Below are 288,358 nucleotides of genomic sequence, written 5' to 3' on the forward strand. Positions count from 1 at the left end.
CAAGGCCATATATTTCTCCGAATATTGTGTAATAATTTGCGTCATGTGAGAGTAATTCTTTACAGAAACGGTTTGAGAATGAATTTCTTTATCTTTCAAGTACATATAAAAATGCAAGCATGTCTACTAGCTTCCATTTTTTTAAAGAATATGAGTGTCGAAGAACTGTAGATCCACAGCTGCCAATATTATTAGAAGCTAGTTAGTATCACATACTAATATCTAGCATGGTCGCTGCTTTTAGAGTTAGATGCTGACAGAAAGTACGGCTTTAAAGCAGTTTGTAATACGATGGAGAAAAAATATTTCGAAGAATATATTTTTAATTATCAGCTAATTATAGCTCTTTAATTATCAGTATATAGAGATTATGTCACATCACTGAGATTTAACACGGTCAGTATGATCTATCTAAATTGATGCATTACGTAAAAGGTTAAATGTTACCAAGGACGATTTTTTCTATTTAACATTCAAATTATTTATGTTTATAATATCATAGCTGTAGAACTGCTATAAGAGTGCTTCATTTCATTCTTTCTTTGCTTATTTATTTCATAACTTTTATTTGACTTGCTGAATCCTTTAAAATATCAAAAAATAAAGCAAATATTAAAAACATACTCAAATAATGAAAATTAATATTTAATTTTAGTTTCTCATTATTAGTTCTAGACCTTTCTTGCTGGAATTCAGTTGTATGAACCAAATTCTGTGTTTAAGGTTTACTGAACAGTACACCTTCAGTAGTACATATATTTAATAACTGTAAGTAAATAAGTAAGATTTAGTGACTATCAATCTGGTTTTCGGACCAACCACAGTACAGAAACTGCACTTTTAAAAGTGACGGATGACATTAGGCTTGCTATGGATCACAGACAGGGCACAATTCTCACTCTTTTCGATTTCTCAAAAGCTTTCGACAGCGTAAACCATAAAGTATTGCTAGCTAAACTAAGGCTAATAGGGTTTTCTAGTCATGTATTAACTTGGCTGAGATCTTATCTGTCAGGGAGACGGCAGTGTGTAAAAGTGGATGACATGACTTCGGACTGGGAAATTGTTACTTGTGGGGTGCCACAGGGATCGATTCTTGGTCCTTTATTATTTGTACTGTACGTGAACGACATTCATTCTGTACTTAAACATAGCGCATATGACATGTATGCTGATGACCTGCAAATCTATTCACACTTTAAAATTGACTCCATTAATGAATGTATCACCAAAATCAATAGTGACATTACAAATATCGTTATGTGGTCCAAAAATCATGGCCTGAGACTAAACCATGCAAAAACGAAACCAATCATTATTTGTCACTCTCGTTTACGAAACTCAATAAACTTCAATACTATTGAAACGTTAACTGTAAATGGTAACACCCTGCCATACTACGACAAGGTGAAGGATCTTTGTTTGACTATAAACTCGACTTTGACTTGGACTCACGCTGTTGCGGAGATTTGTAAACGGGTTTTCGCATCTATTCACTCACTGAAACGTTTACAACGATTTTTACCAGAACATATCAAGCTGCTCTTGACTAAATCACTCGTACTTCCACATTTCAATTACTGTAACTCCGTGATCAATGATATGACCATAGTGCTGAGTGAGAAGCTGCAAAGAACTCAAAACTACTGTATACGTTACGTTTACGATGTGAGACGGGAGCAGCACATCACACCGTACTATATTCAGTCAAATATTCTAAAATTAAAAGATCAAAGATCCATCAAAATTTTAAAACTAGTTCATTCAATATTGAAATTTGGTTTTCCAAGATATTTTTCTGAATATTTTAAATCTGTGTCTCATGTAGGTGTAAGAAGCACTCGCTCTGGCTCATACATTTTGAGAATGCCTCAGCACAGGACTGCAGTGTTTGATAAGTCATTCCATGTAATGGCTTGTAGGTTGTGGAATGCCCTTCCCCAAACAATTACTTCCATCGATAGCAGTTCCCGGTTTGTGGCGAAACTGAAAGATATGTATCTTGAACGGTTAGCCGGGGCAGTTCCGGTCTGAGATGCTGTGGGCGTGACACTGGCAGAGGGATGAATGTGAGATTGTGTGTGAAAAAAGTTCATTTAGCAATAAATACTTTAATTTATTTGTATATTAAAAATATAAATTTATATTATGTGTTAAGAATAGTAGAGATGGTTAATTTATTAGTGTGTTAAATTTTAATTATTACACGTTAAAATATTACATTAATTTCACTACTTTGTGTAAATGTAATTATTTCTTTATTTTATTATCTTTATTAGGTTTTGTTTTATTCTTAGGTAATATTTATTTATTGTTTTAAATTTTACATTGCAACAGGTTAAGTGTAAGAAAGGGCCATGCGGCCCTAACTTTGCCTGTAAAAAATAAAAGGAATTTTTCAATTTTTCATTTAAGTTAATAAAAATTATTTTTATTACAACAGCTAAGACTTCTAAAGAGAAGTGTGTATTACTGAAGTGTTTAATAATATATAAATTCAAATTAGATTATATTATTTAAATCCGTTAATTTCTTTCAAAATCCTTTGAATAGATTGTAATTTTATATATTGTATATCATTTTATTAGTAGTAAATATGGAAAGTTCTTAGATGTTCTGTTTGATCATTTTTTGTGCCAGTTCTTAATCTGCATTTTAATCAGAGTCATAAAATGAACATCAAGGATTTTTCCAGTTACATTGAGAACATTCGCGATCATTGGGAAAATCCCTTTATCTACACCATACGTTTCCTGTATCTCATTAATTCATGGTTCTTCCGGTATCACTCGGAATTCTGGTACTAGCAGATACACTTTATTAGTCACAAATTATATTGCTGCATCTTATCCCGTATCTATGTTCTCCATCGATACAACATCTACCTACTCCTTTGTGCCATGTAAGCCTGTTTTCACAGGAACATATTGTGTCAACATAATTTTACATTATAATAGTGAACTGCATTTTTATTTTGTTGTATAATTTCAAAGTCGATGATGGTACATTTGAAGTTCACTGAAGAGTAAAATATAAATATCAAGAGTAGATAGATATGCGCTTTTGGCAAAAAGTAAATTGTCATTTTTAAGAAACCTATGTAGCAAATTTTAAAACAATGTTATACGAAACAGTATCAGCACGAATTTCTGTGTCCCCTAGGCTAACTTTATAATATAAATTAATAAAATTAAAATTTTTGTAGAATAACGTGATTCTTTTCGAAGAACTTAAGTACGGAAGATTTAAAATGTCACTGATACACTGCCTTATAGTCACTTATACTTAGTGCTCTATTCATAAAATTATTAATAGTAAAGAGTTATAATTATTATTAGAAACAGTCGTTCTAAATGAATATTAATAAATACTGTTTTGAAACGAATTCAGGAAAATAATTACTCCACTTTCGCGGAGGGAATTCAAGAGCTCCAATCCTCTGTATTGGACAAAAATAAAAAGGCACCTTAAAAACGAACACAATCGTTTAGAATGGATGTTTCATCGCTTCATTGTTTTTATATGAATGAAGTATACGATAATGTAAGACTATTGTAAATAAAGATTGACTTGGAACACCATTGCTCCATATAACAAATGTGTGCAATGCAAATGCAGAATGTAATTGTAAATGTATAGATAATTTATGTGTTGAGGTGTGCAAAAACTATATGAATACACATAAGTAGGTTAAGCCATTGACGGAAAGTAATACTAAAATTAGTTCTAAAGGTGAATGAGCCGTGTTTTATCAAAGGCCTTTTATCGTTGATATAGCGGTTATAACAGGATAAACAAATCATGCAACATTGAGCTCGAAGCAATGACCGCTGAATCATCCTGTCCTAACCTATCAGTTTACTTGGCCTTTAGTGGATGTATAGAACTTAAGGGAATGTATCACCCCTCCCAAAAACAGATAAAAAACAATTAGCGCGTACATTAATGTTTAATAGCTAAAATATATAATCGAAATTAAAGATAAAGACTATTCTGAGCAACACTGTTTTTCCTTTGTTCGACGATAGAAGGATTTTGAAGGAAACAGGATTTGCCAGACATTTTCCACTGTTCAGTGACACAAAAAATGCTTTTTCAATTTTCGACAGCTTCATTGTGTTTGTCGCAATAATTTACCATAGTTAGAGTATAACGTATTATTGTAAGTATATATAGCTGATTGCATACACAACGAAATCTACAAAAACAAAGGTAAACAGAAATGTTATCTTTCCAAAAATAGTATAAACTGTTGAATATGTTTATTTTAGTTTCATGATATGCTGGAGCGCAAACACTTGCAAGTAAAAAATCGTGTTGATTTCGATGAGCCTAACGGATGAAGGTCAAACTATTTTACAATGAAAGGATTGGTCTACTTTTACCACCTTCACTGCAACACGAGTCATTTACTGACGTTAGAACAGCAGAGATCGTCGCAGTGTGTATCCGCCGCAGTCACTGGGTTAATCATTCATTCACTAATAAATTCATTCAATAATAATAAAAGCTTTCTAGCTTGGTAGCGGATTACTAATAGTTCAGGAATAGAGAGCCGATTTGCATTTTAAAAGCACATAGCCTAGTATTTCGTGAAATCAATAAAGTGATATTCTCAATATTAAGTGGTACATTTTTTATGTTTGACGTAGCATACAATACGGCAAAAATACAACTTCAAAATAAATGCACATCTTTCCGGAAAGCGTTTTATTTAGTAAACCATAAATTGATAATTTTCAATCCAAAAGTATTAAATAAATCAAAAACAAAGTAGTCTCATTGTAGACTAACAATTCAACATATTCAATTACAAACTTTGTGAATCTGAAAAGTAACAAAAAGCATATTATCCCCATTTTCTTTCCTCCCTAATGTAATTTGACTTCTTCCCCTGGAAGCCGAAAAGAGCTGTATCCAATTCTTAAGGTAACATGGCATAAGTTTAAGTTTATTTTGAGTCACTTGGAAAACAAATCTAAGTATCAACATTTCTCCAAAAGTTTATGAATTTTACATTGTCAGCAATGTGACAGTTTTGTGTTTATCATGTTCAGACATGATAAACACAAAACTCCATTAAATTACACTCGTATAAACTGACGTTACTTCTAACGAATGAGAACTCATTTAGAAAGTAAAACTTTGTTCATGAACCCAGTACATAAACATGGTTTAAGCTAAATTGAATAATAATCTTAGCAGGAAGTATGTTGTTGCATCTACTTTTAATTATCTTGATGGGATGAGATTCGCTTTATATGAGAAAATTAAAGCGTACATTCCACCTCTTTTTGCACTTATTAAAGCCACAGTGGATAATGGAATCAGTAGCTTCTTAAAAGTTACTTGTACTAACAACAATTAATCACATGTAGTTTTATTTTGAACTAGACCATAACACTAGCACTATCCATGTACAGTTTACAAAACTCGGAATAAAATAAACGTTTGAAATGTTTAAATGCAAATAAAGTAATATTTTCAAAATACTTTAACACGGCGGTGTTACACGTTCCATAAACATTATATATTTAACTCAAGCAACTCTCCTGCTTGAAAAAATATTTTTAGCTCACAAAGTTTTTGGTTGTGACTTCCTATCAGTTTTGATTTTGGTGAAATGAGACGTAAACATTTTTAAATTGTCTCCATTATGAAAATAACAGATATATTAATAAACTTATTTTTACTTGGATAAGACGGAGCGAAACAATCTTTCAGGTTATATTACACTATTTAATTGAAATATTTAGAGGTTTTTTTTTTATAAATGATACCATATTTTTGGAATTTATAGTTTTTTCCGCAGTTCAGATTGACAGAAGTCAGAATGTTTAATCTCGTCAAAATGCTGTTTTTACTTTATCGATTAAACTTCTAAACAGCAGTTATTTCTTATACAGATTTTTCAAACAACGTTACAGTCTTTGAAAAGGACAGCAATCTACCGACAGAAGTAATTGGGAGCCTGAGTTCCTTAATTAATTGGCTCGGCGATCGTTTGATCGCGCCCGGGATAGGCACGACAGTGGTCTTGCTTTGTAGCACCACCCACTGCACCACAAAGCCCCAGGGGAAAACAGCAGTTTCCCTCTCTGCCTGTAAAATATAATTGTATAACAGCACAAAACAGTTCGGGCTGCACATTCCTCTCTATAGATAAAAATGTGTTTTACGTTTCAAATACAGTGCATTTCACTATTTGAACGAACACACTTCTCGGATAAGAAGCAGTCTGTACTGAGGCCAAGCCTATCAAACATAACGTGAACAATTATTTATACAGTATTAGACTATCCTTTCGTAAATATTCTGTGATTTGTAATCCAATTAATGCTGCCATTCAGAAACTCATATTTGGATTTTCCCAGGATCAGTTTGATCAATAATTTCAAAGTGAAGGTTAAAGTATTGACAAATTTATTTTAATACAACTCACATTTAAATTTGTATTAAATCTATAAATATTTCTATATATCTTTCAAACCTCTTTTAGAATCGCAATTTCAAAAGATGAATCCAACACGAACAATGGTTTTGTTACGAGCCGAATTTATTGTCTCACACACATAACATATTGAGGAACCGACTAGTTCGAAAAAAGGAAGCGCAGAATGAATATAATATTGTGTAACCTTAAAGATGCCAAAAATAGTCTGGCAGTTACTTTTTCTAGGAGCTCCATTGATAAAACGTAATAATGATAAAACAATCAAAATATAAAACATTATAATCATCTACAAACCACAAGAATACATTCAATATTGTTATAAGTATTTATTGAATAACGTTTAAGCAACCTTCACAGGTGTTTTGGTATAACACCTATGACTATAATAGAAATTAGTTTAAAAAAAAGATAGTTAATGGGTCCGTTTTGGAATCGAATGACTACTGCGGTTTTCTAGATGGCTGTCCTATCAAAAACAAAACCCAATCTGATGAATGGTACAAATATAAAGTAATGATACCGGATGAAATTTCGATAATTAACGAGAGAATTACTTAAATACCAAATGTTGACGAGATTTAAAGTTGGTGCCTTGACGGCAGACTGACAGCGTCAACCGGTACAGGAGGAAAGTCAACGCTTGGTTCAGATATGTTCACGTATTAGGTTATCGCGAAGTCAACTGAAGGCATTGCTCTTACTAGGAAGTAAAGGCAGATATAATGTAGAGGGTTACTGTGATTGGTGACAAAATTATTTCTAGTTTTTGAACTGTTTTGAACAAAGAGACTACTCTGGTTTGAAACACACATATAAAAACTTTCATTAGAAAGACATCCTACATAGCAATACATAGCTCATCTGTCGCGAAGTATGAAGTCGTAATGGGTTAGGTAGGACTATATCGTAATAGATGATGGACTCCAGAAGCGTAGTGGAAATGCTGTATGTACCGACGGAGATAACAAGTTTAATACCGCGGATTAAAGTACCGCACATGTATCAGAAGGTAATTGTAAAGTACAGGAGACACTGACTACTATCGTAAAAGATTCGAATCTTTAATTAGTATTTTAAGTTCCAACAGTTTATTGATTACGTGTATTGAATAATTATATATCCCATTCAATCTGTAGTACTTCATTAGTGTCGCGACCTAATTATGGAACATATAAGAAGTTGATTGAACCTGAATGTATACTACTTATTTACAATAACATTATTAATTATACGGATAATTTATATGACACACTTATTAAGAATGTGCCGTCCTAAATAACCAGAATGTGCTACGTTACTTGAGCAGGTGACGTCATTGTCAGTGGTGGAGCAATCTATCTTATTCGGGCTAATCCAATTTGAAGCGCTTAGCTTAATCCCTCATCTCACTTGAAATCCTTACACGGTATTATAAATACAAAAATTATTTAAAATTTACTACAGTTTACTGTGATTGTGAAACCTACTTCAAATGAGGTGGTTGTTTTATAATTATTCGTGTTATGTGTTATGGAAAAATCAAATTACCTCAATACCTCAGTATTATTGATTTACTGAATTCCGAAATAAAACCTAGAGTTTAAAAACGTTATAGTATTTGAAATCAAAACCTGAACAAAACTTTGTGATTAGGATTATTTCAATAATTAAGTCAGAATTTCCCCAGTAAATTTAGCACAACAGTTTTAGTCTTATGATTATTTTTTACAATTATTATTATATTAGCAACTTATGCAAACTCCACAGCAATGATAAATATTACACAGTGGCTTACTCGGTTACATTGCCAAGAGGTACGTGAACCGTCATAATTTAACTGGCACTTAATTATGATGAAAACAATAAAGATGATTAAAGCATCGTCTGTGTTGCACTGGCCCACCAACCGTGCTGTTTTAATGATGTGGTTATAGATATCTCGTTTTGTAACCGCTAACCTCATAGAAGATAGGTGAGTAGTGACGTCAGATTGCGTCATCACGGAAATGCCAGATATCAACGTAGGAAGTGGAGACGATTTCACTCTATTGCAAAATACAGATTTTTTTCTTGTTGATTATTTCACGTTCTCGTGAGTCCAACGAGAAATATTTCTTTTAATTGCTTTACACCACTTTGGATTCTTAAGCTTTTCAACTGGGTGTTTGTAGAGAAAGAAAAAAGGGGAAGCGGTACTCCAAACTAGAGAACTCATTAGTATAGTTGCTTGTAGCGTAAGGCCTATATATGTCATCTCGGTAAAATAAAAATAAGAGTTCCTATGTGTATTGCTCTTCCAATCCTTGATATTTCCTTATAAAACTATTAGGAAAATGATTTGTCTCTGTTCGTAAGTGGAATGGCAATGCACGCTTTATAAAAATTCAATGCCTATGTTTACGTCGAATTAAATGAATACCTGAGTTGTTGAATATCCATCCGGCCTCCTTCGTGTCATAATCTCTGCGGGCTACATGAAGAGTAATGTTATGATTGGTCGAGAGCTTTACTTCTTTAAAATAAGTCATGGCCATAGAAGGCTTCGTTGAATCAATATGTCCTATTGGTTATTTTTATTGTGGTCTTTGATCCTTTACAGCTGTTGATTGACCTGACCTTTTTATTTACCGCAACCTGCAGTTCTCCAAAACAGACGTTTTAGATTTTAAAATAGTACATCTGAAAAATTGTTGGCATGTAAGTTCAGTTTATTTCAAAATGAGGAACAAACGACGAAATCTCTGATTGGTACAAAATGACAGACTCCGTCAAAGGAGAGCAAACTCCTGGTGGGACTCGTCGTCTGGTACTAGCTCCCCCACTTGATCTAAGAAGCTCTGGTTTTGGTAACAGCCTCTCATGTTGTCTTCTGAAATACAATTTAGTTTTTATAAAATACTTGGAAATATCAGATCAACAAAATGGAATTATGGGTAGTACGTAAATATACCACGATGTACGTTTTACAACTGACCTCTATAATTCAGTGGATCATGCTGCTTCCGATATCTCAACCACAAGAACCCTCCGGTCCCTGCCCCAACCAGTAACAAGAAGATTACTGCGAGTGCTATGTTGATCCGAGTCACTGAAACATTAGGGACACATGTTTTATATTTCCTAAATTCCTGACTATTGTTTCACATTATAACACACTCCCTGGAAGAGCCCACATGCAGGGTCACTCATGGGTCACTGGCCTGTGCGAGGATCTTATCAAACAGAATAAGAGGTAGCGCCGATACAGTAGAAAGTTGATGGTACTGATAAAAATTGCAACGGTCGCAGACAGGATTTGAACATACACAATCTCTAAATCAGATTCAAAGTCCGACGTCTTAGACTGGTCGGCCATAAGATATGATATCTCAATGTCATATATATTAGCAAAATTTCGCATCAAATTTAAAGGACTTGTAGTACTTTTAAACTGACTTTAGGTTACTACTAATAAAAGGGTAGCCATACATTTTTTACATTTTATTTTCAATTATAAGTATCTTAGAATTCACAATGTAACTAAGGTAACTTTATGTAATGAATTATAACTATCATCAGTAGAGAAATTATTGTCATAGATGGTAACCTTTCAAGGTCTTGGAATATGGGGGGAGGTGTACCGGGTAATACTGAAAGAATTTACACACAGATGTGGAATTTTTCGTTTCAATTTTACACTTGATGCTCACCGATCACTGTGTAGTATTTTGGAAGTATTCCGACTTACTCAAAAGCTTACCGATGACACAGTTAAACAATGTAAAATTTAATAAACTTTTCATTAAAACACACACTTTTTTTATTTTGCACAGGTGAAAAATATGTCCAGTTTCTTCACGAGCTGACAGTACTTTTATTCATATTTTGTGGATTGTTTTTCATGCTTTCCATTTTTTGTAATGTGTATACAGGGTGTTTGTAACATATTAGGGAATATTTGGTCATATTATTCAAAAGTCTTTTGACAATATGGTCTTCGTTTCGAGTAACGCCTACGTATAACTTTTAAATCAAAGACGCATAACTCAGAAAAGGTTTAAGTTTCGCCTTTGTAATTTGGTATATTTGTATGCCATGTTTTTATATTACATTTTGCTGATAGAAAAGATTTACCGTTCATAGCTTCACAAAGGCAACCTATTAAATATTTGTAAAGCACAGTTTCATTAAAACTGAGAAAATAAATGTTAAGCCACATAAAAATTACTTGAAAAACGTCAAACAATGGTATACATAAATTGTTATCAACGGAGTATAAATAACGGAATAAATGCAGACATACGCAAAACGAAGTGAAATGTACAATATAGTAATGTTAGAGAAATTGTATTTTTTGTTTTAATCTATAAACCACATCTCTAAATACTTTCCGTGATGTTTTGAACACCCCGAATATCTTGAATAAAAGTTTGAAAAGAGTTTTACCAAATGTATATAGTTTAAAACCATGCACGGTACATAGTCTATGCTTTAAGCTTAAGAGCTTGAGGTTCTTTCAAAATAGTTTTTTATATAATGGATACAACTGAAGCATTATTAAATTATCATTATTCGCTTGCACCGAGTACATAAAAAATATTTGTATCTTTTATTTCGTTCAGATCTTTAAAATGAGAGAACAAATAATATAGGATTGTATTAAAAGGTTCTATTGGCCCAAATATCTCCACCTCGCCCCCCCCCCCTTTACACAACTTTATGAAAAAGGCGAGTACTAACCAGGGTCTCATGAATAACAAACCGTATCATTTGTGACACGAAAAGTACTGTACTTATAGAATACCTTCCCATAATTTGTGTAATTAGTGTCATATCACAAAACAAATTACTAAATGTTACTGACTGCAATTCACATTAATGTTAATTTTTTTAAAACAACTCTGCGGTTACAGCTCTTTTTACATACTAAATATTATGATGATTATTTTCAAGACATGACATTATTTTATTCAATGAAATTGTTATTATCCCTCCTGTAATATAAGTTAAATTATACCTTGTCATAGTTTACTCTTAAATATAGAACTGAACTTAAGATTACAAAACTACAAGATTATAAATAAAAGAATTCATAGGCAATCTAAAACCTATGAGCTAGGCAAGCTGCTTTACATCCGAACTGAAAAAGTATTCATTCATAACAAGATTTATGACTAAGATTTAACACTAGTCATTTAATATTTTCGTAATTTAAGGCTTAATATATGTCACATTCAACTAACTTATATACACATGATTATTATTTATAAATTTCACTTAATATTATTATTTTATAACTTTAACCTAAGAGATGAACACTTGCGCTTTACTAAGCGCTGAAAACATTAAATAGTTTCACTTATTAGTTGTGTGCCAGCTACTGCTGTATATTAAATGCTCTAATAAATGAGTTAAACATTAATATATGTACATTTTCATCTTAAATCTTCCCTTTACACGAATTTGTGCAAACTTAGCGTTGCAGAATCGCCACACTGAAAGGAGACCTCAGTCAAGAACAGCTCGCATACAACTGACCATGAGAGAAGCACGGTTCCTTAAATCCACCCCAGCTAATCTAGAACTTTATTCACTGTCTATAAGAACAGAACAGGACTTGGAACTTCAATTTATTAAATTGAAACTGATAACCTAAAAATCATGTAGGCGGTTTCACTTGTTCCACAACCTAGTAGTAAATACGGTAGCCTCTAACATGTTCGATGCAAAGTTTAGGTTCCAGTGTTGTGCCATAGCATGTTTTTCGGTATGAGGATCTGCAGCAACGTTATTAGAGCTTTTAGTGTTCAAACAAAGATTGGTCGGCTCTCGACAGAGAGGTCGCAACATAAGCCTCCAGAAGTAATCAATGGAAGATTTCGATGTTAGATATAGTATTTACTGACATGAAAATGACTCTCATTGCTTCCCACCATTATTGCTACCATTTAACTTCATCCTATTATTACTTTATACTTCATGATAACTTTGACTATCATATAACTATAACTTAAACACTTGATGTAGTAAAATATGACGGCTTTTGTCACGATGAGTTTAGAAAGCTATTTATAGGCTTTCTGTGCATCTTAAACATTCAAAATAAGATGAATACGATATGATTCAAACGGCAAGTAAACTTATGCTACAATCACTGAAATTATGTGAATTTTTTAAGAGGGGAAGTAATGTCACTTTCCTTTCCCGAAATAAAAAATCGTCAGGGCGTATTCATCAGAGTACGTGGTCTATTCGATTTTCTTTTTACCCTTTTACGAAAACTGAGGAGTAGGGTTCAGTAACATTTCGCAATGGTAACGCCCCATATCTATAATTTTACTCATCAAATTAGAGAATAAAATAATACGCGTGTATAATATTGGAGTGATCTCTATATGATCTTTACTATTTGTTGATAGAGACTACGTGAAGAAGGAATAGCTCAAGTTCGTTAATAATATTTGAAAATTTCATGATACATGCCATACGTGCGAATCCCCAGTCTGTATTGTAACAAAAGTCCAGCGACGAGCAACAGGTAAATAAATATTACATTTACCTGCTTGCACATCTTCTAGAAGAACTGATTGTTCATATAACACGAAGTCTTAATGTTATATAATATATTTTAAGATATATTGCTATATTTGTCATTCAGTAGTGTGTTACAAGTTATTAATGGGGTAATTTTTCCTAATTTAGCCGTGATGTACTGTACAAATTTAATAATGATTCCTAAGTTTACCCTTTCTACCGTGAGCCAAAAACAATTTAAGGAACATTGAAAGCAATCAACAACTTGACAATTTAATATATATTTTTGCAACTTCCGACGGAGAAACCCAGAACTTTTTCACCGAACAGTATTCCACAACCCCTGTTAATAACCCCCTCCCCTCTCTAAAATAAGATAATTGTTGTAGGTAACTTTAAAATTAATCAAGCTGTAATAATGCACGTACTAGTAAATAAGTTGAGTTGGGAGCCGTCCCTTTCACAAATCTTCACTCCATAGTGCATTGGCCCGCACACTGGTCTGAAATGAAAGAATGCGGTTATTAGTTTTTTCCATGTTCTAAGAACACCATTTATGAACCTATGTTTTACAATTATTACTTTTATTATTTTCCTTTATCAAAAGTATTTAAAATACACTACATTTAAAATTTAATTTAACTCTAACTATTTAAAACAAAAGTCACAACATTTACATTTAGTGTTATACACTAAGGTCAACGAAACAAAAAGAATATTGAGACAAAATATATTATAACCATTCAAAGTATAGGATATATTTGTGGACACAGATAACGGTTATCTTTCATGTCAAACCCTGTTTATTTTCATGGAATGATTCGTTACCGAATTTATGATAAAGCTTTATTACATTTTCACCTGCATTTAATCTGATTTTCATCTTACAGGATGTATGAATTTAAATTTTAAAGCAAGAAACCATCGAATCCTTTTATTAGATGTTGGAGACGTCGGAAAACACTCTATTCACGTTTGATCTTTTAATAGAGGAATTCATTGATTGGTTATTAGAATAATTATTATCTTTAAAACATACGAGTTACGTAAGTTTTAAAGTCTATTAATAAAATTTGAGGTATAATAGGTTGATCTACCTCTCCCCCCACATATGCACTCTCATACGTAGAGTAATCGTTGAAATTGTTCCGTAATCAGCTGAGTTCGTTTTAAATATATGTAAGAGAGCAAAGTACCACTCTGCAACACTAAGAAAAAAAAAATTTGACCGGACGAGACGGAGTCGAGAGTTCCAATTTTCTAGAGCAGTTGCCTACACTACGGCCGCGGGCAAAATTTGGCCCACAAGAGGATTTTAAACGGCCAGCCACCAATCAGAAAAAGTGAATTTCCGTCTATAGCGAACCGTCGATGGATTTTAATACTGTGAGTGTAGTAGAAATTATAGTTTGCTGCGCTGACGTGACTATTAGTTAGAGGTTATATTTGAAATAACAGTTCGAATACTTCTCATATGATACTTATTAAAATATAAAAGTATACAGGATTAATAAAATGTCTGGAACCCCCTTGTTAAAATTGTAACGGCTCACACTAGAAAAACTAAACTTTGCACAACTCTATGTCATATTTACGAAGTATTTTTTGAGCATAATTGCTATTTTGTTGAACACTGGCCCTCACATCAGTATGGCAAGACAGTGATGGTATTGAAGCTAATAAGCCTCTGATAAAAAAGTAAACACAAGTGATTAATTGGTACACTCGGCAAAGTCTTAACTTGTGGAATATAGTTCTTCTGCCTTCAACAGATCCCAATAACCCTTTTAACTTTTGCTATTTGCTAGATTTGATTTTTAAACACATATTTGTTTTGCTTTTCGTTTTCTATTTTAATGTTTTAAAAATGAGAAGTAACTGATTAGTGCTGAAAACTTCATAACATAGGTCAATTATGCCTACGCTGTAAGAAGTTAATTCTTACTTCTAAAACTTTCAATTAGCCGCCATTTTGTGTTGAGTTAAGACAGTGATATCTAGTTTTTGTTTTTAATTTTCTTTTATCAGGACCTTCAAAATGAGAGGTCTTTCAACGGGCATTACCATTTTATATTTTTAGGTGCCCCCAAAATCCCCCGTATTGGGTTAGTGATCGAAGTAGTAATTATGCCCAAAAAGTACTTCATGAGAGTTCTAGTATTAGCTATTACAATATTAACAGGGGATCTCCAGACTTATTATTAATCCTGTATTTTAATTACATACTGGCAACATCAAACTGCCCAATGTCTTAAAACATAAGAGTTCTAGAATTAGTTTCTCACGCTATTTTTAACGAGCAATTGGTTCACTGAGATAAGGCCAGAAATTGCACTCGCATCAAATAAGGAAGGAAAGAAAGTAGGGACCCAATTATACACTAAAGTCTATAAAAGCACTAGGTTAGGCAACGAATTCCTTCTTCCGCTGCGCACAGTGTTCCTTTTAGCGATCTGTCGGAACCACTGTAACAGGTCGTTTGTACTGTGTACTCGTCTGTCCCGAGAACACCCGTTATAATTACAGGTGCAAATCTTTTTTTAAAGCTGTTCTCGGAAAAAGTTTCTCGGAATCTTTGACAGTAAATGGAACAGGAACAGTTTTAGCGTTACTATGTAAACTACATCAGTGTATTACAAAACAGTTACTGGGAGTATCGGGTACAAGCCATAAGAAATAATAAAATAGTTATTTATTTTTAATAAGTAGACTATTTGCGAATGTTAGAAAGGTGTTCACAAGTCGAAAAGCTAGCAATGATGCAAGTTGTTCAAATGTAAAAGTGAAATAAAGAAGTTATTAACAAAATCAACTAGAGAGTAATAATGTCTACAATCAATACTATTTTAATTATTACTGTATATTTTGTTTATGCAAATATCGATTGCTACAAAAAGCCGTAATAAGAGGGGGAGAAAATTTGAATTTATTAATTATTGTGTACATTTTATATCCAAACAAGAGTTAAGACAGTATATTTAATACTATGTTTCATAGTATATTGTGTTCAAAAGAATTAATAATCAATAATGAAAAGCCTACTCAGAAATTAAGATCTAGCCCCTCCCACAATCAAACAAAAATACTGTACACGATCACGTGTCTATCGCTAAATTTAGCCTAGATGAGTAATTTATATACTTACCCCCCATTCAAAGGCCGTAAGACCAACTCTCGGGTTTCGTGATCTGCGTCATCCGTTGTGGAGTTGTTTGGCACAAAAAAGTTGGTAACGAGTACCACGTCGACCCATTCTGACCCATCTATTACAACGCCTTGAGCTGATTCCGTTTCAAATCCTTCGGTTTCCAAATCGCAATGTATTTCGACAGAACCGTTTCCCAAATTTATCGTATTACAGCGGAAATTGCTGACACAGTCTTCAGAGCCACAAGAATCGGATCGGCTGCAACCCGATGGGGAAGGGAATTTCAGAGGTCGACATTTCCCGTCTCTGGTGATCCTTATTTCGTCCTTGATCAGGAAGCATTCATAGTTTCCATCAAATCTGATAGCTGCTTTCAAATTGAATTCGCAGAATTTTAAGTAGTACTTTTCCGGTGCCTTCCGAACGCAGTGAAAACGATTTTTCGGGTGTAGCTCATAACCGCCGTTACATAAACATTCGTTCGGAGACACACATACTCCGTTCCGGCAAGGCTGGTCACACACAGGAATACAAAAGTTCGGATTTGACTCGTCATTCATGAAGCCATCAAAGCAAGTGCAAGTATCCGGAGCGGTGCAACTTCCAAAGAGACAAGCCTCTGTGCAATTCGGTGCGCAAACGTGGGGATCAGAGGTTTCGGTGAAGCCTTGAAAACACTCGCACTGGTCAGGAGCTTTGCACACTCCGTTGGAGCAAGGAGGGGAACATTTCGCGTTACAGATGTGGGGTATCGTGTCATCCCGTTCGTAACCTTCCTCACACACGCACTCCACCCCCGTGTCCCCGAGACATTGGCTGTTGACGCAAGCTTCGCACACGTCATAACACGTGCTGTTGCTGTTGTTGATCAGTTGATGGCCCGGCAGACAGACGCAGGTATCGGGCTCCTCACACACGGAGTTGATGCAGGGTGGTTCGCATACAGGCTTACACCTAATGGGCAGAGCCCCCACTCGTCTGTAGCCGTCGCAGCATTGTGCTCGTTTCACAGGCACTGTGTACGTCTAGAACAACATTAACAATCAAGATCGCTTCTACTGCCGTGTTAGAAATATTATCTCTTCTTTAAAGGTTCTCTTCATTTCTATCTAGAAATTTAGTATGAATAGACATGCATACAAAACCTATAAGTATTGTTGTAGACTGGTAAAGAATTCAAATTGTTCAGTGTTATCACACCACAAGTAAGCTTACGAACTAAAATACAGGGTGGCTCATATGTCAGTTTCCTCATAAATTGAGATATTTTGTTTCGATAGATTGGTAACAATGTTAAGTTGGCAGCAACACGGAGTAAGTTCATTGTTGTCTGTTCCAGTGGCTAGTGTAAAGTGACCCTCTTTGCATATGTTATTTGTATGTCTGTGTTTTTAAAATGTTTATAACCCAACAATGAGTTTACATTCTTCAGTTGTGGTGGAAGCATAATAAAGGTACTGCTATAATAATTGAACAATTTAGTCGTAAATATCCAGGTGTTACGATACCCTCTCAAAAGTATATGCGGAAGTTAAATAAGACATTTTAAAATACAGAAAGCGTTTTAAATGCTTCGAAGTGTGATCATCCGCGATCAATTTGCAACGAAGAAAACTTGAAGACAGTTGCTCAAGCTTTTGTACCCAGTTCCGGTAAATCGACTGGTAAGGCATCTGCTGAACTAGAAATATCAAGAAGAAGCGTGCAATGAATGTTAAAGCAATTAAAATTTAAGCCATAACGTCCACCTTTACTCCAAGCGCTTCACGAGGATGATTCCGATAGGCGATTGGAATTCTGTGAGACAATAATTATCCGCTCAGAGGCTGATCCAAATTTCTTGCGATCGATTTTGCGGTGAGGTGAGGCATGCTTCTAACTAAATGGACGCGTTACTCGGCATAACTGCGTGTACTGGTCGGATGTAAATCCTCATAACGTTCTCCAAGCAGAACACAATGTGCCTGGTGTTATGATATGGGGAGGTATTTCGAGTACTGCACAGATTGGTCCTTATTTTCTTCAAAGAAATGTTAACTCAGAAAGTTACTTACGGTTGCTGCAAGAAGTAGTAGTTCTCAAGCTCAGAAACAATCCTGTTTTCAATATGCATTCGCTCATCTGGCAACAAGATGGTGCCCCAACACATTTCGGTATCCAAGTTGGAGATTTTTTAAATAACACATTTAATTAATAGATTGGTCGCCGTGGTACAATCGATTGGCCTGCGCGCTCAATAGACCTGACCCCATGTGATTTTCCACTGTGGGGTATTATAAAGGACACTGTGTATGTTTCAAAAACGCAAAATCTTGACGAACTCAGAAACCTAATTAGAAGTGCATTTGAACTTGTTAATAACGATAAGTCTTTATTGCTAAAAACTTGTGATTATATTCTCAGTCGTTATATGAAGCGTATACAAAATTAAGGTGGACATTTCAAACAACTGCTATAACATTCTATGGTAGTATATAAGAAATGTCATATAATGAATTTTATATAAGTTTTTTGCCTAAAAATGATTTATTCAATTAACCTATAACGCCTTCAAATTTCTCTTCTGGGAAAACTGACGTATGCACCACCCTGTAGTATTATAGTAAAAAACAAACTAATATAACCTACTAAAATATGAAATTAGCATCAAATCCAAAAAAAAAAAATGTGAACTGTCAATAAATATGTAATAGACATAAATCAGCTATGGTGGGTATTGTTGATTCGATGTGAGTGTTGAATTTAAGTTAGCTCCAGTTTACCTTCGTCTTACGTTCAGCATCTGAAACCTGATGCTGTTGCAGACTTGACTCCCGGAATTTGGAGTCATGTTATTCTGAAGGGATCCATCTAAAATATTCGGTGACGAAGAACGAAAACGCTCAAAACCAACCCCACGCATCGTTTCGACAGTCTGCTACAGCATCAGATTTCAGTTGTTGCACCTAAAAGGAAGGTGAACTGGAGCTAAATTCAACATTCGCATCAAATCTTTTATAGTTTAGAAACAAATTAAACCTTTTTTTCAGCAACACAAATTTGTAAACAATACATGGTATCAAACAACAAGTGATTTTCAAGGCCGACAGCAAACATCTAGTTAGGTAAAAATTATTTTACAAACATGTACACTGAATTCAAGGAATTTCTTTAGTTATCAAACATTTTTAATCTACCACACTGTCTCAAAATATTCTAGAATACATTTTGTACAGTTGCTTATTCCTTTAATGTTATTGCAGTGTTTTATTTAAACTACTAAACTGTAATTAAACTAGATTTTTACAACCAGTCTGTTAGTTGCCAGAATGAAATATAGGATTACTAAATTTTGAAATCTCTATTTAAGGAAGCAAACTTTAAATAAGTAATTGTTTCAATTTTACAGCATTCATAACGGGATAAATCTAGTGATAAAAATGAACATATTCTTAGTTCTTAAGCTTACGCGACCGGTGCCATAACTAACATCAAAGTGTTATAGTTTACACCGAAACATTGTTTACACAGACAAATAATTCAAATATTTTGGCGTCGCTCCAAAATAGTCATTTTAGTCATTAGATAATTAACCGTATTCATTAGATAATAGTCACAGTCGTCTGTAAAGGCAAGTAGAAGCGGCAGACCTTCGTCGTGATTGGTTGAAGCATAACCAACTACCGACCAATTATGATCAATATGACTTCCCTATCTCCTGACAACTTTTAGACTTGGTATGAAACAGTTGCTCAGTTTTGGGCTAGCTTGAAGGGTAGCGCTAGTTGTCTAAAAGTTGCCAACCTGTGACAGGGAAGCCATAATGATCATAACTGGTTAGAAATTGGTTAAGCTTTAAATTAATCATGATAAAGCTACACTTTTCAACTCCTCTATACAAACCACTATTGCCAGTTTCTGTTACCATTAACATGTGTTTACTGGTGATGACTATCCACAGCGAGGGTGAAATGTTTCAAGAAGATAACTGTGTACACAATGTTTCGAAGCTGTATGAACCGGAAGACTTTCATGTAGGTTACAACACATTATTCATGATAACCTACTAAGATTGTTACTAATGTAATTTATGTAATAGAATATTAAAAAGCTATTTAAATAGCGTGTATTTCAGTTAATGCTTACAACTATCAATCGTAATTGTACATACCTCATTTCTCCAGATTAATGTCTCTCTATCTATTACATATCGTTGATTGGTAACCCTGCAAATTTGAACGTATTTCACTACCTTAAATAAGGTTAATTATTTTTTTTACTTTATTTTCCAATATCTCATTAACATTTTAGATAATCAAGAGAGCAGTGCCTGTAAGAATTTATACACAGAGTGTTTTAGAAGAATTTTGCTGATAGGAATTGTGTGAACTTTCATAATTTGGTATCAATGAAATGATCTTGTGTGAAGCTCAAGTACTTCTTTGGAATCCAATGTCATACTTCATATAGTTGTTTTGGATGGAATCCATTGGAAATGAAAGCAAACTGCCATTTAAAATTCATAGAATTATGTAAATTTATGTGCTGGTATCTTAAACTGGATTTTGTTATTTTTAAACACAGAGAATACAAAATTACATGAGTTAAAACAAAAACTATACAACTATATACAAATACAGCATCACCTATAAACAACATCGTGTTATGTGAGATAATTTCCTAAAATACTAGGGTGTATCGAATATAAACGAGACTGGTTGTATAAATAATTCCGAAGAAATCATTGACCTACGTTAGGTTGATGTGCTGGTAGCCTGAACTGTTATGGAGAGGGGAAACGTCGTCAAACCTCTTGGATCCCTTTACTATAAAACAAATTATGAGTAATCATGAAGCGCATGTCTTTCTGGAGCAGTGGATTATAATCCAGTTTTTGCCTAAGTAAGGGGTAAGCCCTACATTTTGGAGTGATTACGGGTACAATACCTTGTCAAGAACCCATATTTTTACTTGGCACAAAGAACTTTCTGAAGAGCGTAGAAAGGTTGAGATTAAGAACCGCAATCGTCCAAGAATGAGTGTTAATGAGGTCAACTTTGAGGTAGTCTAAAATCTCATAGGGTAAAATCGACGCGTAATTTAAATAAAAATGCACAATGTTATTAATAAGTACTAGATGCCACATAATTATAACTTCTAAGTAAACTGACTCAGCAGTTGGTTAGTAGTGACATTATTCTGCACGACAGTGACAGACCATGCGTGGCTAATGCCAAGAGGCAGGAATTGGTTGCATTAGGATGGGAAAAAACTGGAGTATCTACCATGTAGCCAAGGCTTGTCACTTTGTGACTCATCTTTTTGGATTCCTCAAAGCAGAACATAAACACCAGAGTTTCGAGGAAGCGGTGGAGGCGTTTCTGCTCCAATGGGAAAGAGAACGCCAAAGGAGTTTTACGATTATGGAATAAACAGCTCCCAATCAGATGGGGAAATGTATTTCGAGCGTGGGAAAATATTATTAAAAATAAAATATGTTCACAATGTTAGTCAAATAAATTGATATTCCTTTTAATCACTTTAGTTTATATTTGATACACCCCGTATTTCTAATATATTTTATACATTCAGGTTACACATCTTTGGGTAGTGAAATTGGGCTGATAAGGTTAGCGTGCGATACGCTGGTAATTAGTAGTGTATTTCTCCTTTTAAGATATTGATATTTAATTCGACAAGTGTTAAATTGTTATTAAAAATAATTAACCGTGCAACATAATGACAAGATTTCACCTAAAGGATCTTAGTGATGAGATAACAATGTTGTATTGAGGAAATTTTGACTTCACTGTTTACAGGTATATACTATATTTAACGTATGGATTTTTTTATATTAGTTCCAAATATATTTATACACAAAGTTGTGTCCATGATTTTTCACCATTAAAAAGAATTTCAAACCAGAACTTGAAGTTTAAATATGAAAAATATATTAATATTTGGAAGAAGAGGTTAACGTGACTTGCTGAGCAATGTTAACTAACCTTCCAGATTCTTTTTTTAGACTATGCGGTGACACAGCAATCGACAAGAGTACATTTAGCCATAGACTACGGTAATAGTCAAAAGGATTAAATTTCTTTTGATTAAACATGCATTTTTATAGCCATAAACCATAATCAATCATTAGTTACTTCTTTGAACCGTAAACATCTAAATTACAATCACATTGTGTGCGGTGAATGTATACCATTATAATCTAGACAAACCAGCGTGCAAGCATTCGACTGACCAGCGTTTGGCGCGCACGAGGTCGAAGTCGACCCTGAACTGAACAACAGCTCCACTGATAACTTATGTAAATAAATGATAGACTCTGTGTCATGTTGGATAATAATGTAACGGGATTCCCGAACCTTTAACATGTTATGCTAAAACCACACTTGAGGATTACGTTAAGATGCAACTATTAGAACATATAGTTTGCGAGAAGCTAAAATCATTTATACTGACGTTAACCGTGGTCTATTGTAATTTTCGTTCTTACTTATAAGTCCAAATGGAAGTATCTAAAATGTCCTCGGAATATAGAGCCTAAATTTTATGATGAAATCTATATCAATAATAATGTGCAAATATGTTACATCAATACGATTTGACAACTACAAGTAAAGTGTTCTATTTGATGTTGACTATGAATGTTTCCGTTTCCACACTACAATGGCTTCAAAATAGTTTTCGGGTAATACTTATTACCTTACATAAAAAAAACATTTTATTATATAGTTTTACCATCAATTTGTGACATAAATAAACTATTCAGTTACTTTATTCCTCGTACTTATTCTTCATCCAAGTTATATTTTTATCTTATTTGTGTTTTCTCCTACCAAACAAGTATCTGGAATTTATACAAATAATGAAATGAAGCCTAAATAAGGAAACGACTACAGTATCTAACTCTTTTAATACCAACGATCGTAGAGATCGTTCTTTATTTGGATCTTATAGGTCTTTGTTGACTATTAAATCTTCATAAGATCCTTCTAAAGTCTCTAAGGAACGTAATGGAACGTTTTGTATCTATGGAATTTACTCTATGGATGATCTTCTATGAAAGTGGAGTTGTTTACGTTAGTTTTAGAGTGGGTCCAGTGCGTTGTGGTTGTTGTTTTTTTTTTACATGATAGTTCTCATTTTAGTGTTTTATGTTATGTTTTGTAAATAACTTTAACATTTTATTGTTCTTTGTGTACTTTAGAAAATGAGTAAGAGAAGTAGATCAACGCTAAGTGAAGGTACATTGATAGGTTATCTCAGTGAACGAGGTATTGGTGTTGAATGACTCGGACCTTAGTGATGCATTGGTGGAGAATATTTCTGATTCTGAATTAGAAGATTCTGGGGATTTAGGAGAAGGGTTTCATGACGATACAGACGCTGACCCAGATTATGTTGTATTGGGTTCATCTGATGAAGGCCAATACAGCACCACCTGACGAAGAGGATAGATCTCAATACTCGAAACGTTGTGTTATACTTTTTGTAACATATAACGATGGCAAATGTCCGAAATCCTGTTATCCTGTCAAACCTTCCATAGCCAATAACAAACCTTTAAGAAAAAAATGTTGTCATGGACAACTTATTCACCTGTTTTCCTTTGGCTACATTTTTGTATGATAACCTTTTTGACAGGCACTTTACGAAAAACTGGATAGGAATACCTCCACAATTGAAAGGGGAGTTTGATGTTGCCCAAAAGTTGTGTTTACAAAAAGAGACTATGTTGGTGCTAGGTTATCTCAAGAAGGCATCCCAAAATATCCGATTTTGCTACTTTCTACCAAATAATTGCACAATCCATTGAAGCTATAAGGTAAAAAGACATGGGAACAATTATAAAGAATTATAAAGTGAAACCTACAATTATCAATTCATATAACAAGTATATGGGGATATATATAAGTGTCTGACCAGATGCTATATTGCTATCTATATGGACGCCGGACTGTCAAAATATTCGAAGAAGTTTGTGTTTAATTTATTTTTCAGAATGGTACTAAACTCATAAATCATTTAAAACGTAAATATTCAGGTAAGGCAATGACTAGATTACAATTTACACTTCAATAATTGAAGATTCTTCCAGTGAATGCTTAGAGAAAAGTCTCAACGACCCCATCCGCCTATAGCAGGAGGTGATAATCTTGGTGCTAATCATTAATTTGGCATAGAATCTCGACCTAGTATCCTGCTAAGGAACTGTTGTGTTTGCAGCAAGCAACGTAATAGTACTGGAGGTACAAGAAAGAAAACTGTTTGTAAAGCATATATGAAACATGTCCATGCTACATGTTTTGGTGACCACAAACGTTAAGAATATATTGCACCGAACAATTTTATATAGACCCCTATTGTATATAGAACAAAGTGTATGATTATTTAATAAACATATATTATTTTGTTTCAAACAAACTTTACTAAGATTTTAGTAGATTTTAAGAATTTTTATGAACAAAAAAGTAATGTTCTAGCAATTTCATAGAGGAATAGGTTTTACACTTTGTATATATCCAGAAAATATGGCAAAACGTCTATATTTATCAATGTAAGTGTTTGATATTTTGTATATGTGTTACAAATTAAATTGACCATAAGATAAAATAATAGTACTGATGGTGGTATGGTTTTAATGCACGTTACGATAGTTCACACTTAAAAACTATATAAATATTTGTTTAAATATATAACTAATTATAAACTAAATAACTCCGTTTTCATCACTTAAGGACCAAAATAAAAATTTATTAATTTTTTGAAGAGTCTGCTTTGTAGACAAAATGGAACTAGCATATCTACTGCATAATGGCCTGGTACCTAGTATTATTCGGTACACTACAAAATATCACTCTGACACTAAAAGGGGTAATTTTGTGCCATTATATCTAAGAACAATAACTATTATTCCTTTTTAAACATAATATTAACACATATTTCAGAAGGTATACTCGTACAACAGAGTCTTGTTACGTACTTTTGTCACATTTTACGGAACAAGAATTTAGATAACATTTTTTAATAACTAACTACTCTAGTTGTATAAAGTTGGAAGAAGACTTACATGATATTGACAAAACAAACGCCAGGAACATCAGCGACTATCACACGAACACTGAACAAGAGTAACCATAACATAGTGAGCTGTCCTAGTCCCTGACATGCACTAATAGGATGCCAGAGACCAGCAGTCGCACGGAAACTGTTATCCACTTCTCTTATCAAATGTTATCACGGTTCTCTGGACGTCTGAGTGTATTTGTTGACACTACCAGTAATCCGTTCTCCGCAATTAATTACAACACATGCCACGAGCTCTAAGGTCAAGGCCAGCCGAGGGGGACATCGTCAATACATCTGTTTTATCTGTGACTATTATCTACAATTCACAATTTATCAAATATCGTGTTTGCTCAGTGGTGCGGAGGTCAGTGATTCGTTTACAGCAAAACACCCATGTTAGAGAGAGCTTGTTCGTTATAGCCCTAGGTTAACTTAAAGTTAACTTTAACTTCACGTTAGATGCAACAACGCCGTACGTAATGGTTGAAGTTGCACAACTACAGACAATGCCTCCCTTATCTCATGTCCTTAAACCGTAATTCCAAATTTTAACGGAATACAATTTGTATATTTAGCGTGTAAATTTTAGGAGTTAGGCTCTTTTGGAACTCAAAAACTTGAAATAAGGCTTATTGTAAGGTTTTTATTTTAATATCCAGTCTTATTATTATATACGTAAAGATGACCCCAAAATGTCTGATGAAATTCAAGTAACTAAAAAACTGGCCCACAAATTCAAGTTTGTAAAAGGAACCTAATAAACAAAAGAGAGAGAAACTTTGCTATTTTTCTAGACCAAAGTCTCTTATCTGAGTAGTTTAACTAGTTTTCCGTGAATTCAGGGTTTAGGCCAGTACAATATAAAACTATAAATATTACAAAAATACTAATATATATATAATTTTTCAATAAACATTGTATCACAAAAAGTACTTGCTCCGCCGGGACTCGAACCCGGATCTCTCACTTGTGCTACCATTACACCTCAGAGCCCTCACTTTTTAGGATTCAATTATATTGTATTTGGCCGTATCTGTCACACATGTGTTTAAATAACTAAACTAACATATGATCGGAAGACCAAATACCTATCGGGGGCCCGAACCCGGATTTTTCACTTGCTGGGTGAATGTGCTACCATTATACTTTTTGTGATTCAATGTTTATTGAAAAATTAAATAAGGCTATTGCCATTTATACAAATTTGAGATATATATATACGTGTGTGTGTAGGTTGGTCCGAGAGGAACATAAAACGTTTGAGAGGTGATTGTAGACCTAAAAAACAAAACAACCATTTCATATACAGATCTGTCTAGAAATGCGTCGTTACCGAAAGCTTCTGGCCAGATTTATACTCCGAGGATTAAATGAAACGGGACTGGAACCATTAGAATGGTAATTAAGACAAATATTTGATCGTTTCATATGTATTTTTTACCTGAAAAATTGAATTAACTAGGTCCCAGAGCTGTAAGTCCCTTAGTTTGTATAATAATTTGCTTTAAAAATAAAATTTATTATCAAAAACACGTTTTTTACGTTTGAGGTGTTATCATTTCGTTAAATGGCTAACGAATGTATAAAATCCACGAACAAAAATTGCAGAGAATTTAACTGTGAGAAAATGTATGTAAACAAAGTCAATAGCAAACAAGTTCTAAATTATTCAATTCAAATTTAATTTAACTTGTATTACCCTCCCAAAATGTAACAATAGAAAATATATTTTATTAAGCTGATAGAAATATAATTTACCATCATAATACTTCTCTAAATAAAACCGAACTAATTTCATTACATTATAAATAAGTTTCGAAAATTCCGCCATTACAGTCTATACACTTCTTAACACGCTTCTGAATAATTTGTGTCGCTGTTGTAACATCTTTCTTTTCCTTTATGGGGGCATCAGCATCACAAATTCGAGTAATCAGCCCATCTCGTGTATTAACTTTCACTTTGTAAACTTCACTTTTCATCCAACCCAATACGCAATAGTGTAGTAGGGTAGGGTCTGGAGACCTTTGCGGCCAATTAATAACTCTTCTAGCACCAATCAGCGTGTCTGCAAAGTGTTCGTTCAAATATTCTCTAACTCAATCAGCATTATACGAAGGAGCCCCGTCATGTTGAAAATAGATATTCATTCGTGTTAAAAGTGGTATATTTTACAGAGAAGTAAACAATTTATTACGTAACAATTCCATGTATGTTTCTGCTATAGGTCGGTTCTCTTATATGAAAGGACCAATTAGTTCATCAGCTACAATACTACACCTCACATCAACTGAAAATCTGCGCTGAAACTTATTATCTGTTGTAGCATGAGGATTTTCATCTGACCACGCCATCACGAGTTACAATCTGTACACTTCTTATCAAGCTTCCGAATAACTCGTTTGGTTAGAATCGTAATTAAAATCAAGGTCAACCAGGCTACTAGGAAAATCAATTGCAGAACATTATGGAGATAGATATCATATCTGAATTCATTTATGTACCTCAAACCAAACGACCAATTAAAACCATACCGTGCTTCGTTCAGTCAGTGCCGTAGCGTATTATAGATTTTTAATATTTTGTATTAACATGAAACACAATAATTGGTAAGCGTAAACAAAAACTTTAATAATTTTTAAATAGATGTTATTAAATATTAAATCTTCTCTGGCCTGTTAATGTGATTATTCTAAGTCTCTATCTAACATACAACATTTGTTTACGTGAACTAGTTGTCATATTCATACTCCGTAATCTTGAAAAACTTGCAGTAAATAATAAGAAACTTCTCTTTTTGTTTCTTTATATGAGAATTATATGATATTCTTTAACTTATTTTGTATGGTTAGTATTGTGTAGATGTATTACACAATAAACAATAACATTCTAGAAATATCATGATCTCGCTGTGGAAAATCATCTTCAGTCAACAGATGTTAAACCGAAACGTCGAATGTAATTTAGTAAGTCATGTTTCAATGTAATGTGAACCAATCTGGTTTTCATCTCGATTGGTAGTTGTAACTATCACAAGTTTATCACTCATAAATTAGTGTGAATTTTTAGCCCTAGAATTAATGCTACTGGCAGCTTTATTATAGTACAAACATGATTTGCAGAAATATATCCTTGTTACAAGAGTATTTATTATTTTTCTCTGTCGGTTAGAGATTTCACCCCGCCCTGCCGAAGTCGCTGAATCAATAATTGGCTGATCGTCAACGAAGTCTATCACTCGAGGGGCTAGAAAATATAATTTCTGTTACCTCTCTGTCCGCACGAAATCTCGAGAACGAATTTACCTGTAGACTAAATGTGGCATGAAGCCTCATTTCTATATAAGGAACCTTAAGTTCGATGATGGCTATTTGGCTGAGCGTTGAATGACTATGACGATAATGAAACAAAATCACATGACAAATAAATATGTAATGCTAACAGAATACAATCATACATCCATCATTAACATGTGATACAGTTAGACGTGTAGGTATAGATTTTAAAAATTGTATACAACCTTGGAGAAGTTTGTAACGTGACACGTGGCGTGACTAAACCCTACCTTATGCTTAATACAAACGCTAATCTATAAAGTCTCGTCAAACTCTTTTGGTAAATTAACGGTTATTGGACTTTACAGGTCTCCAAATGGCTGTGAACATTCTTTTTTTGAAAAGTTTGAGGCATCTCTTAAATCGTCTTTCTCAAAATTCAATGAATTTCGTATTAGTTGGTGATCTTAATATCAATGTATATGGACCACACCAACCCCCTTACCCAGCGGCTTCGCGATGTTCTAAGGATCTTTTAACTTAAATTGGTCCGTGAATACACCGACACGAGTGACCGCGACGTCGAGTACTGCCATCGACAACGTCATTACCAACATTTCTGACACCACAGTCTCTGTTTTGAATACGGCGGTCTCTGACCATTTTGCGCAGGAGATAGTGGTTCATGGATGCAAAACTACAAAACTCAAAATTCAAAAAATTCAAAATTTCACGAGTTTGTAATTTTTCAAAACATTTGCCATCTGAACAAACTTTTAAAAAATGAATCTTGGAACTTTTTAAATAACTTTCAAAACGTCAATGACATGTATCGGGCATTTAGTAATGCTTTCAATTACTATCTAGATGTTGCGTGTCCTTTTAAAAAAAAACAAAAATCAATACCAAAACCTCAGAAAATTTCATGGTTGACCAAGGGCATTCTCATATCTCGAGAAGAAAAAACTAAAATTCTTTCACAAAATCTTTATTGAATCTGAAAATGAACGTTTTAAACAATTTTTTAGAACATACCGGAGGATCTACATGAAAGTCATACGAGCGGCTAAAGCCTATGACATCAATAGAGCCTTGGTGAAATGTAAAAATTTTTCAAGGACAGCTTGGAAAATTATTAATGATTCTTCTCGAGATACGAGTAAGGACAAGGGTTCCAGATCATTTGTGATCAAAGTTGATGACACAATTGTTGAAGATCAATTACTAGTGGCAAATGAATTCAATAAATATTTTTTCTTCTGTTGCCTCAATGAATCCGTCATTCACGGAAACTCAATCTTGTGGAAGGCGTGTTTCCGGAGCCGGTTGCGTCCATGGCTCTGCCTCCTGTGTGTGGGGATGAGGATAGCACGTGTCATACAGGGACTGAATTCGAAGAAAACAGGTGACGCAAATGGGATGTCAGTTTGGTTACTTAAACACGGTGCCTCAGGCACTTATTAGGACCACTCACAAAAATGATAAATTCCTCATTCGAATCTGGAACTTTTCCTTCTCTTTTGAAGACAGCCAAAGTCATTCCAATTTTCAAGAAGGACGATCCTTACATTCCAAGCAATTATCGGCCCATATCAATTCTTCCGGGTGTTCAGCAAAATTTTTGAAAAAAATTTTCTATGAAAGACTTGAAAGCTTTCTAGAAAACAAGCGGATTCTGAATCCAGAGCAATTTGGATTCAGAAAAAACAAATCCACAATTGACGCTGTGAACAACCTTTTGGAAAATGTTGTCGATGGATTGGAACGGCGAGAACATGTGCTTAGCATATTTCTTGACCTGTCCAAGGCATTTGACTGTGTGCATCATATGAGACACTGCTGCACCAGTTGGAGAAATGTGGCGTTCGGGGACTCCCGCAGCTGTGGCTTGCTTCTTACTAAAGGAGCGGGATCAGAGCGTGGAGATTTCGAACGTCACATCTAACAAAATCAAAATGCCTCATGGTGTCCCTCAGGGATCTATCCTTGGGCCTCTTTTATTCCTGATTTATGTCAGTAGATTGAACTCGGTGATCCAACATGGGAAACTAGTTCAATATGCTGATGACACGACTCTCTGTTTTAAAAGCAAAACACTGCAAGAACTGGAAATCACAACGTTTGTTGAAGTGAATTCATGTATTCAATTCTTTTCTGAAATGAACTTGAAAACAAATCAAACCAAATCAAATTTTGTACATTTCTGCATTCGGCAGAATACACGTTCGGATGGGCCAGCTGTATTTGTAGATAATGTCCTTTTTAGAGGAAAACATACTCTACAAAGTTTCTGGGAATGTTCCTTGACAGAGGGCTGACCTGGGACGACCACATCGACCACATATGTGCTAGAGTTTCCGCAGGTATATATGCCTTGCGCAACCTAGCAAAGTTTATGTTCCCCCAAAGTTTTAAAAATGGCCTACTACTATGGCCTCATCCATCCACACTTTGCGTATGGAGTAAGACTTTGGGGGAGGCTGTGCCAAAAATAGATTGGAACGAGTATTCAGACTTCAAAAAAAGGCTGTCAGAATCATACAAAAGTTGAGTTTCAGAGAGTCGTGTAGGGAATCTTTTTAGGGAGCTTGGATTTATGACTTTGCCCTGCCTCTACATTTTTGAGGTGATTACGTACTGCAGATCAAGGTGTTGTACTCTGATTCGTGGCAGGGACGTTTCACCAATATGAAACAAGAGGCAGGGACAACTATCGAACTCAGCATCACAGACTGGCGCTGTCGCAACATCTACCTCAAGAAGTTTGGTGTCAAACTGATCAATAGGCTCCCTGAAAGTATAAAGAATTTCCAACAATCAAAATCAATTTAAAACTCGTCTAAGACGCCTAATGGTGTCTAGAGCGTTTTACTCTGTCGATGAATTCATTGATGAGCCGCTGGGATTTATGAGAGCATAGGATCTGAGGTCAGTTGAGAATGTGTTTGAGAGAATGTATGAAGATGTAAGTTTGACTGTTGTGTGTGAATGTATAAGGGGTTGCTTATAACTATAATTATAAGGGGTTTTCTTGACGATTGCGATGCAATGTTGAATTGTAAAGAAAAATGCAATAAAAGATGATTTGATTTGATTTGATTTGATATACTAAGATAAAGGGAAAGATTTGCGACCTTAGAACGATAAATGGAATGCCTTTTACTGTTTCAAAAATTAAAGTTGGAAAGGATTTAAATAACTCTTGCATTATAGTAATAGGCAGAGGAGAAAAGGTAATCATGAACACACACGCACACACACACACACACACACACACACGCACGCACGCACGCACACGCACGCGCGCGCGCGCGCGCGCGCACACACACACACACACACACACACACACAGTTATTTGTATTTTTTTATATTTTATTAAAACATCTTTCTATTTAAAAAAGTTTTTCAATATTTACAAATATTACTTACAATTCAAAATAATGTTCTACAATATGATTGGCTACCATGGCTTATAGTGAGTTAAAATATGGGTTTTTAAGCCTCAATCTCTTCAAGGGTCTAGTTTAAACACATATCACGCAGACAACTTGAATGGCTGGGATTCCACCTCATAGTATGATTTTTAAAGTTGGTGGTCCATTAACGAGTATTCGAATATGATTCCTTCGAAACTTAAAAATGGTATGCAACTACAGCTTAAAGTTTCTAACAGAAACATTATTGAAGCAACGATCTAAACAATTTGTGGTGCGAGAGAACACGTTCTTCTCCAAAGGGTCCCCTTGGTTCCAATCAATTACTACTTTCACTTTAAACGGCTGTAATTTCCTATTGAGGATTTTATTGTTTCACCATGATAAAAACAAAGCACAACGTCAGTCCTTGGAAGTGGCAGGAGTGGATATAAGGAATGACGGTTTGCCCTACAGTCAATCGCATGTTGCCCGTTCTCTTGTAAGCCTTTCTGAATGTCTAGTAGTATTAAGGAGTTGTAATTAAAAACATGTCAGGTTTTATAAAAGTCTGTGTTTTTTGTCAACCAGGTCTCTAAAGTGTTATTTTATATCATCTATTCAAAAAATATTTCACACACACACACACCTTGTACAATATCTTTACGGTCTATTTTTATTTCCAATTCTTCGTGAAATAATTTTTAAAAAACTTTTTTTAATTATTCTTGCCTTCAGAAAAGGTATCTTATAAGGATGTGATCAAAAACTGCTTTAAATTTTAGTATTAAAACCCTAAATCGATTGCACCACCAAAATCAAGGCTATGCCAGTATTTACAACAAGTTAGGGACGGTGGAAGCCAGTAACGCAGTTAATGTTGCACATGAGAACCCCCCGAAATAAAATCAAAGAGAAAATACCGGGAAATATTATATACAACATAACAATTAACTCGTTTCCAGTACACTTAATATAACTGACAGATATTGGTTTTTAATAGTGTTTTTGCAATCGTTGGGATTGTTTATTAATTTCAAAATTCTTCCCATTAGAAATCTATATATTTTTAAAGTTTTAAAACTATTTTACATCAGAAGTACATCAAATTTATTTGGAGAAAATATCAGATACCAATTAAGAAATCTACTAGTGGAAGTTCCGAAGCCTAACTTAACTCTTTATAAAAAGTTTTATACATTTAATGCACCACGCTTATTTAATTTAATTTCGTTCAAAATTCAGAAAAAAGAAACTAGTTCACAATTTTTAGTTGGCCTAAAAAAACTATTGTTCAAGTTTCCTGATTGTGAAAATTTATTTAGCGTTATTGAATAGTTTGTTCTTTTTTCTTTCACAAAGGGGATAAATGATGATCTTTCCTACTAGATTGCATATATATATATGTATATATATATATATATATATATATATATATATATATATATATATATATATTATCAGTTAACTCATTTATCAATTAAGTTTTGTTTATTTGATCCAATTCTAAGTATAGCTCATTATAATAAATGTTTAGATATATTTAATTGTTTTATTTTACTTGTTATGAATAATAGCAAAAATGTCTAAGGCAGAAATAATAAATGTTTATTTTAAATGTCCTTTAATTTTTTTTACGTAAAAAGATGTATTTTGTTTTTTTTAGTCAGCACAAATGCAGCTGTTGTCTTCTGTGTTGTTTTTAAGTGTTTTTTCAAGTGATGGATATCCCACACGGGCCTTGCCTTTGGGATATACCTAATTTATTTCACTACAAAATTATGTTATTTTATTATTTAATTATTTTAGTTTTTTTTAGGATATTGTACTTACTTGTTTAGAATAATTATGCTGTGCTTAATTTTCTTTTAGTATTAGTACTTTACTGTTTTTTGTATGTATTATGTAAAAAAGTGAAATAAATTTCTTTTTGAATTGAATTGAATTGTTTGTTCCAGTGTGCCCGTCTTTAACTACTCTTCCCCCCATCACCCATTAATGGGAACCATAACTACGTCACTGATTGATGCGATATATTTTGAACTATTTTAGGGGAAAGTCTGTCTTATCTCCAATGTAATGATACATGTGGAGTTTGTGTTAAAAATCGTAGGATTGATGATAAAATCACAGATCCAACATATCACAACACTCTACAAACTACAGACTGCCGTTTATAACATATTATATAGAAGCTTTCCTAATATGTATCATCTGTTAAAGGTAGTAAACGAATGCTATTTTCGATATTTCAATAAGAATTAAATACTCTCTCTAACAGTGTATTATGTATTCTTTATAATATTTAACATTAAAAAGTTTTAGGAATAACTTACATAAAGTTATAATCAATTATATGGTTTTATTATTTGGTCAGGTTAGGTTTCATCAGCGTAAAAGTTCGATATAACACGTTAAAAGTTTTTATCCAAACATTGTTTGTGCTGCAAAGGTTTTGCAAAAAGACGAGTAGAAATAAATAAACGATTCCGCGAGCTGCAGCCACGGTAGCCACGTTACAAGCAAGCGGCACTTGCGTTAATCTCTTTACCGTGTTCTGCCTTGAACTATCTGAATGCAAATTTACGTGAAGTTTATATTTAATTTTAGGAAAATATTCTAAAACATCGGCAGTAATCAACTTTAATGGAACAGTATTATATAAAACAATGCCGTGATAAATAAGGCTGAAAATATAGGTTTCAATTCTCTTTGGCGTTTCCAAAACCCTCAAAATTGACACGAAATTTGTTTTTTTAATTAACAGATTTATGAACTAACCATGAGAACAATGCAAACAATTCATTATAAAAGTCAATAGTTTAATGAGTTAACACATAGAGAGTATATAGTATAAGTTTTAGAACTACGGGGTGGTTTTAGTGTAGGTTGTACATGTAAAATCTGCTGTATGGTTTCATAAAAATAACACTAAAAGCCTTAAAAAATGTTGAAATCTCGTGTTTGTGGGGACACAATTATATACCGGTACGAATTGAAATGTTGTTATAAGAATAGAATTCATAAATAATGGAAATCTTTGGAAACAATAACATCTAAATAACAGCAAATTTCAAGTCAAATGGAGAATATTACAATCAATTATTGCAGTTTAATATTTAAGGGTAAATCACCTAGTAATAAACAGTGAGTATGTACGAAAACATAATTCATATTTAAAAAGATTTGACTTATCTATGGTTAGGTAAATTAAATAAATTAGTATCATTAATATTAAACATAGGTTTGTTGATTTGGTGAATGGACAAACTGTTAAACTAAATATATTAATTCCATCACTTGTTGAATTTCTGGAAAGTGAGTTAAACTAGATTACAAAGCACGTCGAGTTTACCCAAAAGGATACATTGTACCGGGTCCGAGTTTATCATTGTGGTGATGTCTGCGGATCCCTATCGCACACGTGATACATCAAAAAAACGAACTAGCCCTTAAATATATGGCCCTGATATGGAGGATCCATTTGGGAGAAGCCTCGATCTTAAGCTCGTTTTTTAACTGTCAAGATCAAGTGTCAGGCTCTCGACCACGCATTTATAAAGGTTATGTTTCCCACAGATTAAATCGTTTTTAGAAGATAAAGGTCACACATAGCACTCGAGCTCGTGATTCCAAGACACAGGTCACGTTTCACAATGTTCACAAGTCGCTATACAAGATTAAAATAACATGGTTTACATTGTTACTCACTGTCGAGGCGATTTTTAATCATTTTCAAGGTCATTAAATACTCGTAAGAGAGTAGTAGCAGACACAATTTTGGGAAAAAGGGATATGCAGGCTGGGAGAAGCTTTATATTCCTAAGGCTGCTTTATATACTGTTAGCTCTCCTGTGGTGGGATGTGGAAATTACCTAGTGGGAACACCTCACATGTGAGCTCTAGCCTTAAGCTTAGCTACTGCTGAAGAGAATTTTTTTTTTAGGAGAGGCCGATCCCCTTTTAAGCCTTATTCTGTCCATCCTCATGGGGCCACTAGCCTAGGACCTTATCAAACAGAATAAGAGAGAGAGAGAGTCGATACAGTACAAGGTCAATGGTACTGATAAAAAGTGCAACGGTCACAGACAGGATTTGAACCTGCGTTATCTCTAACTCAGACCCAAAGTCCAATGACTTAGACCCGCCGTCCATCGGCACTCCTACTTGACTCCAACTGGGTCATTATAAAGAGCAGCCCTGCCATGCTGAGGAGCAAAGAACATTTTTTTAATCAGGCTGAGGAACAATGAGCAACAAGATTATCTTGAAACCCCATTATTATCTACAAGACAATAATTATTCCAATTCCACAAACAATACCCATGGACATAGAAAATTACGTTAAAGAAAATGTCTGCGATGCATGGGCTGATCCATATAAGATTTGATTTATTTTAACCTTCTTTCTAAAGAGAGAAAGAAAGAATATTAATTAATAAAACATCAAACTTAATAGCATGCGTCATCATCAAGAGCAAAAACTAAAAACACAGAAGACTATAATAAGACATCTCATTTAAAAGGTGAAGCATTTGCTGGGATGAAACAGATTATCGTTCAGAAAGTTGCAGTTTACTATTGATACCTTTTGAGTGCTGTACTATTAAATCTTAATTCATTAAAATAAACAGTCTTACCTGGCACATAAAAATATGCAAAGGCAACAACACTATTTATTTAACAATACATCAAGTGAGTTGCACAGTGGAATTTGTGCAATAGTACAACAACAGTTGATTATTTGATCAAGACAAATTGGATCAATTAGTATTACAAAAATATACTCATTTGACTACGCTAATGAAATAACTAATCCATGTACATTGATACAGCATAACTATAGTACACAGCGTTACGCTATTGTAACTAATAACAGCATTGAAAGAAAGGGATAACTTAACAACAACAAAATTGTTGAAACTTTTCCAAACAAATGCGGACCAGACATGACAATTTTACTCTCGGATTTTGGAAAACTGAGAAAACTGGGGACACAGGATGAAAATGAACTGCCCATCTTCATCATAAAAACTCTTTTGATAGATTTATTTGCTTTGACACTAACATTTGAATCAAATAGAATACCAAAAGAGCTAGAAGAACTCCTTAGGAGAAGCAACCTTTTAAGAGAATGATAGATAGCGCTTAACAAGAAACGGAAATGAAAAGACTTGACGCTGTTCAAAGGGCTACTGAAGGGAAAACTGTCAAAACACATCAATCTCAGCCCAACCATTTCCCACCCTGTCACTAGATCTGAGCAAAACACACAACTAATAAAATGGGCAAGAAGATTCAATTATAACATGGATTTGTGAACTCTATATTAGGATCCAATTGAACCCGCAAAGCTCCTCAATTTAAACCCTTCACATCATGCATTGAGGCAGGAACTATATTAAATTGGCTTAGGATGCAAGTTATTTATACACTGTACAGACTGAAGTATTCCCCAGAATATATACATGGTTTAGTCAATCAGTGAACTTGAATGATATGGGAGGATCAGTCAATACAAAGATGGTGACAGTTGTATTCTAATCATGATAGATGTATTTACTAAAACATCATATAAAAGAGCACTAAAATAAATCAAATATACATGTCAATATTTACCCAGAGTGAAACCAAACTTTGTACACAACAAACTGATAAGACAAGCGAGTTTACAGTTAAGGGAAAAAGAAATATTTTAACTAAAAATAGTATAATGTATTTCCCAAAAATCCTGATGTTAAGATAATTATCGTTGAACTCTACAACAGAACATCTAGAAATTGGAGTCTGAGATTTCAAAGATGTGCTCGAAAGACTTGTATATGCCTACAGTAAAGGCATACGCAGCATTAGGCACAGAACTTAGGGGCAAGGATGTAACCAAAAAGGGGGTCTAAGGGACTCCCCCAGATTTTAAATTGTTTCAATTACTTATATAGTAAACAATTATTATTATTTAAATAATTCAGTATTACTGACTATTTCAGTGTTGCTGAAAGATCGTTCTCAACATAGATGTAAGTCGAGAACTTTTTGAGTCCACTTAGTTTCAGTCCACTTTGGGAAAATATCAGTTGTCTTGACCCCCCCCCCCCCATAAAGTTTTTCTGACTATGTCTTGCTTAGGGGGACACAGTCCCCAACCCTCAGGATGTCGGGGCGGTAAAATATAAAGGGGAAAAAATCAGTCTGACGAATAATTGGTTTTTAAAAACCTTTCCAAATGGAAAAAACTATTAAAAGTCCAAGAGGCCTTTGTCTTGGCTGGGTTACAGCGAAAGTAACAATGTGATTTACTGTTACTACATACCCCACATGTGTTTTTTGTTTTATACATGAGTCTCAGTTGAAACATTTACTTTAGCCAATAAATGGGGACTAGGAAAATAGAAAAAGTTGAGTGCCAAATCATGATGATTCATTATACCATTAGAAATGTTTCTGTCCGTTGAAATCTTTAATGTCATCTCTTGAATACGGTGGCATTAAAAAGCTTCAGGATCAAATTATGCAGGAAGAATCACACTAGTTGAATAGCTTGTCATTCCCTGTGTTATCCCAAAAACCTCACAGCATACAAAACAATCTCCAAACTGTGAATGAACACTACTGTATATTTGGAACCGGTATATGACAAGGCTTTTGAACATTTTCTGCCTGTAACAAAAATAATAAAACTTTTAGTAGTATCAGAGGTTATCGTTATAGCTTTTTTAAAAGGTCTTATATGGACAAATTGTTTTCCTCTCAGCACTTAGACAGTGAGCAAGGTGGTTTTAGTAGCCATTTATAACATTTCATAACATCTCAGCAGACATGTTTACCGCTTCATATATTATTCTTTGTGTTAAGTAGCTTGGCTTGGTCTCATAAACTTTGCTTTTTAAATTACCCCAAGAAGTACTCCATAGGTAACAGATCAGGTGACCTAGCAGGTCATTCAACTGGACCTCTCTGACCTGTCCATCGTTCTTGATAGGTATGGTTCAAAATATTATGTATGTCTACTGTATATTGGGGGGGGGGTGTTCCATCTTGTTGGAACCAAACAGAATTCCAGTTTAATCATTCTATATTCATGATGGCAAGAATAATGCTATTAACCAACATGTTGTGGTAAATTTATCCACTCAAATTTCCATCAATAATAACATTATCAATAATATTTTGTTCTATAATGTCTGTCCATACATTCACCCTTTGGAGTCATTGGGGCCTTTATCATCCAGTGAGGGTTTGTATCAGTCCAATATCTACTGTTATGACAATTAGCATTTTCATTTAACATAAAACTTGCTTCATCAGTAAAAACTATGTTGTTCACAAAACTTGGGTCTGTATCCACTTTTCGCATCGTTGTATCTCAGTATTTGATATGACGATAAATATCGTCCTCAGATAGTGCATGCATAAGTTTTACTTTGTAAAGGTGGTACTTGTAACATTTGTAATTGAGGATTGTGGATTGAAGCACATCAATAGCCACCTCATCACATGACATTGTTTTAGGTCTAGCACTGCCTAGACGACCTTTTACACTTACAGATTCTTCGAAGCGTCGGACTGTGGCATTAGCTGCATGCTTCGAAATAGGTGGTATTTTCTGAAGTCTATCATTAAATAGATCAACTACCTGTTTGGATAATCTCTGTAGACGGCAGTATTACACTAGATTGTTGATGCAGTAGTCTTTCAGGCTAAACAAGGGAATCCATTTAGGGTTAGTACAGATGATTGTGATTTTAACATCCACATTTTTCTTATACTATTGACCTATTATCACACCATGGTATCACCTAAAACAACACACTGACAGAGATAAGAAAGGTCAAGTTATTTATTATTCTCACAAACTTCAAGACAAGTTCTTTGAAATAATTACCAAACAATCCGACAAATAATAATTGAAGAACCCCAGGAAGGTTCACCTCTGACTGTTTTATACCTTTCAGTTGAATATACACTGGGTAGAGTAAAAACTAATGTGTCCCTTAAATGTGGAAAACACTATAGATGTCCAGATACAGCACATCACTAACCACAAATGTAGGTTGCAAGGGTAGATCAATAGGTATATTCTATTGCTGGGGATTACTGTTGGAGTTGGTGGGTTCCTAAGTGTTGAAAGCAGTTGCTAGCCTAGACATAAGGGTGTGCCACCCCTGCCTGCTTCGACTGGAGAGGCTGGTACAGAGCTGGTCTCCTCTTCTTCCAAGGAGACATGACTCAGATTAATGCCCAAAATCCTTCCTCATGGATCTCAACAGGAGGCCACCTCTACCCCCATCCTTAACCATCCAGAATATCCTGTCACTCCTGAAACAGCACAAAGGTCCTTTTAGGACTAAGTGCAATTTCTCAGCTTCTTGTTCTAAGAGATCAAAAGTAAAATAGTTAAAAGAGTTTTCAATACCTAATTTTTTAATGTTTCGTTGTACTTGAGACATTAACCATAATGACAAATTATCCAAATATACTTTGTTATGTAAACGAAAATCCTCTAGTAGTAATACAAATTATTAGAGATATTTTTTGTAACTGATAAAACAGGTGAAGGTATTATCATGAATATTGTTCTAAAGCTTGAAAAAGATGTTCTAAACATCCAAAACTTTAGACAATGGAACATACACAGTGGGAAAATATAAAGGAGTACAGTCCAAAGTACTTCAGGAGAATAATTAAGCACATTTTATACCAACTTACTGAAATTTTCCAGAGACTATTTGTCATATAGAGCTGTTACCAATGCCAAATTTATAGCTGACACGAATGAAATTTCTAACAAAAAGAAAGAAAAACAATCGTCAGACGAGATGTGTGAGATGAAGTATGTGAGTTGCATGTTGAAGACTCGTTTAGATTGTTTTGATTCACTTGTTTAGAACTTATTGACAGGATAACCTTGGAATTAAGTTCTAATTTGTGATTCTGGAGAATGAAAATATTTTATTTTTAATTGGTGTGAAATTTATGAAATAGAAATAAAAGATTTTATTGGTATGAAGCAGCTTTGACAGGCATTTACCACAGGGATCTGAAAAAGGAAAAATTTATGTTTGAAGTTAAAAGTGTTTAGTATCATTTGCTGTAGACCAAGATTTTAAGGATACCACACTCCTATCAGTGTTGGCTTTTATTTACAAATATAAAGTTCAAGAAGGTTATCCAAATATAACCATAGCACTAACGGTGTTTCTAACCATTCCAGTTTCAGTTACCTCTGGAAAAATAAATTTACCAAAAGTCATTTAAATAACTATCTAAAAAATACAATGGGTCAAGAAAGTCAAAGTAACCTTAGTATTATATCAATTACATATAATAGGTACTCTGATCAATTACAGTGAAATCATAAACATATTTCATCAAATAAAAATTGTGAAATTAAGTTAAAGAACTGAGGACATAAAAGTGCACCTTATTTTTTATGATATGTTTTAATCCTTTAAATCTTAAAATGGACTAACTATCATTTTTATAATGAGAATACAGTGGATACTTTATTATTTATGTATTGTTGAGTTTTGTGTATTTACAACTGTTATAAAATACCAGTTCTTCATAACAAATGAGATTAAAATATAGTTTGCAATAAATATTGGTTTCTAGAGTAGTCATAAGCTATAATCTATTGTCATGCAGCAATCAGAAATGACATATACATCCACTTGGATGGAATATTGAACAAACTCCACTTATAATTTGACTTGTTTCTGAATGTGTTTAGATGAAATTGTAATAAAATTCAATTTTTCACAAACTCCAATGCAACATTTTTTACCACTTAACATACTCAAAGTTATATTGCTGACATTGATCTAAGGGATGGTCATACAAAACTTTGCTCCAAGTACTTTAAGTGTGGACACAAAAGCAAAGTGATTCCACAGCTTTATTCTCATGTATGAAGAGCTTCCCGTCAAACAGAGCTAGTCGATGTACAAGAAGTTGGAAGTTTGCTTCGCCTCGAGTATTGTAGTGATGGATGTTGGAGTTTGTGGGTAGTCCGCTCTCATGAACATATGTTACCACCTCTGGAATATACAGAGCTACAACTGTTAGTATTAATAAATTGATGAAGGATGGACTACAGACCTCTCTCGGTTACAAGTTGGCTTATCACGGAACACAGTTCCTCAAAACCTGTATTCAGCGATCTGATATTTACATGTGCTACCCTACAACTGCCACCAGCTTGTCGGTGTCGTTTCCTAACAGGTTATTACTTGAAGAACCCAATACTGAATTATTTAAATGCATCAGCTGATGACTGGGACCCACAATATTTTGCTCAGCTGACGACCAATTACTGAGACATTCAACATTCTGCTCAGCAGGTAACTGAAGACTGAGGCACACATTATTTTTCTCAGCTGACAACTGAAGACTGGGACATACATTTTTCTCAGCTGACATATGAAGGCTGGGACACATCATTCGATACAGCAGCCAAGGTTTCTCTTACTAAAAGAAAAATGAGGTTTTCAAAACACTCATTACCCTTTTCTATTCAAACGTGTTCCATCACGTGCAAGATGATAACCTCGTATCACATCAATGGCATCAAATATTCTACATTAAAATTATTGCACATCAACATCAATTGATCATTATAATGGCTGATATCCTTCCTTGTGAGAATACTATTTTCAATTATTACAGAATTTGAAAAAGTCTGTTTAGCCATAATCAAAAGGTCAGCTATTGAATGCAGCACCTCACGTTTACCCCAGCCACCCTCGAACCCAGGACCACCATTGCAGCCACAGACAAGATTGTTTGTACTAACCAAGAGATAAATTATTTCAGACAATTCAAGAGTATATGTACTGACTTATACTTACAAGCTTATCCTTTATGTGACTAATTCTTGCCCCTGGATTTATATCCACGATAGCCACATTTTCTGCGCAACTTATTCCTGAGTAACGCAAAAGGGAGTCTCCGGTCAACAACATGTTGGACATTGAGATTGCCTGTGCTTTTTTCCCTAAATAATTTAGCACTTTGGACTGCTTACGTTATTGGAACCATTTCCTGTTACATTTGAGGTCAGAACACTGCTGTGAGAAAAAGTGTCCTTAATTGCCCTTGAATAACTATGATTAGATACATTCACAGATCGACCTGGTTTCTTTGCCTGGAGTTTAAGTGCCTTAGTTTTATTGATGATGTATTACAGATTACAGATGTATTATTTACACTATGATTTTTTGACTCAAGAACACGAAACCAATTTGTATATCTCACTGTTTTGTTGTTTTGTAGAGAATACTTAGTTTCTCTAGTCCTATTAATATGTTTGCCCTTAAGTTTGACCTGTTTTCCAAGTTTCAGAATAATTAACTGATGCCCCATCATATTTAACATTTTATTAAGCAAGTCCTTATCACCATAACTAATATTTACATTGGTGGGTGGACAATCTGAGACATTAGAGAGCTCTTCAGTTGCGGTTGGCTGCACGCATAACACATCATGGTAGACAGCAAATAAAAGACTAAAAAACCTCTTATTAAAAAGTGTGTAGCAGTCAAAGAAAGAAAATCCTTTTGCTGTCATGGACTTTTTGCAAAAACCATCGTTAATAAACTTGGCATTGACCAGAACACTTAAACTACACTCGTAATTATTACTCTGTTGAGTGTAACTCAACTCATAGCAACTACTCACACTAAACCCCAACTTGGCTGTTGGCTGAAATGATTTTAGCAGCAAGTGAATTTGTGCCCTGGAGTGAGTCCAGATGAAATACTAACTTACTAGCTATGTCAACAAACACTAAGCTCCAGTGTGAAACATTATCTTGCTTAAGGGTAGCTGAGTTATTACTAACACGTAAGAATGCATAACTTTCCTTAAGAAACCTTAAGTCTTCTAAAACATTTTTAACATCATCAGTACCACCATGGTTTACCACTTGAGTCAGAGAGAGAGAGACCCATGAAAATTATTCTGAACGATTTATTCTCAAAATTGCTGCCAAAAGACTTAAAAATAAGAATCAAGAATGGTGTGATCGACCCTCTTACTGTTAAGCCAGGAATTTTCCTCTGCTTTCTTAACTGACGATTTAAAACCAGTTACTAAGTCTGCCAATTCTAACTTTTGTTGTTACTAGCTTCTAAATTTAAGCTAATGTTAGCAGTAATTTTATCTTTATCATCAAGACAAACAGTTAATGAGTTATATTTTCTAACTCAGTTTTAACGTTAACTACACTAGAGGACATGATACATTTTTCTTCCAAAGAAATGTCTTTTTCTTCACGAACGAGGTCCAGCTCATTAAATGAAACATCCACACCATGTTGTTGTCGCTATTTCTCCCGTTCAAGCCGGGACTCAAGAGTTAGAATGTTAGAATAAAGGTCTTTAATCGTTGCTCCAGAATTATTTTTGGAAGCTAGATCATGGTCCAAACGCTAAAGTAATTTAGTTACATTTACCTGAATATTAGTTAAAATAATGTCATGGTGATTAGCTTCTAACTTTTTCAATTCCAGGCAGAGATTTGTGATCACTGTCTCTGTTTCAATGTCGAGGTTTTCAGAGCCGGCAAATACGTACTCAATCAAATTGACAGCACAGTTTGACATTCTACGTGTTACCACCATTTTATCGCGTTTACACAGCTTCACTGAGGAGATACACTGTGGGTGAACCAATGTCAATTGCCTACAAATGAGCAATCACTAACCCACATGACATAACAGTAACGATGTTGCAGCAAAAAATTGAAGGCAAAACTCGATTTGCTGCAGCTTGCCATCTGAGTTCTTCTAATTTCAGGTCCTAGGTTTTATTCTTTTCAGCATCAGTCTCCTTCTGCTCCATTAAGTTGGTCAAAGTGTAAAGTTCGTGTTCTATTAGAAACTCTCTTCTCATCTTTTCAGTTTCCATATTCAAGACAGTTTTCCTTTTTCCTAAACTGTTTGTTGGTTTGGTATGGACATGATTTATTTAATGCTAGAGCTATGGTTTTTGAAAATGATCATAAGCTAATGGTAAATCAATGTCTGTGGGGTTGTGAATTAGCCAAAGTATTGCTTGCTAAGATATTTTTTAAATTGTATATTTTTATAGTGTAGAGTTTCCCTATTCAAATTATCAGATCTAAATGGTGAACCAACAGATGGTATGTTCTATGAACAGCATGTGCAAAATTTATAGTTTACAATTCAAGTAAAAACTATTAAAGAAAAACAACAATGACAACCGTCATTCACGGTAAGGAATGAAACTAGAATTCACTTCCATTTCAGTTTTTGACTTCATGAATAAAATTTCACTTTTGAAGAAAAAAGATATGTAGTGTGGTTTCAAACATACATGATCTATTTCAACTGTTGTTACTGTGTGTCATTGTTGTATTAAAAGATGCCCCACATTTTTACATGCACATGTGATCAGAGGTTTGTTCGTGGATTGTTTTGCAAGGGAGGACCTCAAATAATTTATTTTCATATGCTTGATAAGATAGAGAAACGGTAACATAGAGGAAATTTTTATTATAAAAGTTTTTAAAAAGCCTCAGCTAGCCGGGCCACTCTTATTGGCCCTCCTGTTTTCCTGTTCAGCTTGTCAGGCCACTTCATGTGGCTCAATGTATTACACCATTATAAAATTTAATCCTTATTAAGACATGATGGAAAGTGCTACAATAATGTCTCTTACAAATAATGAATCAAATTAATACCTCTCTATTTGCAGCACATACTGTAGTAATCATAGTATGATAGTACCTATGAATTTGTTTTTTAGTATGAAATGTATCAATCACTTTATTGAAAATATTAGTGCATTTGTTGGAGCCAAACATCAAACTATGGAAATGAATATTCTGCTGTTTTTAGGAGCTACTTGAGACTAATTTTATTTTCATTTCGGGCATAATAATAATTTTTAATTAGGTAAAACGATAACTTAACATACTACTACGTGGTATGTTTACGAAAAAATAATAACCAACCAATCAAAATAGGTTTTAAGTTAAAAGCATTTTTGTAAGTTTTTGAGAATGACATTTCAATCCTAGTAATTGAAAGGACCAAAGGTCAAATACTGCAATTCAAATACACAACCTTTAACACTCTTTACTTTGAAGAGAATTAATAAGTAAACAACTACCAGAACCCTCATTATTTGGTTGTCATGAAGAATACCAAATATTTTCAAAAAGGAATATTTGGTACAAAATATAAAAAAAGGAAAATAAAAAGGCCATAAATGTATAATTTATTCATTATAAGTACTGAAACATACAATACATTACAGACTCACAAAACACACAACTTTGGGTGGTTTGATCAACACCTTTCTTCTGTGTTTGGTACATCCACTTGACACTTAGACTACATAAAAATAACTTTCCCATTTTGAAATCATATAGGTTATTATAAGCTCAAAATTTCAAAACCCTCAAAAGAATTGCATTGTTGTAAGCAAATCTTTGTGAATCTAATTAATTTTTACAATATTTTCTGTTGTTTATAAAAACATTGAAGTGTACAGATTTTTATTTAAAGCTGTAAAAAGTAATAAATTTCATCAAAAATAGAAGTTGAAAAACACTCTCCAAACATTGTACATAAAATGCAGGAATAACTTTTGATGATTTGACACACTTTTTTGGAAGATTTTTTTGGCAATTCACAATAAAACAAACTCATCAACAACATTATAAAAATGACTCTGTAAAAAGTTTCCAGAAATGTTATCACAGGTAACTTTCAAGGAATACGCTTAGTTACTAAATCTAAAAAGAAAGACCAAGGAAAATTACATACACTGCTTTGAGACAATAATGTAACACAGTTAAATATATCTCAATACATTGGAATACAACATAATAAATTTTAGCAAATGTTATTATGATTATTTGGCCTTAGATATTATGTTTACAACCTAATAACCTAAAACTAAATAAATTAATAAAAATGTTGTAATTTTGGAATGTTAACATTATTTTTATCACATAATGAAGGATCAACAACAATAAAAAACTATAATGAAGGTCAGTACTAACAAATGGTTATTATAGGGACAGACAGGTAGTTAGAAATTTTAGGTAGAATAAGACATCCGGTTATATAAGATACACGATTATTGATAAAAGTCTACAACAAACACACAAGCTTATGCTATATTTTTATTAAATACACACAACTTTTAAAAATCATTAACTTATCACTATTCAGAAGATATTAGTTTAAGAACTTTTATGTAATGAATCTGGACATATAATAACATTTGTATACAAATTTACTTAGATTGAAATTTGCAGTTATCATTCAGTTGGTGAAATTATACTATTTCAATGTGTCTGTGAAATGAAATCAACCTATGCGTTTATTTCATAATATATCAATATGAGTGAGTTTTCCCATCAACCAATACAATTAATTTAACTGGTCAAACTGTTATTCCCTGTCCATCCCTAATGATTAATCGAAATCCCGTAATGCAAAACTTGTTTTTAAATCATAAAAATCTTTACAGCAAATATTTTTTTTATTTTTTGCAAAAATTTATTCAAAGCTAAATAATTATAAAATATTAAAAACAAAATTCACATCCACGGGATAGTTTATGGGCACTGTAAGCGTGTTCAGGATTATATTATACAAGTATATAAAATAGTATTAATATCAAATTGCAATGTTATTCATCAATGTTTTATAGGATAAACATCCTCATTAGTGTCAAAATTATTTGTCACGCATCTGAAAATAAATATTCACTCTCTGAAAGTAGCACTTCCATATCGGACGGCACCGTGTGGAGGTTGGAATCTAAATCAGAATCAAGAAGAGGAACTGAATGTCTCTTTAATATCATAGGCTCAACCATATTGGCATTTTCAGGTTTATCAGTATAGGGAAATTTCATAAGGTCCATACACTTATCAGTTGCAAGGCTGTTCCTCTTGTAAGTATCTTCCAATCTATCTCCTCTTCTCTTTCTACCTCCATCCAAAGAAATGTTGCCCTTACTTTTTCCGTCAACAGAATGATGACGTGTGATTTTCTGTGGTTTGCACTTCTCTGGAGGGAGGGGCACTTGAGACTGGTTTATGCCTTCAACTGAGGTCATTCTCAGTAAGTCTATTTTAGGACAATTTTCAGGTGGTTTGATTGGACTAGCCATGTCATGGGTGTTCTGATAAATAGGTGTATTTTGATATACAGGTTCAGTTTTGTCAACAGAAATCAGTCTTTCAATTTTTTCATTGGTGTCATAAGTTTTTAATTCTGGTGCTGAATTGTCTTTATATTGCTGTTTCTTGGACCCATTACCTAAATCTTCACTTATCGGTTTCAAATTATTTGAATTAGTATTCGGTTTTGTTTCTTTGACTGGATCACAGCTGACTGTCCTTGGCTTTCTCTTTGCTTGGTTATGTTTACGTTCCTTTTCATTTTTAACCAAAATAGCAGTACGATTCCTTTGGTTTACTTTTGAATTAATCTCCTTAACAACATTTGTTGCCACTTCTGTCGGTTTCTTCAGTTTAACACTAAACTTAAAAGGAGGTTTATACACAACTTGAAGTTTCACTTGTTCTTTGCCATTTGCATCTAAACTTCCTGATTTTCCCCTCTGCTCACTTGGTCTTGTGTTAGGACGGTGGACTTTAACAGGACTACGAGTTTGGGCATCAGGTTGTAGAAATCCTGCAGGTGACGACTTTGACTTTCTTACAGCCAAAGATCCAGCAATATTATGAGAATTCAACAACCAATTCCTTACTTTACCTAGTGGATCTTCTTCAGGTGTCTTTCCTGCTGCTTTCTCTTGAACCGCACTATAATCTATTATTTCTTTCTTTTTCTTCTTAACCTTTACTGGCTTCTTCTTTTTGACAATTACCTTTTTCTGCACTTTCCTCGGGGAAGGAACTGTAGCTTCATCACCTTTGTCAGTAGTTTTAGTAGAATCTTGTATCTTTCCTTTCTTTGCTACTTCCTTTCCTCGCCGTCGATGATTTGCTTCATGCACTCTCTGCTTGAGAGGAAGTTTGCTCCTCACAGCTGCTGGGTGTACTACAACATTCGTCCCATCTGAGTCCAGAGGAAGACGAACTGTCTCTGTCGTTGAGCTGTGAATGATTGTTATGGCTTTCAGTTTCAAGTCGGTTGTCTTCCCAAGTAGCCGAGTGCTTAACACCTGCAAAATAATGCAATACCAAAATTAATTTCAAGAGATGAAATTATATTGTACAGTTCCCCCAACATACAATATCAATAATGTTGCAGAACTTCTTAGACAAGAGACAACATACTGTGTACTGCACCATGTTTATTTTTTCCCTATATTGGAAATAGACTCATAAACCATGAACTGATATACTCTTTAACATAATATTAACCATTTGAAAAATAAGTAATAACTTATAATTTATATAATTACATAATTATAAATTTATAATTATTGGACCGTCCTAATAAGTTATAAAAGTCAAACTCTGCATTAACATCAATGTAGGACTGAAAATCTACTAATGTGGAACTGCCTTTTGATGGAAAATCTTGTTAACATAGTCTTCCATTCCAATTTTTATGATCATCCCACTCTCCCCTACACATCCAACTCGCCAATGGGCCCAACTATCATCCTAGAAACATCCTAGGAGAAAAAAACCTAAGACTCAATATGCAGCACTTAAAAATAAAATATTTAACTACTTAAAACAAGTCACAGTTCTCATATTGGCGTAACACTGTAAAAAGTATCCAAAATTGAAAAAGATTCAAAGTGTTAAAGCATATGCAACACCAGTACACCTAGTTATTGGGTCAAAGAGACTAAAATAGAAATTTTAATAATGTGACCACCATACTAAAGGGACATTTAAAACTTATATTTTCTGCATGATAAATTGTGATCATGGGTTTATATAAAATAAGAAAATATCTGTCACAGTATAACAAGTTGAAATGGCAGGAACACAAATATTTTCTTATATACCTACCAGTTCTGGAAACTTTGAGACTACCACAAAGAAAAATTCTCTGCAACCGTCTTGATTACTACATTTACATGACCCTGGCCTCTATTACAGACAATTATTGTGCCTTACTGAAAAAGGATTTAGACCAAGCATATGTAAAATATCAGACAAGAATCTTCTCCAATGAATGAAAAGTTAATATAATAGGTCATTGGCAAGTGAAAACCTAAAATGAATCAGGTTTATTTTCAGAGTTAGTTTGTCTTTGCAGTTGTTGCACTTTATGCTGATTTACCTGATTGTTCTGTCAGGTCTTTTAGCCACAGTGAACTACAAAAATAGTTCAGACATGATTCCTAGTCAATCTATATATACATATACAAGCACTAGGATCTTAGAAGTGTTGCCAAAACTGTTAAAATTCATAAATGACCTCCTAGAGCTATGAGTAATTTTCCAGCAGTGTCTTTCAATGCTGGCTTTGACTGAATCTAGATACATGATTAATTTGAAAGAGCAGTAACACTGGTAGGAAGAAGCATAAGAAACTAGCATTTGTGAAAAGTTTAGCACCAGTAACCACAGAAAGCTTGTTAGGTTTTCCATCCAGCGTATAAACTGATTTTGTAACATGGAATAGAATGAAACACACACCATGACTTTGATATCCGGAAGCAAAATGTTAAGCTGAAGGCATCTGCCCTTTTTCCCCCTCCGGACTAATGCCTTCCTGTTTCAGATAATGTGCTGCAATACCACAGGAAGTGCCAACATTGATTTTATTAACAGTTTCTTACATTGTCTGGTGTTTATGACACGTGTTGTGTAGTAGTAGTTCGCCCTGCTACTGTGGGGTAACATTACATGGGTTAGTTCTTATTAGTCTGGACTTACAGGTATATGCTTGGTTTTTTTATATACAGTTTGTTCTCTCTAGTGAGTTCATTACCACAAATTAAAACCTTAACTGTAACATTGAGTAACTCTGCACTTAAGGCATCTGCTACAGTCAACAATTGGTTTGTAATATTTTGTGTGTGCTAATATATATTCCAATCCTTGAAAATAGTGGTCTTTTCAGTAACACATAATGAGACAGACATCCAAAATCGAGTTACACTTAGAAGTCATCCATCTTCAATAACAAACTTTAAAAAAGTAATGGAATTGGATCTTGTTACTTCTATATTTTAAACACTAGAAACACTTATGACACTTGTTTGAAACCATTCATAAAACTTCATTTGATGTAATGAAAGATAGATTGGTGAGATTTTATTCTATAACTATTACCAATACTTTAGAAGAAAAGGTTTGAATTAGGATTCTCAGGAGATAAGGTTATACACTAGTCACTCTTCTACCAAGAAAGGCTCAGATGATATTGCAACTAATTAAAACGCCAAATGGATAAAATAATGTAACAGCCAATAATTTATTTCGTTGTTAAATTTTCTCATATTTATGTTCTAGTCTCATAGGAATGATGATATAATTTATGTTTATAGTAAACGTGTCCACCAATTTCTCATAGGCGGCTTTCTTTGGGAAATGAAAACTCACTAATTACTCACTAGCTAGTAAAAAATAAATTTAGTTTAGTTTTATGTTAATGAATAGAGTTATGAGTAAAGCATTAAAGTATTAAACGCTTTTTATAAATATGAGATGATGAGTAGTACTAAGCATCAAGGAGAAAATAACAGATATAAAGAGAAGTTATGATATTAAACTAAGACATCTCAAACGTAACATCACTCAAGAATATATAACCAACTCGAGCTATAAACCAAAAGCTCTCTGGAAAACTATCAACTTAGAAAGGAACAGCGAGCAAACACAAGATACTACTTTCACTTGGAGGTGAATGGCAAGAAACAGGATTACCTCAGACAACTATTCAGAAAAGCATAAACAAGCTGCAAAATGTAATTCTGGCTCTACCAAACAATATTCCTACATAACATTCAATTTTATCCCTACTGATGAGAAAGAAGTTCTAGAAGCGATAAAGTCCCTAAAACCAAAGTTATCTTTTGAGCTGAACAAATTTCCAGCTAAAGCAGGAAAACACTGTGCAAAACCGTTGGTAGCTCCTCTATAAAGTATAATTAACAAATCATTCAGTCCAGGAGACAATAATGTACGCAGACGACACAACCTGACTTTTAAAAATGAAAACACTCAGAGTCTCGTTGTTGACATTTACATACGATAGATAAAGTATTCCAGTACTGCCTCCATAACAACTTAGCAGTAAACTCATTTGAACACAGATTTGAAAACAACACAAATCAATTTTGGTCGCAGACATAAAGAAATACAAAATTTTCCAAAATCTCTACAGAACTGCAAACTAAATTTCTGGGCTTAACAATAGATGCTGACCTTTCCTGGACCACTCATGTTGAAATACCAAATAAGAAACTTAGCTCTGGAGTCTATACTGTTCATAGAATGAAACTGATAGGAGGGCTGGTGGTAGCAAAGACAGTTTATCATGCCTTATAGGAATCTCACATCAGATACGGCCTAATTGTGTGGGGAGGAACCTCCGAGCACAACCTCAAAAGAATACTTATCCTTCATAAAAAAGCCATAAGAGCAATTGCTAGCCTCATCCCAATGGAAAACTGTAGAGAGATTTACAAAACTCTAAAATTCTCGAAAGTCATGGTGCTGTAGCTTTATATTCATGCAGTCAGTGGTTATGCGTATTGATTAACTGGAATTTCCAAGATGTGAGGACATCTATGCTTACAACACCCTGACTACCAACTTCCTCCACATCATATTACTAAATACACCAAAAAACCATCTTATGCAGGACGGAAAATCTACAACTCACTATCAGAGAACCTGAAACGCCTACAAGCAAAATTGCCTTAAAGACAACTGTACAACTGACTTGAGGAAAGACCAGTCTACACACTTTAAGAGTTCTTCGCCCAGACATTGTAATTCAAGAATCTAGTTCATGTAAACTTGACACCATTAAATTTCTTAAGGATTTTGTAAATAAAGATTTCCTGATTCTGAACCAGTATTATTAAACTGGCAGTTACAGAGGATAAAACTTCAGCAATAAAATAGTGTTTTTGGACTCAAAGAAAGCCAATAGTAATACCCACAAAATTACATTTTCACAAAATTTGTTTTTACCATCGTTTAATCACAAAATAATAAAAATGATTCAAATTGATAATGGCAATAATTCTTTTAAGCCACAAATAATATTTTTGCCTTCAATGAATCCTAAACAAAATATTTTAATAGATTAAATTTATTTGCAATACAATAACAGTTATAATAAATAATCAGAAAAGGTAGGTATTATGGATATTTTTACTTGTCAATACTAGGACAGTGTGCACAATATATGTGGTAGATCTGAAAATCCAAAAATATATATATACGTGGCATTTACCTACCTAAACTTTATATTGCTATTCAAGTATAAAAAATATTAAAGGCACTATTTCAAGTTTATAAGCCATTTAAATATTACCTTGCAAAGGATTATCTATACTCTACACTTTTAAATAATCCCTAATATATCTGTATACACAATGCCATTAAAGTAACAACATTGTAAGATAAAGGAAACTGTAAACTAATTTCAAAATAATGTGCACACAAGTATTACAAATCTAACAGTAATATTTGTGACCTGGATGTTTTAGCTAAAGGAAAATTAAATGACGTGCAACGCAAAATCTAAGACTTATACTAAGTCAATTAATGTTAGATAAAGCTATGAAGCTATTTACTGAACAATAGAGTGGGTGTGAGGGAGGATGTAAAGGGAGATGGTAAAATTATTTTAGCTTACGTTCTCGAGTATACTGCCCATGCAAATAACAATAAAGCTGTTAGAACCATGCTAGTACACCACATGCTGAACCAAACAAAATTATTCTAATATTTAGCATTTAGAACCATATGCAGAAAAAAGTCTCTCAGAGATTGTTATTTTAAATGAAAACAATATTAATATCATTTTCCACCAATTATAAAAATATTTATGTTTTACACATTTGCGACAAAATGTGCTTTTCAAAGCACACTCCAGGTTATAAAGCTTTTTAAAACTATAAATCAAAGCCACTATGAAGAGTTATGCAACTTAATATTTTCTTATGTTTATGGAGCTGTTTTATGGGTTTTCTACTGTTATAGTTTAGACTATCGACGTTAGGAAAAATTTTCTGTACACATATTATAGAAAAATGTTACTTGTATCACAAACACTTTAACTGAGTTGCTTATTTACTTTAAATGGTTATGAGTCAAAACAGTTTAGTGATCATTGGTTAAAGCATTTGGTGCAAAAATGATTGCACTGGCTTCCATTTTTTTTTTGGATAAGTGCAGAAAATTGAGCATGACTCAACAGAGTGGCATGATGGTGTTAATAATAAAATTAGACATAATACAATGAATTAAAAGAATCTATGTATATAAGATAGATCTGTTAACATCATCATTATTAACATATTCTGAAAATAATCGTAACAGAAAACAAAGGAACACATATCAAAAATGACTATGTCATATTGAATACTCCTGTAAATGGTCCTAGCAAATGTGTAAAAAGTGATTGTAAAGCCAAGACAAAAATGCTTCCACAATTCTCAGTAAAAATATAGCCATGCTTCATACACTCCATAAGGCTGAGAAAACAATTATTTTCTTTTTACCTTTGTTTTAAGTACATAGTTTTTCACTCTTTTTTAATAAATAAAACCACAGTGAACAGTATTTATGATGAACAAAATTCAATTTTAAAGAATACTTTTCTCGATTCTAGGAATTTTGTAATATATAAATACTGAAACATAAGAATTTTATATTTAAGAAAGATCGTAATAATAGTTAATTATGAAGTAGTAAAGACCATGGCACGGGCTTGGAAACATTAATATAGCCACAATACAGTCTGGCTTCTAGCAGTGTTATTTATTCACTGCCGTAACACTCACAAAAGGTATTTTGCAGTGAGACAGTACGATTTTCATACTGTAGTATTGTATAAAACAATTCAAAAAAGTTTAGCTGAGTAACTTTCTATTTCAATATGAATTTATGCCACTAACAGACAAATTACAAAAAGTATAATTCTTATAGCATTTTTAAGATAACTAGGAACTTCAAATAACAAAATTCCAGATAATCATGTCCATAGTGTAATAAAAAGTGGCTAGAATGTAGTGTCAGACAATGTTATCTTCCCCATTGCTTTTTAGATAAAACAGGATAACCTCCAGGTCTGCTCTTCACAGACTAAGTGAAATCCTAGTATAAAAATGGTCCCTGTTTATTTTTAAACATATGGCTTACTCAGCCATATTTAAACCTGTTGTAAAAGCTTGAGGCAAATATATGTTTCATTCAATGTTTAACATTCACTAAAATAGCCTTTTAATATTGAAAAACAACAACAGGCACTGGATATAATAAATTCCCCTGTACATGATCCTTAAAAAGTAATTATAAAACATGTTCATTTAGTTAGCAGTTTTCACAAATACAGATGTATTACTATATTAAATATTATTCTGTAAAACATTTTATTTTCTTCTTTTAGACTGTTTCTTCTTTTACAAAATTATTTTGTATTTTTATTGCTATAATCTTACCAGTATAAGGATGACTGAGGCGCAGATGAGGGCTGCGTAATACCAACGATCCAATATCCACCGCTTGAAAGAAGCTATGCTCTCTTCTGACAGTAGAAGTTTACGTAGGGTGGCTAGAGGTCCTGACGGGTCCACCTGTGAGAGGATAACATCTCCACTTGTTATAAGGGTTACAAGAGCTCATTCAAATTCTGATTAACTTTAAAAATGTTTATATTTATTACTTTAATTCGATTGATTACACCAAAAAATATGTAATAATTTAACTAAATAATACAAGACACCCTCAATTGGGTAGATTTGAAAAAACGTACTAAGTTATACTTACTTTGCCAAAACTTCTAGAGCTATTAAATAACTATATTTTAGTCCAAAAACATGCCTTTTTGGAGAAATTAAGATGTATTAGGTTTAAAAACTCTTAAAGTTAAAACATTCTTAATTATACAAAAAGGTTTCTAGGAGATATTTATAAAACAGAGTTACATAACAAATTCATTAAATCAAACTGTCTATAAGAGTGTTACCAGATATGTACATAATATTTTATAAATTTTTACAAGGGTACATCTGTATCCTTTCTTTTAATGAATCTGGAGAAACTGGTTGCATGGGAGGTTTGTATGGGAGAGATTTCTTCTGCTGTGTTCTCTACATCAAAACAACATCTTAATCCATGAGAGTTTTGTGATTTTGCATGTGAGTTTTTGATGATTAAAAGTGGTTGTTGATGCAGTTATTGGATACATCATCAACAGTCAAATTTGTGAATGGCTTATTACCACCTCTCTTTTTTGTGCAATGGCTAGAGAACCAGAACCAACATGGCGGACACCCATCATCTAGTGTGAAAGTGATCCTACATTTTAGTGAAGTTTTAAGTGGGAAAATCAACAAAGTGTACCACTTAACTACACACCAATCAATACTTCTAAACTGTAAGTTTAGTATCATCTATTTAAGAAACATTTAAATACCTTGAAGACAATAAAAATCCAAGAAAACTTTAAGTAACATCACGAACTAGATCAACAACTGCAACAATCTTTTCAAGATATATTACATAATATAACAAACTCAAGCACTTCTCTAACTAATTTAATTATTTTATAGCAACTACAGATATTTATTTTTTCCACTGACAACAAGTAAATAAATGCACTATTTTTAACTAAGTATAACTACATTATCAACTTGCACACAAATATTCATAAGTGACGTCAGAGGCCAACTCATCAACTAAGACGTCTAAACTTCCAACGCAACATTATTAACTGCTATACAGCTGGCAGTGAGGTCTTAAATCATTTGCAACAGCGACAATCACACCAGCACTGTGGAGGGAGCAACTCAACACCTATGCTGGACTCTGCATTGGCACGCATTCCTACAGAGCCTACCTCAACTCTATATATTACAACTGTTACTACAGCTATGCATACGGCTGGCTGCACTGTATACATTGTTGACAAGGCTTTGATTGCCATCCTAATCAACCACAATTATACAATACTGACAATCCACTTTTTGGACAATTTGACTCTTTAGAATATTCCATTCTAATATATTTTTTAAAATTAGCATCAATTTTTATTAATTTTCATTACATAAGGAAATGTGGAAAATTATATTTTAAACAACTGAATCTGATTTTCCACAATGATAAAATCCAAAGCAAGCACCCCTAAATACCCATGTGGTCTCTGTGGGATCGGAGTAAAATATTCTGGAATTAAATGCACTGGTCCCTGCTGTAACTGGTACCATGCGGGGATGTGCAAATCTCACAGACAAGCGTCTTAAGGAACTGAAAAATAGAGGGTGCTAATGTCTGGACCTGCAATGGCTGCACTGTTTCCACAAGGCAGCAGCAAGAGGTATCACAAAGGCAAGGAAATCAGCCTACATAGTGAACTTGAGAAGAAATCCATTCTGCTGACTCTCCACTTAAGTCATACATGAGTAACAGGCCTCAAAATTTCCCCTACCTACATAATAGAACAACATAATTCTCTCAACAACTCATTAGCGGACATAGAAAAATAGTCTAGTTGAAAGTAATTTCCTGGAAGACATAACAAATAAAGAGGACAAACTGGAAATGGCTGCCAAGATAGGAACAACTCTTTTGGAAAAAAATAAGCTTTTGGAGGAAAAAAATCTTAGATTGGTTGCCACAATAGCTAGGACAGAAGAAAAGTTAGAAGAATTGGAGGAAAAATGAAAAGAACCACATTAACAAGATAGAATCACTCAGCCAAGAACTGAGAGACTCTGAACTCCAACTTAATAAAGAAAAGGAATTTCAACTGGAAACTGCAGAACCTTTTTGAAGAACAAGACATAAAAATCTCAAAAACTTATTGATTTGAATTTAACAAAAATTAAAAATTTGGAAATGACTATTTTGACACTTCAGAAGAGTACTAAATTTGAAAATAACGATCCTGAGTCAACTAAATCTGCTTTCACACAAACTTCTGATGATAGCAACTCCCCTTTAGTAGCACAATCCTCATCAGTGTACTTGGAAATTCTGCTTCTAAAGAAAACGACAAGACCAAATGGAGCAAACAATTCAGAAAACTGTCAGATGGTATTCACCATCAATGTTGTAACAACTTTGAAAACATTATGCCAACAAAACACTCTTCACCTTGCATTCCCCGAAGTGGTCACAGGGACAGTTCTTCTGGCAAGAACTTCCATGTGAAAAAATCTAGCACAGATTCAAAAAAATAAAACCAAAAGAAAGAATCTGTTTAGTATATCCCTTCAGGCAGCAAAAAATCGGGAAGCCAGACTTAAGTGTCAGACGCTTGACATCAACAAGATATCTCATGATGCAATGGAGTCAACTGATGATGATGGTGATAAACCAACAACTCACTTAGTAGCTCCCATTATACACACTTATGAAGAATGGAACCTTTCCGATTCAAATAAGAAAAAAGTCACGTGGAAAAAAACTTTGAAATAAAAAAAATCCCAAAATTCCCACTCAGGTAGTGAGAAAATAAAGCATCCTGTGAACACACTTTATGATTTAATAAGTTAGACAAACCTACAGAGAACAAACACAAAACTCATCTGTCGGAAGCGCATGGCAAGGAAATGAAGTCACCTCCATTTACTGCACACAGGTGCTTAGAGAGGGAGAGAAACTTACGAGGAGTTTTTTAAATGATTATATCGACAAGCTTCATGTTTTATCCAACCAGACTACATATGATAATCTTAACCAAAACCGCCACTGAGGGAGCCAGCCAAACCCTGTCTAAAAAACTGAATCAAAACCGACACTGAGGGAGCCAGCCAAAAAACCCTGTCCAAAAAACTGAATCAAACTGCCACTGAGGGAGCCAGCCAAAACCCTGTCCAAAAAACTGAATCAAACTGCCACTGAGGGAGCCAGCCAAACCCTGTCCAAAAAACTGAATCATACTGCCACTGAGGGAGCCAGCCAAACCCTGTCCAAAAAACTGAATCAAACCGCCACTGAGGGAGCCAGCCAAACCCTGTCCAAAAAACTGAATCAAACTGCCACTGAGGGAGCCAGCCAAACCTGTCAAAAAAACTGAATGTCACGGTGGATCCAAAAATTATGCCGTCAAACCGTACTAACAATTTAAATCACCACTCCAAAATTCAAACTCTTCAGAAACCCAGACTTTTTTAGACCCAACACAAAGAAGCAAAACTCGATGCAGAATCTCTTCCTGAATTCAAATTTAAAGACAAGATTCAAATCTTCCATCAGAACATAGATTGGCTGTGCAATTAAAAATCGATAGATTAAATCACTTTTTACACATCCACAAGCCCGATTTAGTTGTCCTCACAGAACATGGACTAAGTGAATTAACTTTGAAAAATGTATGCTTGGTGGGACTATACAGTCTGGTAACTGCATTTTGCAGAGAGAGTCACAGGAAAGGTGGTGTTGCCATCTACAAGCACACTGACATGGCTAATGAGGTGGAGAGTGTTAATATTGCTGACCATTCAGAAGAACTCGTATGTGAAAATGTCTTCAATCAGGATAACATTCGACAGGAAATCATGTTTATACATTCTTGGGATATATCGACCACCCAGTGCTCCTCTTGACAATGCCTTGGCCCTGTTAACTGATACCCTCAGCTTGCTTCCTTGTGACAACAGTGGAATTTGTATTGTTGGTGATATCAATGTAAATTGCTTGCTTCTCCATCAAGAGAAAATGTAGCATTATGCGAAGCACTCGCCACCCTTCGATGTAAACCAGAATACCGTTGCCTCCTACAAGAGTCACTAATACCTCTGCTACTTCCATTGACATTGTCCTGCACCAATCTTAACACCGACAGAGTAAAAGTCATAGTGGAAAATACGGGCCTTTCAGATCATATGGGACAGCTTTGCTACGTTGACGCCCCAATAAAGAAAAAATGAAGCTTTTAGAACTACTCACAGACAAATTTAAATCCTGACAACCTCCAGCACTTCAAGGACATCCTGTCACTTCAATCATGGGACAGAGTCTATCAGGCAGCCACAGCAGACGAGGCTTACATGAACTTTATTGATACCCTGACAATAGCCCTTGACATCACATGTCCACGTAAAATTTGCATACGGAAAAAAAAATAGAGAAAAATTCTAGCCCTACACAACCCAGAAGCTAACAGCCTTAGAAAAGAGTTCATCCTGGCGCTTGACAAATATAAAAAAACTGGAAGTGAGCAAGAGACAAAGTGGATGCGTTTAACAAGAAAAAAATGTATGATATAAAACTAAAAACTCTAAGACGGGAAGAAAATGAAAGCCTTATTGCTGAGTCAAGTAATAAATCTAAAGCCATCTGGAATGTCATCAATAGTGAGAGAATTTTAAGAAAAGACAGTGCAGGGGCAAGATGGCAGATTGATGTTGGAGGAAAGGTAGAAGAAGACCCAGACAAATTGTGGTGAACACTTTAATATCTTTTTTTCCAATATAGCCGAGCAAACTCTACTGCAAAACAATCAATCAAGAGCCATTGTTATGAGTGATACTTCTTTTCTTGGAACTTCACTTATGGAATGGAGACTCACTTCCTTCAGTGAAGTTTTTAACACTATAATGTCACTGAAGTCAACATCTTCTTCAGGTATCGATGACGTGAGCTCTAAGCTGCTAAAGTTTTGCATTGGTGAAGTATTTTTACCCATTACAGATATAATCAACAAGTCTTTGTCTCAAGGGATTTTTCCTAGCAAACTCAAAATATCTAAAGTTTATCCCCTTCATAAGCAGGGAAGCAAAAAGGAGCTACAAAATTTCAGGCCGATATCCCTAATCCCAACTATTTCAAAAATCATAGAAAAAATAATTTTAACCAGAATTCAAAACCACCTTAAAACTCAACAATCTCCTGCCTGATAGACAACATGGGTTTATCCCTGGAAGATCAACCACAAGTGCTTTTAACCGATTTAATAGAACACATCATTGACAACTTGGAGGAAGGAAACACAGTTACAAGTGTTTTCCTTGATTTAAGTAAGGCGTTTGACTGTTTGGGCCATAGTTTAATTATCAAACAAAATTAAATCTCTTTGGTTTTGGAGGGACTACAGTCAAGTGGTTTTGAGAGTTACTTAACGGGAAGAGAACAGGTCGTTGAAATAAAACAAAACCTGGATGGAACAGAAGAGGACTGCAAGATCTGGGGCCCTTGGCTGTTACAAGAGGTGTTCCCCAGGGTTCAGTGTTGGGCCCGGTTCTGTTTGTTCTTTTTACTGCAGACCCTACCTAAGTATTTGGGTAATATAAGCTACCCAGTCATGTTTGCTGATGACAACCGTTCTTGTAACGAGTGGCAATGCCATTGAAGACCTGGACATTCGTACCTTCATATCAGTCAGTATGGCACAACAATATTGCTCAAATAACGACCTAGTTTTTAAACGCTGCAAAGACAAAATATCTCGCTTCTGGACGATTAAAAGAATGCTTGACTGAGCCCCCAGATCTTCAGAGAGTTGACAACACAAAACACTTAGGCCTAACTCTGGATCAAGGCCTTTCCTGGAGCAATCACACCGACCAACTGTGTTTCAAGGCTTAGCTCTGCAATCTTTGCAATGAAGAGGATTAAATCCATTGGTACCTCTATCGCTTTGAAAGCCGCATATCACGCTCTGTTCGAATCACATGTTCGATATGGAATAACTCTGTGGGGAAGTTCATCTGCCGGCAACCTTCATCGTGTCCTGGTATTACAGAAGCGGGTTATGCGGATCATGGCAGGGACTACAGCCACAAAAGAATCTTGTAGAGAGGCTTTTTAAAATCTTTTGAGGTACTCACAGTATGTCCATATACTCATCGAGGTAATCACCCACGGCCTCAAGAGAAAGATACCAAGGGTTGGTGACGTCAACAGCTACACAACAAGACGGGCAAATGATATATCCCTTCCAGCGCATAGAACAACCCTTTACACCAAGAAGCCTTCCTATAGCGGTGCAAGACTCTTTAACATGCTTCCAGAAAACTTCAAAACATGTGACTCTAAAACTCTGAAGAAAAGACTGCACAGCCTGTTGATAAACTCTACAATTTTATAGTTTGAATGAGTTTTTTAATTCTGTTAATGCTATTATTTAAGACATGTATGTGTATGTATATGCATTCATATTTTCTCCTCATATATATTTTATTTTACAGAAATGTTAGTTGATATCAAATTTTAAAGATATTTTCTCTTTGCATTTATAATAGTTTTAAACTAGTTTACCTACTTCTTGATGACATCAATTTTTACTGCATGTGTTGACTCTGTAACCATTCTTGATGAATGTGTGAATAAAGATATTATTGAATTGAATTGAATAGTGCAAGGATAATGGTCAGCCCCCAGGGTGGAGTTTCCTCTTCATTCATGTAGAACCTAGTGAAGGATGACCTGCTACAATTTAATTTACAACATTGATGTTTTTGCATACAGTTACATTGACAGTATTATTATCCTTGTGAATGGTAAGTATAATACAAAATTCAGTGAGCTGATTGGAGCTTTAGACCAGGTGGAATACTAGTGCGTTAAATTAGTCTTAACATAAATTTTGCCAAGCCTGATGCCATCGCTTTTACTAATAGACATCATTGCTAAGACACCACAATAGAGGTGAAATCTGAAATCAGGAATCTGAACATTGTGCTGGATAAAGAGCTTAACCAGGGAACACATCTAGATGGGATTGTTAACAAAGGCAAAGAATCCTCCATACAGTGTGGACATGAGATAGGCGGGTCTTGAACACATAAGCCTTTATTAAATCTATGTTCCTGTGATCAAGCCTGTGTAAACACTAGAATCTGTGGCCTGATGCCAAAACATAGTGGGTACAGTGATCCAGGGAGATGATGTCTTTCACTTGATCTCTGTTCACATAGGTCTAACATTTTCGTCTAGCTTGCTCTGAGGGAACTGAACACCTCCCATTAGCCTGAAGAGTTTACTAATGGCTCTAAGGCAGTTGTACAGGTGCTGGAATTGTGTGGGTGAGACCATGTTGGAAGCTACTAGTTCCTATGGACCTTTGCTCTACAGTTTTCTAAACAGAGATCACTGTCATTATCTTAAAACCTTCACCAAGTGGCTATATTTAGAGATAATCTTGTATACTATGCAATGAGCAGTATAAAGATGTGGAAAACTTGATTTTTGACTGTACTGTGATAGCTAAGGATCATACTAACATCTTTAACAGTTTGGATGAAGGTGATAAGAATTCTCAAGAAAATCTGGTCAGTTGTTTTCAGCATTTTGTAGACTGCTTAAAATTTTAACTGTTAGGGCTTAATTTTATACGAGGGTCAGTCAAATAAAAACAGGACTTTTATTACTATACCCAACGTCCAGGTTGTAGCAGGTAGCCATATTTGCAGTAGTGGTAGGGGGCAGCCTGGGGGAGGGGGAAAGCTGCAACAATGCGTTCTCAGTGCTGTTTTGTTTGTCATTGTAGCCATGTCTGAACAAGAGGTTGTACCTGCAGTTGCGCAACGAATTATTATTAAGTTCTTGACAAACGAAGGTGTTAAACCAAGTGAAATTTTTGTTAGACTGACAACTCAGTTTGGGGATAAGACTTTATCACGTTCTCAAGTGTACGATTGGGTTAAAATGAAAGTCACAATAGGCGTCCAAGGACCAGTTTGACTAATGAGAACATTTGTGCTGTTCGTGAACTTCTTGAAAATGATCGACGCTTAACGATAGATGAAATTGCCAGTGAAGTGGAAATTAGTCATGGTAGTGTGCATTCCATCGTCACAGAGCATCTGGGTTTTCGGAAAATTTGTGCAAGATGGGTCCCTCGGCTTCTGACTCTCGATCAAAAACAAACCCGGAGAGACATTTGCCAAAGGCTTTTGAATCGGCTTGAGAGAGAGGGGAATGGTTTTTTAAATCGCATAATAACCTGTGATGAAGCGTGGGTCCATCACTACACTCCTGAATCCAAAATGGCGTCAATGGAGTGGCGAAGGAAAGACGAAACTCGCCCTGTGAAAGCCAAAACACGGTTGTCTGCTGGGAAAGTTCTTGCCACCATCTTTTTTGACTGCAAAGGCGTATTGCTTATTGACTTTTTACACGAACGTCATACAGTGAACGCTGCTTATTACTGCCAACTTCTTGAGCAAGCAAAAACAGCCTTTCGGAACAAAAGGCGTAATCAGCCAATCAGAGATGTCATTTTGCTTCATGACAATGCTAGGCCTCACACAGCTGCCTTGACCCAAGAGAAATTACGCCAAATTCATTGGGAAACATTGGAACATCCTCCCTTCAGCCCAGATTTGTCTCCATGTGACTTTCACCTCTTTGGTCCTCTCAAAGAAGCACTTGGTGGAAACCATTTTGAAAGTGATGAGGAAGTACAGGTATTTGTGTGCAATTGGTTCAAGACACAACCTCAAATCTTTTATGAAGAAGGGATCCATAAGCTATCCTCACGCTGGGAAAAGTGTGTGAGAGTTGAGGGAGACTATGTAGAAAAGCAGTAACATGTAATCATTGTATTGTTTAGCTTTAATAAACGTATAAGATAAATGTCTTGTTTATATTTGACTGACCCTCGTATTTCTAAATAACAAACATTAGTATTTATTAACACTTCTATGGTTATGATGAATGCCTAACCTCTCTACACTTTTGGAAGACATCACAGTAGCCATTGTAGTCATTGCAGGGGGTGCCAGGCTTGGAGAACATGTCTGGGATATCATATGGAGCGCTGTTCCATACAAAGGATGACCTGTAAAATTATACAACTGTAAATAGTATATTCTCTCATAAGCTCCTCCTTTAATGACAGGCTTTAAGAGATACAATATGCAAGACAGACAAAATGGCACAATTTTGGTCCTAAAGTAATATTAAAGTGTAAAATTTAGTATATTTCAAAACAAACATTTAAAATTCTTTAGTATGTATTCCCATGAGACTTTAATTTATAGATTGACACTAAAGCTGTATTAGATTAAAATAGAGTAAGAAAATACTTGCACCTTCTGCGAGAAAAGATTATCAGTATTTTACAGCACTTAATAAAGCTCACAAGCTCCTAGAAACATCTTAAGCTTGGGTAGCGCAAAGGCCTTAAAGGCTGATTTGCCTTAGAACACTCACCTTTTGCTACAATAAATAGATACACATTTTAAAATCAGAAGTTTTGTTATAGAAATCAAGAGAAAATAATAAAGAAATTGTTGAAATCACAGACAATCAGTATTTATATGTATATTTATATTTTTATATTTTTCAGCAAATAATTGCTCAAGTTAATAGTAAATTAATAATAGTAGGAGATTTTAACCTACCAATATATGGAGTAGATGTTTATTTGAATAATGAGATCTAAATTGTAGAGAATTATCAATATTTTTTAAATTTTCACGATAGAGTTGAACAAAAATAGCGTTTTAAATTATCAAAATAAATCATTCAATTTTATAATTTCAAATATTGAAGACATGGAAGTAACTAATTGTTATGATTAATCAGAAGCTCAGGATCCTTATCACCCGCCATTCAGACAAGGATTGTAATATCTGGTCCCATCTTGTAAGTCAAGGTTGAGAGAATCAGCTGGTTACTGTTACAAGTGAGCTAACTTTTCACAATTATATAAGGTTTATGTGACACTGATTGGACTCCTTTGTATTCAACTACAAATGTAAATGATGGGGTAGACTATTTTTACAGACAAATTTACAGTGTTATTGACAAATCCTATTCATTGAAGAAAAAAAAGCAATCTAAATATCTGCTTTGGTTTGCACCTTAAATAATATACATTTTAAAATTTAAAGAAAAAGTGCATTGCAAATATATAAATTTTGATTCAAAAGATAATTATAACAGATTTAAGCAAAATCAAAAAACTGCAGTTAAACATAAAATAAAAATTGCTTATTGTAATTATATAAATAGTGTAGCAAAGTCTATTACCTTAATTCTGGAATTTTATTCAAAGTAAAAAGTCAGAGAACAGAAAATTAATGGTAATGATATATAATAGAACAACTTTTGACACAGGCCAAGTAATAGGTAGTACCTTAAGTGAAAATGATTTTAGTTCTGTTTATGAGAAATATATATCAGAGCCGAGTGTGGAGTCTGCGATGGCGGGCCCTTCTTTTTTGGCAGACTTGTCTTGTCTGTTGCTTCTGTTTAAATATCGTTCACCAATGTAATGTCATTAAGAAATTAAAATTGAAATGTACCCCTGGCCCTGATCTTCTTCTTCAATATTAATTTAAAAGGTAGTTTGGAATTAGTAACTAAATACACCATTAATACTTTTATTCAATCTAAGTTTAACTACTAAAGTTTTTCAAGGAAAATGGAAGATCACTAAAATTGCCCCAATATTTAAGAGTGGAAAAAAACACAAATTAACAACTACACGCCAATGGTGGTTTTACCTGTACCTGTCAAAACTTTTGAGATAGTAAATTAAACATTTTTATTTAATCACTTAAAAATATAAACATCTGTACAGCATGGGGGTGTACCTAGAAAAGCTGTCTGAACAAATTTACTTAATTTTACAGGATGTATCTCCTCGGAACTGGATTCCGAAACTTGGATTGATTCATTATTTTTGACCTGGCAAAGCATTTGACGAGTTAATCATTTAATTTTGTTAAAATATTTTGCCTTTTACAATATTGTTTTACTTATTGCCTTTATCTTATTAAAACTATTCCATTTAATTTTTATTATCTAGTGGTTAAATAATCTAGGAATGTGTTTTTGCTCTTTACATTTACATTTATCTTTATTTATTTATCTCATTTACTTATATACAGGTATAGTGCCATACAGATCACAAGAGAAGGTTCTCACATGTGCAAAAGCCTGTGAGTGAGAAGAGAGTCCATCTTCACCCCAGTTTGTCAATCATAATATTACTAATATACAATATACAATTTAGAACAAAATTAAAATTATATGAATGAACAATTGAAACTGCTGCTTTATAATTGAAATTACTGTAAAGTTTACCTAATAACATTTTTACCTACAAAAATCAAGATAGAAGTGAACATCAGAGATGTTTATATAATTATGAATAAATGTAATTGGTCAACTCTGTATCGGAGCGTTAAAATAAAATTCCAGATTCTAGAATTAGAATTGGCCCATCTATGGTATATAAGTTGGTATATTATTTTGTTAACATTGAAAGTGTCGTAACCAGCATGAGACATAGTTCTTGTTGGGTTGGAGCCTGTTTTTCTTTCAATCATTTAAGATTTAGTAAACGGGAGTCATTTTTGAGAGCATATATTTGACTATTCACAAGGACTGCACTGAATATATTAGACTATATTTGACAATTCAGAAGGACTGCACTGAGGCTATCCAAGTACACTGTTAGTGGGCAAAACCTAGGAACTTGTTAAATGGCGACTTGTGGCAGGTTCTCAGTGAGAGCTGAAGAAGGAGGATACAACATATTCTAGAAGGATCTGTAGTATGCTCTTTGAAAATGACCTGAAAGATTAGGTGTGGGAAACCTCTCTCTACAGGTTTTGGCAGAATGCTCCTCACATATATTTGGATAAGGTACAGATTCAGTACTTAACCTTGAATTCTTGCCACAAGAACATAAGTACGCATATTGACTAAAAGCTGGAATTGTAAGACAAGAGGCATTATACACAAGTTCAATGGATAGCAACCAACGACAACAAACTTTCATTTACAAGCAGCTAAGGATAACCATGCAATCAATAATTCAGAATTGTTGTTTATAGCTCATAAGTGTATGTATCCTTACTTATTTGGACAATAAGCTGAATGAAATTTCCAGTCAATGAACATGTATAGATACATAATGGAAAATAATTACGGTCTGAAATGAAATGCACCACTAGAACTGGATCTATTGATATATATTTTAAGCAGAAGTATGATACTTGGCTGGATATACAATCCATGGCCTTCTTTTATTTCCTTATCTTCTCGTTACTTTGTAGAGTAAATATTTGTGGTACAACCAAGAAACCTCACCGAGATGCTCATACTCAGATTCACTCAGTCTACAGTGGGTTCAATCCCAAGAGTAAATCTCAAATAAGGTGTTCTCTAACTAGTACACTTAAGCTCTTTGAGGAAAGAGGAAATTCATCTCAAAACATCACAAATCACTCTCATCATCTCTTAATAGAAAATATATACATTCTGCACATGCCAATAACTGAAGTTCAGTTCCTCATTGTTATAAATCACATCTATTAAAAGCAACATGTTGAAAATGAAACCAATCTTAAGTTTAAGCTTAACACTGAAGGGCATGGTTTTTGTGACGACTACTGACCCAAAAGATTACCAAGAAGATATCTTAGAGATGTGCTCTACATTAGCTCTACTTCATCAACTGAAATGTCCAGTTATCCGACTCTCTCTGATATGGGTACTAGGCTTTCTCATCAGCAAAATCAAACTATAGTAACTTTATAAGATCAAGTCAGCTAATTTGAGTGTCTAGCTCTCTTACCAGTAACAAGCACAAAATAAATTCATAACATCAATCCCACCATAACAAGTGCCAAGCTTATTCACCAGTACAGCTTACAAGAAAACTAAAGTATCCGTACAAACAAATTTAAATAATTATTCCAAAGATACTCAAAGTCACTAGTTATTTTATATTGCAAAGTATTTTTCAATAAGTATTGGTTATATCTCACAAAAGGCTTTTCCAATAACACACTATAGTGCAAAACATATCAATGCAAGCCTGGGTTGCAGCACAAGCTATAACAAAATAATAACTGATGATGGGATAATTGATTTAATTCAACAATCGAGCAATTGTTACAGCTCATCTTTACTGCTCATCTATTTTCCTGAATCCTTTTCCTTCAAGATTAAAATTAGCAAGGGTTTACAATACGACACAGAACATGAACAAATTATAATAGTTAAATTAAAATATGCAAAATAACAAATGCCGAAGAACAAAACAGATGTAAGCAACCGGAATGAAGTGAGATTTCGCCTCATACTGAGAATCAGCTGTTATGACAATGTGGCAACACCACAAGGTGAGGGGGGAAGTTAGGTACGGTAACTGCCCATACGGCCAGGCTTGCAATGATATGTCTTGTACTACAGTGTCAACTAAAACCATCAAATTCAAAACAGAGGATTTACAGGAATGCACTGGAAAATATGCTGTATGTTCATGGTAGTTCTATCTCATCCAGAGCTTGTCACTGAATGTCTGGACAACATGTAATCGTGTTATCCACAGTACCATTCACTGTCAGCTTCAGTAAAACTCTGGCCACAGTGTGGTGTCCAATGATTGGCCCAAAAACTAATTAAGTCAAGTATACAACAGGACATTTAGCAAAAAATAATGTCTTAGTGATCAAAATATGACACTGATATTTTTGTTTTACTTCTGTCTCTTTTTGATTTTTTTAACCCTTTGTAAATGAGATTTACAAATGATTTTAATTACATTTTCTCAAATTACTTATTTGACTTGTTAAAATAAAATGCAAATAAAAAATTACAACTTTGCTGTCTCTAGGAAGGTTTATAATAGTAGAGAAAACCTGTTGCAGTAATATCTGCTACATACATTTATGCACATTATAAACGTACGATAAAGTACTCTGGGGATTTCTGAAGTGGAATTACAATCCATATTATTCCATTTGATAAGTTTTTCCAAAAGCCCGTAGCCAATGGAGATGAATAGAAAATACAACCTAAAAGGATCAACATTTTTTAAATAAACTTACAAACAGGGTTGATCTTCTCCAGGCATCTTGCAGCAAAGCTCACAGGCTTTGGTTGGGAGCTCGTGCGGTTGAGGAATACACTGACAGGACTCCAGACCGTATGCCAGACAGATGGAACCAGTACACTCCTGCACAGTACATTGTTAGGTTTCATTAATACATTGCAGGAAAGTATAATAAGTATATATTATGTTACAAAACATAAGGCTATTTAAAATGTCCTATTTTAGCCACTGAAATGACAATCAGAGAATTGGCAGCCAGTGCCATGTGTCAGTATCCTTTCAAGTGTTTAATTTCTCAAATCCCAATTTGAGTTATATGTAACTAAGTTTCCTTTACATAATTTTCTTATATTATCGCAAGATACATTTATTAACCATCATATTATGATTTTAAGCATGATAAGTTATGTATAGTGTACACTAAATTTTGTCAGATTAGATTTCTTTAAATCCTACTACCTAACTTTAGTTATCTTCAAAGCCAGTTTTCCACAACCAACTCTGCCAAAATTGATTTAAGCAATCTATGTGTCACCAAAGAATAGTGAAAAATTGAGTCAGTATGATGTTGATTCAGACACTAAACACCTTCAGCAATTACTTCTACCTCTGCCAACAAATCTAATTCTTGGACAGCCCTTATCCACTTCATGCCTTTCTGTGGACATAATAATTTCTTCATTCATCTAACCTGGATGTACTCTTACATGATCAACACACAGGCCAATCTTAGTTGTAAAGGTACTTAGACAACTGACAGGAACAAAAGCAAGATCAGGTAAGGATGAACTTAGTAGAGGATCTAAATCTCCTATTGAGCATCTTGTAATTAGTTTTAATTTTTTCAACCAAAAAAGAACTACCTGACATAAATTGAATCATAGTTGAGAGTATGGCAAGCTGCCACCCCAGCTCAGGTTTCTGCATGGTATACATCATCTCTAATCACTAACATGTCGCCTTCAATACTCTGTATACTACATATAATGCAGAGTAACAAAAACTTCAACTGAAAGAACTTTTCAAAGAACATGACCCAAGGATAGAAAGAATGTTAAAGAATCAACAATCTAAGCTATAGACAAATAAGTAACATCTTCTCTGGCTCGGTTTTCAAGTTAAAAAAAAATATTTTATGGAACGGAATATTTCAACCTTATTTGCTGATGTTTTTTTAAACTTCTTTGTGTCCCATTAGTTATAAGAAGCTCACAGATAGACAGTCAACATGAGATAATACATTTGAAAATTATAAACATCAAACTAAATTAATTTTGATTCTATAAATGTAAGCATGTTCTGTAATTAACCCCTTAACTGCCACACCTGTGCCACATGCCAAATAGCTGCTTCGCTACACAACGCCTAGCAGCTGTAAGATGATACACATTTGCCTCTAGTAGTGTGTATTTGAAAGACAACAAATCCACAGTAGTGCTGTTTAATTGCTACTAAACTTTGACGGTCAACCAAGGTCCTATTAATAAAACACATGGTGAACTTTTACCTGCAATTTAAAAACAAAATATTACTGTTTTCAAGTTTTTCAATTAATTGTGTTTTTGAAGTTGCTACTATATTTTTTTATCTTCTATTTTGATTGTGAATCAATTGGTATAGCAGGAACTATTTTAAATAATGATAAAGAGGTTTTATCAAATTTAGGTTTATTCAGATACGTTGTTGTTAGTTAGGCATTCTACAATATAACTTTTCTGAAAATTATGGCAATCAGGATGTGAATCAATTTATTAACCATGATCTGACATCAGTGGAACCAGGGAGCCCGGCCTTCTATTGAGAGATGAGATTATGTTTTCTTATTCAGTTAGTTTTCATTACTGTCTGAGACTTAGACTGTTTTAACTTGCTTCTAACTGTGTAGTTTTAATATGAGTTGATTTAAAAATATGAAGAGACACACAATCGACCAACTCTTTAAAGCTAAAATAATAAAGACTGCATCTATCCTGAGTATGAAGTACCAACTGCGACAACCAGCTATTGCCTGAAGATCTGATGCCTGTGAAGACATGGACATAGATATAAGAAAAGACCATACTTCTTTTGACATAAGTGTAATATCTGATAGTCTGTATCGCAGTGCCAGTGGTCGTTATGATCAGTGGTTTAAAACATAAGATTTTAACCAAACCATTTGTTCCCGAAAAGACATTTAATTAGCTTATAAGTAAACATAACAATAAGAAATGCAAGTTTGAACAAAGCTGGTGAATGAAGTGGCATTGGCCTGCATATTCTAAAGAGGAAGATTATGCATATTGCAAAAATTGCATTGCTTTTGGACCTTAATATACTGGCAAAGATACTTATCAAAAATGGGGTTTTTGGTGGCTGCTCCATATAGAAAATGGAAAGATGCAGCAGAAAACATCACAGCTCATGCTAATTTTGACTACCATACATTTTCAACAATTACTGATGATTGTTGAAATTTGATCCAGAGAAAACTCGTCCAAGAAGTAAATAGCAGTGATTTTTTTTAAATCCTAGGCGATGAAACCATAGACATCTCGGGGAAGGAGCAATTTTCATTATGCATTCACCATATTACAATAGATGTTAAATCAGTTCTAAAAGAGAATTTTCCTTCTTTTACAACACAGATCGTTGATTTATCTGCCATTCATATTTTCTCAGTTATTTTCAAATATGTAGTACATTGGGCTTAGATATTACTAAACTCGTTGGCCAAGTTTATGATAGGAGCTCCACATTCAGTGGACATATAACTGGAGTCCATCAGTTACAGCATTTTAGCATATGAATCCAAACACTATATGTATTCAATGTACATCCTATAGGATAAATTTTATTTTAAGTAATTCATTTAATCTTCCTTGTGTAAGAAACTGTCTAGATACTTTAAATTATATATCGAACATTCTTAGGAAAATGTACTGTGTAATGCTGGTGATGCATTGAAGACCAATATTTCTAAGCTAATCCCTGAGAGTAAAAAACTTGCCTTTTGGGATTTTGTGAGACTAAGTTCACTGAGCGGCAGGAAGCCATCAATATATTTATGGAGCTCATTCCAGCTATAATAGCCACTCTTCAAAAATTGTTTGAAAGTAAGAGGGCAGTATCATCATCAGCCACATATCTTCTCTGAGGAATTGAGAAGAGGAGTTTTTTCATCTCACAAGGTACTTGCAAGTTTTTATATAGCCTCTTATATAAGTACCATCAAAAAGTCAAAAGTGATTTATCATGGCTATGTTGATAATGTGATAAATACCTTACAAAATCGACGTCAAACGAATGAAGAAGGCATTGAAAAGGACATTCAAGACTTTTCTGCATTATTCAAGAAGGCACAAACCCTGATGAAAGATCACTTTAATACAGAAATAAGTATTTTTTGAAATTTTATTTTGACAATGGAAGAATTGTGAAGAAAAAAGGATTTTTCTGCATATTTTCCATTGTTCAGTGATATATAAGATCAGTAAAACTACATTTCGAGATCTGCAATCTGATCTATTCTTCAGGTACATAAGTAACCTAACATATAATTAAAATCTAGGTTAAAGTAAACAAATTATACCAGAGCGTTGTGATTTGCATAAGTCAGGAAACAAAAACACCATGTTTTGTGTCAACTTCACTAACTCTAAAAAATTAAAACTGAACTACAGAATAAGAATTCCTCGACAGTCCATGTACCAAACAAAGAGAGACATTACCCTTCACATCAACGCAGAGGAGTATTACAGAAGAACAATATTCAAACTGTGAGAACAATATTCAAACCGTGCATAGACCCGCTTATTTCTGGTTTTGTAGATCGCTTTGGTGTAAACAAACCACTGTTAAAATAAGAGCCTTTGATGCACTGCTACCAAAAATGCAGATGCAACCAATTTAAAGTCGTTAAGTGACCTTGAACTGTTCTATGAAGATAGAGAATCACAATCAATTATGGAATCTGAGTACCTACTGTGGTCTAGAAAATGGTTTGATGTTCAAGACAATAATAAACCAAAACAAATCATGGCATCTTGAGCAGCTGTGATCAACTATTCTACCCTAACATAAACTACTTGTCTCACAACTTAGCCAGTATCTTTGCTGAAGTTGGGAGATCATTTTTTGCTACTGAAGAGTATATAAATGTAACTTAGAAATTCCATGGAAAATGATCGACTTACGGGATTAGTTCTACTATCAGTGCATTACCCAGCTCCCATAACATCAAGCAGGATACTTGACGAGGTGTCAAGATCAGGGGTGAGAAGGATATTGTTGTAAGATGAAGTCAGAAGCTTACTTGTTTAGTTCAAATGTTTGGACCAAATTGCCATTCTAATATTTATTAGGTATTAACCTTGAATTAATAAAGGGTTTCATACTATAAATTGTTGTCTAAAAGTAGTGTTTAGACAATATATTTTTTTCAACTTTCTTAGGGAGCACGCCTGGACACTCCTTTTTTTGGTGATTATTACACCCTCTACTCCTGTTATGGTCCCCCATTCTGAAATAATTTCTTGGCTACACCACTGTCTGGTGAAGAATCAGGAGGTTCTGACGGCAGTTTTGGTAAATGAAGATGATGCTGAAATTGATCATGGTGGACAAGAAACACGCTTCATGTATGCTGATTATGGAGCTACTCTGTGCCGCGGCTAATAAACCTGACAGCACCGTTAAAAACTTCACTTAAAGGGTTAGCAGGTTTCTGTTGACTGAAGTATGAGAAATACAGGCACAAACTATGTCCTGCACACTGTATGTCCATTACAAAAAAATCATATCTCCAAACAATATTTTTTACTGTTATGAACTAAATTATTCATGACCTTAAAATTTTTGTAATAAAATCAAAACATATTATAAGTTTTTAAAATGGATATGAGGGAGCGAATATATTCAGTGTCTCCTCTTACTGATGCTATGTAGTTTACTTATACGAGTATAACCATGTCCAAAGCACTTGAGATTTTGTGACATGGTATTTCATTATCACTATTTCTTGCAATGAATTCAGAGTCTTTGAGGAATATCTTTTATATCCTTTTCTGTTCAATTGTATGTAACGAATGGAACGACAGCATTTCACAAAACATCCTCATTACTGTTATGAAAGATGTGCATTATTATTAAAAGATGCAAATGTGTGTCATATCCTAGTATTGTAAGAAACATTCGGAAACACTCAGTGTGTACAGTTAGATACATATTACATAACAAAATATGTAAAGGCTGTTATAACATTCTGGTGATTACTGCTGCTCAGATTCAGTTAAATCAACAATCCCCTTAGTACTGTAAAGATATCCATTACATAATAGCTGTTTTAACATCAGTCTTAGGGCAAACATGCAAAATTAATTCTGTAACTCCTTATGTGTTGTATGTAATTTTAGCGAATATTTTATACTTAAACCAAAAATCATTTGATTTGGATAGTGCTATTTTGTCTCCTACAAAATTCAAGAGAGTTTTTTATGCTTATGTAGGCACCAACATCCTCCTATATATTTTTTTGGTATAATTTAATCCAGACAGGAAGTTAGTTCTCTTTGTGTGTAAGCTTCACACTGATGACTTAGTTCATACTAATTCTGTAATAATTAATCTAAAATTAATAATACGAATATAAGATTTCATTGAGTAACTATATACTGGGATCTAATTTAAAACCCAAAAAGACAACATTGCAGGTTCAGTATGAACGTGATACTATTTAAAAAGTTATGTGGTAAAATGTGTTCAGAAAAGGTTATAGAAGGAAGAATTTTAATCTAAACTTCTTCATATGTGCTCATAGTAATTTTTACGTATGAAGATTTTGGTTCATTCAAATGTGTGACTTAATGTAATGTTTACATTTTAAATATGGTACTGCATGAAAAAAATCAATAACATTTTCTTTAAGATCATAATAACATTTTGGCTCCCATGTAGCACAGTGTCTATAGTCTTGGGCTATACAGAAGTGTCAATATGTGGAGTAAATGTGTTATGAACTAACCACAGCTAAAATTGGAAATGTTTTGTGGCTCTAACATTGATTATATAGTACAATAGTATATATCCAAGCTGGAATATTTACAGTGAGCCGGGTCATTAAAAAAATATCAATAGCTTAAATCCATAGCTTGCTATCATATTACAGATGTTTTGATGGTACGATAAATATTTTTATCAAATTTATTTGTTATATCCACTTAACTTTAAAATCAAATGTTAAAAAAAATATAATTTATGTGTAAATTTATCAAACACATTCCATATATATAGTGGCTCAGCTAGTGGGGTATAGGGATCACTGCATGATATATCTATCACCCATGGCAGTATGCGCACACGCACACGTATTTTCTGGATGAAATATCATCTAATTGTGTCTTTATTTTTAAAATGAGCATGATTTTTATTGAATCTGAGGTTTCCATGGTCATGTAGACCTCATTCAATAATCTTTCGACTTGTCCTAGTCACTCTGGTTTTTATACCATAAAACAAAAAAAAAACAAGCTTGTTTATTTTTGTTCTGGACAGCTGACGATGACAGCTGTTGTGCAGTACAAAAATAAACACTTTCCTTGTCATATGAAGCTCTTATTCTAACCATGTTTTATAATTATTTTCTGTAGAATTGCATTGTACTTTATAAATTATTTTATGCATTTGGACTGTTTGCTTCAAATTTCAAAATTTATGCAATTATGTGCATTTTGCTGAGCACAACGGCTACAAATGTGAGCGAGCACACTCAAATGTGAACTGAATTTTCTCAAATTTTAGATTATCGAGTAACTAATGAAAATTTATCACTCCTAAATCAATGTATATGTTTTATTTATTTGTCTTCTTACACTTAAATTTTGTAAAATTTAATTTAATAATAAACCTTTTAGTAGACATATAATGCAAGCAGATTTTTTCATTTTTCTAATACGCTTTTGGAAAGGAGTGCAGCCCCACAGGCCCTCGGAATATGTTGATAACTTCTATATCTATTATATCTTCTGAGTCTTCTTCACATGCAACTGTAAGTACTTGCAAATAATCAGGATCTCTTTTGCTAATTAGTTACTAAGTTTACAACACAATTTATGCTAGAATTCAGTTCTTTTTAATTACAATAAAGTATTTACCTTAAAGTTATCTAATTTTATTTTTCAATTTTGCATACTGAATATTATATAAGAGTAATATAGTTTTATTTTTAATCTACAATGAAAACTTTGAGATTTAAAAATACATATCTTAGCATATTAATTTCCTTATGATAAACAACTATATGATAAACAACAAATAATAGAATATTTGCTCACAAATGCTTTAATGAACATTTTGATAATATATATTTTGCAAATGAAGTTATTACATTTTTGTAAATATTTGTAAAATACTCAATACTCAATACCACTTTGTGGGCACTAAACTTTCACTTATTATAATGCAAATTTGTGAGACAGAAAAAACCTCAAATGGTTAATGTGAGGAAAGTATTCTTGAGACACTTTATGAATTCAGTTCATTGTTTGAGATCTAAACTATATATAAATCCTGTTTTCCAAGTATGTTTAAATCGACGAAAAAGTTATTTGAATTTTAAAGTTTGAGTGTTATTAGGACACAATGAAGTTTATAAACATTTTAAAATAAATGTTTGATGACCAACTCTTTAACTGAATGGCTTTTAGGTATGCAATAAAATATATTTTAGAAATATTCTGACGGATAGTTAACATAATTAATTGCTGATTGATAGTGTGAAAGAAAACCAACCCCCATAAAGCAGACAAACTCATCATTGCAGACAGTCTTGTTGGGTTTGTTGATGGAGGGTGGGCAATAAGGTCCACGGCCATCGCAGAAACTGGAGTCTCTGCAGCCGTTGTCATCACGACACTTATCCCCAAACTTCAGCTGGCATTCAGATGTACAGCAGGGTCCCTGAACATTACATTTATATTTTACTCAGCTGTCCAAATGAAACAGAAATGATAGAAAACTAAATATCATCATATTATATTATTTTTATTTTTGATTGCTGTAAATGATTTCCCTGACAATGTTTCATGTTCATTAGTTTTATGTGCTGATACTATCTATAGCTCTCCTGCATTATAATAGAAGCTTCGATGAACTGATAAGGGAGGAGGGGAATTCATAATAAAAAAAACTGAAAAATAATATATTTTCTTTAAATTATATACAATTTATGAAGATGTTAAACCTGTTAAGGTATTAGGAATACATCTGGAAAGTAGACTGGTTGGGACCATAATATTGAACAATTATGTCAGAAATTATCAAGAGTTGTCCATCTATTTCGTAAATTAAGAAAAAGTATTACCTTAGACGTGCTAATTTCAACTTATTATGCTTTCTTTACTCACATTTAAGATATGGAATAATATTGTGGGGCAATATTAGTGGTGTACAAAAAGCTTTCAAATGGCATAAAAAAGCATTGAGAGCTATTAAGAATGTACCTGAAAAAGAAACATGTGTACCAATTTTTAAGGAACTAAAAATAATGAAAATTTCAAATTTACATGTTTATTGTTGTTAAGTGAATGTTAAAGAGTTGTTATATAATTTTTTAACTAGAAAGGAAATTCATAGTTATTTTACCAGAAAAAACCAGATTTACCTACTGCCAAAGTTGAAAAAAGTAAAAGCAGCCACATATATATGAAAATTAAGCTATTTAACAAATTACCGGAAACAGCATGGTCTGTACCTATAAACAGAGTTAAAATAGTAGTGGAAAGCTGGTTAAAAGAGAATGTATTTTATTCTGTTGATAGTTTTTTAGCTTGTGCTACTAGCACTATACATTTTTTAACTACATATACTGTTTTTTTTTGTTTTATTTATTTCTGTTTGTGTATAAATTTATGTATGTGTTATTGTTTTTTATAGTTTTAGTATAGATTATTTATATTTATTTAATTATTATTTAGTATAGATTATTTATAAACTTATTTCATTATTATAACTTCATTGTTAACTGTTATTACCTTATAGATAACTACTGAGAATTTGACAACTGTCATTTAGACAGAGATTTATATTAAGAAAGCGGTTAATTGTAAATCTGATTTTTTCAATTGCACAATGTGTTTAAAGACAATAAAATTTCTTGATTCCTGGTAATTTCTTATATTAAGTCCTTTTCTAATGCATATTTAAAAATTATAGTCAAAGAGACTGTTAAACCTTGCTCTACACAGTATGCCATAGCATAATGCAAAATGACAAAAAAAGAAATATTCATGTAATGCAAAATGTAAACATAATACAACGAAACTCCAAAATCAAAAAAAATTCAAAGAAGTGTTACTAAACATACTAAAATTTATATCAAGTAAATGGCTGCTCCTAATTTCAGATGTTCCTGCAAAAACACCTGCACATAACTAAATCTTCAAAACCGGAAGTAGAGTGAAAAAAATCAAACAGACACATGATCAGGCTGTATATATATATATATATATATATATATATATATATATATATATATATATATAAACCTATATATATGCAAAGTGTTACCCAAAAGTGTATTAAAAGACAAACTGACATAGAATTGCAAGGATAGATGAAAACCCCCAAGTGGTGTAAGGTGTTTACAAACCTGAGATGGGCTACAGAGACTGTTGGGTGTGAGGTGACAGGGAGGCTCATCTGGTGGAGGATAGCCTCGCTGTGGATAGCAGCAGCTGTCTCTGCAGTCATCCTCCCAACCACAGTCACACTGTTCACCTTCTTCCACCACTCCGTTTCCGCAAATCGCTGCTTGAGGTTCTGAAAAGCACCATAGCTTGTTTATTTGGTATAGTAACTAAGATAAGATTTTAACACCAACAGGAAAAGAAAGTAACATAACTGTTTTTGCTATCATGGGCAACAAATAAAATATAAGGTTGACAGGAGTGAACATGCTCGATATATCTCTTCTTTCTTCTACTAGTTATTTGTTTCTAGTTCAATGCTAGTTGAAAGTGATCTAATCTTGCATTAGGAAACGTCTTAACTTTCAGAGGAAGTACCGTTTCAAACTGAAATTTCTGTCCGAACTAATAAAAAATCAGCAATAAGAACTATTTTAACCACAGATTTGTGTCATCAACATTATGGTGGTGGGTGCACAACCTGGATATGTGATATGTCATCATGATGAAAATTGTTATAATGAGATAATTTCCTGAAAGAACTTTCCTTTATTAAGAAACCAATTGTTAAAGGAGATTGAATAATATAACACTCTAGGATTGTATCTGCCTGGTTGTATTAGAAGAACACTTGTAGCTAGTAAAATAAAAATGAAGAAAGGTTTTTCTGAATAAATTATATTACGAAACAATTAAATACTCTCATATAATGTGTAAAGCTGACTATTGAGAATGAGATTGACCATTACCATTTTCGGAGAGTGAAATGTTTTTTTTTTTTTTTTATTCCTGCAAACGCAGTTATGATAATCAAACCAATAGTTTTATGAAAACTATATTATACATATTTACAAGCTGTGCATCAACACCTCTAAAAGTAAATGAGGTTTTCATTTTAAGTTATTGAAAAGAAATTGCTGATTAGTTGACAATTGCTATCCAGGGAATCCCTGTATGGGAACAATATTTCATATCATGGCATGGTAAAACAGTTGATTATTGAAGTTGATTGATGTAAGCTTCCATTTCTTGTCTGATCTTAGTTCTTGCCATTGTTTACCACATCCATGTAGATACAAACATGTTATTTCCTCTTCTGCTCAGTTATTACTAGGCGAACAATAACAAATATTTCCAAAAGCAATTCTGTCAATATCACACACCAGAAAAATTGTAAAAGAACTTAATTTTTATGTAAGAATATTTCAATATTAAATGACAAAAATAAAGAGTTTTGTTATATTTGCATTTTTATTTATACCATGTGTGTTTCTTTCACTACAATATGTGTATACATGTTATGTATTCTGTTAGCTTATATAGTACATTAAGGAGATAAAACTATGAAAAATACATAAAATTAAAGTAAAATTGCTTTATTTGAGGTTGTTTATACAACTTCCCGTAAAACATTTCATAAATAAAACCGTTATTACATTCAGACAGAACTGATTGTATCTTTTCATTTATGGTAAAAATTGGGACTTTTTATATATTGCATTTCTTTTGAAACACAGACAGAAGAAAATTGTGCTTAAGAATTGTCTTGTAAAATTATAAAACAAAATTCATTACTTTCACTCATTATTTAACATTAGCTTGTAAAGAGATAAACAGGGTAACAATTTTTAACTATTAACATTGCACAGGTCTAGGGATAATGTTTCAAAGTTATGTGGCTAGGATTTATTTGTTATGTACATAGAATATTGAATGTATTTATAAAAATCTGGAAAAAAACATTGAGCACAGATCCATGCTCCATGCTCTGGCGAAATTTCATAAAACAATATTAATTTAATTGAAAAAGGAATAAACAATTATTTGTTGTGTTTTAATACAAGGCCAAATTCAATATATTGGACTAATCAACGTCCTTGCACGAGTGTTTATCCTTACATCAAGCAAGATCTGATAGGAACTAGATGTGTGTGTGTGTGTGTGTGTTTGTGAACTAGAGTAATGAAAGCAAAACTTATAGAGGTAATATATTTATAAAAATGTCTTCCAACATTTCATTACAGAGGAAAATTCTCAGGATGGTACCAAATAAATAAAAAATAGTGTACTGTAAAATTGAAGTGAGTAATGAACAGGATTTTGGAGTCTGTCTGGTTGTCAATCGTCCCACTGTAAAATAGAACGGCTAACTATTTTTCTTTAAAAAATTTTTTTTCTTTAACCCTTTTAACCCCAGCCATTAAATCAAGTGATGTGCCAGAAATCCCAAGCCATTTTCAGACAAAATGTAAGGGTTTTGTAAAAAATTCATAACTCAGTTATTTTTTAAGATATTTAGGTAATTCTTTTTTTGTTTTACTTCTTTATACATTTAGCTTACAGACATATACAAATAAAATTATTATTTTGAAAGTAATTTCTTTTACATACATATGAATATATAAAAAATAAATAAAAATGAAAAAATTTCAAGTTTGATCATGGAAACCATATAGATAAAAAAATGTTTGACACAAAAATACCCATTTACTTTATGATATATTTAATCCTTAATAAAAGGAAACAAAAATTATAGGCCTACCTGATTTACAAGTGGAGTAACATCAATTTATGTAAAGCCGTGTAAATTTTTCTTTTTGCCATTTTTGGGCAAGGCAACGTAACAAGGCCTTTAAAATTCACTGTACTTAAAATAAACATAAAACCAAAGTTATTTCTGACAAAATAACTAAAACTGTTCATAATCTAAATTTAAAATAAGTTTTAAAACAATATTTACATCACTACAAAATGTAAATTTTCAAGATATCCATCACTCAAATCGTCGTCACTAATCACATCTACACCATTTGCAACTAGGTTACTAATTAGTGTATTTTCACTTACGGCAGACTTTGAACGATGTCTTTTACTCATTTTGAAATCAAACAAATAATAAACTAAACTTTAACTGCCGTACTTTACACTGATTTAACCTAAAACTGTGAAGAACAGCTGATATACGTGATATACAGCTGTCTGCAACAAGCGTGAGCAGTCAGTCGAGACGAACTGCAATTTCTCAGTCACAGACTGACAAAATACGAAGTCAAACCATTACAAACTAATATATTTCGATGCAAAATATCTTTGTGCACAAGTCTGTGAAATTTCAAAGCATTTGGTGAAAAAGGTGGCCAGTAAAGTAATAAAAAGTGCACGTCCGCACTATACGGACGTCGGGAGTTGACGCCATTTTTACGACGTCCGTATAGTACGGACGTCGGGGTTAAAAGGGTTAAGAATTTACGTTAAAAAACAAATTTTACTATTATTATTAGACCCTTTTCGGTTAAGAATTGTTCAGCAATCCTCAACAGTTTGGACCGAATGAAGAGCTTAATGAAACCATGGTATAAAGGAGGAAATTACTTTTAATACTAAATCTGTATAATTTTCTATTTTTTAAACTGTTCTCATTGAAAATTCAAAATTTGGTATTGCAATATCTGACTTTTACAAGGATAGAATAATCAAATAAACGTATAATTGTTTGCCTGTTGAAACAGTTAGAGGCTATGATGCTTTGGAGCTTCATTTAACAATGTTATTACTGTATAAACTTGTTTCTGTGAAACATTTCATGCCTTCTTACCTGTGAAGCAGCCCTTTGGTGAGCGAGCCTTAGCATTCAACACAGGGTTGATACTGTTCAGACTGCATGGAGAGAACTGGTTGTTATTTTTCTTGTCTCCTGATGTTGCTCTGGCAAACATTATGTAATTGCCATCTTCTCCACCAGGAGTGCAACTATCTGGATCATGCTGTAAGAGTCAAATACATTGAGCTAAATGATGAATTAAGGTTATACTTATCCGATTAAATCAACAGACTTTTCCTTTGAACTTCTTTAACAAATTACACTAGATTTAAATAAATAAAACTTAGTAATAGTTTATAGTAATCAAGTGGTGTTCCATATAATACAAAATTTAATATATTAATGCCCCTCGTTGCCTCAAAGACTGACTTTGAACACATGGTTTGAAAAAATCACTGACAACTAAAAACCCACATAATGAACATCAATATGATACGTGTATAAAGGCAATAAAGAATCAAGTACACAAAGAGATGAGATAACTTACATGAGGGAGTAAACTAGTCTCTTATGTTGGTGATGCATATCAAATTGATTCAGACCTTTTAATAAGCTTCATTTAAATGAAGAAGTAGTTTAAAGTTACATTTAAAATGAGATTAAGTTATGTGAATTATGATAATCAATTATATCAGTTGAACTATCAACAAAGATGAAGAAAAATACCAGATCAAGTTTTAAAACCTTGGTGTGTTGTATTGCATCCAATCCAGTAGGTAACTACAAAATCTGATGATCCAGCTATAAACAAAGCAAATAAAATGTTATTCAGTTACTGATAGTGAATAAGTAGTGCTTTAATTTTGAGGGGGGAAAACAGCAGGGTTGGTAATTTTGTCTAGAGACTATTGAAATGATTTTCATAGTTTGTATGTGTTCTAAAAATTTATAATCACATATATTAGTTTAAATTCACTATTTTTTCTAATTTTGCCATTCCACTACGGATGTCCAATGACATCCATGTGGGAAACAATGTGTTTCCAGTGTGATAAGTGAGACACATGCATGGTCTAGAAGCTTCTTGTAACAACGTGTGAGTATTTTTTGTTGTATGTTTTGGGGACATTTTGTAAACCAGTAAAGGTTTTCTGATAATTTCCCACTTGAAGGCAATAGTGTTCTTTCCTGGTGAACAAATTGCATAATCATCTCCGCCCTCAGTGATACGTAGTAATATTTTGCCGGTTAAAGGCGCATGAAAAACTTTTACTGGAGGCCACAAACTTCTAATCCTAATGCAGTAATACAGGATGGAGTGCAGAACTTTGAGTTTTCACAACTTTAAAAAATTACATAAGGTTTTGAAAACATTGAAACAACCTATCTAGCAAGGGTCTTGCTATATAGATAACACACTATTTTGCCTATAATGTACAGTTAAAGAATTGGCCATTGTCATAATCACATATCATATGGTACATGTTTCCTCCGAAAAACTCAAAAAAACCTGCCTGAACAGTTGTAATCTCATTAAGAACGTGCAAACGTTTTCATGTAAAAACATTGTCCGAGGGCATTTGAGGATGGGTTTTGCTGATAACGATACTTAAATGTATTTATTCAAGCCAATCATATCTCATAGTCAACTATACATGGTATCAACTACAATACTGCACATTACTTTGTCATTTTGCACTCTCGATTCTGTTGACAGTGCGGCAAATCACTCTAATTACTTACTCAACATCCTGGAGCATTCTGAATTCTTAATTACTGGTAAATCAAACTATATAGACACTCTTAAGGATTCTATCCAAACCTTGGTGGTCTCACATCTTTTGATAAAGAGAACAGAGCAATCAGACTTATACACAGTTAAAAAGATTTAATACTACATCAGTCACTATAAAAATTGCTCAATTTCTATCAATACAGGACAATGGGATGGTTCTGACTGTCTTGCTGGTTTATAAAATATTGATAACAGGTAGGCCTGCACAACTTGAAAAGTAATTAAGTATTCTATTACATTTAAAAGAGTGGTGTGGTACCCACAACATGGGATCTTGTCTTAATCGTAAAAGAAGACAATTAAGACAAGATCCCATAGTGTTGTAAGTTTTAGATATTATTAGTAGGTAGTAAAATATTCTACCGCTAAATGCAGAAATTTCTGCAACCGCTGTATTTCTGCATTTAGCGGTAGAATATTTTACTACCTACTAATAATATCTAAAACTTACAACACTGGAAACAAAACTAAAAAAGAATATGATTTGACGTAGTAGTACAATGTTGAAATAGCCTGATGGCATATGTAGAAGGATTATTTGTACGTATAAATAGTGACAATCCAGTATCACTAGTATCTGTAAGGGTCTGATTTCTAAATTTGGTGTAAAAACTTTCTCTACGATAGCAGCTACAGATCTCCAGCCCACATATTTATTTATACTTAAAAAATGCAATGTTTCTGAAAATATAGGTATTTATACAGTGCTAAATAATCTCAAGCTTTTTTAAACAATATTACTCAAAGTTAAAATAATGATGGCTGAGAATGAATAGACTCCTAAAATGGCCTGCTTCTTGAGTGACAGTATAGTCTGGATGGCTAAGGTTGGGCATAGGACCTGCCTCCATTCAAGATCCCATGAGGAGAGATAACTGGCAATATCTCAGTCATTTTACCTTGGAAGAAGAGGATGCTGGGTCTGCTCCAACCTCTTCCAGTTAAAGCGGGTAAGAGAAGCCATACTCCTGATATTTAGGCATTAACAAATCTTTAACCTTAGAGGAGTGCCACCCACTCCAATAGCTATCCTCTGCAGTAAACTAGACCTATTGACCAGCCCTTTTGACCCAACATTTTGACAATAATTGCGGTTACTGATGTGTCGTTCCTAGGCATCAGTGGAAGAATTCCCCCAGGAGGGTTCACTTCTGGCTGGTTTATATCAGCCAATAGAATCAACACTGGTTACAGCAAAGACCAATGTGTCTTTTAAATCTAAACTGAACACATCAAATGGCATTTGGTTTCAATCAAACCGGTTCAATAATAACAAGAAATCTCATAGACTGTTGATAATTTGTGAAAGCGAGTAAGAAGCTTTATGCATCCCTTGGATTATTCTTAACTAATCAACCAAAGAAGTCTATAATGGATAAAGTAGGTTTGAGCTTCATATTGATGGGGTTTTATACATCTAAACATAAATTGTAAGGTTCAATAAGTCTGAAGATAATTTTAGCAGTTTAGTAAGACATTTGTCTGTTCTATGTATACTTACAGGAGATCCAAAGTTGTGGCCAATCTCATGGGCTAGAGTCACATGAGAGACAGCCGGAGGAACGTGTTTGCCGTAGTTGAGTAGTGTTACTATCCCCGTATTCAGACTCTTCATACTGCCTCGATAGTGCTGAAAAATTATACGCTATTTAACAAGCTTCAAATACCCTATTGAGGGATCAAGTATTGAGCTGGTTTTTAACTTAAATACTATGTTCACTCCTTTAATTTAAAACACAAATCGGGTTTTCTTTTTGCTAGAATTATAGATAAGGCAGGTGAACCTAAAGTACATAGACTGGCAAACTGAGTATCGGTTTTAAAGTTTTATTAAAACATGAAAAATATTTTATACCTAAAAAAGTGACATGTCCATTTGAGGAAACTTTTGGCTAACTCCACACCCTTTGTTCTTTTCCTTTGCCCTTAAGTATATTTAGTTGAAATGTATAACATCCAGGCTTCGTCCTCACTGCCTATTCTCATGTCTTGGATATTTTTGATGTCTTGTTACCAATACACCTCCTTGAGATAAATTGGTTTCTTATAAACATACTTTTTTACATTTTGCTACAATTCTTGATTTTATTCTTGCCAGATATGCTGCTGAAACTTTTCTAAATTTGACCAGCATTGGCAGTTATGGGATCCTGGGCAAGTCTTGGTTACGTATCTATTAATCTGCATGCTGCTATTCTGCACGATTTCTGCAAGGAAATTGCTCATGATGATCCACTCAAGTTTCGATATAATTAAAAAAGTACAAACATAACATAAATAATTTTACAAGTTAAATATTGTTATATTTTTTGTATCAAGATAATTCATAATGAAATAACAATACTTTTAAAAGGAAAATTGTTATAAACATTATAAACGTACAATACATTTTTTCTGTAAAACACATAAGAATTTACTATTTAGGCTATAAGTTTGGTCAATACAATGACAAAAATCACAGGAATCATCAGTTTATCATCATGATCATAACAATTCCTGAGTATTTTTACAGAATTTAATTTTATAATTCTAATATTTTTTTAGTTTTTTATTATATTTTACTATAATTTGTTTCACTTGAATGATATATTTCTTCATTATAGTTTTCAAAACTGATCATGTAAGGAGACTGAAACATAACACTTTACCATAATAATCGACCATAAGTTAATTCCCGTTGTTCAGTTGTGTTCTATTATTGTATGGCTTTTATTTTTGTAACCTTACTTTATTAAAGGAGCGAGGCCCATGGTGGTTGCTCCGTTTCAACCTAAGATCGGCCCTGGGAGCAAGAAAGCTGGGACTTGTCATAATACCTGATGGTTCTGTACGCCCTTACTTTAGATTTGATGCCTTTACGAATTAATTCTCTTTAAAGTATTATACAACAAATAATAAATTAAAGAAAGAATAGAAGTCATTTTTCAAATAAAAGAATTTTATTTTTAATCTCTTAATAAATTTTGATGAAAAGTTTGTAATCACTGTATATGGAGCTAAGTATTTGTTTTCAATAAAGCTCTGGCCATTTTCAAACTACAGAAAATTTATTCAAGTACTTTTTTTAATTCAAAATGAATTGACGCAATATTCATTCTGAAATTAATTTGCAAATTAATTAAGTTCAACACGGTGGCAATAAGTTGAACATGACATGATAATATAAAACGTGTTTGTATTCAGCAACACAACATCTGCTCTGGAACACTGTACAGATCTGATTAGTATGTTAGCTGATTGTGGTCATATTTTGCTAGCATAAACCCGCTTGCACTCAGGCTGTACTCTCACATATTGGCGTTTCTTTATTTATGGTTGGTATTCATTGATTTTACTGCCAAACTTTTCATCTCTTACTTTCCAAACAAAAATGCGAAGGTCTACTCCCAAAACATTTATCCACCGATTCTAACAAAAGTATTGAGTTATCTTTATGATAGAATAAGAGAAAGTGCACTTTAATTGAAACAACAGCATTGTATTGAAGTAGAACGCCATAGGATAATTCAGTTGGAAGCTTTTAGCTTGCAAAAACTGTATAGCTTACATCATATAGTAAAAATATTTTAGATTTGGTACTTGAGATGACAGCTGAAATTGTTTGTAACAATTATGTTTCTGTTAAATCAAGCATGTGATCACGTAAGGTTAGAAAAATAATACTTTAAATAATGAAAATGCCCACTATAATCTAGAATTATTGTAGTTGTTCACCATTCATATTTATGGGGGATTAGTGTGGTCATAATGAGTATTATCAGTATTTGTTTGAAGGTCAATGTTGTTAAGTACTAATATTGTATTATGTTTTATAATTGGATGAAAATTTAAACAGCCTTTCAAACTGAAAAGCCACTCCTTAGTCATTTAGTTAATAACTGGGTTAGACGGTGACGGTTCTTTAAATATTCTACCTTATATTGGTCAAATCAATGTTAAAACATTCAATCAATTTTTTAAATTTTGTTCCTGAAACAAGTTACATGAGCAGTTGTTGCAATATTTTAGGATGATGTGGCTAAGAACAAAACGAGTAAGATGAATGGAAATATAATATTCAGAATAATCTGTCTTCATTAAAATTAATAGCAAATAGCGGAAAATTAAGCACTGTTTCAAATAGAATTGATATTGCGAAACTGCCTGAAAGTTATAAATTTATCAGTAAGTCCCCAAAAGTGTTAATAAACATTGCACCTAGAATGTGAAACAATTGCTATATTTTTCTCGTCACAGACATTTGATACATAGCCGAAGTATGAACAAATATGATTCTTAATTAATGAGGGAGTAAACACTGTTTACTTTGCATGTAAGTATAAGCTCAATTTTGTAATTTTTATAACACATACATAATACATGTTTGAAACCTAATTAAAAAGGGTATATTAACTAAAGGAAAACTAATTCCATATAATTTAACTTATATCTCCGCCACAGTTTATAGATTTCCTATTAGAAAGCTATATCAATTCACTCCAGATCAACTTATTGCCAGGAGAGCTTGAAGTATCAATTTTGAACTCTTTAAAGTAAATTGAATAGAATTTAAAGATTAATAGCTGACATTATATTTTATGTAAATTAACTATCAAATATTAAAATAATAAAATTCTTTATGCATTTTAAAATGAACTGTAAATGGCTTGTGACTACTCACCCCATTTTTCTCACAGACTCCACCTGCATTCTTGAGATCTCCTGTCCACGCAAGGCCCAAAGTTCCCATCTCAAAGTCCCGATATGTGAACATGTAGGCCAGACAGAAAGCATCATAGTTTTCTTCTGAAATAACCAAGAAACTTCGAATAAGCAAAAGGGGTTTTTATAAGCAATCCCTCTACATACACAGAGAAAATTTTAGGATTAAAATTTAGGGCATATCCGTTTCGTGTAGCATACATGTTGTAGACATGTTTCATGAAGTTTTTAATTTAAGTTATGAATTGTAACTGAGGTTCAAATTTATTTAATAATAAAGGTATAGAACGTACAGCAGGGAGAAAAAAATCTGTGACCCTTTCCTGAAAATTGTGATGCTGTGTAGATCATTTGATTGATTTTTTAAACAGAAGTTTTTCCAAGTTATTTTATTGTTAAGTTTTTCAAATAACAAGAAAGTTACAGAATACTCCCATGAATTTTATTGAGGATGCAAAAACTTAGGTGGGCCTAATTATTAATTGTTGAGTTAATAGAAATAAAACTCTGTAGCATACATGTTCTGCAAAACACAAGTGGCTGAGAAACATTTTACAATAAAATGTTATGTTTATATATCTTTATTTTATTATTTTATCAATAGGGGCTTCTTTTTGTCCATGTTTTAAAACCCCATAGGTTCTAAAACTTGTCACAGACTTACATAAGGTTCTAAATCTATAAAATATAGCACTTCAAATACTATACCTTTGCTACCAAAAATGGATATTTTATTTCAGAAGTAAAAATTGAACACTTTTATTTAAACTTCCTAAAAACACCATAAGTTGTGATAACATAAGTTTACCCTCTTCTGTGATGTTCAGATGGAGCCTGTTGTTAAAACTTTGCTCATTGTTTTGCAAGATACAGTAGAACTGTGCTGAATGCAAGAGAAGTTTACACAGAGTTTTAAGAGGTGCGTTGTTCTCCCGGCCTCGAGAGATGGTTCGCATTACACTAATGCAAACTTTTGCTAGGGTCTGGGAAAAGTAAAACTTCGACCCTCTGTTTGTTGTATTGTGGTCAATGTTTACAAAGAATAGAATTTGTATTCTTCATCCTGATGGAAACATGTTTTTCTCAAGTTTGTTCAGTACAAACTTCGTAACAAAATCAGGTAAACTAAAATTTGAGTTAGATTTGTCTTTAAGTCCAAAGCATATAACACAGAAGTGAAGAATAGAAAATGAAAATATTAGTTTTTTATCAAAATAGGGGCAGCAATTCACTGAAAGTGACTATCAAATATTTAAATAGGGTTTGTTCTGACAGGTAGTAAAAGACTTTATGATTTCAAATTGTTACGTGAAATCCTATGAACTAAGCCATTGTACATAATTAAGTAGAATGAAGATCATCTTATCAGTAGTTTTCAATCCAAAGTCTGATAGTTTGTTACAATTTACACCTTTGTAATAGCATTAACTAATACAAAAAATAACATTTACTTAATATATTTGCTGGTGTCTGGGAAGGTTGATTGATTTTGTAAAACTCCAAAGAACAAAAAAATTGTGATAGGAAAATATTGGTTTGCACACTCATACCCTGATACTCATAGAATCATCTGTTAGCAGTTTCCAGTTCCTTTAAACCAAAATAATAGCCAACTCAAAGAAGGAATCTAGCTAACCGCTTTAAACCAAAATCAAGCTAAGAATCTGCTGAGGAATCAAATTGCATTCTTGTAATGGAACCGTTTAACATGAAATAAAAAATCTGTTTTTTAAGAAGTATGGTGCTAATTCAATTCTTAAACTAGTATTTAGTTTTGCCTTTTGATTTTTAACACAATATTTAAATTGAAATCAAACCTTTAGCATTGTAACAAGTGAATATTTCCATAAAAGGATTGTCTCAGAAAACAATATTGTTTTGTATATTGTTATTTAAAGTTTTGAGTAGTAAGTTTACTCATACTTTGATTGAAGTGAAGACGATATGTCTTACGTTCATTGTTATGAATGAGATTATCTACCTACCTGAGAAAAGCTCTAGAAACTTTTCAACTCCGTAGTTGCCTGGGAAACGATACTTTGAATCCTGCAGAGCCTCCGTTGAGTGAACTTTGATTCTCTTGATCATGAAACTTATGTTGTCTGGTTTCCCATCTTGATTGAAGTCTGTAAAACGTTCACAAGCATGACTAGTTAGGCAAGCATTAATATGGTAAAAAGAACACAAAGATGATAGACAAAAATGTTCAACAACCATTATTCATATTTTTCAACCCAAAAAGATCTTATAGAGATTTTGTGTAGCAAGACAATTTCCACAGAGACTAGAGATCTCTTGTACTATACAACAAATTTAGAGTTTTTCCATGTTTACCTAACAACAGCATTGTATGTTTCAAATGTACAGGATTAATTTCAGCAATAGTGGCAAGTAGAGCAATACACATAAACCTATAGTCAGACACTCTGTAGCAACATGTATTGAGAGTAATAATATATAAAATTGTATGAATTTTCATCCTATAATATTAACACTGTTTATTTTCTTCTATACAAATGAATACATACCCATATTTTGTATGCTCTTGAACATTGTTTTCAATAATAGCTTTTTTATTTGTAATATTTTAATATTAAAAACTGTTTATTTAAATGTAATAGATCAGATATTATATGTTAGTGGATTATGCCAGGCTCTAGCTTTGATCGTATACATAAAGGTTTTTAATTTGTTTTGGTTATTAATTTTAAGCAAATTCACCGTAGTGTTTATTAAAAATTCATACTCAAATTACTTTAATATATGAAAATCGATTAAAGTCATTTCAGATACTTATTGTAACTAAGATTAATAATAAATTTTTATTCTCTAATTTATAAAAACAAATACAAACTAAACAATCAATTTAAAATTGTTTATATCACTTGATTTCACTTATAGCATTAAAACTTTTAACAAGAAATTGGGATTGTAGATTATGTTGCTTTTCTTGTAAGTGAATTCCACAAAAACTACATAAATATCACAATGCTTTTGGATTTTCACTGTACCGTTATTTGCAGAAAAATAAATCGGTTATATGACAAGCAACCAACTTGTCAATAATATTTTTTATTTTACTTTTAGATATGGGCATAAAAGATAGCAGAATTAACTTTGTCGTAAAGTATATCAATCCCATTCTTAAATCTGTATGCATTACATCCAGGCAATTGTTAAAATATGTTATCCAAAAAATACATAAGGTATACAGTTTAACTGTTTGTTTAGAAAGATATCTATGAAGCCAAACATATGAAGCCATTTAAAAGTATACACTGCAACGAGTACACAGTATGTGGTGAGATTGTATTTTTAATTGAACTTGAATAACTGAATCCAAATTTGAGCTAGCTTCTTAAGAATGAGTACAATGAGTACCTGATTATATGAAACATCATTTTAAGCTCAAATCGATTACTATAAAAAGACATTTTTGGTTTTATATATAAAATATTTTAGTAAAGTAATACTGAGAAATTATATGTACAAAGTGGAAATGCCCCAAAATTTCACAAATTTTATTCCAAGTTAGTTTCTCTCTTGTTAAAAGTTTTGCCTGCAATAAAAAAATTAAATTACCTACCAAAGCAATGATATATTGGAACCAGTTTAGAAGAAATAAATAAAACTATTGGATTTAAAATGTTTATTATCTACCATACAAAACTTACACTTCAAATTTGTTAATAATAATAATGTCTTTGATAAGTACATTAATTTAGATTAAAATCAGAAGTCATTCATTTAGCTTGGGTCACTTTGAGCTGGAGCCTTTGATTCCAATAAGTCATAATCTGGGATCAACTTTGACAATGGAAGGTGAATCTTGCGAAATGACGAGCTTCCGCAGCCGTTTTATGTAACAATTTACTTTTACAACCCGTTCGGGTCGTAAACCCAGTCCATCCCAGCAAATTGTGCTGTCAGCCTAGGTTCTTACTTTAAAGCACACAAATCGAATTTACGTTCCTCCTCTCGAGCAAACGTTCATTTTTTGCAGACGTCCAAATTTGTGTTGATTTATGCAGTATTTTAAAAGGCATACATAAAGCGCTTCAAATATGAATAACAATTGAAATGTTTTATGGCATTCAGGTATGGAATATAAAACTTAAGATACACATGTTCAAATTTTAGAGCTGTCAGAATATATGGTACCTTACCCAAAATATTAATTAAAAAGAACACATTATTATTTAAGGGGGATATAAGAATAAAAGTATGGAATATAAGATCAAAATCTAAATAATCTTTTTCTCCTAAAACCAAAAACATATTTCCTACTACGTTTTCACATGTTTAAAAATACCAAAGTGTATTAATTTAAATAGAATATTGCCTTGTAACAAAGCACAGCTGTGTACCCAAACTCAAAACATCACATGTTTTTCAGCATTTCTGAACATAATTTACAATGTTTTAATACAATAAAGTGGAGCTACCAATTAAAGTCAATCTCTGGATATAGCCTTCTTAAATAAAAAATGCCATAAATACAACAACCATGTAGCTTAACTGATTCAAGGGAATGGATTTAGATTTTTTTTCTTTCTATCCTACAAGCAAAATTGGACAGAAGGATACAATTTATTATTTATAGTAAATTAAAATAGTGTATCTATGACACTGATTAGTTTATCAGTTCAGTTATTACTGGGTATTTAGATGTAAAATCACAATTGGTACTTCAATTACTATAAAACTTTAGTCTCTGATGTGTAAACAACTGGGGAATTCCTGGTTACCAATTTAACATTGTGAATTATTTTGAAATGGCTTTCACAAAAAAATCCACTCATGCACTGATGGATATATCAAGAAATCTCTAGAGCAATAAAAATGATTACTTTAATTTTGTTTCTTTTGTGGGTGCTGCTAAAAGTGTTTTGTTCTTCAGCCTCAGAACTCTCTGTTCCATTACCATTTTTTTATATTAACTATTTGTAAATCTCAATATACACTGATGAAAGTATTATGGAATTTTACATATCCAGACAAATTCTTATAATTGCTGTTCAATCACAGTTCACTGCTGCCCTATTTGCTATTGCATGGCCATTCCTCTACCAGCTACGAGTTGTTTAGTTTGAATTGTCTTCTCAGGTCAAGTGACCAGAACTTCTGGCTGTTGCAGTTTCTTCGTCAGCTCAGACTAATTTAGTGTTTGCTTTTTCCCTTGAGGTAGCAGTTCCAATACAGCTGGCCAGTCAAAATCTTTTTTTGTATTCTGTCTGTTTACTAGAGAAACACAGGAAAGAAACTGCTATGGCCAGCGATACAGATAAGACTGACTGATGGTATAATTTTTGAAAGTCCTAGCTTTCAGTCGATTTACTGTGAGATAGAATAGGATGAGAACCTACATGGGGGCTTGCCATATAGGTAAGAGTGACTGATTAAGTTAACTTGAGATGCCGCTAGTTTCCAGTCTAACTGCAGAGTGACTGTATGAGATGACTAGATCAGAATTTAACACCTTGATCATTTCTGATCACAGTGATGTTGAGAGAATATATGGATCTAGGTGATGGTGGCCAACAACTCTCTTGTTGAAGCTACAGTAGTAGAGCTACATGAGGGAGTGGTGGTATGGAAAGAAGATTAAAAATATAAAACTCTCTTAAAATTAAAAATGTATCAAACATATCTAACAAATAAGAAATATTGATTATATTTCATCATTTATTTATTCCTTGTAGTAAATTAGACAAATTGGCTTAAATAATGCCTGGCAGTATGGAAGTATGGAATACCATGTTTGGATCTTTGATAATGAATGTAAAACCAATTCATCAGGATAAATTAGTATAATCCAACTGGATTGTGATGAGAAAGATTTATGACTGACACTGGGTGAGAAATGCACACTGTAAATATGTCAGTTTTTGACACGGGGATGTATAAATCATATGATTCACACACAGCATGGAAACTCAAATACTAATAGTTTTTATAAAATTAGATCTCGGTTCTAACTATTGTACTGGATACGAAGTGATTAACATTGGTACCTCACATAAGTACAGTAACTTTAGTTTTTGCATGAACAACCTAATTAAATTTAAGTTGAATTTATGTACATTCAGTAAAACTATAATATCTGAACCGATGGAAATGCACAAATGAAACTGAGACAATGATCTAGATCCAAGTAAACGTACGTGTACTAAAACTTATGAACCCATCTCTCCTGTTGTAAAATAGAAATTATATAAAAACCAATTTCATACCATTCTAAACTTTCTTGAAAATAAGGGTTAAATTAATTGAAAGTAACTGAGGAATCTCAATTGGAAATGAATTTTAATAGTTGAACTATTATATTATTCTACAACTTCCAAGTCAAAAATAAAATTTGGATTTTCAATTAATGGTCCAAATAATACAATGATAATGAGTTCTACAATGTTCATAATATTTTACAGTTTTTTATGAAATTTACAACTAACCCATGGTTCCTGAAGGGTTTTAAAAACAATGGTGAAAACAGAAATCTTGTATCCCATATATAATGCTAAATTTTTCATTATTTGGTTAAGGGATTACTGATAATATAAGAACCCTTTCTCTATTAAACCTAACGTTACGTTCACGCAACTTTTGTTATTTTTAACTATCAACAATATTTAATCAGTGATCTGAGTGTACTAAATGGTATACATTTTGTAACATATAACGATGGCAAATGTCCGAAATCCTATTAATCCTTTCAAACCATCCATTGTCTATAAAAAATGTTAAACAGAGATGTTCTTTAGATTGCATGAGGTTTATAAAGAGAGAAACAGTACATAATTTAATAGTCCGTAATGGAGTGTTAAAATTGATACTGATGGGAAATTTATTTTTTATAAAAAGTCCGAAAACGTTCGCCAGAGATGCAATAACCAACGTTTGATCATAATACTGAATAACATGTCATTGATTTACTTTCGATTCTAATACTGAAGAACACATAATTGGTGAAGAAAATAATACCAAAAACTTTAGAAACGGATCCACAACACTCTTTAATAAAAATATTTGCTTTGGTTGATTTATTAACAAGAGTACAGCATCTTATACTAATAATTCTGTGTTGTGTATAAGCAAAACTGGACATTTCTAATGATGTAAGTGAAAACAATATATAACAGCAAGTACAGATTTTAAAATATTACTGATTAGAATAATGCGATTATTTAGTTCAAGTACACAAAACTTGATTGTTATAAACAAAACATTTCAGTGAATTTTCAGATTATCCTAAAGAAAGCTAACAAGGGCTGAGTAAAATAATTATTTAATAAATTGTATAAAAAGTATTTAAGGTATGTGTTTTGTACTTATCAATGTGAAATTATTTTAAAAAAATGTGATGATACACATTTTTTATCTCTGGGTTATAGACAAAATTAGCAAGTGAGTATACAGTTTAATGGAATTACCTCAGATATCATCATATATCAAATGTTTTAAAAATAAACTCAACATTTAATTTGAAACTGACCTGTTACTCTGTAAATGGCGTTTACTCTTTGGACATGACGTGTCATCACTTCTATGCAAGCCTCTTCAGTTCCATACCTCTGAAAGAAGAGATGGTCTGCTTGAAGGTACAACATACAAGTGGTCTTCTTAGGGTCAATAGTAGCTCTCTTGTGGATGTGTTGCTGTCTCGCTAATAGATCATCGGGGTCAAAGATCCCATTATCATCTGTGGGTCCCGTGCCTACGAGGATCTTGGGATACAGACTTCTATCCACTGGAGGATTGTAGTGGTTAGTCTTCGGATAGTGTGGAATTATTGAATCATTCCCCTTCACTTTTGTCAAAATAGAAATGTCCCCAGGAACTTTGATGATGCGAATACTATCTAAAGAATCACGCACGATTTCTTCGTGTACTTTGTTGGAAGTAGGTTCGGTTCTGTTGGCACCAAAATGGTACACCGTATTCGGACTATTTACAATGATATGCCGATTATTTGGCCACTGATTGATCAATTCTGACTTGTTAAATCTAGATATAGTCCTTGAAGATTCTAGTTCGTCTAAGGGAAACCAACGACGGATTCTGCTCTTGAAAGGTTTTGTGTTCCGATCGGAGATCTCCTCAGAGTGTGAATGGTCAGGAGAGACACCTTCAGCCAGCTCCGCCGACGCACAACTTTGTCTTGTTGGTCTTACAGTGTCCGAAGCTCGATAGATGATACTATGGTACCCCACATCCTCAGAGGGTTCCAGGTACCGACCAACAGGCTCTATGTAAAAATCTTCCAGGCGGGTAGAGATTGTGCCGTCGAACAATCCGTCGGCGGTCACTATCCCGTGTACCACTGCCTGATCATCATCTGAAACACAGTAAACATGTTTCACCACAACTGCTAAGAGATATTCAAACATTTTCAGAGTAACCTTTGACCTTTTTGATTTGCATACCCCTTGTTAGTTGCTACATTGCTATGGACTATTTTAAATATAATATATAGTTACATAACCATAATTATCTCTGCAGACTTAGTTTTACAACACATCCAAATTTAGTTCATTATAGCGCTTCAAATAATGAAGAATGAATAATAAGCTACATGAATATAACTGTATTAAAAATGGAATATAAATCAATATAAAATACTTTGGTACAGAAAAAGAAAATATTATCTTATAATATTTCCACAGCTGTTTTTCTTTTTGATACAGATATTAAGATACAAATTCATGATAAAGGAACAAAATCAGATTTCAACAAAGCAAATGAGAAAGGCCAAGTAAAATAACGTTGCATATTATTGGAAAGTGTCAAACTCACTTTAGAAGTTTGTTATCGTGATTGAACTTTATAATTACTTTCTCCCTACTTTCTTTCTAAATTTATCCTCTTAAAAACGTCCATTATTAACTTTTTGACACTGCAACATCCATTATGTAAACTATTATGGTATTTGGAATTAATGTCACATTATTTATAGATACTGTAGGTACGGTAACTAATATGTTATCCATTGTAAACTGTTAGTTTTGAATAAAGCTTATACAAATAGTTCTCACAAGAGAATGATTTTTTTATACTATTATTTATTATTTTGTTTCCTGACAAGCATGTTTCAATTACTTCTTAAGGCATTAAGTTACTTTTTCAAAAAAGGTCTAATGATCTATAAGTTGAATAACAAAAACCAACGAACAAATGCTTAACAAATTAGTGAAACTTTTTATACTGGAAGTGACACAGATTTGCCTAGAAGTGTCTTTTCATTTACATATTCAGTTCATGAATAACTTTCAAGAAATTGTATGGCCTCTGTAACTACCACTTTGGTGATTAATTTGAAATGCAAACTTGTAAGTTGCTGAAATTAGAGCACAGTAATCTGAGGAAGTTCTCTTTATAAAAAGAACCGTAAATGCTAATGGAGGATTTTTAAAATCCTTTGTAAACTATCTTTAATCAAGATTTCCATTGAAGACACACAAAAATTACACCATTTAGTCCAATAGAATTCAAAATAATATACTAGTTTTATTTTTGTTTATTCCTCACTGAACATCCTGACAAAGAAAACGTACTAAAAATTACACCTAAAGTGAGCTTAAATAAAGCAATATATTACTTTGATAATATTGGCATGTAAACTGTAAAATCAAATATCTTAGAATTTGTTGGTGAACATTTTTATTTTACACACAATATACATTTATAAATTTTATGAATATAATGCTTCACTATACTGTCTTGACTATGTCTACCTTTAATTTTAATATTACATAATATATTTTAATGATAGTAATTTGCAATGCTGCAATCAAGGTGCACACATCAATGTTGAACCTTGTGGTATATTGTGGTTATAGTCAGTGGAGACCTTCAACACACTACAACGATATAATTAATTATCCAGCATTAAGTTTATTTGTATTTTGTTCCAAGTCACATGACTTCCGCCAAACATTTAGGTAGATAAGCTATGACAGCAGAAATAATTCTAATTTATGTGCTAAACTCCAAAGCCACATATCTTTCTTTGTTATAGTAATTAATAAAAAAAAATGCTAAAATTTTAATATTTATTAATTAGCTAAGAAATACAATAAATTGCATTGCATTTTATGAATAAAATCAATCGAAATTAAAAAGTATAAAATTCATTGATCTGGATTGGAGTGTAAACAAATACTTATAATTCAAATTTCAAATCCCAAAACATACTAAAATAGAAAAGTGTTAAATGTCATGTACATTAAAATCTGTATACATCTCCAACATCTTGTCACAGTAATGTGTTTTTGCTGCTGTGTGTCCGCCCATACCTTGCACTTAGTAGTTAAAGTACATTAACAGTTGCTTGTTATTTGGTATAGGCCTAAAACAAGGACCTTGGTAGCGGTTATTAAAATAATAGCAGCATACACAGTTTGTACCACCATAAAGGCACCGTTTTTGTAATAATATGTACGATTTATTTATATCAGTTCATGTTTTAAAAACCATACGTTATTCCACTGAAATTGCAAAGAGTACTACAAAATAAAATAATGCTTTACACTTCATGAAGTGTAAAAGAAAATAAACACTTTGCAACTTACTCTACTGCACAGCACGTTATCGTAAGAGAAGGTATTCGTGAGTTATTAAGATATCAGCAGGTCAGTTAAATGATTTTATGAGTAATTTACTAATAACAGAAACTAAACTTTACTAATTAAAGGCAGGAATTTATGACGTTTACTTTTTAATTGGAAGATAACAGCCGATAAAACTGAGAGGACGGAATCAGTTTTCGAGATGACGGTGAAGAGCATATACGTTTACAAACGAGCATTGCTAGTGGAAGCTCAAATTCCCAATCTTGATTATCTAAACATACTTTCATTGAACAGGCTACAAAATCAGTCCTCTTTTGCACAATTAAATGTTTTTGACACTATGACCCATAGGTTTATCTATGCACTCCTCCAAATCATAACATGGTACAATTTCCTGAGAGCCTACTGTAATGCTCATCCAGCGTAGTATAGGGTCGGTGTTACGGTCCATATATGTGAGAGAAGGTATTCTCTGCACTTTAATCAAGTGTGTGTTGTGGTCCCTTGTGAATACATCTTCAAGTTACATATGGCCTTGAAAGCTATAAATAGAATGAACGTCGCAATATCAGTCGATAGTCGGTCTCTGTGTGGTTGGTTGACGCCGATTAAACTTTTATTTACTCGCCAACTATTAAAAGGAGTCAGCCTACTTCTCGCCACGGTTTAAAGCTCCTTCATAAGACCCGTATTTAACTCAACTCTCCATCCCAATCATTGTTTGTCGAAAGCACTATAGAAATAAACCTATAGTCTCCTGTTTGGAAGTGCAAATGGCCGAGCGGTCTAAGATGCGCAGTTCGAATCCTGCCTGTGACCGAAACAATTTTTATCAGTACCATCGACCTTGTGCTATACGACTCTTCCCCATATTGTGTTTGTGTCCTCGCACAGGCTAGTGGCCCATGAGGACGGGCAGAATAAGGCATACAAGAGGATCGACTCTCCTTAAATAAAAAATATTAATTTAGTTGTGTTTTATATGAGCATTTTGGAGTTACTAACTTAAACTTCAAGCCTAGAAAATATATTAACGCAATATACATGAGTGATCTCTCAAAAATTTAACTATGTTAAAGATAACAGAAGGGTAAACATTAAATACGTTCAGATGTCCATTCACACTCTTTAATGAGACTTAATAGAGAAAATCAATCCAGTCGGAGAAATATGAAAATTTGAAAAGAATACAACGAGAAAGAAAGATCGTTGTAGAACAGAAAATATAGTATAATTGACAAGCATAAGAACAAGCCGGTGCACAAATAATGCAAATGAAAAAGGAAGGCGACTAGATAGAATAAAACTGTCGGAAATAAACTGAATTGTGATTAATGAAAAGCAACGAATTTGTATTCGTCATATCATGAAACTGCTGAAAGCAGTTGTATTTTGAAATTTATTCGGCTAAGTGAAATTGAAGATAACTAAGAATACGTCCCATCTTACCGAAAGTTGATAAACTAATACTGTACTCAGAAAGCCGAATATTGGTTAAAATAATTCACTACTCATTTGAGATAAATATGTGCACATCGCTAATGATTTTTTTTATTTAACTTTCAGGGACGAAGTAAACTCGGCAATGAACGAGATTACGTCCAGGCCGGTTGGTAGTGACGCAATACGAACCAGAATGGTTAAGTTAAAAGTGATACGTGATAGAAGTCGCTGGTCGTTGTGTTCTTTCCTACTTACTAGTTACCACGATACTGGAATACAAGCACAGTTCGCTATTTAAGAAAGCTCTTCCAGTGTTTTATAGTAGGTTTTCCAGCATACGTGTATTCTGAAGACCATCCTATGAAGTTAGCACCTTCATCGTCACCATTGCAAGGCTCGAGTAGAATCTTGTAAGCATCAGCGTGCGGTGGGTAAAGTAAGGGCCTAAGAGTCGGTTGTAATGAAATTAAGTTTCACCTCATAAGAACAATGTTAACCTATAACAGTTTCATGCCCTTATTGTGGTCGTAGAATTGTGTGACGCATCTCTTTATACACAATTGATAAGCGTTCATTTTTAATAACGTATACTCTTTAGTTTTTGTAGTTTCATTTGTAGTTTCTAAATGTGTAAGAGATAACTATTGTCTTTAGGCATTTAGAAGTCAAATGCGTTTCAAAGCGTATTAATTACGTCTTTAAAATGAAACGTTTCACATTATTCTATGGTTAAACTACAGGAGTAAAAGCTTTTAAGATAGCCTCCAGTACAGTCACCCCTCAAGTTTAATACTGAGAGGTGCACAATACTCCACATAGCATGATCTCATATTCCCCAAATGTATCACGTGGGGAAATGTCGAAATTAGACTCAAAACGAAGCACTTTAAATGACAGACTGTTAAACGTGTTGGTGTGAAATTTTACAGTGGCCTTTAATTTACTGACTACGCAACTCGTTTTCAAAAACTCACCTTTATGACAAAAGACTATTTGCTACAGCTTTGCAATCTTCAGTGCTATTCGTAATTTAGCTCTGATAAATAGACCGAATTCGGTAAATACAGAATATTGTTGCACTGTTTGCCTTTAATTAAGGAAGGCAAGATTGCCTTTCGTAATGCTATTGATCTGCTGCTAATGGAAACTGCGTGCAGGGAGCAGACCTGTTGCGTGGTTATTAGAATGCTGACACGCAAAAAGGATTTTCAGTGGAGAGATACCATAAAGGTTAACTACCCCTGTTTCCTTAAGGTGAAACTGAAGATATGTAGAAGATGTTCGTTGTAACTGTAAAGGAAGGTGTTGTAAAATGGCCTTCTCTTGAATTTAAAGACGATACAGAAAACCATTCTTGCATTAGAAGCACTCGAGTAATGTAGTTAATTAGGTAAAATAATCTTTAGCCTGTAATGAAGTCCAAATGCAATTTGTAACTCTACATTGTTTTAGTAATTATTGTTTGTTGAATTTGATAACTAGTTTTCTGTAAATTTAACATCTGATATATAACAAAGCTATTGGTACTAAAAATAACAGCCTTTATTAATGTAACAATAAAGAACTCAAATCCTAAACATTAATATTACACTGAACGTTAGTACTTTCAGTCCTAATGAACATAACGTATTGATGTTAATATCTTTCTGCATAATCAATTTCACAATTAATATTTAAATGCTGAGTTACTTAAATTCACATTAGTTTACTGAAAGTGTCATGCGAATACAAACACTCCAACAATAGGTTATCAATAATCGATATTCAAATAATGAAGGGCGGATCATAGTTATGGTCATAAATAAGAAATATTCTCATTAAAGTAAGTTAAATAAAACATAAAATGCCAACTATCAACAGAACCAACATATGTTTTTATTTATCGGCGGTAAATATAAAATGTGTTTTCCATGTATGCCCTTCAACTATAATGAATTATTTTTTATATTTAATCTAAATGGGCTATTCTAGAGATATCAAGCGTTGGTTAGTATAATTCGTAATGTGTCTATAATGAATACTAAAAATTATAACTAATTTCACATTTTTTAACTCTATAGAATCCGTTCACAATATGTTACTGCGTAACAGTGAGCTAGTTTTCTCCTTAGAGCTATAAGACTTTTGCTAGAAAATCGTGCTCAGTATAATATTATTTAACATATCTTACTTTTAAAACAAAACTGTATGAAATATTAAGAAACTTCAATTAATACACCAGTTTACCAAGCTTATAAACGAGGATAGAATTATTTTGAAACAAGTTTTCAAATATTATATGCTCTATTGTCATAAAACACTGTAAATACATGCGCAAGTTTCAATACAATATTAAAAACACGTATAAAACATTGCATGTGCTGTGATATTATCCTAATTAAGAAAGGATCTAAGAGCTTTCTTAAAACTAGGATAAGGTCATTTCCATATCTCAAGTTACCAGAGAGTTCATTAAATAATGACGTTGTATTGTAATGTTGACGTGTGAGTTAAAAATACTGTGGTAACACAGAATTAATTATTTGACCTAAGATGGGTTTTAATAGCGAGACGATACTGAAAAAAGGTGAGGCTCTGCTGAAAGAAAATTAAAGTTTGATCAATGTAAAAGCAAAGTAAAGTAAGCAGACTTAATTCCTTAAATACAGATTTGCACGGGAGCGTCTTTGTTCAATGCCAGCAACAATTCTCACTGCGCTCTGTTAGAGGTGAAATGAATTTTGAGCGGGACCTTTAAGACTCTCATATCGTGAGAAGACATAGAAAATACCACAACATAAAAGAAATACCTCAGTGGCTGTAAAATACAAGGGTCTAAGGGGAACATTTTATAGCCCAATTTTTTGTTACCGCATAATGTGGCAAGAGAAATTCAAATATTTGTCCATGGGCATCCACAGACTTGGGCAGAGTGATAAGAACAAACCTTATCAACAATTTTCCAAATACTCTAGTCGATATTCTCTCTTGAAGTTTTGGTTAAGTAATCAAAATGAACTTTTCAGTGCTAATAATTTTCTTAAAACCACAGAGCAACTATATTTGAGTCTACAAAACTATGTCCATGGTATCAGAACATAAGTAATCCATTAAAACTTGAATAACGCAAGTCCACACACATATATGATCATTTGTGAATTTTTAAGATAACTGATTTACAAAATTAAATATAGGATCTCAGGTATGAACACTTGGTGTACTGGTAAAGCCCACCTAGTAATCTTTAATTAAATGATACAACAGTCAATAAATAAACACTCACATCACCTGGAATATTTCACAAGTATCCAAAATACTTATTATTTATGCATTCGTCGTTTGATATGAAAATTAGGCTAATGTTTTGGATTGTGGTAAAAAACTACATCGATTCATGAATCGGAAAATAATTTTCAATCTTTTTTAGTCTTGTGAAGGAAATAGGAGTTTCGTAATAATATAAATAAGTACGAGGAATATGTATGTACTGTTTTACTTTAAATATCCACTAAATTGCAATAGATGGCAGAACAGTTGTGTAGGTTAGGAAACAAGAGTTAGTTGTGAAGATGTACTAAATTTATTAGCCGATACCAGCAGAATAACTTTGTCACAAATGTTATCGCCCCTCAGAGCATTTTGATCACAACGTGTAAGGCCACATTGCGTTTATGGTAATGAAACCAGTTAGTATAATTCGGCACAAATAGAATTGTATAGTAACAACACATCTTTTGTTAAGTTCTTGATTTTAATGATGACAACAAGAGACAACATAACAAAGCATTACATTGCATTATGGGAGGAAACCGAACCGTGTATCTGTATCGGCCAGTGTGGGATTCATTCAATTACCGACTGCCCATGTCCATGATGAGTTGATTAGTGCGCCATTAGAATTGCTGATAGCGTTACAAACATTGAAAGCTTTTATGGAAATTAGATTTCAGTTCCGATGTGGGGACTCCCTTCTGAAGGGAACATGCCTAACAACCACGGTACTCATCATATTTGTATTTTGGGAAGTTATTCTAATTTGCATGTTGCAACTAGTTATACCGATGATTGGGACATAGGACTCTAAGCAAAATTTACATGTCCATTCTCCAGTTGTTCTCAAATTGACTGACCTGCTACTCCATAATCAAAATAATAATGTTGAAACACAAATTACACTCATCTGGGCATTTGACCAAATATAGAAAATTCAATACATAGTTAACTTCACAATTTATTTTATATTCTACATTGAGTCAGGTAAACTATCGACAGCGAATTTGTCTAAGCCCACTAAAGAATTATTTGTCAGGCTTTTTCAATACACATAATACATGTATCCACAGTGAAAATTATAAAACCATAGAATTTTTTCGAGATAAACAAATTATTGAAAATTAAACCCGAAAACGAAAAAGGACATTACAGTTATGTAAACAATAAAATTCCTATATTATCAAGAGACCAACGGAAACTACCACTGCACTCCTTCTACTCTAATTAAAAGTATAATAATCTAAATATGATTATAACAACAGTGGCTAGTGCCAATTGTACTGTTAGTACATCTTACGCCGTTCTGGGTGGCTGGGTGGTTAGCGTCTCAACTTATCCTAGGAATCTGGGTTGAAATCTTGGTTCGGGCATAGTACTTTTTCACGCTAATTAAATAAAGGCATAGCCAAAAATAATGGGATAAACCATCCTGGGCTAGAGCTTCAGCTAATCTACAATAATAATAACATATTTCATTGTTATTATTAAGCCTAGTTCATGGAATTTTAATTCTCACTGACCCTTAACTAACGATGAAAACTTTCCCGAAGAAACACGGTATTACTGTACCTTCGTTCGGAAGATAGAGACTAACATTCATGTTGCTGGCTAGATTACTAAGAGAGAGATTCATCTTGTATTTACTGAGAGATTGTCTGTATTGCCAATCGGTTCCATATGGTTCATCCTACATACAGGTGGTACAAGACATAAAAAATATCAGTTAGAAGCTAAAGTAGACTTGCCGCTCATCAAGTATGACGGAGCTGCCCATCATATTACTAGTTTCTCAGTACTGTCAAATATCCATTCTAAAACTAAGTGTCGCTTCCGGATACAAGGTGGATCGATGATGCCGCGGAATACTATTGTACCAAGAAATATATCCTCGGATACTAATAAAGTGTTAAATTTGTATATTTATTTTGCTATAAAAGGAAATATTAAAGTCAGTTACTTCATATAAACATTTAACAAACTGAAAAGTGACTTCTCATCCAACTTCCTCCAGAATTAGGAGATTTTTACGATAGGATCTAGTTAATCGTTCAGTATTTTCCATTTCAAACAGCAAAGGTTAGCTTTCTTTGCAAAAAATTATGGTACGTATGTAAATAAACCTAATTATCTATTTATTAATAGGACTATGTAAGAAACTTATACATTGAATTATGTGTATGGTTTTGTTTATTATATAATAAACACTTCATTTTATATATCGTTCGTTTATACATTTTCCATCGTCTTTGTATTCATATTATAACAGGTAGCTTTTAAACGGAACTTAAAGTAAACATCCTTTTATTCTTATATTATTATTTCAATAGTTTTAATAAAAATTAATCAAAGTTTTTTTCATGTGATAATACTGGTTAAAGTTACTTGACATCATTCGATTATTGTCAAACCGTTGTATTGTACTACACTACATTTCTGAGAAGCACCTGGAGTGGACGTGAAACGGCTGTCATTTGTCGATAAGTTGGTTCAGAATAAATTAGCTTTGTCAACTAAAGTTTGAAACCTGACGGCCACCTTAGTTTTCTCGTAACGCTGATAAAACTGTACAGTAATCCAAGTTAAATCCAATCTCAAACCATTTAAACTATCAGATTAATATAGAAAATCCTGAATGATTGGGTAGATATATATATATACTGAATACTAGTAGTACAATATCAGTAGCTAATTTAAAAGTTTATATTCTTGTTGGAACCTTTGAAGCCTTTTTTGGTACTTACAACTATAACACCTGAAACGTGAAATTTGTGCTGATATGCCGGGAGGGCGTTTGCGATCCACCCTCCATCAGTTCCAAATCGTATTACGGGATTGCTTTTGTGGCAGCCATGTTGATTTTATCCCCATAAGAAATCACATGCAATTTTACTTCTTTATTTTTACTCGTAAGATTATAAAATTTATCTCATTTTAAAGATATAAAGAATACGTATTGAAACCTTTTTAGTTATTTCCATATTTTGATAGGTTGGTTATTAATAAAAAAATCTCAAAATATTTTACTACTTTATTATTTGAATAATAAAGAACTATAAACTTGCAGAAAAACTCAAAAGCGATAGGATGCGTATTAATAATATCTTCAAAAGTAGACATCTTCCTTATCGCTAAAACAAAACAAAAATATAATATAAAGGTGCATAAGGTTTCATATTATTCTTACGGGGGAAAACTCAAGGTCGTTGTACTAGCACCTTACTTTTAACGTCATACGAACAATTAAAACCTTCAAACTGATCTAAAACCATATTTTTAGTAGTAGAGCTATGATATGTCTCAATTTGAAATTATTAATATGCATCCAATACGTTTTAGTTTGCTTCATATTTTTATTGGTTATTCAAAAAAATCCCAAATGTGGAAGAAAAAAGGATTTCTCCGGACATTTCCTATCGTTCAGTGAGACAATATAATCAGGAGGAAGAGATCAGATTGCAGATCTCGAAACGTAGTGCTACCGATTGTGTTGTATCACTGAACGAATCCAAATGTCCAGAAAATCCGGTTTCCTTCGCAATCCTTCCATCGTCAAAAACGAATTTCAAACAAAGAATCCTGAACGTGCTTGTACTTCTTTGTTTAAATAAGGGTAATAACGCTTTTTTACATGTTAACCGTATCTTTAATAAAATAAGACAACTTCAATTATTTTACGACCAGAATTAAGGACAACAATTGTTTGAGGTTTACATTGTTCGTTAGAGTTAAACCCCAAGGTCCTTTCATCACAGTCGGCTATAAGTTGTTTTAACGAACTATCTCTGCGTTTTGGCATTTATTGAATATAAAAGAAACTAAAGTCTGTGAAATACTAGCCAGTATATAGAATGTAATAAACAACACCAAGATCAAAGTTAGTTCTTTTTTAAGCTTATTTAAAACCATGTAACTAATCCGGAAATTTGTAATTTTAAATTTAATCCCCATTATGTAGATCTTAAAGTAAAATCCTCTTTGTAATGTGATGTATTTTGAAATAGAAGTAGTTTGTTGAGTATGCGTAGCAATAATGTTATACATTAGACAGATTTTCCTTTAATTTTAGTCTAGTTATTCTTATTAGATTTAATAGGTATGACTTTTGTCTAACAGTTCATAAACTGAAAAGTAATGAAAAAATGTATTTAAAATGCAAACTTAGCGCAAGTTACATTTAATAGCGCTGAAATTGGACATCTTTGAAAGGTAAAGAATATAAATGTGTGTATAACAATAAAACTTAGTATTCGTTTAAATATTTTACGACATAAGTATAAGTGTGTAAGTAAATACATACATAAACTGTAAACACATATTTCATGAGCGTGTTTCCTATCTTGACAGGAACAATAAAGTTTCCATGAAAGTAGCGATGCTGTTTCACTTTGTTTATTATTCATAAATTCCTTAGTCATAAATGGTGTAAATAAGTTACAGATGTGTGACTATTTTCTATACACTTCAGGAAAACAACAAAGAAAGGAATCCCCCTTGTTTTAGAACTGCAGCCATTCTGAAACGTGATGTCCAAAATAAAATTCCACGAAAACCGACACAAATGTGGAAGAAAATCAGGAAGTATGAACTATGGTTCAAAACAACAAAAAACATCGAGTTACTTGTGTTAATAAGTTAATAGAGATAATAAATTATATTAGTTTTATGAAACCTACTTCAACACGTTCACTGCGGCTCCATATTGAGTGAAAAGTATTTTCATAAGACAGCAAGCGCACTAGGCGCATGCCGCAGTCAATGTGCGATAGCCATGCACACAGTATTTACTTGTAAACATTGTACAAGTCATTGAGTATGGACACTTAATTTTTATGGACTCCACAGTGAAAGAACTGCATCCATTTACATTAATTTATTTTATTGGCCGTTGTCTCACTTTAACTGTGCTTTTCCCAGACAAACTGCAGATAGTGAGTATTTACTTTGTATGTATACAGCACTCCTCTTTTACATGGGTGCTATAGTGGCTTTTAAATATACGCCTTTGTAGAAATTTTGGAATAAAACAATATAGCATAGTTTGAAATATTAAACATTATTATTTTAATTGATATTAACACTATACTTTTTAGTTATGAACACAATTAATGTTATATAGTTGTAAAGAAAAATAAATTTTTAGTACGTAAATACAAGTGTAATTAAAATATTTATATACTTGTAGACATGTATAATTCAACCGGTTATTTATTTATATTCAGGACAAATATTTTAATTTTCAAAGCAGAAACTTAGTGTTACAATTTATCAAGCAATACTTTATTTTTAATGTCAATAGAAACAATCACCTCAGAATCCTATTCCAAATATTACTAGTTTTGAAAATTCGTATTTTACACTCTTTTACTATTGAATAACAAATCGAAGAGTTAATGAACCGTTGTTGAGATGTAGTACATCAATTGCAAGTACATTAATATTTCATTGGTTCTTTACTATTAACAACTTCTCTGTAAATCAATAAACTGAAAAAAAAGAGTATCAAGGACCCAATAAAACGTAACGAGAGTTATCGCAAAGATTGACGGACTGCCCTTTGACCTTTTGACCCCAAAATCAATACAGTTCTTCCTTGGACCAAGAAGAACATGTGTGCCAATTTTCAAGTTTGTAGGACTTTTCAATCAAGAGTTATAGCACATACAGACGGGCAGACGGCATTAAGAAGGAAGGACTGGATACTAATTCTGTTGGTTGATGTGTTACTCCTACAATAAGCGTTGTACAGTCTAACGAGACCAAGTTCAGAGCCCCGGGACTCAGTTCATTGAGTTCCCTATTCGGGTATTCCCTAATTTCCCTAAGTTCCTTAATTTCCGGGTATTCAATTTAACTTATCAATTTTTAATTATCTTTTTTGGCGTATATCACTGTAAACAGTATTACGGTATTTTCTATTATTTCACAAAAGAAAACTCACAATTATCCAATAATTTGTGTATTTTTCACGAGGCCTTTCGACATCGAAGATGCCATCATCAGGTGTGAATCAACAATTTAAAAACAAATATCAGCTGAGTAAAACTAACAAGATTTATATGGTTAAAATTAAAATAAAATGATATAAATATTAGTATATGTATAAAAGTTTGGGTCAAAAAATTTAGTTATATTTTAAAGGAATGGTGAATTTTTAATCGGTCCAAAATCATTGTTTAAAATTTTATCTTTGTGTTTTGTTATGTATAATGTTTCATATGCGTCGAGTTCTTCTTGTTTGTGGACTTGTTTTAATAATGTAAAGATTTTAAAGGTGTGGTTTGTTTCAAAAGCATGTTTGGCAATAGCAGATTTATCAGTTTGTCCATATTTATATTACGGTATGTTAAGTTTTTCTAGTAAATTACCTCTGTCAATATCCTCGGATCCAAGAACTTCTTTTTTCTTTTCGAGTTAATCGTTTGAAACAAATAATGGACAAATTAAACCTTGAGAAGAAGAGTATCACAACACTGATATGAATAAAAAAAGAACTATTTCATTAATAGATAGATTGAACATTGACACACGAGAACGCAGTACTGATCAATAAATGAGTCGGTTAACAATGTCCAACATACCAGGACTAATGTTATTATGACTAATTTCATTCACTCAGTTCTCTAGCAGGTGTAATCTGTTTAATGTCTACCCTTCGAATGTTTTCAGTTCTCGAAATCCACTACGTGGGCTAAACTATTTTGCAATATTCATTTCTTATGTTCTTCTCATCTAAAATATAAGAAAATAAAATTATGGAAAATTAAGTTAAGAAATGCAGTCGAAAACTTTTTAATTTATATTAATATTTATCTATATATAATGTCATCATTGACAAGAGACAATATACTTTCATAATGAAGAACATAAAAACGTACAAAAATGTAACATAATTACTCAACCCAACTGCGAACTTCAAACTGCATTGAATTCCTAACTCGGTAAACTGGTCCATTACATGACAAACATAACAACTACAAACTAGGAGCTCGCAAAGCCCAAAACAAATTAACGGGTACAGTGTGGTCATGGCCGTTGCTGGGAGAAGGTGAAAATAAACTTTATAACTAAGCGGTGACCGGTAGCGCCTCTATTGCATTTTTATTAATCTTAAAAAATGTTTTAATGAGTTTTTCAGCCGACAACTATAAACAGAGTTCAATCGATATATTTTATTGGATTCAACCATTATTTATTTTAAACAATATGATCAATTTTTGTACGAGTGGAATTGTTTAGCTTACTGTTTACGCATGATATGTAAAAAAACATGTATTATAAAAACTAATTGTTATGTAATTGAAAATTTTAAAAAATTGTGGGATTAAAATTTACAAAATTGTTGATTTGAGATTGATCATTGCTGTAGCAGTAATATATAATTCATGCATATGTAATTATACCATGTATTATTATAATTGGCTCGGTTTATAGTTGGACAGAAAGTGTATTTTTATAACGTCATGAGGTCATTTTTTCCCCCACCGAAAAGAATATCTAATTATAAATTGTCGAAAATTGAGTTTGTCTGAAAAAGTCAATTGTTACTAAAAAAACAGACTTTAGTGGTATTATTTATTAGTGGTTTAAATACTAATAAAAACATCATCACGTGTACATTTCTTTGGAAAGCTTCAGCATAGTAAACATGTATTGCGCTTGAACTACAGTGCTTTTCAGTGGAAATATTTTATTATGATTATTAGTGTACTTCTATTAGGATATATTGTCGATTAGTTGGAACAGCTGGAATATGTCTTTAGTATCCATTTATGGAGGGCGATTTTTTTGAGTGGATTATGAACCGATAAAAGTATAAAACTCACTAATAATGCTAGTGGGTTTTCACTTTTTATGTGTTGATTCTCGGAAGATATAATGTTAATATTACAACAATCTTATATACGTATACGTACTAATTTCTCTATGAATTCAGAGGCCTGCGAACCAAATGTTTTCATCGGTTCATGACGTTTTTAATTATTCCAGATATTTATATATAAACATCATAAAAGTTTGTTGTAATAGCTTCCTTTCAGAGTGAGTGGACATGAATTCAAACGGAACGAGTTTAAAAATAAATATGCCTCATTTGATGCAGCCCAATAAAGACGAAGGTTGAGGGAAACCACTGCATCAAAAGAGGGATATACTGCAGTGATAGAGACCTCTTATTGAGAGGGAGGGAGAAAGAGGTCAAATTGATGGGCTCACTATGAGTAAGAGAGAGACAGAGAATGTTTACTGTTGCCAAAATCAATACAAACCTAAGGCGCCCATCTGCCTATATTGTAGCTTCCTCTACGAAAACAAAAGCTTACCATTTTTCATGGATTTGAAATGAAAATACTTAATATGGTTGATTATGATTATAAAATATCGAACACGAAAAGTACAATATTAAGGATAGTCTTGAATGTTGTATTCAACACCATCCTTTCTTAATCTCAGTTTATTAAGGTTATAGCTACATTCAAATAGAAATTATAATTGAATTGTGGAAAGTACTTTGGATAATTTAATTTTTCATATGTAATATGTGGCTACTGTTAACCTGAGAGTAGTCACTTTCCCATTGTTCCTTAACACAACAGTATGTGTTAAGAAATAAAAACTAATACAAAACATTCTTATCGTTCTTAAGTTTAATATTACAGTTTAATGTTATACAGTATAGACGATTTTATTCTCTATAAAACTTAAAGTTCTTTTCTTTCGTTATCTATTACGATCATTAAAACGTATTTAGTGTAAAAAATACAGATAATAATTTAAAACCTATAACACAAAATTCTACTTACATTTTAATGTAAGTAGATTCTACGTGATTCAACATTTACAGCGTCTTAACTTTTAATAAATTACAAAATATATAAACAAATATCTTACTTAGAAAGTATAAAATATTTACAAATAAATGTATACGCATATAAAACCATAGTCCCGTAGTAGTTCCCTAAGTCAACATCTTATTATATAAGTATGTGTGAGGTAACATTAAATAATTAATATAGCTAGGCAACGCAATGTTTGAAAGGAGGTATCACAAAGGAACAAAGAAGTTGACGGATGGGCGTAAAAAGAGTTGTATCAGAGATAATACGCCACAACAAGGATATAGACGAAAGTGGCACGGTTAAAAGGCCATACCGTTGACTGGGAGTAGGACGTATACAATAGGACAACAACAATAGGACAAGTTGTGAATGACAGAGAGTGATTTGAGTGAACGGGCCATTGTAATAGAATCTGTGACTCAGTTGTACTTTGTTGTAACAACAGAATACTGAAACTCGTATCTCCGAGGGTGGAGGAGGACATAGCTGCGTCTGGAGAAGGGTTGACAGGTACAACTAAACCCTGGGGCCTGCCCAGCCGTTCACGTCCAAGATCTCTTCTGTATTCTGATTCGATCTAGAATGTTTTGAAAACTGTTTAGTATAATTATTATAGCTCATATTACGTCAGTATTTCTAGAGAAATGTCTTTATAACATAACATCTACCGTAATACTTAAATGACTCCACGTTATAATAAATGAAATATATTTTATACGGTCGTGAACAAAAACTTTTTAAAGAACAATTGCTGCTTACATCGATATTAAAACATCATCTAATTGTACCAAAACACAGTTTATTTTGTTTTAGAAAATAAGAGTAAAATGTCATGGATTTAAAGTTCAACGATTTTGTATTCATAAATTAATCTATTTATCTATAATCTAATTAATCTTTTATCTATATATATATATATATATATATATATATATATATATATATATATATATATATATATATATATATGTATATATATGTAAATTACCTTTTGTATATAAATATACAGGGTGTATATTATGTCTGGAAACACCCAAATATATCCTTTAATAATTTAAATATAAATTTGAAACCTCTTACAATCGTGATAAGAGATTGGGCATCTACTTTTTGGAACAATGTTTTGTTATGTCACACCAACGGGGGACGTCCTGCCGAGGGTATCGTGAATATTCTTAATGGAAGCCTATACCTTGTGATACATAATTTTAAAGGTAATAGCTTACTGAATTGAATGCCACAAACCGCATCTCAAGGAATTATTCTAATCAGAAAATAGAGCATTTTTAGCATTGAAAATTTACTGATGTTCAACAATGTAATTTTAACATGGTTCTTGCCACAAAATGTGTTACACTAATTTTTTAGCATTTTTTAAATGTTCAATTAAAATAAAATAAACAATTTATTTTTAAGCTGGTTTCATTAGTACAAATTTACCAGTTTTTATTTACAATGAATAAAACTTATGAGTCACTTTCTCTGATTACTTATGAATCTGTACTTGGTGTTTTCCAGTCAGCAGGAAGGTTTAAAGAGACAAAGGTCACTAGCCTATGAGAAACATTATTGTGTTATTAATCATCTGGTCTACAGGTTTCAGTTTGTTGAGCATGGAGCTTTCACTAGACAGGTCTAAGCTTGGGAATTACAAATGGACAAAGGTCATATCATTCCTGTCGAGTTAATCAGTGTCTCTGAAGCATTGCTGTCAACAAGTTATCTAATTACAGTAGTTCAGTTTTTATTTGGCATTTTAATGGAATTGTCTGAAAGAGAACGAATTACTCTGTTGATGATGCGAGGATATGGCGATCGTCAAAGATCTTATCGGGAAGTTTGTAATTTGTTTAATGACCACTTTCCCAGAAAGGAATCCCATAAGTGTTTCAACAATATCAAAAACTATTGAGCGTTTTGAAATGACAGGGAGTGTACGTAATCGGCCCAAAGTCGGGTAGGATACAATCTGCAACAGATGAAGAACATGCACTAGATGTTTTGCAAACATTTATTGAAGACCCACATACATCGCTCAGAAAAGCTGCACAGCAACATGATATGCAGCCTATGTCTGTGAGTAAGATTTTGAAAATTAATAAATACAAACCATTTAAAGTTCATTTAGTCCAACAGTTTAAGTGAGGATGATTACGACAGAAGAGTTGAGTTTTGTGAACTTGTGATGCGCAAATGTGATGACAATAGAGATTTTCTGACCAACATACTATTTTCTGATGAGGCAACTTTTTTCCTAATGGCAATGTTAACAGGCACAATTGCCGTTACTGGGCTGGTGAAAACCCACATTGGATTACTGAGTACCATTCACAGCAACCACAAAAAACTGAACGTATGGTGTGGAATTTTAGGTAACAAAAATTGTTGGACCCTTTTTTCATCAATGGAAATTTAAAATGCCGAACTTTACTACAATATGCTCCAAAATGAAATAATCCCAGCTATTCAAATTGCATCAGGAGAATACTTTGATAATGTATGGTTTCAGCAGGATGGTGCTCCACCCCATTATGGGAGACAGGTAAGAGAGTATTTGGATTTAAGGTTTCCTCATAAATGGATTGGCCGAAGAGGAGAAATCGAATGGCCTCCAAGATCTCCGGATTTGTCACCAATCGATTATTTCCTATGGGGTCATTTTAAAATGCAATGTTTATAGAAGAAAGCCTCATAATTTGGAAGACGTAAGAAACAGGATTATAGAGGAGATTGCTTTGATAACTGAAGAAATGTTAGGCAACTCTGTCGAATCATTTTACACAAGATTGGCTCATTGTCAAACCGTAGAAGGAACACAGTTCGAACAATTGCTTTGACACCAAATGCAGGTAAAAACGTTTGTTGTAAGACTTTTGTAACAGCATACATTATTTTTTATTTGTAATAAGAAATCAATAACATAAGTATTTCCATTAATTGTACTGTAATAAAAACTGGCAAATTTGTGCTAATAGAACCAGCTTAAAATGAAATTTTTGTTTTATTTAATTGAACATTTAAAAAAATGCTAAAAAATTAGTGTAACACATTTTGTGGCAAGAACCATGTTAAAATTACATTGTTGAACATCAGTAAATTTTTCAATGCTAAAAAATGCTCTATTTTCTGATAGAATAATTCCTTTGAGATGCGGTTTGTTGGCATTCAATTCAGTAAGCTATTACCTTTAAAATTATGTATCACAAGGTATATGCTTCCATTAAGAATATTCACGATACCCCTCGGCAGGACGTCCCCCGTTGGTGTGACATTACAAAACATTGTTCCAAAAAGTAGATGCCCAATCTCTATCACGATTGTAAGAGGTTTCAAATTTATATTTAAATTTATTAAAGGATTTATTTTGGGTGTTTCCAGAACATAATATACACCCTGTATATATATATATATATATATATATATATAGATTACCATTTATATATATATATATATATATATATATCCTTTATACACATTACCTTTATATCGATAATGTTATAAAGGTAATGTGTAGGCATGTTATATGCACAATGTAAAATGAGTAAATACACAGATGGGAACTCTCAAGTTTTTTTCGACTGCTTTTTCCAGTTTGGAGAGACTGGATGTAATTTTTGAAAGAGCATTAGTCAAATCAAGGTAGAAGGGTTGCAGAGAAAATGGAAATCAAATTTACAAACCTAGAAAAGGATTGCAGAAAGATTGGTCAACTAGGTAGCCTACCGTATTATTTCAGTTTCCATTATCACGTCAGATGACTGTTGTGGATTTTGAAACATAGTGAAACAACTTAAACAAATTTTCCTAGTTGTAGGTGTAATAATAATTAACTCATATTTTAGTATTTCGTATCCTAACATTCTATTGTGGTAGACACAAAATCTAACGTTCTACGACTTGTCGGAAAGATATTTTATAGTCTTTATCTTAATCTATAAAAAACTGCATTATATACGGGTATATCACTTCGAAACCATTTTCATCAAACCCAAAAAAGCCTTCCAGTAGATGATTTCCCTTGTACTTAATATCTTCTTTGATTTAATAACTTAGCTCTCGTGTGATTAACAAAAGGAGATTGGAGAATAATTTCGTCAAACAACATAAAAAAATATTATATAAGATACTAAAAAAAGGTTTGTCAAGAAAACCCGTTGTATAATTTTAAGTTTCAAGAAAGCACATTACTTTTACCAAAACACGCATCAGAATAGCATATACCACAACATAAAAAATGAGTACGTAACACTCAGCAAACCACGTATCAGGAACACAACACAGGCGCACAGTATGTTTTCGCCATATTTTGTGCAGTGCGCCTTTATTACGTAGCCCTATAGTTTGCTATGAATTTAAGTTATATGCTTGATTCTTTTACATACAACTTGTTCTGTGATCAAATGTTTTACTTAGGTTAGTTCATCAATATAACTAAATAATTTGTGCTTCCTTAACCTTGTCTGTTAAGGTTTGACACCTGAGGAAGAGGATGGATTCTAATCCTCGAAACGCAGTGTTCTATTCTTGTAACATACAACGATGGTAAATCAATGCGGTATAAGTTTGGAATACTGATGTTAATTAGCATGATGTGCTTCAAATGAAAGAACATATTTAATGGTCTAGGTTCATTTTGCATATGTTACTTGAAATATCCCCAATACAAACAATCAATGATAACGCCGGGAAGAAGTTACGATCGTGTTGGCAGTCTTCCATCCATCTCTTCCATATTTTGCTCGAGAAATGTTTCACCAAACAAATTTCTTATATATGTAAATTGTGACACGGTATCTTATCCATTAGAAACCAAGCTTATGCTCGCTCTATCTCTTTCCCTGTGTCTACTTGGTATTTATTTTACAATATACGGTACATATTTTGTAAATGTCACTGAATACTTAATATTAAATACACAATCAACATTTCATTTTTATCGATTTTATAATATACTCAACATATTTTATGAATGTCACTGAATACTTAATATGGAGTACACAATCAACATTTAATTTTTATCGATTTTATAATATATTCTACATATTTTATAAATGTCATTGAATACTTAATATTGAGTACACAATCTACATTTCATTTTTATCGATTTTATAATATACTCTACATATTTTATAAATGTCACTGAATACTTAATATTGAGTACACAATCAACATTTCATTTTTATCGATTTTATAATATATTCTACATATTTTATAAATGTCATTGAATACTTAATATTGAGTACACAATCTACATTTCATTTTTATCGATTTTATAATATACTCTACATATTTTATAAATGTCACTGAATACTTAATATTGAGTACACAATCAACATTTCATTTTTATCGATTTTATAATATATTCTACATATTTTATAAATGTCACTGAATACTTAATATTGAGTACACAATCAACATTTCATTTTTATCGATTTTATAATATACTCTACATATTTTATAAATGTCACTGAATACTTAATATTGAGTACACAATCAACATTTCATTTTTATTGATTTTATAGTATACTCTACATATTTTATAAATGTCACTGAATACCTAATATTGAGTAGACAATCAACATTCATTTTCTTCAAAAATTTGTCCTCTTTACATGATGTGAAATAAGAACAGTTACAAAACCATTAGTGCAAAAACAATACAATAATACATTAGATTATGGCAAATGCTACGACAAAATGGTTTATCACAGTATTGGGCCAGGGATAGTCTTTAACAAGTTTTTTTTTAATAAACTTCCTTTAGACCTTCATTTCAAACTAATAGCGTAATATATTTTAAAAAGGTATCATGTACTTATAGAGAATGTTACATACAATACCAAAAAAATGTTATTGGTTAGATAATTTAAAATTTAAATTTCCTCATTTTAAACAGCGTATACAATTTGTACTTTAACATCCTGCAGGCTCGGAAATACAGTATCAGTGTTCCATTGGAAGGTTTACCCAGTTAAACCTTATAAACACGGAAAAATTCACGGAAAATGTAACGTAAACACGTATTTATTTCCTTTTGTGCATTACGTGTGTTATTAGATACGTAAGTCGCTATTATAGACTATAAACATAAATAGCCATACATACAACAACAATATATAAATAGTAGTAGTCGTAAAATATAGGAGAGTTTTACAATTTTTAAAATTAATACCGATTATTGAGTCACTAGTAAAAATCTATTAAACGTGGTGGTTATTGATAAACTACTCACAAGCAACTACGGTTGAGCAAATATGCAGTGTTACTCTTATCATAAATCTATTAAATGTGTGAATGTTATTAGTTATTATTCAAGTGTTATTTTTAAACAGGGAAACAACTAAGAAGGAATAGGAGGAAGATGGACAGGTAACAACTTGCATGATAGATCCAACGTGCGGCAAGATTGTTTGGGAAATGACGTATCCTTTGTGAATAGAGTTTAGAAGACGCACGTCAACCCCAGAAACGTCAAAGCCTCCTATCTCATTGAACAATCGTAGCATCTCTCCATCCCCTTTTGTGCATGTCGCTAGTGATTTCGAAGCAAACAGATCTAAAACTTCACACAGTGAACCAGAGTGTTCTAAGAGCGATTTTTATCTTTCATATAAACAACTGTGAAAGGGTACAGCGAGGTTTACGTCAACGAGTAAAATAAAATATTTAATTTTATAGACTCACATGTTTCGTCAGGAGTTTGAATTCAATCAATTATGTATATGAAATTATGTTACATATATTTATGTCTACATAGATAAAAACTAGAAACATTGTTTTCCTTAATGAAATTAGTTAAATGTAGAAAATAGGGTTTTTATTTAACGTTTCACAACATTAGAGCATAACGTTTAAAGGCCACTAGAGCAGTTAAATGTTGAGACAGCACAAAAACGCTCAGTATACAGGTATATTAGAATACTAGTATGACTTATTTAACCATTTAAAACGTGTAATCTGCGCTGAAGCAAACTGAACTGACAAATGGCGATTCGGAGGTTGCGTGCAAATTAGCAGCAGTGCAAGGTTATTGCAGTAATGACCGTAATCAGTCAAAATAACTATGGCCTCTGTACTATGATATAGCCTCTAAAATTACAACACGTATTTCTCTTATTAGTAATGTGTGACGACTTTAATAATATGAGTTTCATTTCTATACAAATAAACTTGAAAGAATAAAATAGATACTTCCCATACTGTAATGACTTACAATGAGTTAGTAATTTTTGTGTCCTAATGTAATTTTATTTAAATAAAACATAGCATAAATAATTTACTCAAGTTAGCAATACTGTATATTTGGCTTTTTGTAATTGTAAATCGTCTTATTAAAATGATTTCTACGGTAAGTTAACTATTTATATGCTAACCAATCATTCAAAGGGTTACATAATGACACACGATAACTCGCCACTATATGGATCTGGCCCTTGGCGAAGACTTGTTAATGTACAATAATCATTTTGTGCAATTCCGGATGAAACCAATGTGACATATACCAACAAAAATATGTAATAGTTAAGGCATACCAGTAAAAGGTTTATAACTAGAGGTAAAACACGCTTTTAAATAAGTATAAATCACGCAAGGAAAGGAACACTTAGATTAAATTATTAAAAGAGTTACCGAATATAAGTTTGATAACCTTCGTTTTAACTAAAAGAAAACTATGCACTGTTTTGTTTCTACCAGCTTCCTTCTAGGATATATCTTAATTTAAAAATAAAATGAAATAAAGTGTAAACTGAAACCTCGCTAAAAATGGGTTGCTTGTACATTTCTTGGGTTTAATTAAAAATATGTTTCAAATAAGAACTACACTATAATTGTTTTTTTAAATAAATCCCTTAAATGTGTAAAACTCAATATATGTTAAAAATCCACAGAATTGAACTCAGAATCCATTGCATCGTAAATTTAGACATATCCCTCTCGTCATGGATAGACGTTACCATCTAGTTATAGATTATAAATAAACCTCAAAGCAATTCAAGTACTGTGCACTGTAGTATTTTTGGAATCGTTAACTAGATGCCGATAGGTATTTAACAGTTTTTTGTGATTTTACTGCGTTATTCGCGTGTCCAAAGTGGGGAACACCGGTTAGTTTTCAGTTGGCCATACTGCAGCCAGCCACAAAACAGGTAACAACTGCTAATGAAAGTTTAACGGCCACCCCTCAGTTGGCCGCAGCCCAGCTAAGTACATATGGTCTAGGTGGACCATAAACATTGGTTTTTCGGTTTTATACAATATTAAAAGTATGGTACAACATTACACCAACCTAGTTAAAGAATGCCTAACCAACAAATTTCGTTACTTTCAGTAACTCTTGTAAGGTATCCCTTTGATTCCTATGCACATATTTTCGTTAGCAAATTCCATCGCAGCTTACACTTCCTAAAAGCCTTCCTAAAAACGTTATTCTTTTGATCTGACACTACTTAATTAACTCCTTTGAATTGCTTGACTTGATTTCATCATCTGACATTGTTTACAATAAAGATACTATTTTTATGTTTTATAGTCAGGTGGAAGATATTACCCGATGAAATACTGATATGTAGTTTATTACAATAAATATTATATAACATATATTATTTATGTTATAACAGAGTTGTTTTGACATGATTTTATACTTAAAAAAGTTGAATAACAAGTTGATGAAATATTAAATCAAATCTAACAGTGGATTCAAATGAAATCTGAAGTACCATATGTGGGGATGTGACAACTAAGTACAACAGGATCAGACTGATGCCTCCCAGAATGTAATCAAATGCAGATTTCAATAAATGGATAGTATTTTTGAAAACCTAGTTCCACAGATAGTATTCATATAATATGACATACGTAACATAATAATATAGTTTCTACAACAGAGAATGGCCATAGAAATTCAAAACCATACTAAGTACCAGTTTTACTACCGATTATCAACTTTGTTGTTATTTATCAGAGAAAGAAGACCTTCTTTATTTTACACATTCTGAGCTATAATTGACCCTGATGTACACTCCACCCAGAGGACCTTCCTGTCTGAAATATTACGGTACCTCACCGATCCAAGCGCTCGCGCACGCGCATTCCCAGGCATGATGGTCGGCCTATCCTCTGAATCAACAGCGGAGTTCTCAACGTGCATTGATCAGTTTCTTTTTATCTCTTAACTTTAACTCTTAGTAATAGTAAACCCGACATTAAAAAAGTAGGAGTAAAAAGAATATCAACATTATACTACTTCAACATGTCACGTTTATACCGTGTTTAAGACTTATTTTCTTTATTTTATTATGAAAGCAGCATACTTCTTAAAACTTATTCAATACATTAACAGACAGTATCACTGCGTTATGTTGACAATTGATGACAAACGGCGGGAAGGTAGTTGAGGTTACGGCAGCTATGGGGATGAATGTGTAGTGGTAAGAATCTTATCCTTCAGGTGTCATGGCCCTCCGAACAGAATGTAAATTTACGTAACGATCGCAAATCGATAGTCTTGATATTCATAAAGTTTCCTTAAACGTAAGTACTATGTACTAACATATTATGTTCCAACACATTTAAGACGTCTATATGTAATTAATTATAAGCAGACCTTTGGTCAACAGTAAGGGTAAGGTTTAAAAAATGTAGATTAATATTTTTATTAGGTATTTAATAAAGTTAATTTTATTTAAATAAGAACATTTAAATTAATACTAAATTACAATAACATTATACAATTAATTTTATGGGATTTACGATAGTCCTCAAGTTTTACTGAATAGTTCAAAATTTGGTTTTCACAGGAAATGCGCACAGGGAAAACCCGATGAGTCTACATTTTCAGCGGTTTAGCTGATTTCAAAGAGAAGGATCAGACATATCAGTCGAATCCAATCATTAATCAATAGATTGGTAGTCATGACTAAACCCAATAATTAACTAATGTAAAGACTTAAATCCTTAAATATAGAAAATAGTTGAGGCAAGGAACTTGAAACTCACCATGTGTATAAAATATGAAAACCGATTAATCAAGAATAGTAGTTTTCATCACTAAGAGCAAAAGTGGTTTTCGGTGCGCAATCATGATTTTATCATAAGAGAATCAAAATTAAAATGTACAGGTATTATTTGATTTCTGTTACGTAATAACTCAACATAGTAATACTGTCAAGTTTTTATACAAAAAAGCTGTATACAAATATCTGTTATAAGGTAATGAAAGCAATCAATTTATTTATAAACGTAAATATCAAAAACAGCTGTCATTCATGCATTATGATAAAAATTTAATTTCTTATACTATAATACACTGTTGTGAGTATTGCCTTCGGTAACATCCAAATAGTCTTATTCAGGAGCAACTTAAGGTACGGAGGAAATAAGTTATATTACTTCGCTTACAAATTATGAACTTTCTGAAGTTGCTTGCAATTCACCTAAGAATATTATCAGAATACTATTTATGGATCAAGAGTATTTCTTGGGGTTATTTCATCTGATAAACACAAAACACCCCCACTTTAATCATCAAAAATAAGTCCTAAACTACGGTTGCAACTCAATATTACTCAAGTCAGAACTTTCAGACATATTGCTAGACAGATGTCATGGAGTTATGTGGTAATAAAATTTAGTAAACAATATGATTGGTAGTAAAATATACAGGGGTGCTGAAAGTCTGGTGATAGTTGAACATTATTATTATTATTATTAATTCGGCTACACGATTAAAATTCTCTTGTTAATTAGCAAGTTCAAATTAGGAACTAAAAAAATATGTTTGCTTTTCCCTCAATCTCTACTTCCGATGCGGGATAGCCCAGGAGGAGTAGATAATTTTAAATGTAAGCATAGTTTGAAATGCACATTATTTTAAGATCTTCTCAGCAAAGAAGAATGCCGCAAGCCGTTCTTTACAGGACCATTCATTTAAAAATGAGGTAATTGAAAGATGTTAAAACAAGACGTAACATTATGCTCAAAATTTTGAATTTGTTTTAATTATTTTAAGTTCACAACATTTAAAAATGTTCTAAGCGGTTTATTAGTGTTATAGGAAATCTTAATGTGTTGTTATTGTTCAACTTATGGACAAAGTTCAAATGATAGCAAGCAATATCTGAGAAAATTTCAATGTTTAGATAGGAATTTCCAAACTATATAGCAATAACAAAATGATGACCATTTGGGCCCCTTCATCCAAATGATCCTAATGATCCTTTTATGAATATGGCATTGGTTACTTCAATTGTCAATTGTTCAATTTGGTTACAAACTTCATTGTCGTTTTAACGGCTTATTTAACAAATCTTTGAATAACCGTCATTATTAAATTAATGATCCTTTTGAAGTGCAGTTTGCTGCATATTTCTCTACTTAAACAGTCTTTAAATTTATGCTTAAAATGCATGTCAACCTATTGTTACACTTAAAATTATGTACTGACTCCTAGTGGGCCGTTCCCCATCGGAAGTTGAGAGTCCATAAGAACGGAAAAATGCTTTTTAGTCCCCAATTGAATTTGCAAATTGTATTCTTGTGCCAAAATTAATAATAAAAATATTAAACCTACACCATACTTTTCAGCACCCCTGTACAGTCCATTTATCTTATCAGTTTAATCACTAACTATACATATAAGTCTTATACCTACAGTTAGTTTATTATATTTTTAGAAGAAAACTGTCAGTTAAGAGCTTCTTCATACTACATATGATCAAAAAAATTAAAAAAACAAAATGTCTTTATTTTCTAGCGTTACTCTGATAAATCAGTTTTTCCGCAATACTAAATTGGGCTTGCGGATCGTGAAAACACCATGTGTCATGCATCAAAGTTAACATTCTGCATAAAGCGTCTACGGCAACCATATTAACTGTTTCACGGTCCGAAGATACATGGTCGAACCTTTTCAAGCAAAAAAATAAAGCGAATGGCTGAGCTTTAAAACCTCCCTAGAAATACTATTGCAATATGCAGGGAAGCAGTAATAAAATGTGACAGCACTAAATGAAGCTTAGCGCCTCTGAAAGCATACGTATAAACCTATACAGACCCAAATAGCCCTAAGCACGCAGGGAGGCATGTGTGACATGTTCAGTGAAGGTGAGTCCACAGTCGATCACGCGCCGAGAGTCTTAGCCTTGTCACAGACAACCAGACTTCTGTCTTCAAGTGAGACACTCACCTCACTCTTTTTAAGATTTGGCACTAGGCTGTATGGCGCAGCGTTCAAAACTGTGCACTTGTCTGAGTTGAGTTTTAGACTATTAATTTCTGACCACTGCTATGTGTTCAGATCATTTTTATTCTGTCTAATAGCTTCTGTCATGTGGCTAGACTCATATGTTGGCAGTCATATGTAGCTTAGCTCTTATGACATGTAAAACTGTGCATCTGCATACAAATGAGGTATACATTTATCCATAGAGCTAGGGAAGTCGGCTGTGTACAGCGTACATCCCAAATGTGGTAATCTGCAGCCTTTTTTTTAAGATACGATCCTATCCATGAAATAACATCACCTCCATATCCATAATAATGCATCTTTGCAATCAGCATACAGTGATCGATAGAATGAAAAGCTTTAGAGTAGTCAATCATTTAAGGGAGCTGTATTTTCCCATGGCTTCAGCATCAGTAGTGTAACTAAACAAATTTATCAAGGCAGAATTCTATGATTCTTACTGAATCCAGATTGAAGTTTTGGGAGTAATTTATGTTGATTCGTGAACCTGTCTCAAACAGTCAAGTGCTTATAATTATAAACTTGTTGGCACCAATGTGTAAGAATTATATAAATTATGCGGTAAAGTTTATACAAATTTCATTTTATGGAAAATGCGTTAAAAAGTAAAACTGGACATGAAAGGAATTTTAGAAAATAAACTCTAAACACGATACCAAATTTATTTCAACGAATAAGAGTAGCTATAACGACCTTGAATTTCCCCTATAGTAACAATGTTAAACCTTAGGCAATTTTATGCCCTTACTTACGAGTTATTGGGAATATCTCATTTTAAAGAGCTTATCAATACGCAATCCTAGCACTGTTTTTGAAAAGTTTATACTATTTAATGTTTCCATGAAATATACAAATGTTGGAATTTTTTATGAATAATCAATGTTGTAAAATTAAACAAAGCCGTTTCAATGCATATTAATCGTATTTTTAAATCCTCCCATTCCACGATCAAAAATTCAGGCCGTAATGTATGAGTTTTAACATTATTCTAAAGTGGCTGAAATAAAGATGGCCGCCATTAAAGCCGGTTCTTGGCCAGAATATATAATTCTTGGTTTAATTGGAGTATTAAAAACAATAATATTACCTACTCCGTCTTTTAGAACTCCACTTATATAAACACACGTTTTGACATCGAAACCATTAGTAGGAACACCACACAACAGTTTAAGCCAGTGTTTTCTAAGGCCAAAGGTGGCTCAGATTAATTTTAATAATACAGAATTAGGATCCCTCTAACTATGAGCTAGTAAATTTCAAACGGTAAGCCTTATGAACATGTTTGTATGTAATATGATTTAAGTTTCCAAACTATGCAATTTGCAGTATTGAATTTTCATAACAGGAAAGGAATACTTGTTGGCTATCGTGGAAACTGTCATGAAGAAGACACTAAACACTTTCTGACAGTTTTAAAATATTTTCTCATAAACTTAGCAACTCTGAAGACTTGATGTTACTTAAGATTAAAAAGCCATTAGCAACTTCTTCGATATGTCGACTTTATTTCAATAAAAGTGCTTATTTTAAGTACACTGCGGATCGGAGCGTAGAAATTCCTAGTGCTTTAGAACACTAACTTTTCTTATTTCATAGTTGTAGATTATTCAATATTTTAATTTTCAAGTAATTCAGAGGCATAGACATAAAAGAATATCAATAAAGAATGTTTTTATTTTAGTATTTACGTGAAACAAAAATAAAAACTATATATTGTTTGCAATATCCACCAATAATCCATCAACAAGGATATTATAAAATGGCATTACATAATTGGAACAAGGGGAATGTTGATCTAGTTATGATTGACCATTGCTTTTAGAAGATTTAGAACTAAAAAGACGGTACTTTTGTTATGTAAGATTGTCAAAGGACCAGAGAAATTCGAACTATACAAAATATTTTCGTATATAAAAGTTAGCGTGTAGTATGTAAATATTTTTTATGATACAATCTTTCTTATGTTACAATGTATGGTAATTTGCGCACACAATAGGTCACAAATTGGATAAATAACGAAAAATGTTTGTTCTAAAAATAAAAACGCTTACATTCAATAATAAATGTTATTATTTAGGGAAAATTGCGAACAGAATGGTATAGCCATGTTATATCGGCATAAAAACCAGTACTTAACCATAAAACCTCGAATATAAATGTATAATTGTTCAATATGAAATGCATTTATTTAGGGATTAATTTTTCACTCGTAACTCATTTTCCTGGACGTATCAAACAAAGCTCTTGAAATTAACATGCGTGAATATGAAATTTATTTGTTACCTTCATGTTACATGAATTGTTACGTGTTACATGGAAATGGTTTCTATTTTATCCTGAGCTCTCATATTTGCAGAACTTCACCTACAAAATGATTACGATGGAGTGTTAAAAAAGGCCTTGAAGATATAAAACTTTTCTGGAGGTCTTTTTTTATTTCTAAACAGTTATTATTCCATTATTGCCAATACCATTAGGATATATCATTTAGAACGTGGTAAGGGTTTGTTTACTAGGAATCGACCTACATTTTTTCAACCTAGGAGCCCACACACTCGTTTTTAAACGCGTCACTGTTTTGAGTACAGAATTGTGTATTAATGTTAGTAAAAACCAGGAAGCCTAGGTTGATGAGAACATGCCTGCCTATTGTCATCCACTTGAAACCTCTAATCCAAGCGAAAACCACCTTTTGCTGTGAAAGACTGTCCTCACTAAGCCTTTTGAATAAATTATCATTTATTGGAGGAGGTCACGTGGCGTGACACGAACCAACGGAAACAGTTCTGTTGAGTGATTGTTGCCATTTCCGGAATAGCAGCACGCTGTTGCCAATTTATGATGTTTGCACACGCCACGGAAGTTATGATAGCCGAGTTTGCCATGTAATTTTTGATGCGTTAGTAAATCAATTATAAAAATTATCAAACAACTCTTGAGGTACACTTTAGATAAATAGGTAAATGTAGTACGTAATGGATAACTCCCACCCTCCCCAATGGATAATTGGAAGGAAAAGACTAGAAGTTTAAAGATTAACAATGAGCTCAACTTTAAAGATTGAACAAATCAGCCTTATAAAAAGATGCTATGGAGAAATATTTTTAGTTAAGATTTACATGGATTCCCTAAAAAATGAGGCATATTTGACCACCTTTCTAGCTGACATTCGTAGGTAAATCTTTTGTCTAAGTACAGTATCATGAACAGCACAATTTACTTCGTCTTTAAAATCCTTGTGTTTACTTACGAGTTCCCCAAATAAACGTATTTAAATCCTGTGGCGTATGATGTGGAAAGATGGTTAGTATCACTTTCGGTTTTTTTCACGAATTGCATAAAACATGTTTAGATTTCAAACTATTCTTCTTCCATACAATAAAAATAGATAGACGAATCATGTTTTTGAAAACTGGTTAATCCTGGGTTTTCTGATGTACAGCGAGAGGTTGAAATGAGTGCCACTCCCTAGGCTGAGTCAACACCACGGCCCTAGCTAGCCCTCACTATATTGGTATTTCTAAACCAACTCTATATACCCTTTTGTAGTATATTTATATAAACACGTAGCAAGTTTGAACAATATCAATTGTTAATCAATCAGTACAATTTTATGCTCCTACTTTTAAATAAGCTGACACAAACAGTATTTTATAGACGTATGTATCTCAGCACCTATTAACAATAATAAATTAATAAACTTATGCTTAATATATATATATATATATATGTATATATATATATATATGTATATATATATATATATATATTATGTATGTTGATATATAAAATATTAAAACACATGAAAACATAATTAATTGATATAATGTACAGACTGTGTAAAGTGTCTGGAGTAAAACATATTCCTTCCCCTAAGTAATATCCTAAAAACTTGAAGAAGAAAATTATTAAGGTATTTTTACAGAAGATAAATTATACTTAGAGAAAAATGCTAAAAATGAAATTTGCGGAGCTGACAGCAAATTAGGATCTGTCGTAGTAGTATGAATGGAAATCGGTACTTTGTAGTTTTATTTAACTAATTGAGCTATCTCAATAATTTTTTTTTTTCATAGAAATATTGCTTTAAGAATACTCTAAACCGTTATAGTTTTATAATGATAGTAACAACATTAATTTTTATATTCAATTAATTTTTATTATTTATTATGGCACGTAATGTAAAATTGTTCAAAAATCTAATTCAAATGGTTTAAGTTTTATTTCAATAAAGAAGTGTTTCCATTTATACACTACAGGTCCCATACACTGTAATACTTAATAGCATTATGATTACGTACACTAATCGAATCTTAAATATATAACGCCATTCAAATACATAATACTAGATCGACTATGATTGGAGATCGCAGTACCGTTTAAACATTTTATCGATAATGGTAGACAGACAGGTAACGTTCTTAAACACAGAGTTCTTCGTTATACAAAGAATTTACTTATTTGTTACGGTTTTTTATACTGAATAGAAAGTGGGCGTACCGAACTAGTTAGCCGACAAATACGTTTATAAAGAACACAAGAATAAAAGACAAGTGAAGGCTCATACTTTATCCTCACTTGCTCTTTCATTTATTAACGATATCTAAATTTGTTAGTAAACAAATATTATAAAAAATATGTCTAACGATTGAGAGTAGTAAAATATAATTTACCTCATCCCCGATGTTACATCATTCTTGCCTACCAGTATATTACGACCTCAACTAATTCACTTGGAATGTAATGATCAAATTAGTTACGACTGTTCACCGCTTTGATCAGCCGATTAATTTAATACATGTCCCCAAATAGGCTGATGTGTTTGTAAACGAGAAAACTATTGATTACTACAGCCTTAAGATAGTGCAGTCGATTTGGGGTTTGGAAAATATATTTTACTTTAAATTCATAACCCTTTGAAATAACTTCCCCGGATATGTAAAAATAGGACAATTTTTAAACCCCCTTGCGAAATTACAGGCATTTAAAACAAAAAATTCATGTAATCGGACCAAAATAAAAACTTACGAGGATACAATTTTTTTACTGTATGTCTATGAGATATAGCAAATTGTGATAGGTTTTATATTCATTTATTACTCAAGAAAGTTATATTTTTAACTAAATATAACTTAATAACATTTAAGAACCTTAATATGTAAATAAAAAACATGCCTTAATGTACTATTAGCTCATGTACATACTATAACATGTTCACAGTTTTATTTCGGTCTGATTACAAAACTGCTCGGTGTCCTACTTAAATGCCTACAATTTCAAGTGAAGGGATCAATTTTCTTTAAATTTGGGGAAGTTACCTTAAAGTGCTATGAATTTAACATAACCAATATTTTCCAACACAAAATTGATTGTACCACCTTCAAATACATAAGACTGTTATATGAGATGTGAGAAACAACTTATATTCTTAAAATAATCTGTTATTTTAAACTTTGCTTATTCTTTAGTAACTAACTGTTAAATAAAAAAGTTGAGATAACCCTAATACTGTAGGAATGGCTTTGCATAACTGATTACGTAAATGTCTATCGTTTAAAATATGTTTAGCAATATTTGTATTTGTGTAGCACTAACCAAGCGAATGCTAGTCATAATAATCACTCGAGTCCGCACATACGGTATGTACAGTATCTTAATGAACGCGATATTAAAATCAACCAGACTAAATGCTACTTAATATTAGCATCTGTAACAAAACTGTTTTCAATAATAAACGAGTGTACATTGACTACACAGTGTTTTTGTTTGAACTGGAAAATATTAACTTTATTCACATTGCAAATCATGATCTACTCATAAAGGTTATGTGTTGATTAAATTCAGTAATGGAGCTTGTTTCATTAACTTTGTCTATACCTCATCAATCTCATATTATAATACTCTATAACCTCTCAATTACACACGGCTCTTCACTCTGGTCGGTGATAGATTTAATAATCAGCTGATCGAAACGTAATATATCCGTAACTTTCAGCGCATTACACGTAATCAAGCCTACCACGCTACTCCTAGGATAGGGCGATTAACGTTTAAGGATACGTCAGTGATATTAATAACGGGACTTAATGTACTTTAAGTGATTTAATGCGTTCATTTAATAGTTTAATCACAATAAATTATTCGGCTGGCGCGGGAAAATGCTGATGAAAGAACAAGCAAGGGCTAAACGTGTGTTTCCTCACTTGGTCTACATACTGTTTGTACTATTTTTAAGAATTTTAGACGTAAGAATGCCGTAAGTGAAAATATTATATTGGTATATATAAAACATGATGCACATATAATACCTACGATAATGTCAAAATACCCACCTGATCAATAATAAAAATGTAAAACGTAACAGTCGAATTTTTATGTTAACTACAGTTCATCTATGTCTTCTACCTGAGGTACATTGTCACACAGACATTATAACGCCAATAAACCTTATTAACGTATATTAATATCGCAGGTTAGGCAAGTTATCGCAAGAAAGAAAGGTTGACAAACGAATTATTCGCCAATTGACAAATGCTTGATTAGAAGATACTTACGATTGTGGTAAGTAAACTCAGGAATACACAGGAAATATTGAAAGTTAGCCCAGGCTGAATCAAATTAGAGTGTTATTCGTTATGCTTGTCCTATCTACGAGTAGTAGTGAAGTATAGTTTGGAGTGTTCTAATTAGATAACAATTCTCTACCCAATGCTCTACAATGCTCTATCATACCATTATTCCTGATAAATCTTACTGACAACATACTTTTGGCTACAAAAATCTCCCACCTATAGATATAATTATTTATATTTTAAATTAGCACATTCTTAGTATCTTATTGAAAGCAATGGGCAAACACTGGTTTTGTGTTTTTGCTTGTCACCTTTTAAACGTTAAAAAGCCTTTCAGTCCAAAAGGTAGTCTGTTTTAAATGAACACATCTAAAAGGGGATTAACGACTAACGTTGATTCATTAGTGTATGTGATAGCTGGCTCGACGGCAAGGGCGTAAGGCTTAGACGAGAATTAATGTTCATTTAAATATAGCTCGGTTCCGCAGATTAAATGTACAGGGATCATTTATAACGAAGATTTAAATATAAAGATCAGAATTTACCAATGGACAGGCTCGATGAAATACTTTTATTATTACTTGTGGTTTATTAAAGCACTATGTGTTATCGCTATACTTTTTTTCTTGTAAACTATGCATTTTTTTAGATTTATAAAATGTATCTGTTTACAATCCTAAGTCGCGGAACATGTCCCAAAATGTTTTAGAAAGGGTATGCGAAGTAAAATCACGTCCTAAATCCCTAGATGGGAGTTGGACTCATGGAATTCCTATCACGATTCCTATACGTTCTTCCATGTATAAGACAAACGGACAAACTTATTGTATTAATTTAATTCATTTTGACTAATTCCTTTTAAGCGTTTTCATTTTCCTAGACTAAAATCTCCGTAATTCTCAATGGGAAATAATGAACAATGTCACAATAATTGTAATTATGTTTGCCACAGGAAGTTAAGAATAAAATATAAATAAAATATATATATACATAATATTTTATTATTTACTAATACTTTTCTTAACACTACTATTAATACCAATGTATGTAAAAGCTGTTTAAGAACAATAGCGCAATCATTTGGTTACCTACATGTATAACTTTAACATTTGAACCCTTTTACTTTACGATCGCTGTAAATATTGTTTGTTTACAGCGTTGTACAACAAGAAAAACAATAAGTAGTTTTAAAATGAATGAATTGAGGTGAGTTTTAGAATTCCCGGAAGTAAGAATTTCTTAAAATTCAAAAGTGATCATCTAGATAGGAAATACATATTTTATTGCGCCAATACAAAATAAGCTGTATTGAACAGATTGTGGGAGTGCTGAATATTCCAAAGACGGTGCCATCTGAATACGAACACGTCAAATCAGGTGTCAAGTACAGACGTATCTCAATATGTTCTGCATGTTCTCACTTATGTTTTCATAGGTACATCTTTATAACAGGTCTGGTGGTAAAGTGTATATTACACGGTGTATTGTTAAACATAATATTAGAAGCAAGTCAAATCAGGTGTCAAGTACAGACGTATCTCAATATGTTCTGCATGTTCTCACTTATGTTTTCATAGGTACATCTTTATAACAGGTCTGGTGGTAAAGTGTATATTACACGGTGTATTGTTAAACATAATATTAGAAGCAAGTCAAATCAGGTGTCAAGTACAGACGTATCTCAATATGTTCTGCATGTCCTCACTTGTGTTTTCATAGGTACATTTTTATAACAGGTCTGATGGTAAAGTGTATATTACACGGTGTATTGTTAAACATAATATTAGAAATAAGTCAAATCAGGTGTCAAGTACAGACGTATCTCAATATGTTCTGCATGTCCTCACTTGTGTTTTCATAGGTACATTTTTTTAACAGGCCGGATGGTAAAGTGTATATTACACGGTGTATTGTTAAACATAATATTAGAAACAAGTCAAATCAGGTGTCAAGTACAGACGTATCTCAATATGTTCTGCATGTCCTCACTTATGTTTTCATAGGTACATTTTTATAACAGGTCTGGTGGTAAAGTGTATATTACACGGTGTATTGTTAAACATAATATTAGAAACAAGTCACACCAGGTATCAAGAACGGACTTATCTCAATATGTTATGTATATCCACAAAATCCCATACTCTAACTTCTGCAAGTTACTTTTCTTAACATTGTATACGATTTGATTATGAATTGATCACTCTGAAATTGTAAAATTGTAAAAATGCCAATTAATTAATCCAGTAGTTATCGATTCTATATTTCTTTTGACGTTGTATTGGGAATATTGAGTTAAGCTCCATTCACCTTCCGCTTAATGCAGTGTTAGAAATCTGACACTGGTCCAGATTTACTTCTGAAATCTCTCTTCCACGTCCACGTCTATTTGAGGATGTCCATAAAAGCCGGCAACGAAGACGCCGACAATGAAATCGTGGCATCGTTTCGACTTCAGAACCACGTAGGCTACAACGGATCCCAGTCTGGTTATCCAGTGTATCTAGATGAAGTATTCTCATTGTTTCATCAGATGCAAAACCGAGTACACTTACGATGTTTTAGACAGAATCCCAAATCACGGTGGAGCAATCGAGGAGTTTTCTACACATAACGTAGCTCCATTCACCTTCCGCTTAGTGACCTTAGTGATCCGCTTAGGATCTCCTCAGACAGACGTGGACTTCAGATTTCAAGAATCAATCTGTACCAATGTCAGCACTAAGCAGAAAGTGAACGTAACGTAACTCAATATTCGCATCGAATCAACCCTTTCCACCATAGCTTCGTTGTATTGCATAAACATTTATTCAAAACGTAATATTTTCGGAGATTGGAACTTCATATAATGCTTGTCTAGTGATCAAGCATGAAGAAGGATAACCTTTCCTTAGCACGGGTACAGTTCCGTACCGTAAATCTGAGCAAAGACATATCTCACCGAAAAGTGCCGTTCGGACTGAGCCGTTTGAATAAATTACCATTTATTGGAGTAAGTCACGTGATAAGAAGTGCCTAAAATCTTCATACTGAATAAATGTAGCTATTTCAGCCTCACATTTCACCACCTCGCTGTTTATAAACAACTTACAATGAACTTTGCTGCCTTAACATAACACAAGAATATAAATATAGTCTAATAAATAAATTATAGTGAAAGTCATATACGTAGCATTCTACTTAACAGTTTATTTGCGTATTCGTTACCAAACGCAGTTGTACGGTCATAAAGTTTTCCATCCATGCAGTTGTCTAATATGTACTCCATAGGAATAGCTAAAGTCGTTGTTACAAAGCAAGAAGATGCAAATTTTTATTTCAGAACGAATAAAAAAACATCCTTATAAAATAAACTAATACTAATAAAATTTTACATAAAATTAAAGAGACTATATTATTATGCAATATATACAAGGAACTTCATTTTAGTTAGTAAACAACGTGGTTGGAGTTGAAAGAGTTTTTATGCCGTCTTCAAAGATGTTTGGTTACTGAGTGAACAGAGGGAATTAAGTAATGGGATATGAATGTCCGGGTCGTCTCTTGTCACAGGCTTTTAAGATTTCCAGGAAGATTAAGTTAATCTTCTTTTACCGGATCATGTTGGTCCGGATTGATAAGATTTCAAATAGGAAAGGTTTTGTACATTTCTCATTCAAACTCTTTTCTTTAATGCCTGAATACAAATATGTAGCTTAAAATGTGAAAATAATTTCATGCGCAAATTACATGGATAACCAAACCTAAGAACACGATATAAATTAAGCTACATTGCGCCAATTTTAAAAAGTAATTGCGTCCCTTCGTATATTTGGCTAAGGTGAAATATACTATTTTTACTTTCTACGTAGTATTATTGAAAGTATTATGATAGTATATGTATGGAATTTCGTCTTTTAATGAAAATGATCTGTTATGGCATATTTGGAGAAAAAGATTGCTGGAAAAATAGTATTGATAATTTTGAGAGCTTATTGTTATTTATAACCCTAAAAATCTGTTGACACTTTTCATCTAAAGATTTGTCTAATACATATTATTATTTTATTTATTTATATATATATATTTATATATATTTTATAAGTTTCTCATCCCTAATCTATTTATGGAGGTAATGTTAGGGGTAGCTGAAAATACGACACAGCTTAATGTTGTCTCTATTGAAAAAGGCTGTTAAAATGTACATTTCATTTTAATTACTGTGCTTTACATGCTAACTGTTACACAAATGAAAACCAAAATAGAGAACCTTTACTTTGTATCACATAAGAAAGAAATATATTTATATATATTATAAAATTTTTTATAGTATTCGGCTGGTTCTTTCAGGAAATACGTAGTTTTAATTTCAATACTCATTCCACGAATAAAACTGTTCATTATGTAAATGTAAATAAAATTAAACTATAAACGGCATTGTAATAAGAACATATGACAGTTTTCAAATCTCATTTTATCTTCATCAGTTAGATAAACGAAATATATTTCTTGTCTCATCCGTCATTTTTGGAAAAAGGGACAAATTATAGAGGGGTGTTTAAATAGTGTAATTAAAGTTTCCTGATATTTTAAGTTTTGTTTAATTACTAATAAACTTCTCTAAAACCACCATGTGTTCTCAATTGTTGCAGTTTGGAGGTATTCAGTGAGCTGTTCCCAGTTCAACCGAGTATTATTAGTTTCTCTCAACGATCAATGTCTTTTAAAAAGTTATACCTAACCAGCCAATGCTTATCAAATATATGAAAAGTTCTAAATCAAAAAAATAAACATTTTTATTTAAATAATCACTGAATCAACAATACATGCACACTGCATTGTGCTAATGGAGGATTAATTTGAAGTAAAAAGTACATACAAACATCGTTGATTCTGGAATTAATTAATTCAGTTTCGTTAATATTTGAAAACAAGTAGTAGTAAAATTAGTAATACTTCAAACAGGCCCATTCGTTTGAAGACAGCATATGCATTAATAAACGCCGGGTGCACGCACACATGCACACACTTCCACACATTCACACACGTACGGAAACTTACAATTACTCACTAAATTGTTCCACTATCATGTAGTTGTATAATTAAAAAATTATTATAACACCAACAATTTACATATAATTTTTCCGTACCTTCTAGTGTCCCGCTGTAGGCCTTCCCTGGATCGAACTGCACCCTTCGACCCGAGGTACCCTCAAAGACCGCATCTTCAGCGAACGTACTGCGGTCTGGAGATAGCACCAAACGAAACTCCCTAAAACACAAATACATCTTAAATTAACTCAGAAACCCATTAAGTAGTGGAAAGTAGAAACTATCACGGCTAATTTTTACAATTAATTTAGCAACATGGACTTGGCAACTATATATCGTGTAGCGATCATGAATCTTTTAGGTTTACAGGCACGATAAAATACATAATTCTACACCTTTGACAATGTGAAGCTTGTCAAAAGTAACTTTTGTTTTAGTATAGCGATTGAACTATTAGAGGCAGCGGTACTACATCCTACTGTTTGAAAGCCATCCATTGGGTGGCTAAATATATCATCGACGGATTCTTTCGAAAATTATGTTTACTAAATATTAAAATATAATGGAAATGTCCACAGAATATGACAAAAATCTTGAGCATTTTCAATGCAAAAACTAATCAATTGCTATATATATATACATTAAATTGTATAAATGGCTATTTCCTTATTTAATTTCAATAAACTTTGAATTGCAAAAAGTACTTGCTCCGTCGGGAGTCGAACCCGGATCTCTCACTTGCCGGGTGAATGTGCTACCATTTACACTACAGAGCGCTCACTTTTTCCGATTCAATTATTTTGTATTTGGCCGTATCTGTCACATATGCGTTTAAATAAGCAAAACTAACATATGATCGGAAGACCAAATACCTGTCAAACGACTTTTATTTACATTAAATTGTATAAATGGCTATTGCCTTATTTAATTTCAATAAACTTTGAATCGCAAAAAAGTACTTGCCGCCGGGAGTCGAACCCGGATCTCTCACTTGCCGGGTGAATGTGCTACCATTACACCACAGAGCGCTAACTTTTTCCGATTCAATTATTTTGTATTTGGCCGTATCTGTCACGTATGCGTTTAAATAAGCAATATATATATATATATATATATATATATATATATATATATATATACATACACACACACACACAATCCAAAATCTATAGTGATGGTAGTTAAACGTGATATTGTTAAAACGTTTCATGATTGAGAAAATTGTTGAAACGATCAAACAGTTTCCAGAAAACATTATGCATACTTTGTGGTAACTGAGAAGCTTAGTTATTCTAAGCTTTTATTAGTGATGACATTATTAGAGAGTTTTATGTTTGGGAAGGTCATTGGAGCCATTAAACTTTTTTTGAAAATGTTGGGGTCGGTTTTGTAGTTAACACCAACTGTGGGAGTTTGGTTATGTTATTGTAAGTTATGTGCGTGATAGCCTGTAAAATATTGTACTGATGACATAAGGGGAGAAGTGGATCGATCGCTGAATCCTGTTAGACTGCAATGCATTTATACAGTTTACCACTGTCGTAAATAAGGTAATAATTAAATTGAAAGTTAGGTGTCAGATGTCAGTTAAGTTTTATAGAATAAGTATTAAAATATTTTATAATTTTATATTCATTGATTTATTTAAATATACGTTCATTGATCACCACATCAATGAACGTTCTCTGCCATGACCAATATATTCGCTCTAAAATCACTCTATCCCTCCTAATACTGTAATACCCGAAACACATTTAGAGCTTCTTAAAAGTTCTGTACACACAGGTTTTTAATAATATGATCGAGTATATCACAACTTATTATGTTTGATTTCTACTACAGTAGTTCTGCTTCGGATGTTTAATTGATCACATAATAGTGCACATACATGATAAACTGTACATATCCAATTAAATTACGGTAATTCTTGTGTGACTCAGATATGATCAAACATACCTACCGCAATCATTGCGGAACAACAAATTTAAAATTCTAAACCTACATTTGTGACATGTAGATTCTTTGATAAAATCACTCTATTCTTCCATTGCATTTATTTGTCCTAATGTTCGCCTTAGTATGTAGTAAATTATTCAAGGCAGTATTATAAATGAATATCAACCTGGGCTATGATCTATGCTAAAATCTAACGTGATTTTGATGATGGAATTTCAAACATTTGTCGATTTCTGATATTGTAAAGAGTGTCCAGATAGTTTAAGCATTCATATGATCGTCTAAATGCATCAAACAGTTAACAAATAAAAATCCCTGTAATGCACTCTAAAGAATATAGGAATTTTTATTGTGTGCACGGAAACCGTACACACATCATTGCAAAGATTTGAAAAGAAAACCAACTAGTAGTGGTCGACTAGTAAATATTTGGTGCACATGGATTATTCCGTTCATATGAATCCTGGTATCCGATATTGGAGAACGAATTAGCTGAGTACTGACTGGCAAGTTTAAAATTTTCTCAATTTCGTTATTAAAAAAAAAACAAAATATACACCCAATTACCTAGTGTATGTACATTTAGTTGAAACATTAAATGTAGAAATTTGTATTAAATATATGAATTTGACAATATGAGTTTCGTGATTTTTCGTGAGACAATAACAAGCATGATGGAAATATGCAGTAATAGTGCTATAAAATTATAAATGATGATGGATTATTATACGTGTAAATACAAGTAATGAATAGGAAAAAGATAGCTAGGTGATCAGCCTCATATTGCTCGTGATGTTAGTTATGCTGCTGTTAGTTACCGTTAGTTACACTCCAGGGGTGACTTACCTGTTGTGAGCTCGCAAGTAAAGTCGTAGTGGGGTACGGTCCCGTATCTCTCGGCGTAGTCTGCGGTGCCACCGTAGACTTTCTCGGTCGTACCTGGCTGGCTCGTGATGGCGTATGAACTCGCTCACATTTGCAATCCCTGGAACAGAAAAAGATGTTGGGTTTATTAATAAATTATATTAATCAACCGATTTTAATTTTACCAACCCAAAATCACACTTTCTCACATTGAATGCTGGACGGATTACCGACCTAGGAAAATTCACGCAGCTGTAATGGTAACCTTTTTCCATTCAGAAAAATAACTCTGCCTCTTAGTAAATAGTTATTTTACTAAGAGGCAAGAGCCTCTTAGTACTGTCTTAGTACATGTTTGTGTCCAGTCGTGAGCAAGAGCACCATGGACACAAACATTCGATTGTCATACCACTGTTGTGACGACCTGGGAAAATTACTTCTGTCACCTGCAGGACATCAAACTAGGGTTGGTGAGTACCATAGAGGGAACTCCTAATATACGTCACATTGTAGTATGGATAGTCACATTATTCACATTTCGGGTAGCCATAAGCATTACTGAGTCGAGTCTCAAACAAACGATTCACCGATCTCAGCATTCAAATCGTTGCATTCCTAATCCCAAACTGAGATAAGGATTGGGGATTCAGAAATAAGCGCAAAAGTGGCAATCAATTTCGCGAACAAGAGAAATTAGTCAATGATTAGTAAAAATTCCATTTTTAGTTATGCTAATGCATCAGTGAATACCTGCTTTGTGTTTAACTAGGTTTCTTACCAAAATATATTTCGTAACAGATAAGCTAGCAATTTGTACTCTGTTTTATATAAATTATTTTCCTTAAATCAATGAATTTTTGAATACACCGTGGTCAAACCTTTAAGCTGAAACAAGGACCTAAAATATAACCAATATTATTTGGCCATCCTATGTGAAGTATGTTTAAATCAATCTCGCATCCATCCTTTAGAAGCAATGTTCATCCGGTCTAGCGAACACCTTACTGCCGAAATTCGAAAGTGATGCGGGCAAAACTTAACGTGATGGTTACACCTCAATGTGTCTTGATTAAGTTCATTAACCAGAGACAGTTACGCATAAGATTTAAAATTTCTTAAAACTGAAAACTTCAATCGTAATAAACTTTAAAACCTAATATTTCAGGATTTCAATCCACAGAAGATATTACGTATTTAGAAGTATCTAGCAACAACGGGAGACTTAATCTATATACTCTTTAAAGCAGGAATAACGTACTGGACCTGTTGAACACTATAGATTTTTAGTTACGTAGAGAAACTGATATTGAACACATAAAATATGAACGTGTCAGTAATTTCCCCCTCCCCCATTAATTTTACATTGCACTGCGCACTGATTGAAAACAAATTTGATTGAAGAGACTTCATTCCCGGGATTATCAATTAAAATGTAATCACCTTGCATTCACTTTAATCAACGGCACCCTGTATAACTATGGGGTGGGGTGAAAGGGATGTTATAGTGTGTTGGGGTTCGCAGTATCGGTCCATTATATTTTCCAATCTGCACAAGCTAGAGAGATTGTCGTTGAAATATGCCGGAAAATTGAATTCATATATTACTTTCCCAAATACCACATAAAATAGAAACACCCACTAGCACTTAGGGGCATTATTAAAGTATAACAACTTCACCTCAGTACCTCGTGTACCAATTTTGAATATATGATATTTTATATTCGGGGACGACACCAGTGTGTGTGGCAAGGCAGGGGTTTCTCAGGGATCTATACTAGGTTCCTCAATATTCATTTTATAGGTAAAACGATATTGGTGATTTTCTCAACAACGATATGTGCCAATATTTGGTGTTTTGTTATAGGCTCTTACAATAACCATATAAACTAAGTTATTCGCCACGTTAATGATTAAAACAACAAACTTTTTTACTTGAACGAACACGTACGTATACTGAATTTGAACTCGGTCACAATTAAAATTCTGTTGATCGCTAAAGTTCACATCCCAGTGACAGGATATATTTAAATACAATTCGTTCCAAACATAACAGATGGACATCTTTCATTATTATGAATAACTATAGGAAAAATCGTCGATTTCCTTGGATTGAAATTATGCTGTCACTCAAAATTTTAAAGAGTATTTTTGGCTATACACATGCGCAAAACATTGGATTCCTTCCTTCCAATAAATGTTTTATTTAGTAAAATCCTTCATCTTCCTTCACCCTTTGAAATAAAGTTACTAGTGACATAAACATTGCTGTATCTCGTTGAAAACAATTTCTAAAACGTATATTGTAGCAGGACGTGTTGAGAATAAACATATGGAACTGTAACCTATACTAAAAAAAGTTAACAAAAACTTAATTTATGAAAATACATATTTATGCAACTTTTTATTAAAAATGTATATATATATATATATATTATAAATTTTAATAATCGACTAGCTGCAATTTTGAGGATACAATATTACGCACGGATATATATAAAACGCACGCGGTCCCAACATATCGTCGTTGTCACTCAATTTAATGTATTGTGGCCTGCAGTCTCCATATTCAATACAAGTTTAACGCAATTACTATCTCCTGTGTTGAACTCAGCATACGGAAGTGTTTGTTATTGTAGTTGTTACCGCACAGATGTGTTGTATTAATTTAAAGAAATACTTAGCAGAGACTGAATATTGATAGTACACATCTACCTATTTTACAAGATAATACTTAATCGACAGCTGTATATTTTTTCATTTTTTTAACAGATTCTATTTTACCACAGTGATCCATAACAGTTATTAGTTTTATAGGAGACCGTAAACAAACATTGAACACATGTTGAAGAAAAATGCACAAGAATGTCAGATTAAAAGAATATGATAACGTTTTGCCTTTCTTAATTTACTATAATTTTATGCATATCATAGTTTACGGGCACAATAATACTGTTTTATAGCATAAAATAGCTAAACTTCCTAAACATTTATTACATTTTTGACAGAGAATCGTACTTATTTGGATACAACTTTCTAGGCCATCTTCAGTTTCAAACAATTTATAACATTATATAATAATTTAATTTTGTCTGTGTGTGTGTTTATAAATCACGAAAAACTACTGGAAGAATCATACTAAAATTCCATGGACATTCTTAGGATTCCTGGTTAATACATCGGCCTATTACTATTTCGAAAATTCCTCCGGACTCCGCCCCACATATTATTAAAGTTGCGAAAATCCCATCTTGGTCTCGAAAGTTTCATTACAGCAAATAAATTTTATAATTTGAAAGAGCCTGTTAAATGTATTCAAGTGTTCTATGTTAACATTGTTTTGTCAGACAACCATATGTTTAAGTATTTTTACAACAGTTATAATTTGTTTACATCTATAGTCTTGAAGGTACAGGTATGCTTGATAATAACAAAAATTATTTAGATTTTTTTTTTTGTGGAATCGGTGTTGAGCTCTGAATTTACACAAATAAGGAAATATAAGTTCCAGGAAAAATATAAATTTATTGTACGTTTGATACAAATACAAGGTGGAATACACCACACCACGTGTCGTGACAGGCGTTACTGTGGTAACATGCTAAATTTAAAATCAATAACTAATTTCGTTCTTGAGATGTCCTGCGGTCAGACAGACAGACAATCAAAAGAGAAGTTGACACAAAAATGTCGAACCATACAAGTAATTGTGGAATTGAAGTTTAATGCCAAAGTCTACATATAAAAACTTTCTTGACATATCTTACCCCATGGTACATTCGCGTTGCTATCGTGGTTACCCACAAAACCAATGTAAACATATTCGCTACCGCTCAGCCAAATCCCATGGAGTGACATGCATCATCATCTAACTCATTGCTCCTCATATAAAAAATAATCTTTATGTACAATTTCAAGTCTCTCTCTCTCTCTCTCTCTCTCTCTCTCTCTATATATATATATATATATATATATATATATATATATATATATATATGTCAGTTCGTTTTCGTGATATCGTCCAGACAGACAGGCAGATAGACTGAGAGATAAACGGAGACAGAAATGAAATGTTTCCAGTACCATGGAATTTCGCTAACGTTCAGCCAATTAGGTATGCAGTCCTTGGTCGATAGTTTAATTAAAATTACAAAGTTACTATCTAACTTTTAATATAAATTTGGCGAAAGTACGTTTCTCAGACCTATGTATGTATGTGTATATGTTTTCTTGATCGGAGAAACAAGGCAAACTTTAGCGTAATACACGAAAATCACTCGAACGACAGGTGTTTTGACACAAGCAAAGGCTACAAAGTTGCAAGCGAAGCTACAGGTAATTGCTAGTATACATTGGTTTTCCAAATTATCATTGAAAGATAGAGCAAGTTGATTTGGTTTAAATTTTAAGTAAATATTCAATATTTTTAATAACTAAAAAAATTGTTATTTAATTATTATTTTAATTAAGGTAAATAATCCTGAAGTGTACTCAGTGCTACGTAAGAGATGGTAGTAGAAATAGTATTCACTTAAACGGTACCAAAACCTTTATTCGTTCATTATTAGCTTTATAACAACAACGCAACACAATCTCTCGCTATTTGTATGTCGCCTTTAAAGATTGTTGACCTTTAGTATAGGGCAGGATTTCCCCGATGCCCTTTACCAAGATCATTTGATCCCTCTCATATAACAGATCACAGGTTTATAGATAGTTTGGAAACAAAAGAAAGACAGGAGAAAAAGCACACTTTATTCTGTCATGTGATTCCACAAAAGATTTTTTTTTTTTTTCAGATATATCACTGGTACCATTATATATGTATGTATGTATATAAAATCGATAAAAAGATATCATGTTTGCGGGGGAAGGATACACTTAGATGTAAATGTTGTGAGTGTGCATACACCACACTGTCAATAGTACTGGTAAAAAATTATAAAAAGTCCGCAGTTTTATTTGGCAGGCCTTATTCGATTCGTCGATTTGTTTATGTAAGAACTAAATTTTTAAATGTTTGTTTTAAATAGTATTAGGTTTTGTAATGTATCTCACTGACGCTGAAAGCACAATGGTCCATGTAGACTTAACTGGTTTTGTTATTAGCAATGATCTAACACTCTAATGTACTCGTACACATCGCTTAGAACTTAGCAAACGCCATGCGCAGTACAAGTAGCTGCTTTGTGTTCGTTAAAGCAACTATTCCGTGGGTGTATATTATATCACATTTGGCGTCGACATCACATTACCGCTTATTGCTAAAAGCCACAAGACACTTTTGGAGTAGCAACAATTTCTGCAAGTGATTCCAGAACTCTTTTTATTCACACAATCAAAATGCTCATGATACAAACAATGTCTAGAGCACCTTTATCAAGTTAAATTTTTGCATCGAATCAAATGGACTCCGGTCATTTATTATTATACTCAGACAATAAAATAATTACTTTAGTGAATTTTAAGAAGCAAGGATTTTTAAATTTCTTATCTCTGAATTAGTCTTAAGAAAAGGAGAAAGTAATCTCGTTAAAACGAGTCAGGTTAAAAAATGGCTGTGCAGGGTTAAAGTTTGCTTAGCCATTAGCGGCCCCTGATGAACCAGTGTATTCTGAAGGAAAGGGACCATGTTGAGCTAATTATTTTCGTCCTGGAGCTGCGAGGGAGGCGAGTGGTGTAAAGAGCATCTCAAGAGCTCTCGACCTGCCCCACTGCCCCACTCAGCCTGGCACAATTTTCATAAACCTCTCATGGTGTGGGAGCTCACCCCAAAACTGCGTGCAACCAAGTGCGTAAGCGCGCTGTAATGTCTCCATTATTGTTGAAAGCTACCCCTTTATCTCTTAACCGGTCCGGGGCACACTCATATTTACCAAAGTACTTACGTCATAACAACTTTCTTGCAGAAGATCTATCAATTATTTAGCTCTTTTCAAGTCCCTCTTTAACATTTGTTCACCCCTTCCTATTTTCAAACGGGATACAGAATCTTAGGTTCCGATGAAAAACTGCAGCACCGGGAGGTTTAGAGTGGTCAGTTCCCAATTTAATACGGATTAACATATGTAATCCTCTTTGGGTAAACACGTGTCAGCAAAGATGTCGAAAGGATCATACGTTCGGGAATGCAAGTTCCATCGTAAGATGTAAATAGAGTCAGCACTAGAAATACGTTTCCACTTTTTCAATTATCAGAGAAATTGGATTTTTTCACACCCTGTTTAGCTTGTGTAGTCCAATAAAACACAGTATATTTATAACATAGTAGTTACCACTTCCTTAAGTTCAGTTCTTTTATCACACTAACTGTTTTGTAATAAAGTGTTACTGGAAGGCGGAATGTTTGAGAGGCTCAATGAGAGTGGTAAGGGAATTGGAACACTGTTAAAATTACAAGTAAGAATTGCAAGAATTTGTGACAAGTTTTAAGTGCACGGTAAAGTAAAAAATGTGAACAAGGAGCTGTATGAGCGAAGACAAACAACTAAGTATAATGAAAATGTCGCGGCGGTGATGCAGACTTTTACACGGTCCCTGAAGAAATCTCTCAGGTAGTTATTTTGTGAGACAAGTTTTAAATATACATTTCATAAAATTTTTAAATTTTCATCTACTGATATATGAAGACAATCCAGACAGGTATATAACTGTTTTGGAACAAGTGCGTATCAAATGAAACGTTTAAGTAATTCATCTGATCAAATTAAGCTGCATATGAATGGATCATTTAATAGGCATATCTGTATTTACTGGGATAATACTAATACGACATAATTAAACCGCAACCCGTGAATTGATCAGGCCTAACAGTCACGTGTGGTTTATCTTAAAGAGGCAATTTGCACCTTTATAGCTTGTTTATGAATGATCATATAAACAATATCATCAGTATAAAAGATTTATGATTATCGTTTTTAACAATAATAAGTTCAGACTACAGAACAACACCGGTGTCATAAATTAAATTGCTTTACTTCGTCAAGTAAAATAGTTCAAGTAGTATGTGTACATTTTTGAGCACTCTGAACTCTTAATATACCTCCATAATAGAAGTTCAAGTGTTATAAGTTTTTATTAAAGATCTTTTAAAAAGTAATACTAGGCAAAAAAGTAAGTACTGCATTTCAAAATGTAAAATTGCAGTCTAGTCATGATTTCAACAACCTTCTTACACAAAACTCAAATAAATATTACTGATGTTTGTTCAATGTTTTATTAAAACTTATTTATATTGGCACTCGGAGTGAGCTAATTGTTTCTGTTTCTGCCAACTTATACTTATTAATATAACGCTTAATATGACGTTCTTTGACTAGTACTTATATTATATTTTGTGTGAGCAAGTTTTTTTTCTGTTGTAAATAATGAACTTCTTTGACTAGTACTTATATTTGCTTTTGAGCGAGCTAGTTGTTTCTGTTGTCTAAAATAGCCTTCTTCGCCAAGTCCTAAGATGCCATGAATTTGAAATGATAGCGTACATAATAATTTTAATGTATCATTTGTTGCAACTGGAAAAATTTATATTGTGTTCCCATGAGTAATTCTCTAAAAATGTCGGGTTTGGTATTGTTTAGTCATAATTTTGAAACATTGACCTATATAAAATATCTACTTAAACTTTTGAAATAATCTGACAAACAGTTTTTGTATACGCTCATCTTTATAGTTCTAATAACAATCAATAATAAACATCTGAAATGTCCTCTTGTATCATTGTGGGGTTAGTTACAAATCTATTAATGTATAGTTGTTATGCGATTTAAATGATAGGAAAATGTATTTTATTAATTTTAACTATATCTTTGGTAATATACTAAATTATATATTTTTTAATCTACAATATGTTAATCCATAAAATGTAAAATTCATTTTTGTGTTTATAATAAGTTTTATTTATAGAACTGAAATCCAAGGTATGAACGACAGAAATAAATGAAAAACCTTCCTTAGATCTAGAGTTCCAATGTTATTGAGCTGAAAGGAAATCTTAAAGCTCTTCCGTTGGAACGACGATTGGAAGTATGATTGAATGTGACATTGTTACTTTGTAGAGGATTGAAGTGGTTTCATGAATAATAGTTTCTCATTTGTTATTCCATCTCAACACCATGGATAATTCAAGTATAAATCTGATTTTCATGTCACATCTTTAAACAAATATTAGAAACTAGGTCAATGAATATGTCACTCTATTTAAATAAAGAGCACTGCAACATCACTTCAGTAGCTATTTTAGTTTTCATCTCAGCGCAGGGTCCTTATTAGTGAACCTATGTAAATTCATCATTTTTTTAAATAAATTACTAAATTTAACTTATGAGTTTATAAAACGACAAAGGGAGAAATTAGGAATATATTTTTGGCTTGAGAATCATAGAAGTACGTTTGGATAATGTACAATAGAAAAAATAAGTAATAGCTTAACCTATTTACAAGTAATATTTACAATTTCTGTTTCTGCCTCACAATTTTATACGGATTACGCGTAACTTTCATTGTATACACCTTCAAAAACTTCAGGAATATCAAATGAGCAACACAGCGTATTACATTGTGTAGGAAGTGTTATCGCCAAATAGATACTACACATTTTTGCCGACATTTCTGTACTTTGCTCTTCTGAAACGGAAACTGAAAATTTAATTATTCAAACAAAATGTGGGTTCTGGAGAGCTGTTTGGGTTTTTGATTCTGTTAGTTGGTTCTCTTATCAAGAGGACAAAATACAGAGATTTTGACACAACATAATATTTTATGAAAATAAACTGTTGTAAGCCAAATAGGCATATTGTTATATGATTTACTGTAGTATATGAATCTGTAAGATTTACATTTTGAGTCAGGAATTTTTGACTTTGCTCATACGAAACTCATGTACAGTACCGAATTGTACAAAACCCTAATGTAGTATTGACGAAACAAGTATGAGGCTACTTTAGTATGCTTTTACATTTAGATTTAATACTTAAGCTAATTATGTTAAAATTATTTAAAATCTCAGTTTCTGCAGTACTTAAACTCAATTGTGATCGAATATATTAATGTCTTTTCCGGAATAAAATACAAAAACCTCAAAAGAACATCAGCTGTATTCCAAATCAAACGTTATACCTTTGCTTCAGCAGCTCACTAATAACACTGAAAGACCATAACGTGTACGTCCTTCTGCAAAAGATTGTCATTACCATGATGTCTTTTTATTTCTTCAAAACAATTTCTTTTCTGTCCTACTTGAGTAATAGACTTACCACTTACACTTGTATAATAAAGAAACTCTTCCAAGCATTCAAGTCGTTTCATAAAGGCGTTCTGCCACTCTGCACTGACGTAGAATGCACTCTCTGATTATATCATAAATCTTGGCAAGCGCTCTTGGTTTATGGCAAGAATCGGGATCTGGCGCACCGCTGGCGGGTGTGATTCAGCATCGTTCCACGCTGCCGCAAGCCAAGCCATGTGATGATACAGGAGAAAGTATTCGGTAAAGTGAGTAGGATAAAGAAATTTTCCGTCGCTCAGATTAAATAACAACGGAGTTTTTATCTTGTTTTAGATACTCTGGTTGTTTGAACGTAAATAATGAGTTTTACGTAAGTAATTTATATTTATTTTAGTATTTACTCAATAATTATTTCCCAAGTTAGTACACATTATTGTGTGGTTATTGCAAAAGGTGCATTTTACATTTCATATAGAAGAGATAGTATTTACTCAATAATTATTTCCCAAGTTAGTACACATTATTGTGTGGTTATTGCAAAAGGTGCATTTTACATCTCATATAGAAGAGATAGTATTTACTCAATAATTATTTCCCAAGTTAGTACACATTATTGTGTGGTTATTGCAAAAGGTGCATTTTACATCTCATATAGAAGAGATAGTATTTACTCAATAATTATTTCCCAAGTTAGTACACATTATTGTGTGGTTATTGCAAAAGGTGCATTTTACATCTCATATAGAAGAGATAGTATTTACTCAATAATTATTTCCCAAGTTAGTACACATTATTGTGTGGTTATTGCAAAAGGTGCATTTTACATCTCATATAGAAGAGATAGTATTTACTCAATAATTATTTCCCAAGTTAGTACACATTATTGTGTGGTTATTGCAAAAGGTGCATTTTACATCTCATATAGAAGAGATAGTATTTACTCAATAATTATTTCCCAAGTTAGTACACATTATTGTGTGGTTATTGCAAAAGGTGCATTTTACATCTCATATAGAAGAGATAGAGAGAATTTACATTCCTAAAGCCAATAAATAACATTTTTAACTTAATTTAATTATTGACGGGATTAATTAAATTACACTAATTAACTGACTCAATCAAATTTAATTATAGGTAGTGTTCTAACCGAGAGCTTAGTCAGAATGGGATCATCGAGGAAAGGAATAACCGCTTTTCAAGAGAAAGGGTCGACAGTTTCACATTCACTGATGCAATTCCAAATTGCTGAATGCAATACGGCGATGCGCAATAGGCAGCCTGTGGCTTTATTGTGCTTGTGGACCAATATAAATTGTTCATAATAATATTATTCCAATATACATCTTCAAAATATTTGAAAAATTGTTAAAGAAATTTATGTGTGATTGCGCTGCTAGGTTATACTCTGAATGTGGATAGTTAACATGAATATTTGCACTTTGTCTGTGTAAATTTCAATTCAGAGAACTCTTAACCCAAACTGATAAGCTATACAAGCATAAACTGTGGTATAATACATTTAACAATTACAAATTGAACTCTGCATAGTGGCAATTTGCTTCTTTTTAAACATTTAATCATGTTTTGGTATGTTTAAACAAGTATTTAACATACACACACTTTATATAATAGCACAACAAAAGGAAATTATGCAACTGGTGTAAAATGATTTGTGAATCCATCAACGTCATTTACCAACTGTCTTTTTGTAAAAACTGTCTAAAAAAACCACACTGGACATGCAGTATCTCCTCTATAAAGTAGAATAAACTACAATCGTAGCAATGCAAATGTTAAAACTAATCTAATTCTATTTCGGCCTGTCCAATAAAACATAAAAATTCTATACGGGATTTCTTTAGAATGTACTAACATTTCCATATGTAATTAACATGTGATTTTTTTGTAGTTTTTTTTAGAAAACAAACTACTTTAAATGTTCTTTATTTTTAATATTTTAACATACGGAGATAAAGAGAATTTTGTCATAAATGTAATACGTTTTCTGATTTAGTCTGAAAAACCTTTCTCACAATTCCTATGGGATTAAAATAGCAATATTGTCCACAGTCATAAATCAGATATATAGTACGTTGACATTCCACCCCTTACTAATATGACAGCTTGCCTGTGGCTGTACATGTAACTGATCCTGGCAGCTCCACAAATTACAAGTGCAGTAGGCTTTGTACATGTTTAGCTACTACTTTTAAAGCTATTACAAAGACGAGAATCCAACTACTATCTAAAAATCCCAGCACTGAACTCATTGCTACTATTATTATGTTTCCTTTATTATTAATACTACACAACTTTATTACTCTTTCTTGTCTACTTTTTTAAAATGTGTGTTTGTGTACATTATGGATGAATTCAGAGTTATTCGGGTGGATGTGTGACTACTGCAGCTGATCAAAAGGTGTTATACATGCAATTTTATATTTTGCATTTAATAAAATCCTTTACCCTCCATTTACTAATAACGTACGTAATCTGGTTATAGTAATTTTAGTTACCCTTTTAACTGTTAAAAGTTTAAATTTGGAACGCCATATTGCATTACGCTACTATATAAGCTGTTCTTACACATGAGTGCATAAATTACTAAACTATCGCGACAATTTGTCACTACACAAGTATATGAGAGAGTAGATGTAATATAACTGTAGTTGGTTTGCCAAAAAGTGTTTAGTGAATTCGTTAGATTAAATTGGTTTGTGTTTCCGTATAATCCCATTCAGACGTGTTGACAGAGTAATTTTTTAGGGGATTAAGTGCATATTAATCATCACTAATTCACTTTAAATAAATAACTAAAGAACTAATGAAACTTTTTAGTTTTTCATAAGAAACTAACATATTAACATAAATTAATGTCTTAAAATGATAATATAACACAATGAAAACGTTTAAAATAATGTATTATTACAGAGTATATTATGCAAAACCCACATAATCTGGTCATTGTACATTAACAAGTAAATTTAATGACAGTATTTTTTATCATTAAAAGGGATACCCTTTTAATAAATATCCATCATTCCATTGATGGTCAGTGACACCCGACCGGTCACGAACGTCCGGAGATTCAAGTGTGTAAGACAATTCCGAGGACCAGACGTTAGAAAGTAAGTTCTTAAAATAAGCTGAGTGAGAGAATGTCACTGAGTCACAACTTACGTGTAACTTTTACATTCACTTGCCAGGACCGTCATCGGAAATGTACAACATATTATGTTGTTCATGATCCATGCACATCCAATAACTGGGTAACTAACCCCTACCAAAGACGAACGATTGTAAGATATATTCGGAATCCATAGACCAATATTTTCATCTAATACGTTCATAAATCTTTGGAAAAGATACTGCTAGCGTGTCCAGAGAAGACCATGATAGGAGTTCAAAAAGCAGATTCTTATTAAAGGGTAGAAAAAAGGGAATCCTGAGGTAGTCAACAACAATAAATTAGTCTACTACTTCTTTCTGGCTGACTTAAAATTTGTGATGTTGCCAGTCCAGTTTCACGGTCTATCGATCAAAACTGAAATGTGTTTTTCAGCCGGGTGCCCTGTGTGGCAATCATTGATGTAATTATGACACTATTGTGTAAATAAAGCACAATTTTGATTTCTATTACTTCTTTCTAAAAAAATCTAGCAACTGAGGCCAGGAAAAAGCCTAGAAAGCTTAGAGTTTTCATAAAAAGGAGTTGATAGGAGAACTTTCCAAAAGCCATCTGAAAGTAAAAAATGATGACCACCTCGCTTAACCTTTGTACCAGTGATTACAAATAGAGACAAATTTGCCGTAGTACAACGTCTAATGAAGTCGCGGTGGTGTGAAGATGAGGGCAGACTCTTATACCACTAATGACGCAAAAAGAATGAATGGTATATCATCTTGATTTTGAAAAAATATTAATGTATTTAGAATGTTTCACATATTTGTAACTTCCTACTTCAATTCTTAAGTGGCCCAGTCTTAAAATTAGAACTAATGGCTATTGAATAAGTACTCAATTTTAAAATACTAAAGCAGTTACATATTGAGATCAACCAAATCATATCTTTTTCTCAAATGTAGATCAATTTAAAAAAAATTAAGTAATTAAAAGATGAATAAAATTTGAAGTATTTACATAAAAAATTTGCTTTTTTAATCAATCTGGTATAATTATTGTAGTATGTTGCACTGGCCAAATCTTGATTTATAATAAGTCTCCTCTCACCTTTTTTAAGCGAGAGACAATAATACCCGACTATGCATATTTTGTTTTATTAATACGTATTGTGGTTGTATTAAATCGATGTACACTTTATTCACTTTTATAACTTTATAGCCGGTTAACTTTTATCATACATGTACTTAAATAACCCACCCATTTCTTGAAATTAGAATATTTGTTTTCGTGGTTTGATATAGTGGTCATACTTCATGAGGGATTTTAACATGTTCGTGCACATTTGTATTTTATTTAGAACTATATATACAAATGTATGTCTTTGTTAATATTTACAAGCAATTTTTCAAAAATAATTATCTACTAACAACTAACTAAGCATTCTACCTGAGATTGTTTGTTTTTATTGAACGCGTTATACACAATAAAAATATATCATGTCCTAAATGTATCAAATCACGGTCACTTAAACAGTATTAATATAGGAATGACTCAAGGGTGTGTTGAACATATGTGCATTACAAATATTATTGTAAACAAGTTAATAGCAATATAAATGAAATCTTAAGGAACCAAATAAAAAGCAGTATACGATGTTAACATTACACTCTACACTCCACAAAAGCTGAAACAAAATTTAATTCCTAAATATGGAATAGTTTAGTTATTTATGTAAGGTACGTTAGTATTTCCATTACATGTTCAAAAGAATCCAATGTAATGAAAATGGAAAGCAAATATACTGTGGAAATTTTATTTTTTAAACATGAGATTAAATATTAACACTGATACGGTGGGTATTGTCACGTACATGACCTAAAGGCAGGTGACAAAAGTTTCCAGTTTATAAACATCACCAGCAATATATTTGACCTCCCTTTATTTCAACCTATTCTCTCTCGTCCGATGAAATATTTCAACAGCTGACGCGCGTGTTTTCCCGCCAAATTGACTCGGAAATGGTGGGAATCCCGACACATCCATCATCGTATACGAACAAAGTATATAACATCTGTGATTTCGTCAACTCCAACAGACGACGAGCTCTGCCGTCTAAACACATACTTTCTGTTTTGTACAACTCTCTTAAAGGAATCAAAAAATTTAAATTGTTTATTTAAAGTCGCTGTTGTAATTTTAAATCTTACAAAGAAGGTTTATATAAAAGAACTAGTGATTTGAGTAAATTCATATGCAGTGAGATATGACATTTTATTCTAAAATATTTTCTTAAAGAAGACACAAACGAACACAGAGTGAATTTTTTCTCTCTTTGAAAGCTCAAGCATCCGTGAAAACTGAATACTTCTGCGATCAGGAGTAACAAAGTAACTAAAATATATAGTTTATAGTAATAATTTATGCAAAGGATATCAAAGTATTCATTACATTAGTTAGTATTTACCAGTAAAATTGTATACAGGTTTCAGAATATATATTTAAATTTGGCGGCTTGTATATGATATACAATATTGGAATCATAAATAGCAATATATTGGAATCATACGATATAATGGTAATCTGTGTATTTGCTGTGCAGCTAGCCTCGGGCAACACATATCCGCCAGTTCACTCCATTATTACAGTAATACTATTCCATATTCTGTTTATTTAATCACAGCACGATTGATTTGAGACGAATCAATGTTTACTAAAGCACAATTCAGTAGGTAGCTCCAATTAACATGTAGTAGTATACGACACTTTCAGATAACTGGATACACGAGTCTCTATTTATCTTAAGTTTTGAGTATGTTTTATTTGATAGAAATGAAGATCGAAGTAAATAAAAATTAAATTAGATAATAGAAGATCTTGTATGTCAGCACCCAGGATTCATTAAAAATACCTATTGTTTGCCGTAAACATTAAACCGGCTTCAGACTCGTGATTTAATCGTAATCCATTTTATACAATGAAGATGGTCAAGAATGCCTGGCTTGATTAAAAATTTTTTGAAAGTAATGTTTTTAAAAACTGAACCTAAAAACTATATTAAGTGTGATCGTAACTAAAAAAGACTATCCTCTTGCATGGTTCACACTCATACAGTTTTCGGTGGTTACGTTCAGGAGCAAAATCTATTTTAAAATATGACAATGTTAATGTGCACTGTGGTGTTTCTAATCACAGTAAATAAACACATTTTATCCCGATATCATTTGCGACGCGAAAAATTGTTCTTGAAAATTTAGATTAATTTGAAAGCTCGTCGTTCTCAGTGGAATGAATAAAAAAACTAATACATTCCATGCGGATGTAGTTCCGTCTATAAATATGCTTTAGCAATTATTAGAATTTATCCTGTGTAGTCTATGATATTATCTAGCCTATAATATCAAGAATATAAAGAAACTACTTTTATTACTATAATTAATGTGATACACTTGAAATCTTGAAAGCTGGTCCTAACACGTACATAAACTGGAATAATCTTCTTTTCTACAGTTTAAAAGGGAAATTTTATTTGAACTCATTTTATAATTTAAATGATTGTGCCCTCATAAAATAAATTTGACTCCAAAGACACGCGCTGTTCTTTCACAACAGTAAAACCAGTAGTTGGCTTGTTCATACATGTTATTAAACTGAAGCTACTATAATTTAGAGCTTTGTCCTGCTTGTTGTGGAAGTAGGTGTTCCAAGGATTGATTACTTTTGATAGATTCCGAACCAAAGCTGTTTTGATATTTGATTAAATTATGGTGGACAATGATGAAATAGTTCATAACTGATAACTTAGTAGAGGCCGCTCCATTTGTATTAGATCACATTGAAACACAAAGCGATATTTGCTTTGATATATCAACATATTGTAAGTGGTATTATTTAAGGGAAATATAAGTGGGACAAATAAATAAAATGTTTTCACGAGTTGATGGTGCTTGATATTTTTAAAGGATGAAGAGTCTGCGAGATTGCTGGGTTGAGTTTGGCAGCAAATATAAAAGTGCTGGTAGAATACTAAAGGTGGGTTTCGCCTTTCAATTTCCACTTCATTCACCGGGCAGCCGAATTCACTTATGGTCTTTCCTTTCCTGCCCCAATCTTGAAACGAAGTCGTAATAGATTTACTCCGTCGTGATTGAGTAAAAGAGATTGCACGTATTTAAATTTTATCAAACGTTTTGATGCGTTGTTCTCTGAAATAAGTTGGATACAATTACATTTTAAGACGTAATTTTAACATACAAAAAATTAATATTTAAATTATAATTTTGAGGTTATCACTAATAGATATGAATAATAACAGAAACAATTTTTAAAGGGCACTTGTTATCTTTACCATTCATGTTTTATTATTCAGCATATGCATTTTCTCATACTTGTCCAATTTCAGAATAGAATATTGTTTAGATAGAACAATGCAGAGTATAGTATACAAAGGGATGTTACATATTTTCTCTCTAGTATCATCTCTAAAGATATATAAAACGTGTATAAGGGACTACTTGACCGAGAGAGCTTTCTATTCTCTGAGTAAGGCTTCTTCTGCTTAACTTATATAGTTTTTGACATGTGACTGTTCACCGCATTTTTTGCATTGGTTTTCGTAGTCTTTAAAATATGTATGTAGTTTTATTTACGATAAAATTTACACATTTGTTTAAAGATCACTGTTTTGTCAGACTTTATATATATTCTTTTAGGGTATGGAATCAAACAATAATGACAAAAGCAGTCATTGTACTTGCTCGATTATATATTCAAAGCACGGCCCCAGGTCTTGATTTTCTTCTCCCAGGAGGATTTAGTTCTGAATGATCAATATCTTACAATTAAACCTATACTGGGCACAGCAAAAACCGATGTTACTTACATCTGGGCAACTCCATGGATATCCAGAAATGTCACATCACTAAATGCAAAACATTTCGAGATAAACAAATGGTAAAAGGGTGAATCTATAGGTCTAGTCTTCTGCGGAGGATTACTGTTGGAGTGCACGTTGTTGCTTGACTGGGGACATGCTGTTCTCTAAGCGCTATGACTGGAGCTGGCTGGAACAAAGCTGGCCGGTAACTAGACTGAGATGTAGCAGGCGGCCCCTGTCCCAACTTTACCGATCCTGAATATCCTGTCACTCCGGAAGCAGGGGCAAAGGTCCTTTTAAGACTAAGTGCAATAAGAGATGTCTTAGCTTCTTGTCCTAAGTGAAATAAAGTCTTGGCTACAATTAGCACAAGTTTAAACCTCTATTTTCGTTAGTCTAACGGGCACTGTAACATTATAAGGCGCTGAGTTTGAAATCAGCTGTTCACCAGGCCTCTTAGACCCTGTGTAACTACAACTTTAATTTTTTGCTATTACTCATAGTTTTTGACAAGACGCCTAAACCGACGTCTGCAAAATTTATATAGAAGCCAACGCTGAGATGAAATGATGTTCCGCAAACATTCGAACACGTCCGGGCGTGACGCTGGAACCGATTGGTACCTGTTTGGCAGGGCGTGCAAGTCACTTCTGCAGCAAGCACATTCAGGCTGTTTTAGTCAGGCGTAACCGTCTTATGAGCAAAAACAATAATGAGTGAAAATGTATTACTTTTTGAAATTGTTTATAACAGTGGATCTCAACCTGGGGGCGCGCCCAGATTTCCAAGGGAGGCGTCAGTGTATTAAAACAATAGGGAAGTGTTAGGGAATACGGCTTGCAAGTGATTCTCCTGATTCTTACATGTCAGTTTGTTTATTGTGTGATTCTTGACGTTTGCAAGGATTCTTAGAAGTGCACTGCAGTACCAGTAAACATAAACATTGTATGTTGTTGTAGTAGGTATAAAAATGGCCAAATCACTGCATATAAATTTATAAAGCCTGTATAGTTATGATTACATTAAATATAGATTAATTTTCATTGCTAAAAACTGCTGTTATTTTCCTCAGTTCGTAATGTGCAATGTTGTTTTTAGTAATGATACTATGTGGCCTAGACGTTTAAACCCTAATCTACTGGAAGTTTTCGAATGAGAAACGAGAAGGCTATTGAAGATACATTTACCTCTGCAATCTTGTGCAATATCATTTGGTATAACTTAAAAATTAAATTGGAAAGTACTTTCCTAATGTTAGGACAGAAAGCTGGCAATTTAAGTTAACAAGAGATCCATTGAATATCGATTTGGATGTTCTACCTGACCACATTTAGAAACACGCAGTCGACATAAAATATGATTCCAACCATTGCAGAGTTTAAACATGGACGTTGAAGATTTATTGTTGAGTAATTTTCCTATTTACCCGCAAGTTGTTCGGGAAGCTGCAAAGTTGTTAGTGTAACCTTCATCCACAAACCTCTGCGAGTCTGGATTTGCAACATTTTACTATCTAAAATCAAAACATCGAGCAAGACTGAAAGTCGAAAGTTATCTGCGGTGTGCCTTGTCACAGATATAACCAGATATTGACTAATCTATAAAAAACAAATAGTGCCAACCTAGTCACTAAGTTTCAAAATGACTGACATAATAGTATTATTAACTCACATTTTACAACTTTCAAAATTTTTTAAGTTTTTTGTTTTATTGATTTATTAACTTCCAGCGACAACAAGTGTAGGTAGCTCAAAAAGGTAATTTATATAATATTTAATGTTTTGAAAAATATATAACAAATTGTTAATTTTAAAACGTCAATTCTAACCAATACCCTAACCTACAAATTGAAATCTTAATACTTGTGATGAAGACGTAAGGTGATTAATGTAGAGGAGAGGCGTGACCAAATGTCAGTTTACTAAAAGAGGCACAAAGATTGAAAGGTTGAAGACCTACCAAATGTCAGTTTACTAACAGAGGCACAAAGATTGAAAGGTCGAAAACCCTGGTTTATACGAATATTAGTACAAAACTCTAAACCATAAGCATAACATATTTCAGCTTGAAATATAAAAATACCAGATTTTCTTGTACTTGATAATGCGAGTAGTGAACCATAATATAGAGAATCTTACAATTTTTACAGTCAACATTTTAATGCCTGTCTCACGAAAATCACGAGCCAGAGTTCCAGGCTGTAGTGTACACAAAAGTAATGTTCTACAAGAAACATAGTAGATATTTATATTATGTTCATACAATTTCAATATTATCCGATACGGAAAATCGAAAAAGTTATTCAAATTGTTATAGAAACTGCTGCGACAAAAATCCCACAAACATTGTATTGGGTCCTTTACGTAGTGTACTGAGCAACAACTTTAAAACAGTTACAACATTACGATTGATATGCAAGCATAATAGGTTGTTGACCGTTTGTATCATTATAAATTAGAAAACAGAGCAATACGTTTTTAGTATTGGAATCTCTCTTCTTCAGGCGTCAAAAACCTTATGCCATGAGATTATCGAGCAGAAAAATTTAAAGCCAATCGGAGATAAGAACACGCGAAAGTCTAAATAAGAACAGAAAATTATTTCTTCAAAATATACTTATTATATATGTATATCCAAAACAGTCGGTATGAGGACAAATCATATAACTACACAAAACATGGGCGCTATACGTGCATGCGCTACACGCGCCACAAAATGCGAGAGATTGAATTTAATTTAAACTAATGCTCACTTTATATATATTATAAAAGCTGTTCTATGGCTTGTTTTTAAAAAGTCGTAACTCTTTTATATTAAAAATCAAATGCGTGTACTTTATAAAATGTCATTTTGTGACATAAAATATTTAACTGAAAGAAATTTTTAAACAGCAACAATGGTGTTAATACAACACCAGTAAGTCCACTCACTGAAACATAAGAATGGTGGATACACGAAACGTGTGAAAGTTTATTACACACTCTGGCAAAACCTGTAACTCTTTGAGGGGAATAACTTCTAATTAGTGTGGACGCGAACGACCCTACTGTGATTTCATCCAACCTTCTGCTGTGCAACCCGGCATTCTCTTCCCTTGATTCTTCTATGACTAAATTTACTCTTTATACAGCTCTACGCAATAAACATTGAGATGGAATAAGTTTTTCTTCTGCAAAATTATATAAACAATAATATAGCCAATTCATGCGAGTTCGTCATATATTGTAGCTGAAAAGACTAAAGAAAGCCTAATATTTTTTTATAGCGAGTTTAAATAGAACCCCTACAAGCTCACTTAAGGTTTTATGAAGTCTTTCCCCCCTTGATTAACTTTTCATCTCCTCCGCGGGTCGGCCCGTGATTTCCCCGAGTCAGTGGGAAATCTTAAATGTAATCATAATTTAAGTCGCATATAATACTAAAAGAATTCACGAGGCAAAAATTGGAATATAAAACACTATTTACTGTTTCAACAATAATTGTGTTTAATTAGGTTTGCATACAAAACCGTAAGTCAACACTATTCATTACAAAAAACTTTTAAAGGTGTTGCGCTTAAGTCAATTTATTTACTTAAGGGTAAATCTGACCAAAAAAATAAATTTAATATAGCGAAAAAGAGAGACGGAGGAAGAAATAAAAATAAAGGATACTGTATAAAATGTGTTGGTATTATGCTCGTCTATCCAAGAACCCTTATATCCCATCTGTAATAGTTGGTAAAACACAAGCATGCGCAGATTTACCTTTATATAAAATGAAACATTAAACAAGACGAAGTAATTTCTATATTTTCGACCTTCGCCTTACACCATAAAACGTTTCCTTTTTTGTGATTAGTAAAGTGAATAACTTAAACAAGCAAATAAAATACATCGTACAAGAAAACCTTGAGAGAGACTTATGAGTGGTAGATATCTAGAGGCTGGTGTGAATGTGTAACTGTTGATTGAATAGTTGTCAAGTAATGGAAGTAAATGCAAAATCTATCCTCCCCAATTATAGAAATTTAACAAAAGTTATATATTTGACAGTTTGTTGCAAATATGGTGGAGGTAACAAGGAAATATGAGGCTATTATGTTAATGAAATAACGTTGCAAATAATGTATGAACTGAATTAATTGCACACGTCACGACTAATTAAGCGTTTAGGACTCCATTGGTATAGTGTCTTAACATAGCGGAAATACGAGTGTATACGTTATTGTAACAATAACAATAATAATAACCAGTTAGTTTAAAAATAACTAGCTTCATTATTTATTCAACTAATACAGAGAAAAAATTACAAATTAATTTTTGAATAAAACCAAAGTATGAATTTTGGCTAACTAGTTCTTTATCACTATAGTTAGTTCCAAATTATAGGAAACAACCGTAATAATTGTTGCCATTTTAGTACTTAAATACAGTAATAAAACGTTATCAGTAATATGATCTCATAATCCGTACGTCAAATTTATAAGTAAGAAAGGTGTGTCATTATTGTTGTTATGCATGATCATTACCTTAAATTGTATGTCCCATTGTGAACTTGCATTACTATTTTGACCTAAACAAATGGGGGTACACATAGAAATTAAACTACAATAAGCTAGTACGTAATCAATTTGCGTAAAAATATCAGTTCATGTCCAATTTTTATTAATATAGATTTTACTGGACTTCTTTCAGAGATATGGACTATCTTGCTTGTATGTGTATTGGGTGGTTTGTGGGTGTGTGGGGAAGAGCATCCAGTATATATTTACAACAATTTTCAGTTAATTACACAATGAACTTTAAAACTACGAGTAACTATAAAATACTTAAAACAGTTCTTCTTTTACGGATGTTTGTGACATAAAAATGTGCACGAGAAATGGAAAGGTATATAAGCTAAAGAAGAGAAATGTAACTCCACTTTGTAATTGTTCAGGTGCTAGAGGATGAAGTTAATTTATGAGGGTATATACTTAATCCATTTAATATTTAAGTTACATTTAGTTACATTTATGTTATCTCAGATTTTATGTTACAACACATTTCTTCATACTCTACCAACCTATGTGTGATGCCAGTTTTGTTATATTGCGTTTTTCACGTGCTTCATCAACAAATAGAAAATAATAATAATAAAATATGATACGCAATAAGTTGTCATTACGGGTATGATGAAAGGATTCGTTTTTTTATATGAAGAATCTGTATGTAACGTTGGCGTATTTAATGTACAACCTATTGATGGCCTTAAAATTATAAAATCCACGTACCTAGAGTCTCTTGCATTAGACAAAGAATTATCCTATTTAGACAAAAAAACAACGAATTATTGGGTTTTAAATATCCTATTAACATAAAAGTATTGAGACATTAAAAAGTACAGTTTATTGGACATTAAAAACCTATAGTGGCATGAAGCATCCAGCAGTGCCAGACAATATATATTTCGTTACTGACATTACACACAGTTTCGATAACCTTTTACGACAGCTTCATACGAGTTCTATAATATTTCACCTTGAAAATAGAAACTTTTAGTTCTGGATTTAGTTTTTTTTTAATTTCGTTATATATATGATGACTTATAAATAATAATAATGTAAACAAAACAGTTTGGAAAAAATATTTTTACATAGATACATTTTTTGAAAAATAATTCCAGGAAATTTAAACGTTATCCACATAACATATAACCGGGCGTTTCAAACTTATTTTCGGATGTCTTAGGAGATAGTTCCTAATCCTACGGTTATATAATTACGGTTTTAATTTCAGTTGGATTATAAGAATTTATGTATGTGTTTTTCTTGTAAAATATTGTTTTAACCTTTATGCATTCAAAAACCAAATTGAACAAGAGGTTTACATTAATATTGCCTATCAATAACATGAATCATGTAAACTTTTATTAATCCATTTCATAGTGGTGTTTTTTACAGATATTGATTCACGTTATCGCAATGTGCATAAATATTCACAAGAATAACTTTTAACATAAAACTATTATTTCTTTATTATAAAAAATAAAAATCTTTTAATTAAATCGAGCGAAACAATACCTAAATACTTGGGGACGCTAATTAATCCCCCGAGCGAGTTCCCAGCGCAACAATCAAAATTATTTAGATGACAAGATATTTATCGATTATTAAATGGAAACTAGTGGCAGTATTCCAATCCTAAAACAAATTAATGTTTATTTAAAATTCACTTCAAGCGTATTTATTCTCATGCAAATACATTGAAAATACGTCATCGTTTGTTATCATTAATTTTCCCACAGTTTCCGTTAATACTATTGATGAGTTGTTTTATCATTTAGAACAATAGCAGTATAGTAGCTAAAATGTATTTTAAAGTGGTAATGTTCATTCTCATAGTATAGAATAAAATTAACAAATTTAGTTCACATTCCACCTTAACTCTAAACTTCCTATTATGATGGTAAAAGCTACTTAACAAACAGTTTATTTTATTATCAATAAAGTTGTACTCAAAATAAATAGAAAAACACGCAGTATTTTCGTGATTTTTTCACACAAGAAAAACATTGCTTCGAATCGTATGGAAAAGATTTTCCACTAGAAACCCGACTCAATTTATCGTATCATTCCATGTTCTCCTATGGAGAAGAATAATCAGTCTCATCAGAACTTCCTTTCACATTGCATTAGGAGAGGCAACATTTTCAAAATATAGGGAGCCACAAACGGTGACACACAATATGTGTGATTGCCTTCGTTACTCTGTTCCATTGCACATCAAACTCTTTCAAAAGTGAATAGCCTAGTGGAGTCACAATATTCCAGAGGGGGTAGACAAAAGACAATACTGATCGTGTACTACTTACGCGCTCGCTCCAGAGTTTGCATTGCAAAGTGCATATATTTAGAAGTGATAGATGTTTTTGAATGACTTAAGTTTTAAGGGTTGAAGTGTCATTGTTTTAGTTTAAGACTCACAAAGGGAATACAAGTCTATAACTAGCCCCTTATCAAATCTTAAGATGAAGACAGCTTGCTAAAGATTGTGACTTAAAATATCAGATTAAACCAAATACAGTCTGAGATGCTGTGATAATGAATAACACAGTTTACTGTCTACCTGTGGCTAGAATTATGGTGTTATTTTCTGGTTTACTCAGGTTAGGCTGTCGTGGTAAAAAAATTAAGAGATGAAGAGTTTAGAAAAGTTGTCAATCTTCTTCCATTCACCAGATGATGAAAAGGACTTCTGAGTAGTTTTAGATATTTTAGTAAATTGCACCAAAGCTCCATATCATATCCGGGCTTCTACTGTTTCTCCATGAAAAATGTGTTGCACAAAAGCTTCCAACCACCAATACGATTTATTAAGTGAAAGTGCAGCTAAATGGATAAAGTGATACGGTGTCAGGCATCGTAGATTAAAGAAATAAAAAAGCTAATTATGAATAACAGCTGTTGTAAGTTTATAGCTTAACTGCAGGTTTACATTATATAGCAGTTGGGAAAGTGTTGAATCAAGTCCAATATCTAACAGAACTGTGACTTCTACAATAAGAGTAGCTTTCCATTTATTATCCTTCCCAGGACACAGCTGCGCCCTTGTTTTATTTTATACTAACGCCGGCTTTGCTTTGCAGTGTCCTTGTTAGCTTCGTATATATTTCACTTGTTCATGGTTACATAGCATTCGTATCACCATATTTATGCTTGAATTGTTATATTAAATTAACTGCGTCTACCAATTTATAACAGAAGATAATGTTATACTTGTAATTCTGGGTTTGAGCAAATTATGCTACTCTATAAAGAAAAGAAATCTAAAATATATAATATATCAAATATATTATCTAATAAAACTTGCAGCATTAAGACCCCTTAGTTTCCAATTATACAAAGGCTACATTTATAATTCACTGAGTACATGTCCCACACAAACATTAAATATATAAAATAAAGTTATGAAGTTACACAACAAAGCACACATCCGCAGGCAAAGTAAAATATTCTACCTCTTCTGTCAGAAATAATGTGGTCATTTTCACATGTAAATGAGGAGTAGAGGCGACTTTGGATTCAAAACATACATTTATAACTTTTAAGTTTTGATTTCCCCTTAATCCTTAATAATCGGCACACGAATAGAAATAGGCCAATACAAAATGTTTTCAACCACAAAATGTTTAAACTCTAAAAAACACTCTAGACATATATTTATTTAATATTAAAATCTTTTACAAGCCTCTTTACTTCAATCTGTGTGACTATCTGATTGCCAAACCCTCCAAGGAATTACGTGAATAGTGCCATGATTGTAGGTTTGTTGGAACGCACCCTTAGTATTATTTTAATTGTCATTGATACACAACTACAATTTGTTGATTTGATAGCATCATGGGCCCAATTTATTTTTAGTTCCAAATAAACATACCAAATAACTGTCTTTTCTTTATTCCGATTTGTTGACTATCCTGCTAAAACAACCGCAATGATTAGAATTAGTTATATGCAAAATAAATCAAATAACTTATTTTTCCTATCTATGGCAGCTTTAGAATTTTGTAACCAGTACGCTACCTTTACAGTAGAAAGTAACTTAATGTAGTCTATTAGAACAACAAGTTTACTAGTTGGAGAAACTTAAATTATGTTAAGAATTTATTAACTAAATACTTATAATTACTAAAACTAAAATAGAACGAAAACGTCAGGTGAGTTACATTTTAGTGTCTAAATCTTGCGCTAACGAAAACGTGTGACTGACACTTGGTGACGTGTGGAGGAGGATCTATACATCGCGTAAACACAATGCATACATAAACGGTTTGTCGTCGATAACTAACTATCTTTCGCCCCATCTTCGAATCACCTGTCGTCATTTCGGAGTTAGTGATTTAACAGTTATCAAAATCATAGGATTTCGAAGACTATACAGTTTTTACCAGCGCCTAAATACAAAACTATAATAATCCATAATTTTATACATACGATATATTCCAGTTTGAAATTACAGAACATTATTAACTTTACTGAGTTCATCCCGTCCATTGCGTGCAGATGAGGAAATTCTATTTTAAAACAGTCCATCGAGCAATAACATTCAAACCTATTTCGTGGCTTTGTAACAGTTCAACCAATGATTGGATTTCGTATTTCCTTGTATATGCAAGCGATATACTGCTGGTATTACATGTGTAAACATTAATACACCTGTACAAAGCATACATTTCTCATGGAATAGATTGTATTGATTGTTCTGGATTAACTAACCAGATACAAGATTGCTGGTATTGCTTGTTTACGACCGTTCCAGTTATTGTTTTTAAGTTTTGATTGTTTAAATATTAATGTTAATTAATTATTAAAACACCGATTTATTAAATAAATAGCATGATAACCAAAATTTTGGAGTATACAAGTTCAACTAACTACACTACTTTCGAAATATGCATTAAGAATAATTAATATTTTGTTTATTACAAAATAATATGGAAAATTATGATGTTTAATTTTTTACGCTTGGTAAATATATTCTAGACAATAATAGCCGTGAGTTGTATTCCACGAATTAGTGCATAAAATGTAAACATTATAGGCAAGTTTAAATAGTGAAACAACTAGTGCAATCCCTACAAAATTTTTAAAATTGAGCGTTTCGATAAAATAATTTGTATTTAACTTTTCACATTAAACGTATATAAAACATAAACTAGTATATATTCTAAAATTACACATGGTTTTTCAATTTTTAATAATTTTTTCAATAACTCTTCCCAATAGTAATAAATTTTAAAATCTATTCTGAATGAGTTCTTAAGTGTTTATTTTCTTGATGTGAACAAGTGTAAGCGATGTTGAAATGTATCATTGGATGTATAAAAGCTTATAGAGTACGACAAATGAGTACGAGAAATGGAAAAAGTGTTTCTGTAATGAAAAGAGCTATTCAAATATTGATAATGAAGAAATGAATAAGGACCGTTATTAATTTCTGATGAGCTGGCGTCGAAATTAAATACAATATAGCAAGATGATTAACACAACAGTTTAAGATTTCATTTCCGCCTCTAATTTAACGAAATTTCAAGGGCTCTCTTGAATAATATCTGAAAAACATTTATTTCTGACTTTTATGGTTAGTGAACATGCAGATATATTACCACAAAACCAAACTGTTGAACAATCAAAATACCTCCATAGACAAATTTTCATATAAAACGCTGTCTTCCGTACAATTTCAATTCATATAATTTCACAAATGAAACATCGTTGAAATTAAAAACTACCTTGACAGTTTATTTTTTTCTTGAAAAAAAAAAATTACTAGATGGCTAGGTTTTTGTAATTTAGTTTTAAAATAATAAAATAAGCACCATTTCAACATTAAAAGAGCGATCAATTAATAATATTTTTGACAAACGAACTATGGTTAAGTGGAAATTAACCCCCAATTCGACTGCAATATGTAAGCGTTATTGATAAATAAAAAATGTGAACTAATCATTCGAATACACTGAAAACGAAGCATTTGAAGACATGTTTATTGAATATTATTTATTTATTTCATTTTAATACCTGTATACCGACAAAAGGAGTTTTTTACGTCTATTTCAGACACAACCTGTATATTTAAAAGCATATCAGGGGAATCACAGCCAGCTAATTTTTGCAAAACCAAACATTTTAAATTTAAAGTGATATGAATTCAATTGGTCAGTGGATAATTCAGATGTTCAAAATTGGCAAGTAAGAAAATACTTATAAACTGATATTAAATGCATTCGTTTGATTTTCTCAATTACCATATATTGGTTCTCAGTACATAAAAATATAAAAGTAAGTATTACAGTTTTAAATATCTTGCCATATTGGTGTGTATTCCAAATTACACACAATTACCCTTGGTTTTAAAGGGGCCAAATATTAGGCCTACACATTTGTAATTAGTGAGTTGATGGTTTTGTTTAAAAATATACCTTGGAGGAAGAATTCAATTTTAAATTGTAAATTGATTCAAAAATTAACTCTTATTTTCGAAATACATCAATGTTTGTAATCCTAACAACCACAAATGTAAAATAGATGATTATTTATATGTAAAAAACGTTATTGTGTAAATGATATATTTTAAAACATAATTATGTTGGGTAGCGAAGTAAAGTGGTTTACTTCCGTTAATAATATCGATATTTTAAATTTGTCTAACCGAATCGATAGTTTCTCACATTGTGAGTCTCCGCTATTGAAGGTAGCCGTATTTGTGCAACTCCTTAGATGTCAATGTATGTTAACACTGAACATAATTAAATAAATGTTCAGTAGAATCTAGAGTATATAAGTAAAATACACAATCAAGAGTTGCTCTGGACGGAAGAGGGGTACTTCTACCAATACATTAAATCAATGATTTGTCAGCCATGTGTCCCAAATTGACGTAGTCTATCCTAAGCAAGTTCAATAGTTTTGGATTACCCATTTATGTTTATTAGATTAACTATACAACTCAGCCTTAATAATATCCACGTAATGTGAAAAACAATACTGTTTGTTAGTGCTTAAAAATATTTTGCCTGGTATTACTGGAGATACATTTTGTTTGATTGTTAAATGATTTGATGAGTGTCTTCATTCTACTTAACTGTTGTATTTATTTATAATAGAATGTAGGTGTGAATTTGTAGGAAATAACATTTCCATATACCTTAAAAACTAATATTTCGGTTTCTCGTAATTCTTGGACATTTTCTAATTAAAGCTATATTAAATGTTAATTTAGTGAAAGAATGATCTTATATATTTGTAATACTGAATTAGGTAAAGTGACCCAAATACCTCCGCTTCGAACAGTTGAATAAAAATACATGAAGAATACTTTTGTAAATTTTTCACGTCCGCACTTTGTCAAAATGCCGGGTTGTTTATGACGGAAACGCAACTTTCTTCCCCAAAACGTACAGTCCAGTAAGCAACTAATCTTCTTCAATCTAATTTCCAATTGAACCAAAATTTCCACACCAAGAGACACACAGCTTCTAATGGTCAGGAATAGCTCTAGTTGTACCTTCAACACAAACGTTGTGGTCGGTTGTGGGGAGGGAGAAGGGATCGATCAGTCATTCATCGACTACAAACATTTCCTGTATGCATTACGTTTGCACGACTACATCCAGCCCTTTCTCGGTCGTTCTAAGGTTCGGACACTGTAAAATTTCGTTACAGCCGTACGTAAGGAAAACTTAATATATGACTATAAATAAATAACTAAAAAATACACTTTTACGAAATACTGAATGCATTATAACAATTCATTATACTGAATTCACATGATAGTAACAGATGCGGAACTGGAGCATTACACTTATTACGCACCAGTTCCAATTTGAGCTAAATTGACTGTAATACTCTCTGTGTACTAGTGATGGCAATTGATCTGAGTTATGCGTGGTGAAGGGGGAGGGAAGGGGATGTAAAGCGACTACATCCAGCCCTTTCTCGGTTGCTTTAAGGTTCGGACACTGTAAAATTTCGTTACAGCCGTACGTAAGGAAAACTTAATATATGACTATAAATAAATAACTAAAAAATTACACTTTTACGAAACACTGAATGCATTATAAATTCACATGATAGTAACAGATGCGGAACTGGAGCATTACACTTATTACGCACCAGTTCCAATTTGAGCTAAATTGACTGTAATACTCTCTGTGTACTAGTGATGGCAATTGATCTGAGTTATGCGTGGTGAAGGGGGAGGGGAGGGGATGTAAAGCGACAACGTGGATTCCATCTCATCCACCCCTGATCATAATCCCGCCTGACAGTGTAGGCTACATCATCTACCGTAGAATAAAAAACACCTTCCATCACTTTCAATTTATTTGTGATAAATGTAAGTTTTAAAGCATGTTAATAAATGCCACATATTAAGATTCAGGTTTACTTAGATTCGCTTTATTAGAAATGCGAGATATTTTAAGCGGCTTGAACAAAAACAGGTTTACATTTTCTCAATAGTATTGGTATAAACAAATTTGTTTATAAAGTATGACTACATAAAGTGAAATTGTTTGTTAACAAATAAAGTAACATTTCGATTTATTTTCGAGTGTAATGTAACAGTTTTATAAAAGATCAATATTTTTAGAAGAAAAGAGTGATAATTAATTAATATTTTCTTTAAATTTGTATCTGGAAAGGTTTCAAAATGACACGGTGAAAGTTTTCTCCACTTAAGTTTCGCTTCGTAACGAAGAAAGAGAATTGGTTGTTTGTCGACTGATTGATCGGCGACTCCTGCCAACTTTGGCAACGCCCGGATTTAACAGATATAAATGTCCTCAAAACGAGTAGTAATATCGTTATAATTAGTTAAATAATTGTAGGCAATATCCTCTCTCTATCTTAACATATGTAACTTACCATACCAAACAGTTCAACGTTAAGAAAGTTTAATTATGTAAAACGTTATTTAAAACAGAATGTGTTTATAGCCTGGCAAAATATGTTTACATATAACTGTAACGAACATTGATTAGGAAAAAAGCTTGGTGCTCCATTCATGAAAACGTGATTACTCTTGCAATATAACATGTCTAATAGTTTATTGCAACCCAAGTAAACAGAAGGTAAGCTTTGAAGTAGTTGTAAGTACCTCAAAGACAAGCATTACAAAGAGGTTGTTATTGAGGATATGAGAGATCACACCGGCTTAAGAACGACTCAGAGGCTTTTGACAGTCTTCCTCGGCTTTCCCCATATGTAGACGTTTTTATATATGAAGGTTGAAACGAATTATACTATTATTGATCGAAACTATAAGTTAAGGTCTAGGAACGGGCAATTCCAGACTCTCTTTGTGTAAACCCGTCTATTCTTTACCTAGAGTTAATCGACGATGAATGATAAAACAAGAGAATATGATACCATATTTTATCATGTACTACAAAAACAGAAGCACCACATTTCGAGGAATCATATCTGTGCTTTCCTTTAGGTGACACAACACAAGAGATAAGGTTAACAATGAATTGATATTTAACGAAATCTGTAAGATATGGCGATGAAATCGTGGCGTTTCCTTTTTCGCAGCAGAGCGCTCATGTTGTGCAATGGTATTTTGTTATTGTATTTTTCATGACTTTGACACTAGGTTTCATGTGCATATTTAGGTTTTTAAAACTGTAGAAGAGTACAGACGTAATTTCTCAAAACCTATAATTTTGCGTTGACACAAGTACACATATCATCTTGCAAGGGTTGATTTGAAGTTCATATAAAATAAATGATAAAAATTTATATAACTTTTTAATTAATATATCGTCTGTTCGTAGTTAGTTTTTGGGATGGAATAATTGGAAAGGTAATTCTAAGCAATATATGGGTCAACCTCGATTTTTCTCATATTACAATATAATGTTCCAATAGTCAATTAGAAAAGGAAATGACTAGAATTTCTTGCCGGAAAGCAGTTATAGGGAGCAGGCAACCGCCAGACGGTCATATATTGCTTAGAGTTACCTATTAGGGATCAGGGGCACTGACGTGATCTGGGCTTCAAATTTGGAACTACTCGAGTAAATTTTTTTTCTAAAAGAGCAAGCAGCGCGAAGCGCTGCGCAGCGGGCAGGCATCGTGCGTGATTCTTTTTTTTTATTAAAAATTTCTGATAAATTGTTATTACATATTACGATATAATGTAGGTAATGTATGTAAAACAATTTTAAACAAATAATTACATGCTGGAAAGCAAAGTAAACCAATATAATCCGCCCAATACAAAATCTCCGTAAAAATCTGGTAAAGGAATCTGTGTCATTCCTTTGGTCTGAATCAATTCAGTATATACGAAGATCACGCACGATGCTTGCCCGCTGCGCAGCGCTTCGCGCTGCTTGCTCTTTTAGAAAAAAAATTAACTCGAGTAGTTCTAAATTTGAAGCCCAGATCACGTCCCCTGATCACTAATAGGTAATTCTCGCGGTTGCCTGCTCCCTATAACTGCTTTCCAGCAAGAAATTCTAGTCATTTCCTTTTCTAATTGACTATTAGAACATTATATTGTAATATGAGTTGCCTGCTCCCTATAAACTGCTTTCCGGCAAGAAATTCTAGTCATTTCCTTTTCTAATTGACTATTGGAACATTATATTGTAATATGAGAAAAATCGAGGTTGACCCATATATTGCTTAGAATTACCATTGGAAAGGTAACTGGATTGTACGTAGATTTACGAAACATCGCATCGTTCTGTAGTGCAAAAACATAATACGTTGAGCACCTTACTTGTTTAAAACAAAATTAATCGATACTCCACACATTAAATTAGCAGACCAACAGCCGTCCTTTACTTGAAATTAGGCCGCTTTGGTTTTCCAATACAACAAAATGAAATATTAATAATTAAACACCATAGAGAGTTTTAATATATTAATGCATTTATACAGTACGGGTTTACAAGTTCATCTAGAATGAAGCAATTAAAAAAGACCCCGTTCCCAGATTTGTCATCTTGTTTCTGCCGTGGCGATCGCCATTTACAATTTGCTGCAGTTCAGTTGCCAGTGATTGGTTATTGCGTGCAGACCTATTGTGATCTTTATTTTTTAGTTCTCTTAATAATAATTAATGTACCTAGTGCATAATAATAAGTGAGTGTCCAGATTAGGTTGTATCACAAAGCTTTGGTGTGAATTTGTTAGTTAACTCAAATTATAGCTATGTGTTAGGTTAGTTATTCACCTGAGGATAAAATCAGATTGCACATCTCGAAACATAGTGTTACTGATTTTGATGGTAAAAGTCAGAAGAAAATCATGTTAGCCTCATACAGTCAGTATATTATAATATATTTAATATTATTAAATAATACAATTTAATATGATATGTTTAATATGATTAAACAGATAGTAACATAATCTGTTTAATCATAACTTCTGTTGACAGTTGTGTCATTCAACGGATTCGATGTCTTGGTTTTAAAAATATAATTTTATCTTTCTTAGACTATTATCAATGATTCAGAATTAAAATAGTGTTAACATTTTAAAAATTATTCAGTTACCTACTTGTAAACAAGTTACTCTTGGAACATTTTTATTTCCTTTAAGTGGTAGTGGTGGAAAATTTTAAGGTTTTCTCAAGGAAAAAATTAAGCGTTTTTTAAGTAGTGGTAAGCATTTTTGTCGTTTACCTTACATCAAACCGGTGTCTCCTTTACAGATAAAATGTACGAATATAAAAATTTAAACTTATAATCGATTGTACGAACAATTGTGCATATTGTTTATTAATCCCGCCAAAAACATTTTCACGTTTAACTTCATAACCCCAGCACTAGCGTTTAGTATGAAGAAAAAAAATAAATTTCCTCAATAATAGATCAATAAATTTGGTAACATTCTAATACACATCCAATTATAACAATACGTTTTTCCTTAAAAGTACTCGTTCGAAAGTCCAACTATTGAATGTTTTGGGTATAAATGCATTTTTTGTAACCATGATAAAGGACCATGAGGATAGTAATTTGAATGAAACTGTGCTTCTGTATTTCCAGAGGAATATTTTATTTTTTAGCAAAATATGAGCCAAAATATTGTACTTTATGTTTATAATTACATTTTATTAGTTTTTTTATTCACTTAAAAAACCTTTCGTGTATTTGTCACAAATGTAATCTTTGTCATGTGTAACTTTTCTTGACTACTATAAAGACACATAAAATACTATTCTTTGAACGTATCATATAATTTGTCTTATGTTAATTATTACATGAAAAAATCTTTAAAGATTACCGATAAAATTTCATCAAGCAATCTAAACGTATAATCTGGTGAAAGAGATAGGCTACTATCCAAAACTACATGACAAAATATTACAGGGATGGATGAAAAAATTATTAAGTTTACAGCCAATTATTTCTTAGAACTCGATGCGCCTTCATAATAAGTTAATTCATTTATCTATTTGGTTTTCTTAATTTCGTCACAAAACATATTTCCTGTGTTCTATAACTAATCAAATTTAGAACATTTAGAAGAAAGTTACACAAAATTCACAATTTATCAGTGATTAACCCTACAAGTCTATAAGGGAATACAATTTCAAATTATTTAATAAAATGTAAATGTAAGTATAAAAAATATACTCGTATATTACATATTAATATGTGACTATATTAATAAAAGAAACGCAGAGGTATTTTTCAGAACTACAACTGTAATAATAATTTTGAACCTTTGCCGTAGACAATGGGATGCCATTTTTAATCCACAGTCTTTTGTATAATATTCAACAAAGCTGAATCTTAAGGCTTTAATAATTTACTAGGATATACGTTTAATTTCAAGTTTTTCACAAAAGGGTTTAAAATAATCACGTATTTTTAATTAAATCTATTACAGATGAAAGGGAACCTCGCAACACAGTGTATTTAGATACATTATTTACAAAACCCGTGTACTAAAACTAAAACGAATTCTTTTCTGAAATTACTATATTTCTTGACAGACTGCTTTTGTGGCCAACGTCTGGAAATTACTGCTGGCGGTATAATAGAACGAGCAAATTAAACATGTCTAAAATAAACTTCGATGTAGTATTTAAGAGACAGAAACTTAAGCCTCAATACAGACTTCAACAGAGTATTTAATTAACTATGCAAAGCAAAAGAGAGGACTGGAGTGTAGCTTGAAACCGCTTTGATCATTCAAACAGTCGCGTTTTTAAGAGACACCTTCAGTCACTTGAGAGCAGTGATACATAAAATAAGTTCCGTTTTAAAGGAAAACTTTTATTAATTGGCAATTCTAATCTTTTATAAAATTATAATTCAGTAAATAAAATACTTTTTGGCTGAAAACCCTTTTAATAGGACTTCGTTTAAATATCGTCCTCTTGTATACTTCTGTATCGATAAATTAACTTATTCAATACATAATTGAGGTAATAATGGACGAACATAAAATCAATAATTACTTAGCTAGATGGGCGTATGCTGAACCCCGGAGCGGACAGATCAATTGCGCAAACCGATGCGACAGAGGACGAGAGTGATAGTGTGTACACAAGGGCTACCGACAGCGCTACCACGCTGACCGACATTGGTATAGCAACTGAGGCAATGTGCTTACAGAGGCTTCGATTTGCTAACAAGTGGATCTATACAATGGGAATATCCATTTACCACTGAGTGAGATGATACAAACATATATTTGCGAATCCATTAAGAGGAAGGGTAGTAGTCCCACGATACATATATAAATTTGTGTAACTACGAAGAGGAAAAACATTAATGCCACGTTACATATATAATTATGTGTGTAAACTTGATATTGAATGGCAGTAATAGCATTATACAAACATCTATTTTGCATAACCATGAAAGGTAGGATATCATTGTCACACTATACATGTATGATTATTTCCATAATCATGATATGGAATGACATAATGCCATGGTACAAACATCAATTTTATAAACCATAAAAAGGGTAGCAATGTCAAGGTACATGGATATATTCGAGTAACCATGAGGAGGAAGGACACTAGTGCTAAAATACATATATCACTTTGCGTAACCATGATATGGAATGACATTAATGCCATGAAATAAACATCAATTTTCTAAACGACAAAATGAGATGGTAGTAAGTAGCAGTACCAAGATACTTACATACATTTGAGTAACTATGAAGAGAAAGGACGCTAGTGAAAAAATAAATATATAACTTTTGCGTAACACATTAATGTCATCATAAAAACTACATTTTCGTAACCATGAAGATGAAGGAAGGTAGTGTGACATACATGCTAATTTCCAATGCTGTAGATGCTAATGCTAATTATAATATGCTAAGCTTAAACATTTTCTTAATACATATAATATGTCCACGTATAATTAAGATAAAAATATACAACATTGGAGTGATCATGACACCAGGTTAATGATACACGCATTTGAATACACCTTGAATATTTTCCTCGACTCACAAAGTTGACATCTAAAGTTAATGAAGATCATTTCGTGAGAATATTATGGAATAAGAATCCAGCTGCAAGCATGTTCTCTATTGGTGAAAAGTCAAGCTTAATTTCTACCAGAGTGGGGACTTGTCCTGGCAAGAGTAACTTTCCATTAATTATCCCCCTCCTCCTCCTGACTCAGCCGGGACTTTGTTTTATATTTTACTAACGTCAGCTGTGCCCTTAATAAGGTTGGTTTACTCAAGCTCCCACTTTTTCTAGAAAATCTGAAATCTATTTTTGTGTTTCTTTAGAGCCTAGTACGACTGAGAGAGTTGTAACATTAGGTTATAAATCTATACTTTATGTTGATTTTCATATTTTCTAACTCGTTAAAATTGCTGTATTATTTCCGTATTTTGGGCACTGACAACTTAAACAACAAATCATGACTATTCACGAATAAAATGTATTGTAGATTTTGTACTCCATTTAGTATAAATGTGACACAAACTAAATATTAAGAGTACGCAATATTTAATTCTGTATCGACGTTTAAACGTGTAATTTTTTGTAAAACAAACTAGGAATACTTTCATTAACTATATAATATATTATATCGCTAAGCATTAAAAAAATGGTATATACTTCACTTGTATGTAAAATATATTTTTTTACAAAAAATACAAAACCGTATTGATATTGTGGTTTTGATATGTACTTGTTACCTTTCAAAAGGCGACGCAAAGAACGAGGTAGCATTCAGCTCCGCATAATCCCCACTTTAATATTACATTGTATACATACAGAGCGTGACAAACTGTGGTTTTCACATTGTAACTGTGGATCAGGTAAATCCCTAAGCTTCCTTTTAGTTTCTGACTTACCTGCTGGTAAATGTTGGTGTAAAATAAAGTGTGTCAAAAATATATAAATTAAATTTGCAAAAAACTGTAAAGCAACTGTTATATTACTTTTTCTTATTCATTAACTCGTCTTGAGAAACAATAATTGATTAGTTTTATGTTACTTAACGTCGGGTTTCAGAATGCCTTTTATAAATGAGTATTTGAACATTCATTTTCAGCCAAAGATATTCACATAATATCTGTACCGTAACGTATTTTACAACGTTTTACCACAATGTAACGTGTTTATGCACTGTTTAGTTCTACATCAAACAACCAAGTGTCAAACCAATTAATGCTCTGTTCATTCGCTTCCGTCTAAAAATCCAAGCAAAAATGATTGCAAAGTAATATACCTATGTGAACCCACCTAAAATTACTTTCTCAAGCTTTCTTGTGATAGACGGCGAGCCTTCATTAGGTTTTGAAGTATGTAAGTATCGTATTAATACAATACGCCACAGCTACATCCAAATTTACTTTTCGTTCGTTTTATTTATTCGCATAAAAGAATAACGCTTGGAAAAAATAATTTGTGGAACCATATTTGACAAAGAACATGTTTGGCTGTGTTAAACTGAATGCTGCAAAAGAATTATTACACACATATTTCTATATATAGTTTCAAAAGTAGAGGTGTCAATCCTTTTGTCAGATTCGGTTTTATAGGTCTGCCAGATGGTAACACGTAAGTGACAGAATACGAGTAATACTACTGCAAAAAAATTCATCCTCTTTGTTCTCATAACAAAAATTAATCCCAGATCAGTACTTTTAATAAGATTACGTCCTCGGTGATTCACATGCAGTTTTATATACATGAATCACTGTATCTACTATTATCATTTTGTAACGTCGTGAAACAGAAAATTCCAGTTCGACGACATTTAGAAATACCTAATCGGTTGGTATGTGTTACAATTTTAAATAATTAAAGTGGTGTTTTGTTTCCTTTTAAAGATGGGAGTAACTTAACAAGTTGATTTAAATATCAATGGACAATATTTGACTTTAAATATGCTTAAACGTTGGCTTATGCTTTGGAGTAAATTGTCTCTCTAATAAAATAAGTGGAATAATAAAGAAATAAAATCTACATAAACGTTTTATATGTTTTAAAATTTTAATGTCAACTGAGCCATATGTTGCGAAAGATTTCTAAAACGTATACTTAAGCATTGTTCTATTAGTAATGAGGTTTAAAACGATCAAATACATTCTTTTCAGAGTTACAGTAGCTTAAATTTTGTACTTATTTCAATATTTGCTACATAAATTATTGATATTGGAATTTTCTGTATATATTCCTCATGGGAGAACCTGTCTATTTATATCGAAGGCCTAGATGTATTTACAGTAATATAAATTTATTTTCAACCATTTCCAATTATTTAACTTTTCGTAACATTTAACAATAAAAGAATAGAATGCTTATTTATTTGAAAGAAAACTGAAGGAAACACTTATTTCCAAGAATAACTTGAAGAGTATTAACTATTTCACTCATTTATAAAAACGATTTTTTAAGATTATTTTTAAATGGCTATTTTAGGAGGAGTTAGAAAAGAAGGACCTGGTATCACAGTAAACCCCATACATACCAAGATAATTAATAATTGTTACATAATTCTCATATTTATATGTTTCACGTGTAAGCATTTGTTGGAATAACAAACATGTTATTTATTCATTGATTTTTATGTACATTGAAACATAATGAGAGATGGGTTTTATTATTCTGTCAATAGACATGTTTTTTATTTAATTTTTAACATTAATGAAATATCACACAAGGTAAGTACATAAAATAGAAAGTGTGGTATACAAAAAATAAACAACTAGGAACATAGTTTTTAAACTTGTAGAGTTGTTTTACAAAATGTATACATTTTTCTGTTACCTGGATATAAATTAAATTAGAGAACTTTAAACATTGCCTTATTTAAAATAGAACTTCATATAGTACACAATCATATAGATTTGTGGTTTACAGACAGGAAAGTCAAATGGTAGCTTCCTTACACTCCTTGTCCAATGAGGCTTTGAGAAATTAAAAAAAGATGATTAATAAAGCTAACCGGCCTCAAGACAACCTGCACATGTTAATTATAAGTATTTCTATACCATTCAACTTTGCCTTGTTATCAAATTCATAAAATAGTGCCAATGTTTTAATCTGGATACACAAAGTACTGTAATACGTTGCACCGATAGAAATGCAATGACATTTTACTTCAAAGTTACACTAGCATGTTTTGAGTGTACCTTTTAACTCAGGTTAAGAGTTATTCTAAAAAGAACAGTTATTTTACTTTTATTTACGGGAAATGTAGCCATTTATCGTTTACTAGAGTGGCCCAGGTACCCCAGGGTATACCAAAGGCTTTAGAGTAGTGAACGTTTCTCTTTATAAAATACTAATCCATAACGTGGTGGTTAAGTTACTCCTTTAGATGTGGCAACTAAGCTGCCACCTTGTGTAAAGTTACTCATAATTATAAGTCCATTGACTTTTTACAATTAAAAAAACATTGAGCTCTTATAAATCAGTTAATAAATCTTCAGGCTATTAGGAGTATGTTTGCTATTATATTTATGTACCGATTAGGCAAACAGGCCGGAACCTTCATTTCGTTTTTTACAATAAACTCTGACTTTTAGTACCGAATATCCCACAGATTTGTCTGTAAATATGCTCAAAATTACTTTTATTACTGCCTTGAGTGATCCAGAAAATCATTACGAACTGATTATATCGTCTGTTATGACAGTAATATATGGCAGAGTGTATGTTCACTTTAAATTTTAAAAATATTTCTCACAAAATTTCAGTTACTCTATAGGATAGTTTATTTCTTTGATATATAATATAAAACAAAATTTCTGATAGTTTGGAAAAAGTAAATAAACATGGAATGTGATCTATATTTTAGTTAATTAACGCTGGAATATGTTCTTAAATATATTAGTTCATATTGTTATTGGAAAGCTCAATAAGATTTACCGGTTAAAAGTTAAATATTGATTAAATTACTTTCACATTATCATACAACTTATTACAGATCACTTTCTTGTAAAATTGCTGTCGTCCTGTTTTAATTTGTGATATTTACTTTACGTAAAGTGGAGTTGAAATTGATTTTCACGTGAACACCCACTAAAAAGATTTCATTCCTACAACAAACAGTAATTAATTTTTTCGCATACTGCAATTCTTTAACAAAACGTGAGGCATGAAAATATTGTATACAGAAAGGTTTGTTAATTTTAGTATTTACACGTTTATTTAAATACAATCGTACCTTAGCGAATGTAGAATAGGTTTCGTGTCTAATGTTTTTAACGGATAAAAACGTTTTTGTTAATAATTCTTTTACACTATCTGCATTTCATTCTATAACTTTTTTTCAGATGCATAAGGAATCTGTACCATATTTTCATATGCTCTGAAGTCCGTTGCTAAAATTGAAATTCTTTTATAGCAAAGTTCCCAGTTTTAGAAGCCGTGAACGACACTAATGATAGATGTCTTACAGTAAACCTTTCCTCACTGTATTCCAAAAGTTGCATTTTAGAACACGTTCATTCAGATTCTTGCCTTTTGTAACAACACTTGGACTTTCTCTGGGAAAGTTCCCAACATTATCAATATTTGCTTTTTTCCATTTTGTGTCTTGAGAAATAGCATACGGGGATGGTATTGTTTATAGTCGCGATTGTGTTGAAGATGAGGGAAGTCATCCTGTCTATCAATGAACATGATTAAGACGTTGTTACAAGACGTTGTGCAAGACTCAGTCTGCTTCGACAGACTACACAGTAATGGCCAGAGATCTTTGGTTTCAGACAGATGATTTTTTTTCTTTTTTTTAAGGAGAGACCGATCCCCTTTTAAGCCTTATTTTGTCCGTCCTCATGGGCCACTGGCCTGTGTGAGGATCTTATCAAACAGAATAAGGGGGAGAGTCGATACAGTAAAAGGTCAATGGTACTGATAAAAAGTGCAACGGTCACAGACAGGATTCGGACCTGCGCTATCTCTAACTCAGACGCAAAGTCCAACGACTTAGATCGCTCGGCCATCGGCACTCCCAAGTGATACTTTAGTAGTGCTCTAAAAATCACTTTTAGAAAATCAGTTAAGTTAAAAAAAGTTAGTAACCGCATTAGAGCTCGCCGGATATAGGCTTTTAAGTTTCTTTAATTATTAACGCACATTCCTTGTTACAACACTATACCACTTTTTAGTTTCGTTAGTGAAAATTTTTCATTCAGTCAATATACCTTTTATTTAAATGAACTACCTTACTTAAGTCTTGGTATTTCACAAGAACTTCAGCATTGTAGAAGTACATGGCGCGGTCTTTACGCTGGCGAAGTTGGGTAAATTCCAAGGAGCGAACTTGTACTTGTAATTCAAAACCTCCAAGTTGTGGTTGTTGAGAGATATTCACTCAGGACCTAAGTCTTGATTGAGTTCAAGCAAGGTTAAGTTTAGGTTTGTTATCTCATTAACCTTAAGGCAATTACCGATGGATTAATCTTGGCTTGCTTAACCGTCAAGCAACAATATGGATGACTGTATGTATTGTTAAACAATAATTGATACTTTCACAAGCAGTATTTGATCGTTTCTTTTGATAGATTTTTCACTTACTCATAGTAATGATAACAAGTTCAGCACCCATTCTTACCAACAACCCGTCCTTACCCATTCTTGTGTATTTAATCTGATAATGATTTGGGTCACACGACTGTTGCTACGTTGTGAAGGTCGAACGACTAGCTATAAACCCCTTGCAAGTCTGCAAGTTAATAGTTTATCTGTGAGTTTTTAAAATGTATTAATGTGATGTTGATGGATACATCATGCTCTGATACGCACTTTCGGTATGATATACACACTCTGATACTCAACCACTTAATGATGGGATAAATTTTAAAAATACTGCATGAAAAACAAAATATGAAGGACGAAAATCTTTTCAAAATGCCATTTATCAGTCCTTTTGTATACAAATAAACTCTTATAAACTTGGTAAACTTCAGTGGAAATGCATGGTTATCATTTGCGGAATTCCTAATAAACCTATTTTTATGAACCACTAGAAGCACCAGACAACTGGATTTCAGATGTTTTTCCAAACGTAAACAACATTTGAAACATTGAACAAGATTCCACTAGGAATATTTTATAAGCTCAGAAACTTACACTTAGAAATTAAAACTGTTCAAACGTTACAACTTTAAGGACCATCACCATCAGGTTTGACAAAAGGCGAGACTAATACAAAACACATAAGCCGCTGCTTCCATAAATCCTAAAATTTACTTCCTTATCTTTTCTAGCTCTATGTGCGAGTTAACTTTAAAACACATGCCTACTGCCCAAATACCATCATATTGGGCATATTTTTTAAGACATCAAGTGTAAAATTATAACTAAAATATAAATGTATTGTTGTATACTCGCCATTTATACCATACCAATCAAACTCTTAGAAGAGAGTACCCTCATTAAGAACTGTTCAATAAGAAACACAGTATGTATAAATAGAACATTTTTCTTTCTTGGATGAGAACTCAATTCGAAAATTATGACCCGCCTTTGAGAATCCAGATCCTTTTGTACTGTAGTTGTTTGAAAAATAACTACATTGTATGCGGCAAGGCTTCCTTTATGGTAGAGAACAACAAGGTTAGGAAAATTAATGAGAATGGATTCGTTTAAGAGCCGGCTGTACTTGGGGTCATCGTGATTTTAGCTCAATAGGAACAATGTTAAGCCTGATACACTTTTACGACTTTATTTTTGATCGTATAATTATGGGAGGTATCTCATTCGAAAGATATAATAAATACGCATGCAAACGCCTGTTAGGGGTTTTGATACTTTTATTGGGTACTCAGAAAAAAATCAAACTTGCTTATACCTTATCATTTGAATATTTAAAGAATACACATATTACAAGGAAAACTAAAGAGTTTGAAATCGTATTAATTGTATTCAACCATTACGCTACGATACAACATATTGGTGTGAGGTCATTGCAAAAAAGATAAATACGTTTAAAACAGACGAGTACACTCTTATGGATACTGCCATAAACTTGGTTTAGATACAGTACCTTCTCCACGAATTTATTATGCTGGTATCATACTAAACAATATATTTTACTTTTGTTTATAGTATAAAGTTTAAAATTTGGATTTTCTGGATGTGTTATGTATAAACGAAAAACATGTCCTGCCACATTCACGATGTAGGATTGCGAGGCTTGTAGGTCGAACCAGATGTGACATGCAAGCACTGCCTCAGGTGCAGGGGGAAGGGGTGATTGTTGCCTAACCCCCACCCCCTCACTCCATCACCACCATTCCGCTTTCCCAGAGTTGAGCGTTATGGTGATGGGGAGGGGAAGGGGAGGATCGATCAGTTATTTATTGACAACACTCTGCTCTTGTTTAGATAAGTTCATTTGGTCTGTTTTGTTTTCTTGCAAAATGTATTGTTTGTCTAGATATAAGGGTATATCATTTTGATTTTGTTTAAAGCAGATATGCACAACTTTTATAATGGCTGTAAAATTATTTGTTATTATCCTTAAATTAGTTTAATACTACAACGGAATAATCCATACTCGACATAAGCCGACAGCGTTAGAGAAAGTACTATTAAATCCAGATGCTAACACAGTCAAGTTTTAAAATGATATTCACGAGCAGTGACAACAAAGATGTACGCAAACCATCTATACGACCATGTAAGTTCACGTTCCCAGAAACTTCTCCAACTCTGTACATGACAGATGAACTTCGCATTCAGTTTTGTTTTTTCACCGAACACGTCCGTGGTTTGATCCGTAGACTGGGTTATTTATAGGCACTTCCCGACGATCTCTCTAACCTCGAGATACTTCAGGACATTTCGCTCAGCATTTCCCTACAAGAAATGTGGTTCTGTGTGAGTGTCCTCTTGGAGACCACGATTCAAACCCTGGTAAGAAAGAGGATGAAATAAATTACTTAGATTTATCACAATCGGTAACTACAAAACATGTAAAAACTTCCAGAGATGATAGAGAATACGGGCGAGGTATGTAAATACTGATTCCTATCGATAACAATATTGACATACAGATATCTGTAGAGATCTCGCCGCCGTCCAGAAAAGATGTTAATGAAATTACGAGCCATCGGTTTTGCACCAAGACAGGATGTGTTGTCAAAACAGGTATTTCTCTTACAGCTAGCTCTTCATCAACTTTTGCGACATTTTCTACTACCCCAATAAAGTCATACCAAAGTATGTGATAGCATATTTACTTACTACAGCAATAAACAAACGAACAGAATGATATTAATAAATGTGAAGTGAAAGTTATAACATATACAGCACTTAAACGTTGAGCAATGGTATAATCTAAAGATGTTTACATATAAAGTTAAGGCCATTCTTTGGGGAGGAAGGGTTTCAATTATTAGCCAAGATACCGTAACAAGCAGTTTTATCATATTGCTAAACAAATTCTATTGTATACTTATTAATTTTACTATATGCTAAAACATTTGATTTCAAACCTCAACAATTAGACGTAAGAAACGAAAAACACACTTTTAGTCATATCACTAAACTATACTTAAATATTTATTTATTTATTTATTTACATTCCCACGGTATAACCATTTTGCAAAATTACAATACTTAAGATGACTAGTAATAACAGTAATAAATTCTCATAAAAAAAAGTATAGTTTGAAAAATCAAGTTCAGCAATTTCAGCAATTGACCATGCCTACGACATAGTGAAATAAATAGATATAACAAGATAAAACTAATACAATGTGAAACATAACTAAAGTGGTACCAATAACAATAGTGCAATAACAATAAAAAGTAGTGATATAACAAGTAATAAAAAATAATAATACAACAATAATAATAATGATAACAGTAATAGACTAAATCGGCAAAGATAACAATGAGTAACTATTGTATAATACTGTAATACTGTGCAGGACTCGGCAAGCTCACTCTGACTCAAATGTCTCCAGCCTCACTGTCAACACAGCACGTCTCAAAGCACCCAGTCGATTGCAGAAAAAGTCTACTTCACTGCACACCTCGTTTCCAAGCCGAAGCATTCTTGGGGACAGAGCTGAACTGGAGATAGTTGCGGTTTAAGTGGCTCAGCTCGAAGAGGCGGCGCGATCTTGTGCCAGAAGGGAGACGAAAAGCAATTCGCTCCAAAAGAGGGGGGCAGACTACCACAAAGTTGAGAATCTTATAAAGAAAAGACAACATCTGCAACCTCCCTTCTAACGACCAGTGGATGTAGCCGAAGCAAGTTCAGAGGCCTATCAGGCTCTCTCCAGTGCAAATACCTTAAAAATTTATTTTGCACGGACTGCAGTCTGTCAATGGAGGCCCACTTGGTAAGGAGACCAAAACAACTGAAGCGTACTCGAGCAGCTGGAGGACAAGGGACTTGTAGAGGAGTACAAGAGCATTAGAGCCGAGGCCATGCCTAGCAGTCCTCATAATCAGCCCCATCATACCAGACGCTCGGCAGGATAATTGGTCAACATGGAGACCGTAAGCCAAAAGAGGAGTCGAGAACTATTCCAAGATCTTTGATGGATGTACAATAATCAAGAAGCTTGTCATGAAGGGAGTAGTTGAAATCAATTGAGGAGGTGGTTCTCTTGAATGTCATAAGCTTGGTCTTGCTGGCATTAATGGACATCCCGTTGCGCTGACACCATTTCGATATATACAGTTAAGAGCTTGCTGAAGATGTTCGCAGTCTCCGCTGGAGGACAACTTCAAGAAAAAGATTTATGTCGTCAGCAAACAGTAAGAAAGGAACTTTGGTGACCTCCTTGATGTCATTAATAAATATGGAAAATAAAAGCGGGCCAAGGTGGGAGCCCTGAGGCACACCAGAAGATGGGACAAAGGCGTCAGAAGTCTGATTTGCAAAGCGAACCACCAGCTTGCGGTCGGTAAGATAGCTACGGAACCATGCCTGCATAGTTCCCAAGACACCATAGCCCTCAAGTTTATTAAGTAGGTGATTGTGGCTGATCCTGTCGAACGCCTTGCTAAAATCAATGTAAACAGCATCAACTTGGCGCCTACGACTGAAAGCCTCAAGAACATAACTTTGGAATACGAGAAGATTAGTCACGGTGGATCTCCCCGCCATGAAGCCATGCTGTTCTTCAATGATGATGTTCTTAAAGTGCAGCTGAAGGATGTCCAGTACCAAACCCTCGAATACCTTGCCCAACACTGAGAGGATCACAATCGGCCGGTAATTAGTTATGTTCTGTCTGTCACCAGATTTGAAAATGGGTACGCGACGTAACCCTCCTTCAGGATTTCAGGAAAAAACTCCATTGGCCAGGCTCAGGTTAAACAAAAAGAGAAGGATGGGGGCTAATTCAGCGCGGCAATGCCTCAGGACTCCAGGAGTAATGTTATCTGGGCCGCATCCCTTAGAAGCGTCGAGAGCTTTCAGCCTTTTATTGATTGCTTCAGCAGTAACTAAGACCTCGGAAAAGGTAAAAAGGAGTCTCATATGCCTTTGTTGGTGGTGAACTGTTGTCAGCAGGCGCATACACTGAAGAGAAGAAACGTGCTGAACATATTACACATCGTTCCTGGATGGGAAGACACTGAGTCACCGAAGTTCATCTCACTCGGAACAGAAGATTTTCGTCTTAAATCGTTGACAAAGCTCCAAAAGACTTTTACATTAGATGAGATAGCTGAGTCAACAAAGTGGACGTAGTTAGCCTTAGAAGCTCTTAGAAAGGATCTTACATTGATCACGCACACTGCTAAATGCACAGTAGTCGAAGTCCGTGAGGGTTTTCTTATATTGTGCATGCAATATTTTCTTGAGGACAACCATGTCCTTTAACTCCTTGGTAAACCATTTTGGAAACGAGGAGCTCCCAACTCTCTTCAAGGGGGAATTCAATTTTATACAGTTACCGAGTTGAGAGCAGAAACTGGAAAAGACACAGTTCACATCTTTGCAGTCGTAGTCAATAACAATTGCGCCGCCCAAGATTTCATTCTTGACATTCTCGAGGTTACATATTAAGAAAAGTTATGAAAGAAAGGGAATTTTGCTAAATATTTGAGTACGGTATCAAATTAATTGTTAAGCTGAGTTTATATTTGAAAATATCACGAATTCTATACTGCTAAAGAGTCCAAAATTAATTTAATAACTCATTAAAAATGTCAAATGTTTTATGAATTAATTCACTGAGGAACAAAGAACAATATAATATTGCAAAATCTTTCAGGACGAAATTGTGTTTTTAATAATACGCTTTTTTTAATATAACAGTCTTTGGATAGGTTTTGGGTAGTAATAAGCATACTAAAGACTACTAAGAAATAGTAAAGTAGTAACGTATATATAATACATACACATTTATATAGACACACATAAGTACATATTATTATTATTGTTAGAATTGACTATTTACAATGTATTTGGCCGTTTAAATAATTAACAATAATAAAGATCAAATATCTACACGTATTCATTTACGTGGCTGCTGGGTCTTCACTCCCTTCAGTGCAGGAGGAACTCTCAGGATGCACTGTTCCTGTACGGGGTCATAACAGGACTGGTGGATTGTCCAGCCATCCTTGGCCACATAGGATTACGCTGCTTCAGTGGAACTAGGTCTAGGGACTTATTCGAGAGAAGAAGTCTGAGCAGTATTTACGAATGCCACAGCACGATGAACAGAGTCCAAATCCTAGGAAATAAAATCGCTCCGCACTTGGACTTTTTTACGGCGACCAGAGGTTCATTCAGAAAGGACCTCAATAATGTTCTATGTGATGAAAACATGCCTTTTTGACCTAACAGAAGTTAATACACACACACACACACACACACACACACCCGTGAATCTGTGACCTGATACCTGATACCTTACTATTGTTATATTATTTTAGGATTATTTATTGGGGTTAATGTTAATATTTAAGTTGTTGTCTTATCTAATGTTTACGCTTACATGTAATTATTGTTATGTTATATTATATATATATATATATTATAGTTATTGTTTATTGTATTATTTATTTATATATTCTTATATTATCATGTTATTATTGTTGTTATTCTTATTGTTTCACATTCATTTGCTGTTAAATAAATTGTATAGTAACTGATTGGTTGTGACAAAACTTGTGGTTGTGATCTCAGAAGCAATGAATACCCTCATTTAGTAATTAATAAGTGCAAACGAACCAGAAGAATTATTCCTGAGTCAGAAAAACAAAATTGTGATAAATTTGCGTTTATGTCAATCCCTTATGTGCCGGGATTATCGGAGAAAATTAGAAGAGTAGGTAGAAAGTACAACATTAGAACCGCGTTTAAAACACACAACACTCTTAGACAAAGTCTCGTAAAAACAAAACCAAAAAATGGCACACAGGATTCCAAAAACTGTGTTTACAGTATAAAATGTAGCTGCAATAGGGAATACATAGGCGAGACAAAAAGACCACTAAACGTAAGGATAAAAGAACACAAAAAAAACACGAGAAAGGGTTTCACAGAAAAGTCAAAAATTGCACACCATTGTTGGTCCGAAGACCATCATATGAATTGGGATGAAGCCCACATAATACATCGGGAACCACATTTCTTCAAAAGGAAATTAATTGAGGCAACATACATTAAATTGGCAGACCAACCAATCAGTCAACCATCAGTCGAGATTAGGCCGCTTTTGGTTGCCAATTCTAAAAAATGAACTAAAGAGAAAACCAAAAGTATCAAACGGATCGGATATTAGTAATAAACCAATGGGGAGTCACAATATGGTTTTAAGAAGTTCATCTCGCATGAACCAATAATAACGAAAGGGCCCATTCCTGTTCCCCTTCCCTTGTATTTCCGCCATCTTGTTTTAGCCAGCCGTCACGATTGCCATTGGCTAGTTCCTCTGGTCAGTCGTAGGTGGTTAGTAGACGAGTGAAGACGTATTGTGACCTATATTCCGTAGTTTAGTTTTAATGATTAGTGTTTTGTATAGTTTTGTATTAAGTGCATGTCTTTAGTGTTAGTGAAGTTGACAACAACATGTAGGTTGTGATTCCTGACTTAGGCGTGCCACAACGCTTTAGTAAGATTTGTTTATTTTAACCTAGTTTGTAATTATGTGTTAGGTTAGTTCTTTACCTGAAGAAGAGATCAGATTGCAGATCTCGAAACGTAGTGTTACTGTTTTCTTGTTTCACTGAACGATGGCAAATGTCCGGAAAAATCCTGTTTCCTTCACTATGTAATTTTTTCTCTAGTTCAAATTTTAAATAGTTTGACAAAATTTGTATAATTACAACTGCTATAAGACCCTTTCTATAATAAAAAATATAACTATTAGAAAATACTTCAATGAAAATTAAATGTTTAAAGAAATTACACTAAAACTATTAAAAGATCTGAAAAATAAAAATGTTAGAAGTAGCACAACCCTGAAAGCCTTTCTTGCATTTTATCTAACCATTACTTTGCAAATTACATTGTTATTGTTTTCCTGGTAGCTTAAATATTCCATGTCCGAGGTTATGAATATACAGAAGACTGGTTGTTTCAACGGTTTTCTCGTTTTCTAACTATCACAGACTAACCGATTACCAGTATTCCTAAAAATATATAAACTTCGGGAACAAATACAAAATTAAAAAAGATGAGAACTTTTTATGGCAGCTCTAATCAATTCTGAAAGATCTGGAAATATTACATTTAATTAGTATTAAGTAAAGTATCTAGCTGTATCTTTAATAGATGATTGAGACGTCCGTACATGGTTTCCAAAAACAAGCTTTGCATAATACTTATCGATATATATAACTATTGTTGGTCAGCCATTGCATAGAAGCTGTAAGAAATGTAAAAGATATAAAATTAATACTGTATTTATGATTAAGTGGAATTTGGAAAGTTTGGATAACCTCAGAGTACTTAGTAAGTACTATAAAATTCCTAGTATCCTCCTTGGAAGGCTTTCGGTTCTTCTATGACCATCCCAGTAATACTTGTATTTCGAAACTGATCTTTTGACTAGGTTCCGCGTTCGTCGCGAAGGCATCCACATTTTTTCCAACTATAACGTGGTGATATCAGTATTTTATTACTTTAATATCTTTTCAATTTATTAAAAGGTATTATAATTTCAGCCCTGTATGGTGCTCTTTCTGTAGGTAGAAAATATGGAAATCTTTATTTGTTATTATACGAAAAGATGCGGGTATTTAAAGTAGTATTTCGAAAGGTATCTTATAATTGAAAAAATCAGTATGCAATTGAAATACTGGCAGGAGTAACATGTTTTATTTAGACGCCAGTTTTTGAATTGCATTTGCATAAATTAAATTTCGTTAAAAATTAAATTCCTGACATCATACCGCTTTACATAAAAATTGTAAATAAAATAAATTTTCATCCTCCGGAGTTCTAACTGTCATAAATGCACACTATCTCTAAACCATACCCATCAAAAAGCTTTGGTATGGTTTTTTTATTTTAATCAATATTGTACTATGAGTTAGGTTAGTTAACCACCTAAAGAAGAGATCAAGTTGCAGATTTCAAAACGTAGTGTTACGAGATTGTTAAGTAATTAAACCCCGATTGCAACTACCTTCATGTATAAGGATAAACCCAAGGGACAGTACATAGATCTTCTGTAGCATGTTTACACTGTGCGTATATCAACCAAAATATAATTAAAATTTTCACATAACAGTAAGTTGTACGCCGTTACATTAGACATGTTTTCATTGGTATGAAACACAGGCTATGCTATCAACTTCAAGTAGCATATATATATATATATATATATATATATATATATATATATATATATATATATAAACAAACAACACAGAATGCTTCAAAAGTGAGCCACACAGGTTAGGCACCGTATAAGCTTTCCGACCTGGTTTCATTATTCAACTAATATTTTCTTAATTATGATAGTACAATACTAAACCGGTAACTTTAGGAGCTTCAGTGAAGCACGGAATTTGCTGCCATGAATTTGACAAAACTAGCAAATAACTAATATTTCAAACTGTAGTGCTGAGCCAGACAGGTTAGGCACCGTATAAGCTTGCCGACCTGGTTTCATTATTTAATTTAACTAACATTTCCTTAATGATGAGAGTACAATATTAAACCGGTAACTTTAGGAGCTTCAGTGAAGCACGGAATTTGCTGCCATGAATTTGACAAAAACTAGCAAATAACTAATATTTCAAACTGTAGTGCTGAGCCAGACAGGTTAGGCACCGTATAAGCTTGCCGACCTGGTTTCATTATTCAACTAACATTTCCTTAATGATGAGAGTACAATATTAAACCAGCCCATTAGGAACCCCAGTGAAGCATAGAATGTGCCGCCATTTTTCTACTTATCGGTTTAGAAATGTTATTCCACCTAACTTTAGTCCATTTTTAAATATAATAAGAGAAGTGAATTAACAACAACACCTCAACTGATAAAAACTCAATAACGGTACCTTGATATTGATACATTGATATTCCGTACATTTTGTACAATTTTTAACACTAGTGTAATAGTAGAGTATATTATTACAATATGTGTTTACTTAACTAAAGAGAGCCACTAGAAATAAAAATTGCTGCCAATACTATGCCTATGATGTACAGGATAACTATATTGATCAAACAACTTTTTAAACTTTATATTAGTTTTGAAATGAGAGGATGTTTTTATAATTTGAAAATTTATTAAAAAAATTAATAATTTTAACTTTGTATAAAATCTATTGAAGGAACTAGAAATACATGTTATGAGAAGAATAATATATTTACTCGAGCTAGGTAAGGAGTTAAACTGAGCAGGCTTACCAACATCCCCGCTTAGCAAAATGGCTCGCTACCCACCCCTCACGTGCATTCAACAATATTAATTGATTAACACAAGCTGTGTTGTGTGGGGAAGATTAGTTTACAACTTATAATGGGCTAATTTGTATTTGTAGGTGCGGGTAGTTCGGAGGGGGGGTCTGAACCGTTCGATAGAGGAAGAGTAAATGCAATTTCGTACTTCGCTAGTTAAGGGAGGTTTATGGGAAACGAAGCGCACGGTATTCAGCTGGGAACCTAGGAGCAAGACTGTGCTCTGATTATGTGGAGAGTAAAACCTGTATTTGGTTCGTAAAACGTTGCTTGAGAAGCATCGTATTATTTTAACACGAGAACTTCTGCATTAGCAAGTTTTGTGAGAAGGGGGTGACAAAGTATTTGGTTGGTATTCCCTTATTAAAACTTGCTACATGGATGGCATTCCATAATGGCTTCCAATTGTATTCCTTTATTTTAACTGAGGGAGACTCCCTTTCGAGCTGTCGCGCGAATTTAGCATTATTGACAAACCTCACTTCACACAAAATTGGATTCTTCAGGTAGATTTTGGTCTCTTATAAATCTGGTTTTATATAAAACTATTGTTCAAAAATTATAAGTTTGTTTATTTATATGTCAAGATTGAGTGTGTTGCATCACATAGAAAAGTAAAACTTATAAGTTGCATGAAGTTCAGGTATGTTTAAACCAAATTGAACAAAATACCTGGTACGGTGTGCTTTTGATGGAGACGATAAACCATATTGCGTGAGTGCTTGCTTTTGGTTTTGTTTAATTAGGTTTCAAAATTATTTATAGTTTCCAAATAGTTAATTTCTTATTCCTTAGTGTAATTATTGCACAAATGATGTGTCGTGTTTTGAAATTTAAACTATAGGAGTGAATCTATATTTTTCAGGTAACTGGGTCTATAACTTTATATATTGACAAGTTTTATAAACAGAACTTGAACATGAGGGCATCATATGAATGTTTTTGGGATACTTCAATATCTTTTCCAATCATTAACTGTCAGTTACGCTCTTAAAAATATGCATTGCAAATAAATGAAACATTTTAGTTATAATTTATACAAAATTTAATCTTCTCATAAAACTTCCTTAGTGCATTTAGACTATCCATTTTTTAACTTTGTTTATATTCGAACATATATATTAAAATACATATTTGTTTGCATGTCAAATGCAATTAATCCTGTCTAACTTTTAGTAAATATGCTAATTTTTTTGAAAAATGTAATAAGGAGAGTTTTTTTTAATATATGTCATAAAATGTAATCTATTTTCAAAAATAAATGAACGCGGGTAACCTGCAAAGCTGGTATATTCTCAAACATGAGGCTTGTTGTACAAGTTTCCAGTCAAACTGGTGTATACTCAATACCACCTTGACTGTTGCTACATTTGTTGAGTAAAAAGTTGTTTGTATTTCTAACCACGTTGTGGTAGATCACCAGGTCTCTCGCAGTATCTAGTGCGTGGTTGTGTAGTGTGGTTCTGTGCAGTAAATGTTTTTTATTCAATTCTGGACTTAAAATCCAGCATAACTTCTTATGCTCTCATGTCAGACGGTAGTGAGTTATTCACCACATTGTTGTTAATTGTTTAAATATTTATAATTTTAAATATAAGCTTAACTTTGTCTTAGAAATTTGAAACATGAGGAAGAGGTTAGATTTATATCCGCAATCATGGTATATTTTCACACTATCCTTCAACAATAACATACTGCAAACAAAGTATTGCCAACAGCTGGAAGCGAAACTGATTTACTATAGTACCAATTTGAGGCTTGCTGGATTGCCTTGGAAGCTAGTGTATTCTCAATATCATTTTGAGGCTTACTGGATATGTTGCCTTCCAAACTAGCGTACTATGAATATCATTTACATTCTTGCTGGATAGGTTGTCTTCGAATCTGATGTACCCTCAATACCAAGATGAGGACTATTTCCTTCAAATATATATTGCACTTAGTACTACATTCAAGCCCAGCTTCACGATTTGGGTGCGAATCTGATGTTTTCTATTATTAGATTTAAAGCTCATGATACATTCAAAATAAATGCAATTAGTGCACTTAATTTGATATCAGAGTTATTTTATCCTTGAAATGTTTGAAAACGTAACTCCATGACTTTTGTTTGATTATTTAGTATTTTTGTTTATATGAAAATATGCATGTTGAATTTAATTACCATCCTTCATTTTAAAATAAATAAAAACATATAGAAATTCTTCAGCAGGTAGCTTGAAACTTAAAAAAATTAACACATTAACTCATATTTATAGTTCAGGTTTATTTTACATATAGGTACAAAGACAATTAAAAAATATCACGTCAAATTACACGGAATATTAAAAAAATAAAAAAGCTAAACTGAGTTAAAATGAAACTTCAATTTTCAAAAATTGAAACATTAAAAGCCAATTTCCACTTATTTTCGTTGTGGAGGAGAGAAATGCTCGGCTGGAGTGGATGTCAGAGAGGGGTAGCGGGAACATCAAAGGATAGGGAGTGACAGAACTCCCCCACCTTCCCATTGCATCTCTTTAAATTTCCTCCCACAGTAGTGACTAAATTGTGTCGACTAACTCAAAGTGAACTAGATCATTGTTTGTTTCATTCACTATCGTGTCAGTTTGTCTACAGTACCGTCTGACCCACGATAGTGGCTAAATTGTGTCGACTAACCTAAAGTGAAGAATTGTTTGTTTCATTCGCCATCGTGTCAGTTTGTCTACAGTATTGTCTGTCCCCGATAGTGACTAAATTGTGTCGACCAACCTAAGGTGAACTAGATAACTGTTTGTTTCATTCGCCATCGTGTCAGTTTGTCTACAGTACTGTCTGCCCCCGATAGTGACTAAATTGTGTCGACTAAGTTAAAGTGAACAAGATAATTGTTTGTTTCATTCGCCATCGTGTCAGTTTGTCTACAGTACTGTCTGCCCCCGGTAGTGACTAAATTGTGTCGACCAACCTAAAGTGATATAGATAATTGTTTGTTTCATTCGCCATCTTGTCAGTTTGTCTGCAGTATTGTCTGACCCACGATAAAATTGACTGACTAAATTGTGTCAACCAACTTAAAGTGAACTAGATCATTGGTTCGTTCACTCGCCATTCAATCAATTTATTTATTTACCGTACTGCCTGTTCTATAGTAAAGTTCTCATGGGTCCGTAAATCTAAAGGTATTAAGCAAACAGAACTCCGCAGGAATCAGATTATGTATATATATATATATATATGTATATATATATATATATATATATATATATATATATATATACACATAATCAAACTCTTAGAGATAAATTTAAAATAAGGTGTACTATTTGTGAGCCTTTTATGACCTAAAGTTCCGGGACGGCTCTATAATGTTTTAACAGTTCTGTGTACAGAAATGAAACTCTAAGATCCATTATAGGACTAAAACACTATTTTAAACAGTCGTCAGTTATGCTTTACCTACTAAAGGGAACGTCGCAAGTAGCGAAAAGATCAAAAACGTACACCTTCTTGGGATAGGGAGTGGCTATGAGGAAAAACTTATATTTTGAAGAAACTTCCTTTGTGACACATATGGTTTTGGTTTGTAAATTCCTAGATATGTTTTTGTTTATATGCTGATAAAAATCTCAAACAAAATCACACTATAGCGGGTGCTCTGTGGAACACTTTAAATAGTAAACATTGTGTTCTGATTTGTTAAAATTAAAAATATTGCCTCATCTGATCAAAATCTATATAACGATATATACGATGTCAATGTTACCACGTGACATCGATCAAAGAGAGTCCTATCGATTTTTAGTTTTGATAATTTACATATTTTTTTCATAGCCCTTAAAGGTTCCTACTTCCTTAAAGGTAGAAACATAGAAAAGTTTTTTTATCATAAAGTAGGAATATTAGGTAACTTTCTAACCAGACCTAAATAAAAACGGCATGGGGTAAGAATGGAAAATCTTATCTTTGCATTTAAACGGATAACATGTTTTCTCTTCACCTGTTACTTAATAAAATCATATTTTCTAATTAAATATAATTTAAGAATACAACATGTTATATTATATTTTATAAAGGAAATTAAATCTTGTTAAACCAATCGAAAACCAATTACACCAACTGAAAGGAGTGAAGTGTCACTGATGATATAAATATTATTATAATAGGTGTTGGTGATATAAGAATTTTCACTTTTGGATAGAGCCGTAAAAAAATTATCTACCTGCCCTGGACATTACGACATCCCGGTCTAAACTGATATCTAACTTCTTTGTTTTATTACAGAAAATTGCCTCCTTTTTAGACTTATTTTCCCGCCTCACACTTAACGTCCAACAGACGCCCCAGGCAGTCAGAGTTCGATGGCACTCCTTATAGGAGGCGTAAATAATATATTCATATTTCATTACCATTTTGGCTCTCCCAACAGTCAAACTTTAATAAACGAGTTGTATTAAACTACTTTACAACGCGTTTCTATTTTTACACAAACGCTGGGGATTACTGTTAATACTGACATCAACGAATCAGAATATAGCTCTGATGAGGTGACCTTTAACACCGTTTAATGCAATAATGACGTCTTTTCATTTTACGTTGCTTACAATATGCAGGTTATAGTTATTTATACCGAATTGTAATCACATTAAATATGTTTTAGTATTAATTACGTGTACATGTTTGTTTTTTTGTTTTTTTTTGTTTTTTTTTTTTCGTTTCCATAATGTTTATGCATCGCAGAAAATAAACTGACACATCCTGTTCACTATTTTCGTGTAATGCTATCTTATGAATGAATAGTACCCCTTTAATGGGCTGTAAAAAGTTAAAAATTAGCTTAGTAAAAACTCTTTTTTTAAACACAAGAAAATAGATTCACTACACAAATGCGCGATTATACTGTTTAAAACATATATACTTCAATATTTAAAACCGTGTTCATTATTGGAAGTTCTGTGAATAGCAATTTAACATTAATTCGTTTTGCATGTACAGTAATTGCGATTGAATAATTTAATTTAAATAACTGTTTATTTTTTCTTCTTTCAGATATTTGAAAACGTCTCTGCAAGACACACGGACGCGGACGGTGTAAAATTGCTATGCAGATTGTTGTGCAGCTGTCAAAAGACCGAGGTGGTGTTGGCCCTACGCAAACAGCCCAGGACGCAAGAAACACAAACAGTCGACTGCAGCTACGGAGGGTGGCTTCCCAAGTATTGATTTAAAGGACACGTGACGATGTTTATGGGACACGTGCTTACTGTACTGACGGTTTACACATGCCCGATCCCGTATTAGCACAGTTTCGTTCATGTGTGTTTAATTGTGAATACGAATACAATCGCAAGTTCTTAAGAGATCGGTTTTTGGGTGCGTTATTTTTTAATTTCATTGCCTCCTTTAAGATACTTTTCCTATATGCATGATAAATAAACAGAACTTTTTTACCACTAACAAGAAAGTATATTTATTTTAAGGCATAATTTTGGGAACTGTTGAATAAAAACGCCTATTATAATGTTATGACTGATTATTAACTAGATTAGTATACAAGCGTAGTTTTAAGACAGAACAAATATCTACTCGAAATGCCTATAATTCCTCATATAATTTTCAAATAATTAAATTTTCCTATTTTTCCAGTCTACAAGGAAACTTATAATTAACGGCAGTGACTATGAAATTACAAAAATATGACGCAACCTAAACAGATTATACAACCTTGTCTATAAATGTGTTTTTTTATCCAAATGACGTGAAATAAAACAAATTTCGTCATTTTGAAATCCAGTTCTCAATTTAAAACCGTTTTATTCTTATTTCAGACAATAAACTGCGCTCAATATTGCGATATGCAATACCACAAATCGCCCCAGAACAAATACAATTAAATTTATTCTTATTATCATTTACTTCAATTTATATTTTAAGTGAATTTGAAAAAAAGGATATCTAACTAACAATTTATGTTAAATAATTCACCTTTCCTGGAAGCAAGAAACATGTTTTGATCCATCCTCAAAAAATTATGTATATTTAAAAACTCATTTTTGGAGATTATATAATTAGACTCAGGAAAAAGCAGTCTATTATAAGGATATGACACATTCATTACAGTTTTTACATAAATTATGACGTATTTTTAATAAGAAAGCTGTTAGGGAAATGACAAACATATTTTAGGAAAGACATTCTGAAGTTACCTTTTATGGTAATATACACATTCAGTTACTTCTTGTTGTTTTTTTTTTAACATATGGTTATAATTATTTATACTGAATTATATGCACATAAAATGCATACTGGTATTGATCCTATTACGTGTGCAAGCATAATAGTCCTACATTAACATAAAATATGCAGCACACTCCCAGTAGCTAATTTGAATTTCCCTAATAATCATACATTTCAGATAAAACTGACATATTCTATTCGGTGCTTTAGTTTAGTACTTTTTTATCAGGTATGAATACATCCTATGGATGTAATATTGACCAATTGAATGATAATAGCATATCGGAGATTTGTCATTATTAGGCGTTACAAAAGTAGAACACAGTTTCGCGGACCTGAATCCATCCTCTTCATCGAATGTCAACAACCGTTAAGTATGCATATAAAATATTTAAAAAATATAGTAAATACGGGTATGTGGCGATGAATTCACAGAAATCATGGATAACAACTGAACATAATAGTATGATAGGATATTTCAGTTGTAAATTGAAAATAATCGGATGGTAGGATTTCAGTTGCTATCCATGTCTTCGGTGAGTTCATTATGATGGGATGGATTCCAGTTCTTGTAGTGTTCTATTTATGTAGCATATAACGATGAAGAATTGCATAAATCCAATTTATTATCTTTCAAAATCACCCAAATTCGAATAACGAACTCTACATAAAGTAGTGTATAATTATTAGGAAGAGCAATTTGCGTTATAATGTTTACGCCCAAAACTAATAAAACATTTTACGATAAAAAAGTCCCTCGCCTACCATAACAGGCGCCTTCCAAGAAGTGAGTAAGTAAAAAATATAGTTCGTAATTGATTACCAACGTGTTTATAAATGGAGAAACTTATAAATCCGTCAACTTTGTCATGATTTTCAACGTTATATAATGAGACCTGGACGTTTTAGCAAAACGTTTTCTGATAGCAGCTTAAATCATCATATTAGCTGCGTATAGAAAAAGGAACTTATCTGACAATAAAAATGTATAAGCCCATTTAAGTGTCTGTTTTATAAATTATACATACTTAGTCCTGCCACCGTTTGTTAGGACATTATCTTAAATATAATGCAATTTAATGTTTTTGTATAGTTATAGTGAAAAATGGTTTTTTACAGCACAATAAAATTACTTTGGTTACCGTACTTTAAAGCGTAATTGAGGTAAACACAAATCATGAACATGACAAACTGGTGTAAATATAGTTCGATAAGCAGTGGCTTGAAGTACAGAAAAGGTCTCAAGTGAGCAATGTAAAATATGCGGGCAATATAAATTCCGAGGCAAGGCAAATATCAACATAATTCAGACGAGAGACGCGCAACTTGGTGGGAACCTGGGTTAGGTGCATTTTCAGGGAAGGGAAGGTGAAGTGGAAAATGTTTAATTTTTACCCCTTGGGCTTTCTGTGTATATGAAGTAACTCTTCTTCGTCAGAATATAGATTGCATTTACTGATGTCTGATCGAACAAAAGATTTATACCGAACTACAGCCCGTTTAGCTACATTTATCTTATTTGAATTTCTATATGCTAGGCAATTTTTAAACTAACGTCAAGTTTTGATATTGATCTAAAATTTCTTTCTTTTCCCCTAATTAGTGCAAAGGTTTAAGCCAAATATTATAATTATGTTTGTCAGATTTCATTCAAATTCGTACAGCCAAATTTAATTGCTGATCATTTTTATTGTTTATATTTATAAAAACCTTCCCTTACATCTCTGATCCTCTCAAGACACCAAAACGCAATAATTTTAAAGTTTATCACCCTTTTGCAACAAATTTAGTGTAAAATATCTGTAAATGAGGGCAACAACATAATTTCTGAGACATGCGCATTACTTTATGTTATACAAACAACGAAACTTCTGGTGTTGAAGGTACTTTAAAATCTTTAACCCATGTTTTCAGAATCGCTAGGACCATCCCACGTATGTTTAACTAGAATATCGGAGCTGAACTAATCGATGAAGATTATGACACCTAGTTAGTTACTCAAACAAGTCCGTAAACTAGCAGACCATCAAAACTATATACTTTTCCCTGCATTCACCTAAACTGCTAAACATGTCAGCCCTGGCTTCCGTTCCAGATAACGGTATCATACGTTATTCAAGATTACTTTGGACCAAAACTACACCTTCCGGATCCAGGACCTACACCTCCTGCCATAGCACCAGTTAATTGTATGGAAAGGCTAAAAGCTTGAACCTCTAGACGATTAATACAAAAAAATTACGTTTTGTTTGTATGGAATATAAAATAATTAAAAGCAAGGTAAGTCCTAATAAAATAAACACGCTAAAGGCGTTAATATGTTTGCAGTAGAAAGGTTAATGAATATTTGATCCTTAGTTTAAAGCCCATTATTGACGATGGTTGACTTGAAAGGCGTATTCTTTCTTCAGGTATCGAAAACCTTTCCAAATCTCTCACCTTCTCTAGTGGGTGTGAATGTGTTGTTCTGTGCCGAGACATGGTTGGTACTCGCGCCAGTTACTCTGGACTCTCTGGTACATGGTTTTGTTTATTTAACGTACAACTCGTTATGTTGACAAGTTTAACTTTAGATTATGGACATGCTGATTAGTTTATAATACCGGTCTATGCTTAACTTTATGCCTCTAGCTTAGTGAAACCTGAGGAAGTGAATTGATTGCAATTACCAAAACGCAGTGTTCTATTCTTTTACATGTGGCAAATGTCAGAAAACCTGTTATCCTTTTGAGTATTTAATATTTGGTAAGTTTTAAAAGAACCGAGTAAAATATAGTTTCAATTATGATCCATAATTTCCTTACAATCTATTTATGCTGTAACAAGTATTTAACAAGAACGTCCTATTAATAGTTTGATAAGACTAGATTTAAGGTTAGTTGAAAAACCTTTTAAAACGAAAGCCTAGGTAGAACTACTATTATGTGGCTTGAATAAAGTTGTCACATCTCCATGGACAAACACAAATATAATGTGAAAATAAACGCTACTCTATAATGCCTTGTCCTGTTGTACCAACAGGTCATAAATTGTGTCAGCTGGTGATGGATCATCAGATCCCAAGACGGTCCGAGATGGCGTACACTATAAATTGGTTCTGGGGCTAATGATTTACCTAATTTTTCAACACGTTTATTAACAAATTGACAGGAATTTATTTTCATTTTTGATCAAACAATCCTACGAGATCCTAGAAGGTCACTACTGACATAAGTCATGATTTGAAGAAAGCTAGGTTTCGGATCTGCAAGAATATGTTAATGAAGAATACTCTAGTATATACACGTAATTCACACTCAACCGTTTCCAGCCATCTCATGATTACTTCGCGAAACTTCAGGTACCACATTTGGCTTTTGAGATAATGTGGTCGAAATACTTAAAATATTTGACACTTCAACGCGTACAACTTTCTGTAGTTTACCTTATTCAAAAAGTAAAACAGTTGATTTCGGAGCCGTATCTGCTGAATGTTACTGACCGTGCTGCAGCACTATATGCTTCTGCACTATATGTTGTACACTTTAGCATCTAATATTGGGTCCTACCACAAGTCTGACTAGTAGGGGAAGAATGTCACTACTAACTTCATAGGAAAACCAAATTACGAATTGTGGACTGCTGAACAATTTTACTCTCTGTTCAAGTAATTGGAAGTAACTATGTTACAAATTTCAATTCAGTACATAGCAGGCCCTAAAGGTGAGATGGCTCAACTCACGAGGAAGCTGCTTAAATAACGTATGAATACAAACAATATGACAAGAAATAGCAAATGGCACCTTCACTTTGTAGGTTAAAACAATAAATAATTGTCTTCACGTACATTTTAAATAAATGCATCAAATAGAGTTCAGTAGTTGGATCGTGGTCTGGCTAAAGCTTAATCCCCTTTAAGCTGAGTGACACGAAGCTGATAATGCGGGGTATAAAGCTTACCATCATCATTGAACGAACACTATGTTGTGGGTATTGTTTGGAAAGCAACACGTGTAATTTCCGCTTAATGGTCAGTTACAGATAGTGGTAACCGTAAGGATTTTTTTAAATCTGCAAATGCTCACAAGTCTTTTAAGCTTTAGGGACAAACCTGTATTTATAACTCGAGAGAACATGTTTTCTACCGTTCATCATTAAAAGATCTAAAGCTTCTCGAAGTCTGTGAAGCAAGTAAGATACACAGTATCAACATGATATCCCAATTAAAACTAACACCTATCAGTACGGGGCATGAAGAAATGGTTGCTGCAGTAAAACTATTAGTCATGAAACCTAGTTATTTTTTAAATGTTTAGCGAGGACTGTTATAAACAAAGTGCAAGAAAGTCTTTTTTTAATATCTGGTTACGGTCCGTACCTCATTCCACATCTCCTTGGTTGGTAATGTGTATACCAATGTTGCTCTCCCTATCCATTTCTACTCAAGAGTAGTAGTAGCAGTGCTAATGATTCTCATTATCAACCACTATTGGTCAGTTTCACTTTTGCAAGTAATCATTTGTCCGTCATTCAGACTCTAGATACCCAGGATTTAGATATGCGCTTACAGATAAAAGATTGAATTTAATTAAAATACACGTGAAGTTCTGCAGATTCTCAAGGGCCAATAATGCACGAATGGAAAAAGTTTACAGGGTAAAAAACATATTATCGTTGCAGGAGATGAAAAAAGAGGAGAATTTATGAATTCCTGAGGACAGAGGTTGATTTAACAGAAAAGATCCTATCCCCTCAATATTACCATCTGAGCAACAAAACAGATGCTCCCTTCGCCTCTCGCCCAGGAAGTAAAAACACGTCCTGGAATATTCCATCACACCAACATAAATCAAGTTACTGTCAAGAGCATGTTTTGCGATATTTTGAATAAAGCAGAATGCAACAACATTTCCGAAAATAGGCCGTAGAGAAATATTAATGAATAATTACATTATTATAAAATAACTTTTATTCTCAGACTTGTAAAACAATAGCAGTTATTAGAGACATAAATCACTACAACTCCATTTGTAGAACCCACGTAAATGGCAAATGCTACTTGAGTAGGTCATTAACTAATATGTAAGCCGTTTCAGTACGCAGCTTATAACCTAAATGGAGTTACGTTTTTCACTGTATTTATTAGTATCCAGGCCTACAACAAGTTATTTCATAACTATTCAAAAACATAGAAACTGACCATTTAAAAAATGGGACTCTATTAAAATAAAACTGTAGGTGTAAAACATTTTACAGCTAAGAGATAAAAGTATATACGAATGTTACTGATAAGCTAGATAGGCATGTAGGTGTTGGAATGATTTGAGAAAAAAAATGAAATGAAATGAAAAATGCCTTTATTAAAGAGGCGGAGTTAGGGCTATTATGCCCTCTCTACCACGCAACCTCAAATTATGTGATTAGTTATGTGATTTAGTTAAAGAAGTTTTATTTTCTCGACATGTATGGTGATTAACATATCTATTATAGAATAAACATTCCACATAAACACATGAAAGTTTTTACTTAGCATATGGCATAGTAACATTCTACAAAGAGATGACGTGATTGCACTTTGTAGGAAGTTACAATGGTGCTGTAGCGATTACGAGCAATAGCCCTCAACTTTGACATTGTCATAAGTGATTGTAGCCGATTGCACGTTGGAGGAAGTTACAATGGTGCTGTAGCGATTACGAGCAATAGCCCTCAACTTTGACATGTCATAAGTGATCGTAGCCGATTGCACGTTGGATGAAGTTACAATGGTGCTGTAGCGATTACGAGCAATAGCCCTCAACTTTGACATTTCACAAGTGACTGCAGCCAATTGCAGATTGCAGGCAGACGTCACAACCTAACAAATAAAGTAAGGAGTTAGCACTGACGGTAGTGTCGTCAAACCTTGTGTGCAAGGACTGATTCTTTCTTCCGGGGACCCGGACAGTCCTATTACGCTAATGTTAAATTGTGTATTTTGTGGAACACTTTCTTCAAAATCTATTAGAGATATCCAAATGAAATTTTTACCACACATTCTTTGGCATTATTAGTACACTTTAACACAGGGATTTTAAAAAATACACATTTGTTTTAAAAATTTAATTTTTTTTATATGCTGCTAATTTTTTACTTAAAATTTCACATATAATATTTTATAAAATATTAACTAATGTGCTAATTAACAAATCCTCGTGTTAAAGTGTTCAAATAATAGCCTAGAAGATGTGGTAAAAATTTCAGTCTGATATCTCAAATGGTTCTTGAAAAAAGTGTTCCACAATGTAAAAAAATGCAACTTTCGGGAATCGCGATTTAAAGTAATGCGTACCATTTCAATGTTGTAAAACAACTGATTTTACCTACAAATTGTGTTTAAAACAGGCCCAGCCCCATAACTTGGATTGTCTGTGTCTTCTTCCTTGTCCTCCAGCTTCCTTTTAGATTGCCTCTTGGTCTGCCTTGCCCTTTTCTATAATTCAGAAGAAGCGCGCATTGAATTTCGAAGCCTCTCGGTGTCTAGTAATTTCATTGTAGAAACAGTGTTTTTGCCAATTGAAATGCCCAATTTCTGTAGGACCTTACATTTAGTAATCTGTCCGATATTAAAAGTTGAAACGGCTTCATAAACTCCAAAATATAAGGTCTTTATACCCACAAATCCAGTTTTTGGGAGGCGAGCCCATATCACACTATTTACACTTTCGTTAGGGTTTTAGTTCTTTTTGTGTAAACACTTTTTCAAGAGATCAGGATCTAACAGGCTCCTAAACACTGGCCTAATAAACTCCATAATAACTGAGGGGATATTATTTTTATATTTGTATGTCTCAGCAGTTACCAGAGGTCGTTGATACTTGCACCAACTTTCAGCGCCTTTTGGGCAAAGACCATGTTGAGGATTTTCATCACTGGATGACTTGTGATGAAATAAAGCCCATATTCCTTGCTTCATCTCTTCAACTGTATTGCTCCTTCTTATGGCTTGGCCATAATAGGCCTGGAGCTGGTCTATAGCACTTGATGAAAGGCGGTTTTTTACTATTCAGTGGTTTACCATCAGCAAGTTTTATGGAATTATTATAGGACTTTAGTTTGTGTACCCTAGTACCCATCCGCTTTTGTATGTGTCTAATACAATCTAATTTGTCTATTAGGACATCTGCTCCATAAGGCATCATCTCTTTTACTGATAAAGTAATGAGTACTACAACAAATAAGTTGCGTTGCTCAGCTATGAGGTGTTGTTTCCTTGCCATATTTACGTAAACACACTTTCGAATTTATTTTTTTACGAGTGCTAATAAAATTTAAAATATAAAGTGTTGTATATCAAAATGTTCACAAGAAAATTGTCTACAAAAATAAATAAAAAAGTGAAAACGTAATTTTTTACCAAATTTTTACTGTCCGGGTCCCCCTTAACGCGTTTCGTCGAGCCGCGGTGCGGCGTACGTAGCCGTGGGACAAGCAGGCGTGAGGCACTTTTGTCAAACTGAACCGACCTTGTCCTCGATTCCTGTGATGACTCTTTTGTAGCGTTCCTTATTGTTTTCTCACAGTGGCCTCAGGGAATACGGACAGTGGACTCGTCACGTTCTTTAACTACTCTCTAGTAGTCAAATGAATGTGTTATTGTTATTTATATAATTCATATAAAACCGGAATATTTATTAAAAGAAATGTTTGTTTTTACTAGATTGTCAGGCTATTACATCATTGTAGGCTACAGCACGCTGACTTTGTAATTCATTTCTAATACACTACGAGAATGCATTTTTCCCAAACCTACAGTTATAACAGTTATACAGTATATATAATTTATGTGTGTATATACATATACAAACACACACATGTGGTACATGTAGTTAAATGGCTTACTACTACTGTATCACTACGACACTGTGTGAAGTATGTTAAGTTTGTTCTGTCCAATGCGATTACTTAGATGTTAGATGTATAGATTTTTTAATGTGCAATTTGTAAATACTTCTATGCAGAATCTGTTTTTTCTACTGCATATAGATTATTATATTTAGAAGTTCTATTTTCCAATGATCTGGAGTCAGCGCCCGCTATTTATTGTCTCTAGGTAAATCGACGTTTCAGGGAAATAACCACGTATAATACACATAAAAACCGTATGAAAACATTGTTCGGCATATGTATCTTCTTATAGATTTATTATTTCCGTTTTATTTAATAATTTTGATAACAACTGACTGTTTAATTCCTTATACATTTTCCAGTAACATGGAATACACTTTTTAAACATATGAACTTTAGGAACATTACATTCATACTATTGTGTCTTGCTATTGAAACCATTCTTGGCTTTGAACACAAAAACTATTTGCGAAAGTGGAAAACTTCCAGTTTATGAACTAAACGGTCTGTTACGTGATACGTGCAAGATTATGAAAGGAAGAAAGGGGCATGTAGGACATGGACCAGATAAACATATGCGTTGCTGGAGAAACCGGTTCGCCTACGATCATAAAATTGTGTTGGAAGGCCAACTTCCAACTGCCTTCCACAGCTTCTTACAATAATATTGATGACTGCCAGTTACAATTACCTACCTCCAATTGATATTGTTATGGTAGTATAACAAATAGAGCATACCGCCCTAGGTTTGGTCTAATAAAGGTTATTACTGGTTTTGAAATAATTTACGATTAGTATGGATGTTTATAAGTATTGAGATATGCCGTTTCAGTAAGTAATAGCTGACGTCATATTCAGGTAAAATAATAATATGAGAGAATATTACATAGAAAACCAGTAAAACCGATCAAGGTCAAATAATAGGAATACGCTAACGTCAAATACTTTAGAACTCAAAAGCTTTTTTTGCATTGCCTAAGCACACAACCTGGATTTTGTAATACCAATTGACAGTTGGGGGTCGAAATGGAAGTGAATAAAAAAATATGAAATAGTAATTTTTTCAACGGATCATATATTTCTTAGCATAACACAATTAAAAGCAACCGTCATACCTGTAAACAAATCAACGATAGACAGATTCTTAACATAGAGACTTACGGTCTTTTATCTTGTACATTGAAGGTGTTATGAGTATTATTTATGAGTCTGGCTGTCGGTTTCAAGTTTTTCAAAATAGCAATCATCATATGATAAGAAAAAGACTATCGTTTCATATCTTTAACCCTTTGATATCCTCCAATGTTAACGTCCATAAAAATTAGCGCAGCTGACGATCGATTTCTTACTTCGCAAAAATTCCTTTATCGACTTCAAGAAACATCCGGTTGTGTACTTATGCAGTGCAAATTGGCTCTTGGCTGTAGACTATTAACATAACGTGTTCTGCCGCCACAGCACAAAAACGTCACCTAGATACAACAGAACACTTGTTCCACTGTAAGCTTCAAAACAAACAAGTACCAATACAGTAATACCACAATGTGCTACCACGATGCTTATGGTTTTTACTAAATTAAAGATAACCGATGCCCAGCAACATAAAAATACTCTAAAATAAAACAACCACCTAATTCAATTTTTTAACAATATTACCTTATCAGATACATATCTACTGCATACGTATAGTTTACTAATAATAATATAGTGCGTTCATACATTTTATGGAAACAGTTATAGTAGTGTAATATACCTCGAATATCACTATTTTTACTATGAAAAATAGTATTGATTCAGTACCAATTCGATCACTAGAGAATCTACTTCACAGATCGATAAAGACAGTTAAAATAGGTAAAAATGTAGTCTTCTTCAGGTGGGCATTTATAAAATACTAAATTTTAACAGCAGAACTGTGTGAAAATATGTAAGCCCTCAATAATTATATTGGCTGTAGTAGCTATATTTAAAATTAGATGTATTTTTAAAGCAATAGATAATGTAATAAACTAGCTTTGACTTACAAGCAAACATTAAGAATTATTGCACACATTCTTCTTGGCACGTACTAAGAAGATTTGCATTGCATTTGAGTTCTCTATTTGTATTGTATATAATGTTACTACGTATTGGCTATAAACATATATGCTATAAACTTCAACTCAACGATTTTTTTGAAACACAAAAAATACACTACAACACAGAAAAATTCAAGTAGATATAAGAGAAATGTATTTGCAAAGTGGGTTATTCGTACTCTAATTTTACGTGTGCTCTTCTTAAAGATTGTGGCAAGAAGTATAAAATTTCAAAGAATAAAATCTGCAATAGCAAAAATAATTGGAAATCGTAAATAAAACCATACACTGAATAAGTTTAGTTGAAAATGTATACGGAAATCTACAATGGTTTTACTGAAGTAAGCATAGCTATAGTATTTGAAAGTCCGTTATTTGTGACAAAACATATTTACTTTCGGTAACTCGTATGTTTGATTTGAAAATGTTCTAAAACAGTAAAATCACTATGTTTTTATCCGTTTAGTTAATAAATCTTCATATATTCTTACTAAATAAAGCTTGATTGATTATAGAGTTCCAATATTTTATAACCTTTCTATTTATATCATGTGATTTTCAAAAATTCATCTTAATGCACTAATATGTATGTGTCATTTCCAAATGCTCCCCTCTCAGAATTATACTATTTATCTACTCTAAACGTAGATAGGCTCATAAAGGTTCACTTCTGGCTGGATTACACCTGCCAGCAGGTCTGCTCTGAGTAGACAAAACACACACACACACAAACACACACACGCACGCACGCACACACACACACACACACACACACACACACACACACACACACACACACACACACACACACACACACGCACGCATACTTAAACCACTTCAAGTAGCCAACGCACTTCAAGGATGTCCAGGCACAACATATTACTGACCACAGAATGGCAACATAATGGGCTAGTTAGTAATAGTTATAAAACAAAGAAATTCATTCGTAGTTGTGACAAATTCCGTTACCCAAAGATAATTTAAGCATCATAATGCTGTTTTTTTAAATAAATGTTTAGTTGTTGAACATACTTTTAGGTATTAACGATATTTCGATTGAGTATAATAATACTTTTCTTCATCACTGTATTGCTTTTAATATCTTGTACTTTTCATATACGTAAAGTAATATATTGGATCAGTAGTACAAATAGATTTCAGGAAACTATTGTAAACTATTTCCTTATATTTGTAACTTAAAGTTGTAAAGAGTCAAGAGCTATAAGTATTAATAATGATTTACATTAAATTGTATAAATGGCAATAGCAATATTAATAATGATTCGTATACTTTGAGAATTTCGAATAAACTTCTATGTTAAGCGAGACTAAAATTACAAAGTTCTTAAAATTGTTAAACTACATTACAAAAGTCAAATTACATATGTTAGTAGAAAGAAATTTTCCACCCATGTTAGTAGCAACGTACGTTCAAGTGAGTGAACTACCTCGGGATTATCCAGAACACCTTCTTGTAATGTAACCTGAGGAGGAGGGGGAGGAGAAGTTTAGCTTAATATAGCCTTAAGCAGAGAAAGAGAACACGCTACGGTAAAGCTGTGAGGGGGTGGGGGTGATGCTGGGGGTGGTGGGAGGCAGAGGTTGTTACCTAACCTAGTTACAGAGAGGCAGTGAGATCATAGATTATCCATCTCGTTGCGTTGAATACTTCGACGCTGTGCTACCCCTCAAAAAACGGCAAACGTTGCTTACTCCATATTCACATTAATATATATTACGTATTTGTTCATGGTGGATTCCTTGTAAATGTTACACACGGGAATTGTTAAAAAGCAAAACCCTTTAATATAACGATAGAAAATGAAAGGTTAGTAGAAAGTTGGAGCGGTTACAGTACCTAAGTTATGCATAGCTATATAAGGAAATCTAGAAAAGTAGGTACTGTGGCAAAAGGTTAATCTTCGTAGAGAAATGTGTTATTAATATTTATGGTACCATGTAAATGGGTAGAAATTTAGTGTAAAGGGAGGCTATTAACATTGATTTACATAAAAATTTGTACTGATGGAGGAATTTAAAGGTACTCTCATTGGATTTAAACAACAGTTAGTAGGGAATGTAGTAATATAGAGAAATCCATAATGATCAAAAGGAAGATTTTGCGGGGAATCAAGCGAAATAGGGACTGCTTGTTGCATTGACATAAAAAAACTGTAAACGCCGACATGAAAGAAACAATTTTACACTCGACTACAAAACGAAATCTTTTAACTTATTCGACCATTAGTGATAATTCATAGTTATTCCAAACTTGTGTAAATGTACCTGTGTGAGTGTGAAAATAGTGTTAATAACCTGATTAACTATATACATTGGGATTAATACATAAAATAATCATGTTTGCAGTTTGCTATTGATGATGGATTTATTTGAATGAGTAATTGGAATTAGTATTTGCCATAGAATATATGGCAAATGAATTTTTCATTTCATTCATTCATTCATTTCAATAAGCGTGGGTCGAGAAATGTATTGCCATTTTGTATTTTTTATTTAAAAAAAAATATTTTTACTGGAACTAAAAAAGCTACGGGTACCAAGCTTTGCATATAGGTTTTGAAAAATAGGAGGAAACTTTAAAAACATTTTATTTACTTTAATATTAACAAAATACTGTCTGATGAAACTTTTAAGAGTCAACTAACAAAATGCCAGTGAAGGTTTAAAAAAGTTACAAGATATAAACTATTTTACAATTTTTATTTATATTCCAATGGTACTGTTTTCAACAAAACCGTCAATGCGCAAGCGAGCACGACCACTTTAAAGGCACAAAAAGTATTGTCAGTTGAGACGTAAAACGGCTTCGACGTGGTGTCATGTGATCAACATGCACAAACTACTTACAACTAAAAAGTGTGGCAATGAACTTTAAGTTAAGTGTGACAATGCAATATAAGATACAAAAATTAAACAAAGTTGTAAATATTAGAGTCAGAGTTCATGTGAAGCAATTAGCTATATGAATAATTTTACTTTTATGAGTAACTCATGGCAAAGGTATTAACACAATATGTTAGAGAACGGATGCTGTTGTGTTATCGATTACAAAACACTAGAAAATTGGTTGAACCTGCCTCTGCTCATTAAACTTCGAGCGTTGCTGATGCTACTACATCTGTGTCAACCGAACAAAACATTAATCGTTACAATTGTTCCCAAAAGCGATGAGCTAAATTGATTCAGTTTACTCGAAATCCATATACTGAAATTGCAGCTCCTTCAATTCCAACGTAATTTACATAATTTGTTAATTTAACTCAACTATGATAGGTTTTGTTTTCATCTATCGTTTACTCAGTATTATCATTGAGATACTCCCCAAAACTCTTGGATTTCATATTTTACTTTAACACCACATACTGAAATCCATACACTGAAATTGTAGTTCCTTCAATTCCAACGTAATTTACATAATATGTTAATTTAATTCAACTACGGTAGGTTTTGTTTTCAACTATCGTTTACTCAGTATTACCAGTAAGATACTCTAAAAAAATTGGATTTCATATTTTATTTTAACACCAAAAATAAGTTCTGTTTGAAAAGTTATTTTACTATAAAGACTTCAAGAAATTGTAGAGTATTCATAGTAAAAATGCAAAAATCTCTGTTAAATTTTAAGATTTTAAAATTCTAAAATTATATTATCAACGTTAACCATGTAAAGTAGCTGAGGTTTAAAACTCACTAAACCATGTAAATCCATTTTAACGACCATGTAAATCTAGTCGTTTTGAGACCCGTAGGTTACACACTTGGATGGACGCCTTGTATACTTCAAACGAGAGTTGGATTTTATATATTTAAATCTTATTATAATTTGGCATTTACTCCCGTTATCTATTTTGCCGGGGACTGCTTATCAGTATAATAATATTCAACCTTTAGCATATTCACGCTATGATCAGCCAAATACATTTTATCACGAATTAATCATACAAAATATAATATTGTTTTCAACCTGCAATTAATAGGAAAAAAATGCTACAGAATACCTTTTACAGAGGAAACTATTGTAACATTAAAACGTATTGAACCATAAAAACAAATAAAATAACAACAGACCACAACATTTGCTCGGCATTGTGTACATGCGAAATATGTCACAAACAAAACAGCTAAAGCAAACAAGGGTGTTATTATCGTGTTTAAATAGTGGCGGGGAAGGGTAAATTACCTTCCCAAACAGTGAGTTGTGACTTCCAGTCGGTTTGTTTGTTTGTTTACTCCAAGTTACTCTCTCAGGCTTCGTAATTAAAATATTTTTCTCATAAACTGTATTTTAAATACGTTTTCTCGCGAGTGCAAAATTCATCGAATATTGTACAAATATAACTTTTGATCTTACGCGATAAAAGTTACACTCGTATTAATTATTACTTAGAAAATATCTATATCTTCAATAAAAATTTTGTGTGTGTGTGTGTGTGTGTGTGTGTGTGTGTGAAATGAAATGAAAAATTACTTTATTAGAGGCGAAGTTAGGACTATAAAGTCCTCTCTACCACTTACCTGTGTATATATATATATATATATATATATATATATATATATATATATATATACACATACAGTGGTTAAATGTTATATTATGTCATTAGGTAATGCACTTATAATGCTAATATTCTGGTGGCAAGGCATGTTTAGAACAATAACAATCGATATCACAATTTTTAAAGCGATCGCGTTTCGTCTTGCTAATATCTATTGTTTACGTTGTAAAGATGAAATATCGATTTGTAAGTGAATATGAAACAGAATACTCATACTCGAAAGTAAATATAAATTTCGGCTCGGGAGGAAAGAAGTAGATTTCACGTGAGGCCGTCATCTCAAAATGTCAAACTGAAGATTGATTATTGGTTCATGTGTTTCATTCTCTCAACATTGATGGGACAGTAACCATTAATGTTGCCATGTCAATATAATTGTAACGCTTTAAAAATTTATAAAGTCCATATTCTTGAAACGTTATTAGACAAAACTTTTTATGACCATATACAATAATGTAATATTTAGTTATAATTAATCCAAAATTACGTTTGTAAACATATTCACTTACAACGGTTCAATTTTATACGAGTACTTCCATAACTATAAACGGCCACTATCTTGAAATATTAACGGCTATCGAAAGATGTGAAGGAATATGTTCACTATTGGAATTCATTGAAAATGTTATGAAAAATGTTAATGTTTATTTATCTTGTGACAGTAAAAATGTTGTCCAAATGTAAATGACTGCAAACTGTTTATTGGTTAAGACTAGTTAAAAATCATCCAAACTGGTTACAAATACTATCTCCCAACTCTGTATCTATTAACGAACCATGACATTTATCGTTATCAAATTATTCCCGTCATATTGTATAAAAGTTGAAAGTTTGTGCGCCCGCTATACGGTAGTCATACGTGATTTCAAAAAATACTCTGGCACAAACATTATTGTAAATTACCTTGGAATTCTAAAACACTTTTTTGTTTGAAACATAACTATTCCTTTTCTAAAATTTGAATGGCCGTCATCTTGAAATCATTTTTTTAAAATTCCAAACCGAAATAATGCGTATTAAAATAACGAAAACCTCATTGTTAAGAATACATGTTACTAATCACGCACTGTAAGTGCCTCGGACACACATTTTGGTCGTACTACGCATTATGGAAAACTTTTCGGGGATATTAAAGTTATTATTCGATAATTTGTTACGAGATAATGCTTGAATGATTAAAAATAAAATTTGTAGATTTATGGGCTCCTCCCTTTTTAATACTACAGTCTTACGTTTTTCTTTATATGAGCCCTTTGGAAATGTTGATATATTTACGATGAAATTAAATAACTTATAATGCGTTTAACCTCAGACTCTGAAAATTTGGTTTTCCCGTAGGCATCCTGGTGGAATATTACGGTTCATTCTACCGTCCGAAAAATTGCCATGACAATAGTTCCACAAATTTACTGAAAGTTGCGCTGTGGCCATTCTAGGGGGGGTTGTGACCCCACTGAACCTCTTGGTCACCGGAGTATCTTTGACGGCATACTGGCCAAATGAGGGATTCCCCATGGAAGGACATCCACCACATTCAAGCTCTATCTTTTCAGTAGAAATGAAGCTTATTGTACAATTTAAAGTATACATCTCATTTTTCCTCGAGATACTTTGCAAACAGACAGACACACAATCGGCCAGAAGAGAACTTCTACCGGTACCCTGATAGGCTTTGCCAACACTCAGCCAATTACTCTGAATCCTTGAATTTCTTTTCAACTTGTTTTAAATATTGGTCTCCACAACGGTATGCAACGTTACGAGAAACGCGTTACCAGTCTCTAAATTTGGCAACTGTCCCGACACTGAACATCTAAACTCCACCTTCCTTATGACACATACATTATTATTAGGTGGCAGTTGAATACGACATGGAATTCCACTTACAACTATATGGTCAGAATACTACTCAGACCCGGAAAAAGAACTAAGCCATTAATCAAACCTGATAAATAACTCAAAAGTATTAATAATAATGTATGATAACAACATTTACATATGAAAACAGAGTATAAATTAATGAAAACTTACATTTCCCGTTTGCTGCGTGATATGAAGTTGTAATTCTAACTAAACCAAAAGCAAAACATGACCATTTTGGAAAACCTCATTGAATGTACAATTTTTTATAAGTATTGTCCGGCCCTATTTTAAGCATTAACCTGCCCGTTCCAGACCACACAATTCTGTACAGGTATCAAATCCAACAGTATAAAGAGAGCCGTCATTGAACGCTATGTTATGTCACAGCAATATTTTTAACACAGACTAAATACTCATTAAGACTGTGCTCAATATTTACTCTCACTGTGGCTCAGTCTAGCAAAGACTGAAAGTCAAATATGTTACACCGGTACCTATGCCCTATTAATTCAAGAATGCATCCGGTTGTGAGCGGATATAAACTAAACTCTGTATATTAAACGTTCGTAATTGATGAGTAGGAACTGGCCGTGTCCGAAAAAGTTTGGTTGGGAGTAACGAAATTACGAAAACACGGTCGTTGGACCAACTTAACTAACTAACTTAACCTAACAAACTAAACCTCTATATGATTAAGGTGGGGACATCGGTGTTCAGGTTATACATGTTTATAGTTTGAAACTTTCGTCTCAGCCCATTAAGATCCATTTTTAAATAAAGATTAACTATAAAACATTGTTTGGTCTTTCTGTTGTTCAGGCTCATAAACACTGTCGTTGTATACATCATGTATATGAAAGATGAAAGGAACAACATATTAACATAACTGCTGTATGAAATTTTTTTAAGTATATTTAATTAAATAATTCAAATAGCAAATTATTAAAAAACATGACACTGCCTGAAGCCAAAAATCTTGTATGGAATTTTTAAAACTCACATTTTTATATTCTGCCATTTTAATTAGGATCTGGCGAACAAATTTGCTACGTTTACAATTTTCCCTAGAAACGCTTACAATTCCTAGGGAGCAATAAAAAACTGTTTATGTCGTCAGGAACTACAACTATAAACTGATTATCGTACCTCGAATCAGTGCCTTGGGCCAAAGACTTCTACCAGAGTACGTTTTTGTAACTAGGTCGTAACTATTATAGGTCATAAAGGACTAACAATTACTTAATTGTGCAATCGGTTGCTCCCAAATAAACTTAAATTCCCAAGATTGTATTAAAAATCAACCAAATGGAGAATATTGAAGTATGAAAGCTTTATATTTAATTTTTTGTTACTTAATGAATAAATAAACCCTTACCTGCTTATTAAACCCTCAATTTGGTCTTCGGGCAGGTGTGTTGCTATAAAAGCAGTCCAAAAGTTGTGTATGTGTGAACATGTATACAATGCATCTACTTATGATGTACATGCACACTCATGCACATTTATTCAGATATAGCTACCTTATCGTTGTGTATAATTTGTTAAGTAAAAAGTTACACAACTTATTTTTTGTATGTCTTTTTTTAAATACCTTTGTTTCAAATGTAATGCACTGTAGTTACTGCATTTTTATACTAAACATTTTGTCGCAAATATTTTGTTTTATTCGTAAGATATTGAGAACTATAAAAGATGGCTAAAATTCGATACAGCAATAAAGGCTTTTCGGCCCATGGGAAGTTTTCTAATGTTGTACAACCTACAGTGATCTAAAACAAAATAACTCTTTTACATAGGATAAGAACACGATCTAGTTTTCTATGTACTAATATATGAAAAATTCCCTTTATAAAAGGATGTTATTGTCAACAGCACTGGATTTTGGTGGGAATTAATAGAAGAATTGCTGCTGTTAGAAATACAAAATAATATCTTTTTACATGTAGTTTTTCAACTCAATACGCTTAACACCAACCGCGATAAAATTATAGTTGTATTAATTTTGAAAGTTTTCATGCGAAACGAGTCCAAAAACTCAGTCTCGGGCTGCACCCTCTTGCGTGCAAAAGCCCTTTAGAGGATACAATCGGCAATTTATTACCTTCACTGCCCCTTAGAGGGTGGCAAAATGAAACTCATCCGTTCTACCGCTTCCCCTTTACACGCAGCAACGGCAATCATCGTCCGGGACTATATTTCTTTGTTCGTACCAAACATCGAAAAGGAAATTCAAAGAATGCAAAAGAGTAAATAAATTACAATGATAAGAAATGCAACATGCACAAACTAGGCCAAAATGCAATATAAGACCAAGAAGAAGGACATTTCTTGAAACCTAGTTTAATTATTGGTTAGCTGAACTTTTTTGTTATTTTTTATAGACAAAAATGTGTGCAGTTGTTTATTTAATAATCGATATATAAATCCGATGCTTAAATTGAAGAAACAATTTGGTATCATCTCGGCCTAATTTTGAATTAATATCATGTTTCAATGGCCTTGCTTTACAGAAAGTATTAATTTATAACTTACAACCTACCATAGAAAGATGCTTGTGAAGGTTGTGTTTAACTCCTCGACAGTACGATACTACTGGAGGTTGAAAAATATCTTTAGAAATTATTGAAATTTAAATATGCCTAATGTTGCAAAAATATCAACATATATTAGTATATTAATATTAATGTTTCCTTAGCGTTTTCATCTGTTGCGAACTGTTATTTCAATTTTAATAAATATCGAGGAAAGGCGTAACTTTGAAATGGGTCCAAACAATAGATACAACATAAATAATGTAGAGTTACAGATACAACCCATTTATTGAACTAGAATTGGACTATTACCAAGCGAATACTCATGTAATAAAGAATACATCTATATAAGTAAACGATGATTGTTGCTTTATAATGAGTTTATTAAAAATATTTGTAGGTTTCTGTTTTCAATTTTTGTGCTGTTTTACGGGTATTTCAGACATTGTGAAATCGTTCCTATAGCTGTAGGCCGTACTTGGGAAGAAGATTTATGTTGTAATTTTTTGTTTGGATGCCTTTATTGCGACAAGGGCTGTCCCCTTTCTACCCGACCGCCCGTCCTCAGGACAAGGGGATGTCAAGACCTTAATTCTACCGGTGAAGCCTGGAATGCTTCCCCTTAAATCATAGTACTTCACCACCTTTCCAAAATGATTTAGTTTCTTCAATAAATCGCATGTCTGCAATCCTCATATCTGAGATTCCTCTGATATTTTTCATATAAAGCGTCTAGTCTATAAATTTCGGAATATAGATAGATATTTTGTCCAAGTTTTTAAGCTTCAACCGTCCGTATCGTTCTCTTTAGGAGAACACTAGTTTATTCCTTCTTTTGAAAACCAAGTCATTTACAATAAATGAAAAGGTTCGAGTTAAATTTTGGGCAATCTCAAATAATGTTGATAGTTTTCATTTTCAATTGTACCCAGTTACTTATCCATGCACAAAACAAAACCGATCGTCATGTATTTCATCGTCAATTAGGAGGCGGTAGTTCGATTGTTTTATGTTTAAAACCCCCCCCCCCTCCACAACTGCAAATATGATTCCTGGAAGTCCAAAAAAATCCTTAAACCTTAACTGAAGATGTATCTACCATGCATGAATTGGATTTAAATAGATATATCTAACACCAAATTTAGTTCTAATCATTTGTATGATATACTAATTTATCACGTTTGTAATGAAAAAACGTGGCTTCTAGCCGAACAATTGAATTGATGAGTAAGACTACTCCGATACGGTACAAGTATGTCACCCGACGCGCAGACCTCGCTGAACTTACCACAATGATCTTTGTCTAGGTTTTAGGGATGGGTGGTAGTAAGCAAAGGAAGTTTATCATTCCTAAATCGCCATATTGGTTTTCATTTGAGTTTTATTGAATTGTTGTCAATGAGTTTGGGCTGTCTACATCTCTGCTTTAATACGCTGTTGGTTTTCGCTTTAACGTTGTTAAGTTACAGCTATCCATAATCGTACAAAAAACGTTATTAACTTTCAGTTATAAGCTATTGAATAACGGCGATCATTTTCGGTTACGGTAACGGATTATCGAATGCAATACTTTTAAGATTTAGTGACATATTTCATTAAATACAATTTAATTGTGTCATTTGTTCATAAAACTGACATCAATAACGCAATTAGTTACAGCAGGCTTCACGAACGATTATTCTTATAGTAGGCGTATTTTAATTAATTTATGCAAATACATTCTAGTTATTGATACACCATTGTACTACACGGATTTTAAACATTGTATTCCATGGATTGTATTTCCATTAATCAAACTACTTCATGCATTCATATTTATTTAAACTAATTTCATTAAAATTTAGAGTAGGGAAGATTAATTAGAATTAATTGTAGTTAATTTATAATTTATTTTAGAATATACTAAAACACATTGACTTTTTTATTGAAGAACTTTATTAGTCCAAATAATTTTTTATCAACTATAAGTAAACTCATTACATGAAACAGATGGCGCTAGATATAGAGTTCATCCTGTAACTACAGATTTAAGTTACGCTTGTGTTATTATATATACTACTAAGGTTTTTTGTGTAACAAGATTTTCACTTACTATTTTGTCTCGTCGGTATTCACCATTATATTGAGTTGTGAGCACCCACGTAATCACTGAATTGTAATATCTCCCATATTGTGTGCCCTAAGCATGATAAACCCGACTTTTATAGTACAACTTAAACAATAATGTTGAAGTTTAGTTTTAGTATTCATTAACTTCCGCCATCGTTAGCTTATATTTTAAAATATTTTAAGACTCTGGACCAAAACAATTAGGTAAACTTTCTTTAATTATTTGTATTTGTCTCTACGATGGCCTAACATTCCATTGTAACTGGTTGAACGTTTTATTTCAACTTCAAATTTAGTTGTTAATGATCTCATAAAACTGTGTGTACTTCCAGTTATTAGTTATTTCATGCATCTTTAACAGGTTTTAGTTATTTATTACTAGCAGGACCCCGTTTACTTAAACTATTGATAATCAAAGTTTTATTCATTTATATCTATTGCATGATTATTTACATTTAAATTAATAGTGTTAAAACTGTATGTTAAACTAAAACATAATCTAAATAACGATGCAGAAAGTAATAACGTAATTATTTTTAGGTTCTATCGTAACATGAAACTGTGTTTCATTTATATTACTAAATGATATGACGTTTTCTACGATTAAGATATTGATATTGTATGTTTTTTAGCCAGAAAATTTAGTTTATCATACCAGACGTAAATAAGTGGAAGAGTTGTTGCATAAATCATGCAGACAATTACGAATGAGTCTGTTCATACAGAGCACTTCCATTAATTAAACTTGTTTATCCCTGACTCAGTTACCAAGTATTACTTTGTTAATATGAAATATAAATATATTTGGTTTGTATAAGAGTGCGCCAACCAGATTATAGATTAAACTGTACATTTTATAAAACATTTTCCGAAACACGAACTTGTGTTACCGGATTTTCGAGATATTATTTGTAATGTGAGTAATCACATTGATGGGAATTTTCAAACGTTCCAGATAAATTTCTACATTTGTAGTAAATGTGTTAAGGTGCAGATGTAAAGTGCAATTGAACATACAGGGTTATATGTAACATGCACAAATAGTTGGTACGGGTTCAATAGCACCTATACGTGTTTGTAACTTCTCCTGTTTATAGAAATTAAAGTATGATAAGATAACTTTTATATTGCCGTTCAATGATTGAAAATATACGTAGAAAATAATGTCACGCAAATTTTTATTATTGAATATAGGAAATAGTATTTTGTTTTGTTGCTAAATAATAAACTCACTAAATATCATGAAACTGAAAGCAAAAATGAGGCATTTAGAACTAATGTTAGCTACTTATCATTTTTTTTTCCAATAATTCTTAAATTTTGTTGATATAGCATCAGAACGTTCATTTCTATACTCCATTTAATCTCGACATTTCATATACGAAATGAGTTTCAAATATCGTATGTTTACAATTTAATTAAATAAAGATTATATTTTTTACCTAAGTCAAACTTTGGATTGGGTAATAAATGTTTTTGTTCATGATACATTTAGACTTGGAGCTATAATTTTAAACCAGCTTAAACTTTTACTCGACAAACCTTTATGGTTTATTTAAATAGGTCTGTGATATCTTTACCCATTTCTATGAGGAGCTTTAAATTCCTAAATTTGGAGTGTCCAAATTGGAACGTTCATATTTTTATACTAAGTATCTCAAAAATAGTTTGAAGAAAGTCACTGTCATTTTAGTTAAATTTTAGCCCAGATAATAAAGTGAGAAATGAACACTCTATCCAGTACTCGACTTATACATGTGCCCATATAAGCTACACAAGGCTATACAGATTACAATATCAAACTAAAGTATGAATTTAAAATTTTCAGGTCATTTATTTACCGCTAGATTTGCTTGGATTATCCAAACGCGTTAAACCGTGATGGATTGTACTAATTATTGATGTCCGGGATTAGTTAATATTTCACTCGTATCAATAATTAATATATTCACTCCATATGTAGCCCACCCTGCAGAATATTATTGTTTATAAGTCTCCTCACATGATTATATGTAAGAACTGAACAAATTTTGTTAATTTTGATTTGGCATTGCTATTTTTAAGTCTATAAAACGAACAAGGAAAAAATTATAATTATAGCAGTACAAATTGTTGAAAATAAATATTATATCTACATGTAAAAGAAGCGAACTGAATTTAGAGCTTTCGACTTATAATCAATCATAGGCGTTCTTTATCAGAATTTATAATTTTTTCTGAGGGCGTGGTCCCTAAAGGTCCCTAAAGACCTTTACCACTCACTCCACACACAGCCGGATTCCCGCTGTTACCTTACTACCTGACTGCCTGGAGTAAAAAAAAACTAGGTTTTTTTTTAGGTATATTTTTACTATGAAAAAGTAAAGTAAATTAGTCTGGACACTATGTATGTTATATGTTAAAGTAGTAGAATGATGACTTTTTAATATCAGTATTATATTTCATTGTTAACTTAACTATATTATAAGTAAAAGATTTGGGCTCATTTTCTTTATTTTGGGATGAAATAAAATACGCTTTAAAATGAACTAAAGTAATGCGAAGTATTAAAACTAGTCAATGCACAATCAGAAACGCGGAATGATTCAGAGGACATCCCTACCATTAGGTTGTGGGTGCGCGTGTGAGAGTGAAGGAGGGGTCCAGCGAGGGTCCGTATTACAACAGTGGCCATGACCCTCTGAGCAAAGTACTAGATATTACAGTGATACCATTATAAATGTTTTAATTAAGAGCTTGTAAACTCTTACAACGTTGTCTCAGTTTATTTAACAGTTTTAAATAACAAGACTTAAAGGAGATATCCCTTTAATATGGAATGAAGGTTTAGTTATAGTTTGGCCTATGGTCAGTTTATATAATTGTGATCGTTTATCGTATTAAAATCTCATAGCTTAACAAGTTTAAAAAGCACCATTTTATAAGAGAGGGAATTAAAACGCAAGTAATAAAAATGGCAATTGTGTTCCAGCATTGCAAACTTAAGAATCACAACAGATATTAATGAATGAAAAACATTGGTAAATAATTATAGATCACGAAACTACACGTACTGAGGAAATATGTAAAGTTATGGCCGAATATGTGACCTTGAGTTTTAAATCGACTATTACAAAGTTTTTAAGGCTTTTGTAATTCTTACCTGATTACAAGTATAACTCACTCACTAATGTATAAAATTCAAACGTAAACTTAACCTTTTTATTTGCAATACAGTATCCGAATTGAATTTTGCAACAGCATCCAATCAATCTGTTAAATACCAGTTTAATTGCCTGAAAGGAAATCAACCGGGATCTCCAATCAACTCCCACAGCCGGTACAAACAGTTATTGATGAGTTTGTTGTCCGCACAAGTTGTTGGTTAGTGTATGTGAGGTGGAATTTCATGTCGCCAGCCACTTACCAGATCATGCTTTAGAATCAGAATCTCAAATTCTTGTACAGAGATGAACGGAGATCTTGGTACTGCGTCAGACCCATAACGAGGCCGGACTGAGTTTGCACATGCTACCCATGGCATTGCGGATTTATAGTGGTGGTCTAAAATTGAAAATTTAGAACACCTGTTTAGCTTACAAAATATCAAGCCATAGGGACAAATTCAGTCTGGGTAGGTGAGACTGTTGTTTGTATTCTCAACAGTAAGGAATATAATCGTCAAGCTCTAAATCGTTTTATTAGGGAGCTGACCAATATATTAAACTGACCAGATTTATGGGAGTAAAATGTTTGGCATCAGCGGATAGCTAAAATTTTAGTAGTAAGAATAGTCTTGATCAGAAAAACATATAGACCGTCTAGTGAGTCCAAAATCAAATTTTCTATCAAACGGCATAAACAGAAAGCAGATAGTTCCGGCATTTTGTTTAAACAATTTAATCGTTATGTTTACAAACTCTTTCTAACCTTTTGAGAGAATGCTAAATACCAAACAATGAATTTATTTAAGTATTAAAATATTATGAACCGCTTTCGTGTCTTATAATAGTTTAGTTGTGATGTGGACCCACCCCTTCGTAACAAATAAATCCAAGAAAATTACACACAAACTGAAACAGAAAGCAATTAACTGGCTAATTTTTTTGTCTCATTGCGGATGTCATATTCCCTTAATTCTGCATGACTTTAGCAAGGTTTTTTTGTTTTATTCATCACACCCCTTATGTAGAAGTGAGATTGTTTAGATCTACCATATTACAGATATTGATCTTCCCTGAATCCCAGCAAGGGTTCTCAAGGGCAAGATAGCTTAGAGCTTTTCAGTTTAGTTCTTTACACAAATGACTCCTCATAGAACAACGTATTGAAAATGTAAATCTTTCTGAGGGTGACAGAAATATACACAAAATAATTGTCATCCCTAATCAATCAGTAAATTCTATTCCTTTAACTTTTCATGTCATTTCAGAATAACTTATGAGGTTGGAGATAATTTAAATTATGTTCAAAAAGAACAATATTAGTTCAACACAATTCACTTTAAATATAAAACTCTCAATCTATTCATTTTTGCAAAAAAGGACTGAAAACTTATTCAAATCCATGGGACAAGTGAGATTTTATTGAGTATGAATGAATGCCATGAGATGGGCTAGGGAGAGGGGCGCGACTACAGATGAGCGCCTTAAGTCATATCTGAAATATTCATGCAAATCTTAACAAGACAAGCTATTCGTTGAGAGTGATACCCCATGTCAGCAAACGAGATGTGGCGATGTCAGTGCACTACGTCTATATAAAACCGCATGTGAGATGACGCGTTATATTTTGGGATATTTTTTCTGCTATACTCTATTTTTTAAATCCAAAACTCCTGTTCTCAAACCACTAGAAATTGAGTTGAAAGATCAGTAGAAGTGATTAATTTGAGTATTTCAAATACTACTTCTATTCAACATCTGCATCTGAGACGTTGGACTAGGTAAGTGTTAAGAGTGTTGAGTGTTAGCTGTTGGTTTGGTACAGGTTAAGTGTTAAAGAGGGTTTCTCTAATTTCGCCTGGTAAAATAAGGCATTATTTATTTTACTTTTTAATTGAATTGAAATAATTTTATCATTATCGTTATTATAATATTAGCTTCCACTTTGTAGTAGCGTTGTTGAAGACATAAAATTTATCCCAATTATAGCGTCATAAACTACGCCCTATGTCAAACGGTTTTATATAGGCCACGGTGGAAAATATTATTATGTACAATATAAAGAGATTCCAATGAAGATATGTATGAGTACGGCTTATGAAATTCTTGCTTGCCCTACCCCGTGAACTGGCACTGCTTATTTAAGTCAAGACCACGGAACACTTGGTTGACTATAATAATTAAGAGCAAAAATAAAGAACTAAACTTTGAGAACAACCAGCTTATAAAACACACTATTTTTTAGCAAATTCATAATAAATTTTAAAATCTATAAATATTTTTAAGTGAGTAATATTTTAGACAGTGCGGGTACAGTGTGTTATCTGATAATGGTTTGTATAATTGTAATAAGTAAACCTATGATATGAATACTATTAAATGTAATTACTTCTTGTCAGTAAAATGTAGGTTCACAACAACGCTACTGAATCCTGAAGCTAATATAGGTTATAACAATAATGATAAATTTAAATATTATTCGAATTAAATAAAGTATTGTTTTATTAATTTATTGAAACGAAGAAAATGCATGCACTCTTTATGTTTAATCATGTCTGTGCCACCACTTATTAACTATGAATAAAATTAGGATATTATGATGAAGAATTTAAATGAAGAGAACAGGATTTAAAAGAAGTAACTTTTATTAATTCCGTTACTTGAGGATAAGGCTAATCCTGGTTTTAACGCAGAAGTGGAAGTGCGAGTCAAAGGATCTGAAAACGTACTTTGTTAAGGAATTATCACCAACAAAACGTCTTTTAACCCTACGATGTAAATCTGTATACTTTGAGAGAATATATTGAAATATTTTCTTGACATTATGTTTTGGCAGATGGAATAATCTCTTGGAAATGTTTTCCAAAAATGCACATTGCGTATTATCAAGGATCAATTTTTGAACTTTTTCTAACAATAACTTTCTTAAATGGAACACAGTTTATCTAAATTTAAAATTACTATTTTGAAACAGCATAAAATATTTGTATACCATTAGTTTGTTTTTAATATTGTATTTATATTTATACAAGGTCAAGATGAGAAAAATGTCCTATGGATGAATTAAATTTGATCAAAGTACCAAAACGTTTAGGACTGAGCCGCTTAGTAGTCTAACAGTTATAAGTACACCATACCATAAGTTTGGTTAAAAGCAGGTATAAACATAGAATAGGGAGATTTTCAGTACTATTGCCATCGCCGATTGACTCACTAAGCTATGGCAAGAATAGATTCCGTTTACAATCTTTCTGCTCGTTGTTCTGTTACTTTAAACATGGCACGGCAGTTTGAACACGCCACTCACTACTCAAGAACGTAGCCAGGAAAAACTTGTGGGGGGGGTCCAGACAACTAATATTTTCCCGTAGTGGACAGAGAGTAAGAACCCATTTTGTTCCTTAAAAAGTTCTTGACCCGTTTCTTTGTTGAGAACGATCTTTCAGCAGTAAATGCCATTAATACTGAATTATTTAAATAATAATAATCGTCAACGAAAAGGTAATTGAAAAAATTAAAAACTTAGGGGGTCCAGATCCCTTTGAACTCCCTCGCTGGCTACGTACTTGATACTACTCTATAACGTAATAACTAAATAGCTTTCTGTAAGTCGTCGTGGTAAAGTTATGGGTCACGTAAATATTCAAAATAATTCTAATAGCTTAGTGCAGCGTTTCTCCTAAATCAGTCAACTGATTTGGAAGACATCGTGGTCAGAAAACCATTAAAACCCACGTTTAAATTTGTATTAAATCTTTAAATTAAATATTATTGTACTACACATGCAGACTACATAACACATCAGGTCAGACATGAGTCAGGTCGCAGTAGTAAATTTAAATAAATTCCCGAAATTATTTTTGTGCTTGCACGGTTGGAGGAATGGGAAGATTTCACTTAAGGATTACGTTGGCCCTTCTCTTGAAGAGTCAGAGTAGCGGTAAAGACATTCAGTTACCCACAAAGAAATCTGTGGCCTTGCATACAATAGGACATCAAATTGAAAGCTGTCCATTCCTTTTTCACTTTCCTTCCTTCAGTGCCTAAGAACAGATGCGAATGTAAGAAACAGGGAATAGCGTATCCGGTAGTCCCTTTAATATGAGATAGGCAAAGTTGTATGATTTTATTTTATTTCTTTTCAGTGAGATTTTTTTATTTCCTGTTTCTTAAAACACTTACGTTATAAATGAATCTTTTTTGAGAAACGTTAAATCTACTTCATAAGGAAAACTTCATGAAACATTTATGAAGTTAATGTTTCATGAAACACTTACTTATCTTTCCATCTTTTAAAACTTGATCCTCTCTCCGTAAAAGCCACACTTTTCCTTATTTTCATGTTCTGACAAATTAATCGTAATAATTCGTGTTTTTTCCGTGTATATATTATTATCGTAATCCATTTAAATTATTTATATTATTCTATTTCTTCATTACTTCACTCATAAGCTTGGAAAAGTAAAGCTGTCATCCTTTATTGTTAGGGAACGTCACTTTCATATGAGTTTCGTGGAATTCATTTTATATACAGTGTTATTTATTTAATATTTCAAATCATTCTCACATTAGGAGAAAAGATGAAAAGACTACAAAATACATCTCACGAAACAAGTAGTTAAAATTCTTGGTAGGGTAGAAATTAAAAGCTATAAAACTCATGATTATGATTGACAATTATAAAATACAAATCCTAAATCATATTTGTTATATCTGTTATGTTTTTGGAATGAAAAAGGGCGAAAAAGATAAACTTTATTTGTTTAAAGTCTGTTTTTGACGATGTAAGTTTTTGGAAATAACAAGATGTTTTTGGAAATTTCCTGTTACTCAGTGGATCTCTTCCTCGGAGGAAAACTAACCTAAAATATACCTACGATCTAGGTTAAAACAAAATAAAAACAACGTTATAACATGCCTAATTCATGCATAACAAATAACATGTGTCAACGCCATACTCAGCGGCGTTTCTTTTACTACTGGCCATCGGTCAGTTATCTCTGGTTGGTTGTATTACGACCTGCATTGTTTAATTCAGTTTATAATAATTAGTGTTAGTTTTATTAAGTGCGTGTTTTAGAAATTGTGGGATAAGCATATGACTTAGGTGTGTCATAACTGGTTGTTACCAAATGTTTATTTTAGTCTGTATTGTAGTTAGTTGTTAGGTTATTTCTACTCCTTAGAAAGTGATTAAACGTAGTGTTACTGATATTTTGCACAACTGAACAATATTAAATGTCCCCAAGATTATAAGTGTCGTATAAACAAATGAGGGGTACAATATTTTAATTAGAAGCATACAAATGAAGGCATAACATTTAGGCATAATAGTCCAGTTGCCCAGAGCCAATTAGCATTGTTTAAGTAAACAAGTCAGTCCTTCGTGAAATCGATAGGGGAATTTGAATCCCTAGGGATATCACGTAAAATGATCCATCACACATAAATATGATGTGAAAATTCTAGCCTTCATGACTAACTGTTATATTACATAAATAAAAGTTAAATCAGAGTCCACCCACCATATTAAAAAAAATCTTTGATTGGAAATGGGGCCTTTATGAGTTTACGGTAACATAACAATTAATTAGGAGTGTCAAATAATCGTGTCCAAATAAATAATATAATCTCAAAAACTATCTTTAATTATTTTTTAAAGTCTTAAAAATTTTTTTATCTATTCCCTTCCGTTTCGACCGACAAAAATGAGCGTCTGGTGAACGATTTCTTTCGTAAGAAAAATTCCTCAATCGATTTCACGAAAACATAGGTTAAATGTGTGTGTGTGTGTGTGTGTGTGTGTGTGTGTGTGTGTGTGTATATATATATATATATATATATATATATATATATATATATATATATAAGGTTTCTCTCAGCTTCCAAATCCAAGCAGACTCAATCCAAGCCAATTAATTACTGCAATCTAAAAAAGACGTGTTTAGGTCAAAATACATTTTATCACCAAATAAATTTCTTCATCGTGTTTAATACCATTATTATTCATATATTTATGTTTCGTCATTATTAAATTATTATTATAAGTTCAACTTTTATTGCTATTATAATGTTTTATCCATGCTATAAATAAACCGCTATGAATAACCAGATGTTGTGTGTGTGTGTGTGTGTGTGTGTGTGTGTGTGTGTGTGTGTGTGTGTGTGTGTTTTGTGATATGAAACAGTGTGTGATTTTGTTTAGACCGTTTGTAATAAATAACGAAGTCACTAGTCTATTTCAGCATCATAACTGATGCGTGAGTCATGATGCATGACTCTTTATTTTACTTTTGATTGATGATGTTCATTCACTATGTTTATCATTGTGTTTCGGAGAAACGAATTCTGACAAGGAAATGTGCCTTCAATGAAACGAATGGTCACAACATTCATTGCGACGTCTGCCTATCGTTTTCGTAAAGATGATCAGGACAGCAAACGTGTGATGTCTACAATGTGATAAACTAAGCCTATTTTTCAAAGAATAGGAGGAATAAATATTTATAAACATCCGACTGCCATAATTATTTCAGTGACTTTTGTATTATTCATTTATTATATTATTTTTTTATAACTAGCCACACTACACAAAAATCAAATATTATTTAGGTAAAGTAGTTACTGAATTATATATTCACACTGCAAAATAGGCAAAATGACTTTGTTAAATTCGACGTTGCTTTCTTTTTAATTCTCTGTTATGGATTTCAATCAGATGGCAATGGGGTACTCTGAAAAAGGTATTCCATGTTACTTTAGACTTTGCTTGAATCACAGTTGTTATTAACTTACTTTAGAAGTTCGTAATCTTCAAACTAAACGTTGTTCCAAAAAGTCAAAGGAATTACTAGGATATTTCAAAGAAAAAGGGATTGAAAAATCTTTGAACGAATTTATCCCATATGTATTACAGTTATTTTACACTGCTTCATATTCTGTATGGTGTACAGTTTCCACATAAAAATAAGTAATCATATAAAATGATATAATTTCTACTATGAAAATAGAAAAATAGAGTTGGATTTTAGTCTATGGAATCTAGCAAATTGCTTTTGTTTTTAGTGGAACAAAAAGTTTAGTTATCAGCAGATGAGTGATATATTAAGATACCTTTTGCACACAAGGAATGGATTTTAACTTTGATAGCTTTGAGTTGCATAATAAAAGCTAATTTAACATAGATTGTAGGTATGTGGTAGGTTAGTTTTCCACCCGAGGACGAGATAGTTGCAGATCTCGAACATAATGTTACTGATGTCTTCTATCACTGAACAATTGAAAATTCCAGAGAATACATGATTTTGACATCATCTTGACAATACTTTTATAGTAAAAAACTAATTTTAAACACAGCACAAGGAATATATTCGTATGAAAACGTATTTTTAAGATATTCAGTGCAGATTGTAAGTGGAATATAGAACAATATTTCACATAGTTTTATTCAATCTTTATTTTACCCATGCAGTTTTCCCACTCCGATTTGAAGACGAAAATATAAATTATTACAACAGGAAACTTGGAACGAAAACAAATTCTTTTCGTTTTAAAGAAAAGGTCTAAAGAAAATTTCCAGCTAACAATGTGCTGAATGACACAAAACTTAGATCAAACTTTTCATCAAACTATATTCCATGAGCCAAACTAAAGTACCCTGAGATTAAACATGTCCAATAGAATCCTCTCAATCACACAACGTGGACACATACGTATAACGCAACATAACATATGACTCGTCCTAGCACTCAGTGGTAAACGCCTCGAACCTGACCGCTACGATGTTCTCGAAATTTGAAGTAGCAAAGGTAGATGTTAAACTGTACCAAACGTAGAAGGAAGCATTTCTCTGATAGCAACTGTAATTTGAAATGTTCAAAGGCCCGGGATTGCGCTTCCTTACACCCCCCCCCCCGCACAGTGCCCGGATTATCCTAACGACGACAAAGACGCCAATCAAATCCCTCTCTACTATACCAGTCCCTGTTTCATTTCCTTTCAGAAATAATACAATAAGACATTCACAAATAAGATGATGCAACCTTATCATATTCCTTGTGGAGCGGTAGTGAGAAGGATACAATTTCGAACTAAATAAGGGACTGATTTGACTTGAATGGTTGGATATTAATACGAGATGTTGTATTCAACTGTCACGTTATTACATTATAACTAAAATTCCAAAATACAGGTCGTCCAATGAGGAAATACGAAGATATTAAAATTCAATAATAATCATTTTAGTCAAAACAAATATAGACCTCAAATGGTCAGTTTCGGAGTTACAGTTGTAGAGAGAATTTATATAAATATTTGCTTCAAGAGCGAAATACCCCCAGTATGAAATTTCAAAGCCCCATATTATAAAATAAGTTTTACGATTATATAGATCTGAAAAATGTAATAAAACGAATTTCAGAAATCTATCTTCCTTAGATTTTTATATAACCCAAATGTTTAGAAAAACAGATTTTGTTTATTTTTAAGTGTAATATTTTCAATCAATGAGTATTAATAATACAATTTAATTTGTAAATGAATCATATGTAAAATTTAGTTACATGAATTATATAGTTATATGAAAGTAGTAACTAATATCAATAGAAAGTAAAACCCAGCATTAAGTAACGCGATTTCTTTCAAGCCAAACATTACATCTATTATAGGAAGGACAGATTAAAGTGTGATTGGTTTTGTGTACTTCTTAACAAATAAGCCGAATTTTATTAAATACTAATGAAATTTTATTACTAAAATTGAAAAGTTTACTTGTGTTATACCAATATGTGCGCATAATATTTCTATATGGTGAGCTTTTAACAAAGTTATTGCACTTTAAACATTAATCAAAGTTATTCCAAAAAAGTGTTGAATTTAGGGCCATTTACCTCAAAAAATAATGATGAGTTCTAAAATGAGTTTATGAATCAAAATAAAATAATCCAATATGCTGATAAATATTAGTCTCGGGAATTACGGTTTCGTCTCATTTTACTTTTGATGGTAACATCTAAGTCTTTCTCTACCTGAAACAAAGAAAAAAAATAAGCTTTACTAAGTCATAGTAATAGCTAAAGCTGTGACGCGTGTGTTGGGTTTCCTTCGCTTGTTTTATTGTTCTCCGTAAATTAGACCTTTTAAGAAATATAAGATTTTGAAAAACACGCTTTTTAAGAAGCCAGGAAGCAGTCTATGTATCAACACGAAGTGCCATGGCATTCTAAACCAACATCCATGTCGTACTGAGCGAGGGTGGAGATATTGAACACTTTTAATATTACCTCTAGAGATGAGATATGCCCATCTTTTAAAATACTGATCACTTCATTTAAATAGTGCAAATTCTAGTAAGAGTTCCAATCACATTTTAACTAGTACATATCCCTTCATGGCCAAGATACTCTTATACGGTTTCAGAGTAAATCGTCTCACTAAAATATCGCATCAATCTCGTGTTTACTTTTCCACAACCGTATTCCAATAAATGTAGGTTTAAATGCAAACTATGTATGCATACCAACATGCCAGACACAGTCAGAATAACCGAGGCTCTCAGTGTATTAAGACAATGTTGGCTGAGACTTAATTGTCTAATGGATATTATCATTATTAAGGATTTAAGAACAGATTCACGTCCAAAAAACTGCAGTGGAAATATTTTATTCGATACCCTGTAAATTATAACGTAAAATAAATACATTACAAGTGGTGGTATTTGTGTAAAATAGTGCAAGCTTTTCAAAAATTAGTATGTAATATTTCTGTTACGTTAGTTATAACTAGAAATGGACTAAAGTTAACTCTAAACCTGTATACAAAAGAAAACATTATCGAGACAGTTTTATTCCATTCTCCATTCCCCTCCATCTTGGGCTCAGGGGTGTGGACTTAGACGTCTTCTCTGATAAAATCTACAATTTACAGCCTTCAAAGGCGCGGAAATGAGGGTTCAGGCACAACACCCTCTCCGACGTCTTTTCACCTTCCGTCTTAGAAATAAATGAATCGCCTGTCACTAGAACTTAAGTTATTTTGTACTAAAACTAGGTAGGTTGTAGAATTTAGTAGAAATGGGAAACAAATTTCCTTACGATAGAAGCAAAGCCCTCAGCGCACATGCTGTAGTTATGCTGAGGGTTCGCTCTTTGTGTTACTTACAATAAATAATCATTAATTTTCCGTACTCAGAGTGTTACATCATAATACAAACCATTCTGACGATTAATATGTATTGTTCTTACATCAGCCAAGCCGTTACAGACCTGAAAAAGAAATCATTACATTAAATCAGTGAATGATTACATTATACTATGAGTGCTGCATACTGCATATTACTTTCAGTTCTATATTATAGGTTGGGAGATATTTTAAAGATCTTTATAGTTCTTTTGAAATCATTACGTAAAATAGTTCAAATTATATAGTTATTTTATGTTTACAAATTAAGTTTCGGGTATTTTATTGTATTTTACTTCACCTTATCTGATTCAAACGTAAATAAATAGTTATAATGGTATTGCGACTTATGTTTACATACACATGGTCGTCTGACTGGCCCAAAGCCTGATCCGTATAACTTATGAAGAATAAAAAAAACTGTCCCGGAGTCCCAAGTACTGTAGTATAGGTTCTTAAAAGGTTTCGATTGTAAATATATAGCCATATAATCATAATTCTTATGGCACTCACATACAAAATATAAGTCTTGATGGAAAATCGATATTATTAAAACCACGTGTCAGGAAAGGACATCTACTTTATCAATTAATTAACTTATTTAAAAGTACGAACAATGACGACTGAGTAATACTCTCGAAATGCCGCTTCTTGTGACAGGCAATGGTGGTAACTTGAGGTGTAACTCATCGGACAAGAAAATTGTTCAAACCCGGCCCACAGAATTAGATCCATTCATCAAGATTATAATCTTCATTTCTAAATTAAGAATTAACAGAAGTCGTAGCTGGGATTCTTTATTTATCTACGGATAAGATGCATTTATCTCCCAGATGACTGCTTTCGGGTAGTACAATTGGTCACTTTTACGACGACATCAACGACTCTGGACAGAAAGTGGGTAAAAAGATATTCTCGTACGTTAATTATATAACGGCGGAACCTTCCATTAACTAAACATTAACAGCGTTTCTAGATTTGTATAAATATTTATTCTGCTGTCTACAAATTTAAATATGGTATCGTTAGGAAAATTAAATCGATAGATTGTTTTGTAAATATTTCAGTTCGGTTGATCGCTCAAGCATTTCCTTCCTTCACGAGAGCGAGGGACATTAATTTATAACGTGTCTATGGAAGAAATAGACGTTAGGACGTTTTTAGCTCAAAGGATGGTTTTGAACTTGGGACAAGCCAGAATGTCCTACCTCGAATTCTTGGATGAACTGTGTTTTCCGTGTAGAGTTTAGTTCATTCTAGTCCAAGTGTCTTGCCGGTGCGCCTGAATTAGCACCCCCTGGACATAGCACCCCCTCGCTACTGACGTCATTTTGACGTCACGAAAGGGGGTGCTAAATCAGCACAGTGCCCGTGTCCAGGCCCTGAATAAGCACCCCCTTCGAATACGGGGGTCCTAATTCAGCGCCTTGACCGTGTTCATGTGCTGATTTAGCACCCCCTTCGAATAGGGGGTCCTAATTCAGCGCCTTGACCGTGCTCATGTGCTGATTTAGCACCCCCTTGAATCTGGGGGCTGCTAAATCAGTGCCGTATTGATGACATGAATAATTACCCCAACGGAATAGAATAATAATCGTTTAACCATATTGCGATTTATTTTTAAATAAAAAAAATATATATATAATAATTTAAATATAATACAATGAGTATATTTACTGCATTGCGGTCGTTTACTTAATATTTCAAAAACAAACAGTTCATTACCAATTGTCAAAATACTATGTATCAAATATACTTAAGTAAAAAACTATGTTCTAGGCATTCAAGTACAGGTTTATTTAAAAAAAAATTAATTTGAAATCATGGTACGAACAACGCAGAGGAACTGATATTGCGTAAATCCGGCATGTGTAATAAATATACATGGTAAGAGATTATATCAACCTATTAACCAATTTAAAAACAATTATTTATTTATTTTAATTTTTCGAATACCAATCAAACGCGGGAAAATTTAGAAGCGTGAAATTGTAATTTTGCGACGGCTAAGAGCCAATTATTTTTAATGACGCATCATAAACTGAATTATACTATTCAGTTTAAAAACACACTTGACAAACAATTAAAATATTATTTTATATCTACAAGAATCAATATCATTCAGTTATATCCATATCGGTTAGTTCTAGTATAATTAAAAAAAAAGTTGAAAACAATGTTAAAACAAGTAGCAATACATATACTACTGTATTTTCAAAAGCGTTATTGCTTAGGTCAAAACATACATTTATATACTGAGTATTATTGATCTACATTGCTTAATTTTCCCCTCTGTCGGTTAGTGTGCGTTTTGTTGTTGTTGTTAAAAATGGAATATCTTGGAAAATCTAAAAGGAAAACCAAATAAATTTAATCCTACCAAGTCTTGGTCAAAACTTTATGGTGGCTAAAAATATATTATGATGTTATCTTAAATACTTTCAAAATAGTGGCTATTACAATATTTTATCTTTTAACTTCTTAAAATCTGCAATTATTCTAAAATATTGCAAGAAAATGAATTTGAGAGGGTTCTATCACAAATCTAATGACCAAATATATAAAATATCATATGCACAGATTTACTGTAACTAAACACTGTCGACATTAAGGTTCTCAGCGAGTAGGTCACAATACAAAAACCGAGTAAACGGCAGCACCAGAATATCTTATGCCAATTGTGCTCACATCTTAGTCCCTTCATTTAAAGTACAGGAAATACATTAATATCTGTTGCCAAGCATTTTTTTTTCTTAGAAATTAAAACCTACTAGAGATATTGCAAATTTATCAACAATGAACGCCTTTATGAACAATGAAGGACAAAAACAAACGTCTTAATTAACAATAATAAACTGTTGTATTTATCATAAAGCTTACATTTATTCAAAATATATGTTAAATAATCTAAATAAAGTGACTAGTTTATCTGTTATATATTAAGAATAATAAACAACAAGAAAAATCGTACAGTAATATTTAGACAATAATGCTTTTATAGATGACAAAATCAAAGATAAGTGGTGTTATTGGTAATGAGTCAGATTGTCGCTTGACTAAATTTTCGTAAATAAATATGTCCTAAAGGAACAGATATTTAAATAAATTCAATAAACATCAAATATATGATTCTATTCTATCCTTAGATAGGCCTGAACCATGTATTTCAAATGTTTTGCATAATAAAAGGCAAAAATAAAAAAATAGGTATAAGATACTCTAAAGCTGATGTTAATTTATTTTCACGAACCATGTTTTTTACAGTAAAGATGCTCTGAATGAGTTATTTATTATTATTTTGAAATAGTATTTGAGTAATTAGATATGAAAAAATACTATTTCAAAATAATAATAAATAACTCATTCAGCTAGCTTCTCGTGGGAACAACATGGAAAGAAGCAAAAACAAAAAACAAAACAAACCAACCCTTGAAACAGTTCCTGAAGCTGTTTCTAACCTACCTCTTCCTGCTGAGGTAGCTCCTGAAGCTACCTCGCACATACCACCACCTGGCAACACAACTCAAGAGGTTGTTATGCCAACATCCCTACCTTCTCCTCAACAAAGTGCCTTAGGAACACAGGAGGTTCCATTGCACACTGAAGCTCCCATACATGGCAAGGCTTTATCTGAGGAAGGCAGTACAAGCGCTGAGGAAGCAAAATCCCTTCAAGATATAGAAGATCAGCTCCTCAACAGCCCAAGCACTCCCATGTCTACAGTTACGCTGGATGATGCCACAGAGCAACTCGGCAACCTCAGAATGAAGAGGCCCAATCTCACCACTGCTCAAAGAAGAGAAGCACTAAAGGCTAAACTTCTTGAAAAGGGTGAAGCTTTTGACCCTTCCAAGTGGAGGAGGGGGAAAAAGAAGAAGAAAAAGAATCCAGAACGGCAGGAGGTCTCAACTCCGGGCCCAACTGCGGGTACCAAGGCGGGGGTGGGGTCGGCCAAACGCCCCAGAGGCACCTTGGTCACCCCGCCCTCCGCTGAGGGACCCGCAAAGAAGGCTAGGAGGGAAACCCAAAAGCCCGAAGCCCACGATCCCGAGGCCTCTGGTAGCACACCCAAAGCTACCTTCAGAGAGGTCGCAGCGATTAAAATGGCCATAGCCCTCGAAGGCTACCCGGAAGCGAAGCTTAGTGCAGAGCAAGGAGAAGCCATCGAGGACGCAATTATGGAAGAAATCCAACCCCTGGAGGATGGTTCCGTTCCATCGTTTGCGGGCACCTACCTAGAGAAAGGTGTTTTAATTGCTTCCTGCATCAACGAGCACACCAAACGTTGGCTGGAAGAAGTTATCCAAAGAATAAAACCTCTGGGAGATGATATCTCTCTGAGAGTGGGTCTGCGTAAGGACATCTTGAGGTCCACTAGGGTGTTTTTCAGAGCTCACCCGAAGCTTCTGAAGAAGACACCTGAAAAGGTACTTGAGATGTTCAATAAGCAGAACCCCAACCTGAATGTAAACGAGTGGAAAATCCTTCCATCCAAGCCAGACCCGAAAGGTTACGGATTCGTCTGCTTCCTGGACGAGGTCTGCTACAAGGCTGTGAAGGCTTCCGACTGTAGAGCCAACTTAGGACTCTGGCAGGTCTCAATTGTCTCCTCGACAGTCAAGGACAATGCCACGAGTTCTACAAATCAACCTCCAGCACAGTAGGGCTGCCTCGGCAGCCTTCTGCCAGTTCTTCCTCCAGGAGGGATTTGATCTGGCACTGATTCAAGAACCATGGCTTCACCAAGGGAGAGTGGCGGGCCTAAATGAAACCAAAGGTAAGTTAATTTACTGTACCTCTCTAAGGAATGTCAGAACCTGCATCCTGTTGAGGAGAGGCTTGGATTTTCTAACCCTCAACGAATTCTGCTCCAGAGATCTCACTGTGGGCACACTGACCTGGAAGAATGGAGGTATAGTGCAGAGCACAATTGTAGGCTCCGTATACTTGCCATATGATGCCAGGGAACTCCCTCCATCAAGAGACCTAGAGCTCCTGGTGGAAGAAGCACAAGCCAGACGTCAACAACTTCTTCTAGGTTGTGACGCCAACGCCCATCACTCTGCTGGATGGGGCAGCACCAACACTAACCCTAGAGGTGAGGCACTTTTACAATTTCTTCTAAGTAGGGACCTATTTATATGTAATAAAGGTAACCGCCCTACGTTCGCAACACGAATTAGACAAGAAGTTATTGACATAACAATCTGCACACAAGGAATACTTGGAATGGTTGATAAGTGGCACGTAAGCGAAGAGGCCTCATTATCGGATCACAGGTATATCCTCTTTAACTTGCAAGATGAGGCTGCAGAGGTCCTCTATCGTAATCCCAGGAGGACTGACTGGTTGGGATATAAGTCTGACCTTCAGTCACAGTTGGGATCGGTAGGCGGAAGGGTGCGATGCTTCACAGACATAGATCAGATAGCTTCTGACCTGCAGAATGCTATAATCAATAGCTTCCATGACAATTGCCCATTGCGACGGGGGAAGAGTCGAACCAATAGTAAGTGGTGGACTGCAGACCTCGCTCGCAAAAGGGCTAATGTCAGGAAGCTGTACAATCAATGCAAAAGGAGCCGTATTTGGGAGTCCTATCATAGAGCTCTAACAGAATACAGCCTAGCAATCAAAAAAGCAAAACAAAGTTCCTGGAGGCAGTTTACACAGAAGGTAAATGAGTTAAGCGCGGCAGCTAGACTGCAACGCTTGCTAGCCTCAAGTCCAACCGGTCACTTGGGATCTTTAAGGTCCCAGGGAGGTCAACACACTTCCGGGTCTAGTGATAGCCTCAAACTTCTCCTTGAGACTCACTTCCCTGATTGTATCTTTGAGAATGACGACACTGGAACGTCTGGTAATCACGAGGCAGGCTCACGGCCAAGAGCTTGTCGTGGTAGCTAGGCCATTGCCAGAAGGATTGTCACTCTCTCTAAAGCCAAATGGGCAATTTCTAAATTTGCCCCTTTCAAATCTGCAGGAGGGGATGGAATCTTTCCGGCCCTGCTTCAACAAGGGCCGGAGAATCTCCTTACCCTTCTATGTGAACTATTCAGGGCGAGCCTAGCCTATGGGTACATACCACAAGTCTGGCGTCTCAACAGGGTGGTCTTCATCCCTAAAAAAGGGAGAGCGGACTACTCTGTCCCTAAATCTTTTCGTCCCATCAGTTTATCTTCGTTTCTACTGAAAACATTAGAAAGACTGGTGGAGAGGCACCTGAGAAAGGGAGTTCTCTCAGACACTCCCCTTCATCGCAACCAACATGCATACCAGCAAGGCAAATCCTGTGAATCAGCACTGCACCAATTAGTCAGTAGGATTGAGGATAGCCTGTCCGCCAAGGAATTGGCATTGTGCACCTTCATAGACATTGAAGGAGCTTTCGACAATGCCAAATTCACTGCAATGGTAAGTGGAGCACAGCGACGTGGCCTCGAGCCAGCTCTGTGCCGGTGGCTTAGGGCCATGCTGTGCTCCAGACGGATCAGGGCCGATCTCAATGAAGTATCGCTTGTGATCGCACCCACAAGGGGATGTCCTCAAGGAGGCATCCTGTCACCTCTACTGTGGAATCTAGTAGTAGATGGTCTACTTGAGGACCTTACTAACAACGGAATCTACGTCCAAGGATATGCAGACGACATAGTCCTTATGGTACAGGGAAAATACACAAATGTTGTTGTTGATATCATGAATACCAACCTTCAACATGTACACAACTGGTGTCAGGGAGAGGGACTGAAAGTAAATCCCTCTAAGACAGTAGTTGTACCATTCACTAGAAAAAAGAACCTAGAGTCTCTTTCTAGGCTGAAACTCGCATCCACTCAGCTGGAGTGGTCAAAGACAGTCAAATATTTAGGACTGACTCTAGACCATAAGCTTACGTGGAATGATCATCTTAATAATATCCTGCACAAAGCAAAGTGGGCGCTCATGACGTCCAGGAGACTTGCAGGAATCTCATGGGGCGTAAAACCCCATATAGCACTATGGCTTTACAAAGCAGTTGTAAGGCCTCAAATCACTTATGGTTCATTAGTCTGGTGGACAAAGGTGAATCAGGTAACTGCCAAAGCCAAGCTTGAAAGCTTACAAAGGCTTGGCACAATCTTTGTAACCGGAGCATTCAGGAGCAGTCCCTCAGCGACCCTCGAGGTGGCTTTAGGACTTCTACCTCTTGATGTTCATATAAAAGCTGAAGCGCGTAAGTCAGCTTATCGGCTGATGGTTGCTGGCTTGTGGAGGAATGGCGCGTCTAACGCGAGCCATGGCGCCATCACTGAAGCTGTAAACCCAAGCGCTATTCTCGAAATGGTCTCCGACACAATGAGAACGGAGTTCGTATTCAATAAGCCATTCTCTGTTGACTTCTACTCCAGAGATGAGTGGAAATCGCAAGATAACATCCCAACAATAAGAAAGAGCTTTGTCTGGTACACGGATGGCTCGCTTATTAAGGGTAGAACTGGATATGGAGTGTTTAGTCAATCCCCTAGCGGCAGTTTGGGTCGGAACTGCTCCATATTTCAAGCCGAAATCTATGGTATCCTAGCCTGTGCCAACCTAGGCCTCACCAGAAGGTACCAGGAAATGAACATCTGTATAATGTCAGACAGTCAGGCAGCTCTTAAAGCTCTTGACTCCAACAGCATTTCATCCAAGCTTGTGTGGGAGTGCTTTAACACTCTCTGCAAGCTTGGATCACGCAACTGTGTGCGTCTTGGTTGGGTACCGGGCCACACAGGCATATGTGGCAACGAATGCGCCGACAGGCTTGCCAAAAGCGGAGCAAGCATGCCATACACCGGTCCAGAACCGAGTTGTGGTATAAGCAAGTCAGCCGCTTATCAAAGTATAAACAAATGGTCCAGGAAGACACACCGCTTGCGGTGGCAGAGTCACCAAGGACAAGCACTCGGCAAAAGACTGCTTGCCGATTCTAGCTCCGGATTCACCAGATGGCTGATGGGGCTGGGGAGGGATCGGGTTAAGCAAGTGATTGCCTTGATCACTGGACACGGCCACTTCAGGAAACACCTAAACACTCTAGGTTTACGAAATGAGGACTCGGAGTGTAGACTCTGCAATAAGTCTGAAGAGACTGCAAAACACATAATACTGGACTGTGAGAGACTGGGAGCAAGGAGAAGGGCTCTTTTCGGTGATAAACAACCAGGCGACGAACCAGATGCTAGTATCGGGGAAAAGCTTCTTAGCCTAATTAAGGGCACGAAGATAGGCTTACCCCTCTAACATCAAAGGGGCACACAATAAGCTCAGGTTGACGTGTGAGGATCTAGGAATCCACCCCAATATCCCAAAGGAAAAAAAAAAAAAAAAAATTAGATATGTGATACAATCCACGATCAGATTTATTCTTGTATACCTGCTGGATTTTAAGACATTCAAAGATAATCAGATTTAATGGCCACCATTTTGTATTAATAAATATTGTTTATAATTGGCCTTATTACTACAAACATTTGATCCAAATTAGGTAGGATTTGTTAATTCGTTTTAAGATATTAAAGCAAATTTGTATATAAAAACACATACATACTGACGAATAGAAAACTAAGCACCAAAGATCTATTTCCATATTCTGAAATGCGTTTGCCATGACCTGAGCAGTTGCGGTATATAGACTTGTCCTAAGAATTACAGGACACTCTGTATATAAAATTATTATACAGAGTGTTCCACAACCTCTACCATTATTTTCAAATATTATTTATGGACCAAAGGCAAAAGCAATCATATTCACCTTTCTAAATCTCAATAATTACTCAAATAGCCACAATTTTGTTTTGTTTTTGTCTTTTTTTACTTTACTATTTATATTTGATGGATTTTTTAGGTTAAACTTTTGTAATACCTTTATAACCTTAAGGAATAATTACATAAAAAATTTAAATTTCTTACAAGTTTTATTTTCAGAATAGTGATTTCTAAAAAATCTTTAACCGTAAATATCTTAAAAAGCGATATGTGGTAAAAAAAGGTCTCAATTATTACACAATTTAATTAAAAATCTAACGATACCAAGTTTTAAAAATTAGTTTGGAAATAAGGGAGATAGTTTGTTTTTTAAAACCCATTAATGATTTTTAAAACCAATTACCAAACAATATTCGCCTTTATTATATGACAGCACTGAATGTGGGCTCCACCAATCAGCTGTTTTGATTCTAGCTGCTCTAATCATAGGTTGACTACCTAATTTACAAATCAGTTATAAAAATTACAACGAATTGAAAATTAAAGTGTAACAACATTCATTACACTTTCCGATATAAATAGCCTTAAAATAAAAGTACAGCTAAGCTGAAGTGTAATTTTAAATTTTACATTTTTATAGACGCTTTTTTAAAGACTTCACTGAGATTTCACTCTTCTTTTCACAATATTGTAAGAATGTTCATCCTTAAGTTTAACACTTCCAGATACATGGGGTTAGAAGTGCACGTGTGACTAATGTAACACACAATAGTTAAAGATTCTTTAACTGCATAAAAAAAGGCGATGATTTTCAGTTTTTGTCCATACATCATTACCGTGTTCTATTTTATATTTTCTCTTTACTCGTGTAAAAGTATCCGTTACCTAGAGAGTATAATATGCCACACCTTGGGCCTGTACACTCAAACATTGTTTGATTTATTCTTATATTTTTTACGAAATTTCATTTTAAAAAATTCACTGTACATAATGAGTGATGTATTAATATAGGCATAACAACTGAGAATAAGATCGATATTATTACTCGACCACTCGATATGGCCACATCAGTTCTGAACATTAGGGTCGGTAGTGCACGGACGGGTTTCGTCAGCTTCGTCAAAATTATGTGTGGACGCAAAAATAAGGAGTTTCAAGTTTTTATATGTTTACTAGCTGCTACCCGCCCCTTCGTACGGATTTTTTGTAGAATAACTGGTACGTCATAGACATCTCCTTCATGTCTTTAAAAAATGGCATACTACTGATGAAATAAATTATGGTCATTAGAAAATATCCCAATTTTAATTTCAATGCGACATTCCATGATTTTTTGAACTGATGTTCTAAAGTAATTACAAATCACGATCTCTCCTTTCCTATAGTACTGTAGGTAATAAAACACTTATGATCCACATTTGAAAATAGGGTTACTCATAAAAGGAGCAACAAAACACATATGTGAGAATATTTTACATGTAATAGTTGATATCACTTAATATGAAAGTCCTAATATGAATTTTATTATTCATTCTCGTAATATGACACTAATTATCATCGATACCGTTAGAAAAAGTAATATAATCGAGGGTATAATCCTTTACCAGAGGGATATATCTGTTAGAGGTAAGATGGACAGAAATCGACCAAACACTTTTTTTACATTAACTAGTTAGGAAGAAATCTTTGCGGATTAATATACTTCATCCTTAGCTACCAATGCCTCATCCATAAGTTTTTTATCATAAACTAATAATGTATCTTCAAGTTGTAGCCTCATGTGAAATATACCTTTCTTCCGACTCAACTGGAAGGGATATTGTGTATTTGATGTTTCTATATATTCCTTTAATTATGAAAAATAGTTAGGCATGATTCTATAGAGGATATTTTACGCGTAAGCAATAGTAATACTTATGGGCGTAACCTTGAGATATTTTTTTGAGTACCATTCTACGGATTTTTGTGTAGTGTTAAGTCTATGGAGCTGTTCCATTTTGCAGATGATTCACGGTACGTCTAATAGTGCATAAGATAAAAAATTATAATCTAGTTTCTTACTGCAGATAGTTACGAGTAATTATTTAAGGGCAGGCACTGAAAGATTATTTCTGTAATAAATGGCAAGTCAAAAACTGTAATTTTCATGCTTCATCTATTTCATTCCATAAAACCTAATTTTGAAATGTAATTAAAATTAAATATGAAACAAAAATGCCGCAAAGGAAAATTCTATACTGTGTGACAGTGAGCGCTATTTTGCACAAAATACGAGCCTAAATTGTATACAAAATTATATTATTTTTTTAAATTAGTTAATTAAACTAAAAAAAGAAGACTCCATTGCCGTGAAGCTATTAAATGAAATAAATAGTTTAATTATGGATTCATATACAATAACATAATTTTAATTATATCTAGAAAAATGTTTCATTGCGTTTTCACGATTGGATTAAGCTTGAACTTTTAATGCTCAGTGAATACCCTTAACTAGACCATGAGTAGATCTTCCATTTGTATGGACACCCAGTACTCAATACCTGTACAATAAAAATGACACAGCATAGATACTAGACTAATTATGTATAAAAACCATAATTACATTTTACCTTCTGTAATATTCCAAAAATCGACTCAAAAATAGCTTTTACTTTCACAAAAATGTGTAACTGTAGATACAGCAGTAAATATCTTATATTCGAGAGGAAAACAAATGATGGTATTTTTATAGTATTCTTATAGTTGATATGAAAGAACTTAATATACAATAATACAAATCTTATATCTCAAAAGAATGAATCCCATACATTTAAATTAAGACAGCTAATTAAAATTAAAACAAGATTTAATTTGTCTCTAAATTAGTGTATACTTGTAATTAAAAAACGTAAAGGGAAAAGAGCCTACGTGGGCTTTAATGATCTGTGTGTAGAGAATTTTACGTTTTTTTAAATATATAATTTAGCAGTCCGTTAATTAAATTTACAAACGTATTAACTGAAAGAATAAACAGAAATAGAATAAATGAAGGATATGATTTAATTAATAATTTCAATAGGTGATATTTAGAAAAAATTAAGAAAGCAAAGTCATGAGTGAAAATTATTACACAAATATGACAATGCGTGTGAGAGGGAGGAGTGCTAAGGTCTATTAGCCTTGTTAGTCGGAGCATTATTATGTAATATTAAGTCTATGGTAGTTTTTAAGAGAAACTAGCCATATTTGATTATTATATTATTTAATCGTTTGTCTGAAATTGCAAAACAATCGTAGATAGTAGCTTATAACTGGCAGCGTCACAAAAATCCAGATAACAACTATTATATTTATGATTACATTGAATATGTAAAAGATAAATATCCTTTTTGCTGGTTGAATGCTAGGGGGTGCTAATTCAGTGACTGAGCCATGTCCATGCGCTGAATAAGCACCCCCTTGGAACAGGGGGGTGTTAATTCAGGGACTCGACCATGTTCATGCGCTGATTTAGCACCCCCTTGTAGTCGGGGGGTGCTAATTCAGTGCCCGGTCCGTGTCCGTGCGCTGAATTAGCACCCCCCTGCCGTGACGTCAGAGCCCGAGGGGGTGCTCTGACGCCACCTAACGAGAATGTGGGAAAGAGAAAGGTAACACTCGGATGCCTAGTGCCGAATCGGTTGCCTAGTGACGGAGAGACTGTCACTCACGATCCCAAGTTGCCAAACTCACAGCGGTTACATCAAACACCATGATATCGTATTAGACTCGGTCGCTGCGGCTTTATCCGATGGTGTTTGGATTGTAGCATGTGAGCAGTTGTTTGACGTAATCTGTCAAAAGGGCGATGACGAGTGTCATTGACACTCGGATGATAAATAGAGTGACTGTTGAGTGTTCTGATGACAGAGTGACTAAATAGTGAGGTCCATAGTTTAGACTATCTGTCTCAAAAGTAATTATAGAACCCTGTAATATTGACGTATTATCGAGTAAAAGGTCTCATCCAATTATGAACTGCGATAAGTGAAATAAAATTCCAAGGACGATACCGGACCAAGTAACTTGTTCTCCTCTTCCAGATGTGTGGTTTTTTTGTGGGTATTAATGTCCACCCTATAAGTATTTTCCAGCTCTATTTTTTCCCAGTCCTCTCGTCTCCGTTTCCGTCATTGTAACAATAATAATATTCAATATTACATTTCGATAACAAAGATCTAGAATGATACACGTATTTGATACAGGAAAGAGCAAGAGCATCACTTCCAGGAATAGCTGAATTTAATGACGAGATTACGACCTTGCCATTTGACCAAAGAATCCACGCGTGCCTCAAGAGGACAAGGAATGTACTACAAAATCACAGGCTGAGAAGTGAGACATTTTCTCAAAGGCATAAATTTAGTTTTTGCCTGTAGTAGATTTTAAATTTACAGTGGCCAAATCTTGATCCAAATACTGCACAATTTTTGTATTACTCTCAGTAATAAATGTAATAAATATAAATAAAGATGGAGGTAATTTAGGCCTAAACCTTCTAGACAATGATCTAAGCCAGTCCTCAGCGGAGTGGCAGCCACTATAGAGGTGAAGGTGGTGGGGGGCGGCCTTGTACCAAGGTTGTTCACTTCAGGTCTGAATCACCTCCAGCTGATATCACCTTACTGGTGCGACAGAGAGAGCAGTTGTTCACATCACTTCCTCTCTCTGCCTCTCATGCCTTATATGTTGAACTGGAAGGCATGGAGCTCGTGTTTAGCATAGCATCAAGCGACTATAAAAATGTATTCAAGGATATCTTGCCTCACTAAGAACTGATAATTGTTTTCATCACAGCATGATTACTTGTCTATTTCTAGTATATATTTATTTCATAACGTCAACCACATCAGTAGTGAAAAAACTGTTTATAAATATGTAAAATATTAACTATCAAGTTTTGAACATATCTCTGATAAGGAATCTTTTTCAGCACTGCAATATACCCATCTAGTGTTTGATCTAAATGTCTAATTTGTATTGTTGTACAGTAAACATGTGGGTTTATAAATGTCAATCATCAATGACCTTCTTTATTATGTTAGGTAAGATACATCATCTTATTGCACGTGGTTACGCAATAATTAACTCAATGCTGTCAGCGGCAACAGCGTGCTTTGGTATGCTTGAGAAACGGAAGTAAGGCAAGGGAATTAATTGTCTATTGTCTCGTTATTTCCGTTCTAATGCCGAGATAGGAGTTTCTCTCACATTTTACTCGGACGGAATACACAACATTACTGGGATAAAAAATCTAATACGCATTACAGCTCAAAAGGAAAACAAAGCTAGAATCACAATTGCATTAGCCAAAATGTATTCCTTTTTATAACGTGTATATAACGTGAGGTGCTGACTTTTCCTGCAGCCTAAAATGACGAGATATTCTTAAGTTTAATATTTTTATTGTTGATAATTAATTATATGATCTACTTTATTTGATCAGTCGTATTTTTTCAACTAACTTTAAAAATTAAGTTATACAAAGAAACATTAATTTGAAATGCCTCATTAGTTTCCGTTATTTTTATCACACGTAACACCAGCGGCACTGGTTCAGCGATAGGTTAAGTAGCACCGTGTTCATATTTAACAGTTTTGAAATGTTTAAACAAGAAATGTTTACATCCTCCCAACAGACAAAAGAGAAATTGTGTTAATCGCCTGAGTGATAAGCATCAATGACGCTCAGCCAAATTAAATGGTTGGACATGTACAATTATATAACTGATTACTGTATATCAAGAAATAAAGTTTAATGTTGAATTAAAAGTGTACCGAGTCAAATATTTCATATTGACTCCAATCTTTTTTTTACTGTTGAGTAAAAGTTTCACTTGTTAAAATCTCATATGATTGTACACAGTTTGTTTACAAATGTATTTATTCAGTTATTATCCCGTTTCCATCATAGTTAACCATAAGACCTAGGTAAAAATATTCGCTAACGCCCAGCCAAAATCTGTAGAGTGACATGCTCCATCACTGAACTCGGTGTTCCTTATATATAATTGAAGCTTCATGCAACATTTCAAGTTCACAGGTCAGTTCGTTTTCGGAATATCATTCGGACAGACAGACAGGAATTAAATTAAAGCTCCACGTTAAAGCTCTACCAATAACATGCATCTTGTGTCTACTATGACGACTAAAGGTCAACTACTCCATTACGGATAATATATTATCCCATGATATAATATCACTCAATATGATATTAATAAAATGTTTTTGATCATATTTTTGCTGCAAATCATTGAGTTAAATACTCATGAAGAAAATTATTACAGCAATAAATAGCGATAAACAAATATTTTTAAAATTCAATCAAAACTAAAAAGAATAGTTGCCTTTTACATCTGAATTGTTTAAATATAATCATGAAAAAGTTAATACGTCGTGGTATTTATGGCAGTGTTCCTCTCGATTTTTACATTTTAAAAGCCGTAAATTATTTGTAGATTTAGTTTATTCAATTCATTTATTTTGTAATGCGTTCATTTTTAACACCCACTCCAAGCAATAAACGTAATTTTAATTGTAAACATACCGACATTTTAAAAGATGATCGCCATTATCCTTTAAATAAGAGGAAGATATAATTAACTTTTTATTAATTATTATGCTCTACCAAAATATATCATTGCAATATAAAATCACATACATAGTATTTTAATTGACATTTCATTCTTGTAAATATTAATCTGTTTAAATGAGCAATAATAAATTTACACAATAAGTAAGTATTTTTTGTTTGAAGATTGTTTTTAACGATGGAATGATTGTAAAATAAATAGGATTCTTTCGGACTTTTGTCATTAATACCGTTCAGTAATACAAAACATCATTTGCACTACATTTCGAGATTTGTGATCTGATCTCTTCCTCAGGTGATGAACTAACTTAACACATAACTACAATCTAGTTTAAAATAAACAGAATTTTCTAAAAAAATTGTAAACATAACATGACAATTTTCTACGGCCATGACACAGGAAGATTCGTGCTCGAAACGTGAACGAAAACTTAATTAGGTTCTCAACCATCCATACAATATATCTATTCTGTGAAAATATGTTTGTTTAGTAGAGCGTGATTAGTAAACACACAATTCTGTTATAGCACTTATACAATTAAAAATAAAATTATAGTATAATACTTAACCATACTAAATTTAAGTGCTATTCGGAATTCATAGACAACTAAACTGAAATCATACTTTTCTTGTTTTAAAGTTAAATCGTCTAAAAAACGAATGGGTTTTAACTTTTGTATAAAGCATTTTGAGATTATAAAAAAAGGAACACGAATAATACTTTAATCATTACCTTTTAGTAATTTGGTAAATGACGATAATTTGCAATAAATAAATCAAAAAGCTGAATCGTAATAATTTTATACTTTATGCAAGTTTTTGAATACGTTTCAATATTATAAAGCCGGAATTTAATTAAAAATTGAAGTGAAATTTTTAATTAAATTCTCTTTTATAACTGTAACCGAGAGCTTGAAAACGCAGCATGCTCCATGTTTAAAGATAAAAATACAAAGACGTTAAAATTCAAATATTCCCTATTTAAGAGAGGTACTCTCCGTTTATGTGGAGTTTAATGCCGGGCATTACTACGTTGAATTCTCCATTACAGTTTACCGGCTGCCTCTCATCTTCTCTTTAATACAGTAGATTGCTTTTGTCTCAAAACTTCATCCATTTGACGTCAGCTTAGCCCTTTTAAGAGCGGATACGTTTACCGTTATAATACCTTGAGAACATACTTAAACAGATTGTCCAAAGTTTGTGGAGTGTGCTTCATGGATAAACACCCAAAATCTTTATGGGCCAGATATCCAATTACGATATTACACCGTGTAAGAAAACAAATATCTCGTTACACTGACGTAGTGAACGAACATTCATTCATCAAACCAATAAAACATGTAAAAAGCGGTTTATGACGTGAACTGTTAATTTATAAGGGACTTGCTACAACTTCCGTAACGTCTCGTTTTAAGGAATATGTCAATGCCAAGCGATCCACAAAGCCGTTGTTCATTATTCTCTTGTTTCAGTATACGTAGAAATATGCAAATCAAGAAACGAAACCATCCACATTAATATGTTTATATCTATACTTTTCACATGCAAAAACAACATAATAAACATGAGAAACGACATCGAAGTTATGTTATTAGATATATAGTTAAAGAAGTAAATATAAGTACCATTCAGTATAGCCTGTTTTATTAGATAGTTTTTAACTTAAGATATATTTAGGATTTTACAGTAAACTTTATTGCCTTAAAAGTATACTTTCCCATATATTTTTAAACTTCGTTCAACCTTATTCCTCCTTCTTAAAACATCAACTTAGTAAGTAAGTATACGAATCGTTTGTTTCTATAAAATTATATATTCTTGTTCGTTAGCTCTACTAAAGTCTTCTCACATTCCCTGCATGGTTTATTCATCAATGATTCCTCCACACCCCAGAACCTTGTGGACTGAAATTGTGGATTTAAAAAAATCATAATCTGAGTTAAATATATTTCTAATGCCCACCATTGGTGCCAACGCGCGCGCAAAAAATGTATTAAACCAAACATCTGTGGGAGCGCGTCAATTACCATTGGAATTGGAATATTTGAACATTACCTTGAGATGATGATTACATTCACGCCTTTTATTGAGCTTACAGTGCAATGGTTAACTATGGTGACATGAGATTAAGGAACGGACATTTCATGATTGTTGTTTCTTTTTTTGTCAATAGAATTTCTTTTATTTACTTAAACAAACTTCTCTTTCAAATGCGGCCATGAAATACAAGCCAGGAATTTTCCTAACTATAAAGATTTATTCCTCGCAATATAAACCCTAAAATAGCACCAAACCCCTCTTTGTTACCTTCTGTTAGTTTCGCAAATACATTATATATTCTAAACTTACAGTTAGCTAACCAATTTCTGAACTTAGATTTTATCTATTCATATTCTACCCTTAAGAGTTTATCTGTCTATATTCTAACCTTAGAGCTTATCTACTGATATTCTATCCCTTGCGCTTATCTATACAGATTCTAATCTTAGAACTTATATATTAATATTATATCCTTAGAGCTTATCTATTTATATTCTACCCTTGAAACTTATCTACCTATCCATACTCTATCCTTAAAGCTTATTTGGCCGTACTATCGTTACAACTTATCTAGAAGCTAATATTATTCTCTCCTTAGAGTTAATTATGTATGACAAGTGTATTATATATAAGTAAATAAGGACAAAATTTGTGATAATCTTGTACGTGCTATTTCTTTATCTTAAATTAATTCCTACCGTAAACATTAACATTTGCACTTCTGCATGAATCTGTATAAACTTTTGTTTTGAAGTAGGAGTTTTAGGGTGGTCATGAAAATTGCCATTACTGGAGAGATAAAACAAGGGTTAGCATGATAAGTTAAATTGAAAAATTCCTATGTATTATGTACAAGGTATAAGAACCGCTCCTAATTCTTTACTGTGAAGATTTTTACGTAATCGGTTGTGTTACGTGAAAAAATCAGGATCAGAATTGCAGATAACTTGGTTTTCAAGCTACTTTTCAAAGGGCTAGTCACGAACCTGTTGTTTTATCGACTGCCACCCCAGTCTTGTCCGTCCCACCCACCCACACACTCACAACATATGAAACAGTTCTTTTCCTCAATTAAAAGTAATTACAATCACGTCTTTTCTAAAAAAAATTAAAAGTTCAGAAATTCTGTTATGGAGGTAAAAAATCCATTTAAGATCGAGATAGGAAAAAACGTTAAAGATAACATACAGAGTCACTTGGCAAGCGTTAGAGGAGAGCAGTCATTTAAGTTTTTTATCATGACTAAAGACATCATGTAGCAATAGACATAGCGGAGGAAAGTGGCAGATTGAATCTTTGACATCCCAGACGTCTCTTTTCACCGAGATCATAAGAACCTCACTAACGGTTCTTATGATACAATTATAGAAAAATTATTAATAAATAAATAGAAAGAAATAACTTTGTGTATATATGTGGTTTAACCCATAAATGTTAAACTGCGTATTAAACTAACTCTTAAGTTGTATTTCAACCTATTCAATAACTACATGTTTCCTTAAAGGAATGCCCTCAGAACAGTTACCATTAAATTTTAAAAGTAAAAATGTCTCAATTTAGGTGTAGTTTAATTTAGAATGGTACGTTCAAAGAAGTATCTACCACATTATTGAGTTTTGTTAAGTGAGTGCCATTATATTTATGGCACTCATTTTGTACTTCAAAAATGAATCTTCCTTTTACAGTACTTATGTAAATTTATTTTTACGTACATCTACAGTACAACATAATGAAACTGTGATATTGTACAGTTAAATATTTTAGCTACAATTTTACAAATTTTCAACAAAGTTTTTGATAAGGAACGAGGGTCAGTACTAAATAACATGACACTTTGTTTAAGATGGCCTCCTCAAACTTGGTTTTGTCATAATCTTAATGTTGTCTCATTTAGATCTTTGAGATCTCAGACCTTTCACACCACTGAAATATGAGACACCTCGCAAACTGTTTTATGAAACCATCGACGAGTACGTCACACTCTCTAGATTTGGAACACACAGGGTAATATAGAACCGTTTTATTGGAAATACCAAGAAATAAAGAACCAAAAAGAACAATTTACTGCTATTCGTATTTACCAGTTTTAGACGATAACTTTAAAATCTTCAGGTCTGGTTCTATAATCCTCCTTAACGAGCAATTCTGCTGTATTAAAATGGATCTTCATTAAATGTTAACAAGACAAAATCCTCATTCTCCAATAGCCTCGTTTATTCCAATCACAACAACCTGTATTCCTTTATAGTTCTTTTTGTTTGTTTCTCATAACGCAAACCCAAATCTCTTCTTTTTACATTGAATACTTGCGAAAAATTAAAACAGAAATGAAACAGCAGCATTTTTCCTTCATATAGTAACCCTTGAATAGTAATGTCATTAAAGTGCGTTGAATATAACAAAACATCATATAAAACTTGTTGTGTTGAATGAATAACGTTATAGGTAGCAGTTAGGCTACATACTGGTTGGCGAACAATATCAACCAGAATAATTTCGAAAATGAGATTTGTATGAATAAGGAAGCTCTCTAAGAAAGTGTAAGTAGAAAGTATGACGGCTCCTTTTTAGCACGTACCTAGCAAAACGAACAGTCGTCAGCTGAACCTAGCCGCTAGGGTCAAAAGAAACGTCTGGAAGAAATGTAATAATTGGCTAACGAGTTGACTCAAACTGCCTTTCCAATACTGACAGATTCTTGGCAGTCCTTGCATTTCACCGTTCTGGTTGTGTAATTCCAATATATTAAAAATATTACACAATTAATTACAGTGTAGTGTTACACATACTACTACTTTTATATTAAGAACTGAACATAATTTTACTGCAAAACCATCACCACTCTATTATTCTGAAAGTATCGAGTGTAGACATAGCAGTAACTTACAAGGCCATCGCATTGCAAAATACCTCTTCTCACTTCTAGTGGAAAACAGTTTCTGCAGAACGACATTAAGATTTGCCCCACAATAACAATGGCAGAGTTTTACTCCATTTATTCTTTGTCTAGAGACTTTCGAGATTCATCATTTAAATGTACGATTTGCATCCGCTTCTTCCTCTTTTAAGACTTTTGTCTAATATTCTTTCATAATTTAGCGTTTCACTGGACTAATCTTTGAGACTAATTCTTGAATAGCCAATGATAATGTCGTAAAAAGTAAAACGCAGTTGTATACATACAAATTGTGTATTTTTAATGAGTAAATTTTAATATTTTTTATTATTAGGTAAAACATTATTGTCCTTATAGCAGCCGATAACAACTTGCTTTCATTTATATCACACCCTCGCAATTAATTAAAAATTAAAAATAAATTCAGAAAAATATTATAATATGTTTATGGCAACCTCACATAATTTTCATAATTTCCTGGTTTGTATGAGAGAGATATTTTGAATAATGCTCGTTTATAAAATGGCCCGTTATTAAAAACCCTGTGTTATACATGTGTAAACATAGAACAGGTTCAAACATTTTGGACCAAAATATTATTTTTATTACTATAAAACAAATAATTTATCCCGAATCCACTCAACGACTAATATTAGTCGTACAAAAAATAAACATTTATATTCCCTTACTCGTGAAACAACAATAATCTAGAATAATGTTATGGATTGAATCACGATATAATTTGTACTCTTGATTATTTTTACCACTCGACCCCTTGACAATATCAATGAACGATATAATTAATAATACTCATTCATGATTTTTAAAATTTAAATTTAGTAACATCATTATGTACCTATATTTTAACGTGAATTTACCAAAGATTCCATAATTTTTGAATACAGTTCAGTATCAATCCTAAAATATAAAAATACATATTTTACGAGAGATTCCCAATAAGGAAATCACTGTCGAAGAATCACTTTGAAGATAAATTGTAATAATTAACAAGAAAGTTTGATAATACTCAGTCTAAATAAATACAGTTTAATATTGTTGAATATGAAAACTCTCAATAAATGATAAGTTAATTTAGCACTGCCGTAGTGAACCCTGCTCTGGGTGTTTCGTCTCTTTTTCACTTTAATTTATATGCCTCGTGCCAGAGGTTGATTTAAAACCAAATTAAGGCCAGATCTTGACTCCTTCCAACCTGTGTTTATAAATATTGTAAGTACTATTAAAAAGTTTAAAAATGTATACTACAAATATGCATTTACTATGAAACATTTACAATAAAGGTTACATGTAAAAAAGTATAGATGCAAATATGACTCCTTAATATATGTAGACATCCGTCTACATATTATAACATATTATAAATACATAATAACATATTATAAACAAAGCATTAGTTCACTATCAGCGCCAGCCAGGGCTAAACTAGAACTCAGGATGGAGAGACATTTCTAGCTTTGGTCTCATAACACCTCCAATAAGATGACATTGATAAGCGAGCCCCTACGGGGATGAGGTTTTATTTGAGTTAGATTTGTATACAAGACAAATGCATTGTTTTACTTAAATAATATGAAGGGTTGTATTTGTAACAAAAAGTTTTCAAATTTTGTCAAATCACGTTTCACCGTAAATCCATTGCAATACGGTGTATTTATCATATTTATGATATTTCTCAAAGCCCTGTTTCCCTCCAAGTAGTACAAATAATGGGCCTTTATCAGCTGATTTCATTCTTGTTAGTATTATTGTTTTCACAGCAGTTTCTTAACTATAAACGCATATGATTGTTATTTGCCAAGAGAAAAAGGTTTTTTATTTGAGGGAAAATAACGGAATTTGATCACGAAATGTATTCTAACACTTGACCACTTCAATACATAGACATATTATAACTTTATTACTTTGGCCAACACCCGGTTTTATACAAAATAATAGTTTGGTTTAATATTATATTTAAATGAGACAACATTCATGGCCCACGAGTTATAAAAGTAGAAACTCATGAATATTACGTGTAATACACCACTGTATGACATGGCGGCTCTCGCCTGTAATGTGAGGTGTCTAGCACCATCAACTCTGTGTCCAGCCTACAGCACGAGCACTCCGTTCCGCGCTACGGTTCGGTCATTGACGTGTCTACACGACGCAGAAGAGGGGAGGGGCAGAACACCGGCAGGCATGGTAAAAACTGAACCAGATTCACTCTCTGCAGCCGTAGCAGTGCAACACGCAGGACCCTAGGGGTCAGACAATGGTAGGGGCTGGGGTTACGCCCGACTCTATTGTCCTCTGCAAGTAGCTTTTGGAAACTTTAGATTCGTTTCGTTCACTGTTACGCCGAACTCATGACACAAAACCTACTTTGTGTTACGACAAAAATTCGATCGAACGATGTTGATCAACCGTTGCTATTGTATGAGTCTGAGCTTTAACAACAGAGATGTTTAACCTCATACGACAAGGTTTATACATAAAACAAATAGCATAGGAAAGCGTATTGAAATTAAAAAGCAGATAATTTTAAGACTACGACTCTAATTGTGTATTCCAAAAACTACACCCTTAAATGCTTTATTTACCTGTATTTTATAGTCATTCGTGACTTTTGTTAACAATTTAGGTACATTTAGGTAAGGTTCCCGTGAAATACGTCAACTCTGACGACTCTTATGTTATTGCACTTTACACTAATGAACAATTTCTGTAATCTTCAATAATCTCCTACATATTTATGTGAACCGTCTAGTCAACTTCACAAAAGTTTTCAGTTATAATTTAATTTGATCGATAGTTAACTTTTCTGATACTATAATTGTGTTACTAGATCTATACAAAAGTTCAATTTGTATTTATTGTATAAAACAGAAACTATTAATTAAAGTATTAATGCTGGTTGTGAACCAACTAAGTATATAAAGTGGAATTTGTTTTAAAACAAGGGTTCTCTTACTAAGCGGGAGAAATATGGGAAGTTCAGTAAAATAAATATCCCTTTTTACAACAGGAGGACTGTAACTTGTTACATTCGGGTAATTTCTCATTTGTCTCTGCAATATTTTGGACAAACGAACAATCCAAAAAACAATACTTCGTACACACGGTACGGTACCCCTTTATTGCTGTCTGGTACTCCAGGTTGTCGTACTGTAGGACTGCATAATTTTGACGAGGTGGCTGACGTCACGTTCTGGAGGGTAGGACAGTTAGTCCACATCGACTTACTTTCCAAGACTGACCTGATCGTGCATTAATTTTTCTGCCTGTACTCATTCTAGTTATGATTCCACTAAATTCAAAACTTATAAACCACTATAAACCAAAAACTATACTGAACCTATCTCTCTACGGATACGTAATCAGCATATATAAAACTAGTACGGAAATCTAGAATACTAAAATGTCTATCAGGAGCTAAATTATATTACAAATTACTTTCCTACTAAAAATCTAATAAAATTAGGGAAGTTTACTAATTATATATCAATAACTATCAACATGTTAATAAAAATAAAAAAAACCTGCAGTATTAAAATGTTTCAAAAAGTTTTCAAAACTAGTAATGAGCTCATATAAGAAACTGATATTTTTGAATTAACAATACATGTTTAATTAGAACTTATTAATGAAGCTGTATAGTAACACTACATTAAGCTAAAATTGGGGTAAAAATTTCAATGCAATTCCGAAGAGAAAGTAATTTTTTGCCGGATACTGTTATTGAACGATATTGAACCTTATACAAATGTGTTAAGTGTGTATTATGGTCAATTGCCCAAAGTCAATGTAGGCCGATAAATAAAACAACTAAAATTATTTGTATATTCATATCTATAAATATGCGTAATTATATTAAATATTTGTGTATTTTATTAATGTTTAGTGCTAGTTATAAAGATAGCTCTACAGAAATAAAATACATAAACTAACGTTTGTCATGAATACTTTATTGTCTGATTATAAAAGTATTTTGACAAAACAGAAATAAGATACATGTCCTGAAGAAAAATAGTACATCATGAATAATATGTAAACAAATGGTGCTAAGCATTCTAAACGATATTGTATTGTAAACATAGAACGTCATACAAACAAATTCTTGCTATTATTTTAAGGAACTTCATGTTATAAAATATCGGATTATAAATAGATATTATATTGCAATATTATTTTTGTCAAATGAAATTTAGACTTTAAACAATAAACAACCACTCTGAATGCTTAATATAAATTTATACAAAACATACATGGTCATACAATATAAAACAACTTATATGCGTATACGATTTCAAATCTGCCTTGTAAAGAATGAAAATCAATGTGTTTTTGTGGCTAAAACATTATTTACAATGTAGTTTACTCTGATTAGTTTTGTATTGCCTATCAAAGTTTTGTAAACCTAATACTTATAACTTTGGTAGTATTAATACAAACTTTAGATGAGAATTCAGTATTTTTCAATAGTAACAAAAATAGTAACTTCATCCAAAAACTGGGTTAATTCCATAGCAGATGGTAAGTACATGATAATAATATGATAGATTACTCATGCTAGTATAATTAGCTGAGTTAGCGAATTATACCATTCAATGATGAGGTATATATTCTATATTTGTTTTATTGTTTTAAAAGATACAGAATTTTTATCGTTAATTTTGCTTTTTTAGTTTAGTTATAAAAGACGAATTTCCTGTTCAATATTATTAATAATATAAGTAGATTATCAGAGACCTAATTCATTAAACAACAATAACTGAATTTTTTCAATTTATTGTTTATCAGAGTTTGTTAGATTGTTCTCAGAGATCATGTCTATTAGAATATTGTAAGTAAATATAACAAGATTTGCTATTGCTGTAAAGTTTAAAATAATTATTAATTACTTAATGGTACTGGAGTTTAACTTTACAAACATGAGTACTGACAAAAGTTTATGAGATGTACTGAAAATAATTTTAGTAAAAAGAGAGTTAACTAGTGAACAATTTTAAATTTAAACTCTTTTTCTAACCTTGATTTCATAATAAGTAGAACTAGTAATCAATATAGTGCGTATCGTTTTGGTGGTCACTTGGTGGAACTGGAAACCTTCAACAGACTAGCATGGGGTAGGGTTATGTATTAATTATTGAGTTACAAACTGTTCAATATTCCTGCACAGTAATCAATATGTTATTTGGGCATTTTATTATTATTTTTTCTTACAACTCAAGATTTCGAAGAACTCATTTTTTAGGACGTGGAACTACAGTCAATTTATCTCTCAAGTACAATAATGTACGATCCCTTGTCAACCCCTCGTCAAAACTCGTGAGTTGGACAGTGGGTCCCAGGCCAGGATCCTGGACTCCCAGTGTCTGCCCCGAAGTAAGTTAGAAACGACTCCGACAGTTTCACGACGTGGCCCTACAGTCCGTTTACCGGTAGTCCTAATATTGTACCCAGTGAGGGAACAGCGAAAAAACGGACGAAGTACTCTCATTGCAATACTTCAACGGGCGTTTCGAGATCCACACAGAGCTACGAAGTAAAATAATCGCCTTACTTTCATTACATTAGTAGTATCATAGTTATCATTGTAATATTAGTAAAATATCTAAAACTCGTCAGTAAACCTTAAGGGGGCTGGCCCAGTAAAAAAAATTTTTATTATATTTTTTAAATTTTCCTTGTTTATTTACAATTAATTTAATGTAAATATCATGGGCATACGATTTTTTTTTGGCTGAGTTACAGGTAAAAGTGTAAACGTATGTCAGACAAGACTTTGTTTTGATTCTATTTTCCACTCATTCATATGTAGGCACATTTACCCGTTACCAACAAGCAGTTGCTTCAAACAGTCTTGGGACTTTTAAACATAAAAACTCTATCCCCAAAGCCATCATGCTGGAGATAAAACCAATATTTGTAGACCTAACAATGCCAAACCTCCTCCAAAGATGACTTATGGGAAAAACACAGAACTCCAACGAAAGTTTCAGCAGTATTTTGTGGTCACTGTGTCCTAAAAAAGGATTTGCAGGAAGGGATATTGTGGAAATAGCTGCTCATGAAGCTTCCCTGATATTTAATGAAGGGAATAATGCAAAGTCAAAAGTGCTAGACCACTTGAAAATCAAACCCGGAAAACACTTCAAAAGCTGCATGGAGACTTTTGACGTTCGACGAGTGCGCGACGCAAATAAAAGAACTATGTTGGCAAGTCTGGAAGAAAGGAGAGCAAGGAGAAGGCTTAGAATAGAAAAGGAAAGTCAAGACAAGGAAAAGGAAGGTGTTTCTTATGCTGCTGGAGCATTTTAGAGTACCATTTTAGTAAATTTATCAATAAAATATGTTTGTTTGCGATTTCCCGAAACATTGTTTTTTTCCTATTATTTACATCATAACTCCAAAAGTATTGGAGCAATCTTCACCAAATTTTCACCAGATCTTCATTTTAGCTGTGTAAATGGCTTGAACTAAAATTAAAATGGTGAGTAAAGTATTTCTTATATTCCAAGCCTATTACCTTCTAAAAACTCAAGTTTTTTTGGTAAAACTACTTTAAAATTCAGTAATTTGTTTTATTTGTACATTTTTTTATATATTTTTAGTTCAGGCCAAGAAACTATTGCCTAGGAACAAGATACATTTTATTTTGTGAAATTATCTTATAAGGTAGATTATTTATCATGTTAAAACCATTAGACTAAAGATTTTTTTTGCAAAAAAAACAAAAATTAAAAAAAATAATAAATTTTATATTTAAAATTTTGTTTTTTCTTAAGTGTGTATAAAAAGTCTATTTTGACTTAACCTGGAAGTTTCAAACAAATTGGGCAATATTTGACTGAGTACAAAATTGTTTTCCAAAACCATGCAAAAGTGATTGTGATACTGGGCCAGCCCCCTTAAAGAGCTAAAAATTCAGTTTATAGTTCACAACAGCCGTTGTCTTTTAAAAATACGTAACATGTATAAAAAAACTTGTATAATTGTATATACAGGAAACACGAACATTTTAACCACTCAAAAAGTAGGTAACACGCTCTTTACTATTATTCAGTTCAAGCTGAGAGTATCACTTGAGGTGATAGAGAGGACTCTGTAGTCATAACTTTGCCTCTCAATAAAGTCATATTTCATTTCATTTTACTGTCTCCAACTTCTCAGTCCTTATCAGCTAAAGGCAAACAAAAGACAAGATGAGAGTTTAAGTCCTGGATTACAAGTGATCAATGTTTAATGTTTACGGCAATGTCCAGCGCGTGTAACCTCTATAACAAAATAAAGCAAATGAGTTTAAATACTAATGTACTAACGGAATAGAAAAGGTCACTTAAATGTATAGCCTAGGATTATATTAAAATAACAATTCCATAATTTCAAAGTACCATACTTATGGTGTATTTAGATCAATTTTAACTTTTCAAATGTGATATCGTATTTTATTAAATTATTTCAATATATTCAAAAATGAAGAAGTAGTTCATGAATGCATGCATGGTACAAGCTGATTTCTCAGGGCAGGTAGCAAATTGTCTATGTTGATGTTGGTGTTGGTGTGTTTGTGTGTGTGTGAGTGTCGCCAAATGTCTATAATCACTCGGGGGCCACGGTTCTCCTTACAGAGTTATAATAAGCGGGGCTTCAGGAGAAACAGCAAGACTCATCACATCATCCTTGTGGTGGTGGGGGGTGGGTTAAGATTCTTTGGTTCTCTGCAACCCAGATATGACGAGTTGGTAAGTGTCTACAGCTAACGTGGACAAAGGACTTTTTGAGGCAGTACCGACACTTCTATTCCGATTAATTCCAATTTTAAATGACCACCAGACACTCATCCTTGAAACTGTTATGGATATATATATATATATATATATATATATATATATATATATATCAGAGATCACGGTAAGACTGCAGATGTTCGCGGTCGAAGAATTGACAATCTATGGTCGTAGTGTACAACCGACAATTACTTATGAAATATAAAACGTACATAAATGTCAATTTGTGTACTACCGTAAAATTTATCAATTAAAAACTATTAAAAAAGCACCTGCTATTAAATTCGTTCGTGGATTAAGATTACTGCCAAATCAAAACGTGTTTTAGCAATCAGCTGTTTTAAACTAAACATAAGTACTCCCATAATATTAACATTGAAACTATTCCGTGTGACTGAGCTCAACTCTCGATATATTCACAAAAAGCACATTTAGAGTGTAAGAGATTTCTTTTATTTACAAATATTTATATGGAATTAGATAAAGTTTTAGATACCTAAATCTGCCGTACAAAAATCAAAAAATTCTTGGAATAATATACATTTCTGCCTCTACGTTAACATATGAATATATCGATTGACTTGAATAATAAGTCAAATCATGTATAACCGTAGGTGTCATATAACTTGGCATATGTTAAACATCGTCATAGTTTATATTGTCTTGTATAGAGTACTTTTATCAATAGAATGTAAAGCGAAGAACGATGAATGCATCAAGAAGGTATTACATACATTTCGTACAGTCGCAATCCGAAGGCTTTATAAATCTGTAGGGATGTGTCGTCTCTTTGTGGTTAAATACTATTGCGGGATACAAACATACTTCCCTATTATAACTTCCTTACCAACCTAACGCTTGAGAGGCACGGATAGCGCTGTCGTACGCTAATTGGCAATATTGTACCATTCAATACAGAGTGCTCCAAACAGAGGGCTCTCAAACTGCAGTATTATGCGCTGTGTACTGTATGTTCTAACCTCCAAACATGAAATCCTATTATACCGTTATAATCTATATTAAACTCAGTCGGCTAAGAGATTGATGTCAAACAGTTTTCCACCTAGGAACAACTGTGTTAGTAAAACTGTTATTTATTTTCAGCAAATTACATCCCCAATTAAAATAAAACTAATTGTGAACAATGTGATCCTATAACGTATCGTAGCGTTGATTAAACCTTATACAAGAGAGCTATAAACTCAGTGATCAATTATATCACAGAATAAAAATTTTAATCTCCAATCCCAACCATACACGTGTAATCCTTTCGGTTGTTTTAGCAAAGTTGAAATACCGGTATGTTACTCCTTATCAACATATTTGGCTCATCAGATGACATACAGCAATTTTTTATAATTTGTATTTAGAAAAAATATTTATTGTTCTCATTGTTCCCATTTAATCATATTGCCATATGTACAATTTTTTGCATTTAACACCATTTTATGGCATTTAGCCAATTTGATACATTTTAGATGAACAAAAATGTAGTGTTTTCTTTTTATATTTGAACACATTGGTGGATTGTGTCACTATGTAGACTAGCTTTAGAAAAAGAAAACTAGTTTCTGCGTTCAATAAAGTTGAAACAAAACAGTCATCCTAGTCTCGTTTCAGTTCAACTAAGAACAACCTTTCAACTCTTAATCAATACAAACCAGGAAGCATGTGTTACAGACGTATTGTTCTACACACGTATCATTCGGAAACTCAATTTGGTTTTAAAAACCTATTTAATAAATATCAAATTTTAAATGTTCAAATTCAAAAAGTATCGTGTTTATGTGTGACCATAATGCACATATTTTTTCAAAAATATGCATAGTCCAGTGTCGACTTAAAATTTCATTACAATAGATTAGCTATTATAGCTATTAGAAAGTAAACATCTAACAGAGAAAACAAGGTACTTTTACCCTGTAAATAGCATATATTTTACATAAATAAATTAAATGTTTTACCTTCTAACTAAAAACAGATGGATGTAATTATTTGTGTTCTCTAACGAACAACAATGCAAATTTTAAAATGAAATTTATTTCTACTTGTTCGTTGTATGAACAGTGGAATCCTTTAAACAATGCAATTTTATGCCTTGTTTTTTTAATTCAATCGTGATAAACACAGATTCATATATCTAAGTAAATATAAAGTAGAATGTTCAAAAACTGGATCAACTCTCGATGCATTTCAACATTTTAAAGACTCATGTGATAGATAGCATGTCCTTATTATTATTATACATTCATTTTTCAGAGGTCCTTAAATACTAAAATAGTTCTAAATATTTCTGTAAATTTCACTCCCAGTGAATTATGCCCTCTTCAAGACAGATTTGAACATCGTTATTGATTTGAACACCGTACATCTTTAATAAAATAGTTAAGGGTCCTCTCATGTGGTCTGTTATTCTTCATTTAATTTTATCAGATAGTCGGTGCAATCAGAATCGGGAGTCAGAGGTTTTCGTAACTGGAAACATTCAATAACACGTAATTTCAACAGAATCCGTACGGTTCTGTGTCTTTGTAGGTTAGTACTATAACGTAGCTTTCCTAATAGTCGGAAGAATTTATCCTGACAAACGCAGGAAATCAACCGCAGACAGAGCTGTAAAACTCTGGACCAGCAAACAGGCGCAGATCCGCTAGATTCTAGTACTACACCGGTCCGCTAGGCACAGCACGGTCTGTCGACTTTCTCTCGGTGACGTCAGTGGGCAGCTCCATGGGTTGGGCCGACTTGTCTCCGTGATCAGTGGGTGCCGTAACGGATGTGCACGAAGGAGCTGCTAAGGCTCTACAGCGACATCAGTAATCAGTACGCCGCTAGCCGGCTCACCTCCACATGGCCGAATTCACTATGGAAATAATTACCAAGAGGCGTTACAGGTGAACATGATCACTCACAATGAAGAGTATTTGTAAATTTTATTATTCAATGTAAGGTCTATTCAAGGTGATGCAATAGATGTGTTGGGATATGTTTTTAACTGTTTTAGCCATAGTCCTTATGGTATAATTTGAAAACAGGAACTATAGGAAGGAAAGTTATTGATCATTTGTAGGCATTTAAAGATTACTTTTAAGAGCGTCTTATAATAAGACCCAACTATTGAAGGTATGCAATGTCCACAATATATGTATATGGATACGACTGAAGATATATGTATTATTAAGGACTAGACAGGTCCTTCTTAAAATCATAGTTGTTTGTCCGTCCGCTCGGTCATATCTCTTTATAGAGAAGTCTCAGTGACTTTAAATTTCCTCTCGTACGTACCTATTTATCCTAAGAAGAATTCTATTGATTATTTGTTTGAAGATCAAAAGGCAGCCCGTCTATATTTCTGTCTGTACGACAGATAACTCTTAATAGAACGGCCCTAGACACTTGAAACTTAGGACATGGGTTCCTCTTTGTCCAAGGAAGAGCTCTATTGATTTTGGAGTCAAAAGGTCAAAGGGCAGTCCGTCCTTCTTTTTTTTTGTTCTAGAGACTGTAAACCTTGGGCAGAGGTTTTTCTAGATCCCTAGAACTATGTCGTCCCTCAATAACTCTTTTGTTATGGTCTTTATGGTCCTTCCGTTAGTGTATTTGTGTACTTTCCAAGAGTAATATTTTATTAACAAACATAATATTTCTTACATCACCACTTCGGCTCTGTACTGAGTGATACTGAGTAATCTTAACCATCCTGTACCCAAAGGCAACGCGTTAAATTATATTTCATTAAAAATGCCATTTAGCTACAAAACTAAAACTACTCAAATTGGCTACTTTAAGTGCTTAGAGTTCCCCTTGGAAGTACAAAATCGATTTTTATGTTTTTAGCGTTATTTTGAGTTGTGACTTGTAAACTAAAAACATAACCGAACCAAACCCCGATTGTACCACCTTGCATTTTATTGTGTGATGTACGCGAAACAAAAGAACCCCTCTTAAGACGTATCCCCCTCAATAAATTATAAACCATCTTTCAAGAATTCAGTCATAGCCTCTTTATTCAAACGTAGCTTTCCTGCCCTTTCGAGAAAGGTGTGGAGTGCAAGAGGTTATGGAAGATGTAAAATATTTAATCCATTCAAGAAAAGTTTGACAGTCTCACGATTGATTCAAAGCAATCACATATAATACACTAGGCTGATAAGAAAGAGCTAAATATTTGGTGTGTATATCCTATATCAGAGGATGGACGTTGTACAGTTAATTTAATTTCTTCTTGGCACTGGAATAGATATCTTTCCTCCCTGGTGACAGTTCAGTCAAGAAACACACAAAGTGAGATTTCAAGTCATTTTGAAGTTCAAGACAGTAGTTGTGAGGCCAAAATGTTTTGCTCAAGTGCTAAAGACATTTTACACGAAGTACCGTTTTAATAAAATGTTACTGCAGGTCGGAATTGGGCGTGGGATCCTCTAGTGAATATAATCGTAACTAAATTTAGAATACTGACCAATCAGGGCTATAGATGATCCATCTACAGGGTCAACAATATTCCATCCATGTTTAGTGATAACATGAAAAGTTTTAGAGCTCGAACTAAATTATTATTTAGAGTTCGAACACAGCTTTAAATTGTAACATTTCATATTATTCTGTGTTGTATTTACTCATATTTACTCTTCACTGCATCTATTCTTGTTCTTGATTTCAATACTAAGGGAACTTTGAAAGACAGGTTATTTCGAATAGGAAGGAAAGAATAAAAGAAAGATTAACACTCGCGATGTAAATCTCCTAAATATATAAAATCATCAAGAACATAAATGAAATACGTCACTGACAATAAAACCAGCAAAAGGAATATGTCACAATAAAGGACTAGAAGAGTGACCCAGCAGTTTTAAAAAGTTTCACAAGGCGGGAGGCGGTCCCAATTTGAATGAATGAATGAATAAACACTATTTCAAGGCAACATTACGACGACCACTTTCTTATTCTTACACTTAACATGAAGACAGAATACCCTCGTCTTTGTACATTTATGATGGGGGATCATCTATCTGGACGTTACCCATTCTTGAGAGTGTAATAGTCTTCAATTGCTGTTGCCGATAATTCACCTCTTGTTCAATAAAACTTTTTCTTTTAATAAATTTGGAAAAATGTATAACGATATTAAGGTACTTTTTAACATTTACTAAGGTATAACTTTCAGGATACTTCCCCCAAAGACACGAAAAATAGGAAACATATTTTTATCTATACACAAAGTACTGAAGAAATTTAACATCGTATTTCATATTCATAATATCTCAAATTCAGGGTCCGCAGAAAAATGGTATAAAATGTATTTACAGCGTATAAATAACATAAGGTAAGGTTAAAAGAAGACATTAAAGAATTTATAAAGTTATTTAGTATTACTTTTAAAGGCTAGCGAAATAGATTGGCAATATTTAAAATAGCTGTTAAAAAGGTAAGAAGAAATAAATCTTAAAACTGCTTACAAATGCAGTGCACAGACTAATTCGCTTTGCGTTTCGCTAACCATTCATATAATTCACAAAAGTTCTTAGAATTATCTCGAAATGCATAAATACTGTCAGACTAACAATCAGTACAGAACAATAACGATTCACAATAGAATGAAATTGGGCAAACAAAGAACCTACACAATGAAAATAGATTGTAGGTTACCACATAAAACACACACGCTGACAAAATTTCTTCTGTTGCTTATGCAATATCACAATACACTTCTAGAAAGTTATAGGCAATCCATAATACAACGAAATATAGAATAAATATCTAAATACCTCTACCTCATACCAGCTACATTATTGGACACTCACCACAATTTTCTAAACAGATCCCCACCTTTATGATATCGTTAGAGATACATTTGCTTTACGGTAACCCTGTATCTTCAGCTTAAAATTATTGGTTTCCTAGGGAACCGTATCTCTTCAGCTTCAAAAATATGTCAATACACTGGCTTCATTGGTAACACTGTCTCTTCAGCTTCAAAGCAGTTACTGCCTGGTTACTTCGGAAAATCTGTCTCACCAGCTTCAAAGCAGTATCAATACACTGGTTTCTAAAGAAACTCTAACGCTTCAGCTTCAAAGCAGTGTTAATACATTGACTGTCGCTAATCCTGCCTCTTCACCTTCAAATTAGTCCTAACATACTGGCTTTGTTGAAAACCATATCTCTTTATAAAAAAGCCTTTATTTGAGAGTACAATATCCATGCCAGCAACCATAGCTCGCTCTTGTATAGCATTTCGATATCCAACGTTACTTGGAGATTATATTTAATATATATTCACGGTATGTTTAAAGTATTCCAAACACATGTAACTCACACATCTAAAGAATACTGAGTCTTTAAACAAACCATGTCAATGTTCCCATTACATATTGTATGCAGTAAAAGAATGTGTGTACTAGCAATTTTGAGAGGGTGGAATAAAAATGTCATTGTAACATCAAATGAAGTTTAATTTGTATAATTCATCTAGGTCAGACTCAGAGTGAGTCCTCGTTAAAAGATAGTAAAATGAAAAACTTGTATGCGTTTATTTTAAATAAAAAATATATTTTCCATTTTAGTTATAATAGGTCTCCTAAGAAATATTAAAATAATGGAAACGTTAGTCCAAAATTGGTGACCATAGAACAAAGTAGACAATAATTCAACTGCATTCTGTTAAAATCCAATTTTGAAACTAGCTTCAACAAGTAAAAAGACCGAAATTAAAAACCTGTTTTTACAAAGTTGTGTTTTTCATGTTCACAAAATAACTATTAAATGGAATATGAATATTATATTGTGTTTGATTCAAAATGTTTGAATGGCTTCGTTAATATTGATCTTTATTTAAAGGCAACACATAAGATTTTGCTGCAAGCTACAAAATTATTGCCGGAGAAACTATACCGGTCAAAAATAACGGAGTACCCATTTATGAGAACTTCACATTTAGTCTTTAGAGGATAATCTAATATTTTCTTGGGCGTTCGGTATGTGATACATATGTTCTAGTGGGCTGAAGGTCATTAACAACTGATTATCATCGTAAAAACGCTTTATGAACTTGTTTTGTTATTTTGATAAAACCAAGCACTTAAAAAAGATCCTTAGCTTTTTGCGTTTAAAAATCTAAAACATGCGTACCTATAAAAAGTAAATATGTTCTTTAGTTATTAAATTATCATATATATATCCAAAAATAAAATTCAATATTTTTGTTACTTCGAATAGTATTTTTTATGAATATGCAATTTAGACCGTTATGTCAGGAACTCCAACCGTTTAAGTATTTTTTAAATATTTTTCTATTGTTAGAAAAATTTAAAACAGGTAATCCGGCGACATTCATAAATTACACTTAGTCTCAAATATGAACATTGGACTATCCATGAGTGGTCATATGCATGAGAGTGCATGAAGAGCAGAATGTTTTCTCAAAAACCATCATCTCCAAACTCAGATTATCCCAAATCGAATATTTCGAAAAAAATTCATAATCAAATTTGTCACGCAATTCTACATTATGGTATATGGGAGAACGTTACCAAATTTTGAAGCTGCAAACGTGACCATTGTCCAATTATATGATGTTTTATAAAATAGCCCTTTGTGAATTCTGGCACTACAATACCAATTATACATCGCAGGTTTTACCAACCATCTTTAAGTCCAACTTTAGCTGACTGACGTCATAGGGTCAAGGAAGCCATGTTTAAATCTGAAGCCCTTCAGTGCGCTACACAACTGTAAGGTTCCATAACTATGGTAATTGGCATTTTGCTTGTGTAATATCCCCCTTCGTCATACACCTTACATAACTTAACTGACCTCTCCTATGCTGCAACCAGACTACCGACACAAACGGGAAACTAATCAGAGACCTTGCACTCATACTGACAGTTCACACAGATCTCTCACTGTAAAAGGCATTCGCACCTCAAATAATGTGTTCTACAGAAAGATAAGAAAACGGCAAACTGCTTTATTTATTTTTATATGGTTCTGATAGTTTACTGACTCATTAGCCATTCACTTATTTATGTACTTATTAATATTAGGCATTACACAATTAACACGTTAATTACAATATTGGCACGTAAGGTAAATACACGAAAAGGACAATATCGAGTGTTTCTGATAGAAACATAGCCTACTTCATTTATATTCTTATTATTGCCAAGTTTCTATCTTTTATATTTTCTTTTACTAAATCCCTTTGCACTTATAATATACTACGTGTCATCTAAATATGGTATTGTGGTGGATTATTGTAACCAGATTGTGACTGGTGAAGTGATTATTTTCTACAACTCTTTACTTATTTTTAATAATTTTGACATCATCATCCTTTCTATGAAGAATGCACTCTTATTTTCTTAGATTTCTATAAGCTTCAGATAATTCGGGCAGTAACTTATAAGGCAGGTAAAACATTTATTATGAGGCACTATAGTGAAGCAAAATAATGTTTTTATAGAAAATTTTAGGTCTAGTAAATGGATTCAAAACTCTTTTCAAATTCACATTTGACTTTAATTTGTTAAATACTGAATGGGTGAGTTTGAGTCAAACCATACCTCATTTACACATTTTGCACTCCTAGTAAGATAATAATTCTTAATAATTGACGCTAATATGATTTGTAAGTCTATTCGTATTTTTGACGAACATATGTACTAAATAAATACCCGATTTAATGTTAACGTGATTGATTCCAGGACAACTTAATTTTAACAAACACTTTATTTCAATGACTCTTACAGATAGTATTTAGTGGTTAGAGTAAAAATTAAATATCGATAAAAGCTGACGATCGGATAAACCGGATCGTAAATTCGATACGATATGATTGGACAAACAAATTTAACAACCGTTATTAACACGTGTTTGGCATGAATATTGTTTGTCAAATTGTGGTTAACTAATATTTCTACATAAGCGTGACAGACCCAACTAAGTACAAAACAAACCGATACAATGGAGTATCGAAGTGCCCTACAAAAAGTAACGATAGATTTATTGCACAGACAAACAGACAGACGGACGGACAGCCATATGACCTTTCGACTCCATAATCAATAACGTTCTTCCTTGGGCTAAAAGAAATTTATGTTCCAGGTTTCAAGCATCTAGGACGGACGACATGATTTTAAGAAGGCCCTCTTGGGTCCTTAATATAATTAACTGGCAGAAATTCATTTCAGGAATGTGAGACGTAGGATCAAAGATTCTTTTGTTTTGTTTCGGAGGATCTAGTCGTTTCTGTTCAAAAATAATCTTTAGACAGCCGCTATCGGTTCAATTTGTTTAGAACAGCAGTTCACTTGCAAAATTAAACCATTTTGGATATTGTTACAAATACTTTGTTGGCATAAATGTACTGGAAATTGAATCAAAAAGCCAGAGCAACAGTTATTTTATTCAGAAATGCTTTATGCAATGAGGACGAAGATCACATGTCTCGCTTTGTGCAACGCTGCCACCCTGTGCTCACACACAATACCGGGGACTGACAGAGACATGGAAGCGTTGTTTTTTTACTTGGAGCTGTATTGTTTTGTCCCTTGTGCCGCTGTTTCCCCAGGTTCATTCCGCTGTTGTTAATCCTGTTTATATACATGTGGGTAATTATGTGGCTTTACCACCATACCAAATTATTCTTTACGTTGCTTCTGTTTCCAAGAATTATTTTCACCATGTGAACTCAACCAAGCGAACAACAAATTCAGCACAGATGTTATACGAATACAATAGCTTTTTATTAACTTATTAAGTTCAAAGTAAGGTGGAAATAAATTTACTGAAAAAAGTATGAAACTAAGTCGATATGTAAGTGTAATATACATAAACATGTTCCAAAAGCTATTATTTAGTTATAATAATCAAAGGGAAGACTGGAGAGAGAAATTGTATTACTGATATATATTCTATGGAGTTTTTTTGGCACGAAACATTTAAGGAATAAACCGAAGTGAAACGTGTTATCTTTAACGCTTACCCCTTGTGGATATCAGACATTTATTTAACCGAAGATACATTTTCACTCAGTAGGTTATTCCTACAATATCTTAGACACACAGCACCAAACTACCATATTAATTATAATTATGTTCAGCTTAATGATATCTTGGGCTTATATTAGGACTAATTATAGTAAATTATACAGTACTATTAGGAGTTACTCATGCATGCGTTGTGTGACTGCTCCGGAGTTTCGCTTCATTCACAAGACGACCGAACCCGCAGCCCTAATTCGTAAATAAATAGAAAATATACAGTTTTCATCACAGTATCATGTAACATTTGGGAATACATATATAACTTAATTACTGATGTTATTATGAAATATCAAATATGAAATTGAGTGTCGGTATAATGTTATTTTACGACACATTCTTTTGATGTCATCATTCCAAAAATTACTGATCGTACCAAACTGTAAAATGTATTTGGAAACAAATTCTTTTCTAATAAATGTAATGAAAATTGCTTTAACTTAAGTATCGCTCAATTCAGAAAGAAAATTATTACATTGTATACAACACCTGTGTATAGTATAGGATTTTTAAAATTCCCGTTCTTTGTATTTTTGGGGCCTTGACGTTCTACTGAGTCATATTTCAAATATTTTGTAATCGGCCATCTCTGGATAATTCTATGTACTTATTTATATTTACTAACTGTTCCTTATATTAATGATCTCTCTTTGATGCCTTTCATATCACTGTACAGTTCCAACTCACACAGAGAGCAACTGCGCATCTACTTTTCGTCCTCTTCTAATCGCTGTTGGAATCCTACACGGTGCGCAATCGTCCAACAGACATTCTACTATGTCATCTCTACTCAAGGTTATACAAGTTCTTTTGGGTTTCCCTACGCGTACGCATCGGTATTGTGACGTAGGTGTGGGACATCCGGCTACTGTCCTGCCAGCGATTGGCAATATGATAGCACGTTATTCAACCTGAGGGTCAGTCTCGGCAGTACTGTTTCTTTGCTATCTACACCTGAGGGTCAGTCTCGGCAGTACTGTTTCTTTGCTATCTACACCTGAGGGTCAGTCTCGGCAGTACTGTTTCTTTGCTATCTACACCTGAGGGTCAGTCTCGGCAATACTGTTTCTTTGCTATCTCTACACCTGAGGGTCAGGCAGTACTGTTTCAATTCCCTACACCTAAGGGACAGTCTCGGCAGTAGTGTTTCTTTGCTATCTACACCTGAGGGTCAGTCTCGGCAGTACTGTTTCTTTGCTATCTACACCTGAGGGTCAGTCTCGGCAGTACTGTAGGCTAGGCGTTTTCACCTCTATACCTTGATTTCCACCAATGCCACGATAGCGCAGTATAATGTACGCAGAACGACCTTCACTCGGTTATCTGTTGTTCTTTATCGGCAACAGACTATTGCGCACCCTCATACATCGTAGGCTACTGCGGGCGTTTTTTCAGCAGCACCTTTGAAATGAGGCATCAGACGATGGTGTCACTGTTAAAAAATATTTACACTTCTCCAACATTGGATTTTTAGGGGTGAGTAAAGTTACCCTTGTTGTTAAAGTAACCACATCGCGTAATCATTTAAAATGTCTTGATGGAAGAGAAATAAAGGTTACATTAGAGGTCTCTAAGCTGACGCCATTCAACATAGCACCAAACTAACATTAAAATTTACTTTTGGGTTCAAAGAGGGCTCATTCTTAACAGAGCGCGAGCATAGCAAGGCCTTTAGTTGAGGTATGATTTGATAGGTCGCCTTGTCAAAAACTTCTAAATTGTCTCCGACCACAATTCGATATGGGGATGTCATTTTTCCTTCCTACACAAAATTTTCTAGATTTAATTGATTAAAAATCGCGGCAGGTTAAAATCTGAACTGTCAAATTTCACGATACCTACTGATTTTTTTTATCAATATTAATTAGTCTTGTAAGATTCAATTACAAACATTTATGCTGAGCTTCTTAAAATCCGATGAGGTTTACCCCAGAATTTTATTTTATGGACTCTAATATAGCATAACTAATAATAGGGCATTGACCATATGTATAAATAATTGTTATAGAAAATGAGCGTTCATATTAGGTATACCTGAAATTATCATATTTTTTACAACATAAATGAATTTATCATATTTTGATCAGTTTCGAGGGAAAGTTGAGGAACTGATATACTCATATGTACCAATACGCAGTACGAATCAATCATTTACCATACAAAAATAATCTTAGTTTTTTTTAAAGGTTGTACGGCAATTTTGTGTACATTAATGTGATCGTTGTGGTAAACGTCGGATAATGACAGGTACACCAAATTTAAGTTCTTGGTCTCTGTGAGATATTTGGAATAAATGAGTGAAGCTAACAAATTCTTTTTTGATAAAAATCAAAGTGAAAATATATTTACATACGTGCAAACATAAAATAAAACAATTTCATACGCCAGAGGCAACTTTTATTCAGTACTGTTTAAATATAATACATACGATACATGATATCATGTACTGGAATCATCTTATATTAATTTAAGTCTATATACTTGTAAAATTAATTCATTAGAAAGTTTTAGTAATGGTCAAACAAATTCTGTCAGAATTGATAGGTGTGATGTGGTTCTTAACCTTGAACTTGATTTGAAAACCATTTAATATCTATTAAAAGGTTAGATTCTGAGGAGTTATTTAATGAATGAAGGGTAGATTATCGCCTAACCAGGGGATTCCAAGTCGTGAAGGAATTTCTCCCAGCGAATTAGCAGACAATAAGGCAGTGGGATACGCGCAGAGACGTAACCTACATACCACTTTATATGGTTATGCATTATTTAATCTATTTTAAATGAGATAGTACTAACGTTATACCTAACTCTTTAAACAGGTCTAAATATGGAGGAATGAATGAATAAATGAAAAAGTGTTTTGTTTTTTTACCCAAATATAGCACAATACATACAATTAAAACAAAAATATACAATGGCCTGAAGGCTGTCGGTCGCATTTAGCAGAACTGATATAGAAAAATTGAATTAATCAAAAAATAACCAACATTAAGTTGCAGTGACAAAAATAATTTGAAAACAACAAATAAACACACTGGTACACATTAAAATGTAACAAATTATGAAACAGGTCTAAATATTGCTCAGTATTTAACCTAAAACAAGAAAATAGGTTTAAAAAAATATTATTTCGTTTCTTGCTGAACTTATTCACAAAATTCCAAGAAAGCATTACCAAATAAACCATTTTATATGCTCTACTTTCGAAACATACGGCACTACGCTATAAGCGAAACGCGAACACGTTATTGAATTTGTGATATAACCTATCTGATTCCCCTGGAATACCATTTGAAGGCTAAGGAATGGTATTTGGACTGACCCAAAAAACTCATTGACAAAAGTTAAGTTCTGGCTATAGTGAAACGTTTTTTTTTTTACTTTATTCCATTTTAAGAACAAATCTAAGCCTCTAGTACTGATACGACTATATTTTTGGATGTAGCATTGTATGAAATGTATCGCTATAGAGATATAAGTATTATGCATCCAAACACTGTTTACTGTTTACACTGACCACAAATAAGGGAGTGAAATCGTTTAAGGTTCAACATTACGCCGCCAAAATCAAAATGGCCGTTAGTAGGGGTGGCTTTAAACGTGTTTCGTGCAGGCGGTCCACAGATCAGGCAGCAAACGTGTCTCTAACGATTGTAGGCTGTCAACATTATCGCCCATCATCGTTGAGCTCCAAACAGGCTTGTATAATTTACTAGAATTTGCAATTCAAATGTTATTGTTACTTGAATTCCAACCAAGTGCAATGGTTTTTCAATTTTTTAAATATTGGAAGCAACTAGTAGAGTAAAATTCAGAAAAATAAATGTTATTTACTTTTTTATTATATATATCATTGAACAGACTTGTTGTTAACAGTTATAAGCAAATAAATTAAATAGTATACCTTTCAGCACAGTAATGTTTACAGTAATCTCAGAAAGGTCTGTAACGGAGCCTCAGCTTACTATGGATACAAGCAAACAAAATTATTATTATATATATTTTCCTGTCTACATCGCTTCAAAACGTTATTTTGGTTTGAAATAGTGCAACGGTTTTTCCATTGCAATATTTTATAATACTGCCCTTTAAGATATAATTTTCGAAGACAGGAAAATGTGTATTATTTCCCTATTCCACGAGGAGTGGTAGAAATTCAAAGCATTTTTTTGGGATATCTTGTAACCTGGCACATAGGAAACCTATTACAAATAAGGATATTAACTTTCTACAGTATGTATATAAAAATGACTGAAAAGATTGAAACGTTTTTACGTATTCTAATTTAAATCCCTCAAAAAATTAATTTTTGTATTAAAACATTTTCTAAAATTATATATAATGTTTAAAATAATTACCTTGTGTCATAAATTAATATAAAATATGTTAATGCGCGAAGCTATAGCTCTTGTACGTACAGTAAAAGTGTCCCACGTTTATCTCCAGCTGTTTACTTTTGGAATGATTCAAAAGTGCCTATATTTCTTACTTTTTAAATACATGTAATTCCCCAATGAGAGATTAAATACCACGTTGCAATAATTCTGAATCTCAGGATTCGGCAAGTTTTCATGCGAAACCTTATCCAAAATACATTTCATTATACTATAACATTTTCATTAATGATTAGTGTCTACCTTTTCTGTCTTCAGAGAAGATATTTTAACGAGTTATAAATTTAAAATAATAAAAAATATGTGTCCAACCAAAAAGCTCACTTTCCCTTAACGCGTTTTGGTTTAACATTTGTTTACTTAAGATAGTTCTTCACAGGCCGCAATATTCCAACAGTTTAATAAAACTGTTAACAATGTTTCTTTGCGAAGTGAACCGGAAGTCATGACAACGGCCGAATAAGCATAAGAACTAATATATAAACTTATTGTGTCTACTCTTACCATCATTTTATTGTAAGCCAACTATTTTTATATTCATTATATATTATTTGACTTTTTTAAATATAATAACAATTTAAAATTAATTCAGCGCGAAATTACTAGCAATATAATTAACATATGTGCACATAATATGCTCACTTACCAGAATATGTCATAACACGCACGTGTATTATGTATGAAAATACTTTACCCAGCCATATAAAGGAAAAATACAAGTATTTTATCACTGATCTCATGTTTTTCATCATTCAGTACAATAGCTTTATTTGTATTTTATGATTTACATGACTTTTATTCTAAGTTATCATGTGTTCCTTAAGTTAATTTTAACCCTGTTAAAAAGCATTAATTACTACTAACAATTAACTACGAGGTACTTTTTGAAGTTAAGCTATGAAATAAAAGTGACTTCTTTCCCTCTCACAGACTATATATAAGGGAAACATTTCTTTATCTTTTTATACAGGTGTTTGTATTCAGATTTACTTTACTTTATTTTTAATTCAGTTCTTCCAGTATGTATTAGCTTGACAGTAATTCATTTTTGAATTGCATTTATAATTTAAGACTTTTTTATTAATGTTATTAATATATGTATATTAATGTGTATATGAATATTGTGCTAATTCTGGTACAATGGAATACAATACAGGATTAGGGAAATGAAGTTACTGTAAATTCACACAATTAGGTTTTGATTCAATTTATGAATGAATATTAACGTTAACATAAAAGGACCATTTACATATTATGTAAACAGTAACAAAAATAATCAATATGATCAGCCCTGTAATCGATTGTTTTGCTAGACTTTTGGTAATTTTGATTTGGTACAGGTGTTCCGGAAAAAATGGTAACTTTTTTACATGACACAAAATCACAAAGGGCTACGAGGAGAGAAACAGAAGTCCAAGGCAAGAACTCTTCATCATCAGGATCAGCACGACCAATTTGATTGGTGGTTCACTTTAATTTTTTTCGGATAAAAACACCGCTACACTTTGTTGTGAGTGATGACGCTGCGCTGAATGCATCTCCAAAGTAGACGTATGTTGGTTTTTCCCCCAAATTCTGACATCGTGTCTGGTTATCTTACCACACAAGTGGACAAATTTTTATACCATACATTTAAAAATTGTAGACAGTTTGCTTTATTTTCGCCCTGTTGTTTATATTCTTAAAGTTTTAAAGCACTTTGCTGCTTTGCTTTAATGTTTGAAGAAGCTGGAGTTTGTTAAGCTTGTATTTTTTACATGATAATTTATCTGAAAGTGGCATGTAAATAGGATTGGACAACACCAACAACTTTTTCCCTATTCGGTTCCTAATTTCATCGCTTACTGACAGTTTACGAGTTAACTGTTCCAAAGTATCTTGGTATTCACGTAGCACGCGTAGTGCGACTAGTACGTTTTTCTTTAATTGTTCTTCTATAGTTAAGTTGCATGCTAATGACTGGTGAATGGAGTGTTAAAATTCAAAATATATCTTTAGAGCTATGCATAACACAGATTCCTTTGTCTGCTTTACCAAAAAACACTTATACTGAAGAATGTAACGTAAAAAAACATTTAGACTATTCCAATGATACAAACTCAAAAAGTCGTGAGTTTTGACATATATTTTTTATCCGGTAATATATGTATTCCCGTTAACATCATTTTACCTTAGCCTCTAAACTTTTTGGTTAAATTTGTATAGGAACAGCATTTAATAATAGAAGTTCAGCGATCCAGGGGTGAATAATCTTAAGAACTTCATGAACTATTGGTAGTGAAATGCTGAAGTGAAAATATCAACGGTGAAAAGAAAAAAAATTGGTTTATTATTTATTGCATATGTTATATAAAATCCATAGCATTTAGTAAAAATTATTTTAAACAAACAATTCCAAAGTTGATATTTTTTAAACTGTGTCTGTCTATTTTAACAAAATTATAAGATATTTGACACTATATTTCTTTGTTGGCTGCCAATAGTGTTATTCTCTATTTCGAATAAAGATTCTGTAAATCTCAAATGGGAATTTAGTCAATACATTGGACAAATTATTTATATGAGGCAAGGATTATTATTTAAAAGTATTCAATTAATTCAAAAATGATTGTTTAATTCGAAAAGTTGTAAAAATTATCATAATTTAAATATGTTAACCCTTGGTAAAATATTTAATTGTTCTTGTCTAGAATGGTAGATATGATTTGTGCCTATACATTTTGTATGTTTACAGTAAATGTAATACGCGTGATGACCACAAAATAATACATTTAGAAATAGGCAATAAAATTCTACTAGACATAATGACTCTTTATTATATATTTTTAAGTTATAAGAATAACATTTTATTTCAGAACAGTCTGAGGTAAAATATGACAAATCTTATATGTGATACGGTTGGGAATGCTAGTCATCTGCAAATTTGTTCACTACCAATACAAAAATGTTAAATTAACATATTATCCAAACTAAATAATAGTCATAAAAAGCTTTTACACTAATTGAGGTAAAAGTAATTTAGTTATGGTTAGTGATTTAATTGTTTTGTGTATATCCCCATCCGTACTTACAGCAAATTTGTTTAATCGATATTCTTAAACATATTTATATTCTTAAATATAATACATTCACACTGTGTATATAAATATTTGCCTAAACTGTTATTGGTAACTTTATTTACAGTTAACCTATAAAGACATGTGTATACCAGTTTCTCGAAGAAAGTTCTGATTTCAAATTAATCAAGACTTCTTTCACTACTACGCCGATCGAGTTAGGAACAACTTCAAGCTTTATTATAGGATTCGACCAGCGACAGTTCGGTCGCTTACAAGCTCTTTGTAGGCCTACCTGGAGCAAACGTGGACACTGGTGTAGGTCTCGAGTCCGAGGCCAGTTGAAGTGTGACTACGCAGACATAGAGGTACACCACCTTCATCTCGGGTACTGGCCACCACATGAGGACACCTCAAGCACACCACCGCGATCGTCACCATAGCACCACAACACTGTTCACACCACGGCAGCTCGCGCCGCAGCCACTAACTCCCGTACTACCGTGCATTCAATACTCTGACTGACCGAGTGAGAGCGAGAGAGCCCTCTCCACACCTCACCGCCACGGCCGTAGTCAGGTCTGCCACACACTACCACCTCTCTGCAACAAATTTCCCACCGTCAAATATGTACCCTCTGGTCGGAGAAAGTGCTCAAGTATTTTCATTCTTAAATCTCGTAGCCGCGTCCTCCGGAAAATTAAGTTATAACATATATTAACTTCCACGATTATAAAGCCATTTACACACAGGCATTCACTGAGATAAATACTAAAATATATCTGATCTGTCCTATTTTACTAACAAATAATTTATAACATTTAACGTGTAATGAATATATCGTTTAAGAAATATTTGTTATGCCTTCCTAGAGTAAAATTAATTAAAATATAACTCAAGGGTGGAATTTATTTAATAACTTTATTCAGAATACAACCACTATAACAAAATAAAATCAGTCCACTCTCAGAAAAATCTATAATTTGATCCTTTCTCAAAATTAACTCGACTCTCCGTAATTAAGTACGCCTGCATAAAGCGTCCTTGTTTCCGTCAACACTATTTAACTTGTGCAAGAAAACTAGTTACTAATAAAGGTAAATTGGTCATTTCATATTCGTTTAAAAATCCAATGTACTAGATATAAATGGATTCAAAAATTCAAAAAAAACATATAATACTCTCTTGAAGTCACAACTGAAGAAAACAGGAGGTATCTTTTTAGTTAATAAAAATAGAAACAGTTTTTTGGGATTAATGAACCGTAAAATAATTAACATTGCACGGTTATTCTTTAAAATAAGGTTATAACCATTTATTTATCAAGTTCTAAACTTTTAAAATTCCCTACGGCGGGAATTCCTCCCTTCCGTTGCCACACCGAAAAGCGGCGGCTGCGTGCTGTTGCATGCTGAACGCACAACCCCGTCCCTAGTTTTAACTTTGTTTATCTCTCTTTCTCCCTTCTTTCGCTCTCTATACCCGTTATTTGTTTGTTGTTTGATAAATAATTTTATCACTCAATGCGATTGTAAATACAATAAAAAAATAAAAATGTAATTATACGTATAATTTACAAATCGTGTTCCTGGTTTAGGTTTGGTTTATATTAGATAGGAAAAGTGTGATATTAGCCAAAGTGTTTACTTCTAAATGTGATAAATAATACTAGTTTTCTAATAATAGAATATTTAGTAATACAATAATAGTCCGTTTTCTTTAATCCCTAGTCGTAGTATAATGTCCTTATTTGATTAAATTCCCAATAACACAAATCAGATAACACGGGGGGTAAGGACAGGAATATTAAAGTAAGGGAATGATGGTACATGACGCTTGCAACCTTGCAACCACAACACTGCCCCAGGGACGAATCGAAGGACTATCTGATCCCGCAGCTCCCACATTTTTGCTGTCATTCTGTTCCACCCAGGGAAATTCATATACCGAATAAGAATTCCAACTGAAGTACTAAATACCACCTATTTATCCCCCCCCCCCCCCCCCCCCACTAATTGTAGCCCCACCATTGTGGCCTTTAAATAGTGATCTTGAAAATATAGCAAACCGTCAACATCTGTGAAATTCACGGTATTTTTGTTTCGAACGAAGACATAAAGTTAACATTAAGGTACCATAATAACAACTGCTCTCAATGTTTATGTGTGTTTTCATTACCAACCCGGTAATTTACAATAGAACAATTAAAATTATCGAATTGAACATTGAAAATTTAACTAAAGTAGATTGAAATTAGAAGGTACATCTGTGTTAAAAATATCCGCTTTTCAAACCGAAAACAGAACTGTATGATTTTTTTTCAATACAATTTTTCATGTAACTGAATATTTAAAACAACATAGCTGGCATTTGAAGTCAAGGATATTAATTTAAAAATTGTTTCAAAACAATAACTGATGGTCACACACCTTAAGTATAAGTTGTCATAAGAACACTAAACAAAAAAGAAGATTTATATACTCCATGGCCACTCAATCACTCGTAATATATCTCATTCAACTATGAAAATTTTCAAAACAAACTAATACTTTTTTACGAAAACATGAAGTTGCTCACAAAGTGCAACAGTCGGAATTGAATTTATTACGGAATTGAATTTTCGTGATATTATTACAGCATGAAAGTATACCTAAAAGCCGTTAAATAATTGCGGGTGCTACTTGTATCAAAAAGAAACAAAAACTTATAAGGTTATCTCGTTTGGGATGCAAACTTGGTAAACAGGTTATAACGAGGAACAAACGATTGGTATGTTCCAAGCACACAAATAATTAAAGGACAACAATATGAAGGTTTTTTCATTACCATTAAAATCGTCCTAAGAAAAGAAATATTGGGAAAATTCAGTTTGTAAGATGTTGTGAACCCGAAATCTAGTTCGGAGTATAAAAAGTCTCTTAAAATTAAAATCCAAATAATTATCTGGTCTTGGATCTTGGATATGGTGGTGGTGTTGGAGTTTACGAAGACAAACCTTTTAATGGCCGCAAAATGACTTGTAATTTGCGGAAACTATTTTTTGTAATATTCCAACAGCAAGAGAGTATGCGTGTATTTGTTATTTATTTATACCATGGAAATGAATTATGTCGAACCTTATAACTACGGAAAGAAAAACATTTGAGATATTTTAGTTGGAGCTGTTCTGTTTTCTTATGGATTTTCATATTCTCGTGAACAAACCATTTTTTTTAATTATTATTATTACAGTGATTTATTTAGAACTACAATACTTATTTTCAGACGGTTACGGAAAAAATAAATGTCTTTACTTATATTATAAAATAATTTTAATTGTAATGTTCGATTTTATAAACACTTTATAGTCTATAGGGCAGTCTACGGTCATTCTATCTAGACCCAAGGTAAAAATATTGACAAGAATATATATATATATATTTATATATATATATATATATATATATATATATAACTATATCTATGTATATATGTTTTTTATATATATATATATATATATATATATATATATATAAACATATATAACTATCTAGAATAGGACCTACATTTGAAATGTTTCAAACTTTAACCAGCGTATCTTTTTAAGAGTGAACCTTCTGAGGTCGGATTTGCAGCATTGTATTAGTAAAGATCTTTAGTTTAATGTACTACTCGATCTAAGCTCTCATTTGAGATTTCCTTCTGACTTCTTTCGGGTCATCTCCCTGTCATGAAAAGAAATGATAGATACTTCAAAAAGTAGATTTTAAGGTGCAGTAATAATTTACCACATTTTATTGCTTTAGCTGTAATCGTTGGGGAATTATCAAGCCCGTGCGGAAATTTAATAACACCCCGTATACGTACTAGTATGCCCATTATGGCTTCATACGCCGCGTTTAAAACTGTCAGACTGGCAGGAACTGGTGTCGACAGGTTCGCAAATAGCGCTAAAATTTGTAATAGTGACTGGTCGCAATTTTTGCACCCTAAGCCTCCACTACTGCACCGGTTTATCTCGTGGGTTCAAATATGAATATTATCGTACACCATTACATTCTTCATTGTACGTAAATATTTTTCTATCCATAATTCAAAACACTATATCCAATATTTACGAAGTGTGTTGACTACACGTAGGTGGTATCAAAACAGATTTTATATGATTTATTTAAACCTGTAAAGTCACTTGAAGTCTGGTGTACCCCATTACAAAATTTTAGTGTGCTCTAGATTCCGTAGTAGCATGATTGGAGCACCAACCTTGAGATAAAGGCCCCTAGTGGATCGAGAGTGAGGAAAAGTTCCACATGATAATTTTCATCATCCTCAACCTCAGTTAAAAACTACAAGGATTCTTTGTTAGAGAAGAAAATGGTTAACACATTTGGCCCAGTCATTTGTTGGAGTGAGGATAGCCCTTTCATTCGGCCATGAAGCACATTCCATGCCAGCATATTGCATTTTTTTATATACTCTGTCCACCAAACTGACCACATCGCTCACAACACCACGAAGATTACCAGACAAATTTATTCTTCTATCTTATTACTGTGCCCTCAAATCATGTTATAAGGATATAACTTTAACTTAAGGCAATAAGTAGGATTACTTGAGGCATGTCTTCTTATCCTAATCGGCACGTGTTTCTCGAGGTACAACTGGCAGAGCCTGTCTAAAGACACCAACCAAAAGCACCGTGACTCCACCCATGAGGATGATTTAGCACATTAAGTCCTGGAGTGTTCTGTCAAGAGCCTTACAATTTCTCTCTTGTATTCATTCCACTCAACCACTTTTCCTTCTCGAAAAACCTGTCCCATATCACTCTGCGTAGATATGTTACATATTGTTACATGAACAATTCAAATTGAGATGTAACTTAAAGGTAGAATGAGCGTCTGTCCTTCATCAATCAAAATAGCTGCAATGACTATGAAAGGGCGCAACGGCAATAGATCGTTGTGTCTGTTTCACTAGGAACGTCAAGAAATAATAACACCCCGTTGTCAATAGCAATGCTTTTCATGAGTAGGTCATAACTTTGTCTCTCTCCCTTATTTAAATTTAGAATATTAACAGCAACGGCTTTAGGTTACTTAACGATATCGTTTGACAGTTCACTTGAGTGTATACAGTTGACAACATTGGCTCCTTGACTTCATGAAGGAGATGGAATTCCAAAACCTGAGAGTGTTTTCCTTGACGTAGAAATTACAATGTTCTTAGGAAGTATTTAACATTAACATCTCATAATTTTAATTCGTCTCAAACTTGGCAGAAAACCAGAATAATAGGTCACAAATTTTGTTTGAGTTTTGGAGATAGTATTCTTCAGAGCACGATCCCAATGGGCATCGTCCTCTAGCAAGCCAAGCACTTTACATACTGCTTGGGATGTCGGATGGACCACTCCTGTATGAATCTTCAAGGCTTCAATTAAAATTGGGCCACAAACCTCGAGCATAAGGTGACGCAGATAATAAATCTTCATTGCCGGGAAGGACTGTGTACACTATTTCAAAATATTATTTTGTTAATTCCCCGTTACCCGCGAACACCTTCAATTACCTTGTCTTATTGTACATAACTTTCCATAGATAATACAATGATACTTCACAATACATTAGCGTCCTTAACCGACATTAACTATGCATACTCTCAAAATCCAAGCAATGTTGTTTTTGTTGGGTCCTTTATTTTATCAATAATGTTATCTTGATTAAAATAAGATATACTCTGTAGCCGGGGAAACATAACATACCTCAGGCTGCTTCGGAGCTGTTCATGCATGTATCTTCCTGTCTCGTACTTCGTCACCCATTTCAAATCTTCAATGTTGAACGATGCTTGGCCTGACCCTTGTCAACCTAATTCGTGAGCATGACCAGAGGAGATGCGAGGTAGGAGGGGATTAAATATAAATACTCAGCGATAGTCAAGATCGATTCCTTTAATGTTAACTGAAATTAAAGCTGCCGCTCAGGCACTGGCTTAGGCTCGTCTTACAATACAAAATGAAAAGACATATATTTTACGAAATATTACGTTCTTTATTTTACTAAAGGGCCGTGTTTAAGCTAAAACGCTGATTTTCAAAATAATAAGCCGAGGCAAGAAAAAAATCATGCTTTTTGTGTAATTGTACGAACTTTACCTTAAGCCGATATAACTTTTGTTTGATTTTCAGCAACCCCAAAAAATAAACACTTAAATAAATAAAAACAATTGCATTAACTCTTTCTTGATCAAGCCCTTTTTAAACAGCAGTATATTAGACTATTATGGTTCTGTGACTGCTGTTTCACATGTACCTTCATTGCTTCCGCGGCGACTACTCGATACACAGAATTAAATTATTTGTTTAGTTTTCTATATGTCTTTACCGAAAATATTGTACAGGAGTTGTTAATACTCCTTAAGTTAATCATGAATTAATTAATTAGTTAGAAAACTCACCGCAATTTTGGTTCTACTTTAACAAATTGTGCTCTTAACTATTCTATAATGATATACTTTTATTTATTTATATGCTAATAGTATTCACTCAAATTATTTAGATGTTGTGATATTTATTATTTTCAATATTCAGTTATTCTTGCATGTAATACTTGTATAATTCCAATAATAATGTTTATAACAATATTAGGCTTTGTGATAGGTGCAAATACGAAATGTACAGTTCCTGGAAAGTCTTCACTAAGGCAACTCTTTATATATTATAATTTTAAATTACTGAAAAGTCATAAGCTCTCAAACAACATTGTTGAAGTGTACAAAATGTTAGTTAGGTTCCGTAAAAAGAGTTCCATTCTGAAAGTAACAACAAATCAACTGTTGGGGCACTGACAGAAACGCAGCAAAGCTTACATTGGCTATTGTGTAATTTATTGTTATGTCGTGTTATTTACCCCCGTTATTTATGAACGGATTTAACAAAGGCTCGTTCGACTTGTTATTACAATATAAAACTTTGTATTGTAAACTTTTTGTGATACTACGGATATACTGAATCGTCTAAAGTCAACATATTTTAAGGACCGCTATTTTGAAAATTTTGTACGGGTATTTATTTATACCTACTATTAAGCCTAATACTATTCATTTTCGACTGAAGATGATGAGTGTAACTTATTTCCTTTAAAAACCTTTACAGCTTAAAAACTCTGCAATCAAATTATTATATGTATTATCCTTAACAGGTGATGCTTAAAACAAAAAATATGGAAATCTATGAATATATTTTCAATTAAATATTTAGAACCTTATTTGTATGTGTACCTGTACAGTATACTTTAATCCAAAGAGAAAAGAAAGTTTTCTAGTGTCATGAAAAACTCTGAAACAACCGATCAGGTCGTCCTGTGGGAAACAGATCATCTTTATAGGAGTGTAACAGATTGTAAAACTATCACTATATAGTAGAGGCAGTCAAAACAATAGTGTCTTGCTAATTACACGACCTAAATAATGCATCATCTCTAGTAATAATCACCACGCAGATGTATACTGAAATATTCTTAGCTCAAAGGTGTTCTTCCGTCCCACAGACCGATCTGGTTGTGGGGTTTGACTTGACTGCTTAATTTTTTTTATTTTTCTATTATAAAAAATGCCGAATGCGCTGAGGAGATAACGGTTCCCTTGGCCCTTGGTTCTCTTATGACTAGGAAAGGTCATTTATGCTTGAGATAATTTCTATATCGGGGATAGACTTGGAATGATCATATTAACAATGTTTGCTCCAAACAGTCCTCGGCATCTATATCTGGAGGTCTTTAGTCAAATAGTGCCTTACTCAGGTTCTGAGGACGGCAAATTTCGGCTTAATTTACCCTCACCTTACTTACGGTTTGGTGTTGTGAGGGAGGGCAGCGGTCTTGTCTCACAGGCAGAGATTCGTTTTTTTTTCAGTAAGTCGCCAAATTCAATAAAGAATGCCCCAACGCCCAAGGCGTTACAAACTCGTTTAAAACGCGTTTTAGCGTCCCAAGAATTTTATAGCGCTGACGAGTTTCTTGCATACGACTGGGCGACCGCTCCATCAGTAGACTGGCAACTGTGGGAATATTGGCAGAAATCAGTGGGTATGAGACCATATAATGTACGTTTTAATGGTGTTTTAATCTGTAAACAACTAATTCTGACGAATGCCATGTATTTTGAAATGTCTATAGCAATAAACGAGAAAATGAAAAGCTTAGTCTGCAGTAGAGGGTTGTATTAGCCCCTTTAGTCTGATATAACTATAGAATATTTCCAAATTGTTTAAAAACTAAAATTATATTTAATAACATATAGCTGGCAATATTACAATACGAGGATTATTAATAAATTGTATACTTGAGTATTGTAGTATGTATCTAACAATGTCAATGTTGTTCTTGTAACGATCTGATGACAAATAAAATCAATATCCTTATTTTTATTATTGAGGGACGTAAAGGTATCCGATGTAACCCTTAGTGAGATAAAGTCCATCTTCAGGATGACGCTAACTTGAAGGGCCCATATTTGCTACTGAAAACAAAGAAAGGTAATACTGCAGCGATTCTTTGTTTAAAGTTTGTTATTGACGATGGACATTTGCCATCGGTATAGGTTACAAAAGGTATAACACAACGTTTCGAGGATTGGAATCTATCCTCTTCGTCAGGTGGGGAGGTACTCATACACTCAAAAATAGAGTACAGAAAGAAGTAAAGAAGGGAAAGAAAAAGGTTGAAACATACCAAAGGCTGCTTGGAGTCTAGTCCAGGCGTTGTTACTGCACATGATGCAAGTCCCGAGCACAAATCTCAAGTACAAGGATTACAATCACACTAAGACATTAGACTCTCTTTTTACAAGAACATAAAACGCTCTTAGACAAAATCTCGTAATAACTAAACCTTAAAATGGCACACAGGACCCAAAAAAACTGTTTACAGCATAACATGTTCTTGAAATAGGGAATACATAGGTGAGACAAAAATACTACTAAATGTGAAAATTAAATAACATAAAGACAATACGGAGAAAGGACTATCTAGTAGAACAGTCTAAAATTGATGGTCAACATTGATGGTCTGAAAATTATCACATAAAATGGGATAAAGCCATCGTAATAGACCGCGAGGAGAATTTTTTCAAACGTAAACTTATTGAGACTTCATACATAAAATTAGCAGACCAACTGCTAAGTAAACCTTCGGTTGAGGTTAGACCACTTTGGGTACCAATATTTAAAAAAAAAAAAACTAACTAGGAAACCTAAAAAGATTATAACAAACAAACCTCAACGAACAAAATTCGTACAAATACCATGACTCTAAGGCCTAGGACCAAACTAAGGGCCGGAAGGGGCTGCCTTTACCCCATCCCCGTCTTGACCATCGCCTTCCTGTCCCATTGTTTCAGACGACACTTCGCGGTGCCGATGAAAGAGCCGACATCGACATTCTTGTTAGTATGTTACTGAATCTTGTGCTAGTGCGATGTGAAATTGTGGTCCTCATTCTTTTGATTTGTGCTCGGGACTTGCATCCTTTGCAGTGACAACGCAAGACTGGACTGCAAGCAGCTTTTTTGGTATGTTTGAACCCTTTTCTTTCCCTTCTTTACTTCTTTCTGTTCTTTGATTTTGTATGTATTAATACCTTCCCAAACCTAACGAAGAGGATAGATTCTAATCGTGGAACATTGTGCTATAACTTTTGTAACCTATAACGACTGTAGTGATGATATCCAACAAAATATAGAACATCCATTTTGTGTCTTCTAAAGAATTACTGAGCAAAGTAGTGGAATTAATGTGGAATGTAGTTCCAAAGAGACATAGTATAAATTTTCTTAATATACTGCAAAAAACGTTTTAAATTATTAAAACAAAATTATACTATGTTTACGCTTTTGCTTTGCCAGAACATATGCCTACAAAAATCTTACGACTGTATGATCTGTGTCACTGACACCTAAGATTTGCACCTAGAATTTACTATTCAAAATCTGAATTTTATAATTTTCTTAACTATTCTCCATA

The 288,358-nt window shown here is 33.1% G+C and overlaps 2 protein-coding genes across 2 annotated transcripts; both read right to left on the reverse strand.

The window, feature by feature from the left end:
* Positions 1 to 9,120: 9,120 nt before the first annotated feature.
* Positions 9,121 to 25,343, reverse strand: LOC124368981 (cell death abnormality protein 1-like). The gene is made up of 6 exons (XM_046826569.1): positions 25,159 to 25,343; positions 20,245 to 20,299; positions 16,092 to 17,119; positions 13,375 to 13,448; positions 9,408 to 9,521; positions 9,121 to 9,302 (listed from the first exon to the last, which is right to left on the reverse strand). The coding sequence occupies exons 1-6, from the start codon at positions 25,230 to 25,232 to the stop codon at positions 9,202 to 9,204; spliced, it is 1,446 nt and encodes a 481-aa protein (XP_046682525.1). The 5' UTR covers positions 25,233 to 25,343; the 3' UTR covers positions 9,121 to 9,201.
* Positions 25,344 to 46,062: 20,719 nt separating this feature from the next.
* LOC124369436 lies at positions 46,063 to 185,819 on the reverse strand. Its single transcript, XM_046827442.1, has 14 exons — positions 185,699 to 185,819; positions 140,185 to 140,323; positions 137,481 to 137,602; positions 96,934 to 97,776; positions 91,427 to 91,567; positions 89,401 to 89,525; positions 86,242 to 86,370; positions 83,000 to 83,168; positions 79,368 to 79,537; positions 77,510 to 77,677; positions 69,738 to 69,865; positions 64,612 to 64,726; positions 55,440 to 55,574; positions 46,063 to 49,016 (listed from the first exon to the last, which is right to left on the reverse strand). The coding sequence occupies exons 1-14, from the start codon at positions 185,817 to 185,819 to the stop codon at positions 47,565 to 47,567; spliced, it is 3,957 nt and encodes a 1,318-aa protein (XP_046683398.1). The 3' UTR covers positions 46,063 to 47,564.
* Between the last annotated feature and the right edge of the window lie 102,539 nt (positions 185,820 to 288,358).

Source organism: Homalodisca vitripennis, chromosome X (assembly GCF_021130785.1).
Source record: "Homalodisca vitripennis isolate AUS2020 chromosome X, UT_GWSS_2.1, whole genome shotgun sequence".
Lineage (NCBI taxonomy): Eukaryota > Metazoa > Arthropoda > Insecta > Hemiptera > Cicadellidae > Homalodisca > Homalodisca vitripennis.

Bases quoted from the DNA above. Each gene is read 5' to 3' on its own strand.
- LOC124368981 (XM_046826569.1), bottom strand. From the start codon at position 25,232: ATGTTATGGTTACTCTTGTTCAGTGTTCGTGTGATAGTCGCTGATGTT. The intron at 17,120-20,244 runs GTATGTACAATT...ATGTTGTTCTAG, and splicing joins CATTAATCTGGAGAAATGAG to ACGTACACAGTGCCTGTGAA. The intron at 9,303-9,407 runs GTCAGTTGTAAA...ATTGTATTTCAG, and splicing joins TGATCCACTGAATTATAGAG to AAGACAACATGAGAGGCTGT.
- LOC124369436 (XM_046827442.1), bottom strand. From the start codon at position 185,819: ATGGGGCTGATTATGAGGACTGCTAGGCATGGCCTCGGCTCTAATGCT. The intron at 64,727-69,737 runs GTAAGTTTATTT...ATAATTTTACAG, and splicing joins GGAGAAGATCAACCCTGTTT to GTCATCCTTTGTATGGAACA. The intron at 49,017-55,439 runs GTAAGATTATAG...ATTATTTTGCAG, and splicing joins CCTCAGTCATCCTTATACTG to GTGTTAAGCACTCGGCTACT.